A 237,336-nucleotide genomic window follows, 5' to 3' on the forward strand; every position below is an offset into this window, starting at 1 on the left:
TGGGACCATGACCCAAGCCAAAGGCTGAGGTCCCAACCCACTGAGCCATCCAGGCACCCCAACTCTTGGTATTCTTAATATAGATTTTAGTTATTCTAATAGGTGCACAATTGTGTCTTGTGGTTTTAATTTGCATTTCTGCGATGACTAATGAGGTCCCTGTGCTTATTGGCTGATGAAGTTCTAGAACCTAGGTGAGGTTCGGTGGGGTGAGGTCCGGAGCCGATGACCAAGAAAGAATTCTTGAGACATCTTTGGTGCAAAATGGTGGTTTATTAAAGCATGGGGACAGGACCCGTGGGCAGGAAGAGCTGCTGCCCCGCTATCCTGAGGAGTGGTTGGTTATATACACAGGAGTTGGGTAGGTGAGGACAAAGGGGATGATGTTAGTCTCTAAGGATTTTGGAAGCAAGGTCTCCAGGACCTTGAGGGGCTAGCCATTGTTGGGAGAAAGGTTATTTATTACTAGTAAGACTCTCTTCTTGTGAGACCCTTTAGATGTATATCAGTGGGTCATATGCTTGGGAATGATTGCTGACAACTATCTTGGAAGTTTAGAGATAAAGTTTCACACTTCTATCAAGTGTCCTTGTTAGTGAGATTTGGGTTTAGAAGAAATTTAACTTTATTTACATTTCCTTCTACCTCAGCCTCCTTCAGTTTTATGGAGGGGAGGGTGATGTTAGGGCTTGAGGAACTGAGTTATTTGCCTCTGGAAATTGTGCTGCTGTTAAGATAGTTTCTCTGTTGTAAATCTCTAGGACATTTGTAAACCAAGGGAGACTCCTGTCTTGCAGGATTGTGATCTCTGCAAGTTAACTATTTGTTTTTCTTTTAGGGCAGCCAGGGGTGCCTGAGGAATGTCACACATATTACCGTGGGGAGCGGGTGGAGAGGGGGTGCAAGGCGCCAGCTTTTGCTTTGCCCTCAACCAGCCTTCTGCTCCCTCATCATTGGCCATTAGTATATCTTTTTTTTTTTTAACTTTTTTTTATTTGACAGAGAGAGAGATCACAAGTAGGCAGAGAGAGGGGGAAACAGGCTCCCCGCTGAGCAGAAAGCCCCATGTGGGGCTTGATTCCAGGACCCTGAGATCATGACCCCAGTCAAAGGCAGAGGCTTAACCCACTGAGCCACCCAGATACCCCAATTGTATATCTTCTTTTGTTAAGAGTTTGCTCAAATTTATTGCCTGATTCTTAGTAGGGTTGTCTTTTTATAATTGAATTTTAAGTTGTCCTTTTATATTCTGGATAGAAATCCTTGGTCAAATATAGGTATTTGAATATGTTGTGGCTTCTTTAATTTTCTTAACTGTGACTTCTGAAGAACAAAAGTTTTAATTTTGAAAAAGCCCAATTTACCAGTATTTGTTTTATGGTTCATGCTGTCTATATTCTAAAAAATTTTACCCATCCCAAGGTGGCAAATTTTTCTCCTGTGTTTTCTCCTAGGTTTGTAGTTTTAGCTTTTGCATTTAAGCCTATGATCCATTTAGAGTTAAATTTTTGTGTATTGCAAAACAATTTCTAAAGGGTGGGAGAAGTGGAAAGAGCCCTGATGGACACAGAGATACAGAAGAAAATTATGTTTCTGAAGCTATGAAAGGAGCAGGTATGGTCAATGGTGTCAAATGCTTTAGAGATAAAATTTGACTATGGCTGAAAAGTAGTTACTGGATATGGCAATTTACTGAATGTCCACGCTATGGCAAGTACATCACTTCTGCTCTCAAAGTTAATTTGGTCTGTTGGAGTGGTGGTAGATTATGCTTTGAATTTAGAAATGCATGGTTAAGAGAAAAGCTGGAAGGTAGACAGAGTCAAAGTGATAAAGTTCTTGAACCTAGGTGAGGTTCGGTGGGGTGAGGTCTGGAGCCAATGACCAAGAAAGAATTCTTGAGACATTTTGATGCAAAATGGCGGTTTATTAAACCACGTGGACAGGACCCCTGGGCAGAAAGAGCTGCTGCCTCGGGGATGTGAGGAGTGGCTGATTATATACACAGGAGTTGGGTAGGTGAGGACAAAGCGGGTGTTTAGAAGGGCTATCAGGGTAAAGAAGACTGTCAGGGTATTGAAGGCCTGGTTACTATCAAGCGAAGGCTGTTTTTCCCTCTAATGAAGCAAGAAGACAATTGGGAGTTTCCTGGTGGAATGTCACATCCATGCTATCAAGCATCCTTGTTAGTGAGATTTGGGTTTAGAAAAAACTTAACTTTATTTACATTTCCTTCTACCTCAAGCCTCCTTCAGTATTGTTTATGGAGGGGAGGGTGACAGTAGGGCTTGAGGAACTGAATTGTTCCCCTCTGGAAATTGGGCTATTGATAAGGTAACTTCTTTGTTGTAAATATCAAGGACTTCTGTAAACCAAGGGAGACTCCTGTCTTGCAGGACTGTGATCTCTGCAAGCTAACTATTTGTTTTTCTTTTAGGGCAGTCAGGGGTGCCTGAGGAATGTCACACATATTACCGTGGGGAGCGGGTGGAGAGGGGGTGCAAGGTGCCAGCTTTTGCTTTGCCCTCAACCAGCCTCCTGGTCCCTCATCAAAAGGAGATGTGTTTTTGAGATGTGAGTAGAGTTAGAGCGTAATCCTGAGGAGGCTGTAAAGCATAGGACCCAGACCAGTGGAAAGATCAACTTTGACCAGAGGGGACCCAAGACTCATCCGGATTGGGTTCTAGAAAGAAAAGTAGGGGGGGGGGTTGCCTGGGTGGCTCAGTGGGTTAAGCCGCTGCCTTCGGCTCAGGTCATGATCTCAGGGTCCTGGGATCGAGTTCCACATCGGGCTCTCTGCTCAGCGGGGAGCCTGCTTCCCTCTCTCTCTCTCTCTGCCTGCCTCTCTGTCTATTTGTGATCTCTTTCTGTCAAATAAATAAAATCTTAAAAAAAAAGAAAAGAAAAGAAAAGTGGGGAAAGCTTCGGGGGTAGACAGGCATTCTCGCATATCTGAGAGCTGCTGGAGGAGGATACTTAATCTTTACAAATACCATCTGAATCCTGTGTTAGGCCGGTGTTATAATTTTCCACGCTAGAAGCTTGTTCAGAGAAGTCGTCATTTGCTGTCACGTGGTAGGCGAGGCTGTTCCTCAGCAGCGCAGCCCGGAAGCCCCCTGAACCCTACACCTTAGGGTCCAAGGCGGGGGGTGGGGGGGGTGGGGGGGGGTGCTGTCACTTTCGGGACTACAAGCCCCAGGATGCATCCGGGCCATTGCAGGAAGTGGCCTCCCGGAATCGGCTCTCCATTGGAGGCGGCGGCGGTTGTGACGCGCCGGCAGGAAGGCCCGCCTCCGCCCTGGGCCTCCCGGAGTGGAAACCCTCCCCGAGCTGCATGATGCGCCCGGATCAGGCCACATCTTGGTACCGGCGGATGTCCGTGCTATATGGGGTGGGCGCTTGGACCACTGTGGGCTCCGTGTTTTATTTAAGCCGGAAAAAGCACAAGCCACCAGGTACGACCCTCCGGCAGCCTTCGGTGGGGCGTCCTGATAGGGTCACAGAAGCGGCTTCGCTGTGCTGCAAGGCACCGGGTTTATTCTGCAAAACCATTGTCGCGAGCAATTCGCTGTAGGGGAATGTGCCCGGAACTATCGTTTCAATCCTATCTGCTGCTTGTTTATTTGATGAATCTGGGTAAGATTCCAGAGGGAATGTCAAAAACACGGGACGGCGATTTATTTAAAGAGGGGATGCCTCGGTGAGCCCGGTCGCTGTTGGCGAGCAGTTTCAGCTCTTCCACCCGCCGAGGAGTATTAAAGTCTAACCGGTTACCGGGCGGAAGAGGAAATCCCCGAGCCTCTAGAGATGTGCTGGAGATCTGTAGATTCCTGCAGCGGATTCTAGTTGCCCGGGGCTGAACGGGCGGAGTTGATGGGCGGGACTTGCTAAAGGAGGGAAATATCCTAAAACTGCAGTTGCACAGATCCGAATGTACTAAAAGCCATTCGGAAAAGGAAACAGGAAAGCTGTTCTCTAAAAACCGTGCTGAAGATGACATTTGGATTTGAAGATTATCAGCGGCCTGAAAGTACACGTGTCCAGTATTGAGCATTTAAACACGTTTCAGTGTCTATAGTGGTCATGTCAATGTTTATTTTTCTTTTTTTCACAGGGAGAAAATAGTGTCAGGAATCTGACGGGGTTAGGGGTGATTCCTACCTTAGTTTATTTTATTTCCTTCCAAGACTTAACTAATAATTTAAGGACTGCTGTCTTAAAAGGTAATAATTCAGGTGTTCCTTTTTTTTTTTTTTCCAAAGGTGATGAAGTAGAGCAAAAGGATGTCCCAAGAAATGAATTGCTTGAGCCCCCGAAAGGGTTTTACTTGGAAACAATTGTCACATACAAGGAAGATTTTGTTCCAGTCACTGTCAGGATCATCAACTTTTTCAAATCGTGGACTGGTGGCCCTGGACGAGATTCGTGATTAACTGCAGAATGCTGAAAACTGGGACTTTGGTTCAGCATATGCATTTCATGGAGGCCTTGATTTCCAATTTATGTTTATGAAAAGTGTATCCATTTAATTTAATTTTGCTGTAAAATATAAACACTCGTGGTATGCAGTAAATAACGTCCTTGAGGAAAAGTCAACTTGGGTATTTCAGAGGTGTCCCTCATTACTTACATGAGTGAAAAGGTTGAAGTGAAATTTCACATTAAGCGTCCGTAAGCTGTTTTCTGAGACTGTTTCATGTAACTTTCTATTTCTCTCTTGTTGCCGGCAAATAGGGCTTTAGCACTGCTTTGAAGGTTACAATCACCCAATCTCCCACCTTCAGCCTCGGATTTATAGCAGCTCTTTAAGTACTATTGGGTACTTGGGAAGTATATTATAAACTAGATTTTGTAACTCCTGAATTAAAAAGACTTGACCTTTTTACTAGGACCAGTACAGGTACCCCTCATTCCTTCAGCAGATGTGGATTATATCCCAACTGTGGCTACCAGTATTCTAGACATGGGGGATACAAAGTCAGGACAACGTGGGTTGTGCCCTAGAGTGCTGCACTGGTCTCTACTTAGTCTATTACCATTGCAAGTAAGAACCCCATACAAGTAAGCTTAAATCAGAAAGGAGGTGTTTATAAAAAATGTGTATGGCCAGCTCAGAACTAAAGCTGAGTATGTTGAGGTCTTACGAGAGCCTGGTACCCAACTCGGGAAGGCAGCCAGCCTCTCACTGAGCCTGCTTGGGCTCTTGTTTGCCTTGTTGCCTCTCTCACTGCACACCAGCTTCTCTTCTCCCAAACCCCCACTCTGCAGTACTAGAGCTAGTCTGAGCAGCCTCTTCCCAAGATGGTGTTTGGCATCCACTCTTGTGAGACTCAGTCATTTTTTATTAGTGCCCTGCCCTGTGGATTACTGAGTATGCCTGAAAGGCATTGGTGAGGCATCAGGGTGGCTCAGTTGGTTAAGCAGGATAATTTAGGCACTGGAGAAAGAAATGTTAGAATAGGATTTCTGGTTAATGTTCTATAGGGGGGTAAATACCTACACTTTGGGGTTTTGTTTATTTGTTTACCAGACAGGAATCACTTTTATCCTTATTGGCCCCAAATCCACAAGCTAATGTGTAACTTCACGAAATCTAGGCTTTTTTTTTTTAAGATTTTTTATTTTTATTTATTTGACAGAGAGAAATCACAAATAGGCAGAGAGGCAGACACACAGAGAGGAGAAAGCAGGCTCCCTGCTGAGCAGAGCCCGATGAGGGACTCTATCCCAGGACCCTGACATGACCTGAGCCGTAGGCAGAGGCCTAACCCACTGAGCCACCCAGGTGCCCCTAGCCTTTTTTTTTTTTAATTAAAGATTTTTATTTGTTTATTTGACAGAGATCACAAGCAGGCAGAGAGAGAAGGAGGGGAAGCAGGCACCCCGCTGAGCAGAGAGCCTGATTCCGGGCTTGATCCCAGGATCATGATCTGAACCGAAGGCAGAGGCTTCAGCCCACTGAGCCACCCAGGCGCCCCTAGGCTTTTTGTTTTTAAAGATTTTATTTATCTATTTCAGAAATAGAGAGAGCATGAGATGGGGGGAGGGTCAGAAGAAGAAGCAGACTCCCCAGCAAGTATTAAGTCCAATATGGGACTCGATCCTGAGAGTCTGGGATCATGGCCATGAGCCCAAGGCAGTTGCTTAACTAACTGAGCCACCCAGGCTCCCGAAACCTAGGTTTTTAATCACAGGTTAATGATAGGTCAAACTGAGGCACATTCCCCCAGATAACTAAGGAATCTTTGAGTGGGCCTATAAAAGAACTCTTGGGCCCAATTCCAATTTGCGTGCGTGTGTGTGTGTGTGTGTGTGTGTCTTGTGTGTCTTGTGTGTCTGGTGGGGGTCCAGGCACCACAGCAATTCTTGGGAACCATTTGGGGGTGTTCTATAATTCAACTCCATTCTGACACTATCTACCGAGAGATAGCATCAGATTCCACAGGTCAAGGGCTCAGTCTTGCAAGACTGTCACCTCCCCCCCAAGATCACAATCACAGCCCAGGTCCTCCTCACCTGTGCTTCTTCCTGTGGCAGTCAGCTTTTCCAACAACACCCTCCTTGGACTTGAGACACTAGTCTCAAGCCTAGGTTGTTACCTGTTCTTTTGACCTACCAGCTATAGATCGAAGGTTCCCAAGACCCCCTCCTTGAGTTCAATTAATGTGCTAGAACAGCTCATGGAACTCAGAAACATTTTACTGACTAGATGACAGAATGTTAACTCAGGAGCAAACAGATGGGAGAGATGCACAGGGCAAGGTGTGGGGAAAGTTCCCTGTTCTCTTCTAGCATGCCTTTCTCCAGTCTCCACGTGTTTACCAGCCAGGAAGTTTTCAGAACCCTGTTCTGGTCCCCTGGGTGGCTCAGTTGGTTGATCGACTGCCATGGGCTCTGGTCATGATCCTGTAATCCCAGGATCTAGTCCCACTCCCAGCTCCCTGCTTGGTGGGGAGTCTGCTTCTCTGCCTGGCCCTCCCCCATCTTGTGCTCTCTCACTCTCTCTCTCAAATAAATAAATAAAATCGTAAAAAAAACAACAACAAAACCAACCCTGTCCTTTTGGGTTTTTATGGAGTCTTCTTTACAGAGGCATGACTGATTAAATCCTGGGCCATTGGCAATGGAACTCAATCTCCAGCCCCTCCCCGCTCCCCAGGGGTTGGGGTTGGGACTGAAAGTTCCCACCCTCTAGTCATATGATTGCGTCTCCTGACAACTAGCCTTCATCCTTTAGGTGGGGTCCAAAAGTCAACTCATTAATGTAACAAAAGACATACTTATCACTCTCATCACTTTGGTAATTCCAAGAATTTTAGGAACTCTGTATCAGGAAAAAAGGAAGACAAAATACATACTTCTTATTTCAGGTCACAGTATCACTGCTTGTTAAACACAGTCCTCCATAATGACATTAAATGTACTTTCTGTCTTTCTTTTCACTTAATACTGCAAGTTTTGGAAAATTTTCCTTTACAGCATCCTGACAGAACTCCGTCATTGGCAGGCCAGGAGTCAGTGACTCCATCACCAGGCTTGCCCAAAGACTATAGTGAGTCAAGGGTCACATCCAAGGTAAGGAGGTAATTTGAGTGGGTTTCATGGAAGGGATCAGGCATGCATGGTGGGGGTTAGGGAAGGGTGTCTTTCTGGTGATATGATATCAGAGGACTATCTTGCCATAGTTTTCTATTTTTTTCCATCACAGATTCAGCATACATCAAAATGCCACATGAGATTCTCCTGGACTTAGTTTCTTTTTAGAGAAGAAAATCGTACAGTTTTGTACTGATGGAACCAGAAATATGACCAAGTGGCAGAAGTCAAGCAACAGAGTTAAGGTTCTCCTAAGCATTAGAGATCCACCAGCTGGAGCTAAAAAAAAAAAAAAAAATCATGCTTTTTTGGGGTCACTGTGTCCAATGTGCTCTAGCACGCAGAGTGTTGGGCTTTAAACATTCAGGGGAGGGTCCTGTGGGAGGCTGAGTTGGCAAGCAACTGCCTTTGGCTCAGGTCATGACCCTGGAGTCCTGGGATCGAGTCCCGGGATGGAGTCCTGTATGAGGTTCCCTGTTCAGCAGGGAGGTCTGCTTTTCCATCTGATCTTCCCCCTTTTATGTTCTCTCTCTCTCATTCTCTCTCTTAAATAAATAAAATCTTAAAAAAAAATTCAGGGGAGCTCTGCTTCACCTCTCTGAATTAGACTTTTAAGATGAATTACATGATCTATCATTTCCAAAATGACAGATATGGCCCAGACAGAGATGATGGGTATGTCATTGTAAAGATATGTTTATTTGCAGATTTGCTTCAAGATCAGTTTCTGAGAGCTGTATTACATTTACTCCTTGCCACAATCTGAAGAAGATAGTCTTCCCAACTTTACAGATAAAAAGACAGAGGCTAAATGAGATCTAACCATATTCCTAAGGCCACACAGGGAGTGGCAGAGATGGGACAGAAAGTGAGGTTTTTCAGGGGCCAAAGCTGAAGCCATTGGCATTATGCTAACTTTGTCTCGTAAAGCAGTGAGGGAGCTATTGATGACAAGTTTTGGAAAGAAACGCTGAAAACTTTTTGTTTTCCTAGAATCCAAATGTCAGAAAGCTCAAGTTACCAGATTGCTTTATGCTTTTGTGAGGGGCAGATAACAAGTGAAAAACTACTATCAGGGCTCTATTAAAAATAAAAGTCCAGTAAATTTTGGACCCCAAGTGAATTTAGTCCAGTGGATGTAACAGTTTGACTAATAGTCTATCCATTGACTGTATTTATTTGCTGTCTAATAGAATGGTGGTTGATGATTTGAGACACAAGAGCATCCCATATCATCAGAGAAAGGTTGCATATGCAAAATGAATTTTTAGTATTAAATGTATTTATTTATTTATTTATTTATTTATTTATGAGAGAGAAAGAGAGAGAGAGAGAGAGAGAGCGCACACTACTGGAGGAGCAAGGAGGTGGCTGTGAGAAGTCTCGACCATTCCACCATTTAGATGAAGATTACTCCCAAGGAATGGCAGAAAAAAAAAAACAAGGGAAACTTGGCTGGCTCAGTCAGTGGTGTATGCAAGTCTTGATCTCAGGGTTGAGTTCGAGCCCCATGCTGGGTGCAGAGATTACTTAAAAAATAAAATCTTTAAAAACAACAGCAACAGGGCGCCTGGGTGGCTCAGTGGGTTAAGCCGCTGCCTTCGGCTCAGGTCATGATCTCAAGGTCCTGGGATCAAGTCCCGCATTGGGCTCTCTGCTCAGCAGGGAGCCTGCTTCCTCCTCTCTCTCGGTCTGCCTCTCTGCCTACTTGTAATCTCTCTCTGTCAAATAAATAAATAAAATCTTTAAAAAAAAAACCAACAAAAAAAACCAACAACAGCAACAGCAACAGCAACAACAGCAAAATGAATTGACTTGTCTGGCCCTGTGGAAGACCATACCGGTGCAGTGTTTTATGAGAAAAGAATCGAGATCTGTGCAATTCAAGACACTGTTACTTGGGTCTCTGTTACACCTGATGTAACTCCAAGCAAATCCCATTTCCTTATTTATTAAAATTTTTTTAACTTTCCATGATAGAAAAATCTCCTCTACGTTTCTGAACCTCAATTCCTTTTGATGAAGAGGCATAATATCTACCCAGTCCGCTGACAGGGTTATGAGATTCCACTGAGAAAGTGCTCTCTGCTAGGTGCCAGGGTGGCTCAGTCCGTTAAGCTGCTGCCTTTGGCTCAGGTCGTCATCCCGGCTCTTGGGATGGAGCCCCACATTAGGCTCTCTGCTCAGTGGGGAGCTTGCTTCTCCCTCTACCCCTCCCCCTCGCTCATGTGCGCTCGCTCTCTCTCAAATAAATTAAAAAAAGAAAAGTGCTCTGTGTCCATGCTATTATTAACAGGAGTAAACTATGTCTTAAGTAGTCCTGAGAAGCTGGTGTGAACACCTTCCAACTCTAAGTCCCCTCCTATAGTCCTCCACCGCTTGGCTCCTGGCACCCCAGGGACTTTGTCGCATAATACTTGCCGATACGGGGGCGTCTGGGTGGCTCAGTGGGTTAAGCCTCTGCCTTCGGCTCAGGTCATGATCCCAGGGTGCTGGGATCGAGCCCCACATTGGGCCCTCTGCTCAGCGAGGAGCCTGCTTCCTCCTCTCTCTCTGCCTGCCTCTCTGCCTACTTGTGATCTCTCTCTGTCCAATAAATAAACAAAAATCTTTAAAAAAAAAAAAATACTTGCCGATACGTCTTGCCCGTAACAGCCAGACATTAACATACGTCTTCAGCAGCACAGTTTAGCTGTGAGTATCAAAATGGAAAGTGGCATATCCTTTGATTCAGCAATCCCGCTTTCAATTTATGGAATTTACGGAGATAACTGAAAGGATTCAGGCAGAAGCATCTTCCATAAAACTTGCTCAACATGGCACTGAGCTGAAAACGGCCTCTCGGTAGACACGGCTGACTGCTTTCCCTACATTCACTGCCTCGGTTTCTGCTTTATTACAGACCGGTGAGTCCACCCCATCCATGCTCTAGGGGGTCTAGCTCCATCTGGAGGGCGGGGCCCGGTTGGTCCTGTGTTTCTCAAAGCGGGCACTGCTGGCACTGTGGATGGGACAATCCCGTTTGTGGACTGCCCCAGGTGTGGCAAGAGCCTCAGCATTTCAAATTCTCCGGTCACTAAACGCCAGTAACTGTAAGGGCCTACTTAATCAGGGGGAGCCATTTTGTTGCAGTAAACTTAGATTGACCCTGTCCCTCCCAGAGGAACTTACTTGCAAAGCCTAGATACAGGGGCGGGTCAGGCCAGGTGAAGACATCCAATCAGTGGGGCGCACATATATCTACTAGGGTAAATTGAAATTCAATTGGCCACCCGTGTGTTACCTAGTAGTTTTTTTCTGTGCGTGGCAGACTTAGCATGATTGTGCAGTTTTCTCTGTGTATTGTAATCTCATTGGCCACCTGTGTATAGCCTGGCTAAACTACCTCTATAAAAGTTAGTTTGTGAGGCTGGGAGGGGTCGCCTCTTTGCAAGAGACGGCCCTAACCAGTCAGTTTGATTCTCGATGCTTGGCATGAAATAAAGCTTTGCTTGACCTTCGCTTTGTATCAGTCTGGCTCCTTTGATTAGGGACCCTAACAGTAACAACTTCCAGACATTGCTACAGCTCCAGTCCCTCTCTTCACACACACCCCTCCTGTAACCACCTGGGGTAGCCTGGAGGCAAGAACCTTTCCTCTAAGCCAGTCATGTGGGTGGGTAGGGATGGGGTGGGGTTAAGTCCCATCTCCCTTTCACCGTTTGGGTCAAGCATGGTCATGTGACCTCATTGTGGCGAGCCAAGAGTGAGGGGCTTCCGGGCAAGATGTCCCAGCTTCAGAGGAAGGATCCAGAAGAGATGGTCTATTGTACCTTGCGCTTTGGGTCTGGGTAGAATCCCTAGAACAGCCACAGCCATACTATAAGGTTAGGGTACATTGTTAATCAAAGAGCTATATTCACACTCTTATTCATTGACCAATATTATCTGAGCTCTGGGTACTGTGTTAGATGCTTCGGATACAAGGGTATCGCCTTGTGATACAAGGGTATCTCATGCTTGTGAGAGACATGAATGATCAGAACACAGCCTAACAGGCACTAGAGTAACTGAAAGTTGCCGGAGTATGGGGGCACCTGGGTGGCTCAGTCAGTTAAGCCTCTGACTTTGGCTCAGGTCTCCATCCCAGTCTGGGATCCAGTTCCGGAGCAGGCTCCCTGCTAAGCATGGACTCTGCTTCTCCCTCTGCCCCTCCCTCTGCTCATGCTCTCTCTCTTTCTTTCTAAGTAATTAAATAACATTAAGAGAGAGAAAGAGAGAGAGAGAAAGTTGCCAGAATATGAGGGAAGAACAATGGGATGGTGCTGGGAAATAATGGGGAACAGGGACGCTTTAGTCTTCGTGGTCAGAGAAATCTGTCTGAGAAGAAAGCCTTTGAGCTGAAAACCTGAAGGAGAGGAGCAAGATGTACGAAGAATAGGGGGAGAATATACCAGATCGAGGACCAGCACGTGCTGAGATGCTGAGGTAGGAACAAATGGATTTGCTTGAGGGATGTAGAGAAGAACCACCATCTGGAAAAAGAAAAGTATATACTCTAGGAATATCACTTTTATTTCTCTGTGGAGAATGGATTGGAGCGGGAAACAGTGTGGCAGTAGGGCGACAAGTGAGAGAGCTGTGGTAGAAATCCCGGTGAGAGATGGCGGACATGTGACAGGATGACATGGCAGAGGAGAGAAGAGGGCACTTGGGGGTATGTTTTGAAGAGTGAGAAGATTTGTTGATGGACTAGATACCTGGGGAGAGGGAAAGGGGGCAACTATGAGTCACTTATGACTCTAGTAAACATTGGAGCCATTTATTTAGATAGTGATGATCCAGGTAGTGGAGTATGGATGGCTTGTGGATTTCTAACACCAACCGCTGTACTGCAATTCGGTCCCAGCACTAAGCATGCAGGCTTAGCTCCCACCCAGCAAGTTTAAGGGGCATGTCCCCAACAAGGCTGCTTTTCAGATTCCAGGTTCATTTCAGGGGTCCCCAGGTCATCTGTATTTATGACCAATGGGCTGCAAATTTGGGAGTTTCTGTGACTCCCTCAAGTTTGATAATTTGCCACAATGACTCACATGATGGGTCTTTCTGGTGACCAGCTCTTCATTTGAACTGATTTACTAACATAAAGTCAGAGGTGATCAAGGGGCATGAAGAACAAACCCATTCCTATCACATGGGAGATTCTGAGGACTTTAGAAGCTCTGTGCCAGAAACCCAGAACAAAGATCAGACACATTCTTTGTTATACAACAGGGTTGGAAATCCTGAGTTCCTTTTAGAATCTATTCACTTTGTGACATCTGTGACTCATGGAAATGGAGATGTAAAGAAGGTATTTGGAAACACAAACTCACAGCAGATATCTGGAGCAGAAATGAAAATGGGAGAGTTGGTGGCATGAAAGTGGAATTTTAAATATGAGAATGGAGAGGAAAAACCAGAGTGCACAGGGCCCTGAAGGCTTGTCACATGCAAAGTGGAGTGGAGGAAGATGGGGAAAGGAGGGAACCCTGGGGAGAGTGGCAACTGAGAAGCCAAAGGAGAAGGTGCGCAGAGGAGAGGAGGTCCTTCCAAGGGCAGAAGCCCCTGGTGTTGACCTTTCTGAGTTCACTAAATGCAAAAAAAGAACTTGGGTGTTTTGTTTTTTTTTTTTAAAGATTTTTTATTTATTTACTTGAGAGAGAGAGACAGTGAGAGAGAGCATGAGCGAGGAGAAGGTCAGAGAGCGAAGCAGACTCCCCATGGTACTGGGAGCCTGATGTGGGACTCGATCCCGGGACTCCAGGATCACGCCCTGAGCCGAAGGCAGTCGTCCAACCAACTGAGCCACCCAGGCGTCCCGAACTTGGGTGTTTTGATATGTTTTTAGAACCTTAATATTTTTATTTTTAAGGAATCCCTACACCCAATGTGGGGCTCAAACTCACAACCTTGAGATCAAGAGTCGCATGCTCTACTGACTGAGCCAGCCAGGAGCCCCTAAAACTTTTATTTTGAAGTTTCCAACTTACGGAAAACTAAGGTCCTTTCCCTTCCAAATTGCCAACATTTTATTTCATTTGGTTTATCACTCACTATATTTTCTCTGTATATATTATTTTTCTCCAAACCATTTAAGAATAAATTGCAGATATGATGTGCCTTTATCTCTAAATACTTAGGTGTGCATTTTCTATAAACAAGGATGTCCTCTTACATACAAATCAGGAAATTTACATTGATTTAATGCCATTATCAAATCCAACAGTTCTCAAAGTGTCCCTCTAGAGGACTTATGATTGCCAACTCTTTCTATAATAATGTATAGACAATATTTGCCTTTTTCACTCTTACTCCTTCAGGAGTGTACAATGGGGGTTTCCAGAGGTCCCATGGTGTGTAATGTCCTCATTGCTCTACTGTTAACATATAATGAATTTATTATTGTTTTTTTTTGAATGTATTATAAATCATTGTTTCTTTGTTGTAATTTCTAATACAGTCAATCTCTTTAGATAAAACCCAGATTAAAAAAAGCTATTTAGGTATGTGCTTTGGTGAGTGCTGTGAAGTGTGTAAACCTGGCGATTCACAGACCTGTACCCCTGGGGATAAAAATATATGTTTATAAAAAGCAAAAAATTAAAAAAAGAAAGCTATTTAGGGTATTCAATAATTTTTAAGAAAGTAAAGGGATATTGACATCAAAATGTTCGAACTATGCTGATTAAATGTAAAAAAAACATCAAATTTTAAGTTTTTCTCACTCTTAGGTTCTCTGATTGGGTCTGAGAATTAAGCTGAGAATTAAGCTGAGATTAACCGGAGAAAAGTACACAAACCTAATTACAAGACACGGAGCCTTCACAAGAAAATGTGGCTAAAGGAAATAGACTTGTGTATTCCTATGCTATTTTAATGGAGAGTGGACATCATGGAGGAATATAATAGGTCAAGGAGTATGAGGCAAGCATAGTAAAGGGGGGGGACTTAGCAAGGTCTCTTTGTTCTTGCCATCCCTTTGTCTTTGCAGATCAAGTTGTAGGGAGGGCACACAAGGATTTACGACTGGTTTCAGGAGAGAAGGGTGATGGGAAGTTCAGAGTGACTTTTCTGATCCTGCTGCTTTCTCAAGCTCTGTTATGGTATTCGATATGCCAAGGTACCATATTTTGGGAGTAGCCTGTTCTGAATGTCATCGCTCTACACCCACTAATGCTATTAGAGGTCTTAAAGAAGAAGGCATGCTGAAGCGGGCTTATTTTAAAATTTTATTTTTTTATTTATCTTAAGATTTGAGACAGAGAACAAGACAGCCACAGAGAACATGAGCAGATGGAAGGGGAGGGAGAGGGAATAGTAAACTCCCTGCTGAGCGGGGAGCCTCACTTGGGGCTTGATTCTAGGACCTTGAGATCATGACCTTAGTAGAAGGCAGACACTGAACTCACTGAGCCACCCAGGTGCCCCTGAAAGGGGTTTATTTTTCTCAGCGATAATAATGTGTAAGGGTAATACTTGTACAGTCCTTTGCGGCTTTCGAATGATTTTTACACAGTCTATTTTATTTAAATCTAACAACGCTGGGTGGGGGAAGCTGCTAAGTATTAGTATTAGAGGAATTAGAATGACGGGCTCATAGATCTGTGCAACTGCCACGGCATGGCTAAGTCATATGAATACTTACATACCGTAGTTAAATAGCTATTTTAGGAAGCAGATTCTATTTTGTCTGGTTTTTGAGAAGACACCGAGGCGGGAAGACAAGGGAAAAGGAATTTGGGAGCATCGGGACAGAGGGGTGGGCGGGTGGAAAGAGAAACACAGTATTGAGATTCAGGACAAAACTGGGATTTAGGGATGATTGGCTCTTAGGTCGGGAATGTAACACAGCTGCCGCTTGGGCAGGGGTTGAATCTGTATAGGAGCTGGGGACCCGGCGGGGGTTTCGGGATCCGGTGCGGGGCTGGGCCCACCTGTGGCTGGGGCAGGACCAAGGGCGGGGCGGGACCTATCACCAGATGGGCGTGACAGACGCGAGCGGGGCCGACCTGTGGATGGGCGTGGCCGACGTGGGCGTGTCGCCGCCTACCGGGACGGACCAGGCCGTTCTGCGCGCTTCCTGGTGTCACCCGCAGAGGGCGCCGGCCGTCGAGCCGCCTGCAGAGTAGCGAGGCCGGAAGGAGCGCGGCGTCGCCCCGCTCGCCCCAGCAGCCGCCATGAAAGCCGTGGTGCAGCGCGTCACCCGGGCCAGCGTCACAGGTCAGTCGGGCGGGGCCGGGGTCGGGCCCGGGAGGAGCCACCCCTGACCCCGCGCCCGGCAGTCCCCGGCCGCCCCCGCGAGGGTTCCCCCGCGCCGTCCCCGAGGCAGCTGCAGCCGCTGCGGGCCCTGGCGAACTCGCCCCCGCAACCGGGAGTCTCTGGGTTGGCTCCGGGCGCCGCAGCGGCCACGGAGCAGTCCACGTGCCCCGCGGGCCCTGGCGCGGCCCTGGCTGCATGGTTCTTCTTTGGGTTCATGATAAACGCGGCTTATCGTCGTGTTGTCTTTGTTCTGTATTGTCTTGTTTTGTTTTTTGTTTTTGGTCCCGAGTACCGGGTGGCAGAACCTCTGAACATCCCCGTGGCCCGTTCTTCGGTGGAGTGTTGCACAGACAACACGTAGGTAGCATTTCCCCAGCAAGGACACCACCATCCGCCCCTTACAACGTTCTACTTTAAATTTCCCATTTTTGCCCATTGTCTACCGGTCCCAATTTTTACGGAGCTTGACTGCCAATAAAATGAACAGATATGAAGAGTTGTTCATATGGATGAGTTCTGACAGTTGTGCACACCCACGTGACAGCCCAGACTCGGTACAGAATGATCCCGCCCCCAGGACACCTCTCTCACTTCTCTAACCCTACTGGGGTGGGGTAAGAATCTATAGAATTCTGGATCCATTATTTCTGTTTGCCACCAGTTTCTTGTGGACCAGGCCACCCAGCCATTTGTCATTACTGGATCACTGTAGTCTAGTTTGAACATCAGAGATCCAGATGATTAATGTGTATAAGGTAGTCGTTTTAAAAAGTCAAATGACGAATACTAGATTGTTTCTAGTCTTCTGGGTTTTTTTTTTTTTTTTCATACTTACAGTATTGTTTCAGGCCAAGTAATTCCAGATATTCTTTTCTTCAGCCAGTCCACACCAACTATGTGTTCTTGGGGCCACAAAATTATAGATTTAAAAACAAAGCAACAAAATTCCCTAAAGAAACAACCAAACCCAGCAAAACCATGTATTTAGATCTGAGAGTCTACTTTTTCAGTGCTGCCTAATGATTTCTAAGCTGTTCTGTTAACTGGTTTTGAATATGGTCCTGGAATAATAGAGAACAGAATAGCTTTGGGATTTATGGGCTTTTTAAAACAAAGATTTGGGGCGCCCTGGTGGCTCAGTGGGTTAAAGCCTCTGCCTTCGGCTCAGGTCATGATCCCCGGGTCCTGGGATCGAGACCCGGGTCCTGGGATCGAGCCCCGCATCGGGCTCTCTGCTCGGCAGGGGGCCTGCTTCCTCCTCTCTCTGCCTGCCTCTCTGCCTGCTTGTGATCTCTATCAAATAAATAAATAAAATCTTTAAAAAAAAATAAAACAAAGATTTTTGGCCTTTCAGTTAATATTTAAATTAACTAAAATGGGAAATTAATAGATGAAAATATTTTTTTGCTTTTTTCAGCAAAATCTTGCATTCTGCTCTGTGTGGTCATCACCAACAGTGAGTGAACTTTGAGGAAATTAAGTTCTAATCTTCTCTTGCAATCTTCTCTTGCACTCTTCATTCTGCTGATCTGACATATTGAGAACATGTATTTTGTGAGATTTGCTGAATAGTTTGAAAGATTTTTTTTTTTTAAAGATTTTATTTATTTATTTGACAGAGAGAGATAACAAGTAGGCAGAGAGAGAGAGAGAGAGGAGGAAGCAGGTTCCCCGCTGAGCAGAGAGCCTGATGTGGTACTCGATCCCAGGACCCTGAGATCATGACCCGAGCCGAAGGCAGCAGCTTAACCTACTGAGCCACCCAGTCACCCCAGTTTGAAAGATTTTAATTTGCTATTTAAATTGGGTGCTTTTAGTTAAAAAACAGCAAACCTGAATATTAAAAAACAAGCGTATTTAAAAAAAGAGAAGGGTATTTTAGAAAAAGAAGGGTATTAATTGTGGGAAGTTGTTAAATAAAACGGAATTCTCTCTCAGTGCTGGAGGGAACTTCAGGTTAGCTAGGCCTTCTAGCTGAACTGAGTGGAAAGATTTTCCGATTTCTTTAGAATGTGACTGGCTTCACTGAAACGTGTTGTACACGAATGGCATTTTATTATGGGGGTTTTAAAATGTCACTTTCAATTTTATGGTTGGGACAGAGGATATAGGAGTCATATCTTAGTATGTGGCAGACTCAGTGAGATTGGTCAAGTACATTTTGATGTCTTAGCGTGGTTATTGTGATAATTTTAAAACCGTTATTATGGAATATTTTGAACATGTTCATTTGGTTACTCAGGCGGCAAAGTGTGGTAGCTCTCATGTCCTATCATTCAGCTTCAGCAGCTAAAATCTGAATAGAATCATGTAATGTTGGGAAGGGGATCTAAAATGGGCTTGAATGAGTTAATTTGAGAGGTTGTGAATTCTTCTTGAAGTAGAGGTCAGTGGTGATGCCAGTATGCATGGGAAATTGACCGAATATCTCAGGTCTTTTCTAGCCCTGTGATCTGTTGTCTAAAATGGTGATTTTCAAGCTTTTTTTTCCCCTTGGAAATTAATTTGTCAATAATAAAAGAACCCTTTGGGTCTCCTAGTTCTTCTACTTGTCCCTGGAGGGGGAAGGAAAACTACTCCAAAATAGGAGAGGAGACTATGTTATAGATAGACTTTGGGGTACAATTTGTTTCTTATTAAGACAGTAATAGATTAGGGGCGCCTGGGTGGCTCAGTGGGTTAAGCCGCTGCCTTCTGCTCAGGTCATGATCTCAGGGTCCTGGGATCGAGTCCCGCATCGGGCTCTCTGCTCTGCAGGGAGCCTGCTTCCTCCTCTCTCTCTCTGCCTGCCTGTCTGCCTGCTTGTGATCTCTGTCTGTCAAATAAATAAATAAAATCTTTAAAAAAAAAAAAGACAGTAATAGATTATAAAAATGTTGAAACTCTTCAAAAATTTTTTAAAAATTTATTTATTTATTTATTAGAGATTGAGAGAGGATCGAAGAGGCAGAGGGAGAGGGAGAAGCAGGCTCCCGGCTGAGCAAGGATTCCTCTCCCAGACCATGACCTGAGCCAAAGGCAAATGCTTAACTGACTGAGCCACCCAGGTGCCCCCACCCCCCCTTTAAAAAAATATTTAAAAAAAATTTATTTATTTGAGAGAGAGCGAGCATGAGAGAGAGGCTGAGGGAGAGGGAGAAGCATGAAACTCTTCAGGTAGTGATTTGAATCACTTTGAATCGTGATTCTACATTTTAGAATCTATTTCAGAAAAGATTTAGAGGGATGAATAGCCAGAGCAGGGACGATCTTAGAGCAGTGAAATTACTACTCTGTATGATACTGTAGTGGTGGATACATGTTAATGTGTATTTGTCCAAATCTATAGAATGTGCAACACAAAGAGTGAACCCTAATGTAAACTGTGGACTTTGCATGATAATGATGTGTCAGTGCAGGTTCATCAGTTTTAACAAATGCACCCTTGTGGTGGGGGGTGTTGACAATGGGGAAGTGATGCATGTATGGGGGCAATGAGTATAGTACCTTTTTCTTTTTTTAAAGAGGGGTTGTGGAGCAGAGGGAGAGGGAGAGAGAGAATCTTTTTTTTTTTTTTTTTTAAGATTTTATTTATTTGTCAGAGAGAGAGAGGGAGAGCGAGTGAGCACAGGCAGACAGAATGGCAGGCAGAGGCAGAGGGAGAAGCAGGCTCCCCGCCGAGCAAGGAGCCTGATGTGGGACTCCATCCCAGGACGCTGGGATCATGACCTGAGCTGAAGGCAGCTGCTTAACCAACTGAGCCACCCAGGCATCCCGAGAGAGAGAATCTTAAGCAGGCTCCATGACCAGGCCAGAGCCAGATGCAAGGCTTGATCTCATGACCCTGAGATCGTGACCTGAGCAGAAATCAAGAATTGGACACTGAACTGACTGAGCCACCCAGGCACCCTGAATCTGTATCTTTGCTCAGTTTTGTTGTGAACTTAAGACTGCTCTAAAATGTAAAGTCTAAAGTTTAGTATACAGAGGTTTCCCCCACAGTGTTATTTACTGAAGTGAGAATTTTTTTTTTTTTTAAAGATTATTTATTTATTTATTTGACAGAGAGAAATCACAAGTAGATGGAGAGGCAGGCAGAGAGAGAGAGAGGGAAGCAGGCTCCCTGCTGAGCAGAGAGCCCGATGCGGGACTCGATCCCAGGACCCTGAGATCATGACCTGAGCCGAAGGCAGCGGCTTAACCCACTGAGCCACCCAGGCATCCCCTGAAGTGAGAATTTTGAAACAAACCATTTATCTAGGCAAATGGGATGGTTGGTCCAGTGGATAGAATGTAACTATTCCGCTTGATGGGATGTCACTGTTAAAAGATGTTTAGGAAAAGCTTATAACATGAAAAAATCCTTATGCACTGTTAAAAGGTGGGACACAAAAATTTATATACAATATTATTACAGTATTTGAAAACAAATATGGAGTAAAACCTATGGATAAGAAAATATCAAAAGGAAATCATTGAGGGGTTCCTGGGTGGCTCAGGTGGTTAAGCGTCTACCTTTGGCTCTGGTCATGATTCCAGGGTCCTGGGACTGAGCCCTGCATTGGGCTCACTGCTCAGTGGGGAGCTTGCTTCTCCCTCTGTCTGCCTCTCCCTCTGCTTGTGCTCTCTCTCTGACAAATAAATGAGTAGCCTGGGTGGCTCAGTGGGTTAAAGCCTCTGCCTTCGGCTCAGGTCATGATCTCGGGGTCCTGGAATCGAGCCCCGCATCGGGCTCTCTGCTCTGCAGGGAGCCTGCTTCCTCCTCTCTCTCTGCCTGCTTCTCTGTGATCTCCGTCTGTCAAATAAATAAATAAAATCTTTAAAAAAAAAAAGAAAATTTTTTTAAAAAGGAAATGATTGTAATATCAAAGTGCTTGTCTTTGGTGTTCTTTTTTTCCTTCCTGTTTCTTATATTTTCTAAATTTTCTGTAATGCTTCTGCATTAATTTAATGGTGGCTATAACTGAATAACCATTATATTTAAGCTTTTAAAACATAACTGGGGAATATTAAAAAAATATATTATTGATATTATAAGAAAATAATGACTTCTTTAAAGAACAAATAAAGCCAGAAGCTTTTTCTAAAGCAACACAAACAAGCCAACCACCCCAGTTGTTTACTGGTTATTTCAGGGTAGATTATTTCTGTTTCAGCTTCTGAGTCATTGGCTCAAAGGACTGTAAATCACTCATAGTCCATTATAAGCAAAGCAGTGCAGAAGAAAATACTTTTTTGCACAGAAAGAAGAGAAGTTAAGTTTTACTGATATTTGCGTTGGAATGTGTTGATGCTGATATTCCCCTGGGGTCTGCATGTCAGGTGGTTCCTTGTCAGGTGAAGGAAGATGGGAGTTTCTCATTCTTTCCTTAGCTTGCAAGATATGACAACACTTTTCAGTCTATGATGCCTTGTCAGGTATATTTATAGATAATATTATCCAGCAGAAGCAAACAGGAGAATGTCAGAGTCTACCCTTCTCCTGATTGGAACATTAGGCTAATAGATGGTAAATAACAAGACGTCAATAATCTAATGAGAGTTGGGAAAAAGTTGGCCAAAAATTGGGCACCTGAGTGGCTCAGTCAGTTTGGTGTCTGCCTTCGGCTCAGGTCACGATCTCAGGGTCCAGGGATTGAGGCCTGCATTGGGCTCCCTGCTTAGCTGGGAGTATGCTTCTCTCTTTTACTCTCCCTCTGTGTTCTTTCTGTCTCAAATAAATAAATAAAATCTTTCAAAAAAGTTAAAAAGGTGGCCAAAATTTTTGAAAGTTATAAAGATTTAACATTTGAAGTATGGATTTGGGTTCACCGTCATAACGTTGGATCTTGGCCTAAGAACTGTGCTAGCACTGAGATGCTGCATCATAGTAGTGAAGTGTACATTTGACTATAAGTACATACACAAATGCTTGGAATATATATTCACAGATCTGTTTATTTGTGGGTAAGATGCATGATTGAAAGGGATTTGGAGGTCATTGGCTTAGAATACAAAGTTTAGTACCAAACTGGGAAATAATAGAAGTTTGCTGACTTGAAGGTTAAGTTGTATTTATTTAATTATTTTCTTATTTAAAAAGATTTATTTATTTATTTTAGAGAAGTGGAGAGGGGCAGAGGAAGAGGGAGAGAGAGTCTTGAGTTCTGGAGCCTGACACAGGGTTTGATCCTATGACCCCAAGATCATGACCCAAGCCGAAACAAAAGTCGGATGTTGACTGACTGCACCACTCAGGCACCTTGAAGCTTATCTTTTATTCATTTATTTTTTATTTATTATTATTATTTTCTAATGTTTCTTTTTCTTTTTTTTTTTTTTTTGAGATTTTATTTATTTATTTGACTGAGAGAGAGAGAGCACACAGGCATGGGGAGCAGCAGGCTCCTTGCTGAGCAGGAAGCCTGGTATGGGGCTTGATCCCAGGACCCTGAGATTATGACCTGAGCTGAAGGCAGCCGATGAATTGACTGAGCCACCCAGGTGCCCCGAAGCTTACCTTTTATACTATAGTTTATATGTACAGTGTATTTATCTCTTTATAGTAAGTCGAAAAATTATTTATTTTTCTGACATAAATGTCTGTTATTTTGTGTTGCCTCTATATTGTGTTACCATATTTGCTGATTCCCAATAAAAGAACGTATCTCCTTTCAGAGAATTAATACTGGATTAATAATTAATTAAAGCTGGATTCTCTTGGGAGGAAATCTCTGTTCTGTTTTTACAGATGGGCATATTCTGCCATGGAAAGTTTAAGGTGTCTTACCCATGGTATTACAGATAAAAATATGGTCCTAAAATTTGGCTTAGTGGTTGTTCATTTAAGAACTCATTCATTCCAGATAAAAAAAAATCAGAATGGGGTATCTGGGTGACTCAGCTGGTTAAGCTACTGCCTTCGTTTCCCTGCTTGGTGGGGAGTCTGCTTCTCCCTCTGACCCTACCCCTCTTGTGCTCTCTCTCTTTCATTCTCTCTCTTAAATAAATAAAGAAAATCTTTAAAAAAATCAGAACGGGCATAAATCTTGATTATCTCACTGCATTTATGGAGCTCATTTTTTAAAAAATACCTTTAAAATTGTATTTGTTTACTTGTTTATTAGAGAGAGAGAGCGCTCAAGAGATGAGAACATGAGCGGGGTTGGTGAGGGGCACAGGGAGAAGCAGACTCTCCACTGAGCAGGGAGCCTGATGTGGGTTTTGATTCCAGGACTCTGGGTGCCACCCAGGCACCCCTATGAAACTCATTTTTGAGTACCTACTAACTTTATCAAAGAAGTTATAAGAAGTACGTGTGATATTTAAACATTCCTCTGGTTACTTAAAAGAGAGTCATGGCATCTGTTTGGTTCTGAGTCTTTTTAACTTTTTTATTTCCTTTCTAGTTGGAGGAGAGCAAATAAGTGCTATTGGACGGGGCATCTGTGTGTTGCTGGGTATTTCTCTGGAAGATACACAGAAGGAAGTGGAACACATGTAAGAGGCGCATTTTGAAGTCATTGCTATCTGAATAGGATGTGTAATGGTTCCATTTCTATATTTCTGTCTACCTGCCTATGTACTGATCTTTCTAAATTATATATATACTTTCACTGGAACTTTTTTTAAAAAAATTTTATTCATTTATTTGACAGAGAGATCACAAGTAGGCAGAGAGGCAGGCAGAGGGAGAGAGGGAAGCAGGCAGCTCCCTGCTGAGCAGCGAGCCTGATGCAGGGCTTGTGGGGCTCCATCCCAGGACCATGAGACCAAGACCTGAGTTGAAGGCGGAGGCTTAACCCACTGAGCTACCCAGGTGCCCCATGTACCCTTGAACTTTGATAGTATTTTATTCCTATGAAGTGAGCTTCTTTTATCTGTGTCCCATTGATGTAATAGGGTTATCTCCGTGTTTCAGATGAGGAGACTGAGGAAGACTAATTTGTCAGGTGACACCCCCTAAGTTAGTAACAGAGCTGGAATCCTGCAGCCTTGGACCCTATTTGTTCCTTTATCCCAAACCATTCTCTTAATGCAGAACTGAACTTTTCTTATGAATGATTTCTCTTTCCAGTTTGAGCAGTATGATCTGGGCACCATTTATGCATTTAAAAAATGCTCAGTTGTCCATTGTATGCCTAGCATCTGGAGCTCAGACAGTTAAATTATTTGCCTAAGATCATGAACGCCTGTGTAGCAAAAAGCCTGAATTCACATTAGATTCTAGGCTCCCTGACTTGGAAGCTGGTGCTGTTTTTACTGGGATGGGGGAGTTTGTCATTGCTATTTCCTGACTGGCTCTCCAGTCAGTACAGGCCGCCTCCTCCGTCCCCATGTTTGCCCTCCCACCCCCAGCACCTCATGGCACATTTGCTTCAGATGTATGTAGATCTGTTTATTCTGCCTGTTGGTGCCCATACCTGGGTATAATTCCACCCACGGTCCCTTTGTAGTAGGTTGGAATCAGACTTGGAACTTAATTCCCGCTAAGGACTAAATGTTCCCTGGTCCTCTTCCTTGACAAAGCGGCTGCTCTTTGTCATCCACATTTATAAGAAAGGCCCTCCTGGGGCTCAGGAGGCATGTAACACAGTTGTCAGGGAGGCTACTGCCAGGACTTTTTGCATATTTGCAGTAACCTTGAGTTTTCTCCAGGGTGTTTGCCCAGCGGTTCATTTTGAGTAGCTCAAAGAAAGGGTGTAAAGATGGGGTATTGTTTATTCCAGTGTAAAGACTGAATTCTTCTGTAAAAGAAATTAGAATTGGGTCCATGTCTTGACACTTCCACCAACCTGAAGGAGCAGTTAGTGAGTGGTTGTTCTTAGCTCTGGTTCCCATGGGTAGCTGCTGGGGGGACTGGCCAAAAAAAAAAAAAAAAAAGAAAAGAAAAAGGAATTCCGAAACAGCCCTGTGATGTAGGTCTGTTACTATCTCATGTTATAGGTGAGGAAACTGAGGCCTAGAGTGGATAAGTTACTTGCCCAAGGCCCAAATAACTTTCTCCTTATGTTCTTACATATATGTATTACGTATAATATTATGTCAGCATTATGTCCTTATTCGACAGGATGCTGGTGACACTTTGGAAGTATGGAGTGCATGGGGGGTTCTTAACGATTCTTCAGGTAGCTCTCCCTACTGTTTTCCTCGTAGGGTCAGAAAGATTTTGAACCTGCGTGTGTTTGAGGATGAGAGCGGGAAACACTGGTCGAAGAGTGTGATGGACAAACAGTACGAGGTGCTCTGCATTAGCCAGTTCACCCTCCAGTGCGTCCTCAAGGGCAACAAGCCTGACTTTCATCTGGCAATGCCCACGGAGCAGGCAGAGAGCTTCTACAACAGCTTCCTGGAGCAGCTGCGGAAGACATACAGGCCGGAGCTGATCAAAGGTAGGCAGGAGGGTGAGCCCGCCCAAGAGGAGGGTCTCTGGGACACGTCCAGAGGGGGAAAAGGAATCTGCAATTACAGTATCTCCTTGTCCAGAAAGTTTGTTGTTTGTGCTTATTATTTCCTTGAAACAGGAGAGTGGCTGCTTTCTTCTGCTGTGGTCGGAGTCGGAGTCCTCTAAAGGCCCCTGGTACTGTTTATCCTTCTTCTTTTTTCTGTTCACATGTGAAATGTTTAGCAACCCAGAAGTGTGTTTGATACAGTGGTGTTTCATTTTGCTTGCTTATCATGTCCAACAGAGAATACAGGGTAAGCCACAAATGTGAGCCAGGTATCATTTTTAATTTTTTATAGCCGTATTAAAAAAAAAGTAGAAAGAAACAGGTGAAATTAATTTTAAAAGCACATTTTATTCAACCCAAATATATCCACAATAGTACAATTTTACCTCACAATCAATATAAAAAGTTGAGATAATTTTCATTCCTTTTTGGTGCTAAGGTTTTCTAAATCTTGGTGTGTAATTTATACATACAGCCCATCTCAGTTTGGACCAGGAACACTTCACATACCTAATACCCTTGTGTGCTTAATGGTTGTCATATTGGACAGTGAAGGTATAGGTCTTTGCTTAACTGCTTATTGGTGGGAAAGCCAACCTAATTTGACTGAGGCTTAGTCTAGAAAAAACCTTGGAATAGTGGTCCTGGTTTATGAGAGAATTGTAAATCTGAACTTATGAGTCTGTTTAAGGGGGCATTCATATTCTGTTTTCAGGTTTTGGCGGGGTCGGGGGGAAGATTGCATTTAATACCATCATGTTTTGCCTTTTATTTCAAAGCTGTTAGAATGTTTAGCCTTCTTTGGTAATCATCTCAATGTGAGACTTTTCTTAGTAGAATGTCTCAGTATCTAACTGCAGTTTCTTTTGCTGCCATCATACCCTTTTGTAGAGTCTAAGAGTTGTTAATAGTTAACTCTATATTATCTCCTATACTTTGACTTTCTCTGGAAGAGACAAAGCTTGGTACCTTATTTATTGAACCTATTTTCAACCTTAAGGATTAGAAGTTACTACCTGATTTTGAAGCTCTGTAGCAAAGCCCCACATTGAGGATTGTCAGCTTATTAGATTCACTTTTTAGAAGAGTGATATTCCTGTCTCTTTTCAATATTTTTTCTTCTCTTAATTCTCCTCTTAGCTGTGTGAAGTGTCCCTTTGCCATGATGAGTATACCCCTGCCTTAAATCAAATCCCACTCTCTCCTTGGGTCCTGGTAGAGTAGAATGTATTTGCCTCTTCTGGAAATAATCCAAGTTTAGAGCTCCATTCATAATCTGGTCATGGATGTCTCCAGTACTTTTTCCTACCCTGTGTCCACCAGGATTCTTTGGTATGGCGTTGTTGCAAAAATGTTTCTTCCCAAAATTAGTAATTAAGTCAGGTCCTCTAAATGATTATTTCTCTTTGCTGAGCTGAAGATTAAATGCTGTCATCATTGTCTTTTGTGCTTGGTATTGGTAGAATCATCCCATTTCTGAGTAAACTCAGACATATTTTAGAAGCCCCTTGAAAGGATGAGCACAAGGAATATTATAAAAGTGTAAATAAAGGCACTTTAAGTGGGAGAACACTAGTGGTTGTTAAAGAATGTTCAAGTGAAAACAAAACAGCTTTCATCTGAGTCCTTAAAGAGGAGTGTTTTGTGTATTATTAGGTGTTTTGTGTTCCTTTTACTTTTTGAAGTGGTGTGTATTTTATCCAGATAATTCTCTGAAGTGCCTGAAGCAATGTTCTATAAACACTATAATTTTATAATGGACCACAATTTAAGTTCGTGGGGATATGATACATCTGATCGTTTTGATAAAAATTGATGTGATTTATGCAAAGAGTTTTAATCAAAATTTATTTCCAAATCCTTTGGACTTTGAGAAACACTTCAGTGGAACAACAGTGCCTCTCTTGCTCTTTCAGCTTTTTATCTCTTTTATGGTCTTCAGTAGAACAGGAAGCAGAGAGCATGTTTTACAGGCTTGCTGTGTTTTGCTTAATTTTGGGTTTTTGGTTTCCACTCCAGTTTGGAACGCCCTCTGAGAGTGGAAAGGATGATGGAACACAAACCAACTGCTAATAAATATGTTTTCTTTATTTTAGGGTTCGTGTGGCCACTTTGGCAATTTTAAGACTTAAAGTAGTTTAATTTCCTTTTTGAAAAAAATTAAGAATTTTTTTTTCTAGTTTTATATTGCATGGCATATAAATTCCATGGAACATGGAACATGGAACACCCTATTAGTTTTAGCTGTACAGCATGATGATTTGATACATTGATATATTGTGAAATGATCACAATGCTAAATTCAGTTAGTTCCTTACCTCACATAGTAACAGTTTATTTTTCTTGTGATGAGAACTTTTAAGATCTCCTCTCCCAGAAACTTTCAAATTTGTCATACAATATTGTTAACTTTGGTCACTATGGCATACCATAAGCCAGAATTTATTTATCTTACAACTGGAGGTTTGAACTTTTTGGCCACCTTTACCCATTTTACCCACCTTCTACCCCCTGCCTCTGGCAACCACCAACCTGTGCTCTGAATCAATGAGATAGGTTTTTTAGATTCTGCATATATGTGAGATTGTGTAGTATTTGTCTTTCTCTGTCTGACTGAAAGCCCTTAAGGTCCACCCATGTCCTTGCAAATGGCAGGATGTCCTCCTCCTCCTCCTTCTTCTTTATTTTTAATGGCTGAATAGTATTCTGTTGTGTCAATACACCATGTCTTCTTTATGCATTCATCTATCAGTGGACACTTAGGTTGCTTCCATGTCTTGGCTATTGACTTTAATTAGACTTTGCATTTATTTTCACTCCTTTGCTCTTTTTTAATTTTTATTATTATTTTTTTTAAAGATTTTATTTATTTATTTGACAGACAGAGATCACAAGTAGGCAGAGAGGCAGGCAGAGAGAGAGAGAGGAGGAAGCAGGCTCCCTGCTGAGCAGAGAGCCCGATGTGGGATTCGATCCCAGGACCCTGAGATCATGACCTGAGCCGAAGGCAGCGGCTTAACCCACTGAGCCACCCAGGCGCCCTGCTCTTTTTAAAAAAAAAAAAAAAAAAAAAAATTTATTTATTTATTTGACACAGAGAGATCACAAGTAGGCAGAGAGGCAGGCAGAGAGAGAGGGAAGCAGGCTTCCTGCTGAGCAGCGATCCCAATGTGGGGCTCCATCCCAGGACCCCCTGGGATCATGACCTGAGCCAAAGGCAGAGCCTTAACCCACTGAGCCACCCAGGTGTCCCACTCCTTTCCTCTTTAATGACTGGAACTTTATTTTAAATTTATATTTAGTTTATTTCTCTTAACTTGTTGTTAAGGATTGAGTGTCAGGAAGATTGTCCCCTTTATACCCTGTCTCTCTTCCCTTCCTGCCCCACCTTTCATGCTTTTCCTCACTAGCTGCAGCTCTTTCCCTTAGGCCCAGCCCACCTCAACTGTTTTAGTGAACTAGACCTTATTGTTTTATGACTGAAGCATGTGAAGGTATGATGAGTTCAGGGTCAGCTTGGGCTGGATTCCCTCTGTCATCACTGTTGTGACTGTCTCTTTGGAATTCTCTGAGTCCTGCTTTCCCCTGTGCATTTCAGCCTTGTCCTCAGGCAGGCCTTCTGCAGGATGGTCATGATGGTTACAGTCTTCACAGTTCACCATCCTAGGAAGGACAGTAAGTCTTTGTCTCTGCATTTCAAGCAGAAGTCCTGAAGGTCACTTTGATTGGGCCAGCTTAGGTCCCATGGCCACCCTTAAACCAATATGGGATGGACTGCGTGACTCAGTTTGGGTTATGTGTTTCGTAGAGTATGGAGTTGACCTCCTGGGGACCACCTGGAGCCACAGTGAAAGTCTGAGGCTGTTGGGAAGGGGGATGGGAGAAATGCCTTCTGGAAGGGCTACCTGAAAGTGCCACTTGTGTGTCCTTGACTTGCTCTGTTGGTGGCTGCCAAGAGCCAGTGGGATTAATAGAAAGGGTGTGGTCAAGGGGAGTAGGTGGTCCTAGCAGAACTGCCTTTCTAGTAGTGGGGATGGTGAGGGGACTGTCATATGATATGTGTGCAGTTAATGTGGGTCTCCCTTTTCTGGTTACCTGGGAGGCAGGAGCAAATGGCATAATACCCCCAAATGGCTCTTTGAGGCCTTTTCTGCCCCAGTTGGCCTTTAGTTTGTACTTGAAGCCAAGTTGACCCACCGTACTATCATGACCAGAATTCTCAGCACCCTTGACCTGTTTGGATGTACTTTGTTTGGAATTCTCGGGCTTTGCTTCTGCCATGGCACCCCTCCCCACTCTGGTCCAGTGACACTTTGGCCTTGTGAGAGTATTTCCTCTTCTCAAGAACTTGCCTACCTTGTCTTACGCTGCTGTTCACTATTGCTGCATAAAATATTACCCCAAAACTCCTGTGGGTCAGGAATCTAAGAGGGGCTTGGCTGGGTGCTTGTCTCTGAGCACTACGGTGTTGGCTGGAGCTGGAGGATCTACTTGTGAGATGGCCTGTGCATATTTCGCTCCTCCCCTCTTTCCCATCTCATCTTATTCCCCAGGGTCTCTCGCCATCACTTGGTCTTCTTATAGTCTGGCGGTATGAGGGTAACCTGATTTCTGACATTGTGGCTGGCTTCTCCCACAGTGAGCAGTCCAAGACCAGGTGTTTCACGAGACAGGAAATGAGAGTGCCGGCCCCTTGAGGCCAGGCCTGGAGGGGTGTATAGTATCACTTCTGCCATATGCTATTGGACAGACTAGTCACACAGCTTCCGTGGGAGGGATGCAGACCCACTTTATAGTGGAAGGGATGTCGGAGTTTGTGACCATCTTTAATCCTGCGTAGCTTGTAACAGTGGTGTTCTCAAAGGGTTTTCCTGTTCTCTGGCTCTTTTTCCGATAATTGATTTAGGGAGAAAAACCCAGTGCGTATATTCAGTTTTTGCCCTCTACTGCAGAATGAACTAGAGGTTAAGAGTGCTTTATTGGACACCCAGACTGAGTGGGCCCAGGAAACTGGGTCCAGATGTGGCCCTTGGCAGCCCATTGGGAATCGCCATCCTTCAGAAAGAGCATGGAAAAGTAGTGTTCAGTGGGAGGCATTACATGCTGTCAAAATTGAGTATTAAACATGCATTGCGGGACGCCTGGGTGGCTCAGTGGATTAAGCCTCTGCCTTCAACTCAGGTCCTGATCCCAGGGTCCTGGGATCGAGTCCCACATCGGGCTCCTTGCTCGGCAGGGAGCCTGCTTCACCCTCTGCCTCTGCCTGCCTCTCTGCCTGTGCTCTCTCTCTCTCTCTCTGACTAATAAATAAATAAAATCTTTAAAAAAAAATGCATTGCTTTTATAGGTAGGAAAAAGTAAATGTTAAACCAAAATGAAATAGTTGAGAGAGAGAGATCTCTGCTCTCCAGCTTCTTGTTCCAACACTGAGCCATTTGTAATGGGCCCAGGGAAGCAATCACCTGTTGGCTTTGTTGAGCAAATCAGAAGCTGCCATGATATTAAAAAGAGCTACCTGTGTATTCCTTGTGGGCTCTGATCTCTCGTGGGCGGCAAAGAGCTAGACCAATGTGAAAAGACATTTCAGGAGAGCAGTAGCTCTCTGATTGCCTCAGCTTTGTTCACTCCGTGGGACATTCATTACGTCCAGGGCTCCTACAGGTTTGTTCACAAAGAGAAGGCGCCGGGAGGAGGAAGCCCACATCCAGTATTTGCTTTGTGGTTAGTGTTTACTTTTTATGGATTTGTTTAATATCCTACTCTTTTTACTATATAAAGCATGTTAGCAGCCTGAGTGAGCTTTCAGTGGAAGCCTTTTATTTTTTTATTTTATTTTATTTTATTTTTTTAAAGATTTTATTTATTTATTTGTCAGAGAGAGAGGGAGCACAGGCAGACAGAGAGGCAGGCAGAGGCAGAGGGAGAAGCAGGCTCCCTGCCGAGCAAGGAGCCCGAAGTGGGGCTCGATCCCAGAACGCTGGGATCATGACCTGAGCCGAAGGCAGCTGCTTAACCAACTGAGCCACCCAGGCGTCCCAGTGGAAGCCTTTTATATAGTTCAGCCAGGGTGTGATGCCAGAGGCATTATTGTTAATGTAAATTTCGGAAATCACAGCGTGAGATCACATCTTCATTGTTGATAAATGGCAAGGCTGGTCGACTGTGGTATAGGCCGATGGCTTTCATGAAATCTGATGCAGATGTGTGACTGATCTTGGCCAAAAAGTTAGTTTTCTGTTAGTTTTCTCCTTCCTTTCCATTCATTCTCTTTGGTGATCTGCTTATCAGCTTCCTTTATTTCTGCCTGTCTCTTTAGGTCTTAGACTTACACTAACTATGTCATCTCTGTGACTAGTTTACCTTCGTTTAGCTTAAATGGCAAACTATATCTATTTTTGTTTTTGTGTCTTTCATTATTTATTTATTTTTATTTTTTGTTTTCTTATTTTTTATTAACATATAATGTATTTTTGTTTCAGGGGTACCGGTCTGTGATTCATTAGTCTTGCACCACTCATAGCACTCACCATGTTTTTGTTTCTTTTAAAAGATTTTGTTTTTAAGTAATCTCTGCCTCCAACTTGGGGCTTGAACCTATATCCCCAATATCAAGAGTCACATGCCCCATTGACGGAGCCAGCCAGGCTCCTTAGTCCATTTTTGTGTTTAGATCCTAGCTTTTTGTGATTCCTTGATTTGCTTACTTGTTTTGCCAAGGTGAACAATAGCATACTTTTTGCCAGTTCTCCTTTCCCTACCTAACTGTTTGGAGCCACATTATACATAGTGTCACAGATGTCGGCACCAGTATCCTGTGTTAATGGCAGAGCGGCACACCGTAGATGCTCAGTTATTTTGTGTGACAAGTGCCCCTGGGCCCAGGATGATGAGGACAGGCTCATTTTGGTGGCTTTACTATTTCATCCATTTGCTTCCTCCCTGGCTCTTTCTCCCTCCTGTCTTTATTCTCCTTCAAACCCTTTTATCTCATTTTCTGAGTTCCTCCATACTTCCACTTGTGAATTGTGGGGTCAGCCTCTTTTTCTTGCCCAGTAGAGTCTGTGATTGCAGCTCAGTTTGACGACATGAAGGCCATTTTTAAAAAAGAAGATGAAGGTATAGTTGTGAAGAAACTCACTGTTGTCATAATCTGAGGACATGAAATAACCCAGGATGAAAGGAAGAGTCTGAATCTCTCAGTGGAAGTAGGGCAAATTTAAAATTGTATTGTTTTGGGGTCTGCAAATTCAGAAATATTGATAAATTATTGATAAAATATTTGGCTCTCTATATTTTCTTCAAACAAAGGGTGTATTAAATAATAGGGTACATGGCATTGTGTCTCAAATGCTTTTTCTTTCTTTGGTGTGCCCTTAGGGGATCTTCCATTTTACTAATTTTTTTCTTTGACCAGGTCCAGTTTGGAGTTTAGCCTGTCATTTGAGTTTTAAGTCAGTAGCTTATTTTTTATTCTCAGTATTTATTCTTTCTAAAATTGACTTATTTTTTATTGTGGTAAAATAAACACTTTTTTATGTAACATAAAATAAACCATTTTAAAGTATAGAGTTTAGTAATCATGTACTCACAATGTTGTCTAACCATCACCACTGTCTAGTTTCAGAGCATTTTCATTACCCCGAAAGGAAACCCTATGCCCATTAAGCAGCTGCTTTCCCTTCTCCCCCACCCTTAGCTCTGGTAACCAGGAATCTGCTTTTGGTCTCTATGGATTTGCTTCATCTGGATATTTAATGTAAGTGGAACCATACAATCAATATGCAGCCTTTTGTGTCTGGCTTCTTTGACTTAGCATAATGTATTCAAGGTTCATCTTTTGAACATACATTGTGCATACATGCATACATTGTAGCATATCATCAGTACTTCAGTGCCGTATACAAAGAATATCCCATTGCGTGAAGATGTCACATTTTGTTTTTCTATGAATTCATTGATGGACACTTGGCTTGTTCCCAACCTTTCAGCTATTGTGCATAGGGCTGCCCTAAGCACGTGTGGACAAGTTTTTGTTTGAGCACCTGTTTTCATTTCTTTTGGTTACATACTCACGAGTGGAATTGCTGGATCGTATGATAATTCCATTTAACTTACTGAGGTACACCAAATTCTTTTCCACAGTGACTTTTTACAGTCCCACTGGCAGTGAGGGTTCTGATTTCTCTGCATCCTGCCACAGTTGTTATTCCCTTTTTAATTTTTATTTATTTTTTGATTATAGCCGTCCTAGCGGGTGTGAAGTGGTATAGCATGATGATTTTGCTTTGTAATTTTCCTAATGGCTAATGATATTGAGCATCTTTTCATGTACTTCTTGGCCAGTTGTATATCTTCTTTGGAGAAATGGCTATTCACGTTCTTCACTGATATTATTTTATTTTTATTTTTAATTAAAAAAAAAGATTTTGTTGATTTATTTGTCAAAGAGACAGAGAGCATAAGCAGGGGCAGCGGCAGGCAGGAGAAGCAGGCTCCCCGCTGAGCAAAGAGCCCAAGGACCCTGCGATCATTATCTGAGCCAAAGGCAGACGCTTAACCCACAGAGCCACCGAGGCATCCCATCTCCACTCATTTTAAAATTGAATTGTTTTTACAATTGTTTTACAATTTTTCAAGCACCTAACTGTTGATCTCAGCTCAGGGCTTAATCTCAGGGTTGTGAGTTCAAGCCTTGAGTTGGGGCTTACAATTAAAATTGAATTGTTTTTTGTCTTTTTGTTGTTGAATTGTAAGTAATTTATAAATTCCAGATACCAGACCCTTATTATATGATGATATATGTTATATGATTTGCAAATATTTTCTCCCATTCTGTGGGTTGTCCTTTCACTTTCTTGATAGTGACCTTTGATGCACAAAAGTTTAAAAAATTCCTTTTTTTTCCTTTTCTTTTCTTTTTTTTTTTTGGGCTTACCATAGGGCTTGAAATCATGATGCAGAGGTCTAGAGTCTCATCTCCCCTAACTGAGTCACCAGGCACCCCTAAAATTTATTTTATTGAAGTGTAGTTGACATACAATATTATATTAGTTTCAGCTGTGCAACATAGCGATTTGACATTCATGTATATTAGAAATGCTCACCTTGATTAAATGTTTCTACCATCTGTCCACATGTAAAATTATAGCAGTATTATACACTACCTTGTGCTTTACTTTATATCCCTGTAACTTACTCATTTTATAACTGACAGTTTGTACCTCTAATCCCCTTCACCTGTTTCACCCATCCCCATCCCTAAAATTTTTTAATTTGATGAAGTCCAATTTTGTCCTTTTTTTTTCTTCTGTGTTTTTGGTTTTATATATAAGAAACCATTACCAAAGTCCATTGTCATGAAGGTTAACCTTATGGTTTCTTTCTTTCTTTTTTTTAACCTTACGGTTTCTTCTCAGAGCTTTATAGTTTTAACCCATACAGTTAGGTCTTTGATACCTTTTGAGTTAGTTTTTGTATATGGTGTGAGGTAAGGCTCTAACCTCATTCTTTTGCATGAGAATATCCAGCCATTCCATCATCATTTGCTGAAAAAACTATTCTTCTCCACTGAATGGTGTACTTTTATTGACTATATATGTTTGGGTTTGTGTAGTAGCTTTTGAAATTGAAAATTGTAAGTCTTCCAGTTTTGTTGTAATTAATTTTTGAATAGGTAATATGATCAGATAGTTCATACATCAAAATGATATGAAAAAGGTCTGCCTTGGGAAATGTGTTGTCTACTTTGTTTCCCTTACTGTCTGTAGGTAATCACTTCTAATTAAATTTTTCTGTCTTTCTAGTGTTTCTTCATGGACATGTGAGCAAATATAAATATATATGTCTCTTTTTTTTTTTTAAGATTTTATTTATTTATTTGCTAGACAGAGATCACAGGTAGGCAGAGAGGCAGGCAGAGAGAGAGAGAGGAGGAAGCAGGCTCCCAGCGGAGCAGACAGCCCGATGCGGGTCTTGATCCCAGGACCCCGGGATCATGACCTGAGCCGAAGGCAGAGGCTTTAACCCACTGAGCCACCCAGGCGCCCCTATATGTCTCTTTTTATACAATGGTAGCATCTTTAACAAATTATTTTTTAAAAGATTTCACAGTGTGTTCTAGAGATTCTTTCCTTATTAGTTCTTAGAGAACTTCCTCACACCTTTTGGAACAGCTGTGCAGTGTTCTGTGGTGGGAACAGAGCCTAGCTTACTTAATCTATTTTAAATCTTATTTAATCATGTGGAGCATGGAGGCATGACCCTGAGATCATGACCTGAACCAGAACTAAGAGTCAGATGCTCAATGGACTGAGCCACCCAGGCACCCTTGCTTTTTTTTTTTTTTTTTTTTTTTTAAATACGCTTCATGCCCAGTGTAGAACCCAGCACAGGGCTTGAACTCACAACCCTAAGATCGAGACCTGAGCTGGGATCAAGAGTCAGATGCTTAACTGACTGAGCCACTCAGGTGGCCCAAGGACAGACATTTCTGATAGTAATTTTTGAAATGTCTGCTAGATTTTGAATCATGGTTTCTTAGAATTTCTATGACATTTCTTACTCCAAAGCTACAAAGAAATCTGGCTATTTTCCCCCCTAGTCGATTTATGCTTTCACTTTTTGATTTTGAAATCGTAGATCCATTTGGAGTTTATTTTGTGTACAGTGTAAAACAGATCCAAAATTTATCTTTCTCAGGTGGTTATGAGATGGTTCCCCAAAACATTTATTTAAAAAACCAAATTTACCTCCACTGATCTGAGATTCTGACTTTATCCCATATTAAATTCCTGTGTGTGTTCATGAACTATTAAGTTTTGTTTCTATTCTGTTTTTGTTTTCTTTTAGTCTGTATGATGAAGACACAGTTATTGAAGATTTTACTATGCTTTCTATAGAGTAAGGGGAGTCTCACCCACATTGCTCTTTGGAGTTTCCTGCCTATTCTTAATTGTTTTTTTTTTTCTTAATTGTTTTTCTATATGAACTTTTAAATCAGCTTGTCTAGCTCCAGAAAATAATCTGTGTTACTTTTTTTTAAAAAGATTTTATTTATTTATTTATTAGAGATCACAAGTAGGCAGAGAGGCAGGCAGAGAGAGAGGGGGAAGCAGGCTTCTCGCCGAGTAGAGAGCCCGATGCAGGGCTCGATCCCAGGACCCTGGGACCATGACCCGAGCTGAAGATAGAGGCTTTAACCCACTGAGCCACCCAGGCACCCTAATCTGTGTTATTTTTATTTGAATCATACTCATCGTATAAAAATTCATGAATCCTGTGGTGGATGATGATAATCACCCTCTAGCATATTCCCTTACCTTCTTTGACTGTTTTGTGGCCATGGGGGCTCCCCACTCAGGGGAGGGTAAGAGTTTATAGGCTTAGTCCTTCAAGTCTACCTTTCAACCTCCCTGAGGCTACTTCTGCCATATGTCTTTTCTTCCTAGAGGCTCTGAACTGGATAGAACCCTGCTGTGAAGGCACTCCGATCCCAAAGTGAAGATTTATTCCCTAGCCTCTGTCCCAAACTATGTCCAATCACATCACCTAGCCCAGCACAGTAGAGGTTCTACAGTGAGGCTAAGTGATATTAATACACTCCTTTAATATAATACATAAGAAACGCATAATAAAATGCCAACAACATGGAGATGCACTGAACTTGAATGTAAACCTTCTTCCATTCTTAGAGTCTTAGGGAAAACTCCTAGGTCAAGTTTAAATTCTGATTCAATTTCAAGTATAAAGGAATTAAAGTTTAAAATCAAACTAATGGTCTGATGAGCTCAGAGGCCATTCTCCCTGGTTTCTTACTTTGCTGATCTTGGTGGAAGGGTATTCTTGCCCAGTGGGGTCCAGGCTCTTTCAGCACAACTGCACCGCACTGTATAAGGCTCCATGTAGGTCCTCTGGGGCCTCACACTGCATTGTCCTCACACAGGCTCCCTGATGCCTTAATGAGAAGAACAGGGAGCCTTCCATGTAGTTATCCCAAGCAGAAAGAAGCCATGCCCAGGACCCCAGCAGAGACCAGAGATGTGCAAGCAAAGCCTGATGGCCAGAGAAAACCTTGCCTTCAGCCTCTCTGTTATATGAGGGGGCTGTGCCAGTTGCCTTGAATCTGACTTCAGAACTTCAGCTCAGATGAGAATTTAACCTCCCAGCAAGAGGTTAATTTTGGGCTATTTCCCCTGGCAACTCCTGTTTACAGCTCTTTAGTTTGGAATTGGGGTGACCCCCTTTGGTGGTAGGTGCCCTCACCTGGGAGTAGACATTTTCATTTCCACGCTGGGCCACAGGGTCTGTTCCCTAGTTCCTCTGGCCATGGACTACCTGGCCTGAGACGTCTGCTGCCTGGAGGAGGTGTTTCTTTTGAGTGGACAGAACCACGACAGAGACAAGCAGAGGCCATTGATAAGGGGGACTTGAGCCTGAGGAGAAGCTGCAAGATTCCAGGAGTTGACTTTCTGGTGCCTTTCATGATGCTGGATGTGGAATGGAACCTGGCAGTGGTTTTAATGCTGCCACCCAAGGCCTAATGTGGCTGACAGGGCCTGTTGTGTGCCCTTTTTCCTACAACTGAATCCTTTCCCCAGCCAAGTCATTTAGGAAATGTCATTGCTGGAGCTGCTGGACTTTGCTGATGGCTTCCAGAGCCCTTGCCTCTGCTTCATAGGTTCCCTTGAGCCAGATTAGCCTGCTGGGGAATCCGTGCTCTACTGGTGGTGCCCTGAATCGGCTGAGCCCTCTGGGGAGGGGGGCTCGGGGACATGGTACTCTCAGAGAAGCAGTTCTGTGCTGGTGGGCAGAGCTACCATAGTGGCCATGGCCCACCAGGGTCCACTCCTCTGGGCTCCAGGTGTGATGCAAGCCCATGGGTCTAGAACAAACTCCGTTAGCTGCGGTGGCCCTCTCCTTGCCACATGCTTGTTTTGAGTCCTCCAGTTGCACACATTTGCTTGATTTTTTGGTGCCCAGCCTGTGTACCTGATGTTAGGGTCTCCATCAATAACCCTCCTCCCTGCCTGCCTGGGCTCTGAACAGCTTTAAAGTAGAGCGAAGAGGAAGCCTGGGTGGTGAGGACTTTGCCTTAGTGACAGAGGGAGCTGCCTTCGGGGGTGTCCTCAGGTGGCTGGCCTGAGGCTCAGGACTGGTCTTCAGAGGTAGGCCAAGTCCCAACTTGGTCATGGCCATGCAGGCTGGCTGTGGAAGGTGCATGGGCTTGCTCCCAGCCAGGCCAAGAAGCCATCAAGCCTTCTGTTCTCCATTTTTCTTCAATAGCATGTTCTTTTTGGTGTGGTTTCTTTGCCGGCCCCTACCTCCCCGCCATTTACCCATATTCTACCATGGACAGCAGTGGGAGTGACAGCAGTAACAGGGACCCAGATTTCCTGCACACTGACTGTGGTGCTGTGGGCCCAGTGCCATACCTGTACTAACAAGCAGACTTCCTGTGGTGACCTGCTGTGGTCCTTGAACCAGCAGGGGATCGGAGAGGCGGGGCGGGGCTTCTCAGGGAGTGGTGACCATTAATCAGGTATTGTTCAGAAGGTGGGATGTCAGCCTTCACAGGCTAATGGGGCGCAGTGGTTTGGAGCTCGTAGAGGCCTTGGACAGTGGCTGCTGGAAAACAGGTCACAGCAGGTTTGGGGCTCCTGCTGGGAGTCTTCCAGCTGGAAACATGTGGCACAAATGTGCCTGACAGGTGCTTCTCCAGCTCTGGACAGACCCCTGGGACTTAGAGTTAAGGGTGACTTGATTATATCATCATTAGAGCCCTGATGTAGTTCGGCAGATATGTTTCTGTCTTTTAAGATTATTTTTAAAAATGTTTTTATTTCCTCTGGCCAGTATAAATTTTTCATTGGGCTTTACTCTTTGATCTGAACTGGAAAAAATGTTCCATTTTAAGACCTCTTAAAACATGTCTTTGGATTTATTGTCTATACAAATGGAAATTCAGATAATAGTTCTGTTCATAACTGAAGAAAAACAGGAAAAGAAAATAAATTTTTCGCTACTTGAGTGATAAACACGGTGAAGCATATGCTGTATATCCTGGCAACAGAAATTCAAGGTCGGAAATAATTCCTTTCCCCCTGAGTCTGCCTTCAGCTTCCCTGAGGAGTGCAGCGGCTGAAATTTTGTACTAATTGTAGCCATAATTTTAGCATGCAATTAAACACATGATTTCCTTCCCAGCTGATGTCTTTTTAGCTAGTCTGACATGGATAAAACAAAAGCCCTGTAGATTTAAATGGCCACTTTAATTTGATAGGAGTTGAAGAAAAGTCACCATTGTTTGAGCACTTTTGGCTGCGGGGTAGAAACGAGATTAATCTTGTAAAAATGGCGAACAACTTGGGTGCTTCTAATGGAGTTTCTAATGCTGCTCTCTGAGCATTGAAGGGAACCAGCTGTTGGTATGTCCATTTTGCTAAGACCCTCCATGAGGTTGAGGATCATTGGACAGAGTGCTGCCAGGGGGAGGAGTCCGAGATGGGCACTGTATTGTTGTGGCAACAGGAGCAGAGGTTCGTGGATGTCGCCTTATGCGGTAGTGGGTCTGGCACCTGAGGGAGCCTGGGACCTGAGAGCAGAGCTGCTCTCCAGGGAGGGAGCGAGAGAGACCCCAGGCTGGCCTACCCTGAGCTAGTGTGTCCATTTGGTGCTTTTCTTTTTCTTGGCTTCTCTCAGTGGGTCATTTGCCCTGTAAAGGATATTTTATGTGAAATTAGAGCTCCTCGCCTGGGGAGTTTGGGAACTACCAAGGTAAAGAAACTAAATAGGTTTCTCTATTCAAGGACACCTTGAGAATCTGTTACACATTGCTGTGCTTTGTGAGTCTCTGAAGGAGAGTTCAGCAAATGTGGTTTTCCAAAAGAATGTGACTGTGGCATTCTTTATTCAAGGAATACCTGGCAGGGCACAGTTGGGGAAGCGTGGTTCATGAGTGTCAGGGCTATCTGCACCTGGCTAGCTGGATCTCTAGCACCATGTTGGCACATAGTTGCTGTGAGTGAAAAACAGTGAGTGGTTTTCACATGTGGACTGGATCCCATATGCTCTCTTTGTTACTTATTGGTAGGTGGCAGCAGAGGAGTTCCTGGTGGTTCTGTTTGTGAGCATTTGTACTATTTTAATCTGGATCCAGTTCTTTTCTTACTTTGCATTTAAATTGATAAATTTAAATTAAATAAATTTAATTGATAAAGTGTCAAGACCTGTGTGTTCCCTTGACTAAGTGTCTGTGTGTGTTATCAGCAGTGATTAGGCCCAGGGTTTAACAGAGGTACTTGGATGGATGGAGTCGTTTTTCTGATACTGCACCGAGTCATCTCTCAAGGCATATTCTTGGCTTTCTTTATAAATGTAATTCAGCGTTTGGGGATTGATCAGATACAACTGCGTGGGTTTGGGTGTTAAAACAGAAGGTTTGGAATAGGACACAGAGAGGAGCTCTTTTCTGGGGCAGCCTGTGGCCATTTTGAAATGAATCCTAGAGAGCAGGATGGTTCCCACAGTGAAGGAGCAGGACCTTCCTTTCCACCTATCCTTTTATTTTTATATTTAATTTATTTGAAAATTTTAATTATGAAACATACAGGAAATAGATGCTAGTATGCTTACTACCCAGCTAGTCCCATTTGTCTGAGGTTTCTCTCTCAAATCTCATCATCCCCTGCCTTCTATTCAGTATGAATGTGGTTCTTGTCCTGTGTTTGGCTTTCTTGCTCATGTTTTTTTCATATATATTTAATATATATATCTTTGTAAACAATATAACTCATTTTGGTTATTTAAAAGTATCATTTAGGGGCGCCTGGGTGGCTCAGTGGGTTAAGCCTCTGCCTTTGGCTCAGGTCATGATCTTAGCTTCTGGGATCGAGCCCCACATCAAGCCCCACATTGGGCTCTCTGCTCAGCAGGGAGCCTGCTTCCCCACCTCTCTCTCTGCCTGCTGCTCTGCCTACTTGTGATCTCTCTCCCTATCAAATAAATAAATAAAATCTTTAAAAAAACCCCAACTTAAAGTATCATATAAATGAATAAATCATATTAAAATGATATGTCCTTGTTGCAAGTTACTAAAAAAAAAAGATTTATTTTATTTAGAGGGAGAGAGAGAGCATGCACACGTGCACACATGCACCTGGGGGGAAGGGTAGAGGGAGAGGGAGCGAGAATCTCCAGCTGACTCACTGCTGTGTGGAGCCCTACACGGGGCCTGATCCCATGACCCTGAGATCATGACCTGAGCTGAAATCAAGAGTTGGACCCTTGACCAGCTGAGCCACCCAGGAACTCCAAAAGTGGCTTTTTATTTTTATTTATTTACTTATTTAAGATTTTATTTATCTGACAGAGAGAGACCCAGTGAGAGAGGGAGCACAGGCAGAAGGAGTGGGAGAGGAAGACAGGACTTCCCGTTGAGCAGGGAGCCTGATCCAGGCCTTGATCCCAGGACCCTGGGATCATGACCTAAGCCAAAGGCAGATGCTTAATGACTGAGCCACCCAGGCACCCCAGCAAGTGGCTTTTTAAAGATCATGTCACGTGTTTGAGATTTGCCCTGTTGACACATGTGGCTGCCGCATAGTATTCCACTGAGGAGTTAAAGTAGAGTTTATACATTCATGCCCCCATTGAGGGACAGATTGTGTCCCCTTTTTCTGTAATAAATGCTGCCTGGGGGACACCTGGGTGTCTCAGTCAGTAAAGCAGCTGCCTTTGGCTCAGGTCATGATCTCAGGTTCCTGGGATGGAGTACCACATCGGGCTCCTTGCTTGGCAGGGAGCCTGCTTCTCTCTCTCCCTCTTCCTGCCACTCTGCCTGCTTGTGCTCTCTCTCTCTCTCTGTCAAATAAATAAATACAATCTTTAAATGCTGCCCGGATGAACACCCTCAAACATTCCTTTTGTGTAAGAATTTCTGAGTAGACCCCCCCCCAAGGTGGAATTCCGGAGTTGTAGAACTTTTTCAAGCACCATCATGCCCTCTGAAGTGGCTAAACCAATTTACCTTCTGGCCATTTTATGATCCTGTAAGCCCACATTTCCCACCTGATGTTCCCAGATCTTTCCATTCTTGCCTAGTCCATAGGGCTTGCACATCTGCTCTTTAATTTTGCATTTCCCTCTCTACTTCCACCTTTTCCTGTGTTTACTGGCTAGTCCTACTCTTCATGTTTCTGATTGCATTGATCTGGTGACTTTTTAGACAGGGTAACCTGGGGTCTCCGTCTCTCATAACTGTTTGTGTTGCTCTTTCAGATGGCAAGTTTGGTGCCTACATGCAAGTCCACATTCAGAATGATGGACCTGTGACCATAGAATTGGAGTCCCCGGCTCTTGGCGCTGCTACCTCTGACCCAAAGCAGGTAAGCCTGGACTCTGTCGGAGTCTGTCCCCTGGCTTTTGGCTTTGATTGAGTCCCTGGAACCGTTCTCTGTCTGAGGTGGAGAAGAGACTTCATTGTAGGGAACTAGTATCTGTGTTAATACATCCCTTCCCAAGAATGCGTCTGTTTACACTGCATCTCCTTGGTGCTGTGGTAGACTGGACAGTACTTCTCCCTTAACCTCCTCCTGACTTTGGATTCCAGAGAAAATGTCCTTCGCCAGAGCCCGGCTCTTTCCCCGCTGCGAGGTGCTTTGGTGCCCACGCGCCGCTGGGTGGCAGCAGAGTAATGGCACAACTCTGTCTGAGCCCTGGCCTGTCCTCTGCATGGGATTAGAATGGTTACCTGGAGTGGGTTTTGTCCCACTGAGGGTACATGTGCCACCTGAGGTTCTCTGTAAATCCTTATTTTTCTAAAGCACTGTCTGACCTGGATTTGCTGCCAGCCTTCTAAGCTTTGAGAAAAAATTTTAATTAAAATAGAGAAAGGAAATCTATGATAGTTCTTGCAACCTGTATGGTTCTTACAGATGCTTAACACTTCTTGAGGCTTTAATTAATGTGCCCACTTAATAGCCTTCGAGACACCTGGGAGCAGGCAGAGGAGTGAGACCAAAGGGACATTTCTGTTCTTCCTTCTCCCCCACCCAACCCTCCCCTTCCTAGGATACTATGAATTGGAATGATGCAGTAGGTGGGGGAAGTATTAGATAAATGTAAAACTGGATGACGTGTTCAAAGTTATAATGTTTCTTTCATTGATATTTATTGGATAAAATACTTTTGAGATACTATTTTCACAAGACTAGAGTAGGAGAAGATAGCAGCCCATAGTCTGAATTGTTTGGGACAATGCCTGAATAGTCCCCTGTCCAGCACAGGTTGCTGAACACTCTGGTTGCTTTGCCTATCTGCCTGGAGAACCTCTTATGAAGCTGTCATTGTGAAAGCCAGTGGGATAGAGTACTAAGACTCTACCAGCTTTACAAAAGAGTTGATGTGAATTATTTTTGTGCCTGCTTGCTTATAAATTCACATCTTAAATATGAAGGTCTGCATATATGACTGAAGTTGGTCTAAGACTTGCCATTAGTATAACCTGATACCATCCAGAGGAGGAGAGCAGACTCTCCTCTTTGGGTCCTTACTGTTGTCAACCAAGAAAAACCTAATATTTATGCAAAGCAGACTGATTTAGGTCAATTGGCAGCCTGTAGTTGATGGTCCTCTGCAATGCTGAAAGCTAAAATGAAACTCCTGCCAGCCCACTTCCACACATTCCTTCTGTTTTCTTTTTTCCTAAATTCATGCGACTACCATTTACCTTGTCAGCCAGGCCCAAATCTCGTGTCATCCTACTTTCATCCTGGCCTATCCCAATACAATTTCTTATATGTTGATACTGCTCTAAGGTTTCTTTTTCTTTTTCTTTTTTAAAAATATTTTATTTATTTGAGAGAGAGCAAGAGAATGAGAGAGAGTGAGCATGATGGGGGGAAGGTCAGAGGGAGAAGCAGACCCTCAGCTGAGCAGGGAGCTTGATGCGGGGCTCAATTCTGGGACTCCAGGATCATGACCTGAGCTGAAGGCAGTCATTCAACCAACTGAGCCACCGAGGCACCCAGGTTTCTTTTTTTTAAATGTAGTAAGTGGTTTAATCTTTTTTTTTTATTTTTAAAAGATTTTATTTATTTATTTGACAGAGAGAGATCACAAGTAGACAGAGAGGCAGGCAGAGAGAGAGAGAGGGAGGCAGGCCCCCTGCCGAGCAGAGAGCCCGACGTGGGACTCGATCCCAGGACCCTGAGATCATGACCCGAGCCGAAGGCAGCGGCTCAACCTACTGAGCCACCCAGGCGCCCAAGTGATTTAATCCTTATCATAGGGTATGATGAGGAAATGGAGGCACCACGCTTAAGCAGTAGCTTAAGGTCACATAGCTGCTAAGAAGTGGAACCAAGATGCAAACCCAGTTTTCAAAATCAGGAAGCAAAAAATTGTTGCCTAAAATCTGCGGTCACTGACATTGTTTGAGAAATCCAATAGTCCCTGAATACTTGCAGCATTTTTTGGAGAAAAATGCCAGTGGTTCCTGTGCATTGTGGGCCATGGTTTATTTTTATTTTTAAAATTTTTATTCAGTTTATTGAAACTTAAAAAAATAAGTGATTTTTTTTTTTTAACTGTTCGCCCCCCACCCTTAGTTCCAAGTTATTATTTTTAAGGGGAACATAACCTTTCCTACTTGTTGCTGATTCTTTGGGTTGATAGAGAAGCAGGAACATGTCTCACATAGTAGTGCTGGACTTCAAAGGTGATAACTAAAGTTACTGGAATTACTTTAAAGGAAATCACAAATGAAAAATCCACATAAAAATTTAAATGTTTTATTTTGAAATAATTGGAGATTTTTTTTTTAAAGGTTTTATTTATTTATTTGACAGACAGAGATCACAAGTAGGCAGAGAGGCAGGCAGAGAGAGAGGAAGGGAAGCAGGCTCCCCGCCAAGCAGAGAACCCGACGCAGTGCTCGATCCCAGAACCCTGAGATCGTGACCTGAGCTGAAGGCAGAGGCTTTTAACCCACTGAGCCACCCAGGCGCCCCGAAATAATTGGAGATTTAAGAAAAGTTAGAGTCACAGTTCCCCTGGTTGCTTTACCGAGCTCCCACTAGCTTTGCCTTACAATCATAGCGTACTGATGGAACACTGAGATTAATACTGATATGTTACTGTTAATTGATTGCAGGAATGTTGGGGTTTGGAGCCAATGGCCAAGAGAATTCTTGAGATGTCTTCGGTGCAAAAAGGTGGTCTTATTAAAGCACCAGGACAGGACCTTTGGGCAGAAAGAACTGCTCTGGGGTTGTGAGGAGCTACTGATTTTACACTTTCAAGTTGGGAGGGGGTTAGTAAGTCCCTAAGGAATTTTGCAAGCAAGGTTTCCAGGACCCTGAGGGGGCTAGCTATTGTTAGGACAAGGTCATCTATTACTAGTAAAACCCTAGTCCTGAGACCCTTCAGATGTATATCACTGCGCCATGTGCCTGGAGGATGATTGCTAAAATGTATCTTGGGGGTAGAGATAATGGAAGTTTCCCAAGGAGTTTTTATATGTTAAAAGATCCAGGAGGTTGGGATAATGCTAGGCTAAGAGCACCTTTTTGCCCTTACCAAAGTATTAACATTGAGGCAGCTGAGTTCCTAGAGGAATGTTACTCTGCCTATTTCAAGGACTTGTCAATAGGCTGTAAATAGTAAGGAAATTTAACTTCTCTTTTACCTTACCCACATCATTAACAATACTACAAACCTTATTTAAATTTCACTAGTATTTTTTTCTTCTTCTAATGTTCTTTTTCTATTTCAGGGTAATCCCACATTGCATTTAATTGTTATTTCTCTTCTCTAATCTGTGACAGCTCCTCAGCCTTTCCTTGTCTTTCATGACCTTGATGATGTTCAGGAGTATTGGCATGCTGTTTTGTTGAAGATTCCTCAGTTTGGGCTCTCTGATTACAGTGAGGATATGTGTTTTGACAGGAATACCAAATAGCACAAAAATGATGTGCCTTTCTCAGTGCATGATAGGGAAGTACATGAGACTGATCTGTCTTATTACAGGTTATGTTAACCTCAGTCCCTTGGTTAACATGAATTGACCAAATTTCTCTACCCTATGTGGAATATTATTAACCTTCCCCCACTCATCTACTCTCTTGCTTGTTCAAAACAGATGGCTGTCTTTCTGCTTTACAAAGAGGCCATCTGAAGGCATTGACCCTGCTTTTCCATCCCACTCTTCCTACATAGGTGGCAGAGCTGCCCTTCTCTGTGCTGAGGCCATCACTTCCCCCTAGGCCAGGACTGGCTGTATAATTTGTGGGGCCCAGTGCCAAATGAAAACGAGCAGCCCCTTGTTAAAAAATTATAATAGGTAATTCTTTTTATTTTTTTTTTAAAGATTTTATTTATTTATTTGACAGATAGAGATCACAAGTAGGCAGAGAGGCAGGCAGAAAGAGAGAGAGGAGGAAGCAGGCTCCCCGCCGAGCAGAGAGCCTGGTGCGGGGCTCTATCCCAGGACCCTGGGATCATGACCTGAGCCGAAGGCAGAGGCTTTAACCCACTGAGCCACCCAGGCGCCCCTAGGTAATTCTTTATTATAATAAAGGGTGAAGCCAAAGGTGAGCCCTTCTACAAGCAAAGCCCTATGAGCCTGTATTGGGTGGAGCCAGACTAGCCTTGTCTGTGGCGCCCTCCCTGGCCTCCCCTGTACCTTCCTGGCAGTCTCCCTTAAGCACTTTGTCCTCCTGTCCAGTCGGTCTGTCTGTCTCATCCATCTCATTCCTGTGGCTTTTAAATATTCCCGAGCATTTCCAGTTGAGAAATGCCTCCATTTCCTTTCTGCTTGCCGCCTGCTCTGTGTACTGTGATCTTCAGGGACTCCTGCTGAGGCCCCCTGAACCCTGTGTCATCTGATTCCACAGCTGGTGGGCCCTGATGACCTGCCCACTGAGCAGCAACTGCCACTGCTGCTGCTTGGACATGGTCTTGAATCTTGTTTTCTGGGACACCGTGCTCCCCAGTTTTCCTTTTGCCTTGGGCTACTCTCTCTGGTTTGATGTGATTGCTGTTTTCTAGTTCTGCTATAATTCTATTTGGAGAAAAATTTTAGTCGTGTTTTTCTTTTCATTCTAAATCTCTAAGAGAGTAATAATGCATTGTATCTTTGGGATCCTAAACCTTATTTCAGTTAGTACCTCCTCTTTATAACATAAAGACATACAAAGCATGATTTTTTTTTTTCTTTTACCATCTGATGAGGCATGTTAGCTTATTAGAGTAAGAAAGTCTTTTTTTTTACTATTTTATTTTTAAGTAATCTCTACACATGTGGGGCTCGAACTCACAACCCCGAGATCAAGAGTCACATGCTCCACTGACTGAGCCAGCTGGCACCCATTTTAGCCATTTCTGAGTCTTTCTTTTAGGAGCTTTCTCTTCAAATGCATGAATTGTGCTGTATCACTTTCATTTGTTCTACCAGTTAACTGGCTCAGGAGTCTCAGACCTGGCAACAGGGTGCAGATCTGTGTCCTCTCACTGTCCAGTAGGTGGCGACAAGTAGGCATGGAGGGCCCCGGTGATGGCGAGGGCCAGCCACTTTGCCTGTGGTCTGTCTCCCCCTTCTCATTCCCAGCAGACTGCATGTTATACGCAGATAACGAATTGTTGAACACTACATTAGAAACTAATGATGTACTATCTGCTGGCTAACCGAACCTTATTAAAAAAAAAAGAAGGGGGTTCCTCTCTGGGCGAATAGCTAATTTGCTTGCTTTTGTGTCGGTAGGAAGACAGCTGCCAAATTGTTTCCACCTATAGATAAGCATGCCTTTCTGTCAGTTGAGCTTTTAATTCCAAATGTTTTATTTTCTCAGTATAGTCCAACTAGTAGTGAAACTATGTATATTGTAGAGAAATGGTTATTTTGGCACTTTTTTCTTTTTAAAGATTTTATTTATTTATTTGACAGACAGAGATCACAAGTAGGCATAGAGGCAGGCAGAGAGAGTGGGGAAGCAAGCTCCCTGCTGAGCAGAGAGCCTGATGTGGGGCTCAATCCCAGGACCCTGGGATCATGACCTGAGCCGAAGGCAGAGGCTTTAACCCACTGAGCCACCCAGGCGCCCCTTGGCAAGTTTTAAAACAAGGTTCTTTAAGGGTGCCTTCAGCTCAGATCATGATCCTCAGGGTCCGGGGATTGAGCCCTGTGTCAGGCTTTCTGCTCAGCAGGGAGTCTGCTTCTCCCTCTGCCCCTTCCCTCTCCCTCTCTCTCTCTCAAATAAATAAATTAAAAAAAAAAAAACCTTAAAAATTATACAGGTTCTTTAAACTGTCTGGACAAATGCACTCTGTGTGTGTGTTTGTATTTATGCATTAAGTGTCTTTTTTAGTACCTGGCAGTATACTGGGCACTTGAGGGAGAGAAAGAAGTGCTGTGATCCAGCCCCTCCTCCCAGGAGTGGATGTGGGGCAGCGTAAACCCGGAAGGTTGATAACAGAGGGAGGTACAGAGTAGTACAGGACAGTGTAGGATGGGTCACAAGAACATCATGTCCTGCTCCTCCTTAAGGCCCTCCAGTGCCTTCTGATGCCTTTAGATTATAAACTAAGTTCCCTGCTGTCACTTACCATGCCTTAGTCACCGGGCTTCTGTGACTCAGTCCACCCTGCCCTGTAGCCACCTGCGCTTCGGTTCCTATACTTTACTTAGTCTGAGAGCACACTGAGCTCTTTCCTACCTCTGACTCTTGTTTCAGTGTCCGTGTGTCCTCCGCAGAAGGTATACCCTGACTGCCTCAGTCCTGAGGAAGCCCCTGCCAGGTGCTCTGTCACTGTACTCTGATGCCTAATTTCATAGCACTTGGCCATTCTGTTATGTTCTGCTTGTTTCCTTGTTCCTCCTCTCCCCACCCTACTGTTAGAACTCAAGCTCCCTTGGTCTTGTTCACTGCCAAGTCCTGGGGGTGAGCCTGGGTTGTGTAGTTTGTTTTGGACTTGTGTGTCCTGGGTCAGGGGAGCTGTGCTGTCTGTGAATGTCCTGGGTTCTGAGAAGGCTGATGCCACTGCTGATGCGGTCAAGCTGGGCCGGCCTCCCAGAGTGAGGGTTTTCACTGACCTTAAAGTTACGGAGGGGAGGAGGCATTCTAGGTTGTTGTTCCTAAACTTACACTTCGGTTGGGGGTAGGTTATTTTCACAGGTCCCAGAGCTCTGCTTGCTGCCCATGAGGCCTGGGTTGGTAAAGGTGACTAGCAGTTTGCCTGCCTTAACCAGATCTCTGCTTGCTTTTGGAACTGGCTGTGCAGCCTCTGCACGCCTTCTGTGTCTGCATCGGCAGCATGCCCCATGCATTTACCGGCTGCTGTGTGGTCCCGTGATATATTCTGACAGTGAGAAGAAGTTGGAACAGGAGCATGATGTGCTTGCTCTGAAAGATATTTCCAAAGGGATCAGGGCGCGGAAGCAGTAGCACAACTGCCAGCCAGAAGCTCTTTTCCTTGTTGCATTCTCACGGAGGAACACGATTGTGGTAGGAACATGCTGATGATTACTAGAAAAGACTGCTAGTGTGTGAGCTCTTCCGTGGGTGGCGAGATATTGGGAGATTTCAGCACCCTCCTTAGTCATTCCTGATGGTGAAATCTGCTTTCTGCTCATGTTTTCATTTAAATGCCCTTCCCCTTTAAGTAGGGGTTATTTGCCTGGGTCTCACTGAGAGGGGGTTGCATGTTTGTGTGAGCAGGTGGGGAGGGGTATTTTGTAATTGAGGGGCTCTTCCCTCAGGCCCAGAACCCACCTAGTTCATAGTGTTGCATTAATTATTTATATTCTCATTTATTTAGTGCGATTGAAACTCTCACTTAATTGAAATGCTAGAAGGAGCTGAAAAAATGAACTTTCAAATACACATCTTTGGACTAGCTCATGTGTGTATTGACACACTGCTGGGAGAAGTTGACCAGTGAAAAATGGTGTCAGAGCTTTTAATTTTATGCTTGTCTGAATATCATCATCACTTCACTTACAACTTTCTCCATAGACTTGTCTTATCAGCAAGGATCCATCTCTATTCCTGGAAACCTTGGAATGCCTGGATTGAGACATTTACAACTTCTGTAGGGTCAGGAGGAAATATGTAGGGGAGAGAGCTGGGTGGGGAAAGAGCTCCGTTTGGTTTTATTTATTTGTACTTCCAGAGATGGGCTAGCCTTTTAAGTAATATGTGCTATGGAATCCCAAAGGTGGAATGGAGGACAGACTAGGACACAGGTGGCAGCCTGTGGCAGGTGCACAAAGGTGGGCACTTCATTCCTGCACGTTCCAGTTTGAGGTTGAGATGTAATGAGAGTTATTCTCAGTATATGGAAGAAGTATGTTGATGCCAACAAGTTTGTGTTTTTTCATAGAAGTACATTTATTTAGTGTAGGTCTTTCCTTTTTTATCCTTTTTTTTTTTTTTTTTTAAGGCTTGAACTCCAGGTGCAATTTCCCTATCTCTGTTGGTTTCATCTTGGTTTTTGCATGAGCTGAGCCAGGCTTCTTGTTGTTGACTTGTGATAAGAATGTGCTTCTAGGGGGGCGCCTGGGTGGCTCAGTGGGTTAAAGCCTCTGCCTTCAGCTCAGGTCATGATCCCAGGGTCCTGGGATCGAGCCCCACATCGGGCTCTCTGCTCAGCGGGGAGCCTGCTTCCTCCTCTCTCTGCCTGCCTCTCTGCCTACTTGTGATCTCTGTCTGTCAAATAAATAAATAAAATCTTTAAAAAAAAAAAAAAAAAAAAAAAAAAAAGAATGTGCTTCTAGGGGGGCGCCTGGGTGGCTCAGTGGGTTAAGCCGCTGCCTTCGGCTCAGGTCATGATCTCAGGGTCATGGGATCGAGTCCCACATCGGGCTCTCTGCTCAGCAGGGAGCCTGCTTCCCTCTCTCTCTCTCTCTGCCTGCCTCTCCATCTACTTGTGATTTCTCTCTATCAAATAAATAAATAAAATCTTAAAAAAAAAAAAAAAGAATGTGCTTCTAAGTCTGGTTGCCAAAATGATACTCAGATCCTCTCCTTTATTCCAGTCGTTAGTTCGTTTTGTCACACTGATTCATCAAACAGATGTTGACTGAGAGTCCTGTTGTGTTTACACAGAAGCGTTAGTAAAACAGAAGCAGAGACTTTGCAAGAGTGTCTTCATTACGTTGTTTTTGTCGTTGGTGTTGTTCATCTTTGTCGTGGTATTGTGGTGGTAGTGCTGGTGACCCTGAATCCTGGGATTCTCCTATCACCCAGCGGCCTTTCCTGGACAGGGCTGGTACCTGGCTGGACCTTTGGGCTACGGAGATCTCCCTTGTTTTTATTTCAACGTGAACACTGACCTCCTTGAGTTAGGAAAGCAGCATAACCCTCTGGGGGGAAGGTTGGGTATGGAGGCTGGGTGGGCCCTTGACCTCCCGCAGTCCTGCTCTTGGCTCACCAGCAGCTACAATCTCTACTACGTCCCATGAGTGTGAGTATGCCATGCCCTACCTGGGGTATGCGGACCTGGCTGGTCAGAAAGGTTGTAAACTTCGAAGATGTTTCCAAGCAGGCTGGCTTCTTCCTTGTTGGGGGAGCTGCAAAGGATCACTTTTGTCTTACTATTTTGATTTGTTCCCATATAAATAATTGTCCTACATTGGTATAATAGAGGCCTTTGCAAGAGATACATGGTTGTATCTTTGCTTGGGGCCCCACTGATTGATTGACTGATCGACCGACCTTCATCTTACCTTCTTAAATCTGTTTACTGAAATTGCAAAAATTGATAAGAGTTTGGTTCTCTCCTATTGAAATTTTGGCTGGTAAATTAAAAACTGCGATCTTCTCTACCTTTGACACATGAAACATTTATAATCTTCAATTAGATTAAACAACTAGATTAAACAACTCTCTCAGGGCACTAATGGGCTAGTGCATTTAAAGTTAAAGGGCTTTGTTCCTTTGTATGCATTTTGGGCAGATTCTTAGTTATTTTAACCTTCTGATCTTATCTGTGGTTGTGTCAAAAACACAAACTCCTAGGGGTGCCTGCATAGTTTAGTTGGTTAAGTGTCTGCATTCTGCTCAGGTCGTGATCTTGGGGTCCTGGGATCCAGCCCTGCGTCAGGCTCTCTGCTTAGCAATGGGTCTGCTTGTTCCTTTCCCTCTGCCCCTCCCCACTGCACAGGTGCACACGTGTTCTCTCTGTCTCTCTCTCAAGTAAAATCTTTAACCACCCCCCCTCAAACTCCTTTCCTTACTGTTTGACCTGCCAAAGATTAACCAGCATCTTTTTTGAGAGGGGAGGGGCTGAGGGAAGGGGAGAGAGAGAATCTTACGCAGGTTTTTCCCTCAGCCTGGAGTCCAATATGGGGCTCGATCTCAGGACCCTGAGATAATGACCTGAGCCAAAATCAATTGTTGGACGCTTAACCGACTGAGCACCCAGGCCCCCTAAGCATCTTTTTTATTATTCCCAAGGGAGGGAGGTGAAGTTTATCCTTCCATGGATTTATACTTTGGCAAAGCAATGCTTTAAATATACAGACTCAAAATTTTAATTGGGAATTTTTAGCTTTTTAGCTAATTTATTAGGAGCTTTGTAGTTCCGGGTAATTGCAGAAAGATGTTTGGCAAATCAGTGGTATTTTGTAGAAAGCCTTGTTCAAACATTTGCATTACTAATGGAGAGAAAGAGTGACATGGAAGTGTTAGAAATAAAAAATGGGCTGTCCTCAGATTCTCAGAAGGCCCCAAAGAAATGAAGATACTGGTGGCCTGGGGGCTATTGTGTGCAGGGATTCCATACTCTGTTCCCTGCAGAGTCACTCAGACTGGTAGTTGCGTTCTCTGTCTGAGACCACAGGCTTCAAGCCATGGAGGGTGCATATTAAAATGCAGAGTCTTGGGGCACCTGGGTGGCTCAGTTGTTCAGCATCTGCCTTTGGCCCAGGTCATGATCCCAGGGTCCTGGGATTGAGCCCTGCATCAGGCTCCCTGCTCTGCAGGAGGCCTGCTTCTCCCTCTCCCACTCCCCCTGCTTGTGTTCCCTCTCTCTCTGTGTCTCTGTCTATCAAATAAATAAATAAAATCTTAAAAAAAAAATGCAGAGTCTGGGTACTTTCCCCCCACCTCTGGTTTTCTGAACCAGAGTTCCTGGCATGTCTGGATGTAAAAAGCAGAAGAGTAGCAGGTTTATGTTTTTAGCTAGTTCTTTGTGCATGCTTTGCGAGCTACTGGACCAGAGAAAATTGAACATTGCCATTTTTATCTGCTCCAGGCATTTGTCTCTCTGGACCACCTGCCCTCCCCCGCTCTGTCTCCCCAGCTGTGATGACTACAAATACTTTACAACCTGTATTACTGCAGCGGCCAGGAAGCAAGATGGCTGGGCTTAAGAATTGAGGTCACATATGAGGCTGTTCTTACTCATCAGTGCCCCCTCAGTTCCTCACCCCCCACCCCCAAACACACCGCAGTGATGAAAATATTCCCAGAGCATGGTACCTTCTTGACACAATTACAGATGTGTCAGGGAAAAGCCGATAGAACAACAGCTCAATACATGAGTGATTGATGATGGGCCCCTCTGCCGAGTGACATTGAGGCCTTTGCCAGGGGAATAACTTGTTTCTTTTTTTTAAAGATTTATTTATTTATTTATTTTAGAGAGGGAGTGGGAGAGAGCATATGTGAGTGGGGGGAGGTACAGAGAGAGAGAGAGAGAGAGAATTCTAGACTCTGCAGTGAGTGCGGAGCCTGATTTGGGGCTTGATCTCAGGACCTTGAGATCGTGACCTGAGCCGAAATCAAGAGCTGGATGCTCAACTGACCAAGCCACCCAGGTATCCTGGAGTAACTTATTTCTTAAGAGAGGGGAACCCAATGTGTGGATTGCCCAATGGCTGGGTGAGAGTCCAGTGGCATACTCTCTTGAGATTTTTGGTTTGAGAAACAATGCTTATAGTTCTCTTGGTTTTTTTTTTTTTTTTTTTTTTTTAAAGATTTTATTTATTTATTTGAGAGAGAGAGACAGTGAGAGAGAGCATGAGCGAGGAGAAGGTCAGAGAGCGAAGCAGACTCCCCATGGAGCTGGGAGCCTGATGTGGGACTCGATCCCGGGACTCCAGGATCACGCCCTGAGCCGAAGGCAGTCGTCCAACCAACTGAGCCACCCAGGCGTCCCAGTTCTCTTGGTTTTTTGGGTACCAGACATCTGGCCCTATTCCTAGGTTGATTTATTCATGGGACTTGAATAAAAACCCAGGGTGATCACTACCAAGCCTTGGCTGGGAGAATTGCAATTTAACAGAATGCATGAATGTTGAGGCTTTGTGGGCTGTTGGCTAATCATTTACTTTTAAACACAGGGGGCATTGTTAGGGGTTTGTACTTTATGATGTATTACTTGTTAAGTTCATGGTAGAAGCTTTTCACATTAAATTGTAGGACTAGTTTCCTGCAGATTGTTTACTGGTTTTTGATTGTTATTTTTGTTTTTCTCCTTGTGTTCCTGGTCATCCACCCGAAAGGAACTCCTACCCTGTTCTCTCCACCCCCACAATCTTTTAAGGTTAATTTAAGATAGTACTTCATTCATGATGCTTACCTCAGGGCCCATCCAGGCGGGCTCTTCCTGCCTTTGAATCCTCATTGCATGGTGTGGCACTGGTTGCATAGTGGTTGGTGCTTTTATTAATGGTCCATCCTCATTCTTTAGTAGTTTGTTTGCTTGTTCATTTATCCATCCCTGCACCCGCTGTGTATCCTTCTGTCTGTCTGCCCATCCAGCCATCCTCTCACCTACCTACCACCCTCTCATGTATGTGTGTAACAGATACTGATAACGGTGCCTGCTTTGTGCCAGCTTCACACATAAGTAGAGCACGGAGCCAGCATCGCGCCCTTGTGGAGCTTGCACTGTGGTGAGACACATACAAAAGCCAGCATAATTGATGGTTGTGATTATATAAAGAAATCAAAACAGGGTGAGGTACAGAGAATGCTGTGGAGTGGGGACTACCTTAGTTAGGTATGGGGGCTGAGGAAGGAGGTGGAGCTGAGAGGGAGTCAGGACCATGAAGCCTGGGGGAAGAACGGGCTGGGTGGAGGAATCAGCAAGTACAGAGCCCTGGGTTGATCAGTGGAAGAAAGGCCAGTGTGGCCGAGCTCCGAGGGTATCTGGGAGGGGATGGGGACAAGGAGGATAGAATTGTGACCCAGGCCTAATGATGCGAGGCCTTCGTGGCTAGGGTAGTAAGTTGGATGGTTGTTGGAATCTGAGAGCATCTGGGTGTGTTCACAGACATGGCTGAGCTGGACTGTAGTGTAGGCAAGGGAAGGGGCAGCAGGTAGCAGTTCAGAGCTCTTACAACAGGTAGGTAAGAGGTGTGGGTCTGGATGTACTTTGGAGGCTCTTAGCCACTTGTGTTCTGCCTCCCGCAGTAAGGGTGTTCTATAAATGTCTCATGTTTGAATTCTTTTATACCAAGGTTTGAGCAGTGGGGCACACTGTAAAGGCTAGCCTCCTACAGTTCACTACTAGGAAGACCCCATTCCTGCCTCCAATGCAGGGTAGTGAGGGGATTCCATGGCATGAGTTTCTTTGAATTTCTAGGATGAGATCAGACAGTTAGACATCAAGACATCAAGGGGTGTGATGCTCAGCCCTGGTTCTGCAAGTTCCTTGGGCACAGTTTGGACATAAAGCCAGAACCTCTGTTTGATGATGTCCAATAACAAAGAAGCAGGTTTCAAGGATTTAGGTCCCCTTCTTCAAGTCCGCATGAAGCCACGTGTTTCACTATCAGCCTGCTTTCCCCCAAATGCAAAAAACTTTATAAAAAGAGACCGTAAAGAGCCCAAGAAACATTTATATTGAGTTTGATTTTTACATGCCATTATAACTGGTATCGTTAGGGCAGTTTCTAAATCTCAAGTGTTTGGAACTTGTCAGAGGAAGAAAAGGATTTATTTTTGGAAAAGTATGTTTCCTGGTGTTCATTGATCTTGGAAATTATGGGAGGTAATTGTCAGAAGGGCGGCAGCGGCTCCAGAGGCAGAGTGGAAATCCGGGGCTGGAGGAGGCTGTTGTGCCTGACCAATGCCAGGGGACCGCTTGCTGGTATCAGGTCAAGAGTTTCATAATCGTCGCTTTCTACCTGCTTTGTTCCGTCATCTTAGTTATTTTTGTCAATACGAAACAAAAAAGAACAGCACTTCTCTGAAGATTCTTCACTTTAAATGTATTCCTTTGACTACTCTCCATAAAATGTGAAGTCAATTTCTTTTTCTATTTTTAAGCATGAAAGTGGAGCCCGGAAGCCTCAATTTCTGTTTAATGGAAAGAGCTAGGTTTGTGGCCTTGTTTCCATTCTCCATTCCTGCTCAGACCGGGGCATGATACCCCACAGAATCCCCCAAGCAGTGGCCGTGTTCAGGAATTGTGGTGGTTTGACTGCAGAGAGGGCAAAGGCTGTTATTAACTGTTGGTGGTGTCATTGTTGGGTCATGAAACCTTTAGGGGATAAGTACAAATCCTATAAAATTTCATTTCAAAATCCAGACTAGATCTGGCCTTATGCTCTGTGGATTCTCCCCCGCATACCTCTGCCCCCGCTTGTGTTGTTCCTGTGTCTCCTTCATTTTCTCCAGGGAAGAATCTCCTATTATTGTTTTTTAAATTTCATGTAAGCAGTGTATTCTGGAAGGTACCAGTTTGGAAATGTTATTTTTTTTATTAGTGAGTTTTTATAGTATTCCTGGGCAGAAGGGTATTTTTATAGAAGCAGTTATTTTCCTGTCTTTTATTTTTCTCGTGTGCCTGTAATATACCATTTTTCTATCAGTTTTTGTTACAAGTAATATGTAAAATCAGCATCCTTTTAAAAAATTAAAAATACTAAAGATGATTTTGACTATAATCTCTCATTTCCAGAGGTAACACCATTAGTTGAGTTCTATGCCTTTTCTTCCAGACTTAATGAAAATTTGTTTACTCACATTTACCACATACTCAGAAAATATGTGGTATCTCTGAGAGTGTCTGTATCATAAGACTTTTTAAGAATTGTGGTAAAATAGAAAACAGAACTATTTTAGCCATTTTACCATATTTGAGTGTACAGTTCAGTGGCATTAATGACATTCACGCTGGTTGTGCAGCCATCTCCAGAACTTTTCCATCTTCCTAAACTGGTACTCTACCCAATTAAACTGTAATTCCCCATTCCACTCCATGCATCCCTGGTAACCAGTCTTCTGCTTTCTGTCTCTGAAATTGATTATTTGAAGGCCCTCAACATGAATAGAATCATACAGTGTTTGTCCTTTTATGTCTGGCTTATTTTACTTAGCATGATGTCTTCAGAGTTCATTCATGTAGCATGTGTCGGAATTTCATTCTTTTTAAGGCTGAGTAACATTCCATTTTAGGTATATGCCACTTTTTGTTTAGCTGTTCATCAGTTGATGGACATTTGGGTTGTTCCCACTTTTTGACTCTGGCAAGTAATGCTGCTGTGACACGTGTGTGCACATATCTGTTTGGTTGCCTGCTTTCAGTACTTTTGAGTGTATGCATTGAAGTGAAGTTGCTGGATCATATTCACAATTCTTTGTTTAATTTTTTGAACAAGTGCCCTATCATTTTCCTCTGTGGTGGCACCATTTTATATTCCCACTCGAAAGGTACCAATTTCTTCATATCCTTGCTCTCACTTCTTTTCTGTTTTTTTTTTGTTAATAGCCATCCCCAATAGGTATGAGGTGGGATCTTGTTCTGATTTGCATTTCCCTTTTGCTTTGTGATGTTGAGCATCTGTTCATTTGCTGATTGGCCATTTGTGTGGGAAATATCTATTCAAGTGCTTTGCTCATTTTTGAATCATTTTATTGTTGAGTTGTAGGTCTTTATTTTGGATATTAACCCTTTATCAGATGTATGATTTGCAAATATTTTCTCCCATTCTGTAGATTGCCTTTTCACTCTATTGACAGTGTCCTTTGATATAGAAAAGTTTTTCTTTTGTTTTTGTTTTTTTTTTGTTTTTAAGTGGGCTCAACAACTACTGTGGAGCCAGTACAGGGCTTAGATTCATGACCCTGAGATCAAGACTTGAGCTGAAATCTCAAGTCAGACACATAATTGACTGAGCCACCCACGCATCCCTAATTTACATTTTGATGGATTCCATTTTCTGTTTTTTCTTTTGTTGCCTGCCCTGTTGGTGTCATATTCAATATATAAGAAGGTTTTGAAGGCTTTCCCTTGTGTTTTCATGTAAAAATTTTGTAATTTTAACTTTTAATATTTATTTTGACTTAATTTTTATATATGATATGAAGTAAATGAAGTTGGAAAAATGGACATTTTTCCTAAACCATTTGGGAATACTTTGCTGACCTGATATCCTATCACTCCCAAAAACATGAGTGTATATTTCCTGCCAACAAAGACATCTCTTACAAAACCTCAAAACATCCATTAAAAGCAGAAAATTACCACTGCCATTTCAGTACCATCCAATCCTCAGACTGTGTTTACCTTTGAGTGATTATCCCATAACTGGTCTTTTAATTTTTTTTTTAATTTTATTTATTTTATTTTACTTTATTTTATTTTTAAAATTTATTTATTTGATGGATAGAGATCACACATAGGCAGAGAGGCAGAGAGAGAGAGGAGGAAGCCGGCTCCCCGCTGAGCAGAAAGCCCGATGTGGGGCTCGATCCCAGGACCATGGGAACATGACCTAAGCTGAAGGCAGAGGCTTAACCCACTGAGCCACCCAGATGCCCCTCATAACTGGTCTTTTAAAGTGGTTCAGACCCATGTGTGCATTTTATTTATTTATTTATTTATATATATGTTACATTAGTCACCATACAGTACATCATTAGTTTTTGATGTCGTGTTTCATGATTCATTGTTTGCTTATATCACCCAGTGCTCCATGCAATATGTGCCATCCTTAATACCCATCACCCGGCTAACCGTTCCTCCCCCCCCACCCCCAAACCCTCCATTTGTTTCTTGGAGTCCATAGTTCTGATTCCCCATCTTTATTTTCCCCTTCCTTCTCCTAATGTCCTCCATGCTATTCCTTATGTTCCACAAGTAAGTGAAACCATATGATAATTGACTTACTCTGCTTGACTTACTTCACTCAGCATAATCTCCTCTAGTTCCACCCATGTTGATACAGAAGTTGGATATTCATCCTTTATGAAGGCTGAGTAATATTCCATTGCATATATGGACCACAGTTGCTTTATCCATTTGTCTGCTATTTATTTATTTATTAAAAGATTTTATTTATTTATTTGACAGAAAGAGAGCGATCACAAGTAGGCAGAGAGTCAGAGAGGCAGATCAGAGAGAGAGGGGGAAGCAAGGTTCCCTGCTGAGCAGAAAGCCTGATTTAGGGCTGGATCCCAGGACATTGAGATCATGACCTGAGCCGAAGGCAGAGGCTTAACCCACTGAGCCACCCAGGTGCCCCTGTCCATTTGTCTGTTGAATGGTATCTCTGTTTGGGTTTCTTTAAGACTAGATTCAGTGTGTGCGTGTGCATGTGCATGTGTGTGTATACATGTATGTGTGTATGTACGTGTGTGTTTGCACATGTCCTCTACCTAAATGGTATTATAGTGTATATACTGTTCTGAGACATGCTTCTTTTATCTAGCAATATAACTTGTTTTGTTACAATTAATTCATTCATTTTAACTGCAAGGTAGGATTCTTTTTTTTTTTTTTTTAGATTTTATTATAATTTATTTAAAAAATTAAAAAATTTTTTAAATTAACATATAATGTATTATTAGCCCCAGGGGTACAGGTCTGTGAATCGTCAGATTTACATACTTCACAGCACTCACTGTAGCACATACCCTCCTTAATGTCCATAACCCCATCACCCTCTCCCTCCACCCCTCTGCCCCGCAACCCTCAGTTTGTTTTGTGAGATTAAGAGTCTCTTATGGTTTGTCTCCCTCCCAATCCCATCTTGTTTCATTTATTTTTTTCCTACCCCCCCACAACCCCCATGTTGCATCTCCACTTCCTCATATCAGGGAGATCGTATGATAGTTGTCTTTCTCCGATTTTTGACTTATTTCTCTAAGCATAATACCCTCTAGTTCCATCCATGTTGTCACAAATGGCAAGATTTCATTTCTTTTGATGGCTGCATAGTATTCCATTGTATATATATACCACATCTTCTTTATCCATTCATCTGTTGATGGACATCTAGGTTCTTTCCATAGTTTGGCTTTTGTGGACATTGCTGCTATAAACATTTGGGTGCATGTGCCCCTTCGGATCACTACATTTGTATCTTTAGGGTAAATACCCAGTAGTATGATTGCTGGGTCGTAGGGTAGCTTTATTTTCAGCTTTTTGAGGAACCTCCATGCTGTTTTCCAGAGTGGTTGCACCAGCTTGCATTCCCACCAACAGTGTAGGAGGGTTCCCCTTTCTCTGCAGGTAGGATTTTATTTTATGAAGATACTGTATTTTGTTTACTGTTCTCCTTTTGATGGATTTATGGGATTATTGACAGTTTTTTATTGTTACTAACAATGATGCAAAAATCAACCTTTTTTTTTTTTTTACATTTTTTTGTGGATGTAGATTTTCTAGGCAGTAGATTTTTATTATTATTTTAAAAATTTGAAGTATTTCAAACATGCCAAAAGTGTAGAGAATAATACAGCAACATTAACAATATTAACAATATTATATTGTTAAATATACATTATATGTTTATATAACATATAAATAATGTTATATATGTATTATATGTTTATATATTTTTACATATATATGTATTACATGTTTATATAACATAAATAATGTTATAAATATATAACAATATTACTAATATTAACAATATTAACATTAGCAAATGTTAATATTGGCTCTGAATCTTTACGCTGGAAAAGTTGTCATCCCATTCGGTATGTGGAAGTTTTACTGGTATTTGCGCAAAGCTAGCATCTCACTGAGTGAGAATTATTATTAATGACAAATTGCCTCAAAAGTATATATCTTTATTCAGGAGAGAGATATTTTGGGAGAACTCATCATTTTTAAGGAGCTGAAAATGTTGGCCTTCCACCCAGATGTGAACTGTGAATAAAATACCAGGTAGGCTCAGCCAACTTTTCTTTTAGGCTTCTTTCATGTCTGTCTTAATAGAATTTAATGAAATGAAACCGGAGGAGGAATCACGAAAGGTTAAGAATAATAGACCTGAAAGACTGAAAGACTTGCTCATTTCTCCTTTTGGATCCCTTCCTTGGCTCTGGCATTGTGTGAGGTGAGAAGTATGTCCAGGAATTCATTCCAAACCTATTTCAGTACCTGGGATAGATTGGTGATAAATTAGTTCTATACGGATGCATGACATTAGGCCAATCAAGGGAAGAAGGAAAGGAATTAAGTCAGAGCCCAGCTTACTTTATGAAGTCACAGGATATGGAAGTCTCTAAAGATAAATAAATGCATAAATTCAGGACTCTTGGATCTCTTGCAGCCTTCCACCAGAGCCTAAGGCACATGGCCAGTTGTGTCTTCCTACAAGTCCTAGAAAAATGCAGTCCATTTAAACACTGGCTCCTATGAGCTTTGGAGATGTGGTCTCAATACCTAGAAACAATGTCTCCGTGTTACTGTCAGTGGGTGTTTCTAGCGTTTTGTTTCTTTCTTTTTTTTTTTTTTAATTTTTTTTAAAGATTTTATTTATTTTTTGACAGAGATCACAAGTAGATGGAGAGGCAGGCAGAGAGAGAGAGAGAGAGAGGCTCCCCGCTGAGCAGAGAGCCCCATGCGGGACTCGATCCTAGGACCCTGAGATCATGACCTGAGCCAAAGGCAGCGGCTTAACCCACTGAGCCACCCAGGCACCCTCTAGCGTTTTGTTTCTAATGCTAAATAACAACCTTGTGAAAATTCCTCCTGGCTTGTTGATTAACAGTGTACTACAGAGGAACCACAGAGATATCTTAACATTTAGAATGTGTTGGGGATCTCATTCCTGGCTGAAACAGTTTTTGGTGGGAATGGGACTTTCATAAATTGTGATTCCTAGAGAAAAGGCCTGTGGCCTCCAGCCTGAAAGACAGCAGTAACAGTGGTAACCACAACCAGGAGCTGGTTTGGGCTTTTGTGGATTTTTGTTCTTAGTAGTTGAAGTACTATATATGTTAAGGCTCTTAAAATGAAATGCTGGTATTTCAGCATTCAGCAGAGCACACGTTAACTTGTTTCAGGCCTTGATTTAGGATTGCGGCGTAGATAGTAATTCTGAGGTTTTTTCCCTGCATCTTTTCTAGGGATACACAGTATTTGGCATTTGAAGTGATGCTGTCTGGGGCTTCAGATTGCCTCTGCCGGTCTTAGAGATGTTGGTCTTATGAGTACCAACTCACATTTGTCCCCAAGACTCTGAGAGAGGCAAAGGCAAGAGCTGGCAAACTATGTCCAACCTTCACTGTGAGCCGTGTCTTTGTGGTTACAGGGCTTGGGATGAACTGGCTGCTGGCATGGCCTGGTATTTTTTCCTGTAAGAGGAAAGAATGGAAAGAATGGCTGCTGTAGAAGAAAAATGTCATTATGGGCTTGAACACTGTGTTTGGGCTGCAGGTAAACACTGGTGAATCAGTTAGCATCTTGGCATGGAGGGTGGGCCTGTTCCCAGGCACACTGTCTACTCTTCACCCCATCTGTCTCAATTAAATGCTGGGGGAATACACACAATACAAAGTATATAGCTTTTCCCTCCTTTCTTTATTTTTCCTCCTGAAGTCTCTTGAGGAGCTTGAAGGAAAGAAGAGAGGAGTAGCCTAAAGCAGCCTGGGAGTTGGGTAGTTGGGAATTCTGGCTTAATGGCTACTGGGTGACCTTGGCTACATCATGGAGCTCAGGTTTGGTGTCTTTGTGTTTCAGGTTAGAGGGTTTGGCAAAGTGGATCCTTGGGGACCTTTTTAGCTCTAGAATCTTAGATTCGATAATGTTGACCGTTGGCTGTTTTTTTTTTTTTTTTTTTTTAAGATTTTATTTATTTTTTTATTTGTCAGAGAGAGAGAGAGAGTGCACAAGCACGTAGAGTGGCAGCCAGAGGCAGAGAGAGAAGCAGGCTCCCCGCCAGGCAAGGAGCCCGATGCAGGACTTGATCCCAGAATCCCAGGATCATGATCCAAGCCGAAGGCAGTGGCTTAACCGATTGAGCCACCCAGGCATCCCGATAGTTGGCTATTTATACAACCTCCTTCATCTGCCCTCATTGGCTCCCTCTGTTGAAATGTTTTCCCTTAGGCCTTTATTCTCTGCAAGAACCCCACACCCCCAAATGGTTTTGCAGTCCCCACTGGAGACTGTTAGGCACTGTGCAATCATTGGTCTCTGTGCACCTTGATGGAGATCAGATGCTGGCTGAGGAGGGCACCCATGTTAATAAGCCTTATGAACCAATTGCATTTCAGGTTCCTCAGCTCTGGCCTGAGGGAACTGCTTACATTCAGATTTAACTTCAGGTCAGCAGAACAAAGTAAAGCCCTGACAGTGGGGGAAAGGATTGCCGGCTTTCTCTGCTCCTCTTATCAGCCAACCTGAAAGTCTCAAAGGCCAAGTATTGTAGAAATAACAAATGCAAATAATATTTGCATTATGAATATATATCTTCCAGAACGTACTGGTATTTCTTTCTTTTCTTTTTTTTTTTTGAGATTTTATTTATTTATTTGACAGAGAGAGATCACAAGTAGACAGAGAGGCAGGCAGAGAGAGAGAGGGAAGCAGGCTCCCTGCTGAGCAGAGAGTGCAATGCGGGACTCGATCCCAGGACCCTGAGATCATGACCTGAGCCGAAGGCAGCGGCTTAACCCACTGAGCCACCCAGCCGCCCACGTACTGGTATTTCCATTTGCTTTGAGAAGGAGGCTCATTTCTGTTCTTGATCCATACCTGTATATGTAGAAATTGGGCCAGTTACGTTTTTTTTTTCCCTTTCTCACAAGTAAGTATTGTTGACTGTACTCTTCATGTACCTGATTCTGGTTTAGTCCTGGAAACAAGAAAGAGAAATCAGGCAAGGTTCCTTTCTTTAGGGAGATGGAAATCACACTGGGACAGTTCTGAGAGGCAACATTTTCCTGGTGCTGAGGGAGGGAGTGGAATACACAGAGCTTTGGGTGGGGAATTGGTCATCCGAACAGATGTCCATGAGTAGATATCAAATATCTGAGTTGAGTCTTGAAGAGTGAAGAAGAGGTGGCTGGGTCTGAAAGCTTGGGCAGGAGCTGGCATGTTCCTGGAAGAGCATGAACAAGGGGAGGGAGGCTTGAACCTGTCCGATGGGATAACAAGCAGTTTCAGTCTTGTGGCGAGAAGGCTGCACGTGGGGAGAGGCAGGCAGATGGGATGGAAGAATGACAGTGGTATTCAGGGTCTGGTAAGGAGCTTGGGGCTTGGTCATTTGGCAGGGTGCAGCCACTGTGGATAGTTCAGCAGAATGGGAAGGTCATGTTTGCTCCTTAGCTGTGACCCTCTTAGATTGGACTGGGCAAGACAGGAGAGGCGGGGACCTGAGAGGTGAGCATGGCCTTTGACCAGTATAGATGGGATCCGAGTGTCATTCAGATGGGCAGTGGGGACAACGAGCCAGAAAGGAGGGGACTGCTTGATTATGGCAGATGGGTGGTTTGGTTTCTGGTGGAAGTGACGAGGGGATGGTGGTGTCATCAACTTAGAGGGGCCCACATCAGAAGCAGTGTTTTTAAAAGGTCTCCTCTATTCCTTAAATTACTGTGGCCTCCTATCCTTGCCATCCTTCTTCATAACAAAGCCTGTACCTCTGCTCCCTCTATCCTGAGCACCTTACTTCAGACTGCAGCCTGTTCTACCTCCGTTCTTGCACTGTATTCCCTGTGCCCCTTACCCTCTCCACCTCTTCTTTGCAAGGCTTATCACCTTCTAAAATGTTATAACTGTGTCTGTTGGTTATTTATTTTGGAAAGCTTACTCTTTATTTCCATGCTAGCATGTACGTTCCCCAGGGACAGCAATCTTAGACCAGTTAAAGGAAGGCAATAGGGAGTTGAGAATCGAATATGTGCTATTTACTGTGTAAGAATATGTTATTTTACCAAGTAGGCATTACAGATTAATAGATGGAAGGATGTCTCAGTAAGCAGTAATTGGGCAACTAGTTGGAAGTAATGGAAAATTAATCATTTTGGATCTTTACCTTATACTATACCTTAAAATAAATTCCAATGGAATTAGATAAATGTAATTAAAAAAAAACTCACAGAACATCCTGACCTTCCTAGATAGCAGACTGTATTACAACACTCTAGTAATGAAAACAAATGGTGCAGAGCAAGAGAGAAACTATTAGCAAACTAAATGAGAGACCTGAAAGAATTATTTAGGAGAAGTTTGGTATGTAATAAAGGCAGCGTTTCAGATCATTGGGCAACAGGTGGGTTTTCAACAAAGGTGTTAACAGCTGGCCAGTTAGTTTTAAAAAATTGGATGCAATAGAAGTATATGGACTTATATGAGAAAACATAGTGGCTATATTATTGTATGAAATAAGCATTTCTCGGGGCGCCTGGGTGGCTCAGTGGGTTAAGCCGCTGCCTTTGGCTCAGGTCATGATCTCAGGGTCCTGGGATCGAGTCCCGCATCAGGCTCTCTGCTCAGCGGGGAGCCTGCTTCCTCCTCTCTCTCTGCCTGCCTCTCTGCCTACTTGTGATCTCTGTCTGTCAAATAAATAAATAAAATCTTTAAAAAAAAAAAAAAGAAATAAGCATTTCTCTAAAGAATACTTGTAGTGTGATTCCAGTTACAGAAAAGCTAAGACTGTTGGTACATAATCCTTTTATCTGCCTCCCACTTTCATGGATCCTTTGTCTCCAGTACGTTCTGATAAAGAGAGGATCTGTCCTAAACTCTCAAGACCAAGCCCCTTAAGAGTGGCCTCAGTGCTTCTTTTGGCCCTCTCTGCAGGGCTGGGCTGACTACCCTTCTGGCCAGTGTTGGAACTCATGGGTCCTGGTATAAGGGTGAGGCCTGGGCAGCCTGCCCTACCCTGAGATAGCTCAGTGTTATTTTTCTGGAAAGGAGTCTGAATACCAAGACTTTACAAAGGTCCCCCAGGGCTTCCAGCATGCAGCTAATGCTAAAAACCACTGTTCTAATTGGATCTGGTAAGAATTCCTTCTTTTGGGGTATAACACAAGATGTAGCCAGGAATGTGGCTCCAAAGGATTAGGGTATAGGGCTCACCAGATTCTTATAGTTATATAGAGATGGGGGTGTAACTGCTATATTTTTAACCAGCCCACTTATTAAAGAGTACAGAATGTCTTCCAGGGTTGTCAATCCAGAGGATGGGAGGTGGGGCCTTTAGCTACTGGGTCCTGTCCCCATTGGCTATCCAAACAGGTGAGCAGGATTGTGTGGCTTCCTAGAAGGTCTGAGGCGCAAAGACCCTCAGTGCTTGAGGAGTCTGGCCGTCAACTGAGCTGGAGCTTGCATGCAACTGTCTGCAGCAGCCAGGGCTGATGTCAGAGATGGGTCAAGGGGAAAGCGTTCAAAAGGGTCTGCATTTAGGTTTTTGTATATTCTCATGTACCCCATCCTTAAAATTAAGTGTACTTCTAGGCACTTTGTGGGATTGTCAATAAATAGTACCAGGAACATAGTAGTTGTTAAGAGTAAAGTATTCTGTAAAGCAGTGAGGGAAAAGTCCCATATCTGTTTTATGTGTTAAGTCTGGTAGAGTAGCTCCTGGGAAGGTTAGAAGTCAGTGGGGTCCTTGGCAACACTTTTCCTTTCTGATTCCTGCATGGCTTATTTTTGGGAATTGGCAGGTGAGCCTGCATGGGCCCATCCAGATTTTGGACCAAGTCAGATATAGCCTGAGGGCCTCAGAAGGTAGTGAGGGGTAAGGGGCAATGGCAGACACTCTTGCAGGGACTTATGAAGTGACCCTTCTTGTTCCAGTTGTTTATGAAGTGTGTCGCTGGACAGGATGTCAGGGAAGACTACGACAAGGGCCTTGCCAGGTTCAGTATTTCCAGTCTCCCTTGGGCCCTTGGGTCTCACTTCTGAAAGAGCACTCCCATCTTCAGTGTGGCATACCTCAGATGTGAGGGACAAGGTGGTGCTGGGGATTGGGGTGGGGTGGGAGAGATGTTTGGGAACAGGCTGGCTAATTTGCTGTAGAAATCTAATTTTTTAAAAAAAGTTTTATTTAGGTATTCTCTACACCCAACTTGGGGCTTGAACTCATGACTGCGAGATCGAGAGTCCCATGCTCTTCTGACTGAGCCAGCCAGGTGCCCCAGAAATCAAATTTTTGCCAGTGTGGCTGAAACCTCCTGGAGCAAAAAGGGCTCATTCAGCTGTGGATGTGATGAGTATGTTATGGCTCAGTACTCTGTTACCGGATATTAAGAACAAGGGCCAGATTCCATAAGTTATCTTTGTTTCAATTTTAATATTGATCTAAAGTGTACAAATAAATGAAGTAGTAGCTCAGTTTCACTTTTGAGTATGAAATAAAAATACTCTAGAAATTAAGGAAGTTTATAAAACTGAATCATTTTACTTCTCAGTGGCTTATAATTAATGTGAGAGGCAAATCAGACAGAAAGCCTGCTTGTTTGAAAGTTCATGCTAGTTCATAAACTTCTAATCTGCCATCTAACTTTGGGTAGTAGCTCTGGTATTCTGTCTTTATTTTATTTCATTTCATTTTTTAGAAAGATTTATTTATTTTAGAGAGAGAGAGAGCAAGAGCAAGGGAGAGAGCATGTGAGCATGGGGTGGAGGGGCAGAGGGAGAGGAAGAGAAAATCTTAAACAGACTCTACGCCGAGCATGGAGTCTGATGTGGGTCCGTTCCTCCATCTCATGACCCTATGATCATAAAACCAGGAGTTGAGCACTTAACCAACTTACCACCCAAACACTCCTATCTTATTTTATTAAAAAAATTTTTAAGTAATCTCTACACCCAATGTAGGGCTTGAACTTGAAACCCTGAGACCAAGAGTCACTCACATCCTCTATCGACTGAGCCAGTTAGGCACTCCCCATTAGCTCTGGTGTTCTTTCCAAAAGTTTCTTTTCTTTTTTAAATGAATATTATGAAACGGTTTCTTTTTTGAAGTCTGTAACTCTAAAAGTAAACCTTGCTTTTCAAAAATGAAATTGTTATACACGAAGGAGGATTGTAATAAATAGCAGACTATCATTATTAATAAAAATGGATTTGAGAACTGACAGTTTTAAAGTTCCACATCTACACATGTGACCCTCACAAGGACTGAGGGAGGGGAGCAGCTCAGTCCTCACCTTAAATGACTGGTTCAAGGTCATGAGACATGGCCATTAGGTGGGAGAGCTGCATTCCAACAGAAGATCATTTTTCAGACTGCACTGCCTCTGATTTCTTTCTTTTTTTTTTTTTTAAATATATGTTTTTAATTTATTCATTTGTCAGAGAGAGAGAGCGTGAGAGCGAGCACACACAGACTGAGTGGCAGGCAGAGACAGACAGAGAAGCAGGCTCCCCGCTGAGCAAGGAGTCCGATGTGGGACTTGATCCCAGGACGCTGGGATCATGACCTGAGCCGAAGGCAGCTGCTTAACCAACTGAGCCACCCAGGCGTCCCCTGCCTCTGATTTCTGATTGAATTTCCTTAACTACCGTCTTTCTGATTTATTTTGTGGTCTGTTTAAACAAACAAAGCCTCAGGATTTCTCAGACCAGTAGGTGACTCTGGGAATTAGCTCTTTTAGAAAGGTGTCCATGTCCTTGCTGTTTGACCTTGGAAGTGCAACTTCGGTTCACTCTATAGTTGCCCTGAGGTTTACAGGTCTGTGTGTTCCTTTTCTTCCCAGAGGTTGGATGGTATTGACCAGAGTCCCTCAGTACCTGCTTGCAAAGCTGTTCTTTGGAGCTTCCTCATTCTGTGGTATTTCTCTAGGCCAAAGCTCTGGGAATCCCTGGCTTGTCTCCTGAACCTGTGTATCTCAGAGTCTGAGGCATTGTCTGAGTTTGACAGGCTGGAAAAAAAATTTTGAGTAAAAGGTTAGCTTAATAAGGGAATCTTCAGTTTTATACATATGGGAATCAAAGTATCTTACAGTGTTAAAAGAACCTCCTTTCTTGAACATTACTCAGTATTAACAGTTTTTTGGTTAAGATTGTATTCTTATTATTATCATTTTTATTTTAAAAAATAGTCACAGCTGGGAAAATGAATACATGTGTATGGATCATGCATCTGTTTATTTTAATTAATTAATTTTTCTTTTTTTAAACATTTTTTATTTTTTATTAACATATAATGTATTATTAGCCCCAGGAGTACAGGTCTGTGAATCGTTTACACATTTCACAGCACTCACCATAGCACATACCGTCCCCAATGTCCATAATCCAATGACCCTCTCTCTAGCCCCCTTTCACAGCAACTCTCAGTTTGTTTTGTGAGATTAAGAGCCTCTTATGGTTTGTCTCCCTTCCGGTCCCATCTTGTTTCATTTTTTCCTTCCCTGTCCCCCAAACCCCCCACATTGCCTCTCAAATTCTTCATATGTGGGAGATCATATGATAGTTGTCTTTCTGATTGATTTATTTCACTCAGCATAATACCCTCTAGTTCCATCCATGTCGTTGCAAATGGCAAGATTTCGTTTCTTTGATGGCTGCATAGTATTCCATTTTGTGTGTGTGTGTGTGTGTGTGTGTGTGTGTGTGTATGTATATCACATCTTCTTTATCCATTCATCTGTTGATGGACATCTAGATTTTTTCCATAGTTTGGCTATTGTGGACATTGCTGGTATAAACATTCAGGTGTATGTGCCCCTTTGGATCACTACATTTGTGTCTTTAGGGTAAATACCCAGTAGTGTGAATGCTGGGTTGTAGGGTAGCTCTATTTTCAACTTTCTGAGGAACCTCCATGCTGTTTTCCAGAGTGGTTGCACCAGCTTGCATTCCCACCAACAGTGTAGGAGGGTTCCCCTTTCTCTGCATCCTCGCCAGCATCTGTCATTTCCTGACTTGTTAATTTTAGCTATTCTGACTGGTGTGGGGTGGTATCTCATTGTGGTTTTGATTTGTATTTCCCTGATGCTGAGTGATGCGGAGCACTTTTTCATGTGTCTGTTGGCCATCTGGATGTCTTCTTTGCAGAAATGTCTGTTCATGTCCTCTGCTCATTTCTTGATTGGATTATTTGTTCTTTGGGTGTTGAGTTGATAAGTTCCTTATAGATTTTGGATATTAGCCCTGTATCTGATATGTTGTTTGCAAATATTTTCTCCCATTCTGTCAGTTGTCTTTTAGTTTTATTGACTGTTTCCTTTGCTGTGCAAAAGCTTTTGATCTTGATGAAGTCCCAATAGTTCATTTTTGCCCTTGCTTCCCTTGCTTTTGGTGATATTTCTAGGAAGAAGTTGCTGTGGCTGAGGTTGGAGAGGTTGCTGCCTGTGTTCTCAAGGATTTTGATGGATTCCTTTTTCACATTGAGGTCTTTCATCCATTTTGAGTCTATTTTTGTGTGTGATGTAAGGAAATGGTCCAGTTTCATTTTTCTGCATGTGGCTGTCTAATTTTCCCAGTACCATTTGTTGAAGAGACTGTCTTTTTTCCATTGGACATTCTTTCCTGCTTTGTCAAAGATTAGTTGACCATAGAGTTGAGGGTCTATTTCTGGGCTCTCTATTCTGTTCCATTGTTCTATGTTACTTATTTTTAATTTAAGATTTTATTTATTTATTTGACATAGAGAGACACAGCGAGAGAAGGAACACAGGCAGGGGGAATGGGAGAGGGAGAGACGCTTTCCACTGAGTGGGGAGCCCGATTCAGAGCTTGATCCCAGAACCCTGGGATCATGACCTGAGCCGGAGGCAGACACTTAATGACTGAGTCACCCAGGTGCCCCCATCTATTTTATTTTAATCTGTAATTTAAATTATAAAGTTATTTCAGAGAGGGTTTTTGGTTTTTAGGATATTTAGCTATGTTACGATAATCACATTTAAATTTAATTTCAGTTATACCAAGACAAGAACCCTGAATTTTAGGGTTTATAAGGCAGTGTAGGAAATGAGGGAATATTTCCTATTCAGTATCTTTGTTTTCCAGACAAGCTCAGGAACTCTCTTAAGTTAATCTAGATACAAATAGCTTCGATTACCACTGAGTTTATGTGAGTGATTATAGTAGACTAATGAGTTAATCAGCTAACAGCCCATTCTAACCACTGATGTACTAGATTAATTGCTTTATGTGCCTGGGTTAGTTTTTTCTGCCCCTTTTAGTGAGCATGATAATTTCTGTTTATTACAAGGGTTAGTCAGTTTTAATTATGGCAATTTTTCTGAAATATCATTTTTACAACTTTGTATTATAGCAAACTTCAAACTCACAGAGGATAGTATAACAAATTGCCATATCTGCATTATCCTGTATCAGGACGGACTGTCGTCTGTCACAGAAAGTTCTCATTGATTGGGTCTTCCCGTCTGTACAGCATGACTGTGGGCCCTGCGGGTTGAGTTCAGCTGGAGGGAAGTGTGGGCAGAGCACATCACACATCATCAGGGGGATTGTTGTGGGGACCATAGATAATTTTTCACTGAATTGCTGTCGTCTTTCCCTATTTGCTGTATTCTTCCCTATTTGATTTAGTTTTCATTTTTTTCTAACACAGGCAGTGTGACAGAAACAAGCTTGTAAACACATCTTTACCTGCTGGTGTATTTCTATTGGATAATGGAAGGAACATCTAGATATGGGGGAGGTTTAGATATTTTCATTTTTCCTTCTGATGATATTGTGACCTGATCAATTTTAACAATTTTGCTTTTTTTCTTAGAAGTCCTGGGTTATTTTCTGAATGGAAATCTTTATTGGGATTATCTTAAATACTAGCTGCTGCAGCGCACAAACTCAGAACCTCTGTGGCTTACCATGAAGTTAATCTCACCAAAGTACGATGTGGGTTGGAGGGGATCTACTCCATTTGCTGACTTGGGGGTCCAGATTCCCTTGAGCTTATAACACTGGCCTCCCAGGCAGGGGAAGAGGGGGATAGTGTCACCTCATCAACTCTTATGTATCACCTTTGCTTATATTCTCATCTAAATCACTCACTTCATGAGGGGCTGAGAACATAAGGTATAGTGTATTCCCAAACACTTGATGTCTGCCTACCAGGGAATAGGAGATTTGAAATCAAGCTAGATTCCTTTCATGACCATTTCAGAACAGCCTTTCCAAGTACATTCTGGAAAACTACACCTTTCAAGGAGCCCTTCAAGGAATGGATTTAGTGTCATTTGTATTTTAATGGCAATATTCTTTTTTTATTGTTGCTTTAAATGTATTTTATTTTTTAAATTTTTTTTTTTTTTAAAGATTTTATTTATTTATTTGACAGAGAGATCACAAGTAGGCAGAGAGGCAGGCAGAGGGAGAGAGAGAGGAGGAAGCGGGCTCCCTGCTGAGCAGAGAGCCCGATGCGGGACTCGATCCCAGGACCCTGAGATCATGACCTGAGCCGAAGGCAGCGGCTTAACCCACTGAGCCACCCAGGCGCCCTTTTTTAAACTTTTTTATTTTGAAATAGTTTGTGATATCCATGGATGATGCATTCCAAAAACCCCATATATACTCTGAAACCTATCTATACTGTGTTTTATAGTATTGAACCCTATATATATACTATGTTTTGTTCTATACCTATGTATCTGTGAAAGTTTAATTTATAAGTTAGGCAGAGTCAGAGATTAACAGCCATAACTAGTGATAGAATAGAACAATTATACAAGTTATGTGAATGTCTTCTCTCTCAAAATACCTTATTGTACTATACTCACCCAACTTGTGATGATGTGAGATGATAAAATGCTTGTGTGAATAGATGAAGCGAGGTGAATGACAGTAGGCACTGTGACGCAGCTTTAGGCTACTGTTGACCTTCTGATGATAGGTCAGAAGGAGAAGCATCTGCTTCCTGACCACATTTGACCATGGGTAACTGAAACCATAGAAAACGAAACCTCAAATGAGGGGGGACGAAAGTAGCGCACAGGGTACTTGTGTGCCTTTACCCAGCTTCCCCTGATATTAACATCTTTCATAACCATAGTGTAATGGTTGAGACCAGAAAATTAGCATGGATATGTCATTAATTTACAGATCTTACTTGAATTTTTTCAAAGGGAGTGGTGTTATAAGTAAAGCCAGAGTTGTTCTCAGGTTCCTGTTTGCATATCCCTATTGCCCATAGGTGGGCTGTCCTGGCTCACAGGTTTCTCTTACTTTACAGATTAGCCCGATGAACTGAGAATCCCCCAAGAAGCCCAGGCTAGGCCCCACACTGCTGAATGTAGCAGCACTAGGCATTTTGTAGTTCATGTATTACTACTCTGTTGACAGTATTCCAGAACAAACCAGGGGAAAGAAAGTCTTTCTTACTTATTAGACAGTAGGCAAAGAACCTCCAATAGTCTTGGGGACTTTTAAGATAAACAAGACCTAAAACTGCTTTAATTCTCACTTTTCCATAACCTCCTGTGGCCATAGGATAGGATTATCCTAATATGGGCTTAAATACAGAAGGGTCAGACTGAGGGGTCTGGATCAATCAGCAGAAAATTACTCTCATTGCTACCTTAATTCAAGTCTACTGAGTGCCTGAAATCTTGTAAAGAGGTACGGGTATATTAGTCCTCTATTCTTGTGGAACAAATTAACCAGAATGTAGTGGCTTAAAATATCAATACGTATAGGACGCCTGGGTGGCTCAGTGGGTTAAGCCACTGCCTTCGGCTCAGGTCATGATTTCACGGTCCTGGGATCGAGTCCCGCATTGGGCTCTCTGCTCAGCAAGGAGCCTGCTTCCCTCTCTCTCTCTCTGTCTGCCTGTCTACTTGTGATCTCTGTCTGTCAAATAAACAAATAAAATCTTTAAAAAAAATATCAGTACGTATATATTATCTTGTATACTCTCTGTGAGTCAGGAATTCAGGAATAGTTTAGCTAGGTGGTTCTGGCTCAGGGTCTCTTGTGGGGTTGTAGTTATCAGCTGGCCTTGCAGTCATCTGAAGTATTGGCTAGGGCTGGAGGATAGTCTGGGGCTTTCAGGATGGTCCGTAGGATTGGCAGTTTGGGCTTGCTACTGGCAGGAAGCCTGGGTTTCTGTCCACATGGACCTCCTTCCAGGCCTGTGGTATATGGCTATAACATGGCAACTGGCTTTCTCTAGGGTGAGCAGTTCAAGAGGGAACAAGGAGGGTCATCAGTGACATATCATCATTTCCACAATATCCTGTTGGTTACATAGGTCAGCCCTATTCAGTGTGGGAGGGAGTACATAAAGCCTGAAAACCAGGAAGTGAGGATCCTTGGGGGCCATCTTGGAGACTGGCTACCACAGTGGGAGACAGAGAAGCGACAAGGCTCGGTGACACTGAATTTTTCATTTATTGAAAAAATAGTATTAATTACAATTACATAATACTGGAGATTTGGGTCTCATGGCCACTGTGTTGTTTTGGATTTTTATGAAAAACAAATCAAAACCAAGAACCATCAAAAGAAAGTGGCCCTCATCAACATCAAAGTTTGGTGGGCAGAAGTAAAGATTTTGAATCGGAAGGTTTGAATTCCAGTACTGATCTCTGCTGCCTACAAGGTTTTCATGGGGAACAAAGAGGATGATGATCCCTGCCCTGTGGACTTCATGGGCTATTTTGAAGAACGAACTGGAGTGTGAGGGGACATGAATTATGCAGTGTGTTATAGGGAATATTAATTATGATAATGAGGGAGATTAAAAAAAATCCCATTAGATTTGTTTAGTACTTAAACCTGGAAGCAACTGAGTATATTTTTCAGACCAAATAGTTTAGGATTGAGCTTATTTTATTTATTTATTTATTTATTGTGCTGGATAAAAATTCCATTGACTACGAGTACCTTTATTACAAGGAGCTGTAGGATCAAAGACATGAGGTTGCTGGTGGGGGAACCTTCATAGTTCTGTAAGGAAGTTTAAATCCAGGAGCCAGATCCATTTGGAGTATTCTTCAGAGCCTTTCCATCTAGTATTGGGCATTTTCCCCGTTTGCCATTGCCATTTGGCCTGTCCTGAATGTTTGCCTCTGACTTCTTTTCATAGATCAGTGTTTCAAATCCAAGGATTTTCTCCTGGCTCTTTCATCATGGGGAGGCAAGAATTCACAGGATCATCAGCCTGCTTGTGGTTTATGAGGTCTGTGGCTGAATGTGTGGGCTGTAATCCCTGAGATTTGAGGGACAGATCTTGGAGAAATGGCTAGAAAGTGAACTTAAGGCCAGGCAAAGGCTTCTGAAAAATCCATGTTATAGGTAGGAAAAGCTTGAATTATCATAAATATTTGGTGCCGTGTTTTGCTATAAGCTTTGCCTCATTAGTGTTAGCCTATCCACACAAAGTTATTTGTTCAGCCTCTTTCCATGGATATCTGGGGGAAGAGCATTTCAGGGTGAGAGCTTAAAGGCCTGGGATGTGTATGTATTAAAGATTTAACGGTGGGTCTAAATATCAAACTGTCACCAGTCTCTTCTATTTTTACTTAATTTCTAATAATTAAATGCTTGTAATGCTTTATGTCTTTGCAGTAGATATTAATACATGCAAATGTTGATGAAATTTAACTTTCTTTCTGAAATGAAGGAATCGTGCCATCTAGTTTCATTTCTCAATGGCCACTATTGATAAGTAGTTTGGGCTGAACCCCAGATAAACACAGAGATAACTTGGTTAGTGGGAGTGTTAGAAGAGGAGGATCATGACTTTTTCTTTTTTTCTTCCAGCTTTATTGAGATGTAATTGGCACATAACATTGTATAACTTTAAGGTGCACAATGAGATTATATATATATATATATATATATATATATATATGGTGAAATGATTACTACATTGAGGTTAACACCTCTGTCACCTCAGAGAATTACAAGTTTCTTTTTCTGGCAGGAACATTTAACATTATTCTCTTAGCAATTTTCAAGTGTATAAAACAGTATTGTTAATGTAGGCAATGTGCTGTATGTCACATCTTCAGAACTTACTTACCTTATAATGGAAATTTTATACTCTTTGACCAATACTTCCCCACTTCTCCCACTCCCCAGCCCCTGGCAACTACCATTCTACCTTCTTTATAGGAGTTGGATTTATTTTGTATTCTACATATAAGTAAGATCATATAGTATTTATCATTCTCTAACTTCTTTCACTTAGCATAATGTCCTCAACAACATCCATGTTGTTACAAAATGGCAGGATGTCTTATGACTGAATAATACTCCATTATATAGATAGGTAGGTAGACAGAGATAGATATATCAGACTTTCTTTATTCATTTATCTGCCAGTGGACACTTAGGTTATTTCTGTGTTTTGGTTACTATAAATATGCTGTAATGAACATAGAGGTGCAGATATTTCTTTGAGATAGTGATTTCATTTCTTTTGGATATATAACCAGGAGTAGAATTATGGGATCATGTGGTAGTTCTATTTTTAACTTTTTGAAAAACCTCCATACTGTTTTCTGTCATGACTGCACCAATTTCCATTGCCACCACCAAGGGTTCCCTTTTCTCCACACCCTCACCAGCATTTGTTATCTCGTCTTTTTGATAATAACCATTCTAGCAGGTGTGAGGTGATATCTTACTGTAGTTTTTATTTGCATTTTCCTGATGATTAGTCATGTTGGACATCTTTTCATATACCTTTTGGCCATTTGTATATCTTCTTTGGAAAAATGTCTGTTCAAGGTCTCCTGCCCAATTCAAAAATGGGATTATTGGAGTTTTTTTTTTTTTTGCTGCTGAGTTGTATGAATTTCTTATGTATTTTGGATATTAACCCCTTATCTTATATATGATTTGCAAATATTGTTTCCCATTCCTTTGGTTGTCTTTTCATTTTGTTGATACGTTTTTCTTATCCCACTAGTTAAACATGATGGAGTTAAGATACTTAGGCTTCTGTTTCTCTGAGGTATTTATTATAAACACAGCCCATGTTAGCAACAAAGAAGAATTTTTGGTAGAACCAGCTGACCCGCTTATTCAAGGCTGGGACACTGTTTAGCAGTTGAAGATGTGTACAACATGAGCCTGCGTTTTGAGAAGTAGCACTCTGAGGCGTGGGATCTGGTTCAACACTGGCTTGCTGTGTTACTCACCTTTCTGTATAGAAAGTAGGTAAAGTTCCTGGACTGGTATCTCTGGCACATTTTAGACGCCGAACACAGAACTTTATAACTCTGTTTACAGTATCTGGGAAGTCTGGATGAATACTTTCTTTAAAAGAAGAAAATCGGTGAGTTGCCTGGGTGGCTTAGTAGGTTAGAGTCCCTTTGGCTCAGGTCATGATCTTAGGGTCCTGGGATCAAGTCCCACATGGGCTCCTTGCTAAGTGAGGAGCCTGCTTCTCCCTTTGCCTGTACTCCCCCTGCTCATGCACTCGTGCTCTCTCTGACAAATAAATAAAATCTTAAAAAAAATTGATGGGGTGTCTGGGTTGCTCAGTTGGTTAAGTGTCTACCTTGACACTTGACCATGACCAGCTCAGGTCATGCTCGTGGGGTCCTGGTATGGAGCCCTGCATCAGGCTTCCTGCTTGGTGGGGAGTCAGCTTCTTCCTCTCCCTCTTTGGCACCCGCCCTGCCTATCTTGTGCATGCGCATGCTCTCTCTCTCTCAAGTAAATAAATAAAATCTTTAAAAAAAAAAAAAGAAAATTGGGGTACCTGGATGGCTCATTTGGTTAAGCCTCTGACTCTAGATTTTGGCTCAGGTCATGATCTCTGTGTCATGAGATCGAACCCCACATTGGGCTCTACAGTGGATGTGGAGCTGCTTAAGATTCTCTCCCCTTCTTTCTCTGTTCCTCCCCTCCCTGGCTCGCTCTCTCTTTCAAAAAAAAGAAAAATCTGTAAGTACAGGTAACTCAAATGTGCATGATTGCTTTCTTAGAAGAATTTAAAATTTCAAAATAAGGTCTTTTTGTGTACCCACAAGAAAAGTGGAACAGACATCTTTCTGGGATATTGATTGTCTGATGTGTCAGATCCTGAGTTAGGTGCTGAATAGCTTGACCAAAAGCAGCGCCTTGGTGTTGGCTTGTTTTTCGGCCCTGTTGTCATCACTGTGACTGCGTGGGCTGACATGGGTTGGGGGGAATGGTAGGGGGCACTCGAAGATTTACTTTATTTATCATAATATATATTAGATTTATATTTATATACTTACATATAATATACTATAGATTTATATAATATATGTTATATATTATATAATATGTAATTAATTAATTAATTAGCTTTATGGAATCTTTCTTCCCTGCTTCAGGAGCAACTACATATCCATGTGATGGATATATATCTATTTATGATGTTTCTATTTATGATGTTTAATTTCTCTGTTCTTGACATATCAACTAAGCCTGAAAATGAGACCATTTAAACGTCATTCTTTTAACTTCATGCCCAGGTTTCTTTAGTTTTTTTAAGTTTCATAGGGTTTCTTATGACTAATTAAAACAGTACTTTTAAAGACTTCTTTACTTAGCATAAAATACTTTTCCTTTGTTTTTTTATTTTTAAGGATTTATTTATTTGAAAGAAACAGAAAGAGAGGATGAGTGTATGTGAGTGTGCGGGGGTGCAGAGAAAGAGGGAGAGGGAGAATCTCAAGCAGACTTCCCACTGATCACAGAGCCCAGTTCAGGGCTCGATCTCATGACTTGAGATCATGACCTGAGCTGAAACCAAGAGTTGGATGCTCAGCTGACTGAACCACCCAGATGACCCTAGCATAAAAGACTTTTTAAAATCAATGCTCTTTTTTTTTTTTTTTTAAAGATTTTATTTATTTATTTGACAGAGATCACAAGTAGGCAGAGGGGCAGGAAAAGAGAGAGGGGGAAGCAGGCTCCCTTTGGAGCAGGGAGCCCAGTGTGGGGCTCAATCCCAGGACTCTGGGATTGTGACCTGAGCTGAAGGCAGAGGCTTTAACCCACTGAGCCACCCAGGTGCCCCCAAATCAATGCTCTTTTAACAACTTCAAGAAAACTGCAAAGTGTTAAAAAATTAGATAAATTCAGGAGACATAAAGAGAGAAGTGAATTTGATTAGATAAAAATTAACCCTTCTTATACCATAAGGAAATTTAGAAGGTAAAAATTAGACAAGGAGAGCCTTTGGCTTTCAACTTGGAGGAAGCCAAGGTGCACCTTTCTTTTGTTATCCCAGATCTTGGTTTATCCGACACCAGCTGCCCAAGTTCAGCCCCAGTGAGATCAAAGTCATGTTCCTGAGGTGCACTGGTTGGGGAGTTGATGCCACATCTGCCCTGGCCCCCAAGATCTGTTCCCTGGATTTGTTTCCCAGAATGGCTGGTGATGACACCACAAAGGTAGCCAGTGATTGGAAGGGTCTGAGGATTATAGTGAGACGGACCATTCAGAACAGGCAGGCCCAAGTTGAAGTGGTACCTTCTGCCTCTGCCCTGATTATCAAAGCCCTCAAGAAACTGCCAGGAGGGTGCCTGCGTGGCTCAGTCGTTAAGTGTCTGCCTTTGGCTCAGGTCACAATCTCAGGGTCATGGGACTGAGCTCCGCATTGGGCTTCCTGTTTGGTGGAGGGCCTGCTTCTCCCTCTCCCATTCTGCCTGCTGGTGTTCCCTCTCTTTTTGTCTCTCTCTGTGAAATAAATTTAAAAAAAAAAGAAAAAAAGAAAAAAGACCCTGCCAAGAGACTGAAAGTAGCAGAAAAACATGAAACACAGTGGAAATACCACCTTTGAAGGATTGTCAACATTGCTGGACAGATGTGGCACTAATCTGTAGCTAGAGAGTTCTCTGGAACATGAAAGAGATCTTGGAGACTGCCTAGTCTGTGGGCTGCAATGTTGATGGCCGCCACCCTCAGGACATTGTAGGTGACATTAGCAGTGGTACAGTGGAGTGCCTGGCTAGTTAAGAAATACAAAAGAAAATATTTCAATAAAGGATCATTTGACAACCCCCCCCAAAAAAAGTTAGACTAGGAGAATATATTTTCAACTTTCTTTTTTGTCTCACAACATCAACTTGATTTGTTGATTTATCATGGGAGTAATTTCCAAAGCGGCATCTCCTGTTTTCAACATTGTTTAAAAAAAGATTTTATTTATTTCTTTGACAGAGAGAGAGGGAGTGCACAAGTAGGGGGAGCAGCAGGCAGAGGGATAGGGAGAAGCAGTCTCGCCACTGAGCAGTGAGCCTGATGCGGAGCTCGATGCAGAGCTCAATCCCAGGCCTCTGGGATCTTGATTTGAACTGAAGCCGCTTAACTGACTGAGCCAACTAGGCGCCCCTCAACATTTTTAAAAAAAGATTTATTTATCTTAGAGAGCGAGAGCATGCATGAGCTGGGGGGGGGGTCATAAGGAGAGGGAGAGAAGCACACTCCCTGCTGAGCGTAAAGCCCAATGCGGCTTTTGATCCCACAACCCCAAGATTATGACCTGAGTTGAAATAATCAGGCGCCCCTATTTCCAACTTTTTTTTTAAAAGATTTTATTTATTTATTTGACAGAGACAGATCACAAGTAAGCAGAGAGGCAGGCAGAGAGCGAGAGAGGGAAGCAGGCTCCCTGCTGAGCAGAGAGTCCGATGCGGGACTCGATCCCAGGACCCTGAGATCATGACCTGAGCCGAAGGCAGCGGCTTAACCCACTGAGCCACCCAGGTGCCCCATGTTTCCAACATTTTTTATTTTTAATTGAGGTAATTACAGATTTGCATGCAACTGGAAGAAATAATGCAGCAAGATATTGTGTACCTTCCACCCAGTTTCCTTTATGGCAGTATCTTGTAAAAGTATGGTATAATATCACAACCAGTGCATTGATTTAGTCCACACCCATCTTTAGGGTGAGTGTTTTTTTTTTTTTTTTTTTGCCTATGGATGTCCAATTGATCCAGCACCATTTGTTGAAAAGGCTGTCTTTTTCTCCATTTTTATCAAAAACCATTGGACTTGCTTGTATAGATCCATTGTTGGGTTCTGTTATTTTGTTCCACTGGCCTATGTGCCTCTCCGTCCACCACTACCACACTGTCTTGATTACTATAGCTATATAGTAAGCTTTAGTATTGGGCATAGTGATTCCTTCCATTTTATTCTCCTTTCCAGCCTTGTTTTAGTTATTCTGTGGCCTGTGCTTTCTCAAATAAATTTTAGAATAAGCTTGTCTATAAAAAACTAAGCTGGGATCTTGATAGGAATTGCATTAAACCTGTACATCAATTTGCAGTGAATTAACTTTTTTACTGTGTTGAGTCTTCTGATGCAGACACATGGTTTCTCTCTCCATTTATGAAATAGTTTCTTTTTTACGAACAAATATCTAGTACTTGGAATCCATAGTGCACTTCTACAAGTCAATAATAAAAAATAAAAGCCAAAATTCTATAGGAAACTAGGAGAAGGCTATTTTCAGTCAGTTCTCACATGAAATACAAATAGCTTCTAAGATTTGAAAAGATGATCAATCTTACTGGTGTTCCAGGAAATGCGAATTACAAGATTCCATTGTTGTGTATGATTAGAAAGGTAAAAATAAAATGGAGTAATAGTATCAATTGATAAGTATAAGAAAATGGGCATATTTTGATGTAGTCCCAATAGTTGATTTTTGCTTTTGTTTCCCTTGCCTTAGACGTACCTAGAAAAATGCTGATTTTTCAATTAAAAACAGATGATATGAGAGAAATTATTGCCTGTGCTCTCTTCTAAGATTTTTATGGTTTCAGGTCTCATATTTAAGTCTGTAATCCATTTTGAGCTTGTTTTTGTGTATGATGTAAGAAAGTGGTCCAGTTTCATTCCTTTGCATATAATTGTGCAGTTTTCCCAACATTGTTTATTGAAGAGACTATCTCCTATTGCATATTACTGCCTCCTTTGTTGAAGATTAATTGACCATATAAATGTGGGTTTATTTCTGGACTTTTGTTCTGTTGATCTGTGTGTCTGTTTCTGTGCCAGTACCATACTGTTTTTATTACTGCAGCTTTGTATTATATCTTGAAATCTGGAACTGTGGTAATTCCAGTTTCGTTCTTCTTTTTCATGATTGCTTTGGCCATTTTGGGTCTTTTGTGGTTGCATACAAATTTTAGGATTATTTGTTCTTGTTCTGGGAAAAATGCTGTTGATATTTTGATAGGGATTGCATTAAATGTGTAAATTGCTTTGGATAGTATGGACATTTTAACAGTATTTGTCCTTTCAGTCCATGTTCATGGAATGTTTTCTGTTTCTTTTTGTCTTCAGTTTCTTTCATCAGTGTTTTATACTTTTCACAGTATAGGTCTTTCATCTTTTTGGTTAAGTTTATTCCTAGGTATCTTTTTATTTTGGGTGAGATTTTAAAAAAGATTTATTAATTTATTTTAGAGAGAGAGAACGTGTGTGCGTGTGCACAGGTGGGAGGGGCAGAGGGAGAGGGAAAGTGTAAACTCTGTGCTGAGTATGGAGCCTGATGCAGGGTGCAATCACACAACCTTGAAACCACAACCTGAGCTGAAACCAAAAGTCAAATGCCCAACTGACTGTGCTACCTAGGCAGCCCTGTTTAGGGTGCAGTTGTAAATGGGATTTTTTCTTAATTTCTTTTTCTGTTGTTTCATTGTTAGTATATAGAAATGCAACAGACTTCTGTACATTGATTTTGTGTCCTGTGACTTTAATGAATTCATTTATCATGTCTAGTAGTTTATTGATGGAGTCCTTAGGGTTTTCTTTATATGGTATCATGTCATCTGCAAATAATTGAAAGTTTTACTTACCAGTTTGGATGCCTTTTGTTTCTTTTTGCTGTCTGATTGCTGAGGCTAGAATTTCCAGTACTGTGTTGAATAGAAGTGGTGAGAATGGCTACTGTTGTCCTATTTCTGATCTTAGGGGAAAAGCTTTTAGTATTTTACCACCGAGTATGGTGTTAGCTATGGGGTTTTTGTTTTTTAAGATTTTTTTAAATTTATTTGACAGACAGAGATCACAAGTAGGCAGAGAAGCAGGTAGAGAGAGAGGAGGAAGCAGGCTTCCTGCAGAGCAGAGAGCCCGATGAAGGGCTCAATCCCAGGACCCTGGGATCACGACCTGAGCCAAAGGCAGAGGCCTCAACCCACTGAGCCACCCAGGTGCCCCCCCCTTTTTAAAAAAATATATGCCTTTTATTATGTTGAGGTAAGTTCTCTCGAAAATCTACTTTGTTGAAGGTTTTAATCATGAATAGATGTTGTATTTATCAGGTGCTTTTTCTACATCTGTTGAAGTGATCATATGGTTTTTATCCTTTCTTTCATTTATGTGATATGTCATGTTGATTGATTTGTGAATATTGAATCACCTTCATATCCCAGGAATAAATCCCACTTGATTGTTTTGAATTTATATATATATATATATATATATATATGCATTTTCTTTTAGTAAACTCTACCCCCATCAGGGGACTTAAACTCAGGATCAAGAGTTGCATGCTCTGTTGACGTTAGCCAGGCACCCCTGACTTTTAAAACTATATTGTTGGATTTGGTTTGCTAGCATTTTGTTGAGGATTTTTGCATCTATGTTCATCACTGATGTTGGCCTGTGACTCCCTTTTTTTTTTTATGGTGTCTCTATCTGGTTCTGGTATCAGGGTAATGCTGGCTTCATAGAATGAATTTGGAAGTTTTCCTTCCTTTTTGATTTTTTTTTTTTTTGAATAGTTTGAGAAGGATAGATATTAACTCTTCTTTAAATGTTCAGTAGAGGGGCGCCTGGGTGGTTCAGAGGGTTAAAGCTTCTGTCTTTGGCTCAGGTCATGATCCCAGGGTCCTGGGATTGAGCCCTGGGTCAGGCTCTCTGCTCAGCAGGGAGCCTGCTTCCCTTCCTGTCTCTCTGCCTGCCTCTCTGCCTACCTGTGATCTCTGTCTGTCAAATAAACAAATAAAATCTAAAAAAAAAAAATGTTCCGGGGGCGCCTGGGTGGCTCAGTGGGTTAAGCCTCTGCCTTTGGCTCGGGTCATGATCTCAGGGTCCTGGGATTGAGCCCCGCATCGGTCCCTCTGCTCAGTGGGGAGCCTGCTTCTCCCTCTCTCTTTGCCTGCCTGTCTGTCTACTTATGATTTCTCTCTCTGCCAGATAAATAAAATAAAAAAATCTTAAAAAAAATGTTCGGTAGAATTCCCCTATGATGCTGTCTGGTTGGTATATTTTGATTACTGGTTCAATTTCATTGCTGGTAATTGGTCTGTTCAAATTTTTTATTTCTTCTTGGTTCAGTTTTGGGATGTAATATGTTTCTAGGATTTTATCCATTTCTTCTAGTTTGTCCAATTTGTTGGGATGTAATTTTTCACAATTTCAGTTATAGTTTAAAATATTTTAATTGTTCTCATAATCCTTTGTATTTCTCTGGAATTGGTGGCTATTTCTCCTCTTCATTTTTGATATTGTTTATTTGAGTTCTTTCTCTTTTTAATGAGTCTGGCTGAAGGTTTATCAATTTTGTTGATCTTTGCAAAGAAACAGCTCCTGACTTCATTGATCTGTTTTTTTTTTTTTTTTAAGATTTATTTATTTATTTGACAGAGAGAGATCACAAGTAGGCAGAGAGGCAGGCAGAGAGAGAGGGAGGGAAGCAGGCCCCCCGCCGAGCAGAGAGCCGGATGTGGGACTCGATCCCAGGAGCCTGAGATCACGACCTGAGCTGAAGGCAGTGGCTCAACCCACTGAGCCACCCAGGCGCCCCTCATTGATCTGTTTTTTTTTTTTAAATTTTCTATTTTATTTATTTCTGCTCTGTTCTTTATTATTTCCTTCCTTCTAGTGGTTTTGTGTTTGTTCATGTTTTTCTTTAGGTGTAGGGTTAGGTTGTTTGAGATTTGTCTTGCTTCTTGAAGTAGGCCTGTTTTTGCTCTAAACGTTCCTCTTAGAACAGCTTTTGCTGCATCCCATGGATTTTGGAACATTGTGTTTCCATTTTCATTTGTCTCCATGAATTTCTCGATTTCCTCTTTGATTTATTGGTTGACCCATTCATTGTTTAGTAACATGTTATTTAACCACATATTCATGGTCTTTCCAGATTTTTTTCTTGTGGTTGATTTCCATTTTCATGATGTTGTGGTCAGAAGAGATGCACTTCAGTCTTTTTTATTTTGTTGAGACTTGATTTCAATCTTTTTTATTTTGTTGAGACTTGATTTGTGGCTTAATGTGTGATCTCTTCTGGAGAATGTTTTATGTGCACTTGAAAAGAATGTGTATTCTCCTGTTTTAGGATGGAATGCTCTGAATATATCTGTTAGATCCACCTAGTCCAATGTGTCATTCAAAGCCATGTTTCCTTGTTGATGTTCTGTTTAGGTGATCTATCTACTGATGTAAGGGGGTGTTAAAGTCCCCTATTATTGTTGCATTACTATTAATCAGTTCCTTTATGTTTATTATTAACTTTTATTTGTTTGGGTGTTCCCATGTTGGGTGCACAAATATTTACAACTGTTATATCTTCTTCTTGGATTGTTCCCTTTAGGATTATGTAGTGACCTTCCTCATTTCTTACTGCAGTCTTTGTGTGTGTCTGTGTGTTTTACTCTCTTTTAAAGTCTGTTTTGTCTCATATAAGTATTGCTACCCCAGCTTTTTCTTTTCACTTCCATCTGCATGATAAAATGCTTTTCTTTTCCTTCATTTTCGATCTACATATATTTTTATCTCTGAAATGAGTCTCTTATAGGCAGCATGTAGATGGGTCTTGCTTTTTTATCCATCCTGTCACCTGGTGAAGACTTTTCAGAAGGCATTTAGCACTGTTGATCAAAATTGAAAGCAGACAGGCGCCTGGGTGGCTCATTTGGTTGAGCAACTGCCTTCGGCTCAGGTCACAGTCCCGGAGTCCTGGGATCGAGTCCCGCATCGGGCTCCCAGCTCCATGGGGAGTCTGCTTCTCCCTCTGACCTTCTCGCCTCTCATGCTCTCTCACTGTCTCTCTCTCAAATAAATAAATAAAATCTTAAAAAAAAAATTGATAGCAGACAGGGGCACCTGGGTAGCTCAACCAGTTAAGTGTCTGCCTTCAGCTCAGGTCATGATCTCAGAGTCCTGGGATTGAGACCTGGATTGGGCTCCTTGCTCAGTAGGGAGTGTGCTTCTCCCTCTGTTTGCTGCTCCCCAAGCTTATGTGTTCATGCTCTCGCTCTCTCTCTCTCTGACTAATAAATAAATAAAATCTTAAAAGATAGAAAAACTAGAACCAGACATAAGTGGACTGAGCAATTTCTCTTCTTTGAGCTTTTTTTTCAGAAGTCTGTGCACATGTGCATGAAGGCATTTGTATGAGGGGGCTCAATATGGCATTATGGAAACAACCAAAATGCTCATCAGCAGAGGAAAGGTTAGAAAAATCATATCTCATTTGTAGTGTAGAATAATGTGCACCATTTAAAAAGAATGAGGCTGACCAATTTGTGTTGGCATTCAAATTAGGTAAGAATAGGAAAGAAGTCAAATTATACCCTCCTTCCTTTTTTAGTACTACTTTGCTTTAAAACAGATATAAACTGGCCATCTGCTTGATTCTGACTTCCTTGTCACATTGTTGAACTGATACAGATGCTTCAGATAATTACACTGTGGCTCAGGGAGTCTAAATTACTGATAAATTAACTTTGTTTTTATGGCTCTTATCTTGAAGTCATTTTTACTGCTTTCATTGTGTACCAAAATGGGGAATAAAGTGTCCAGGGCTGTGGGGAAGGGGCCGTGCCACAGGAAGGAACGATGTATCTCTGGCTATGTTGAGTACTCTTGTCCTCTCAGTGCCCTGGCCCTTTGTAGTCCTGCTCAAAGCCTGCTCAAAGTCCTCCTCAAATGCCCCTGAAGGGCATTGCTAACCTCTCTGAGGAATGGTCTTTTCTTTGACAAGGTCTTAGTAGGGCTGGCATCTGAAGAAGTCTTGTTTTCATGATGCAGTTGGGAGTAAAGTTTCATGAAAGGTACCTATATAATAGTTGAGTAAATGCCTTGATCTGTGTGCCCAGCACAATGAGTTGATCATTAAATTTAATAAATCACAATATTTATTTTCTTTCAAAAATACTTTAGAACAGAATTGCTTCTGTGATAAGAGCTCATTTCCTGTGTGTTCTTTTCCAATTAAAAAATATTTTATTATGAATTTTTAAGACAAATAAGAAGGAATAAGACAGTGAACATGGTGTATCCACCTCCCAGCCTAAGAAAGTGGGTTCTTGAAGCTGTCCCAGTGAGGGGACGGCTGGCCATTTTATTGCCCATTGTGCTAGAGCTTTCTGATTAACATTGGTGTCTGGGGTTCAGCTCCATGCTGTTGTGGTAGCCCTTCCATAGCAGGGCCTAGGTTCCATAGTGATGCATTGCTGGATAAGAGACTGGGCTGGGGATCAGACTCAGAAAATGGCTTCTTGTGATTTCTTTGGAGGTGAAATTTCATAGTTAATACAGGGTTTATAGAAAGCTGTCACCCCTGCTATTGCCAAAGCTGTTGAAATTATGGCATCCTTGAGCCAGTGAGACTTTTAGCCTTTGCAGTGATGGAATCCAAATCTGGTCCCTTTCCCTCACCTACTTCCCTGCCTTCCTATCCACCATCTCTCTCTCTGTCCATCTGTCTGTCCATTCATCTGTCCTGGCATCCCTCTCTTTGATTCAGTATTCTCGAGTATCTACGGTGTTAAGGCTCTGCTTGGCCAGGCCAGACTGTTTTAAGTTCTGCTTAGAGCAAGAAGGTCAGCTGTAGACTACTTTGGACCAGCCCTGCTTATTATTGTGCATCATCATATGGTCCTGCAGGGGTTTCAGTGTGGAGTCCAGGGGGAAGCCATGATCTGCAGAGGTGTTGGAAGTCCGGTGTAGCGCTGCTCACGTAGGCCACACTGCCCAACACGTGGTTAGGACTGACACTGTGGTTGTTGGAGGAGTCACACTTCTAGTGGCAGTCCAGGTAGATGCCCTTCAGTGAGAAGAACTGCTCAGGCCAAATGGAGTGCTTATGTTTAGGGTTGGTGTGGGCTTATTGGATGTATTCTCTTCAATGAAGATCTCAGGGCTGTTAATGCATTGTAGGTCAGCCTTCTTTGAGAGCTAGGGGTTGTGGGAGAGCATGTGTTTCTCCAGCAACCTGGTCTGACTGAAGTGTCCTTTGCAGACCACCTCTGTGTACAAGTTGTTCCCTGTGTCCCAGGAGAGAGGAGCAGGTAATTCCTAGCCTATTTTTTTTTTTTTTTGAAAGATTTTATTTATTTATTTCACAGCGATCACAAGTAGGCAGAGAGGCAGGCAGAGAGAGAGAGGAGGAAGCAGGTTCCCCGCTGAGCAGAGAGCCCAATGCGGGGCTCAATCCCAGGACTCTGGGATCATGACAAGAGCCGGAGGCAGAGGCTTCAACCCACTGAGCCACCCAGGCGCCCCTTCCTAGCCTGTTTTAAAAGTTTCTTTAAGAGAGGAATGTCCAGGGTGCTATGACAGTGTGCACTATTGTATATATATTACTGGGTGTGTGAGAGAGAGAATGGAGAGAGGGAGGGAGGGAAGAAGGGAGGATATATGTATGGGTGAGAGGACAGGACAGTTCAGGGTAAGAGACAGGTTTTTGCAAAGACACAGAGAGAGCATAAGCACATTAGTTATTTATTGCTGGGCAACAAAATACCTCAAAACTTAGTGGCTTATAGCCTTTATTATCTTCCATTGTTTCTGAGCATCAGGAATTCAGGAACAGTTTAGCTGGGTGGGTCTGGCTCAGAGTCTGTGGTGGGGTTGCAGTCAGGATGTCAGGCCAGGGCCACCGTCGTCTGCAGGCTCGACTGGGGCTGGAGGGTCTGCTTCCAGAGTCGCTCACTCACATGGCTGGCAGGAATCTCACTTCTTTTCCTGATGCCTTTTGCTAGAACTACTTGACTGTCCTCATAGCAAGCTTCCAGCTTCCTTGGAGCAAGTGATCCAAGAGAACAGTCATGTCTTCTGTGACCCAGCCTCACTGGTCATTTCACATTCAACACCTGCCACTGGTGTTGTGCAGTGACAGGCCCATGCTGAGATTTCACAGTGTCCTGTTGGCCACCCAGCTATACCTGCTTTTTGAGGAGGGTGGGGGCTACGTACAGGCGTGTATACCAGGAGGCAAGGATTATGGGGACGCTCTTGGAAGCTGCCACCATAGCATGGTCCTGACTCTGTAGGCTGGTTCGTAGGCTGGCAAGGTGGGTGGTTACAGCTGTGAGTTGGGGAAGCTGATTGGTTTGGGAATCCCTGTACAGATGCCGGACCCTGCTTTAAGCACTTTCCGTTCTATCTTCAGAGTCCTGGGGAGTCCTAGTAGGATTTTAAGCAGGCAAGTGACATGCTCAGTATGCTTTTCAGTCTATAGCTCTGGTAGAGGTGTGCAGTGTGTTGGAGTGGGAGGCAGATGTGTGACTCGAGGCCTGCTGGTGGTGGTCTGTGTAGAGGCTCTGTAGTTCTTACCCTCCCTGGAGCATCTGGAGCTGGGTGAGAACCCCAGTTATGGCAAATCCCACCTCTCCCTACTTCCTCCTCTGTAAGGGAGACTCGGGCACAGGCTGGAGGGGCTGTAGACTTAATAAACCAGTGGCCTCCAGAGTGGGCCGTTGGGGGGAAAAGTCATTTGGAGTGTGGGAAGTAAATATTACCACTTTATTTATCTGTATCTCCTTTTTAAAAATGTCTACTTTTAGGACGATTTTCTGATGTCCTTAGTGTGTGAGCACCACAGTGAGATGTATGTAACTTAGAAGTTAGTGAGTGTGTGCCACGGGGGTACGTGCCCCACCTCTTCTACCAATAGGGTAGATGATCACTGAGTTTCAAGACCTCTGCTAAGAGTGAGGCTCATCCTGGGGCATGGGACAGGGTTGGCAGCTGTGCCCAGTGTCTCCCTCTAGGACTGGGTGCTTTCGCAAAGGCCCTGGCACACCTCAGCACCGCCCTCAGGAGACCTGTGCCTGCTTAGCCATCTCGTGGTAGCTGGCTTGTCCTGCAAGCCCCTAGCGATTGTCCTTTGTGACCTGGGTCACTTTAGGGATGGCATTCTCAGGCATCTTCTGGCTTCAGAGTCATACCTGCATTTCCATCAGGCTCAGAAGTGTTGGTGGTTCTGCCTTGGCAGGTCATTTGGTTTCTCTGAGGACCCCTGTCGCTTTGTAAAACAAGGGTGGTCCTCCTTTGCAGGGTGCTTTGGGGGAAGGACCTCATGCAGTGCCTGGCATGTAATATTCTTCTGCCTTCCCACACCCCACATTATGCACAGTAGGCCGGTACGGACTAAGGATTCCTTCCTGACGATGTCTCAGGTCAGGACTCCAGGGGGTTACCACGACCCCTTTATTTAGACCCTGAGGCCCCAAAGACACATTGAGTTCCAGGAAGGTCCTGGCTTACTCAGCTTGGTTACACATCTCCTGTTTGGTGCTCCTGAGTTAAAAACATGAGAAGTAGCTTTGATAACAAAGTGAAATGTCCTTAGCAGTTGGGAACTCTGTTCCTGACGAGCAGCAGTTTCTCATGTTTGATGAAGTGTACCTGTCCTTTGCAGCCTTTGTGTGTGAGGCTTACTTTGTAGTCTGAAATTAAAAAAAAAAATTAAAGTCAATTCTCATGGTCTTTTCAGTAACTTTGAAGTATCCTTACAAAAGAATGCAGCTGGTCTACAGGGCATATTTTTGTAATCTGTTGCATGTTATTTGCAAAATGTATCTTTTTAACCTTTTATTTTGAAATAATTTTAGATTTACAGAAAAGCTGCAAAATAGTAATGAGGAGTTTCTGTACACTCGTCTGGCTTCCTTTAATGTTAACATCTTACACGAGCCTAGCACCATTACCAAAAGCGAGAAATGAACATTGATACATTATCATTAAGTAATCTTCACCTGTTACTTGAATTTCCCTGATTTTCCCACTAGTGTGTTCCCTTTTGTGTTCCAGGATGCCACACTGGGGTTTGTCATGTCTCTTTGGTCTCTTCCATCGTGGAACAGTGCCTCAGTCTCTATGTTATGAAAATGTGTAAATCTGACTTTGTAGAAGTACTTTGAATGTAATTTTGTTTTTTCCTCCAAGTCCTTGGTTGCCTGCAGCTCTGACTTGGCTTCTGTTGGGCCACAGCCGGTTAGCTGGCACATAGTACTTGCTCAATGATGGCAGCTGCTGTTTTGATGATAAATGCGACATGGTCATTAGTATGCCACCAGTGTTCTTTAGTTACTTCTGGAACTTATCACTGGACTCCTTATGTGGCACCTGTGGGTGAAATGCTTTCTGGTCTGCTCAAGATTCAGGCTTTCCAGTGCAGGTGTGAGATGCAAAAGTGCCTCAGACTGTGTGCTGTGAGCCTCTGTTTCCAGTCTCGGGAGATCTGGTGCAGTAGCAGGGGCTGGTGTGATGTTCTCTATTACAGATGTGTTGTGCACCAAGAATCCATACCAACCCTGAGAAAGCCCAGATCTCACTGTTCAGGTTTGTGTATGATAAACTGCACTGTCTCTGGGGAGCCTGACTGCTTATAAGGTGGCCTTTCCCCAGACTATTGGGTGCGCTAGAAATGTATCTGGGGCTGTGGAATGACATATATGCAGAAGTGGCCTTGGTGTTTACAGACGATGACAAAGAATCCCTGTCTTTTGAGGCCTGATATTGGGTGTATATATACAGTAGTGGAAGGTAGATGGTGGGGGATGGGGTGTTGTTTTATTCTAGAGTTCTCTGTAAAAGTGAATTAGTTACCTGTATTCTGGAGTTGTGACCAACTTTTTGGGTATTTAACTCAAGAATCCCAGAATGTTTGTGTATATGCATGTGTGCATGCATATACACATGAGACAGGCACACATATACACACATACCCATAGGGAGACAGAGACAGAGGTCTAGGTGTTCCTAGGACTGAGGGGGTTCTCAGGGATGTGGGCCTTTCAGTGCTGAAACTGGGACATCTCAGGCAAACTGGGATGGTTGGTTGCTTTTATAAAGGATCTGCTTGGGACAGAAGATAATGGGGATTGGTGACACCTACAAGATGCCCAGGGGCAAGTTTCTAGCCATTATCTTCTGACATTTGCTCTGTCCCTTAAAAAAAAAAATTCTTGGGACACCTGGGTGGCTCAGTGGGTTAAGCCTCCGCCTTTGGCTCAGGTCACGGTCTCAGGGTCTTGGGATCCAGCCCTGCATCAGGCTCTCTGCTCAGCAGGGAGCCTGCTTCCCTCCCTCCCTCTGCCTGCCTCTCTGCTTAATCGTGATCTCTCTCTCTCTCTGTCAAGTAAATAAATAAAATCTTTAAATCTTATTTAAAAAATTTTCTTATTATTATTACCAACACTTTATTATTCTTATTAATTCCTTCCCTGTGTTTTGCTAGAGTTTTGAAACGGTTCCCTGATATCCTCTCATTTCTTTACATTTGATTTTATAAAAATAAACGTTTGTTTGGGGTAATCTTGGATATCCAGAAATGTTGCTGAGAGTACAGAGGTCTGAATACCCCATATCGAGCATATCCCATTGTTACCAGTCTTACCTTTCCATAGCACATTTGTCAAAATTCAGAAATTGACTTTGCTGGGGCACCTGGGTATCTCAGTTGGTTAAGCATCTGCCTTCAGCTCAGGGAATGATCCTGAGGTCCTGGGACTGAGCCATCAGACCACTTGCTCGGCAGGGAACTTGCTGCTTCTTCTCCCTCTGGCTGTCACTGCCCCTGCTTATGCTCTCTCCCTCTCTAAAATCTCTTTTTGAAAAAAATAAATTGACACTGGTACATTACTATTAACTAAACTCCAGGCTTTATTTGGATTTCGCCAGTTTTTCCATTTATATCCTCTTTCTGTTCCAGGATCCAGTCTAGGGCACCACATTACATTTTATTGTCTGGCAGTTCCTGACTTTGAGGGGTACTGGTCAGGCACCCTGTAGGATGGCCTTAAATCTGGGTTTGTGATTAGAGTGGGGTTACAGGTTTTGGAAAGAGCATCCCAGAGGTGCATTGTCCTTCTCATCCTATTAGGAGATATGTCACACCCATGTGACATCCCTGGTGATGCAAACCTTGATCACCTGGTGGATGTTGTGTTGGCCAGGTGGCTCCACTGCAGTGTTACTGTTTCTCCCTTTCCCTCCTTGGAAGTGAATCCTGAGGTACAGGCCACCTTGAAGGGGTTCGGGAGGGTGAAGCCGTACTTCCTGGAGATGGAAGTATTACATGTATTATTTGTAGGGTTGCAGGACACCTATATGACTTTGATTTTCAGGTAAACAATGAATAACTTCTTGGTGTAAGTATGTCTCTTGCGATATCTGAACTTCACATTTAACTGGGCATCCTTTATTTTGTTAAATCTGGCAACCCTAATTATTTGGAATTTTTCTCTTTCCCCACTACATTTGATTTTTAGTTTGATTCCACCATCTTTTTGGTACGGTTGTCTTCCCATTTTCCATCATCCTTCAGCAGAGTTTGATATATTTTAGTGATTGCACTTTGTCTACTTAATTTTCTTTTAAAATGGCGTGGCAAATAATTGAGTTTGGCTCAAAAATGAATTAGTGTGTGTGTTTAATAAAAAAATTTTTCTCCTTACTTGAGCCAAAAAGCACATTACTTTCCAACCCTCAATAAATCAAACCCAGAGGTGAAGGAAACAAGAGATTTGTACTGAATTTCCAAGTGTGGATCATGGGAGGTGCAGGGAAAAGAGACACTGCTGTTCCTTGAGCAGCCCCAGGAGGCGAAAGCAGCAAGAGCACTTGGATTCTGGTTGAACCTGGCAGTGTAAGGTACTTGTGATGGCTTACCATCTCTGACTTCTCGCTGGGGTGGGAGAATGCTAAGTGGATGTGGAAATGAAGGTGGACTGGGGTGGTGGCAATGCTGAGGGGGATCAGTGTAGTTTTCCTTTTGAAAGAAAACCAGATGGCCTGTTTCTTGCATGCAGGGCACCTAGCCCCACAGAGGTGTTGTCTTTCAGCAAAGCGGCAGTTCTGCAGCAATACGCTTGGTGGGGGGTATGAGGGGGGGAGGGGGTTGTTCCCAGCGTCCCAACAGCTGGCTCCAGTCACACTGGGGCCACTTCCCTGCAGCAGCAGGTGTTCCCGGAAGCGGCAGGGGCTGCTCAGCCCCTTCTGGACTAGAAGCTGCAGCTGGTGCCAGGGCCCTGACAAGCCTTCCTGGAGCCTGAGGGCCAAGCAGAGGGGAGGTATTGCAGCTTGGTGAATGGAATGTGGCTGGGCCCTGTTGATGGTTGCCTTCCTGTCAGTTCATTTGAAATGATGGAACCTTTTTTTTTTTTTTTTTTTAAAGATTTATTGATTTATTTGACAGAGAGAGAGAGAGAGAGCGTGAGTGAACACAAGTAGGGGGAGCAGGAGGCAGAGGGAGATGCAGCCTCCCCGCTGAGCAAGGAACATGATGTGGGACTTGATCCCAGGATCTTGGGATCATGACCTGAGCTGAAGGCAGATGCTTAACTGCCTGAGCCACCCAGGTGCCCCTAAACAATGACACTTGAGAGGGTTCATGTCACTTGAAGGGGGATCCTGCCTGGCACACTATGGGTGTGTGATTACAGGTTTGCCTGTAACATGAGTGCCCTTACTCTTTGTTTACATGTGGCAGCAGTTGTGACATTGATCTGTCTACTTACCTCAACCTAGTCCTGTCTCCCTCGTTAACATTGCCCATCACTTGTCATTGCTTCGTCTAAATCCCTTTTCCCAACTATAGGGTCTCATTCCTGTCAGGTCTCCACAGAAAGTCTCCAGCACTCCTGGAGCTCTGATGCCCTTTGATTCGGGTACTTTCTCCTTTTTCCCCACCAGGATGGGGTTGTCCATGTCTCTTCCTCTTGAAGGGTCTTTTATGGAATCTTGTCTCTGGCAGCTGGCACAGTCCTCGGCCTATAGAAAGCTCTTGTTGGATATGTGGGGAGTGAATAAATATCTACCTTAGGTTGAAATGATTTGTATATCCCAAAAAAGAAATACTTATAGGTGCAAAAGTGCCCTGAGCAACTTATTATTATTTTTTTAAAAGATTTTATTTATTTATTTGACAGAGATCACAAGTAGACAGAGAGGCAGGCAGAGAGAGAGAGGAGGAAGCTGGCTCCCCGCTGAGTAGAGAGCCCGATGCTGGGCTTGATCCCAGGACCTCAGGATCATGACCTGAGCCAAAGTCAGATGCTTAACCCACTGAGCCACTCAGATACCCCCCAGGGTAACTTATTAAAATATCTGTACCCTTGTACAATTAATGAATTTAGTCTTAGACTGCCAGTTCTTTTGTCATAAGGAAACAAGAAACTTCACTTTTAACATAGCTTCCTCAAGGTATTACAAATATCTGTGTTTGGTTCTTGTAATCTTCTTGACCAGAACAACATATGTCTGTCCATGTGTTTATATTTTTTAAAGATACCAGATGTCTGTAGTACAAGTTTTTATTATCTGTTGTCGAATTTTGTTTTGAAACTTAAAAACACATTTTGGAATATTGCTGTAGAAATGAGTGCTGAGTGCTACCTGATCATAGGGTTATATCTCGGCAAGCTCTTCTGAGTTTTGAATTTTCTTGAATTTCTGGTTATGGGATGCCAGCATGTGAAATACATGAATTGTAAATAGGGGGTCAGTTTCTAACCGCTCTAAAAAGGAGCAGGCAGTTATATTTTTGGTGAGGATTTTGCAAGTTGAGGCTAAGTCCCAAAGAAGGACAGCCAGGTTCTGCACCGTTTAGAGATGAGGAAGCCAGGCTGGGCATAGGGACAGTGGCGCCATTTCTGGTTCCCCCTTGTCAGGTAAAGTTCAGCTGAGCCCCACCTATCAGCAAAGCCCCATCCTGGGGGTGGCCCAACAGCTCACGGCAGCCACAGTTCCACCTGTAAGTGGCCAGTGGCGTAGGAACAGAGCACTCCATTAATTATTATGAGGTGTGACTTTCTGGGTTGGTGACCTTCCATGTCTGGAGTCACAGTGGAATTGCTGAGTGAAATGAGCTACAGTGTCTCGTTTTTACACAGACCACAATCTCTTCTGAACTGCACCCTGTTCTTTTATGAGGAAACCTAAACAGCTTTACTTGCCCTTTTCCAGATTTTCTGCTGCTCTTTTTTATAGCTGCATATGAGGTCACCGAAGGTTTTCTTTTCAGCTTTAATGTTATCGACTTGAACATTGTTGCAGCTGTGGCTCCTTGTTTTCAGATATTTGTTTCCCTGAGTTCTGGGTAACGAGCGTCTTGGAGGCACAGAGAGTCTCCCCCGGAACATGAGTGTCTTTGAGAGGTGTAGCTCACCTGGGGTGGCTCAGCTTCATCCTCATTAACAGTTAGGTGAGGATACTCCATAGAGCACTTGTTTTCAAACTTTATTAGTAGGGGACCCTTTTGTATGCCGAGCAGCAATAAAACACCAAAGCGAGCTGCTGTGTGACGTGGGGACTGGGATAGCGAGACGATGGAGAGCATTGAGCTGTTTCTGCAGGAGCCACTGGGAAGGGGGTGTCTCTGAGGCCACTTCTAGGGAGCCCTTGGTCACAGAGCCCAAAAGTCATAGCTCTGGAGTCAGGCATTTGTGGGCAGGCATCCTTGGTGCTGCCCGCTCTCTCCGGACAGCAACCCTCTGGGCTTAGGATCTGCGTTTGACCAGAGGCCTGATAGTTCCGCTGGGAAGTCAGTTAGTCTCAGCATTTCCTTTGCTGTGTTCCTCTTTTCCCTGTCATATTCACAATCTCTCACTGGCTCGGGCTCTCAGCACCTGCCCCTTTTCCCTGGCCTCTTGTTTCTCCTCTGTACCCAGGGCCTGTTCATCATTGTCTTGGTCATAATTAAAACAACATTAGTGGCTAGCATTGATGGAGCAGTCATGTTGCTAGGCTGCTGTCAGTGCTTCATTATGTTATCCTCCTCACCCCTCGCCTTGGCCTTTTCGTAGGAGGTGCAGATGACCCATAGCTTCCATTTCTTGTATCACTGCCGAACTGGAGTTCACTTCGCGCCTTACACTGGAATTTTCTAACTGCCCCTGATGCGTCTGCAGGCCATAGGTTTCTTTCTGTACCATGTCTTGCGTAGCGGGGTTTGGTGAATATCTCTCCACCACTTTGATCTCAGCAGTCCCCTCCAAAAGTCCTTGCTGGATCCACTTCCTTTAGGTAAAGCCCAGCACAAGTCTGTGTCTGTAGTCTGGGTCCCCGCGCTTCCCTGTAGGGATTGTCAGCAAGAATACACACTTCTTTTCTTGTCCCCAAGACCGTGCTCTTCTTCCATATGGCTGCAAATTAGTGCATTTTCTTCCTGTTCTCCTTTCCTTGCATTGGAATGGCAGGACTGTCTGATCTGTGTATGGTCTGGTGTGCATAGCCATCTGTTAGCACTTTCATTGCCTGGAAGTGTGCTCAGGTCATTTCCATTTGACTTCTCAAGACCTCATCCCTGTTCTGCAATTAAATTAGGAACTCTTCTATAAGAGAACCAGGACTTAAAAATCTCCCCAAACTCCCCATGACAGTGCACAGAGCAGGCAGTTGACAAATATTTGCTTTCTATTAGAGTCCTAAAGAAAATCATTCCTCAGGATGAAGCTTTGTGTCAGTGCATGCAAGCTCGGTAATCCTGTTTCTCCAGTCTTGTTCTTCATGAATGTTCTCTAGGAGAGGCTCACTTAAGTAGAAGAACAAGAAGCTATTGGTGACACTTCCTAAGGTTTCTGTACATTGGGGACACTGGCATCATCATCATGAATTATACATTAATAGAAAAATGTAAGTCTGGAGTTCTGGCGGCATTCGTAAATAATTATTTTGCATCATTTTTTTAAATGTTTATGATGTGGACCAGTTCTGCAGATTCTTGGTGTAACTGTGGTCAACAGCCTCATGAAAAGGGGAACTGAGAATGGCTTTGTCCTTCCTTAGTAGTGCCCTGAACAAGTCTCCACTGTGTAAATGCACTGATTTGCAGAGTACATGTTGACCTCTAGAACCAGGAAAGGAGGAAAGGGAGAGGCTGCCCCTTCACATGACATTCTTAGATCGAGGGGCTCCTTCTCATTCTGTGTTTATTTGGAGACATTGGTTTCATTACAGTTTAAATCTTGTTCTCTTACTTTTGCAGCTTATTTAATTGAGACCATTTCAATGAAAAAATGTTTAAAACATTGCAGTTACAAAGAATCTGGGGTCATGCAGAGGCCTTAATTGATCCTTATGATGAACGAATGACTGTAACTCCCTGGCTAAGGGCCTCCTTTTCATTATTTCTCAAGGCCTTTATCCCATCTCGATCAGCGTGGAACAGCTTAATGTTTTTGGCCCATTGCACTCTGAGTTATGCTACTTTTAAAGCTTTGACTGCATAACTGAGAGAGGCCGAAGCCAGAGTAAGCTGGATAGCATACTCCTGTGCTATTTATTGCATGAGGCAGTAAAAACAGCACCAACACAGTCCTTTGTTTTACTTTTTGTAGGCTCTGTCATCACTTTAATTGGTTGTTGTTAGAACAGATGTTTTAAAAGGAACATTTTGGCATGGCTGTATTTGCTTATTTAATTTCTGATGACTTGCAGGACCTTTATATTTACATTAAAAAAAAAAAAAAGAGCCATGGGCCATAGGCACAGAGCAACCCCATTGGCCCTTTCCAGACCTGGTCCTGGGGAAAGATAGTGAGGATCCCAGGGTGAGCTTTGCTGGGAAGAGTCTTGAGGGAAGGAACCATAAACTTGAAAACCCAGGGCCAGCATGCAGAAACCTCTCCATGTACAGTCAGTAGAACTTTCAGTAGCAATCCAAATATCAAACCATCTTGAAAGATGGCTTTTAAGAAATGCAAAAGTGAAGTTACCAGTGTTTTAAGGTAAACAGAATATAAAAAGAAAATTGTCCACCTGTTTAGAGAGAGCTTATGAACCAATTAAAGCCTTTACAACAATGATACCTTTGAAAAGCATCAAACTGACTTCAGACTGGGACATGAGCTTGCTTCCTGTGCTGTAGCTGAAGAATCCAGTGATTATTTTTGGTTCTTTGAATTTGGGCATTCATAGAAAAGCTAACTAACTGTCAGAAAAAATTGTTTCCACGTTTGGGTCAAAATGTACTTTCTAAATTGCTATTTCATGATAAGGTTTGTAAAAATAATAATGTAGCTCAGTATTTTGAAGAATTTTAGATTCAGAAAAAGTCTTTAAGAATGAAAGTTTTATTTTAAGGATTCTTTGCTCTTTATGTTTGACTCCTCCTCTTTGCCTTTTACAAATTTGAATAGATGGGGAAACTCCACTGGTTTATCCTAAAGCAGACACCTAATAAATAAACAAAACATCATCAGTGGAAGTGGTCACGATGAATCCTGTGGTCTAGCAAATTTCCTTCTATAGTTAATTGATACATAAGCTAATTTGGGGCTTATGATTGTACAGAAAATGTTTGTTATGGTAACTAGCCAGACAGATGCTGCTCAACTTGTAATCAGAACTTCCTAGATGTAGAAGTCTCTTGATTCCAAGCCAGAAAGTGAACCTGTTCTTTGGTCTAGCTAGCTGGGTTTTGCCTTACTCTTTTTCCTGTTTAATGCGACTTGTTTGGTGCATAACAAGCATTCGGTAACTGTTTGCCCAATTAATGAGCTGCCAAGAGAGTTAACAAGTGACCAGATGTCATTTATACCTGGGGGGTGGCTTATTGCTGGGGCGTCACCTGCTTTCCACAGTGTTTCCATGGTGTTATCATTATCTGTGAGTGTTAACTGATTGTCAGGCTGCTCAATCCTTCCAGTCTGTTTAAGCCCTAAGTTGAAATTCTGAGGGCTATTATGGGCTATCTTAAACCATTTGAGATCAATGGATCAGGGGCGCCTGGGTGGCTCAGTTGGTTAAGTGTCTGCTTTCAGCTGGAGTCATGATTCCAGGGTCCTGGGATGGAGTCATGCACTGGGCTCCTTGTTCAGCAGGGGGCCTGCTTCTCCTTCTGTCTGCCATTCCCCTTGCTTGTGCTCTCTCTCTCTAACAAATAAATAAAATCTTTAAAAAAAAAAAAAAGAGCTCAATGGATCAGTCTTTTTGTTTTTCTTTTTTTGTATTTTCTACCCATCTAAGCATTTTAGAATTAATAAAATGTTAAACCGTTTCTAGCTTGAAAAATGCTACAAACCAAAGCATATGTATAGTACATGTATGAATCATATTTTATTTTGTTATTGTTATTCATATTTACATATTACTAGGGGAGAGGCTGGGAGGAACTTCATTCTTAGCAGGTTGCTACTCTTGCAGAATGTAACAGGAAAGATCTAAAGTGATGAAAATTGTTCCTGTCAAGTTTATGATTTTTGACCTTTATAGAATAACATCTATCTCAATTGATCAGAAAAAAAAAGGTAGTTTCTTTGAGATACTGTCACTTACTATTTTCAAAAGAACTTTAACTCTTTAAACCCATGTCACATGTAAATTGACAGTAAAAGTTTCTTATAGGTTAAGAGAAGGTTATGCCTGGCATAACTTCCATGGCCAAGCACAGAAGTCTTTCTCTCAGTTTGATGGCTGAGTGGGACTAGCAAATTTCTTTGCCAGGTGTATCACCCAGCCCCATGACAGCATTTATCTGATTGTTTTCTCCATAAAATATGTGTCCAAAATAAAATAAAACCCTACATTGAGATACTTTTCTGTATAGATTCATAATTTATTTATTTTTTTTTAAAAAAGATTTTATTTATTATTTATTTGACAGATCACAAGTAGGCAGAGAGGCAGGCAGAGAGAGAGAAAGGAGGAAGCAGGCATCCCGCTGAGCAGAGAGCCGGATGTAGGGCTTGACCCCAGCACCTTGAGATCATGACCTGAGCCAAAGGCAGAGGCTTTAACCCACTGAGCCACCCAGGCGCCCCTAGAATTCATAATTTAAAACTTTTGTTTCACTTGTTCTAAATTGATACAAACCATTTCAGAATCACTTTTTCAAAATCATTGGTAATAAAGGGGAAGAAATGCCTAGTTTCTCAAATTAACCAAATTAAGTGGTTCAGGGCTTATATTTTCTCTTGTATTTGGGTTGCTATTTTTCTGTTTTTTCCATGTAGATTTATATCAGAGGTACTTCACTCATACTTCGGTAATTTTTTATTTTTCAGTTTGCTAACTTAATTTGATGATACACATATACATGGAAACCGTTGCTATTGAAATGTTCTGAGCAGTGATAATTTTATTGACTTGGAAGTATGTGTTTCTTGATTTCCAGTGGTTGCTTGCAGTATTTAAAGTAACTCACAACCCTGGGATCATCACCAAGTTTATGATTAGAAAAAAGTGGGGGGTGGGTCGGGTGGGGAGTAGAAAAAAATGGAATTTATATTTCAGACTGCTTGTGGCATCACATAGAGAGGGAAGTTCACCCAAGTCCCTTAAAATATGGTTGTAAATTTGAGAATTAAAAATAATTTTATGTCGAGAGGACCTCAAGAATCAAAGTCAAAAAGCACCTGTGTGGCTCAGTGGATTAAAGCATCTGCCTTCAGCTCAGGTCATGATCCCAGGGTCCTGGGATTGAGCCCCGAATCGGGCTTTCTGCTTAGCGGGAGGCCTGCTTCTCCCTCTCTCTGCCTGCCTCTCTGCCTACTTGTGATCTCTGTCTGTCAAATAAATAAATGAAATCTTTAAAAAAAATGTAAAACATCAAAAAGTCCAAATGAACTTAAAAGTGCATCAAAGGAATTACTGGAGGGTACACACCATTTCAAGTGTTCCTTTGTGCAAGGTTGTCCATTCTGTGGATTAGCCTGTAATCTGGGGCCACATGTGTGATCTTGTGGGACCCGGATTGATTGGGAGTGCCTCTCTTTTGACAAAGTCAAGTGTGGTCTCCTCTAGGGAGGTAGTGTCCATCTTCTACTTCCCCAGTTAAGAGTGTTCACCAAGTCGTATTGGAAGTTAGCTGACCTCCCAGGTGTCACCAGAGGAGCCCTAGTCATGCTGGCAAAGCCCCCCACCCTCAGCCCCTGCAAAGTGAATTCTGGGTGGGTCATGTGGGTAGTACTTTAAGTCAGACCATTTGTCTTGGTTATCTTGTGCTGTGTAGCAAATTGCCCCAAACTCAGCAGCTCAACATGGCAGTAAATATTCTTCACAGGTTCTGTGGGTTAGCTTAGCTGTGTGGTTCTGGTCAGAGTTCTTTTGTGCAGTTACAGTCACAGTGTCAGCAGGACAGACAAGAGGGCCTGTTTCCTGGGTGGCCCTCAGAGGGCTGGCTGGCTGGCTGCTCAAATGTCCTTGACAGTTGGTGTCCCCCAGACACCTAGCCTCCGAAGTCACACGCTGTCATTCCTGCAGTAACCTGTTGGTTACCCACATGAGCCCTGTTCATTGTAACTGCACAAGGTCACAAATATCAGGAGGCTGGAATCACTGGGGAATCTCAAAGGCTGGCTGCCACACCATCTCAAACATACCTTCCTTTTGGTCAAATCAATCCTGTTGTCTATTAGGAAGGTGAACAAAATGCTTGCTGAGTCCAGGCATTCTGTAATGAATCACATTCTGGGAGGCTTGCAGAGGTGGCTGCCTAGAGAAAAGCATCCTTGCTGAGTGTGTGGTGGGAGCGGTTTCTTCAAATGGTCTTTTAAAATCAGTGATAACGCTTAATATCTTTTAACAAAGAACAAGAAATTACCTTAATTCTACCTTCCTTAGTACCCAGATGCTTTTAGTTTTTTCCCATGTAGTCCTTTTTCCTTTACCTGTGTATAATGCTTATCCCTCTAGATCTACATATATATTTACAAAATGGGATCACAGTGTACTGTTTTATAACCTGATTTTTCTACTTCTAACATCATGGATATTTTTGCATATCTTCAAATACTCTTTTTCAAGCTCACTTTTAATGGGAGCCTACCACTGTGTCATAAGAGGTAGTCTGTTACCTAACTCACTATTGTTGGACATTTAAATTTCGTCCTAGCTTTCCTCTTAAGTTTGCGGCAAACTTCATTGTGTCCTAAATCTTGCTGTGTGGCCAGGGTTGATTCTTGGCATGAATTCTCGGATCCGTAACTGTTGGGGTGGACAACAGAGTCGTTCTCAAGGTTTTGATGCTTTTGATTAGGAGCATGGTGTCTTTATTTTTATTTACTTAATTTATTTTAAGTAGGATCCACACCCAATGTGTGGTTTGAACTCACAACACTGAGATCAAGAGTTGCATGCTCTACCAACTGAGCCAGCAGGCGCCCCCACTCGGTCCTATCTTTAGAGTAAACCTTCAGCTGGTAGAGTTTATAGGCGGCCCTTCCCAAGTATTGGACTCAGCATATCAGTGTGAATCTTTGCCAATTTGATAGATTAAAAAATGGAAAACAATAGAAATTTTATTGGAGTATACCTCACTTAAAAAAAGAAGTCGGTCAGTTTTTGTTTTCCCAAGAAATTGCATGGAGGTAGTAGGGAGGAAGTGAGGAGTAATCTGGCCCTGTGGAATGATCTGCCAAGCAAGTCAAGCAGAAACCCAAGCAGCCTCCTCTACAAGCAGCTGTTTTCTCCACCTGCACTGAAGCCAGTAAATTGGAAAATTGACTGTTTTATGTTTCATCCTTCATTTCTCTCTGCCCACTCTAAATCTGATGGTTCTGCTGAGCACAGAACAGGCAAGAGCAGAGAACAAAAGCACAGGGGTGCTCATCCCTAAGGCGATTGGTTTATTTCCAGAGCATCGAAGGTGACGATGTCCTGTGTACCTTTGCTAACTGCCACTGGTTATTAGGACAGTGTTTTGGTCATGTCTGTTCGCTGCTGCTGATTAATGTAGGGCTTGGTGAGGGACATAACCTTGAGCTCCCAGTTCATGTCTCATGCTCGTGTGTATTGGATAGACCCCCTACTTGTTGGCCCTTTGATACTTCCATCTCAGGCCCTCCAAAAGGGAAGGAATGGGAAGGAGAAAGGAACTACCATTTATTCAGCTCCTAGTGCCTCCTTGCCAGGCATTTCTCGTTTTTACTAACTTCCCTTCCCCCCTTCCAGAAAAGGAAAAGAAACAAACATTTTATATACATCGTTTTATTCAGGTGACAGAGTAGTTAATTATGGTCATAAATAACATACAACTTAAAAATTTTTCTTGCACATGAACTTTATAAGCAAGTAAATATTTTCTTATTTGGGGCCTTTGTTTTCTCTGCCTCATTCAAGAGTTTTACAATCCTTAACAATCCATGTGCATTTAAATGGTTTGAGGTTCAGTATGCCGTTTCTGTAAATGTAAAGAAAACACATGCAACTTCTCCCATTAAGGAGATGACATGTGAAATCTTTTTTTGTGAGCTAGAGCCCTGACTTTGGAACTGCTTGCTTAAGAACCCATGTTGTCTCTGTGCAGCTCTGAGTGACTTAGGGAATATTTCAGTGAAATTTCAATTCCTAGTTTACAGTTGACCCTGGAACAACATGGGGTTTGGGGGTGCCAGTGCCCCTCTGCAGGCAACAGTATAACTTTTGACTCCCTCTAAACTTAACTGTTCATAGTCTGCTGTTGACAGAAGCCTTACGTATAATGTAGTCAGTTACATATTGTGTTCTTACAATATAGTAAGCTAGAGAAAAGACAGTGTTATTAAATCTTCCCCCTCCTCAGCCTCCTCCTCTTCCTCCTCTTCTTTTTGGAGCTGTTTTCTATACCTTAAGAATATTGGACACGGGGGACGCCTAGGTGGCTCAGTTGGTTGGACGACTGCCTTTGGCTCAGGTCATGATCCTGAGTCCAGGGATCGAGTCCCGCATCGGGCTCCCAGCTCCATGGGGAGTCTGCTTCTCCCTCTGAACTTCTCCTCGCTTATGCTCTCTCTCACTGTCTCTCTCTCTCAAATAAATAAATAAAATCTTTAAAAAAAAAAAAGAATACTGGACACGGGATTAGGGGAGGGTGGTTGAGCCTGGCTAATATGCCTTGAGCGTCCACCCAGTGCCATTCTGATGTCTCTCATGGTGGAAATCCGCCCCCAGGGAATACTTTCCAGAAGGCCCATGTTTAGCTCTGTGACTTGTGCCTTAGATGTTTAGCAAATACTGCTTAGTGAAGATGTTTTACTTTTTCTGCATGTTTTACATGCAGAACCTTCCATAGATACGTTTTGTTAATTTCTCCCCACTTCTCAAAGGAGACCTGCTGGGATTTTACTGATGGGGCAGGCAGAGAAATGGGGAGACTGAGTTAGATGAGAACTAGACCCCAAACTCCTTTTCTTCTCTTTCCTTGATTTTATCAAACTTTTATCTAAATACATCTACAAAAAGGGCAAAATTCAGGAGCATTCATTCTACCAAAGTCTTAAACAGTAATTTGAAAAATGTAGTTGCTGCTTTTAAAAAATTAAACCTCAGCTCTTCTTACTGGACACACGAGTGTGATCTTAAAATACACTTGGCAAGAGGAAAGTTAAGGGCTCATTTCTAAAACGCTGCACTCTTTGATGCTTTGGTCTCTTGTGGAATAAATTATAAATGCAGGTTTTCCTGAGGTTTTTGAGATGATATGAGAGCACTGTGAGTGGAAATATAAAAGAAAGGCTTAGAAAAGAATTTGAGACCAAGAGGTGCTGTAAATGGCTGCAGGACAGAAAAGGGAGAAGGACCTTAAAACCTGAGTGTGTTTTGAGGATTCTGATGTGGACAGCCTTGGGTTAAAGGGATCTCCAGAGGTCCAGAACCACCTCTGGGCTGGCCGTCTGCAGGCACACTGTGCCAACCACCGTATGGGAGGATGTAGAGCTGATTTTAAGAGGATTCTAGGTGAGGGTTGGGCTGTTAATACCTCCACTGTTAATTCAGCTTTACTGTCTGAAAATGTTCTTTCTTTAGAACTTAGTCTTTCTGCATTAACCCACTGCCATATCTCCCTGGAGACGTAGTATGTCTTATATTCTGACACTTGCTGTTTTCTGGAAGCTCATCATAATCTATTTCAAGCAATTAATGTTTTGAAACTTGATTACAGGTGAGCCCATATTGTAACTGATCTTTTCTGAAAGAAGAGATCTGAAAAATGTCAGAAATAATAAACACTTTAAATCCTAAAAGATCCTAATCTTTAAATCCTATCTGAATGGTTGATGTTGAGATGAAGCTTTTCAGGTGAATTCTTTACCCTCCAGGAAGGTAATGTTTTACTTTTTTAATCCCATAGTTGTTTTTGTCTCAACCTCTCTATTTCTGTTCCTGTGCAGCCCCTTGTCACTACTTTATCCCCTCCACCCACATCACCCATTTTCCCCCTGTTCACCACAGATTCCCATTGAGAATTGATTTCCTTTCTTTTTAGCATATTTTGGGCTTGGAATCAGTAAACTCTTTTTTTTTTTTTTTTTAAAGATTTTATTTATTTATTTGACAGGCAGAGATCACAAGTAGGTAGAGAGGCAGGCAGATAGAGAGAGAGGTGGAAGCAGGCTCCCTGCTGAGCTGAGAGCCCGATGCGGGGCTCGATCCCAGGACCCTGAGATCATGACCTGAGCCGAAGGCAGAGGCTTTAACCCACTGAGCGACACAGGTGCCCCAGAATCAGTAAACTCATCCAGACGAAGGTCTCCTCCTGTCCTGTCTCTCGTCTTTCTAGGAGAGCTCTTTTCTCCATGTTTGGCGTTACCATCCGTAGGATGGTTCTGAGGAGTGGAAGGAATAACTGACTAGGCTTCAAGCTTCATGTAATGGGTTCTCTTTGAATACTAAAGAAATGTAAAATTTGCTAGCAGGGTAAAAACCACAATGAGCCCCGTCCTTCTCCAAGTCCCTGTGTGAGCCAGGGCCCTCTTTCTGGTTTTCCTGAGACCATACTTTTGAGTTGTGAAAGCGTTTCTTGATTTACATTTTCTTTGATTGCATCTGAAAAGGCCTGTTGGCCTGACAACAGTTGCTATGGGGATGATACTTGCGGTTAGTGCTGTGGGGCAGTCACCATTATTGAGAGCACCAGGTGCCTATTTATTCACGGTGTGGATTGAGGTTCTGTTCTAAATCACATGAAAGTGACTCACCCTAACCTTGTTCTCTATCTGATTATAGTCTGGGAGCCTACATAACATCTATCCCAACTGTGGTGGTTGTAATTTGCCACTGCTGGCCTTAATTTTCTAGGAGTCTGGAACTTGGGGTACTTTTCTTGAAGAACAAATATTAAAAGTGAGATTTTAAATAATTATCCTCCCTAGTATGCTTTATATATAATACCGACCTGTCTGATTGACAAGGAAGAAGAATGGATAAACCGCCTTTTAAAACTGACCTAATCAAACTGGCCCTGCCAACTCTTAGATTCTTTTTGGTAGGTAAAAATCACCACCAGAATGTGTGACGTGGGTGAGGGTTAGTTATTTCTTCCACCAACCTCCTTACCAGGTGTGATGGAAGCAAGTATCAGAACAAATTCTGCTCAATAGGATTTATAAAAGAAACATGCATTAACAAGCCGGCACAAAACAGTTCCCATAGCCTGTTCCTGTTAGCTTGCTAAAGCACCAGTTCTCAAGAGGATGCTGTATCTTGTAGACTTAGTGGCAGGAACTATTACCTGTACCATCTACAATTAGGCCCCTGGATCTGCGTTAGGATCCTGATTCAGGATCAGTGTACATAGCTCTGCTCAGGAATTAAGGCTGGGGTGCCTTACTCAGGCACAGAGACCACACACTTGGTTAGATTCTCATATCCTGTTTGTGCAGGGTCCGGGGAGTTCATTCCACATTTCATGAATACTGTTAACTTTCAGTGGTGAGAACCCATGTCTAATACCTGTTGTATGCAGATTCACCAATCATTAATTTGCTAGTGAATGCCCACTTCTGACATTCATTTTCACATAGTACAGCCCATTACCAACATGTGAATAATGAAGACTCTGGCTTCACGGTCTCTAGAATGTGGGTCTTGATTAGAACTCAGGCTGCCCTGCCATGTCAATTCCTGCCTGGCCAAGTCCTCAGTGTCTCTGCTGAAGGGAGACAGCAAAGCGGCCATCCACTACTACTTTTTATGGCACTTGGAGGCAGCTTCCTTTCATAAGGTGACCTTGAGCTCATACTTCAGGAGGTCAAAGTACAAAATCCAGTTTGGGGTAGATGATGGGTTCAACTTTGGCAATGTTAAGGTGATTCCCTGAATTAGCAAGTTTATTTCTATCACAAAGACAGTTTCTACACTTAGAAGAGTCTTCCAGTTGGTTCCTTATTCCTAAAGTCACCATACATAGGCTTCTGTTTTAAATGTGTATTGATAGTTTACTTGGCTCATCATAGTTTTTTTTTTTTCTTAAAGGTTTTATTTATTTATTTGACAGAGAGAGATCACAGTAGACAGAGAGGCAGGCAGAGAGAGAGGAAGGGAAGCAGGCCCCCTGCTGAGCAGAGAGCCCGACGCGGGGCTCGATCCCAGGACCCCAGGATCATGACCTGAGCTGAAGGCAGAGGCCTTAACCCACCAAGCCACCCAGGCGCCCCGGCTCATCATAGTTTTTAATCAGTCTTTCCATAAAGGTGACAAGTAACCAGCTGCATGTAGTAAGCATTATCTATTCTTTATCTTAGTGATTTTTTTTTTTTTTTTTAAAGGCCTGGCAAGTGATTAGTAGTTAATGCAAGTGGTCTTGGGTGCTTAGAGGAGCCTAGGTAGCTCAGTCCTATAAGTGTCTGGTTAGTGTCTGCCTTCTGCTCAGGTCATGACCCCAGAGTCCTGGGATAGAGCCAAGTTTGAGTGTGTCTCTCTGCTCAGCAGGGAGCCTGCTCCTTCCTACCCCCTCCAACCCCTGATGGTGCTTGCTGTTTCATGCTGCATTCTCTGTCTCTCTCTCAAATACATAAATAGATAGATAGATAGATAGATAGATAAATTTTTAAGTGGTCCCGAGCCATCCACCTTCATGCCGGAGCCACCCACCTTCATGCCGGAGCCACCTGACGGGGATGGAAGTCTGTTATCTCTGGGTCACACAACAGCTGGGCGTGCTGAGCTGTCGGTTGGGGACATTTTAAACAGATTTGCTTACAGGCTGGTTTGCTGGCAAGGTGTGGAATTATTTTAAGCATTAACGATGTGAAAATTAGGTGAGGCCCTTCACAGACACCTTCATGACAAGATGTCTTCTACTTGAGCCACGTTAATTTGCCTGGATTGTGCATAATGTACAGGTTTACCTCATTGGGAATTTTATGGGTTTGATAAAAAGCATTTTCGTTTTTGGAAGAAGGTGTTTTACTGGAAGGTTTTCTTTTTTTTTTTTTTTTTTTTTTTAAAAGATTTTATTTATTCATCTGACAGTACAGGCAGAGGGAGCAGGAGAGGGAGAAGTGAACTCACTGTTGAGCTGGATGCAGCACTCAGTCCCAGGACCTGGGATCATGACCTGAGCTGAAGGCAGACGCTTAACCCACTGAGCCACTGAGGCGCCCCTGGAAGGTTTTCAATATGGAATGAAACATCATTACCTAGAGATGAACAGGGATAAGAATTACAGCAGGCTTCTTATTAGAAACTATGCAAGCCAGAAGAGGGTAGAGGAAAGTATTTCAAGTGTTGAAAGAAAAACCCACCAATTTAGAGTTCTGCATTCTGTGAGGTTACCCTTCAAAAGTGAAGGAGAAATCAAAACTTTCTCACACAAAAACTGAGAGAACTCATTGTCAGCAGACCTGTCTTATAAGAAATGGTAAAAGAAGTTCTTTAGGCAGAAGGAAAATGATGTAGGCCAGACACTTGGGTCTCTATAAAGGAAGGAGGAGTATCAGGCAAGGAATAAATAAAGGTGAAAGAAATGTTTAAATTTATCTTATTCTCAGTGGATCCAAAAGTTAACCTTTTGGTCAAACCAATACCAGTAAAGATAGCAGATGGACAAGCAGAAGGAATGACTGCAGTGTCATAAGGGGCGGGAGAGGGGAATTAGGAATTCTGTTCTCTCGTGCCTGCACTAGATTGGTTAGCACTGCCGTGTTGATTTGAAGGTGACTTAGATTAGTTAAAAATGCATATTGTAAGGTCTTGGGCAATCACTAAAAGTTTTGAAGAGAAATATTATTAATTGATCTACTGAGAGAGTGAACACACATTTGTGCAGACATGTGTTTATCTCTTCCTATTTTTGACGACAAATACTTAAATTCCCTGGTCTAGTTCTTGGCCAGACTATGACCCTGAGGGTGATAGGTGACATATTGTGTGTCACATTTGATGCAGTAGTTCTAGCCCATGGTTGGACACTGTGTGTTGTGAAGTGTGTTCCTTGGTTTGAAGAAATGGAACCTGGTGGCCCAGATGGGTGCAGTGTCCTTTGTTTCAGTCCTTTAGTAGTGTTTTGAGCCATAGTATTTGCCACCAAGTGTGCAAAGCCCAGTTCAGAAGGTGCCTGTGCATGTTGGGACCTATTTCTAACCTCCTGGATCTATAGGCAGCAATCCATGTTGTCCATTTGCCAGCTGCATGCAGGACCTTCCTTTCAGGAGTCTGCCCAAGAGCTGTGTGAGTTTTTCTTCATTCATTTTTTTTTGTTTTTGTTTTAAGATTTATTTATTTATTTTAGAGAAAGAGAGTGCGTGTATGTGCAAGAGAGCACATGCACGCAAGCGTGAGTTAGGGGGCAGAGGGAGAGAGTATCCAAGCAGACTCCTGCTGAGTGTGGATCCCAGTGTGGGGCTCAGTCTCACAACCCATGAGATCAGGGTTGTGAGCTGAAACCAAAAGTCAGAAACTCAACTGAGTCACTCGGGTGCCCCATCTTTCTTGTTAATAGGACAGTCTTTGTTGGCATATTGTGCCTCAGAGGATGCAAGAGGAATATATTGGTAGTCAGCCCATCTCTGCATGGCTGTGGCTCCCCTGTATCCATTTATTTTATGGAACTAGGTGGCTGTTATCCCAAGTGAGTACTCTAGAATATCCAGTTGTTGGTTTCAATCACCTTCTGCACCTGGAAGAGGGTTCTTCTTATGGATATGAACATGTCCATTAAGCCCCTTAAATTTCCATTTTGTCTTTCATACCTTATGTCCTGTATGAACATCACTTTAATAGCTCAGTTTCCATGCCCATCTGTTTGACCATGTGGCAAGCCATTGACTACTGCCCTTGAGTCTGTATGTACCCAAACTTCAGTGCTCTTATTCTTGTTTAATTCTTCCATTATTGCAAGGAAAATAGTATGCACTTAGGCCACTGAGCTGATTTATCCTTAACCTTTTATCAGACTTTTTTCATGAATTAGTTGTAGTCTGACAGCTTTCTAAACAGAATACTTTCCATCTCTCTTGGAATACCAGCTGTAAACCAAGCAGCTCTTGGTCGGTCAGTTGGGAGTTTTTGTAGGGCATTGCCCATGTGCTGATAGGCTCTGGCAGCTCATTAGTTGATAACAAAGTTGTTGCTTGGGAAAAACAGTCCACCTGCTCATGAAGGCAATAACTTTGCATTTCTTCAGTAGCCTATTCCTGTATAAACCATTTCCATTTAGTATGGCACTTTTCTGGTAACTCCTTTCCTTATTAGAGTGTTTCTTTGACTTTACCTAAGGCATTCTGGGTGTTTCAAATTTCAGGATTATTTTATGTCCTTCATTCACAGGGACAATTTTCATTAATTCCCTGTAGCAAGCCAGTAATTGTCTCCCGATGGCATATACCATACCACCATGTCTAGAAATTTTCTAATTCTAAATTCCAGGGTTCACTGCTTAGTGGCATTCATGGGACTTTGCCATAAGCTCTAATCTAAGTGCGAAATCTAAATGTGGATCCTGGGGCCCAGAGGCATTGATAGCCACTGCTCTTTGCAATTCCCACATGGCCTGATATTGTTTAGGCTTCCATTAAAATAAAATATGACCTTCTTTGGGTAGTTTTGTTTAGGAGCCAGCAGTGGTCCTAGATGTAGGATACTTGTCCTCCAAATCCAAGCAGCCTGACCAGGCACTGTGTTTCCTACTTAGTTCCAAGGGTAGACAAGGACAGCACTTTATGTAAAGAAAAAAAAAAGGGACGCCTGTGTGGCTCAGTTGGTTAAGCGGCTGCCTTCAGCTCAGGTCATGATCCCAGCATCCTGGGATCGAGTCCCGCATCGGGCTCCTTGCTCGGCAGGGAGCCTGCTCCTCCCTCTGACTCTGCCTGCCATTCTGTCTGCCTGTGCTCGCTCTCTCTCCCTCCCTCTCTCTCTCTGATGAATAAATAAAATCTTAAAAAAAAAAATTTTTTTTAAAAAATTTTTTTTTCTTAAGAGTAGGCTTCGTACCCAGTGTGTAGCTCACATTGGATCTTGAACTCACAACTCTGAGATCAGACCTGAGCCAATACTGAGAGTCTGACGCTTAAAGAGCTGAGCCACCCAGGTGCCATGACAGCACTTTTAGCTGCCTGTGGAATATCACAGGTGGCTCCTGCCCAAGTTATTTCTAAGAATTTTACTATGTGGTTATGTCCCTGAATGTCTGCTGGACTTATCAATCAGCCTTTGTTAGTCATGTGTGTCACCACTGTGTTTAATTCAGTTCTAGCTTGTTCTTTAGTTTCTGCGGCGATATCGTGTGGAGTACTTACTCCACACCTGCAGTGAAGACAGATCCTCCCTAACCAGATCAAAACAGTAGGCTGGTAAATTCCAGTAACTGTGGTGGAAACACAGTAGATGTAAACTGGGATCTGTTCTGTGTGAAGGCAAATTGCAGTTGACTCTTTGAGGTAGTTATTGCAGGACCGATCACTGCATTCCAGTCTCCTCCAGGGTTTGGACCTGTTTGGACCATCAAAACCATCTCGGGAGCTGCTGATGCTATAGGTGGTACTACTTCATTCAGGCCTGGGTAACTTATTGCTCGTGTCCATAAGCTGTCTTTTTCACTGGTCACTCAGAGCAGTGATACAGAACATTTACTGGTACTTCTAAAATTTCATCAATTAAGGTGAGAATTTCTTTTTATCTTTTTATCTTTTTTATCTTTTTATCTATTTTTGTGTTGTTTCACATGAACAATTCTAGGTAGGGAATGTGTTCCTCAGTCAAACATAATATCCATCTTAATGGTACACTCATGTAAGGGAGACACAGTTAGTTCACATCAAATCTGTCCAAACACTTCAGTTCTTATCTAAACTTTTATCTTAATCTCATCAACCCTTGCTTCCCTATTTCCTCCCAGTCTAATTGTAGCGCCTTTCATGACCTCCCCAGCAGGTTTTTGCATCACAGAGAATTGGACTTGAATGTCAGGAAGCCTCTGAGAAGTTTCTTCTTCACTCCCCAATTGTTTTGCGGAGAGGTGCATATGGCCTTGGGTCCACAGGCTGGAGGAGTCAGGCCAAGAGACTGTGGCTTATTCATCACTTCTAAGCCCTATTAATTGGTCATAATGTCACCCCCAGTGATTGGGAGGTCAGGCTTCTCATTGTCATCTTTGCCTTCTGGCTTTTTTATTTTATTTTATTTATTTATTTGACAGACAGAGACCACAAGTAGGCAGAGTGCCTTCTGGCTTTTAACATTCTTCCAAATGGTAGTAAATAGAGCAGATTTATTTAGGTCCCTTTGATGTTAGAGGACCAGCAGGGGCTTCCATCAGTCAACACAGCCTTCAGTAATGTAGTGAGACCTTTGTGTTGATCCCATCAGTGTCTGGTTTATTCAGTTAATTCATTCCTTCATAACAGTTTAAAGACTCCACTCTGTTGGGAGAGTTCGTTGGCCATCTTCTTTGTCTTTCCCCATTCTTATGAATCACTCTAATAATTTTTTTTTAGCATTTTTAATACCCATAAGAGAAGCTAAAATAATAAATCTCATATGGCTTCTCAAAGTGTCCCCTCATTCTGCATCTGTGAGGTTATGTGGTGCCTGTGTAAAGGGGCTCCTTTATCCCAGCTTTTTAATGACCTTGGGAAAGGTGAACATCAAGGGGATGAACATCAAGTGGGTGAACGTCCCAGCCATAAAGCCAATCCAGAACAGCTTGCTATTTGGCATTTAAAGGAGGGGCAGTGAGCCAACTCCTTATGAGTTAGAGCCATCATTTTCTAAATTCAGTGGGACGCCTACCCTCAGCAGGGATCAGAGTACATTTGCTCTCTATAGTGTGGATAACTCCTTGGCCATCAGACATTGGAGGTTTGTCTCCCTGTTCCTTCATCCTTTTCCCAAGTAGTAATTTTGCCATAACCCAGTAAGTCAGAGTCATTTTAGTGAATCTCCCTTCTGACACCTCTCACTCTTCTGCTGAGTCTTCAGGTATTCTTTCAGGCTTGATTTTCATGAAGGATTGACAGGACTGAGAGGTAGTTGCACTCGTGGTTATGGTTTATTACAGTGAGCAGATGTAGAGTTAAATCACGAAAGGGAAAAAGTGCATGAGGTGAAGTCTGGAGGAAACCAGGTTCAGACTTCCAAGTGTCCCCAAAATATCTCATTCCCCTTAGCAGTAATGTGTGACAGTATGTGCAAAGTGCAGCCAGGCAGAATTGTTTGCCACAAGTGACACTGTCAGTATAAACTGTCCAGACAAGCTTACAGTGTCAAGGCCTTGGGCAGGCAAAAACAGTCTTATGATACAGAAGATTCTAAGGCCTCAGTTCCCAGGAGCTCCCCAGGGCTAGTTAGGAAAATGGGCTTTCCTGGGCATGTGCTGGATTTGAGCAACCCAGGCCTGTGGAGTTAACTCTTTGTTCACAACCACATATGTTGATTAGGGTTTAGGAGCTGAGGTAAATAGATCTTTAATGTGAGGATTTACATTAGTATGATTGGAGTTGGCTTTCTTTAACATTTGTTAAATGTTAGCAAGAGGTGCCAGAGGCTTCAGATTTCCCTACTGTCCTTATTTTTGTCTTCATCACTTTGGGCTTCTCTAAGTACTCCTCTCTGAGAAAGTCTCTGTCTTCTAGCTCTTTGAGCTATAAACCACTGGTCCTACACTGGAGCCCTGTTGGTATGGTGGTAGGTAAAGAATAGGGGAGGAGAATTCTGTAATCTTCCCATTAAATTTTAGTCCTGTGTCTTGGGGTGTGGGTTGATTTTCTCTATTCCCTGCTCCATTCCTTGTGTGCAGCATTCCTTACCTGTTCTTTGAAGCCCTCACCCTTTGACTATTTTTTCCTCCACTTAGGGAACCTGGAGGAGGCTAGAGTGGGAGAAACTTTCCTTTCAGAGCTAAGGGTTTTCAAAGGATAGTTAAAAATTCTTATTTATTTACTTTACTTACTTACTTACTTACTTTACTTACTTTCCTGGAGAGTGGGCCTTGGTTCTGGAAATACTCTTCACTGTGAGACTCTAATTCAGTTCCTGGTGGTAAGGCACACAAATGTGGAAACTCCCCGATACTCTGGACCCTGGAGTTTCTCTCCCACACTTGTGCATATTCAGTTTACAGCAGTTTACCAACATTACCATTTAAGCATTCCAACCAGTGGCTTCTGTTCCAGGTAAGCTGACTTTGGCCATCTCTCTTGACGTGTCTGTCTCTCCATGTTTCAAGGTGTAGTTTTCCCCACATCTCTGTTTGAAACTAAAGTCATGTCCTAGTACAAGAACCTGTTTCCCAGATTCTCAAAAGATATTTGTTCTTTGACTAATCCATTTGTTTATCTTTTAAGTATTTATTGATTATCTGCTATACCATGCATAGTACTGGCCATTGGGGATGTAATGATGAACAGAACTGACAAAGCGCCACTCCTCACTGATTGATCTGACTTGTTTGGGGTGAGGTGGACATTCTCTATGTAATAATTATATTATTCTCTGAATAAACCTTTAGGTAAATATATAATTATAAATTGTGATGAGTGCCATGAAGTATAAATACAAGGGAACCTGTATTCATCTGGGGTATCAGGAAAGCTTCCTTGGGGAAGTAAAGCTGAGCTTAAGACAGAGCGGCATTAGTGAGGATAAGTGGGATGGGAGGAGCATTCCAGGCAGCAGGGGCAGCCTTTGCAAAGGCCCTGAGAAAAGAACACAGGGTAACTCTGGAGTATTCTTATATAATAGCAAGGACATATTTCATAGTCTTTGGACCTAGCTAAATACACTTTGGGGCATAAACACTTCTCCTTGAGCATCTGAAAGGTTCCTTATCTGGGGGAACAATTTGTTTTACTGTAATAGATAGCTGAATGTTATTTTTGTCATCTGTTCTCATTTTATTCTCTAGTGTTTGGTATTTAGCTGTGATGCATTCCCAGAAATTACCTGAGCGAAGAGGTTCTTCTCAGGGAAGTGGCGTTTAATTGGGTAACACATGTACCTGGGGGAAATGCCAGCAGAGCACTATGTAGGAGAGCTTGGAAGTCTTGGCCCCATTTGCCATTGATGGGGGGGTTGGGAGGGAGATAGAACATGTGGCAGTTGGAGCCAGCAGTGACCAGGAGGGATGACCGAACGAGAAATAAAAAATTCAGAACCCTCTGAAAGCATTACAGACCATTATGGGAATTGAAATTAGAAACATTGTGTGCATTTTTAATATTCTGCTAGGAAAAAACCTTAGCCATATTAATGTTTAATGCACGGCCCGTAATAGAGAGCTAAACAGCTCTCCATGGCCCCATTTGTCCCAGACTTGTCCAGAGAAAAGAAGTTGGGTTCTATTTTAGGCCTGTATTTGAGAACTGGATCCTGCCATGGAATGAGAGCCCTGAACTCTGAGTTGCTTTTTCTCTCCTACATGACTAGGTATATTGATAGAAGAAAAATGATTTTCTTTGGGCTATCTGCCCCTCGCTCCCTCTGTATATGTGTTATACAGTTTTTAGGGACTGTATAAATTTTGGTAATTATAAATTTGTATTTATTTATTTGTTTGTTTGTTTGTTTTAGAGAGGGAGAAAGAGAATCTTTTTTTAAAATTAACATATGATATATTATTTGTTTCAGGGGTACAGGTCTGTGATTTATCAGTCTTGCACAATTCACAGCATTCACCATAGCATGTACCCTCCCCAGTCACCCCATCCCTACAACTCCCTCCCCTCCAGCAACCCTCAGTTTGTTTTATGAGATTAACAGCCTTTATGGTTTGTCTCCCTCCCTAGTTTCGTCTTGTTTCATTTTCCCCTCTGTTCCGCTATGCTTCTCTGTCTTGTTTCTCAAATTCCTCGTATCAGTGAGATCATATGATAATTGTCTTTCTCTGATTGACTTAATATTGCTTAGCATAATACCCTCTAGTTCCATCCACAGGGAGAGAGAGAATCTTAATAGGGTCCGTGTTGAGCAAGGAGCCTGACAAGGGGCTCAGTCTTACATTCCTGAGATGATGATCTGAGCCAAAATCAAGAGTCAGACACTTAACCAACTGAGCCACCCAGGCGCTCCTTTAAATTCTTTTAACATTTTTTCTCTCCAGATTTTCATAAAATCAGCTGTAGATTTTTTTTTTAGGGTAGATCTGTTAGGGACAGAGAAAGGGAGTGGAATACACATTAGTTTTTTTTTTTTTTTCTCTCTTCACTTTTACATTCGTTTCATTTGAGCAGTGATGCAGCCGAGACTTTAGTCTCTAGGCAGATTTATTTGTTCAGTGGCATACAGGGAAGGTCAAGGGGCCAGAGAGGGATATTTTATCACTAATTTTACTTAGAAGTGCCTGTATATGTTGACAGTACAAACCAGAATGACTTTCAGTCACTTTTATTATTGTTTCAAAACTATGTAGACCAGTGCTGTCCAGTAGAATTTTCTGTGATGTTTTGAGGAATTCTGTGTTTGCATTGTTCAGTACATTAGCCATCAGAAGCTTGTGATTGATGAGTGTGGCTAGTGTGATTGTGGAACTTTAATTTTATAAACTTTAAATAGCCACGTATGGCCATTGGTTACCATATTGGACAGTGCAGGGCTAGGCAGTGACCCACCTGTTGCCTGTACCAGGGCTGGATTACGCCCATCTTACCCTGGGCCCCCACTGTTTGGAGAATCTCACACCTGGTAAAACATCAAGCCAGCTTGTAGGCTGCCATCCACCCACCACTGCCATGGTGTCAGTGCCATGAATAGAGGCAGAAGACAAGAGGTTGTGCCTTTATAACAATTACCACCTTGCTTGCAACGGAAGGTGCAGTGATGGATGTATAAAGGAGCATACTTTAATTGAGTATATACTGTATATACCCAAGATGTGTGAGCCATACCCAAATTGTCTTCTCTTCCATAGTTTATTCTTTCGGTAGTGTACACATTGCAGTGCCAGGACTGAATAGAGATTTCCCTCTTTAGTTTGTAATGAAATATTCACCATTTCCCAGTGAGAGTGCCTTTCAATCAGGGCATTTGTGGTAGGCTAGTGGAAGAAGAGAAGCCATCTCCTCTACCTTTATCACAAAGGCAGCTGGCTTCATCAGGGCTAGAACGGGGCCCCACTGGTGCATAGGATCATGTAGGGGAGAGCTTAGATGCTCAGCCAGCCAAGATTTGGTTGTCTGTTTTTGAGGTCAGTGGCTCAAAGTGCGGGAGGCAGGGTCAGTCAGATTAGAGTCAGGAAGAGCCCTGCAAACATGCCTGGAAGGCATGGGTGTGGCTCTGAGCCTGGGTTCTTGGCAGTTGGCACCCTAGGCCTAGAAGTTATGTTTACTTTTATAAGATCACCCCTAACTACCACATAGGATAGAGCTGCACATGAATTAACCAATACTCTTCCTTCTTGAAATATCTTACACCTTGAATTCTTTTTTATTTGGTATATGCTACTTGTACATTTGAACATTTTCTGGAAACATGACGTGGATATTGATTCATCTTTTCTGCTTTTAATTGGCACCTGAGTAACCATGACTCAGATTTCTTCATAACTGGTATATTTGGTAACGAAATTGTTGTTTGCTTTCTTTTTGACCTTTTCTTACTTTTTCTTATGGTAGTTAGTGACAGGTAGGAAGGGAGGTGACTTTGTTCTCATGACTCACTGATATCAATGAAGAGAGAGTGATCAGTGAATAACATTGTTATTTCCCACAAGCTTTTATTGTAATTCCCAAATTGTGTCTTCAGTGTGAGTCATGCTTATTGCATTCATTTAGTTTCTCCTGTTGTTCCTTCACTAAGCACCTTGAAAGTAGCAGCCTTAACACCCACCATGGATACAACGCCAGTGTGGTGTTCACATAGATGTGGACTTGAGCAGAAGTAAAGCTTGGAGCAGAGGGGGAAACATCACCAGCGATTGATTGTTGGTGTTGTATTAGAAATCAGGAAAGGATAGACCTGTGTCCTCTAATGCGGTAGTCACCAGCCTCATGTAGCCATGGAAACTGAAAGCCATGAAAATTAAAAACACCAGAAAATTCCTCTTTCGACTACTAGCCACATTTGAAGCACTCAGTAGCCACAAGTGGCTACCAGACAGCTCAGATGTAGGACATTTCCATCACAGAGCAAGTTCTGTTGGAGAGTGCTGTGGTAGCTCTTCTTTTTGAAATGGGCTTGCTTTATCCAGTCAACAGGTTGTATTGAGTATCTTACCTTATCAAGCCCTATTCTGAGCACAGGGACACTGTGAGGAATAGGAAAGGCAAGTTGGACTCATTGTCTTGGTGAGGAGCAAGGTGCATTAAGCACAGTCAGAAAATACAATGTAGTAAATGTTAGTACTTCTGTGGTCACTGCTCCCTGGGGACACACGGATTATGCTGGGGAATACTGTCCCTCTCTCTCCTCTGTGCGGAGGAAAGATAACGAAGTATTGTTTTTATAAAGGGGAAGGATGATTAGTGCAAAGAAATCCAGCCCAGTGTATGCCTTGTTGTCAGTCCCTTACTTTCTCTGAGTTTTATTTTCTTCCATTTTAATAGTGGGGTTTTAGTACTTGTCTTATGGAGCAGTGGTGAAGGTTAAAAGAAAAAAGATATTTGTAAAACCTAGTGCTCAGCACTCAACGTTAAATAAATTGAGGCTATTATTACTCTAGCCTCTTCTACCATAAAAATGGTGTAGAAGCTTAAAAAGCAACTTCAGCAGAGGCAAGGGGAAAGGGAGGCCTTTTCCCAGAACAGGAGCAATGGAGTCAGATGGAGCCGGCCTTGAACTGTCTGTGAGAAATGACTGCACAGCCCAGTGAGAGGACAGTCCCTGGTGAAGTCCCTGTTGAAAGTAGGGCACTTTGCAGACTCCTGTTCTCACCATGTTTTTATGGATGTTGTTTTGATATATATATATATATTTTTTTTTTTTAAAAGATTTTATTTATTTATTTGACAGAGAGAGATCACAGTAGACAGAGAGGCAGGCAGAGAGAGAGGAAGGGAAGCAGGCCCCCTGCTGAGCAGAGAGCCCGATGCGGGACTCGATCCCAGGACCCTGAGACCATGACCTGAGCCGAAGGCAGCGGCTTAACCCACTGAGCCACCCAGGCGCCCCTATATATATGTTTTCTAAAGATTTTATTTATTTATTTGACAGAGATCACAAGTAGGCAGAGAAGCAGGCAGATAGAGAGGAAGGGAAGCAGGCCCCCTGCTGAGCAGAGAGCCTGATGTGGGACTCGATCCCAGGACCCTGAGATCATGAGCTGAGCCGAAGGCAGCGGCTTAACCCACTGAGCCACCCAGGCGCCCGTTGTTTTGATATTTATACCCAGGCTCCATTGTGCTCTGTGTAAAGAGCGTATCTTGCACGAATCTTTCCTGGAGTTCTCCAGAAATGAGAAAAATGTGGGCAGTACTTCTGGCCCCAGCATATTTCCCGGTCAGTCAGAACTGCATGCCTTTGAGCAAGGCAGGTCACTTGTCTGGGACAGTCTCATTGTTAGTGAAAGCGGGGATGAGAGGGGCTTGTCAAGATGAGGAAAGATGACACCTATGGTTTCCATGTCTTTCTCCTCAGGTTTTGTTTGGCCTCCCCCTGCCCCTTTAGGGCTCACCTTAGATTTGGGGGTCCTGTAGGGGTAATTGAAATGTGCATTAATTAGTGAGGAAAGTTACTATATTCGTATGTGAACTATACTTTTTTAATTGTTTTCTCTTAAAACAATTAAAAAGTAGAGAAAATATAGTTTATTTATCTTTAAATTCTTATTTTACTTCCAGTTAATTAACATACAGTGTTATATTACTTTCAGGTGTATAGTACAGCATCTCAGCAGTTCCATACATCATCCAGTGCTCGTCACAAGTGCCCTTCTTAATCCCTGTCATTAGGTTCCATCATTCCCCTACTCACCTCCCCTCTGTAACCATTAGCTTGTTCTCTGTAATTAAGAGTCTGTTTCTTGGTTTGTCTCCTTCTCTCTTTTGTTCCCTTTGCTTATTTGTTTTATTTTTTAAATTCCACATATGAGAGAAATCATAGGGTATTTGTCTTTCTCTGACTGACTTATTTTGCTTAGCATCGTATTCTCTGGCTCCACCCGTGTTGTTGTAAATGGCAAGATTTCATTCTTTTTTATGGCTGAGTAATATTCCTCTGTGTGTGTGTGTGTGTGTGTGTGTGTATGTGTGTGTGTCTATATCTATATCTATCTCAGATCTTCTTTATCTGTTTCTCAATTGATGGACACTCGGGCTACTTCCTTATCTTGATTGTTGTAGATAATGCTGCTGTAAACATTCAGGGTGCATGTATCTCTTTGGATTAGGGTTTTTGTATCTTTGGGTAAATACCCAGTAGTACAATTGCTGGATCACAGGGATGTTTTATTTTTAACTTTCTGAGGAATCTCCATACTGTTACACCAGTTTGCATTCCTACCAACAGTGTATGAAGGTTCCTCTTTCTCCACACTCTCGCCAACACCTGTTGTTTCTTGTGTTTTGGTTTTAGCCATTCTGACAGGTGTGATGTGATATCTCATTTTAGCTTTGAGTTGCCTTTTCCCGTCGGTAAGTGATGATGAGCATCTTTTTATGTGTCGGCCATCTAGATATCTTCTTTGGAGCAATGTCTATTCATGTCTTCTGCCCATTTTTAAAATTGGGTTATTATTATTGTTTTTTTGGAGTGTGGAATTGTTTAAGTTCTTTATATATTTTGGATCCTTAACCTTTTACCCGATACGTCATTTGAAAATATCTTCTCCCATTCTCTAGGTTGCCTTCTAGTTTTATTGATTGTTTCCTTCACTAATTTGAGGTAGTTCCAATAGTTCATTTTTGCTTTTGCTTCCCTTGTCTTAGGAGGCATATCTAGAAAAAAGTTGCTATGGCTGGTGTCATATGCCTGTGTTCTCTTCTGTGATTTTTATGGTTTTAGGTCTCACATTTAGGTCTTTAATCTAGTTTGAATTTATTCTTCTTCTTATTTATTATTATTATTCTTATATATGATATAAGGAAGTGGTCCAGTTTCATCCTTTTCCATGTTGCTATCCAATTTTCCCAGTACCATTTGTTGAAGAGATTGTCCTTCTCCCATTGGATATCTTTCCCTGCTTTGTCAAAGATTAATTGACCATATAGTTGTGGGTTTATTTCTGATTTTCTGTTCTGTTCTGTTGATCTCTGTGTCTGTTTTTGTGCCAGTATCATACTGTTTTGTTATTTATTTATTTATTTAATTTTATTGTGTTCGTCCCCATATAGTACATCATTAGTTTTTTTTAAAAAAAGATTTTATTTATTTATTTGACAGAGAGAGATCACAAGTAGGCAGAGAAGCAGGCAGAGAGAGAGAGAGGAGGAAGCAGGCTCCCTGCTGAGCAGAGAGCCCGATGTGGGACTCGATCCCAGGATCCTGAGATCATGACCTGAGCCGAAGGCAGCAGCTTAACCCAATTGAGCCACCCAGGCGCCCCATCATTAGTTTTTGATGTAGTGTTCTATGGTTCATTGTTTGCATATAACACCCAGTGCTCCATGCAATACGTGCCCTCCTTAATACCCATCACTGGGCTAACCCGCCCCCCCATCAGCCCCCCAAAACCCACAGATTGTTTCCCAGAGTCCATAGTCTCTCATCGTTTGTCTCCCCACTCTGATTTCCCCCTTTCATTTTTCCCTTCCTTCTCCTAATATCCTCCATGCTATTCCTTATGCTCCACAAATAAGTGAAACCACATGATGATTGTCTTTCTCTTCTTGACTTATTTCACTCAGCATAATCCCCTCCAGTTCTATCCATGTCGATGCATACTGTTTAAATTACAACAACTTTGTAATAAAACTTGAAGTCTGAAATTGTGATGCCTCCAGCTTTGTTTTTTCTTTTTCTTTTTCTTTTTTTTTTTTTAAAGATTTTATTTATTTATTTGACAGAGAGAGATCACAAGCAGGCAGAGAGAGAGAGAGAGAGAGAGGAGGAAGAAGGCTCCCTGCTGAGCAGAGAGCCCGATGTGGGACTCGATCCCAGGACCCTGAGATCATGACCTGAGCCGAAGGCAGCGGCTTAACCCACTGAGCCACCCAGGCGCCCTGTTTTTCTTTTTCAAGATTGCTTCGGATATTCAGAATCTTCTGAGGATCGAAACAAATTTTAGAATTGTTTGTTGCGAGTTTTTTTTTTTTTTTAAAGATTTTATTTATTTATCAGAGAGAGAGGGGGAGAGAGGGAGTACAGGCAGACAGAATGGTAGGCAGAGGCAGAGCAGAAGCAGGCTCCCTGCCGAGCAAGGAGCCCGATGTGGGACTCAATCCCAGGACGCTGGGATCATGACCAGAGCCGAAGGCAGCTGCTTAACCAACTGAGCCACCCAGGCGTCCCTGTTGGGAGTTTTTTGATTACTGATTCAGTTTCTTTGGTGGTTACCAGTTTATTCAAATTTTCCATTTCTTCCTGTTTCAGGTTTGGTAGTTTATACATTCTAGGAATTTATCCATTTCCTCCAGGTCGTCCAATTTGTTGGCACATAGTTTTTGATAATATTCTTCTATAATTGTTTGTGTTTCTGTGGTGTTGGTTGTTATTTCTCCCCTCTCATTTGTGATTTTATTTATTTGAGTGCTCTCTCTCTCTTTTGTGTGTGTGTGTGTGTGTGTGTGTGTGTGTGTGTGTGTATAATTCTGGCTAGAGACTTACCAAGTTCATTGAGTTTTTCAAAGAACTAGCTCCTGGTTTCATTGATTTGTTCTAGTTTCTTTTTTTAGTTTCTATATCATTTATTTCTGCTCTAATCTTTTTATTTTGTTTTATTTTAATTTATTTTTCATTTTAGAGAGAGAGAGAACAGAGAAGAAGGACTGGGGAGAGAGAGAGAGGGAATCTTAAGCAGGTTCATGCCCATGTGGAGCCCGATGCAGGGCTAGATCTCACAACTCTGGGATCATGACCTGAGCCAAAATCAAGAGTTGGACCTTAACTGACTGAGCCACCCAAGCACCCCATAAACTGCTGTTTTGATGTGACTTTTTCATGTTGGCTGCTGTCTCTTTAAGGGTGGCAACCCAACTCTCACTCTCCTCCCTGTCACCCAGTGCTGAGCCAGCTGTTAAAGCCTCAGGCTCCAAGTCCCAGTAGTTTTACCAACTCACAGAATTCAGCCCCTCTGGTTTTTAAAGCCAGATGTTATTAGGATTAGTTTTCCTTGTGTGAGCTTTCTGGTTTCGTGGGCCAATTTCTCTGCCCTCTCTGGGCCTTCAGAGAGACGACTCCTGCCTTTCTAACTTTCCTGACCTTCCAGACGCAACTTTATATTTAGTTGTGGAGTTTGTTCTGTGAGTCTTTGGGTCACTTTATGGTTTATTGACTTGGATGGGGATGATATCTAGTTGTAAATGTGGGGTAGGATAAGCTCAGGGTTCTCCTACTCAGCCATCTTCCAAAGCTCCATTCAAGAAAATACAGTTTAATACAAAATAAGCATGACACTCTTTTTCCTGGTTCTGCAAGCTTCAGGAAGAAGTTGACTGAGAGACATATATGATGGTGGCCTCTCTCATTTTGAGGCAGACTTTTTTGAGTAAATTTATCTTTCTTTTTTTTTTTTTTTTAAGAGAGGAAGAAAGCGGAGGGGAGCAGAGAGAGAAAGAGGGGGCAGAGGAAGAGGGAGAGATAATCTTTTTAAAATTAATTAATTAATTAATCTTAGGTAGTTAACATACAGTGCAATATTGATTTCAGGAGTAAAATCTGTGGTTCATCACTTAAGTATAATGCCCAGTGCTGGTCATAAGTGCCTTCCTTAATACCCATCACCCGTCTAGTTCATCCCCCACTCACCTCCCTCCATCAGCCCTCAGTTTTTTCTCTATTGTTAAGAGTCTCTTATGGCTTGTTTCCATTTCTTCTTTTTCTCTTTTCCTTCCTTTCAGTATGTTCCTCTGGTTTCTTTCTTAAATTCCACATATGAGTGAGATCATATGGTATTTGTCTTTCTCTGACTGGCTTATTTCACTTAGCCTAATATACTCTGGCTCCATCCACGTCATTGCAAATGTCAAGATTTCATTCTTTTTGATGGGCTGACAGCCCAAATGTCCACCGACTGATAAATGGGTAAAAAAGATGCAGTATTTATGTGTGTGTATAAAAAAATATGTATATATGTATGTATATATGTATGTATGTATATATGTATGTATATATATTTTATACACACACACACACACAGATACATACATACATACTGCATCTTTCTTACCCATTTATCAGTCGGTGGACATTTGGGCTGTCTACATAGTTTGGCTATTGTTGATAATGATGCTGTAAACATCGGGATACATGTATCCCTTTGAATTTGTATTTTTGTATCCTTTGGATAACGCAGTAGTGCAATTGTTAGATTGTAGGGTAATTCTGTTTTTAACCTTTTGAGGAAACTCCATACTGTTTTCCAGAGTGACTGCACCAGCTTGCACTGGTGGGGGTTCTGTTCCCTGCTTGGTGCTTTGCACAGGAACACAGCCTTTTCTACATGTGGGCACCCTGGGCCAGAGAGAGAATGTGTCGCGCTAACTTGGCTGGATGAATTCCTGATAAATGAGATGTACCAACAGGTACCCTGGTAAAGGGAGCATATAGCAAATGTCTTTAAAAACATTACAGTCTTCTTTAGGTTTGTTCCCAATAATTCATTATGTCATTTGCTAGATGCTAGCAGTATTCTTTGAACTTTTTAGGCCTTTTCAATAATAGAGTTTTTGTGCTTAAGACTGTACTTTTCCTTCATCAGATACAATCTGCAGACAGGTTGGAACAATAGATTAAGGGACACATCTCCAGGGCCCTTGGTTTCAGTGCTGTGTGTGTGAGCTGAATGCACTCAAGGAGTCCCTCTGGCCTTGGAGTGTCCAGGAGCACCGTTAGGGTTAAACACACTGGGGGCTTAGGAAATACCATTTGCCTTGCCCCAGTGCTCCAGACTTAGTAGGCTGACTTTCAGTAAATATTTACTGAGAGAGTGATGTTCTCTGTGCTTACTTTGGCTTCTGCTTTCAAAGAATACTTTGTTAAGTCTTTCTGACTGCTGATTTGTGCATCTATCAGATAAAATGCAGAAAGTAAATTGATGATTCTGAATAGGAGCAGAACTCATTTCTGGTTGATTTAAAGTATCATTTAGATTTGTTTATTTTGCATAGAGCTAATATAGAGCCATGCCCAAGGTCCATTTTAAGGTCCTGTTATGTAAACCTTATCATTGTTGATAGGAGAAATTGATCTCTAGTCACTTTAATCTCACAGAAGAAATGCTTAGGGAGCTTCTTACTCACTTCCCTGTTGGGAGTTTTTAGATAAGCATCTATTTGTATGTCCTTTTTTAAAAGGACCAGACCAAAGAGACTCTTCATTGATCCCTTGAGCCAAGGCAGGGAGAAGGGCTGATAATCTTTTTGAAGAAAGGTTTTGGTTTCTATCCCAAAGCCTGTAAGTCTCCCCACCTGTGTATGACACCCCCTCCCTCCTCCTTCCCTCCCTCTCTGTAACAGGCTCTCCTTCCTTAGTTTTAACTTCCTTTGACAATCGAACCCTCTATTTGGGTGACGTTAGCTACCTCCCTGTTTTAAATTCCCCTTTTCCCACTTCCTAGCCTGGACTGGTGTTGTGTCCAGCATGATTGGGGAGGTTGGTGGATTTAGCAAGTGGTGGAGAATAAAGATCCAAGTCCAAGGCAGACCAGAGGAGCCACACTGGGATAAGCACTGGAGGTCACAGAGGGTGATCAGCTGCAGTGGTCTGTTGGCACTGGTGATCAGGAGTGAACAGCCTTAGATGTCTCTGTGTCAGCACTTGAGTTGGGGTACCCCAGGGAGTGGGGCTGTCCTGAAGGATGGAGATAGGAGCACAAAACTATCTCTGCTTCTGTTGCAGGACAGGTCATGTCTGCAGTAGGCAAGAAAGGGAATTATTTATACACATTTTTTTTTTTTAATAAGGAATTGGCAAACTAATGTCCCTTTTAGCACACACCTTTGCCACATTTCTCCCTATCAGCCTCAGTTCCTATCCCATGGGACCAGTCTTCCTCCCTGAGCACCATGACCAACCCCCTGGCCCGAGTGGTCTCAGGGTGCCCTGTTGCCCAGACTCGGTCCCTGCCCTTGCACCCTGGGTCCACTCCCTTCTTTACTATTCTTGAATTGCTTTTTTGTTTGTGCTGAATCCCATCTTCAAGTAAGTTTTTCTAGGAAGAATGTTTGGAAAGTGAACTTTCTGACTTAGAAATCTGAAAGGTCTGTGTAGTTCCTTGTGGTTAGTTTGGATGGATATAGGATTCTAGGTTCAAAAATCCTTTTCTTCAGAACTCCCATGTGTTTGGTTCTGCCTCTGGTGTTTCTGTGATGATGTTTGCTGATGACCACATTTTCCTTGCTTGGTTGGTTTGTAGTTTTTTTTTTTCTTTCTAGAATCCTGTTTTTGTTCCTTGGTGTCCTGAAATTTTATGAAGATTACTTAGTTTTCATCCTCTTTAAATCTGAATATCCTTGGGGTGTCTAGGTGGCTCAGTTGGTTAAGTGCCTGCCTTTGGCTCAGGTCATGATCTTAGGATCCTGGGATAAGCCCTGCGTCGTGCTCCCTGTTCAGCAAGGAGCCTGCTTCTTCCTCTTCCTCTTCTGCCACTCTGCCCATTTATTTGTGCACCCCAAAGACATTGGGCATTGTCTGGACACATTTTTTTTCTTTCTTTTTAAAAATTTTTTATTTTTTATAAACATATAATATATTTTTATCCCCAGGGGTGCAGGTCTGTGAATTGCCAGGTTTACACACTTCACAGCACTCACCATAGCACATACCCTCCCCAATGTCCATAACCCCACCCCCCTTCTCCCAATCCCCCTCCCCCCAGCAACCCTGTTTGTTTTGTGAGATTAAGAGTCACTTATGGTTTGTCTCCCTCCCAAACCCATCTTGTTTCATTTATTCTTCTGTCTACAGCCATTTTTGACTGTCACGGCTGTGGAAGGGGAATGGGCTACTGGCTTCCAGTGAGTGGAGGCCAGGGATGCTACCAAAAACCCAGAATCCACAAGACAGCCCTTCCAACAAAGAATTGTCTGGCTCCAAATGTCAGTAGTGCTGAGGTCAAGAAACACTGCTGCTGAGCAGGAGGATCAAGGGAGTGTAGCATAGTCAGCACAGGTGGAAGGATGTCAGGAAGCATGTCTCCCAGGATGTCAGTTTCTGTTTTGCTTGTCCCCTCTGCTGAGGGGAGAGACTTGTCCAAGTTGATGTTTCCGTCCCAGAGAATTTGTAAGAAAGATTGTCTGGACACTGTCCAGTGCAGTGTTACTTGCCACAAGTGGCTGTTTAGAATGAACTAAAATAAAAATTTTAATTAAGTTGCATTAACCACATTTATAATTCTTGACAGCTGATTGTGGTTATTGCAGTAGACAGTATGGAGATAGAGCATTCCCCTCATCAAAGAGAATTCTCTGTAGACAGTATTGGTGATGCTTTAAGTAATTTGAAGACTAAAAGGGATACCGTTCCATAAAAAATCCAGTTTTGTATTTCAAGGTATAAGGGGCTAAGGGGAGTTTGGAAGGGGTCACTGACTGGCACAAATTCTAATTTTAACAGATTGACTAATCAGAGTTTATCACTGGCCTCACATGTAGATATACATCCATAGTGCATATCCTGTACCAACACAGATACCCACTCACAGACGCACAGTAGCCCCTGCCCCCAGCACATAGCCTGTCTGCACAGTTGGTTCATAGCTGCTGTGGGAAGAGGGCTGGAACTCCAGGAGATTGATGTTTTTCACAAAGTTCTTCAGGAAGGTTCAGGCCAAAGATGTTCCATGCCGAGGCCAAGGATGCTGTTGAGATTATAATCCCAGCCCTATTTGATGAACCTGTTAATGTCTTGTTGGATTGGTTGTTCTTCTGGAGGGTCTGATGTCACATTCGGGTGTCTTTTACTAAGTGGGTATCTATGAGATAGTGCCGCCCTCTAGCACAGGTCACAAGATGCATTCAGGTGCCAGGAGAATGTCAGATTTTTTTTTTTTTTTTTTTTAAGATTTATTTATTTATTTGACAATGAGAGGGAGAGAGCGAGCAAGCACAAGCAGGGGGAGCAGCAGGCAGAGGGAGAGGGAGATGCAGGCTCCCTGCTGAGCAGGGAGCCCGATATGGGGATCGATTCCAGGACTCTGGGATTATGACCTGAGCTGAAGGCAGTTGCGTACCCGACTGAGCCACCCAGGTGCCCCGAGAATGTCAGATTTGAAGTTGGAGTGAGCACCCCAGACAAAGGATGTGATGGAAAGCTTCCTCAAACCACCAGTAACTAATCGGTGCTAGTGGAGGTAATTAACATTACTGAAAAGAATACATTTATGTTGCAAGGGCTACTTCACTGGGGGATACACATGAGAAGGAGTGAGTCAGGACCATGATAGGTTATAGTAGAGGGTGAGGGTTCCAGCCTCCAAAAGGAGGCTGAAGAATCTGAGCACTTTCATAACGTGATAATGAGCTCAAACAGAGATGTCTCAGTGGAAAGGAGGAGGTGGATGGAAGTGGTTTTAGCTCAGTCACGGTGGTCGCCATGAGTTAGAAGATGTGCTTTATGTGAGAATGACCAAATCAAAGGACCAGGGGACTTGATGAGCCCCCACTTCCCTTCACCTATGTAGAGCCATATATCTGCCAGAGGTGTACTTTCTCTTTTGGGAGAAGGCAGTGACACTGTGTTCCTTCACAGACTTTAAAAGAACTAAAAAGAATTGAGATGTTAGAGACAAAATGCCAAAGGACAGAAGCAGTATTGGAATCTTAAATATGTTCTAAAATGGAAGAGTTTGCTCTTATAGTCCAGCGTCCTCTCAGAGTGTTTGCTGGCATTTGACCCATGTCCTTCTGAAGGCACAGCCATTTGAATCCTTCTTCTGTACCATGTCTTCTCCTTGACTATGCTGGTGGAGCCATGACTGATCAAACCTGGAGCTAAGACTGTACTGGAAAGGGGGCCTGGCTTAATGCACCTGGTTTTCTTGAGTTTTCCCTCTTTTCTTAGATGTGAATAAAGAGGATAAAGGTTAAGTGAACTGTTATCAGCAGTTGTGGTTTGATGCTAAGAGATTTAGTTGACCAGCCAGAGGATTCCAAACTCTTCCCTATGTCAGGGGCAAGGCCAAGGCAAGGCCAGTTGTGCTTGTAGCATCAGCTCTGCCGGCCATACCCTTTGTTTATGGGAGGAGATTTGTCTCCCTGTAGAGAGGTTTATTTGGGTGCATTGCTTTTCTTTAGTACCTGGAAAGGTCTCTTCTTGAAGAGCATCACTGCAGTTGCAAGTGAAAAAAAATTAAAAGGTTAAATCTTTTTGCTACTGCTTTTGATTTTCTCCTTGTGGTGATGTTTTCTGGAATAAAGTCTTCTTCCTTTGATTTCCATACAGGTAACTTGTTGAGTGGGCGGGATTGCTCTTGGGTTTGCTCAGTTCACAGGGTCATGGTTGACTTTGGAAAAGGAAAATGAATATTGGGATTTCTTCACTGGTAGAGGATCCACTACCTTTAAAAAATGAGACTTGATGCTTTGACAATGATATGGGAAGTTGCCTCCAAGGAGCTAGATTAATAGCTAATCTTCTGAAAAAATAACACAGAAAATGACCTTTCAATTCTGTTCTCTGAGGCAGATCAAGTGGAGTGCATTTGTAGGCAGAAAAACATTTTCTGTGAATTATACCCAAGGAAGCAGTGTGAGTCAGTGCTCTGTAATTAGCCCTGTCCTGGTGTTTAAGCTTCTGAAAGGAAGCACTGCCTTTGTAATTGAGTTCTTTTTAATCTCTTTAGTGGTACATTTACATATTTTAATTGAATGTTTCAGCATTCCTCAGGTGAAGCATTTTTGAGAATTGCCATCAGGTGTGCCCCATAGAGAGCACTGGGCCCAAAGAGGCTGTAACAGCAGTGGGAGCCCAGGCCCAAGAAAATACCTGCCCTTTGATGGCCTCCCTCACATTTTGTTTTTCTCCTATGGTTTGCCATTTTTCACCTGGTCTTCATCTCCTTTAAGGAGTTAGTATCTTCATGAGAGAGACGCAGAATCCTTATAACTCCACTCTTCTTGGCTCCCTTGGATATTATCAGGATTTCAGTTGTGTTCAGAAAGAGCTTTCTTGGGTAAAACACATGGTGATTGATTATGGGAAACCAGAGACCTGCTTGGTGTCAGCTCAGATTCTTCAGTTCAAACAACCTCTTTAGTGTTCAAAATCATATATAGCTGTTGTCTAAGTAAAACACCTCGAAATGCATTAGAACAGATTATTTCTTGAGTACTCTTTGTCTGGGACTAATCTTGCTTGCTCTCTCATATATGCATCTGGTTTTACCAAATACAAGCTGTAGTGGTCAATGTCTGAGGTACATGGACGTTCTTTAAGCCAATGAGTACTGTGCACTCTAATGGGCCCAGGACTCAGAGTGGAGCGCTGGTTGCCTGAAATCATTAATGGCTCCCTTCAAGGTGAACTGATGGCTGTGTGTTCACAAGAAGGCCTCTTCAAGACATCGTGTGTTAGTCCTGTTAGTGGATCTGTTAGTGGATTGGTTGGAGACTGATCCACTGCTGAGGGGGCATCTTAGAGCTGATTCTTTTCTCTCTGGACAAGTAAACTTTGCCACAGAAATTTTTTTTTTTTTTTTTTAAGATTTATTTATTTGAAAAAGTGAGAGAGTGTGTGCACACATGTTGGGGGTAGGGGCAGAAGGTGAGGGAGAGACAGTCCTAAGCAGATTCCAAGCTGCATGCAGAGCCCAACACGGCGTTTGGTCTCACGAACCTGAGATCACAACCCCAGCTGAAACCAAGAGTTGGACAGTTAACCAACTATACTACCTGGCTCCCTGCCACAGGAAATCTTAAAGTGCATGTTAACACATATGTATGTGTGCATGCGTGTACGTGTATCTTAATCCTCCTCCTTTCTAGCCAGGAGAATAAGAGTACCAAAGGTTTACAGCTTCTTAGAGCTCCTTCCTTTGGCCCTCTCAGTGACCTGCTGGTCCTCAGGAACCTGACATCCAGCCACCAGAGGCAGGACAGAACTTTCCTGTAGGACTTAGGCACCACCGCAGAACACATAGATACTGGCCCACAGGACAGGGGTCTTGTGAGTGTGTCTGTATGAGGATTGTGGTGCAAGGGACACCTTTACAGACCTAGCTGTGTAGCCAGCTCTTCCATGAGTGGGCAGGGCGTGGGGGATTGTGGGCCATGCACATAGAAGGTGGTGAGGAGCTTGGAGAAGATGGGGCGTTCTCTCTGTCTCTTGAAATGTGGCTAGTCCCAACTGAAATGTGCTGTAGATATAAAATACCCAGTGGATTTCAAGGAGTTAGTACAAAGAGATGGTATAATATCTAATTAATAATTTTATGTTAATTACATAATATAATGTATTGAAAACTTAAAATTATATTGGTGCCTCTTATCTGTGGGTTGTGTTCTGTTTCTGTTGGACAGCAATGATTTAAAGCCTAGAGGCTTTAACTGCTATCAAGGACAGTCTAGTGAACATCTTGACACAATAGTGGTATATTTTGCTGGCCTCTGGTCTTCATCGAAAGGGGGTTTTCTTTGGGACTCTTCATGAGAAAATTTACAATGAAAGCAAGGAATGTGTATGAATATGTGTGCCTGCATGTAGATACATTCATATATGGATGCATGTAAATTGTCTAGGACTTGGAGAATAAAATAACTAAAATCTTAAATGTAAACTGTGAACTTTCTTATCTCCACAACCCTTTCTCCTTATCTCATTAGGGTATGTTATGGGAATACCATATGAGAATTAATTGTGTAGTGAAATGTCTTGATCTCGAGAGAGCAAGAAAGTACATTTACTGTTGAAATAAAGTTTGTATGAATAAAAATGTTTCTATAGACAGGGAGGTGATTTTACTGATCACTGGCGTATTGGTTATTCATTCTAAAGAGAGGAATGCAGTTTAAGACTTTTTTCTCAAATGAAATTATTCGTTCATTTGAAATGATTCTTTGTGTCTCTCCTTTGTTTCACATGATAATTTTATGCTGTTATTCAGGTAAATAGGACGTATCCATTGCTACCTAGAGGGAGAGAGCCAGAGGGAAAAACTGAGTTTTTCATAGTGATAGTTGAATTATCATGTTTAAAAAGTTAATACCTAATTTTCCTACAAATGAATAGTGACTAGGTATCAGGAATTGTTTAACTCATAAACGAGGGGGCCAGCTGGATGGCAGTGGAATCGGGGGAGGCAATAGGAGACAGGTGGGAATGAACAGTCAGGTACGAATGTTAGATTAAGGGCGCTAAGGTAAATACAAATTGATTAATGGCCATCTAGCCATAATCTTGGGAATGCCTCTTTGTTTCTACAGAAGTAACTTGGAGGTTCTCAGTCTTCTGATTTCGGACTTCATTGGGTCTGGAATCAGTAGTCAGTAGTGAAGTAGTGAAGTAGTGAAGTAGTGATTACCCATAATCAGTAGTGAAGGGTAAGTCACACAAAGCTGTATGCCCCGAGAACAAGGTCGGTCTTGCTAAACCGTGCTCCACAAAAATGTTGAGGGAGAGCCCAGTTATCTTTTGGTTTCATTTCAAAATTCTGGCTAATTTTTTTTTCTATTTCCCAGTAGAATGGGCTTATTTGATCTTTTCCAGCATTCACGATTGCCTAGGGCCTTTCCTATTCTTGTAAACTCCAAGGGAACTTAACGATATTTGAGGATCACATGAGACCACAGTTACCCCTTCCCTTTCTCCCTGTCCTCTTCCCCTGTCCCATGTCCTCACTCATGTCAGACCAGCTTCAAGTCTGAATCTCACCTCCTGGGCCTGGATGCCTGAGGAGAGTTAAGTGGAGGGATGGCTTGCTTAGTTAGAGTGGTATTTTTGTTAGTTTTTTTTTTTGTTGTTGTTTGTTTGTTTGTCTTTAATGTTTGATACTGGAGACCAATACATTAAAAATGCATGGCAACATCAGATTGCTCTAGAAGTTTTTGAACACTCTTGTGGTCTGTACTTACATCCTTACAGATTTGCACAGTTTGGAGCAGACAATGGTCTGTGGCCCTCCCTTTGAGTAGTATTGTCTTAGAGGACAGTCTTTCCTAGCACTCTGGTCAGGATAGAGGTATAGTTCCCTCTCATCTACAACGGTGGTGGGCCTATGAGTGGCTATGGGGTCTGTAGCCCTCCGACTCTTGGGTCTCCCTCAGTCCTGCCAACTGGTCAAAGTATGTGTGTTACGTAAGTCAGAGTGAAGGGTTTGTGGTACACAGATAGCTTCAAGACAAGCCTCTTGCCTTCCTTCCACTGAATTGGTACAGCCAAGCCCCACCTAAATAGAAATTCTGGAGCCATTCCTGCTTGCTGCCTCTAGGAAAAATGTGCTTTTTGTTAGGCCACTGGCTCAGACTCTGAGTCTTCACAGGCTTTTCAAGAGAGACTGAGGAATGTAGAGAGCATGTTATTTCCTAGACTCTCTTCCAAAGACCAGGACACTTGGGAAAGATGTGTACACCATAAATAAAATCCCCATTTGCTTAGGGATATTTTTGGCCTTTTGGAAGAGACTAGCTTTCCTTTCAAAGGGCATCATCAAACTTTCCTCATTCATTATGAACAAGTGGACTTCTATTTAAGTTACTTACAAAGCACATCAGAGAAACCCCCTGCTATCCTGGAAGTTTGGAAAGACATTTTCCTTCCTTGCCAATCTCCATTTCTGTAGCCTCATGTTCCAGGGAACTTCTGTAAGTGATGTGACTGGCTCTTCTCTTGGCATTAGATGCCTCTTCAGGTCTGTGGGGCTGGCAGATTGTTTTCCTGGATAGTGGACCTGTTCCCATGCAGACCTGATGGAACCAGGAAGTATTGTCATGGAGATCATGACGCTTCCATGGATTCTCTCTGCCCAGTGTAGAATGACTATCCACCAGATGGGTCTTTGTACTTACATTCTTTGATAGCACTAGTTACTCTTACCTGATGGTAGAACACAGTCTTCTTGTTGCCCTTTGGCTGTTGAATTTCTCTGATAAGGGAAGAGCACACGTCTCCTTGGAAATGGGCTGGTATACATTGTGACTCCATTGGGTTTGTGGAGGTCTGGGCATAGCTTTTATTACCCCCACAGCTCTTGAACAGTGCCCACTGCCCACCTAGCTTTCACTTACCAGTGGTCTGTTGTGCCTAGATGGGATCCTGTTTTAAGGCAGTATTTTGAAGACTGGTTGTAGTTTTATTTGGGAGATTTGGGCAAGGTGAATGCCCAGCCTTGTACTTATGGACCACCAGCAGTATAAACATAATTAATAGAATAAGCATAGTGACCTGCATATTAGACACTCACACTGGCAAATCAGGAGCCCACACATGTGCGTTTGGTGAGTTCAGTATTTATACCTCTGAAGAAAATGGGTGCCATTGTTATAAAAAGTTGAGACTTTCAGTTCTTCTCCCCAGTCCAAGAGTCTGGCTAACACGGATATCTTGATAGCAGGGTGTGTTTGCCCTGAGTCACTGCTACCTCTTCTGTAGGAGGCCCTTGCTCTTCTCATGCGTGCCCTCTTCATGTGCCGCTGTACCTTCCTCATTTCCTTGAGGCATTAATTTTGGTTCCCTTGATTTCATATGCCTTTGCTGATAAGTTTAGGGGTGCAGATTGGTGGTGAACTCTCGTCTGAGCATGGGTCAGTTTCCAGAGTCATCCTATAAGGTAGAAATTGGATGTGGTCTCAGTGGCCTTGGAAAACCCCTTGCACAACCCATTGTTTTATATAGATGGTCCTCCACAGTACGGTATATATTTATATAAATCTGTTTAGTATGTGCTGGTGGGCATGATGACATCCATAAGGGTGTCACTGATGGAGACTCCAATGGGCTACCATTCCTCTTCGCCATCCTCATTGTTTGGGTAAACACGGTTACTTATTTCCTCACTGTTTTTCTGTGACTTTCCATTCCTTCTTGTTTCTTTGTAGAAGGTGTTAAGGAACTTACCCCATTCTGCCTGTCCCCTAAAGGTCATAGCTCTATCTGAGATCGGAAAGTTCTATCCACAGGTCTTCCCATTGGTTCAGCAGCCCCTTGTTCCCGTTACTGTGGGCAGATTCTCACCACAGGAGTGGAGGGCAGAATGTCCTAGCCTACGGGGATCTTCATTTATTTCTTTTTTTCTGAATGCCAGATAGTTGAATGTAATTGGCAATACTGGTATAGACTCAGCATAAAAATCTTAGAAGTTCCCTTGGGAAATCTTACAGTCGAGGAAAGGGAATGAAAACAGCTGGTAAGGACTTAATAAGCTACCTTATACCCAGGAGTTAGGGGCTAGGGAGGGGTGGGGCATTTTCAATTGTGAGTGTTCTCCCCCAAGTTTTTTTAAAAAAGTACCTAGAAAGCCATATAGAAAATAGGCAGTCTGGAAACTCTGGGCCTGCATTCTGATTTCATTTTTGACTCTAGGGTACATTAGTCTAAATCACTTCTTATGGTTGTATTTGAGGATTAGGTCACTTTGGAAAGTATAGTGTGTTCATTTCCATTATGAATGGGCTACCCTATAATACCTTTCTAAAATTGGGACACTTCTGGATGCCTGGGTGGCTCAGTGGGTTAAGCCTCTGCCTTCAGCTCTGGTCATGATCTCAGGGTCCTGGAATCGAGCTCCACATCTGGTTCCTTGCTCAGCAGGGAGCCTGCTTCCCCCTCTCTCTCTGCCTACCTCTCTGCCTACTTGTGATCTCTCTTTCTGTGTCAAATAAATAAATAAAATCTTTAAAAAAATGTCATTTAAAAAAATAAAATTGGGTCACTTCTGAGACTGAAAAAGACAGTAGGTATGGTAGTTCTGGGCACACCACAATGTGTGGTCACCTGATTATGAAGATCAGTTTCAGTTAGTCATCTTAAAATGAACTTTTTTTTTTTTTTTGGGCTGGCAGTTTGTTTATCTTTTTGGTTATTATTAACATATAATATATTATTTGTTTCAGGTGTACAGATCTGTGATTCATCAGTCTTACACAATTCACAGCACTCAACCACAACACATACCCTCCCCAGTGTCCATCGCCCAGCCATCCTATCTCCCCACCCCCCTCCATTCTAGCAACCCTGTTTGTTTCCTGAGATTAATAGAAAATGAACATTTAAAAAGAAAAGAGATTTATTTATTTATTTATTTGACAGACAGAGATCACAAGTTAGGCAGAGAGAGAGGAGGAAGCAGGCTCCCTGCTGAGCAGAGAGCCCGATGTGGGGCTCGATCCCGGGACCCTGCAATCATGACCTGAGCCAAAGGCAGAGGCTTTAACCCACTGAGCCACCCAGGCACCCCGAGAAAATGAACATTTTCTAAAATTGAGAACAATGTTTTTGGGTAAAGATTTTATTTATTTATTTGATGAACAGAGATCACAAGTAGGCAGAGAAGGAGGCCCGGTGGGGTGGGGTGGGGTGGGTGGGAAGCAGGCTCCCTGCTGAGCAGAGAGCCTGATTTGGGGCTTGATCCCAGGACCCTGCGATCATGACCTGAGCTAAAGACGGAAGCTTTAACTCACTGAGCCACCCAGGCATCCTGTGAACAATTTTGGTAGAACTCAGATTAGGTACCAAGTCTCATATTCTCTCTAAAATAGAAACTGATAATAGAAATAATAGTTATAGAAATATGTATCATTATATTAAATAATAATACAATAGAGAAATTTTTATTAAAACTAAGTAAACTATCTTATGAAACAGATCTGTACAAAGGTAATTTCTCATAAAATAGAATTTTTGACAAAAAATGCATTATACTTTCAGAATCTTACTAAAATATTTTAAGAAAATTTTTAATGGACATTGTTTGGAGGTAAATAGGTACAGTGTTCATTTTGTCAAGGATTCACATGTAAAACAAGTTACTTGTTTAAACTTATCTTGAAGATTCATAGTTATCATTCAAATCTTTAGTAATCAGTTTATTTTTACAAGATGAACATTTCTAATAAAATTGTATCTCATGACATAAAATTTTTTTGCATTAGATAAGCTTTACAGAATGTAAAAGGAAGAATTAGTGCCTCAATTATTTTAAATGGTTCAGCCTTAAAAACAACGGAGTAATTAGGACTTGCCTTAGCTTAGAAAGCAGTGGGAAAAGATTCACTGCACTACTTCTCAAACAACATTCCTTAAATGAAGGTAGCCGATGGTGACAAATGTCACCGAGGGGATTGCACATTGATATGCTTTCTGAACCCAGACAACAGTACTGCTGAAGCCATGTGCTTCCCTTTGCAGAGTCAGGAAGGGGCTTCATGCATTGAGAGTAATGGCTTATTTTTTCTCTGCATTTCCTTCTTTTGCCGTTTGTAGATTGGGTAGATTTCAGATAGGTTTTTTTTTTTTTTAAATTGAGATAGATACTGGATATTTTTGTATTCCTATAAATATTCTTGAGCTTTTAGTCAAGTTACTTGGAATCAATTTGATTCTTTTGGGTCTTGCTTTTATGGTTGAGTCCAGAGCCTTGCTTATTCTAGAACTGGTTGTTCCCCACAATTGAGGCAAGACCTTGCTGAACGCTACCTGCTGCCCCATGGACTAGGAGCTTTTTCCATCTGCTGGGTAGGAACAGACACTGTTCCCAGCCCTATTACTGTAACCTCTAATGCTTTTGAGTGGTTCTTTCCTGGCCTCGAGTAGTCTCCTTACCCACAGGCATTGCCCAGTACCCATTCAAAAGTTCAGTCTCTGCCTGCTGACCCCCAGGGTTCTCTGTGTAGTTTGCTCCTCTCCAGTGCTCTGTCCCAAAGCGCTTAGCTGCTTTAGCCTCCAGGACTCTTAATTCCATCTATTCTACTTAAGAAGTCTTGAGATTCTGCTTCAGTTCCACTCTCTGTACTCTGTCCTGGAAGGTCTCAAAGGGGGTTGGCTGGTTCTGCTGCAGAACTCACCTTGTTTGTTTCCTGTGTCGGGAGAGGGGGTGGTCACTGACCTTTGCTGCCTTAGGTTCAGTGTCTTGAAAACAGTTGTTTCCTATGTTTGTTCTTTCTTTCTTTCCCTTTTTTTGAGGGGTTCAGGTAAAAGAGTAAGTCTGGTTCCTGTTGCTCTGTCTCTGAAAGAAGCAGAAGTCTCAGGATGGTTTTTCAAAAAAAATCTTTATTTTTTTCCCCCCTTACGAGCTGTTCTGGCTCACAATCCTTTCTTGAGGTCAAGGATGATGTCTGGGTTGCCTTGAAGTCCTTCCTTCTCTGTTTTTTTTTTTTTTTTTTTTTTTTTTTTTTTAATCTGGGTCCAGACCTTGTATAAGGATAAGTCCAAATCTGGCTTCTTCCCACAAATCTTTCTTCACTGGCTCCAGTTTGCTTGGTTTCCCTTTCTTAGAGCACTTAGAGATTTTTAGTAGTCAGTGGTATGCCATCCCTCAGTGCTTCATTTTGTCTTACGTAATTAAATCTTGCCTTTCCAGACTTTTTGAGCCAGGGGTCCTTTTTTATACATTCTCGTGCCCCTCGTATTGATCACCACAGGAATAAGCCTGTGAAGCATCAGCAGGTACTTGTTCATAGGAATACTTACTTTGTGGCCAAAGGATACTCAGGAGATGTCATTTTGGGAAATACTCTATGTGTGCAGGTTTGGGATGGAATAGAGTTGACATAGTGTGGAGGCCGAGAAAATTAAGGCCATCCCGCCTGAAGTTTAGCTGATGTGGGAAACAGAGGCAGAAGAAAATCATTAAAATTCCTTACCTACTGACAAGCCCTTGAAACAGACAGAGTGGCTCTCCCCTGGGGACTTAACTGCCCTCACCTTGAGGTTTTGCTAAGGACAATCCTAGCCTGACTGACACCCTACCCCAACAGGTCCGACCAGGATCCTTTAAGTCTACTTTAACAAACTTTATCTCTAAACCTCCAAGATAGTGTCGAGAATCATTCCCAAGCATATGGCCCACTGATAGACATCTAAAGGGTCTCATGAGAAGATTTTTATTATTGGTAATAAATAACCTTTCTCCCAACGATAGCTAGCCCCTCAAAGTCCTGGAGATCTTGATTCCTTAGAGACTTACATCATGCACAATCCCCGTTGTCCTCACCCACCGCAGAGTCCACCCCTACTCTGCCTTTAAAAACTCTGACTGTAATCTGGTTCATGGTCCAAGTCCTTACTCTGCTGCATCGGGTATACTTGGGCCCAAGCTTAAGCATGTCACCTTGGGGTCCAAGTCCCTACTCCACTGTGTTGGATATACTTGGGTCCAAGCTAAGCTTGTCAAATAAACCCTCGTGTGATTGCTTCGGTGCTTGGCTCCTTGGTGGTCTCTCGGACGCAAAAACTTGGGCATAAAGTAGTGGCTCTCACTACAAGGTCAGATGTCAACATGGCTGTACCAGTCTCCCTGGTCTGGGTCACAGGTGGCCTTTTATTTACCATGAGATTGTTAGATTGCAGGTCAGCGTGGAACTTGACCTGAGTGACCATATGAAAACCAAACCTTAACAATTGAGACAGACATGGTAATATTAGGTCATTGTCCTCTCACAGTCCTTTTAATAAAGCAGCAGTGGGCTCCCTGCATCTATGTAGGTCTCCAGTGGAAATAAAGCCCCCAGATGCACACAGGAGAGATCTGGAAGCATCCTGGGTGTTTGTCTGCCTGGCTCTATCTCAGCTTAAAGTGGTCATGATTTTACACTGACTCACATGGAACCTATTTTACCCGTAGCTGTGCCGCCCCTGGAGTTTTCTTTCTTCAGTCCACACAAAGCCTTTCGTGTGCAGACCTTCCTCCTCGCCACACCACATAAGGTACCAATTCCAGCAGAGGGATCTGGGCACAGCTCTAGGGATTTGACTGTCACTGGATCACCCTGTAATGGGATTACCATTTAATGTGTTCTCTTTCCCTCCCCTGCCTGGGCATTTCCATTTCCATTTCCCCAGTGATCTCTCTGGTCCCTTGAGCCTTGGCCGGAAGGGGCTGCTGGTGAGCTGCTTTCAGGCCTTGCTGAAGCCTCTGCTGCTCCTCGGTGGCCTCCTGCTGAGGCTGGCCCACGGGGCATCCTTTGCAGAGGTCACTCTTTGAAAGAAGCCTCTTTGTGCTCCTCTTCCAATTGCTCTTTCTTCCTGGTGCCTGTCCCCTTGGCATTTCAGGAACTGTTTCATGTAGTGGCTGGCTTTGTAAGTGTGTACCTAAAGACAATAGAAAAAGCTTTAATTTTAAACACCTATTTTCTTCCCTATACCTTTTTGCTCCTTCAGAAATGTCCTCTTGTTAAAATCATCCCAGGGTTCCTGGGGCTAGGTCAGGACTTGACTCTCTAGTTGGCTTAGATGAGCTGGCCCAGCAGGAGCAGGCCAGTCTTCTTCTAGAGATATTGAGTTCTCCTTAAGAGCTGGGGCAAGGACCTGACAGGACCTGACAGGATCACAGTGGGTTGGGTGTGACTGGTTGAGATTCCCAATGTTCCTGAATTGGTCTCTGTTGCCGGAGTAAGGATTTGGAGGATCCTTGGCCTGGGTTCATGTCCCCATCTTTATCTGACCATATCGGCTTATCACTCCTTAGTTGGAGCCAGACGCTGATTCTTATGCATTGCTCATTCCTGGCCATTCGTTCACATTGCTTCATGCTTTGTCTCTGGGTTGAGAATTCTCTCTGCTCTGGCTCTACCCGTTCTTGAGGGTCCCTGGCCTGAGACCATGGAGTTCTTGTCTTCAGTAGCACACAACTGTTCTCTCTCCAAGGGTAAGGTCTGTTCCTGGCTTTGCATCCCTTTCTGGACCTGGCATGACTGTGGGTAGAGTGGGTCATTATTAGATATTTTCATTGTCCTGATGTGGTGAGCCCTGGTTCAGACTAGGGAGGCTCTGCTCTCTTGTACCCTATAAATGTGAACCTGAGAAGGCTTGGAGCTCTCTGACCTTCAGTTCACCTGCCTTTCAAATGGGCATGACCGTGAGGCTTCCTCGCTTCCTCAGTCCCTACATCATTGTGAGGCTCAAGGAAGGTTGAGAAAGAATAGGCTCTCCGGTGAGCATAGGGTGTTTTTGTGTCAAGTCACTTTACCTCTTAGGCTGCACTTTGCTGACCCATGAAATCAGAAGGCTGTCCTCGATACATATTTTTCAACTGAATTACCTTTGTGACTTTACCACTTTGTAGCCACTGTAGGTTTATGTATTTACTTTCACCCGAGTAACATGTTGCTTGGTTTCGTGTGCTGCCGCCTCACCACATGAGTTGTATTAAAGCTGTTTTTGCCCACATGAATCCCCATATTCTGTGTGGATGACTTCTTGCTGTAGGGATAATTATTTTCACCGCAAGTTCTTTTCTTTTTCTTTTTTTTTTTTTTTAAGATTTTATTTATTTGTTTGAGAGAGAGACAGTGAGAGAGAGCATGAGCAAGGAGAAGGTCAGAGGGAGAAGCAGACTCCCCATGGAGCTGGGAGCCCGATGCGGGACTCGATCCCGGGACTCCAGGATCATGACCTGAGCTGAAAGCAGTCGTCCAACCAACTGAGCCACCCAGGTGCCCCACAAGTTCTTTTCTGCTTGGAGTCAGCTTTAGAACTTCTCCTTGCCCCTGCTGTTCACAGGTCCACTAATTAGGATAAGCAGGGTTTCCCCCCTTGGTTCAGGTCAGTGATTCTTTGTATACACAGGCTGATTAAGCACAGATGCTGAGTGATGGGTTGGATTGGATCTGCTTCCTTCAGTGCTGCCCCTGACCAAGCTGGAGGACAGCCTGGTCACTGGTCGTTCTCTAGGTTGGGCCCAGTGGATCCATCCTGTAAGAGGACTCAGGTCCCTTTGCTTGGTGTCTTGCTTAGGTAGGAGCAATTAAGAATGTTAGATATGATTTATCCTCTGAGTCCTGAAGAAATTTTAAAATTTTTCCCTTGGAGCAAAACTTATTTCTTATTTCAACTAGAAGATTTGTCAAAATAGACTGTGCGTTCACACCTCAAAGGGGGTCTGACTGCTGACGTTCCTGCTCCTTTAGCTGAGTGCCTGTGTGTGATACGAAACAATGTCTGTTGTCATTCATGTCTCTAGGCTTTTAAGTCTCTGGTTCCATTGCCCAGGTCCATCTTGGTTCCCAAGCTTCGAGAATCTTCCTGTCCCCAGTTGTCTGCTCAGCCACAGTCTGAAGACCAGTCCTGACCCCGGACCCCAGGGGTATGTGATATGGACTCTGCCTTTGCGGTATCTGCCGTTGGTCCAGCTCTGATAGTGGGTGTCGGCTCTGTGCTCCAGGTACTTACCTGAGACCTGACACTTTACTTTCTCTTGCCCCTTCTCTCTGGAGCCTGGAGATAGTAAGCCCTGTCCCTGAGGTCAAACCCCAGGGCACCTCCTTGTGAAAGAATGACTGTCCTGCTAGACCACTCCCTTTACCTGGGCCCTGCTTCCCCCCAGTGTGCAGCATGCCTGGCGGGTCTTCTCACCTGTCCCTGAAATTGGTGAGCCTATCTGCACATCTGCTTCATCTCAGAGTGTGGCTCTTTCCACACTAATTGTCCCCAGTATTCTTATGGCTGTGCCCGGCCCTGGACTGGGCTACAGCCTCAGTAAGCAGAGAACACCAAACCAAACCAAGTCACCAAATCAGACAGACATCTTGGAACTTCTGTTTGGGTGGGGGAAGGGGTTGAAACCGTTGTTTAAAAGGAGACTCTGGGATTTTCTGTGGGTATAATCTATAAAATGAAAACTAATCAAAAGTTGACAAAACTGTTTTTGCTTTCTTCCCTCATTACAGAGTCTTTGGACTCTGAAAATTCCCCCAAATTTCTAAAGGTTAGTGTATCAGGTTTTATTTCACAGGCTTTTTGTTCTCTGCACACAGCGCTTTTTCCTTGGGAAGCTTTTGGTGCTGATCTCTGGTGTACGGCTATTCTAGGTATATGTGGAGTCTGTCATTGGTGCCGACTCTTGTCTGACCTAGTTTCTGTCATGTTTGAAATGCAAATCGAGTCATTTGAAATGAAGTTGGACCTACTAATATCCTTTAAAAGATTATGCTAAGGAAAGGCCAACCCTGCCATACTCTTGGGTTACTGTATGTTTCAAACTGTTTTTCAGGCATTTGGTATTTAATAAAATCCAGCACGTTTTAGTGGTACTTTCTCCATCCGTTTTCAAAGCCTTGTGTTTTTTTCCAGCAAATGTAATCCATGTGATTCTTTCACTCAGTTCATCTGAATGTTCGTTCAGGATCTAAACCCTTTGATATCCCAGAAGCATTTAGATTCCTCTCTTTAAAAAAAAAAAGGCTATAACATTTCTCCACTTTCAGAAAGAAGAAGCAATGTTTTAAGACTGAGTGGGATCCTGAGCTCTAAAATGTTTCCAGATTCTGGTTTGTGGCACGTGGGGTCCAACTGGTTGGGCTGCAGTATCCCTTGTCCTTACTCCTCCATACAGAGGCCAGACTCTCACTGTGACATGCACACTTCTCTGATATCTGCTTGACCAACCTCAAGTCTCAGGAGGAGGCCCACAGACTCATGCAGGGTCTGCCTTCTGACTCATAGAAGGAGAAGACCTAACCTGCCTGAGACATTTTGGGGCTTGCTTTATTCTGGAAGGAAATCTTGCAGTCTTTTAAGAATAACATGGGCGCCTGGGTGGCTCAGTGGGTTAAGCCGCTGCCTTCGGCTCAGGTCATGATCTCAGGGTCCTGGGATCGAGTCCCGCATCGGGCTCTCTGCTCAGCAGGGAGCCTGCTTCCTCCTCTCTCTCTCTCTGCCTGCCTCTCTGCCTACTTGTGATCTCTCTCTGTCAAATAAATAAATAAAATCTTTAAAAAAAATAAATAAAAATAACATAAAAGGCTGGCCTGTGATTTTATAAATTTTGATTTAAGTGGAAGAGTAGCTCATTTTTTATAACGAAGCAAGTTTATCTCCTCTTGGGTTTGTGATTGCAAGAGTGCCTGTTACTTTAATCTTTCTGACTATCCCCTTAGAAGATTTAGAATTTAAGCTGAATGTAATCAGCTAGGCCTTTTACTTAACTAGCTACTTTGTGTTTATTCAAAACTTCCTCTACAGAGGGGTGCCAGAGGAAGGGGAGAAATTAGTATGCCATTCTCCTTTAAACTGAAAAAAAATATGGCAGTTCATAGGCCAGGATTAAAGATTTAGAAGGTGAAAAGAACTAGGAGAAAATAGAAGAAAGAAAAGATCTGCCTGGGTTTCTAGGAAACTTGTTTATAAGCCTCTCAAGAAAACAGCCAAAGAAAACCAAATGGAAAGAAGCAACAAGGGGTTCAATTTAAGAGTAGAGTTGGGTTTTCTTAGCCAGTCTTTGTCAGTTTCTCTGACTGGATCTTTAGTTTGTGTCTTTAAAAATCCTCAGTGATTTATTTTTTTATTTTTTATTTATTTTTTTAAAATTATTTATTTATTTGACAGAGAGAAATCACAAGTAGATGGAGAGGCAGGCAGAGAGAGAGAGAGAGAAGCAGGCTCCCTGCTGAGCAGAGAGCCCAATGCGGGACTCGATCCCAGGACCCTGAGATCATGACCTGAGCCGAAGGCAGTGGCTTAACCCACTGAGCCACCCAGGCGCCCCAAAAATCCTCAGTGATTTAAAAATCCTCAGTGAGGGCGCCTGGGTGGCTCAGTGGGTTAAGCCGCTGCCTTCGGCTCAGGTCATGAGCTTGGGGTCCTGGGATTGAGTCCTGCATCGGGTTCTCTGCTCGGCAGGGAACCTGCTTCCCTCTCTCTCTCTGCCGGCTTCTCTGTCTACTTGTGATCTCTTTCTGTCAAATAAATAAATAAAATCTTTAAAAAAACAAAAAACAAAACAAAAAAATCCTCAGTGGGCTTTGAAGTTTCAGGTAACAGTTTAATAAAGAGATTTATTTTGTATGAAAAGTTGGAGATCCACGCTTATTAGTTAGTGGAATGACGCTTACATTTTTCAAAATTAGAAATACGGAACAAAGAGCTCCTTTTAGGTCACCAGTAATTGATGCAATATTGTATTTATATTATCTCTAATAGAAAATTTTGATAATGTGTGATATACAGGAATATATGTTACATAGATTATATTAGGTTGAACCATATGAACTTGTTGCTCTTTGACCATATTTTATTACCAGTATTGCAATTTTATATGGCTCAATCTAAAATAACATCATATGTAAATTCAGAGAATTTTCAAAAAGCAGTTGAGGAGGAAAGATGCCAGCTTGTTACCTAGACCTCTCCAAGTTAGGGAAAACTTCTTGGATGTTCCCTTTGGCCCACATAGGAACCCAGAATGAGGCAGGATGGTGGTTGGGTGCTCTGCTTCTTCACCTTGGCTGGAGGCCAGAACGGATGCATGACTTACTTCCCTCTCCGCCATGAGCAGAGAGCTACAGGCCTTTGTCCTTCCTTGGAGAGCATGTCTCCTATTTTGTATTTTTGTGTAACTTGCTGCATATATGAATATTTTCAGTGTCTATGTGTTTTTCTGTGTCTCGCTGTCCTAACCTAGTTTCTAACAGCGCCCCAGGCAGAGTGTCTCTTATTTATGCACATCTAAAGATACATCCTAGACCAGTTTCGCAGATGATTTTTTAAAACGTGACTTCTGAGGGATTTGCTCCTAAAAATCTCCTGTCAGCTGCAGTGGCTGGAACATTTACATGAAATGTGACATAGAATGTCACATTATGACATATCTAATAATTACTGTAATGGGAGTTGTGAAAACACGTTTTGTTTTGTGTTTCCAGAGCATAGCATCTTATGGATTGGGTTGTTTTTCCAAAACAAGCTGCCAGAGACTGAGAGGTGTACCAGGACTCAAGCCTCCAAGAGGCACATGTGAGGGACAGGGAAAACTGCCATTTTCCTGCCAAGAGTATCCCTACTGTCGTAACAGAGGTGCCGGCATCCCAGACCCTGACCCTTGCTATGACTTAGGACACTTATTTTTATGTAAAAATGTAGCAAAGCATTTAAAATCATTTTGTCAGAATAATTTGTTTTGTCAAAGAGTGGGCGATGATTTTCTCTTAGAGCTTGGACCTCAAAGTGTAATAACATCAAAGTGTAAATAACTTTTTTTTTTCCCAATTTATTTATTTTCAGAAAAACAGTATTCATTATTTTTTCACCACACCCAGTGCTCCATGCAAGCTGTGCCCTCTATAATACCCACCACCTGGTACCCCAACCTCCCACTCCCCCGCCACTTCAAACCCCTCAGACTGTTTTTCAGAGTCCATAGTCTCTCATGGTTCACCTCCCCTTCCAATTTTTAGTCTTTTCTGATTTGGGTGGAGAACCCTGTCTGGTTTGTAAAGTGTTAGAGCCAATAGATCACATGCGATACTCAGGTTGTATATCAGTACTTATTTCTGTCTGGCTTAGCAGGGAGAAAAATAACTAATGGTTTTTTTGCCATTGACTGTTAAAGTGCACTGCTTAACAACACAAATGCAGATCAGACATAAACATTCTTAGAGGTTTTTATTTATTTATTTGTCAGAGTCAGAGAGAGAGCATAAGCAGGGGGAGTGGCAGAGGGGGAAGCAGGCTCACTGCTGAGCAAGGAGCCCGATGCAGGACTCAATCCCAGGACCTTGGGTTCATGACCTGAAATGAAGGCAGATGCTTAATCAATTGAGCCACCCAGGCGTCCCTAGACATGAAACATTCTTAAACCAGGTCACCTCATCTGTACTGACCTGTAGAAAATCTTTTAAGCAAGTAGGCCTCTTTCCTTTGAGAAGTGAGATAAATTTGGCCCTTTCCTCCTGAATTACCTTTCTAAGATTTTCAGGAAATATGTGTTTAGTTTTTTCTGTTTTCATCCTTTCTCTTCTTCTTTATGGGATTTCTAGTGCTTTATCAGCAGATCCTCATTTTTACTCCTAACTGGTTGTTTTTAAAAGCTTATTTACGTGTTAAGTGTGATTTAACTATTTCCTGGGCTGGATTTTGTTTCTGAGGACACATATATTAATTTAGGTATTATATCCAACAACCTTGTTAAACAAACTTTCTAATACTTTACAATTTATAGACTATAGATTCTTTTGGGTTTTCCATGTAGTCATACCAGCTGAGAATTATGACAGTTTTTACTTCTGGCATTATCATCTCTTTGCCTTTTATTTACTTTACTTATCTTACTGCACTTAGTATTTCAGTAGGATGCTGAACGGAAGTGATGAGAGGAAACTTGTCTTTTCCTAATTTTAAAGGACATGCTTCTCTTGTTTCGCCATTGAGATGGTGATTGCTATAGAGTTGGGTTGTTGTATTTTCATAAATATTCTTTATCAGGTTTAAGGAAGTCCTTTTCTTTTTCTACTTTCTTAACATGTGTGAATGTTGAATTTTAACAAGCAGTGTTCATCATTCTGAGGCAACCACATGGGTCCTCCCCCACTGAACCTGTTAGTGTAGTGAAGCAGACTAATTTTCTAGCGTTCAACTATCCTTGTATTTCTTTTTTGTTTATTTATTTATTTATTTGAGAGAGAGAGAGAGAGAGAGAGAGACAGCAAGAGAGGGAACACAAGCAGGGGAAATGGGAGAGGGAGAAACAGGCTTCCCATGGAGCCAGGAGCCCAAGGTGGGGCTCGATTCCAGGACCCTGGGATCATGACCTCAGCTGAAGGCAGACCCTTAAACAGCTGAGCCACCCAGGCACCCCTGTCCTAGTATTTCTTGACAAAAGCCAGTTTTGGTCATGATACATCATTATTTTGCTAGATTTGGTTTGTTAAGTTTTGCATAGGGCTTTTCTTTTATTTTTATCTGGTTTTATTTATTATTTTTTAAGTAGGCGCCATGGTCCCAACACAGAGGTTGTGAAGACCTAAGCTGAGATCAAGAATCCACACTTACCGGGCGCCTGGGTGGCTCAGTGGGTTAAGCCGCTGCCTTCGGCTCAGGTCATGATCTCAGGGTCCTGGGATCGAGCCCTGCATCAGGCTCTCTGCTCAGCAGGGAGCCTGCTTCCTCCTTTCTCTCTCTGCCTGCCTCTCTGCCTACTTGTGATCTCTCTCTGTCAGATAAATAAATAAAATCTTAAAAAAAAAAAATAAAAAAGAACCCACACTTATCCAACTGAGCCACCCACGCTCCCGAGTAGAGCTTTTCTTTGTTTATGAGGCTTACATTTTCCTTTTTTTTTTTTTTTTGCTCTATTATTATCTGATTTGTAATCCAGTTAGTATTATCTCTTAGAATTAATGAGTTGGGTGTGTTCTCTCTTTTTCTCTCTTCTCTGTTACTTTGGAAACATGTTATCTGATTAGAATGATCTGTTCCTTAAATGTTGTTTGAATGTGTCTGTAAACCCATCTGGGACGCGTGGTTTTTTGTGAGAAGTGTTTTTTGCTCCCACTTTCAAAACCATTCTTGGTTCCTTTTGAGTTCGAAAACATTCTGCAGACTCTGAAGGTCATTTGGGGTGATGATAGAGACAGATGGGAAGCTGCAGTGGCTGGGCAGGCAGCAATGGTTCTTCGTTAGCTCCAGCCCTGTGCTCTGACCTGGAGGAGGGACAGGGCGTCATATCAGCATCTGTGCATCATGGGAGATGAGGAGACACCATTTCTTCAGGTAGTTCTCTAGAATTGAGTTGGAGCCGTCCTGGGGTTCCATGACGGTCTTGGCACTGTTTTCCTCTGATCCATATCTGTTAGCCAGGCTCCAGATGACAAGTCTGCCCTGGCCATCCATTCTTTAATGCACATGTTGGCCAGCACACACCTCATTCAGGCCCCTCTCTTGTCTCCCTGTGCCCTTTCCTTTGGTGTAGTCCTGTGTTCTTACAACTTGAGTGGATGCATTTGAACCATAGTCTGAGAATGGCGTCCCCTGAAGGTAGGCCTTGACCACTCTGCTCAGTCCTGGTAACTCTCTTCTCTCGGAATCCTAACATACCTGGGACACTGGGTTAGAATCCAGTGGTGGAAAGGCACAGAGACGGTGCAGTCAGGTACAACATGCCCTGTGGAATTAGGCATATGCATTTTAAGCGAAGGTGACTAGGATGGTCATGTCGGTGGGATGGGAAAGATTTACACGTGAATAGAAGATACCCACCACATTTCATAACTTTTCTTAAGGGTATGCCTGATTAGAGATTTACACTTTTATGTTGGGTTTATCTGGCCTAGATGAAATGTACTTTTTATTGACTCATTCATCATCTGCATGAATTTTACAATCCAGCTGTATCATTGGGGACTGTGCTTGTTCATCACAGGCACACTCTGAAGGCTGCACTGTTGAGGGCAGAATAAGAGACATCATATAGGCAGGTGGACTTGCTGAATCTGCAAAGTATGCTTTCAAGGAACGGGCTGTCTTAGTCTAGAAATGCTGGGTAAATGGCTGATTGGAACTTTGTAAATCATCATTCAAATAGAGCAGATTTCAGGCAAGCCTGAAATTTGTATACCGGGTTCCCTTGAAATCTGAAAATACTGTCCTTTTTTTCTGTGAGCATAAAACACAGACACAACATAAAATAAATGCTGGAGATTTAATTATTAAGTTAATGAAATCAATTTTTTGTGTCTGGTTTGTGGAAGGAGTCAACATCGCTTTAGACTGGGGCTTCTCAACTTGACACCATTGCCATTTTAGGCCAGATAATTCTTTATTGTTGGGGGCTGGCCTGTGCCTTGCAGGATGTTTAACAGCATCTGTGGCCTCTGCCTACTTGATGCCAGTAGTTCCTCCACCCTGCTGTGACAAGCAAAAATGTCTCCAGACACTGACATGTCCCTGGCCATGGGAAGTCCTGGAAAGGGCAGGAGAAGTGCTGCTTTGCTGTATCGTGAGGCAGACTACTGATAATAATAGTTTTATCTTGGGGGTGCCTAGGTGGCTCAGTGGGTTAAAGCCTCTGCCTTCGGCTTGGGTCATGATCTCAGGGTCCTGGGATCGAGCCCTGCATTGGGCTCTCTGCTCAGCGGGGAGCCTGCTTCCCTTCCTCTCTCTCTGCCTGCTTGTGATCTCTGTCTGTCAAATAAATGAATAAAATCTTAAAAAAAAATAATAGTTTTATCTTAGAAAACTTAGCCAGCTTCACGTACACTGCCTGGGTAACTCATTCACCAAACCAGGCATGTTCTAAAGGATTCAGTGTTTCCAAAATTTTTAGTTTGTGGAGTAGAGCCTATTGTCAGGCTGATCACAAAAAGAAATGATCATCATAGTCCAAACATTCTGTTTTCTGCAGTGAGCTCTGATTTTCAGCACATGGTTCACGTTTCACACTTCAGTGTACTTGGTTTTGTGTTTATACTTCTACATGGTAATATGCAGGTGTAAATGTGTAATGTGCACAGGAAGGTGCAATGTATACTAAAGACTGTGACTTATTTAATAACACAAGAGATTGTCACAGGGGATTCGCAGACGTTACACGCGTGCTTGTGCCAGTTCTTGAGTAGAGTAACAACATTTAACCTATTGCTTCCTACACTTGATGGTTCTGTGAGTTTGTACATTTTGGCAATAGGTCTAAAAAACTTTTAAAGTGACTTAAATTATAGAGACATTTATTGTATCACATAACAAAGCATTTAAAGGTCAGCCTTCATTAACATAGTGATGCAAGTAAGTTCCACCAGGTCCAGGTTCCTTATATTTTCCACTTACCCTTCTAAGGGTTTTGCCTTTATTCACCTTTCTAAGCATATTTCCAGGAGTTTCATGCAGACAGATGGCAGTGGCCAGAGTCAGAAGGACCATCTCTATCTCATGTCCCTTTTTTATTTATTTTTTTAAATTTTATAAACATGTATTTTTATCCCCAGGGGTACAGGTCTGTGAATCGCCAGGTTTACACACTTCACAGCACTCACCAAAGCACATACCCTCCCCAATGTCCATAACCCCACCCCCCTTCTCTCTCTCATGTCCCTTTTTAGGACCTTCCCCAAAACCTCTATCTAGGAAACTTCTATCATGTTTGTTGGCCGGCATCCTGTTTCATACTTTTGTCTCACTCAATACCTGGCAAGATACATGGGGTACGTAGGCCATGATGGCTTAAACTGTGGCCCCTGAGGGATCTAGCTGGTCAAGGGTGCACTCAGTAGGAATTCTGTCAGCAGGGAGGAATGGGGGCAGAGTGAATGGGCAGGAAAGGAGAGCACCTCCCACTGAGGTGTGTCAAGAGTGGTGCCTCTGAGCACAATGTTCTAGTTTAAGAAATATAGTTAGGTGTCCAGAGCTCCTGTTCTACAGAAGAGTGATGTTCTTTTTTGCCTTAATAAATAGTGTTTTCCTATTTTTCTGTTTTTATATGAGTTCTTGATTATAAACACTAAAGTTACATCAGAGTATAAATGCCAATTTTAGGTACAGTGTGGAGAATCCCATAAACAAGGACAAGCTGACAGCAGTGAGTAGCAAAGCAGGGAAGTGATTAAGACAGTGGTTGTAGATGTTCATGGGAAATTAAGAATGTCCTATGTTAGTACAGGTTAGAATAATTACTGCCTGAAGGATGGCATCAGGCTTTGAAGTTCAGAGTCCATACACATTGATTTAGGTTGATGAGTGGCTTATGTTGTCATGGACCAGCCTTGAGCACCCATCCAAATTGTATAGAGAAAGGAAGTGGAAAAGAGAGACAGAGGCCCCATGTGTGTGACTTTTTAACACCAAGTGACCTTTCTTGCTAACAAACTGGACCCAGCAATATTCTGGAATTTGGTCCCAGAGTCCTTCCTCTTAGGGAGACGTAAGAGAAAGAGGAGGAGAGAGAACTAGGGAGGTGGGTACATGCTTTCGCTTCTTTCTGGACACTTTTAGCCCAAGCAAGGGGCATGTAGAGGACGGTCCACCTTTAAGCATGTTGACTTCATCCAAATGGTGCCAGTTTAGAGATGTGGAACCTGGAGTGTGTGAGGAAAAAGCCTCCTTTCTTTTCTCCAAGAGGCCCTTGCACTGGAAAATTTGTGGGGGAAATGCCATACAAATCTAAAAAATGACCACTGTTTGGAATGAGGTGTTCCTTCTCATTCACCTGACACTACTGCTTGTTGCCAGCTTCAGGTCCGCATCTGCTGGGGACATGTGAAAACACTGGGCTGCATTTAGGAAGATAAAATTCAGGCACCAGGTAGCAAGCCATGTTTCAGTCCAGGAAGCCTCACAGTATTCAGGAATCTGTAGTAAAAATCACATACCTAAAAGGAGTGGATATGTAGGCTTGCAAGTGCTCAGAAAAGAAAAAGCTAGGAGACAGAGGTTGGGGTTGTGCTCTAAGACTTGTATTCCCTGAGCTTTTGTGTTTTGTCTGCTATTTGTCCTCAGCCTTATTTGAGAATTCCATGGCCAGAAACCTCAGTTCTTCTACCATAGTTGCTGATTGTTTTTAATAAATAGGCTTATTATACTAAGTGGTAATAGATTTCAAAATTCCATTGGTAAATATTTTATTATTATCAAGACAAACAGTAACATGAATATTGTCCTATAACTCAGTCATAGTTTATGTATTATGTTTCTAACCTAGAACATGATTTGGGATCTGTAATGGGCATTAAATAGTATATATTTTTTCATTTTTCTCCAAATTGTCCTAAAAAGAAGAGCCGTCCATTCCTCTGGCAAGATTTAAAGTATTTGCAAATATTATTTTGGTTTCAGATAATTGAGAATCTATTCCATTTTTGTGTAAGACTTCCAAGGAAGGAAATGTGTCAGCTGTCAGCGACCTGTCCAGAGCAAGCTAGTCCTTACATAATGGAAATTGGACTAAGATGCTGCCTCCTTTTTTTTTTTTTTAAGTAATGGAATGGATGTTAAATGGATTTATTTAAAGTTTTTTTTAAATATTTTATTTATTTTTAGAGAGAGTGTTTGTGAAGGCGCAAGCAGGGGGAGGGGCAGAGGGAGAGGAAGAGATGCAGACTCTCCGCTGAGTGTAGAGCCCGCCACGGGGCTCAGTCTCATGACCCCGATGAGATCAGGGCCTCTGCTGAAACTAAGAGTCAGATGCCTAACTGACTGAGCCACCCAGGCATCCCTACATGTATTTATATTTTTATGAGGAAATAGTTATGAAGCTATTCCTTAGCTTCTGTGGTGAAGTCAGAAGTTTGACAGAATTTGTTTCTGTTGGGTCTGGTTCTGTTGGGCCCAGTTCTGTTGGATCTAGTTCTCTCATCTGACAAGTGCATTGTGCCTTAGCAGGAGCCACTGTTGTTGTTGTTGTTGCTTAAGATTTATTTATTTTACTTATTTTTTATTTTTTAAATTTTGGATCTGTTTATTTTATTATGTTACGTTAGCCCCCATACAGTACTTCATTAGTTTTTGATGTAGTGTTCCATGATTCATTGTTTGCACATGACACCCAGTACCCCATGCAATCCGTGCCCTCCTTAATACCTATCACCCGGCTAACCCATCCCCCAACACGTCCCCTCTAAAACCCTCAGTTTGTTTCATGGAGTCCATAATCTCTCATGGTTTTTTTCCCACTCCGATTTTTCCCCCTTCACTCTTCGCTTCCTTCTACTACTGTCCTCCATGTTATTATTTATGTTCCACAAGTAACTAAAACCATATGATAATTGACTCTCTCTGCTTGACTTATTTCGTTCAGCATAATCTCCTCCAGTCCCGTCCATGTTGATGCAAAAGTTGGGTATTCATCCTTTCTGATGGCTGAGTAGTATTCCATTGTATATATGAACCATATCTTCTTTATCCATTCATCTGTTGAGGGGCATCTTGGCTCTTTCCACAGTTTAGCTATTGTGAACGTTGCTGCTCTAAACATTGGGGTGCATATGACCCTTCTTTTCACTATATCTGTATCTTTGGGGTAAATACCCAGTAGTGGAATTGCTGGGTCGTAGGGTAGCTCTATTTTTAATTTTTTGAGGAACCTCCATACTGTTTTCCAAAGTGGCTGCATCAACATGCATTCCCACCAACAGTGTAAGAGGGGCTTATTTATTTTAGAGAGAAAGTGTGTGCGAGGGAGTGCACAAGTGGGGCAAAGCCAGAAGGAGAGGGAGAGTGAAAGAATCCCAAACAGAATCCCCGCTGAGTGTGGAGCCCAACATGGGGCTCATTCTCGGGGCTCATTCTCATGGCCCATGAGATCCTGGCCTGAGCCTAAACCAAGAGTTGGGTGCTTAACTGAATGAGCCATCCAGGCACCCACAGGAGCTACTTTTTGCTAATATTTTCTGTAAGATGCCATGGTCATCTTGAGTAAGATTCCATGATAGTCTTGTTTTGAACTCTGAGGCACTCCCCAGGTTGTCTCATCCTTAGACCTTAACTCCTAGTCACAGTCTGTTTTCAGTTGACTACATCTCTCTCTCCGAGACAGCAGTCAGTGTCGTCATTGTACTACATCAGCATTTTCTTGGACTTGGCCTCCCAGTTACAACTGTGCTTCAGTGGATGTCTAGCAAGAAACCTCCAAGGCATGGTCAGCACTTTCTCTCATTCCCGCATCTTGGTCCGTGTCTGGTGTGGTATTTATCCCTTGGAATTGAGACAGGCCTTCCTGGGTGGTCAGAGGCAGATGTTGAGGAATGCTGGAAGCCTGCCTCTCTCTGCTCTACTTGGGCTCTTTCCACTCATTTGGGTGCTGTGCTTGGTTCCAGAGAACTGGAATCTTTGTGTGCTGCTCTCTCCATCTGGATGGTTTTGTCTTCGTGGAAGAGGTTGCTTGGTGCCAAAACATTGGATTGTCCTCAAGTTCACTTTTTCGGGCTCCTCACAGATTCAGGGATGTGTCTGAATGAATGGGTGTGGCATGGAAAGGCCTCTGGCATAGCTGGCCTGTGAATACTGATTGAACCTGATATTTAGACATTTATTTTGCCAGCCTGACCTTCCTAGTGACAGCAGAGGCATTTTCTTTTTCTGCTTCATCAAACTCATTCTTCATCTATTTGTCCAGAAATGTTCCTGATCTTGATGTCATAATTGAAAATTGTGCAATTTACTTGTCTGCTTGTGAGCCCATATTTATATTAATTCTCATCACAGAATTGCACTGTATAAGTGATCTCACACCACAAACACAGCAATGATGGGTGTGTGTGTGTCAATTCAGGTTTTGTCCTTACAGAGTACTGACGTAATTCAGCCCAGTTAATCATCAGTGTAAATGTAAGATGTTGGTACCAAAATTTAGTTACTTTGTGCATGGACGTGAAGAGAGTGACATCTTGGAGAGGTTTCTGAGGGAGCCATGTTGGCTGATTGGGAATTCTACTCCTCTTCTCAGGAAGGTGGTCTCAGTAGGGAGTGTCGCTCCTTTGCCTGCTGTGGAAGATCCAGATTTAATCCCAGGGCTTTGGTATGGTTTGCTGCCATTTTGTTGCACTTTTGCTCCCAGTCCAGTCCAGACTGAGGAGATGGGGAAACAGTATTTTCTTAAGATGTCAGTTGCCAATGGAAGGGTGGGGAGAAAGGGCTTGGGAGTGACTTTCTCTTTACCAGAGAAAGCAAATGTTGGAGACTAAGTTTGGAGAATTACTGTCTTTGTATTTTAGGAGCCCGTTGGCTTTGTGAACTGAGAGCCGGTGAGGATGGTGTGTGGGCTTCTGTTGCTGGGGCCTGTGGCAGTGGGGGAATTGGTGGAGGGATGGCATGCACCTTCCTAGGCAGGCTGTGGCAAGGTGCTGGTGTCAGGCCCAGTGCTTGGCTGCATGCACGTAAGCCTGGTCAGAGCTGATTGTGAGCTCTAGAGCTGCAGGCCAGACTGGATGCTTCCCGAGCTCCTGCGGTGCTGGGGGCAGGACTGCTCTGGGGGCTGGCAGGTGGCCCTCAGTCCAGCTCCCAGAGAAGACCAGGATGCTGAAGTTGAGGCTCTGAAGATGATTAGGAGTGGAGTGATAATGGGAGTCTAGGCATGCACACAGGCCTGGGCAGGAAACAGGGTGATGGGGTGGGTTTGGGAGAGTTTAGACATCCTACAGCATGAAAGGCAAGGGGAAGAGAAGTGAGAAATGAAGCACTTTCAGGCCAGTTCAAGGAGAATTTTCTGGAGGACACTGAGGGTGCATTGACTTGATCCTTCGGAAATGGAGTGCCACCCTTGAAGGGTTCTAAATGGGGAGTGACTTTATTTTTTCAACAGTTTTACTGAGATATTATTCACATACAGTTCACCCACTTTAAGTGTACAGTTCAGTTCAGTGACTTTTACTATGTTCAGAATTGTGCAGTCATCCCCACAATGGCTTTTAGAACGTTCCCATCACCGCTGAAAAGCCCAGCGCTTTTTAGCTCTTGCTTCCCATTCCGCCCCCATCTCCAGCCTCAGGCAGCAGTGTGTTTCTTTTCTGCGTCTACAGATTTGCCTGCCTCGGACAGTTCAAATAAATGGAATCATGCTCTATATATGGTCTTTGGTGCTGCTTGGCTTTTTTTTTTTTTTTTCCACTTAGCATAATGTTTTAAGTGTTCATCCACATTGTAAGATACAACACTAGTTCAGTCCTTTTATTTCCAGATAATACTCCATTGTTTAGCTCTACCACATTTTATTCATCTGTTTGTCATGTGACGGACATTTGTGTTGCCTCACTTGATGGGTATTATGAATAATGCTGCTAGGGAGGGCTATATACACATCCATCGACTTGGCATTTTGACCGCATCTGTGGCTGAGTACAGGATAGATTGGAAGGAGACAAGATGAGGCAGGGAACATTGTTAGGTAGTTGCAGAAGTCTCTGTAAGTCCTTTTCATACTTCTTTAGGTGTGGAATCTTGCATTTTAGCTAAAGCCCCATGCAGAACTAGAGTGTATAAAACAGATTATTTTAGTATATGTGCTGCCGAAGCGAGCACATGTATAAAACAGATTAAATGAAGCTACCCTTGACAGTAGTGTGGAGGCCTAGAATCCCTTGCACTCAGTATCCCCCTTCCATGAAGCTGATGGGGTGGGGGTGGGGTGTTGGTTTTTGAGAAGTTACAGAAGTTGGTTGTATTGGTCAAAGAGGGGTTTCCCATGGGCAGTGTGGCTGGCTGGAGGAGGAAGAGGAGGTTAGGAGCCGGAGGCCAGGAGCTGGGAGAGTGTGTGTTTGTGTGTGTAGGGGTGGTGGAGGGAGAGAAGCCTGGAGGGGTTTGGATTCAGCTCTTCCATTGACTCAGAATCTGATGAGCCCCTCCTGGCCCCCTGGCCTTGGTATCAGGCATAGACCACTTGCTGGATGATAGCAACCCCTTCACTACAAGGCTGGAGGGATAAGCTGGCTGAAAGGTTCCCCTGAGGTGTGGAAAGAGGGAAGGCACTCACGGTGTTGTGACTTCTGGTCAGAGGCCCCAGCAAGGCATGGCTGGGCGCTGGGCAATACTCCCTCTCCCCACAAGCTCCATTAACCCCTCTCCAAAGCAGCTTGCTGCAGTCTAATTTAAGATGGTGTTCCCTCTCCATCCTCAGTTTAAGACAAGTCCTTCAGCCCAGTGTGTCTTAAATTTTAGGTGCCCGTGAACCCCCCTGGAGGTCTGGTCCAGCATGGGCTCTGATCTGCTAGTCTGAGTGGAACCAGAGAGTCTTTCTTTTCAACTAGCTCCTGGAAAATGCTAACAGCATCTTGGAGCAGCAGGGGCCAGCCCCAGTTCCACACAGGTTGTTGCTGCTCAGCCTCTCTCTTTTGGTGTCTGGTTGTGGGAATCAGGAAAGTAGGGCAAAGTAGAGTAGCCCAAAGGTTGTCAAGTCTTTTTAGGACCTTATTGGCACAGGACACTTGACAACAATACCTGTTTGGGATGTTCAGACCCGTTCAGGTCTTCCTCATAGCGCAGAGTGGGGCTGATGGGTGAGGAGAAGCATCTGTACTGTTTCCTGGGACTGTCTCATACTATGTGTATTTTGAGTCAAGAGAATCCAAACAGTAGGATGGATGGCTGTGTGAGTGACGCTTCTCTGCTCTCATTTCATTGTTAGCAAACTTTCCCTCAGGAGGTGATACTCCTGATAGCATCCTGAGAACTGAGTCGTGCCTAATTACAAATTTATCTCAGAGTGGGGTGGAGCAGCTTTTGTTTGTACTGAAACTATAGTGGATGCTTTCACAAATATTTTCTCCCACACAAATTGCATTCACGAGAGTTTTGTGGGGGTTAGCTAACATTTCTTCTTAGAAGTAAATGGTAGTGATAGCAAACGTCAAATTTCAGAGGAAGTTTGAGTGCTACAGCTCTGGCCCCTAGTGGGTATCTGTGTGTGTGCCCTGAGACTAAGCAGGTTCAGCCTTGTTGCAGGGGCATCCAGAGCCGGGTTTCAGTCGAATTCTCGGGAGTGTCAGAGTAATACTACTGAAGAGCACTTCCTTCTCTCTGACAGGCTGTGCACTTGAGAATTGTAAGTTTGTGATCAAGAGTTTTTGCCTCTTTAGATATTCTCTTCGGAGGCAAGTCAGATTGCTGGAGCTGTTTAGACAAAGCAGTGACTAAAGATGAAGTGTTGTCACTCTTGTGTTTAAAAAATTTATGACACCATTTGCTAGCTGGGAGAGAACGTATGGAGCGTGTGGAACATACATGCATGTGAAGAGCATAACATTCAGGTAAGCACACAAGAATCTGCCTCCTAAGCCTAAGAGTAGAGCATATGCTATACCCAGCAGCCTTCCTGTCCCTGCCCCCACCTCACCTGTGTCCTGGTGACCTCTGTCCAGGTCAGCCTGGGTCCTGTCTCTCAAAATGGCTTTGAGCACATGTGTGTCCCTAAGCAGCGGTGTCTGGCTGGCTTGCTTGTTTTCTAACATTTCTTACTTTTTTGACATAGGCTCCACACCCGCGCCCAGTGTGGAGCCCAAAATGGGTCTTGAACTCAGGACCCTGAGATCAAGATCTGAGCTGAGATCAAGAGTTGGGCACTTAACCAACTGAGCCACCCAGGCACCCGTGGCTTTCTTGTTTAATGATGGAGATGGGAGTTCTAGTTTTTGATTACTGCAGCCAACAGGCTTTTCATAGCAACACTTTAGATCAGTTTGTACAGAATGTCCCCTAATTTATTTAAAGAACCCTTTTCTTGTGAACTTTTAGGTTGCTCCACAGTTTTTACTGTTGTAAAAATTAGTGCAGTGAACATCCTTTCATATGTATCTTTGTGTACCAAGCCACTTGTTTTCCACAAGATAAATCTGAAGAGGTGGAATTGCTGGGTCATACTGTGCTTAGTGCTTTGAAATGAGCATTGTCAAGTTGCACCCCTAAGGACCGAATTTACACTCTCCACCAATGATATATAATGTTCCTTTCCTCAGACCCTTGCAAAGTCTGATTATTATCATTGTTTAATCCTTGTCAACTTGATGAGTAATTATATTGTATCTTGTTTTTATGTGCATCAATTTGATTGCTAGTAAAGTTGAACTCTTTTCATAAGCTTATTGTTTGTATTTCTTCATTTCTTTAAAAAAACATTTTTTTTTTTTTTTGAGAGAGAAAGAGAGAGCGAGCAAGCAAGAAAGCTGGGGGAGGGGCAGAGGAAGTGGGAGAATCCCAGGCAGACTCATGACCTGTGCCAAAATCAAGAGTCAGAAAAAAAAAAAAAATTAAAAAAAAAAAAATCAAGAGTCAGATGCTTAAGTGAGTGAGCTACCCAGGCACCCCGGCATTTCTTCACACTTTAAAATATTACTTGTGAATCTGGGTTTTTGGATCCCAATAAGTTTGATTAATTTCTCATTTACATTTTTTTCTATATACCAGCTAGTTTTAGAACTTGTATACTCATTTTATTGGTCATATTATTTAACACAGTTTCCTTTATTACTCTCTTAAGAGGCTCTAGTTCTATGAGTAATTTATTTATGCATTTTTTTTGAGGATGTGAATGGCTGTAATACATTCTGAATACTTGCATGTTTGCAAACGTCCTGGGTATTCTGAATTTTTGGGTCACCATCTTTTACTCTCAGACTCTGTAGGCATCATCCTGATGCTTGGTTGGCTTTCTTCCTTCCCTTTGTCCACCCATCTGTCATCACACAGTATTCTTTTATTCCTCTGACACACGGTTTATTAATATTTCCTGTGTCCTGGCTCTACAGTGGCGCTTAGTGTCATGGAAGAGAAGACAGGTGGCCTCTGTGAATTTCTTTTAAATTTCCCTGATGGTTGGTCCTTCTAGGATATTCTTGAGCCCTTCCGTAGTCCGGGGTTTGTTCTCCAGTGATGTCTTTGCTTGCTTTTTCTGTGTTTGCGCTGATCTCCTCTCTGTCTTGCAGCTGACTTCTAAGTTTCTACTCCTTTTGCTTAGAGTCTTATCCTCTCGATATTGGAAGGATTATATGAATTGATTTTTCTGAATCATTAACTTTTTTTATGGTATTAGATCTGTTGCTAACTATATCTGCTGTTTTGAGTTTTCTTAAACATATTTTTAATTATTTATTAAAGTAATTATGTGCTTGATTCAAAATCAGGTAATTCCTTAAGGCATATAATGAAAAATAAACCCCTTTGCCTGTTTTTCCTTATCCCATTCCTGTTCCACACAAATGAGCACCTTTAACATATATATATATATATATATATATATATATATATATATATATATATTTTAAAGATTTTATTTATTTATTTGACAGAGAGAGAGCACAAGTAAGCAGAGCAGCAGGCAGAGGGGGAGAGAGAGAGATGCAGGCTCTCCACTCAGCAGGGAGCCTGATGCGGGGCTTGATCCCAGGACCCTGGAATCATGACCTGAGCTGAAGGCAGCTTAACCAACTGAGCCACTGAGGCGCCCCTAACACATTTTTTAAAAAATATTTTTTAAAAAAGATTTTATTTAGAAGGAGTGAGAGAGAGAGAGAGCATGAACGGAGGTAAGGACAGAGGGAAGGGAGAAGCAGATTGCACTGCTGAGCAGGGAGCTTGACGTGGGGCTCCATCCCAGGACCCTGGGATCATGACCTGAGCCAAAGGCAAAGGCTTAACCTACTGAGCCACCCGGTGCCCCACCTTTAACATATTTGAAGCTATTTCTTTGAGCACTTTCTTCTCTATCCCTAAATAATAAACTTTTCTTGTTTCTTGATATATTAAATTCTGGCATTATTTCATGCTACTTAGTTAGCACTGTTCACCTTCTACGCCCTCCATCTTTCTGGTATTGGGATATCATTGATTATTTATTTTTCAATACCATTATTTTTAGTTGAACTAATAATATTTACATTGTCTCGATTCTGGAACAGTTAGGTACCACAGACTTAGTTACCACCAAAAATCTTAGGATTTTTTTTTGTTTTTTGGTCTTATTTGGCTTTTTGCTTTTCTAGGATTATGTACCTTTCTTTGTCTTCTTGAAATTTTACTGAAAGTACTGTATTTAAGCCTGCTGCTCCAAACTGCTCTTTGCTAGAGGCCTCTTCTGTGAGAACCCATATGGAACCCTTGCCGTGCTCCCGGTGGATGGGTTGCTCCCCAGGGTGCCAACCCCTCATTTTGCCTAAGCCTGGCAGTGATTTCTCTCCCAGAGAATGTCCACTGTTTTCTCTGGGTCCCATGTCTTCCTCTTTTCTGAACTGTTGCTATTTTGCACAAAAATTCTTCATTGTTCCACAAATCCGCTCCACTGGCATTTGTACAACATATAGACCAAGTGGGGCAGAAAAAACGTCCCACTCCCCCTTTTTTGAAGTCTTGCAAATTGAAGAAACATTTTGAATCATTTAAAGAACACTATTAGTTTGAAATGCTCATGAACAGTTTTCTGTTACCAATTATGCACTGGAATAGCAAAACTGAACTTGCTTTAGTGTCTCCTTAAACTTTGCTGCAGTTCGAATGCTTATGAACTAGACATGTGCCAACAGCTTGATGGAGGTTGACTTCAGTCTAAAGTAGATGGTGACCAAAGAGTGGCCTGTTATTTCTGCCTTCACTTAGCTTATGGCCTAAAAAACAAATGCACACTGGCACAGAGGAGAGAAGAACCCATTCACTTGGTGTGTGGAGTGAAAGAAGGCCGGCCTCTCGCCTCCGAAAGGCTGTGGGCCCTTGCTTTTCTTTCAGTAGAGGGGAAATGGTTACTCCTTTCCTATAAGTCTTGAAATTTTAAAATTAGCCCTCACCGAAGCAAAAGCCCAGGCCACTGATAGAATGAAGAGTTGAGAAGTGTAAAGGGCAGTGATACCTTCTTCTGTAATAGAGTTAGGGAGAGGAGGGCAACACCATAAAAGTCTTGGCTACTAGAATATGTAGAGTGCCAGGGGGATGGGTGATCAGTGTTCAGAGCATCGGCAGATATAATATAATAAAGTGTTGTGGGATTATACTCCCAGCTTGCTCGGTTGTCCCTTAACATTGCTGCATCCTTTAGGGCTGTGACGAGGGGCGTGATCCCAAGCATTGCCACTGCCTTCCAGTGGCCAGGTGTGTAAACCAGTGTTAGGACGCTGCTTAAGATAGGGTCAAGTAACAGATAACACAGAGTGAATTATCACATTAACATATGGCTAATTTTGATGAGTTTAAAATGTTTCTGGCTTGGGTCCTCCCAGAGTAAGAGGCTTTAGATAGAGGTCTTCCAGGAAGCACAGTGAGACAGGGCAGAGAAAAGCCTACTAAGGCCGTGTTGTTGATCCCTGGGGACCCTCTGGAGGACTGTATAAGACTTTTTCAGAGTTGGCACCATGATGGGGGAGGAAGCTGGGTTTTGAACCCCGCAGTTCTCATTTCTCGGTGGCTGAACTCATTCCTAGAGGTGTTGGCTTCCTGATACATTTGGCCTGCCCTGCACTTGTGGCTAGTCCCTGCCCCTGGCCAGGTGGTGTTCTTAGGCAGAGAGGTACAGGCCAAAAGTTGTGGGATTGCAGGCGGTTGTCTGCTGACACTGTAGTGATCTCTGAGCTAGGGGACATGGTGGGTTCTGGTAGCATCTGCTGTAGTGGGCCAGCTTGGAGATCTGAGGGCAGCTGCACCGATAGAGAAACACATGCCTGGGCTGGCCTTGAACCCCTTGGCACATCCCACAATGGCCTAAAACAGGCCCCACTATGTGTGTCTGTTCGATGAGGGAGTATGCTGATGGGACTTCGTGAAGTAAGAATAATAGGAAAGACAACTGAACACCCCCATCCTCAACCCCCCATCATTTTTGCATGCTTGAGAGGGTTTTTGTAAACAATGGGGAATTAGAAAATAAAATTAGCTTGCACGATTTCAGATGGGAACAGATGCCTGCCTGCTTGCTTTTTTTTAAATTCCCACAAAAACCTCAAGCAGAGTTAATAATGTATGAAAATTAGGTACCATGTGTGCACTTTGCTTCGTAATGTTTTTATTAAGCAGCCCGTTGATTTAAAAATAACACAATAGTTGACATAATGGCAGACACTGCGGTGTATATGGAAACATCCTCTTTGAATGTTCTGTCAGGTTTTCCATTACACAAGGAATTTTTTAAAAAGTGCTTTCAGAATTATCACATAATATGAAATTATATCAAATTACAGTTTGATAAAACAAATTGCCCAAATACAAATTCCAGTTGCTTTAAAAAAAATGGCTTGGTCAATTAGAGATAATCTGTAGATGTAGGTTTCTACAGATTGTTAAAATTCCACAGGAGATTCACACTTTTGTCTTCTCAAATTTTTGGCCATGTCATTTGCTAGTTGGAATTTGCCTCTCTTCTTTGTCCTTCCCACCCTCTGCCACTCTGGCCTGTAAGTAGCAGGAAGAAACAGGGAGAAGTGAAAGGTCATAAACCCAGGAGTTTCCAGTAGCTCAAGAGATTCCCTGGTTCTGAAGGCAAAAGCCCTCCTGTACCAAGTTGATAGGCATTGGACTAGCAGGTAGAAGTATCCCCACCCAGAGTTTGAGTGTAGGTCTCTGCCATTCTTTGAAGAATCCACTTATGAAGGTGTCTCATGCATTATGGAAGGGCAGCAGGCTGCCCTAGTTACTGTGCTGGTCCCCTTAGCCTCTGCTGCATCTCCTTGGTAGTAATACAAGGTTGCCTCCTGGTTTATCAGGTCTAGGAGAGCGCACTGAGGCACAGGGAAATCTAGTGATTCAGCCTAACCCTCAGAAGGTTCATTGCTGATTGGCAGAATCAGAATATTTCTGTATTCTGGAGAGCTTCACTCATACATTACTGTGAAATTATTAGCTATTCAACAAAGCATATATCTAGTGTCAGCTTGTTTTGTTTATCTGCAGGGTGAGCGAAGGACCACACAGGGCAATTTAAACAACTTGACAGAATCAGGGCATTTTTTACTGGTGGTGGTAGTTGCTGGACACTAAGGAAAGACAGTGAGCATTGTGGAAAGTTCTAAAGCTATTGAGTTATGAGTTAATGGGGCTGATGAGTTTGGGGCATTTTGTCCTTTAACTCAGCCTGGCTGGGCATATCCTTCCTTTGCAACCTCCTGTGGTTGCCCAGTTGTGCCTCTTGACACCACCAGGGCCACAGGTGTGGGCCAGCACCCTCAGAGTAATAATACCTTGTGGAATTTTAAAAAGTAATTGCAGAGGAGACATTTGATCTTTATGACTTGCACCATAAGACTTTCTTGGAATCTTTGCAAGGGGTTGGTTGGAACAGAACTTTTCCATCTCCACTACGGTCTATAAAAATCATAGTAACTGACTTCATGGGGCTTGAGTTTTTCTTTTGTTATTTTCTTCACTCTCTAATTAGATTTTGCTCATATGTGGGACAGAACAGCCTGGCAGGAAATAACCAGCATTAAAATAACTCAAAGATGGGGCCGTGGGGGTGGGCCCGTCATTGCCCTCGCAAGAATAGAGACCAGGTTTGATGTCCTGGACCTATGGCTCACCCCAGAAGCTCCTGTCCCAGTGAGCATTTCCTCCAAAAGGAGGCAGGTCAACTGGAGTCTTGGCTGGGAGTCTGGGAGACCTGGTGCTTTTCCCAGCCTGGCTGGTGCCTGGATGTGGTCTTGGGTATGCTCTCTCTCAACTGACTTCACCTCTATAGTTCTCAAAAGCAATATGGGAATCATAGTATCTGTCCTTGACTTCTTGGAATGCTAAGGGTGGCAAACTATCACAGTCTGAGGGGTCATTGATTTCCCGAGGGTGAAAAAGACTTTAAAGAACTGAAATTAAAATTTCAGGTTAGGGGCGCCTGGGTGGCTCAGTGGGTTAAAGCCTTTGCCTTCAGCTTGGGTCATGATCCCGGGGTCCTGGGATTGAGCCCTGCATCAGGCTCTCTGCTCAGCGGGGAGCCTGCTTCCTCCTCTCTCTCTCGCCTACTTATAGATCTCTGTCAAATAAATAAATAAAATCTTAAAAAAAAATTCAGGTTATGTCTTTGATTCCTTTGAGGAAGGAGGTGTCTCTTCTGTCAATCCTAGGCTCAAAAAGGAGAAAGAAGAGGGCGCCCGTGTGGCTCATTAGGTTAAGCATCTGCCTTTGGGTTAGGTCATGATCTCTGGTTCCTGGAATCGAGCCTCATGTTGGGCTCCCAGCTCAGCGGGGAGTCTGCTTCTCCTCCTTCTGCCCCTCCCCCTTGCTCATGCTCTCCTTCTCTCTCTCTCTCTCTCTCAAATAAATAAGTAATCTTTAAAAAAATTATTTTTAAAAAAATTATTTTTTTTTTAAAAAGGAGAAAGAGGAAGACCTTGATATGGTTTACATGGGATGTATGGGAACTTAGGAGGACATCAACAAGAAGCTGTAGTTTTTTGCTATCATTGCCCCAGACTACGTTGGAAGCAAATTTAAGACAGCATCTTACTCTAAGAATGATCCTTCCATCAGGAATTCCTAGGCACCTGTTTTGTTCTGAAATGACTTGGAAAGAAGTCAGTTTTCTAGAGCCCCTTCAAACCTGCACCCAGCCCCTAGAGGTCTGGCGGGCTCCAGTGTTCCCCAGAGAGGCAGGCAGAAGGGACAGTAACAGCAGACATAGGTCAGCTCTACCAGCTCTGCTTACCCCCTCTCACCCATGTAGGTGTCCCCAGCTGTGGGGCAGCAAACCCCACCTGAGCATCTCCTGGAGTGGGCGGAGTCCAGGGGAACCTGGAGTCTGACCGTACACACAGCGCTGAGCACTCAGGTTTTCTCAACAGGGGGCTCTTGACACATTAGTTGGCACCAAAGGCTGTGCTTTATGTCATCATCACACTGGAACATTCCACAGTGAACAGTGAGCAGCCTTTGAGGATTCCTCTGAAGTGCTGCTTTGTGGGTGAAAGGACAGGATGCATAAGAACAATTCCCTGTTCACTGGGTGCTCTCCCCATGCCAGCGCCAATGCCAGGGCCACACTCTGTCTCCACTCAGGCCCTGGGCCAAAAGATCTTGTGGGGGATGGTGTGGCATTTACAGAAGAGCAGATGGAGGCTGGAGGTGCTGCTGTCTGGGTACAAGACAGCCATGCCTGCCCCGGAAGCCAGGACTCACCTGTAGTGCTGATACTTGGTGTCACTTGGCGGGGTGGGTCCCCTGTGGTTTCCTTCCTCCTAGAGCCGGTAAAGCGCTGGGCAAACGCACAGCTGTTGTGACAACAGTTTGAGTCCCCCTTCCCTCGGAGCCTGTCACTCTTCAGACAGACCAGGGACTGCTCGCTCACCTCTGCCCTCACTCATGCATGTTTGGTGTGCGCGGCCCCATTCTGGTCATGTTGCCCTTGTTGTCTGAATTAATGGGGAGCTCGGGGAAAATGTGTTCCCCGGGCTCCCCCACACCGCCAGCACCCCCAGCCTGCCATGCTGCTTTGCCCCATCTGGTCTGTTCCCAAGTGTCTGGCCGTAGTTACCACCAGCAGTGTGTCAACTCACCTGCCTTTCCCGGTGGTGAAACTTCAGTTCCTGCTGGTGGTGCACCCTCACCGTCATTCATCCTTCACTCTTTCCCCTATTTTCCTGGGTGGTCCCCACCTTCACCCTGGCCTCTTGCTCTGCAGCCTTTCCTTGTCTTCTGTCATCTGCCGGTCGTTTTCTGCTCAGGGGGTCTGCACTGCCTGTGCTCTTGGCCTCCATGTGGCAGTGAAGACAGAATACACAGGATGATCCCGGTCTCTCCTCAGCCCTCCTGCAGGATGTCAACTCCCACCCACCCTCAGCCCTGGCTTCCATTGGTCCTGCCTGACCTACCTCTGCCAGTTCCTTCCCGACTTCCCCTCTTTTTTTTTCTTAATTTTTTTTTTAATTTTTAAAAAAGATTTTATTTATTTATTTGAGAGAGAGAGAGAGAGAGAGAGAGAGATCACAAGTAGGCAGAGAGGCAGGCAGAGGAGGAGGGGAAGCAGGCTCCCTGCTGAGCGAAGATTCCCAATGTCGGGCTCGATCCCAGGACCCCGAGATCATGACCTGAGCTGAAGGCAGAGGCTTTAACTCACCGAGCCACCCAGGTACCCCCTGACCTCCCCTCTTGAGACCCACCACACTCTGGCCACTCTGTGTTCCTTGCTGTGATGCTCCGGTACTGACTGCTTGCTTTGGTTCCCTGGTCCATGGCGGGGCCTTGAGAGTCCCCATGCTGCCTGCATTCTCTTGATGCTGATGGCTGGACTGTTTTCCTGCTCTGTGTGAGCCTTGTGTCAGTGGGTGGGCCTGGGGCCGGACTCCTCTCTCTCACCCTAGTCTGCCTCTCTTACTGCTGTTGACAGGCCACACAGGGTCTTTTCCTGAGGACAAGTGCCAGTGACATTAGAGAGCTAACTCTAGGGCCTCGTTGCTTTGGGGAGTTTTGGAATGGTGGCAGCTCTCAGGAGGAGGAGGGGTTGTTTGGAGGTACACAGAGACTTCTGGAGAGCTGTGGCAGGGCTGAGCTGGAGGAATCCACTATCCTGTAGGGGAGGTCCCCCAGCTCCTTCCTACTTAAGCCATACTCAGGTAGGTTTATAGCTCTTGCAGCTGAAAGCAAAATATCTCATGAAATACCCAATGAACTAAATGAGAACATGGGTGTTCAGTAGGTCATGTCACTTGCATTCAGTTTCACAGCACGCAGGTGGCTGAGATGGGACCAAACTCTAAGCCCATTGACACCAAACTCCACATTGTTTTCAAGGAGCCATATGCCCTCTTTTGCTTAATTGATGAGCTTCATTTAAGATGTATAATGAGCACCAGCTATGAGTCATGCCCTGTTCTAGGTGCCAGGGACACAGAGGAAGGCCAAGCAGGCCCCTTGGCTTCCTGGGGCTGATTGTCTACCAGGTATGTAGTTGGTGATCTCCACTTACTATGAGCCAGGCTCTGCTTTAAGCACTTGACATGTATGAAGGGTAATATTATAATCCCCATTTTTTTTCTTTTTAAGAGAGAGAGAGCGGAGTGTAAATGTTGGGGGTGGGAGGGGCAGAGGAAAAGGGGGAAGGAGAATCTTAATCAGGCTCCATGCTCAGCGCAGATCCTGATGTGGGGCTTAATCTCATGACCCTAAGATTGTGCCCTGAGCTGAGATTAAGAGTCGGACGCTTAACCAGCTGAGCCACCCAGAGGCCCCAGTAATGCCCATTTTAAAGCAGAGGAAGTTGGGGGTACTGGCAACCCCTGGCACTCTGCCTATAGTATACAGCAGGCCAGGCTGTGACCCTTCTTTGCCCTTGTCTTCATTGCTAGAAGGGATGCAGGGTCCTTGAGGCCATCTATTTGCCAAATTAAGGAGAAACTGGTTCTGACATGGGTCCAGCTCCTAGGTGGTTTAGCAGCAAGCTGCCTGTACATTTTGACCTTGATGGTTGAGGAAATGAGAAGGCTCCAACACAATAACTCAGCCTTAATTAGCTGGGAGCAAGGCTTGCTGATAAACCTGTGTTAATCGGGGAGGGAAACCTTGTACTTTAGACCCCCCCGTACCCCCTCAGGGCCTGTCAGCTATGACTTCCGTTGCACGCCCATGTGATAGCAGGGTCAGACATGGACACCTCTGAAGTAGCAAGTGGCTCGGGTCAGCAGGGAGGGAGGAAGAAGCTGGAAGGATTACTGTCCCTGTGGTGCCGGCAGCTGACAGTGGTTTCTCTGTGGGACGCTGATGAGAATACAGCTGTCACTGGCTTATTCAGAGCGAAGGGGATCACTGGGGCGGGGGGCAAAGTGGAGGTTCCAACAGGTGGCCTGTATCTGTCCTATTGACATGACATCTTTCCAGATGTTTAAAAAGAAATGTGAATGTCATCAGGTGGGACTTGTCCACTCCAGTGTGGCTGCAGTCTCTACCATGCCCTGTCGTCTGGTACTTTGTTACTTCCATTGTTGTGCTGCCTGCCTGGTCTTTCATGGTGTTTTGGCTTGTGAGCTGTGCAGTAGTGTGCGTGTGTAGCTGCCTGATCCTGACATTATGCAGTTCGAGCACGGACCGCTTTAGGACAGAGAAAATCCTTTATTTGCCCTGGATTTAATCATGAGTTAGGGAGTTTGGGGTCTAGATATTCCCATGCCCCCCACCTTAGCCCCCTTGGAACTTTCTAAGATTCACTGTGAGAGGTACAGGCTGGCCATAGAACAGTTATCCAGTCCCTGGCAGCGTCTGTGTGCCCAGAGCTGGCTGTGGAGGGTTGGATTTCTCCCTATAACACTAGAGCCTGTATGGCTTGGACAGTGTTTCTTTGCATTATGGACACCCTCATCAGTTAATTAAAAAACAAGCAAACAAAGAAAAAACCAAAAGTACTGTGCTTCAGTGTTTGTTTGTAGATCATGGGTTCATGGGACCTGTAGTGGTTTACATTCTCCTTGACATGCATCTCCCTGTTAATTTGAAAGCTGTTGACATCCTACATGATTCCATATGCATTTCTGATTTCTTCTTTCTCTTTCTTTTCATTTGTTTCCTTAAAAGAAAAATCCAACTGCTTTCTTGCCTTGAGATGTGAATTCCAAGTTTTGGCTGCCTTGGATTCCAAGTTTTCTGAGAGAGGGCTTAAATTTATTAGGTTAGTTCACAATGTTCTCACAGAGAACTTCGAGGCATGGAACCATATGTGGTTGGGGTTGTATTAAGATAAATAATGTAAGAGAATCAGCATTACATCGTTCACAGAAACTTGGGCTATGCCTGTCGCTTCAGTAATTATCACAGATGCTTTACAAGTGTGGTCCGTGGTGGGAGGGGACAGGGTTGGGGTGAAAGGTCAGATTGATGTTTCCACAGTTTCATACTCTGTTGATGGCACCTCCAAGTCAGTTCAGAATCAGATGGGTACTGTGGACATTGCAGGAGTCTCTGACAAGACTGCTTTAATTAGGAATTATTCCCATCACCAGGGTCTGGCTTTTCACCAGGATTTAAGAATAGAAAGTAAAGAATAGGTCAGTTGACAAATAGGCCTTTGCATGAGATTGAATCTTAGCGGTGGGGGGAGGCTTGGTTTGGCTAAGTCACTGGTGATACTCAGATTTTCTATATTTACCTTTAAAGAGGGGACACAAAATGGAGAGGGTCTCTTTTTAAAATAAAAATCACGCTTTCTTTGTGCTTAACTTGGAACATGTTCATGATTTTATGTGTGTGTGTGTGTATAATTTGTCTATAGATACATATATTTATTATACATACATGTATAAACACATACACAGACACTGATGTAAATGTAAGCTGCTGGCAGCAGAAGGCAACTTCGCACAGTTCACTGCAGCACATTGATTTCCAGATGTTTGGATTTCATGAACTAGGAATATTAAAAAAAAAAAAGAAAGAAATTGGGGGGGGGTACTGCGCAGCATGGAGTGCCAACTCTGTGTTTTCTGAGATCATTAACAAATTTCTTTAGTGATGGTTGTTAGCTAGACTTATCATGGTGATCAGTTTGCAGTATATACAAATACCAAATCATTACGTGTACACTTGAAACTCCTATAATACATGACGATTATATCTAGCTCAATAAAAAGGTTTTTTTAATTGTATTTAAATACACATGAAATTTATCATCCTAACCATTTTTAAGTGTGCAGTTCAGTAACGTTAAGTACATTCACATTGTGCAATCCAAGATCATTTTTGGAAAAAATAACAGAGCAAGACAGAAGGACCCCATATACTATCTTCCTCATGTCATAAAGAAAAGGAGCATTTTAACAACAAAAGGGAAATGAGAATGGTAGGCTGTCACCTTAAATGCAAGAAATGGCTCTCTTCTCTGTTGCAGAATAGTACAGAGAAATAATGCCACAAAGTACACAGTTCAGTAGCTGATACTTTCTCCAGACTTCGTTGGTGAAGGAAGCTATGTATGTGTTGGTTTACATCATGGTGCAAGTATCTTATTGTCAGGGGTCCAAGTGCCAGTAGCAAGCAGTTTACATATCTATACCTGGTTGTGTTTTTATAAAAGTAAATGTTGAGGGGCACCTGGGTGGCTCAGTGGGTTAAGCCTCTGCCTTTGGCTCAGGTCATGATCTCAGGGTCCTAGGATCGAGCCCCACATCAGGCTCTGTGCTCGGCAGGGAGCCTGCTTCTCCTTCTCTCTCCACCTGCCTCTCTGCCTACTTGGGACCTCTCTCTCTCTCTGTATCAAATAAATAAATAAATAAATAAACTTAAAAAAAAAAAAAAGTAAAAGTTGACAGTTCTGGTGGAAGCCTGTGTATATTCATTCCACTGTGATCCCATTCTCTTCTCTGTGTCCTCAAACTTAACTACTTTACTGAAGTTGGCTTGTATTCTCCTGGTCAGACCATATCGTCAAAAGCCTGTTAGTATAGTGTTTTGTGTAACTGAAATCCTGCCTCATATAGCCTTCTGAAACTTCATTTGGGTCACATAACATGATCTGTTTTGATGCAACTAGATCTGCTTTACAGTATTGCTTTATTTGACTATATACCGCATTACATTTATCTGTCCTTCTATGAGTGGACATTTAGGTGATGTCTGGGTTTTTGCTGATACAAAGAGTAGTGCAGTGCTCATTCCTGTGAGCCTTTCCTATGCACATGAATGGGAATTTACCCAGGAAAGTTACTTGGGAGGAAAGTTGATGGGTTAGAGGTGAAGTGATGTCTTCATTCGCAAAGTCTAGTTAGCATGTTACCCAACCTAATTGTTCACTACAGCTTTTCAGGGAAGTGGGGGAGTGGGAAAGATAACATTATAGGTCAACCATTAGTAAATTTGGTTTTCTGGACCAAATTGAGAGTTGCTGATTGTTGATCTATCTAAAGATTCAGTTCAAAGTCTGTCTGTAATCCAGAGATGACATGGCAGGTTAATTACAGTGTTTTCTTTATATGCTTGGGTGAGGGACAGTGACTGACAGGGAGAAGCCAGCTCTTCATTAAGTTTCCCTCTTTCGACGTGAACTATAAAATGTTTGTAGTCCTGGTCTGGGAGGCACATGAAACTGGGTGTTGCTGTCTCATTACAGATGGCTTTTTTTTGGTCTAGAAAATCCTGTGGGCCCAAACTTGGCCAGTGTGCTCTGACAAGTTTCTCAGCAGGCCGTTCTTGAATGGTCTTGCTGTTGCTTAGGGTGTCAGATGATTTGTTTCTTTTGACTGTCTACTCTGTGTTTTCCTTCAACACATTGCGGAGACTAATCAGGGGGGAAGTGGACCCAGGTCCCTCTGGAGTCGGATGCCAGAGTCATGTCCCCTAGCTGGCCCAGAGGAGGTCTGAGAGGGCTCCCAGGACCAGTGTCCCTGTGTAGCCCCCATGAGGCCTTACTGTGAGCATTTACAGTTTTGGTTGTGGGTAAGTTCAGTCTCAGAGAACAAACAGAACGGAGACGATATCTTAAATTGCTTAACGTCTTTTCTAAGAGGTTTTTCTTTTTTTTTTTTTTTTAAAGATTTTATTTGTTTATTTGACAGAGAGAGATCACCAGTAGGCAGAGAGGCAGGCAGAGAGAGAGAGAGAGAGGGAAGCAGGCTCCCTGCTGAGCAGAGAGCCCGATGCGGGACTCGATCCCAGGACCCTGAGATCATGACCTGAGCCGAAGGCAGCGGCTTAACCCACTGAGCCACACAGGCGCCCTGCTTAACGTCTTTTATTCAGAGTTTTCTTTCCACCTTCAGCACATAGAGGAGTGTGTTGGTCACGCTTTAGAAAAGAGTAAGTAGGAAGACGACTTGGTTAGAAAGAGGTATAGAGACATCAGAGGAAAAAAAATAACAGAATAAAAGCCTTTTCACTTATAGGGCTCTTCTCAGCCTGTCGGTGAAGCCTGTTGGTTGACATGGCAAGATGAGTTACGGGTGGAGAAAAGTCCAGAGAGATCTCGCGTGTGACTAATCTGTGTTAACAATTTAGGTGCCCAACTGACAGACATTTTGCAGACCATTTGGCACATCTGAAACCCTGTGGCACACTGGTTTATCAGACAGAAGCATGTTTAGTGGTTGCTGCGTGTGAAGTAATCGGTGTTTTGGATAGAGAGGTACATGTTTATGTTTGTAAAACAAGTCTTTTTACTTTTTATAATCAGCTGTCAAAGCTTGAAAAACAGCAGCAGAGGAAAGAAAAGACCAGAGCCAAGGGGCCTTCTGAATCAAGCAAAGAGAGAAATGCCCCCCGAAAAGAAGACCGCAGTGCCAGCAGTGGGGCGGAGGGCGACGTGTCTTCTGAGCGGGAGCCATAGACTTAGGGATGGAACTCAGGTAGGAGCCTACCCTCCCTGCATATGTCTTCTCACATTTTGGGCAAATGGTAACAAATGGAGGACAGAATGGCTTTTGAGGCAGAATTCATTTTATGGGCATTCACCCATACCTTCCTGGAAAAGTGGAGGTGCGGACAGGGAACCCTTGGGCCTGGGGTCTCCTCCTTCCTCACTTGCCTTTGTTGGCCGTAACTGCTGCTCCTGTGAGCATTTCCAGCATGTTCGCAGATGTGCGATGCAGGCTAGGAGCCTCACCCGAGCCCTTCCTCACCACTGCTCTCTCCTCTCCAATCCTGCTTTCAGCATCTCCATTGGGGACCACGGTCGCCTGCAGCCTGCTCTCCCAGAGCTGCCCCCCTCATGTTCTTCATCCTTCAATTCATCCTGCCTGGCACTGACTGTACTCCTAGTTTCCCTTTGCTAAAGCTGGGCTTCATTCTCTTCCCTTCCACAGCCAGTAGTGTCTCTTAAGTCCACCTCCCTGCCTGAAGGTCAGAGGTGTCTAAAACTTGATCCAGCCATCTGAAGGCCTTTGCTCAAGCTCATTCCTCCAGCAAGCACATTATGAAGAGCCCTTTACTTATGAGAGTTTGCAAGTTCAGGGAGAAGCATAGAAATAATCAGCAATGTGGTTTGTTGTGGAGGGAATGTGAGGGGGCAGAGAGGGAAACTGGGGAGGTTTCACAGAGGGGAGGACCCCAGAACCAGACCTTAGAGGACATATGGAAATGGGCAGATGAGGGGCAAGGGTGGGAGCTGCCTAAGCCAGGAGAAGAGCAGATGTAAACATTGTTGGGTGTGGGAAAAGAACAGAGAGTTTTGGAACAGAGGTGGGAAAGAGTGGCTGAAACACTGGCTACCGTTTGGGTTGGGTAGTCAAGGGATCTTCCATAAAATTAGAGGAGGAGGGTCCTGGTTCATAGGGCCTGGTGTGCAACTGGCCAATTTGGATTTCATTCTGGCATGAACTTCTGAAATGGTTCAAATGTACAGGTGACATAATCAGGTCCAGAGTTTAAGGAGATCACTCTAGCAGCTGAGGGGAGTGAGGTTGGAACCAAGAGGCCAGTTAGGAGGGAGTAGCAAGGTAGGAGCGAGGTCTGGCAATACATTTTGGAGCCTTCAGCTTATATATTGTCTTTGGTTCAAACCAAGTCAACATACAGGTGTGTCCTGGAGGTGTTGAGCGGTGAGAGAGGAGAACATTCATAAGATGGTCTTCTGCCTTCTCTTTCCCTTCCAAAAGGGAAGTCCATCTGTGAAATGACCTTTGGGATGCGTACTACCAGACACTGAGCTCTATTACAGAGTCTGCAGTGATAGTCGGGTGCACTAACACAGACTGGTTTACAAACACAGACAGACCAAAGGCACAGGACAGAGAGCTCAGAAAGGCTATGTCATGGACTCACTGGTAGTTTTTTTTTTTTTTTTTAAAGATTTTATTTAGTTATTGGACAGAGAGAGAGAGAGAGAGAGATCACAAGTAGGCAGAGCAGCTGGCGGGTGGGGGGAAGCAGGCTCCCTGGTGAGCAGAGAGTCCAATGCGGGGTTTGATCCCAGGACCTGAGATCATGAGCTGAGCCGAAGGCAGAGGCTTAACCCACTGAGCCACCCAGGCGCCCTCTCACTGGTAGTTTTAAGGGATGGGAGGCACTGGATAATCAATCCTGTAATGTCCACTTGACTTTTCTCCTAATCACTCTGTTCCCTTCCCTGTTTCTATGGGGGGAGGGGTGGTGACAGAACTGTGGTCACTGGTCTTGGGTGATTTTTCTCACACTCACATGAAAGTGAAGCAGGAATTAGAGGGAACCGCCCTCCACCCCCTTTTCTTGGTCTGAACCTCAAGACATGGGTTTTTATTCATGAACTGAAACAGTTGGTGTCCGTTAGGGAGAACCTTCCAAAAAGTGCTATGTGGTGTCTGAATAATGTTAAATATTCATGAATACACAGTAATATTTACATGTGTAATCTGTGGCCTTTATATCACATAAAACTTCCATTGCCATCCCTTCAGAACTTTGTGGTGATTTGCTCATATCAGTGGTCAGTTTTGTCATCACAAATCCTGCTGGCACCTCTGACTTATGGGCTGGACAGAAAGCCTCAGTCTGAAGGGTGGAGCACGGGGTAGCTCTTGAAGTTCCTTTTACAAGTACGCTCGCTCTGCAGGTCCAACAACAGCTCAGAAACTCACTGAGTTCTCATTTCCCTCTGGCCAATTTCTGTGTGACAGTAAGTTGTGTCATTTTTGCTTCCTTGGTTTTTCTTCATTAACTTAAAGAGTCAAACTCCTTCCCGTCACCAGTGCTATTGTGAAAGGCACGCAGGTAAAGGCATAGTGCAGGCTGACTGTCCTAGCAGGATGGGGTGGGAGGGCAGGTCCGTCCCCGCCCCCCCGCAATGTGTCTGTGGCACCTCTGCTTAAGCCTCCCCTGCCCCTTGGGGATCGTGCTGGAGAGAACACCCCGTATCCACTCCTGCCACCTGAACCAAGGATGAAGGACTGGCCAATCTGATGGCCAGGGAATGACAGTCATTATAGTGGGTGATTCCTTGGTTCATAAAATTAACTACAGCACATGCTATATACTACCATAATAATTTCCTTCCTTGGTTCAGAAGCAAAAATCCAGACCCGATGTTTTCTATTTCTTCTCCTTGGACGGAGGGCAGCTGGCCAGCCTGCATGGTGTTTTGCTCTCTTGGCCCTACTCTGACACGGCACCATGTGTTTTCCCTTCAGCTTTAAGATTATATAAATAATAACCTCTTCCCCAGTGAGTGTTGGGACTTTTCAATAAATTTTTAAAAATTGAATTTTCAGACTCTCATGCTGAACTCAATGAATAGATAAGGAATATTCATTTGCCAGTAACCAAACCCAGCTTAACAATGTAAACACACAAAAACACACAAATTCTAATGTGTCTTGGATCTTGTATTTTCAAAATGGCTTTAAAAAATTTTTATGTCACCTAGTTGATTTCTTTCTTGATTATATTATCTACCTGCTAATATTGTATTTTTATATTATTAAAATTATTTGTATTATTGTATAATGGTATTATTGTATAATTAAAATGAATAATTTTTGTATTTTTAAAATTCGATGTTTTAATTTTTGATGTAATTGTTTCTGTACAATACTTTGAATCTTTGTTTTATTTATTGGGGGTACTGAATTCTACTCTTTATATCAGTGCAAAACATAAATATCTATTTGTGTTAGATTTTGGCCTCAGAGTAATCCCAGTAGATTAGTTTTAGTTAGTTAGATGAGAATAATTCCAGTAGAAAGGTATCCTAGGCATTAGTATCCTGTGGCCAGTGGGCAGCTTGGGAGTGGTTTTGCATTTCTGTGTGCAAGAGGAACTCCAGAAAGCCCATGCACAGAGGAAGAGACTGTGACTTTGTGTCTCAGAACATCCTGGAGGACATGCTTCACAATAGGAGACAGCACACAGTCAGATGGGGAAGAGGTGAAAGTGCGCGTTGCTTTCTTAACATCTTACAAAGTTTAAAAGGCGAAATTTCTCATAGACTTGTAGGTATTTATTTTTTGCTTTTCTAAAATCAGTGGAAGTTTAAAACCTGTAATCATATTTAATTCTCAAGTTACTGCAAATTGGGTAGTATAGAACTTGGGGTAAATCATGCTACAGTTGACCCTTGAACAGCATGGGTTTGAACTCTGTGGATCCCCTTATCGTGGATTTCTTTCAATATATATGTTGGAAGATTTTTTGGAGATTTGCAACAATTTGAAAAAGTCCACAGATAAACCCTGTAGCCTAGAAATAAAAAAAAAATTAAAAAGTTAGGCATGTTGTGAATGCATAAATGTGACTACCATAAAATACACATAAACCTATTATAAAAAGTTAAAATTTATCAAAACTTATACATAGAAAAACTTAACAGACCATATGTGGCACCATGTACAGCGGAGAGACATGTAAACAAGCGTGAAGATGCAGTATTAAATGGTAACTGCATAAAATTAACTACAGCTCAGGCATTGTGAGTATCTGCGTCAGATGTTGTGTGATGTTCCATCATCTCCGCGTGAGCAGTTTGTCTCTACAGAAAATGCCCCAGAGGACATTGATTAGTAAGGAAGAGAAAAAAGTATCAGGATTTAAGGCAGGAAGGGAGAGGCTAACTGCTGTTCACTGTGCAAATGCAGTTGGATCGTGGTAAAAAGTGATCTGTCGCAGTTCTTGCACATTTTTCATCATGTTTCGTGCAATATCCTCACCCTTGAATAACACTGTGGGACCCATCCCAGGTGCCACTAGTGCTGCTGGAAGTGCTTCCAAGAACCAGAGAAAAGACATGACACTGTAAGAAAACGTTGAATTGCTTGATGTGTACCACTGTGGTCTGAAGCTGCAGTGCCCATTTCAGGATAAATGAATCCAGGGTAAGGAATATAGTAAAAAAAAAAAAAGGAAGAAAAAGAATTTCATGAAGCCGTTGCTGCAGCTATGCCTGTAGGCCTGGAAACCTTGCACTTCTTGATTGCTATGAGAAAGGCGTACCTATAGACTGAAAGATGATTTGAGAAAAGAAAAGTTGAAATCATTATGTGATGACTTAAAGCAAAAGGAAGGTGAAGGATCTAAAACTGGAAGGCTGAATGCCAGCAAAGGATGGTTTGATAATTTTAGAAAGAGGTTTGGCTTTACAAATATCAAGCAGCTTTTGCTGACCAAGAGGCAGCAGACGAGTTCCCAGACACCATTGGGAAGATCACCGAGGAGAAAGGATATCTGTCTGAACAGGTTTTTAATGCAAAGTGCCCTATTCTGGAAGAAAATGCCCCAGAGGACATTTATTAGTAAGGAAGAGAAAAAAGTATCAGGATTTAAGGCAGGAAAGGAGAGGCTAATTGCTGTTCACTGTGCAAATGCAGTTGGGTTTATGATCAGGACTGCCCTTACTTATAAAGCTGCTAACCATCCCCTGCTCCCAGCCTTGAAGGGAAAACATAAACATCAGCTGCTTCCTTTTTGGTTGCATAACAAGAAGGCTGGACAATGAGAACCCTTTTGTTGGATTGGTTCCATTGATGCTTTGTTCCTGAAGTTAAGGAGTACTTTGCCAGGAGGGACTGCCTTTTAAAGTTCTTCTGATACTGGGCAATGCCCTGGCTGCAGAACCCCATGAGTTCAACATTGAAGGTGTCAAAGTGGTCTGTGGTCTCCAAACACATGGTCTCTAATTCAGGCTGTAGATCAGGGGATCGTGAGGACCCTGAAGGCTCATCACACACAGGACCATACGGAAAGCATAGTCCGTGATCTGGAAGAGAACCCCAACAGAACATCAAGAAGGTCTGCAAGGATTACTCCATTGAAGATGCCACTGTTATTATAGAAAATGCTATAGAAAGCCATCAAGTCTGAAACAATAAATCGCTGCTGGAGAAAACTCTGTCCAGATGTTGTGCATGACTTCACAGCATGTACAGCAGAGTCAGTCACGGAAATCATGAAAGAGATTGTGGATATGGTTTAAAAAAAAAGAAAAGGTGAGTTGAGGGGGTGAAGGGTTTCATGATACGGATCTTGGAGAAATTCGAGAGCTAATGGGCACCACAGAGGAATTAGCAGAAGACAACTTGAAGAAGATGAGTGCTTCCAAACCAGTGTCGGCGATGGGGAGGAAGACCTAGAAGCAACAATGGCAGAAAACAAACTAGTGTCTGGCAGAAGGGTTCCAGGCATTCCTGACTGCTTTTATGATACAAATGCTGAAACTGAAGCAAAGGTAGAGAGGAAGGATTGGTGCCACAGAGAAGCATTTTTGGAGAAAAGAGAAAGCAAAAATGTTAGAAATGATGAGATTTTTTGTTTCCATAAAGTTACACAGAGTGTGCCTGCCTCTCCTGCCTCCATCTCCCCTTCCACCTCCAGCTCCTCCTCTGTTCTGCCACGCCAGGACAGCAAGACCAGCCTCTCCTCTTCCCCCACCGCCTGCTCATCGTAGGGATGGCGAGGATGGAGACCTTACTGATGATGCACTTCTACTTACTGAATAGTAAATAATCATCCTGCTGTACAGTTAGAAAACTTATGGGTTGTGTATGTGTGATTCCCATGTGAAAACCTAGCAGTTGTACAGGCCCGACTGCGTGAGACGTTTTGTGTCATCGTCATCACTGCCCACATATTCATTGTGTGCAAGATGCATATGGAAGCGGAGAGCCTATCCTTAGACAGGTGGAAGGTGAGTGATATTAATGTGAAATTGATGACATGTTTTTCTCTTACTGTTTTATAACCTTGCTTTCAAAGAATTACCATACATTGCGTCTCTCTGTCTTAGAACTGGACAAAGTGCATACTGTCCTATCATCAGAGGTATGTGGCTCTTAAAACAGCGTTAACAGTGTTTATAGTACTGTTTAATGAATACAACTGCAAAACCGTATGCCAGAAAAATTGTATAATGATTCATTCATTAGCCCATAGGCTAGGCTACCGTAAAGCAATCCTGTTGCTGCCTCTTTGTTATCAATGCACTTAGCATTACACCTGTAAATAAATATGAATTTCTTTTTCACACCGTCTTTTCATTTTTGGTGTCTGGGGTTAGTAATATGGATAATGCATACAGTGTTTTGTGTTCTGTAGGACGATGACGTAGGTACTGACAATTCATTTTGCAAACAGATGAAAGCTTCTGGTGCCAGTAGATACAGGACAGGACTGGGGATGTATTTTCTCCTCATGATTTTCTTTTCTTTCTTTCTTTCTTTTTTTTTTTTAAAGAATTTATTTATTTATTTGACAGACAAAGATCACAAGTAGGCAGAAAAGTGGGCAGAGAGAGAGGAGAAAGCAGGCTCTCTGCTGAGCAGAGAGCCCGATGCGGGGCTCGATCCCAGGACCCTAGGACCATGACTTGAGCCGAAGGCAGAGGCGTTAACCCACTGAGCCACCCAGGCACCCCTCCTCATGATTTTCTTAATAACGTTGTTTTTTCTCTCGTTTACTTTCCTATGAGAACACAGTGCATAATATGTATGATGTACAGAAAATGTGTTGTTTATGTCAGTAAGGCTTTGGTAAGCCTTACTGACTATTATTAGTAGTTACATCTTTGGGGAGTCAAAAGTTCTATGGATTTTCAACTGTGTAGGGGTTGGTGTCCCTAACCTCCATGTTATTCAAGAGTCAAAAACTAGCCATAGAAAGGACACCAGGGTTGGGGAAGCAAACTCAAGGGAACTGCAGCCCTGTTATCATTATGGCCCTGGGGAGGAGGTGGGAGAGAAGGTGGATGAGCAGGAATGACGTATTGGGGAGACCCTATCTGGCAGGAGGGAAGGTGAAAGAAAGCTTCAGGTTAGGAGAGGGACGGATGGAGAAGCCCAGGGCCACACCTGGTCTTCTGGCACCAGGCTAGAGTCCTTGGGCTGATGGTTGGGTTGTCAGGGAAGCTGGACACCTGGGGGCCTGTGCTTTGGTCCCTGGTGAGAGTCCTGGCAGGAGACTGTTGTGAGGGATGGCGGTAGGTCTCTGCGAGACTATTGCAGCTGAGTAGAAGGGGCAGCAAGACGTGGTAAGGCAACAGGATACAGCAGGAGTTAGTAGAGGGTCTCACTGCCCCATGAGGCGTGTCGAAGAGAGGGTGTGGGGGTCTGCTGAGCTGACCGTGGGTCCAGGTGGAAGGAGGGAGTCTGCCCCAGAAGCTGAGAGAGCCAGGAGGGTTGTGACCTCCGCTCTCCACAGCACTGCTGCTCTGCAACTCTGTGGGTCTCAACCACCGTCTCCATGTGGCTCCCAGGGTGGGATGTGAGGGGTCTGTAGTGCTAGTGAGGGCAGGAATGGAAATGAGGTGAAGTCAGGCAGGGGTGGGGGCTGTCACTCCTGAGCTATCAAGTGAGGCTCAGTGGTGTCCCTGGGGCTCAGCACCAGGTACAGAACCACACCAAGCACCCAGGCACAGGGGCCATTTGAGGACTCAGCTGTTCTAACACCCAGGTGAGCAGAATTACTGTGGATTCTAGATTGTGCTGCTGCTACCCAGTGGGATGGAGGCTCGTGAGGATGTTTGGATGGGCTCGTGAAAATGCAGAAGCCACATTTTCTTCGCATGTTTATGGAGCACTGTCTGGCTTTTTGACTGAGTGCAGGAGGCAAACCATTTACTGATTGGCAGTTTAAGGTGGGTGTCCAGTTGGACTTCTAACCAGAGGAGGCAGTGGAGGCCTGGTGGCTGGTACTGACATCCAGACAAGGACAGACATGAGGGGTCCTTGGAGACCCCACTGCTGCAGCCAGCCAAGGGCCAGGGAGGAGCTGGGCTACCCCCACCTCTGGGATGATAGACATGTGCTCAGATTTGAAGACCATAAAGGAGGCCAGCAGTAAATGACAGCTGCTCCTCCAATTACATATTTGGGTTTTTTGTTGCCCATGGGTTTTTGTTGCCCCATCTGCTGAAATTTGTCATCCCAGTAGACCCATGAAAACATCACCAAATATTCAGATATCTTTAAGAGCTGAATTAAATAGTGACAGAAGGTGACCTTGGCACTGACTGTGCTGCACAGAAAAACAGCAGCCCCACCCCTGCCTCAGTGAGGGGAGCTGCAGTTTTCATTTGCTTTTCTTTACAAACAGAAGGAGCCCTGGGGAGCCTCATAGGACCTAAGGGAGTAGCTTTGAGTTTCCAAGGCATGAGAGAGAAAGAAAAGGCAAAAGAAAATGGAGTGAGAGACTGCATGAGCTCGGGCACAGTTTTCTTTGAAAGTGAGTCAGAAGCCTTCAGAGGACACTCCCAGTGTGCTGACATTTCTCTATCACATTGCAGATGTTTCTTATTTTATCAGATGGACAGGGAAGTGCTAAAATACACTTCTGTTTTTGTCCTCTGTCTCATTTCTTCAGGCTCATTCACCTTGTGTGGAGGGTTCAAGGTTTCCTCTGAGGCAGCAACTCCTTTTGCCCCCCTTTCTGGCCATAGCCAGGGCACATGGCAGCCTTTCACGAGGACCGCATGCTCTCTGCCTTTGAGTGCAAGGTCAAGTATTGCCTCATTTGAGTATTTACTTTGCTGCCGTCATTAGGGAATGAGAGGAGCCCACTCTTGAGCAGTACCCCACATTTCTGTCCTCAAATGTCAACACACTTGAAACAAAGCAAGGAAAGTGTATTGGAAGCTGCCATCTGATTGCTTTTTCAAATTGACCTTTGTCTGAATAAAAGATGGATCTGGCTGAGCACCTTTCTTCCTAATGAGCTAGAGAAGTTTGTGTGTATTCAAGGATAGTCGTGTTTTCACTGTTTTCTCCCCAACTTGTAGAAAGTAGAATCTCTTTCATTTCCACGGCTTTCATTTTGCTTCCCTGTATCAACATTCATTCCTAGTTCAGGTGCTGGTGCTTCATGTATAAAACTGTGCCTTGGAGGTGCTGTTTTCATTTTTTTGAACTTTAAAAGTTTTTTTTAGTGGTCGCCCTAGATGTTGTAATACACACCTTAAAAAAAGACTTATTTATTTTTTTGAGAGAAAGAGCTTGTGAGCGAGTGGGAGAAGGGACAGAGGAGGAGGGAGAATCCTCAAGCTGACTCCATGCTGAGCACAGAACCCAATGTGGGACTTGAACTCATGACCCTGAGAACAAGACCTGAGCTGAGATCAAGAGTTGGGCACTTAACCAACTGAGCCATATAGACACCCTGCAAATCCAAGTTTCTGACCCATATCATGTTTCTTCTGCCTGAAAAACCTCTTTTAACATTTCTTACAGTGCAGATCTAAGAAAGTCTATTTGCTTCACTTTTGGAGGGTAATTTCAGTGGTACAGAGTTTTAGATTGGTGGGTTTTTTTCTTTCAGTGGATTAAATATTTTATTGCACTCTCTTCTTGCTTGCATTATTTCTTCTGAGAAGCCCTTTGCACTTTTCATCCTTGTTCCTCCATGGGTAAGGTGGGTTCACAGCTGTCCCTTCCTCCTTCCTCCTGTCCTCCCATCCCCTTCAGCTTCTTTGAAGATTTTCCCTTTCTTTGTTTACAGTTTGGATCATTCTTGGCCATTATTATCTCAAATACTTCTCTGTTCTCTTTCTTTCTCTTCTTGGTATTCCAGTTTTGTGTATGTTATGCCTTTTGCAATTGCCCCACATCCCCTTCCCCCCATTCTGTTGTTTCTTTGCATTTCAGTTTGGAAGTTTGTTTATTAACCACTTTTTAAGCCCACTGATTCTTTGGCTGTGTCCAGTCTGCTGATGAGCCCATCAGAGGCATTCTTTCTATTACGGTGTTTTTTATTTCTAGCATTTTCTTTTGATTCTTTTTGGAGTTTCTTTATCTCTGCTGCATTACCCATCTGTTCTTACATATTGTCTGCTTTACACATTAGAGCCCTTAACATATTAATCGCAGCTATTTTCCCTTGTCTGATAATTCCAACATCTGTATCACATCTTGAGTTTCACTCTTGATGACTGCTTTGGGTCTTCTGAGCCTCTTGAACCTGTAAATGTTTGTCTTTCAATACATTTGGGAAATTTTAAGCAGATTTCTTCAGAAATTATCTTCTGCTCCATTCTCTGTCTTCTAACCTGGAGGAGGTTACTGTTCCCAAACCTTAATGTTGTTTTGAGCTTTGTTATTATACAACAGACTGAACTGCTTCCTCACTGATACATAGTCGGCACATTATGTTACTTTGCCAGCAGTAGGGTTGGATTTTCTACTGGTCTAGGCTTCCACCTCAGTTAGAGATGTTACAAATATGTAATTACAAATATGTAATTACAAATATGTAAATGTTAGAGAATTGGCAAGAACCTGGCTGTAATTATTAATTCTGTCTATTGCTGAAGTATTGAGCTAAGCTTTCAGATAACCTAGAAGTATGCCATTTAATACAGTAGGTGCTACCTGTGCGTGGATATTTGAGTGTAAATTAATTAAAATTAAACACAGTTTAAAATTCATTTCCATAGTTCCATAGCTACATTTGGCTAGTGGTTGCCATACTGGGTGGTGCTGACATAGAACAGGCCCATCTCTGCAGGAAGTTCAGTTGGACAAGTGAATGTTCTGAACCACTATCAGTTCTGTAAGACTGGCTTGATTAAATATGTACAAATATACATGAGCAATAGATAGGTGGAAGTTAGGCCAAAAATAAAAACTAATTGCTGTCAGTTTCTTTTTTTAGTGTACCATACCAAGCTTTCCTGTCTCATTGCCTTCCTTCCTCCCTCCCTCCCTTCTTCCCCTCCTTGCTTCCTTCCATCCTTCCTTCCTCCCTCCCTCCCTTTTTTTCTTCTTCTTCCCTCCCTCCCATCCTTTCTTTCTTTTCTCCTCTTGTCTTCTCTTTTTAAATAGGCTCCACACCAAGCATGGAGCCCAATATAGGGGTCAAACTCACAACCCTGAGATTGAGACCCAAGCAGAAATCAAGATTCAGAAGCTTAACCGACTGGGCCACCCGGGTGCCTAAGATTTTCTGTCTTAATCAGGAAATTGAGTCACTGTCCTCATGTTCTCATCACCAATTTGGGCCCATTTGCCCTCACGTAAAGGCAGAGATTCTTCACTTGACAATTCAGTGGAAGGCTCACTGGAATTTCTGTAAATGCTAAGTCAGATTGAATCCTTCTCTGATAACGTGGACTTCTCAGAGACTCATGTTTTCTCATAGAACAGCCTTTCTTTTCTAGGTAAGTGGAATCAGATTAGATTCCTAGTTGTAGCCTGAAATAAATACATAAAAGCTGGGTTCTTTTGACAGTGGTTTGGAGAGCAGGTCTGTGGTCTGTGTATCTTAACTCAAGCACTTACATTTTGTGGTTGCTTGAATGGCCTGAAGCCAGAAGCAGATCAGCTGGAAATCAGCATCTTTGAGAGACTCAAACAGGCTGTTGAGGAATTCCTTTCTTCTGGTGCTGGACTATTCCCTATTGCCTCTGATATTTGCAGGCAATAAAAGAGAACCACTCCAGAAGGTTCTTTCTATACGGCTTTGAAATTGCGGTGCTACATTATCTCAGGCATGTACTGTTCCCTGTTAGGTGCCTCCAGCCTGTAGGTCATGTCTGCCCTCAGACAGCTCACCTGATTCCCAGGGACATCAGAAAACTGTACTATGCGAGCAGATGCCATCCTTTCAAGGCTCTCACAGGGAGGCACATTACCCTTCCTCCAGGATTTCTAAATTTCCACTCTTTTGTGCAGAATCATGTGTTTGTTCCCGTGCACATGATGTCTGCTTAGTGCTTGTGATGTGACAGGTGGACCACGCAGATAGCTCCCTCCCGGCCTCGCCTTTCATGCTTCAGGCCATGGGACGGCTATGATCTCCAGCCACACCCACCTGACAGCCAGCGTCCTGGCCCCTAGGTTCTTCCATGGTTATGGCTAAGAAAATGAAAAGGAACATTTGTTAAAGGTGAGACTGACAATAAAAAGCAGTATCTATTTGACCAACCCATGTGGTGAGGCAGTGGCTTTTGGGTGGAACAGTGTCTGTTTTTGGCCAGAAGGCTCTTGCATGCAGCTTGGGAGCTCATCACTCGTGTTGTCACTGTTGATACTGGGATGAGGTGTGCCTCTTGGGTATCCCAGTATTAGAACAGTTCATTCTGAAGGAGTTCTTAGTTTAAACCCTTCAGATTAGGTGCTTTATGAAGTCCGTAGGCCTGAGTGGTTTACTGTAGAATTTGAGAACCCCTGGGATGAAAACTCTCAGGATCCCTTCCAGTTCTGTGATTCTCTGGGAGGGAATTGGAATTTCTGAATTGTCTTTCTCATAAAATTTCTTTTGAAAGCCATTTTGTATTGCAGAATTAATGTTCGTTCATTACAGAAAATTTTTTAAAATGCCAGAATGCTCAAAGAAAATAAAAGTCACCTGCCATTTCATCGAAGATAATCATTATTAACGTAATGCTTTTATAACATTTTCTCTAATCAGATAATTCTGTATCTCTTTCTCTAATTTTACATAAAGACAGACTATATATAATGTCATATAATGTCACTGCTTTTATCATCTGATGGAATATTGTGAACATTTTCCATGTCATTTATTCTTCTTCAGCAAACTTGACCATTTCCATCTGCACATCAAACATTGGAAGCGTAAATTTATGATCTCAAAGCTTTGAAACATGTAGAATATTTATTTGAAGTAAATGTAGAAGAATAATATACTAAAGCAGGATCCCAAAGCTCATTTTAAAAGTTCAGAAACAAAGGTTTTAATCTGTACCAAGAAAACGAAGTTCCCCAAAGGTCAGTGTGAGATCCAATATCAGGATTTTAATTTTAAGTGTTGCAGATGAGGAAAGAGGCATTAATACAACTCAGGTGCCTAGATTTGGGTTAACATCTTGATTAAAATACAGGAGCATATGGATTTCTTACCCTGACTCAAAAATGGACGTAATATGGTCCCCAGAAATTATGTTGTGTAATCCCTATCCCTTTGTGGTCTTTGAGATCTCTCTTAGGAAGTAGTGCAGGACTGTGGCTTGTGGGTTTTAGAGCATGAGGGTAGACCTTGGGGAAAATTTCAGTCCTTTGCGTGGGTCCATATACAACTGAAGAACAAAGCTGCAGTTAAGTTAGCCTTTCTAGTGTGAGTCCATGGGCCTCCATAACCAGCTGGGCGCAGGAATGGAAGACTCCTAATTCTGTGGAGGTATCTGCTCATAATACGGCCCTTTTCTAAGAATGCAACCTGTGCTGGGTTTGTCCAGAAGCATATTCAAAGATGTGTGGTATCACTGTGCAACCTACTATTATAAGAAATTTTTGCTTGTACTGAAGTTCACCCAATTAGAATTTAGATCTAAGGGAATAGAAACTGTTGTTTCTTGGATGTCAATCGCCTGCCTCACAAATGTTGGCAAGATGAGCTGGTTTTTCTTGTAGCCTCAGAATTATCGAGGGAAACTTGAGACACTGGGATCTTTTATACTGAAGAACCTACCATCCTTTGAGTAATATTAAAAATAACTCAAAAGCAAGTATTTAGTTTATTCCCTGTACCTATGCTTTATTTAGGTTCCCCTCTACCTCCCTCATGATTGAAAGGATTTGGAAATGAGACTTTTGTGTCTTTTTTCAAGGACTTTTTCTATTTCATCTGTGTTGTCTGATTTGTGGGAATAAAATTGTTTGTGACATATCCTTTTTTATCCTTTTAATGTCTATAATAAAATGTACTGATGTTGCCTCTTTGATTCCTGATATTCATAACTTATGTCTTCTTTTTTCCTGGTAGGTCTGGCAAGAGGTTTATCAAGTTTATCGATCTTTCCAATTATTTATTTTTTCTTTCCATTTATTTTTTGTTTTTGTTTGAAATTTCACTAGTTTCTGTTCTAGTCTTCATTTTTCTTCTTCTTGCTTTGGGTTTTATTCTGCTTTTATTCTTTTAGTTTCTTAATGTGGAAGCTCAGATTATTGATGTGATAGCTTTTTTCTTTTCTAATACAAGCTTTGATGTTATGAATTTCCCTCTACATACTGCCTTAGATGCATATCACAGATAGTGATATGTTGCTTTTTCATTTACGTTCAGTTTAAAATATTTTCTCATTTCTCTTTGATCCAAAGGCCGTTAAGTGAGTTAATTCCCAGATACGTAGAATCTCTTTGAGCTCTAAGGACGAGGTTCTAATAAATTGGAGACTTCGGTGAGAAGTTGTTTGGATTTATACATGACAACATGGCAGATTTTTCATCATAAAGTGAAACACTGTCATGGTGTTGTCATTGTATGAACTGAAAGGGTGTCTTCAGCTGTTTGTTTAGGCTTGGTTATATATATATATATATTTTTTTTTTAAATAGGATTTGAAGGTGTATTTTGGGACCTTCTCCTGTAATGTGTTTTATCTTTGTTCTTTTAGTGCATTATCATTGGGTGGAACTGGATCCTGAAAAATTCGTGAAAGATGCTGTGTACCTTCTCTGCTTTAAGAATTTGGAACTGAATCATGAAAAGGAAGACAGAAATAAGAAATTGGGACCCTGAGTAGCCCTGCAGAAACAAAGCAGAACAAAACAAAACACCACCACCAAAGGAACGATACTATTTTCTGTTGTTGCTATGGTCTTAGTGAAAGTGGGTGCTGGCGGTGTGGTGGCGTGCACCCCGTGCACATGGCAGCAGGGCGTGTCCCCATGCTCTCCCCATGCAAAGCCTTTGCTGGTTCCTGTGATTTCTTGGCTTGCTTTTGAAACAGGCTGGCCCCACATCCTTTGTCATAGAGTCCTCCTTTTACATGTGTCCGTGATGGGTCTCCACTGCATTCACACTGTCCATGTCCTTCCCAACACTGGCTACGCCAGGGCACTGGTTAAGGTGTAAAGAGAGCAAACATTGGTGATAATGTATTGTGTAAGACCTTTGCATCTTGTAAATTTTCTCATTTTTCTAAAAAGAAATAATAAAATCCTAAACCCCAACAAACCACTTTATTATTAAACAAATCCTGCTGTGTTTGTGCTTAATGATTTTGTCTATAGAAATACAATACATCTGATCCCACTCTTTGTATAATCTATACTTCTTTTCAAATAACCCCCCTCCAAGAGGCCTTCCCTCATTACCTACACAAATCTCTGATTCCATGGTGAGAGCCTATACACTGGTAATTTGTAGTTGATGGCATTTTACTCAGACATGAGATGGCAGGAGAGGGGAGTGTACATGGGAATGTAATCCAGTTTTGGAGTGGCCCAATGACTGAGAGCCAGTGTGGCTGCCATCTCTGCCATTCACCTTTGGGAGGTCAAGAAAGGTCTCGGCATGTTGGACCATACAGATACCCCTTTCCAGGAGCTGAATGGTTGTCCATATATCCAACCGGTATCCTCACAGTTATGTGAAGAAGGAACCACATTCAGCCAAAGAGTTTCTCAGTTCATTTTAATCCATTAGTGGCACAACTATAGTGGTCATTTTTAGACATTATCTGATGTTAGTAGTTACATATATGTTACTATATATAGCATATATTTATATAACATCTCTAATATTGCTTATACAAACAGAATTATCCTCTCTTGAAATACTTCTTGCCTAACTGTAAAGAAGACATCTTTATTTGGCATTTTTGTAATGCCGAAACTCAGTGTCCTTTATAATAATTTCTGAGTCTGTCTCATCTGACTCAGTTGTCTGCTTCAAATAAAAACATAGAAAATGTGAGAAAAAGGAAAAGCCCTCAAGTTATAGCCCCAGTGTACATTCAAGTACTTGGAATATGGAGTTGGGAATGCATTTGCCAGACTGCCTTTCTCTGAACCAATACAGGTGATTTGGAATAATCCATGATAGCATGAACCTCTGGATTTGAAATCATTACATTCCAGATGCAAATCCCCAGTCGCCTTCCCCACCGGTATGGGCAGTGAGGTCCAAGAGGCTCTCCTGTTTGAATTGTTTGTATAGGCCTCTATAGGCTGAATTAAAATCCACTGTAAAAGGCAGCAACCTCTTCGACCTCAGCCGCAGCAACATCTTCCTAGGAACATCGCCAAAGGCAAGGGAAGCAAGGGCAAAAATGAACTTTTGGGATTTCATCAAAATCAAAAGCTTTTGCACAGCAAAGGAAATAGTTAACAAAACCAAAAGACAACTGACAGAATGGGAGAAGATATTTGCAAACGACATATCAGATAAAGGACTAGTGTCCAAAATCTATAAAGAACTTAACAAACTCAACACCCAAAGAACAAATAATCCAATCAAGAAATGGGCAGAGGACATGAACAGACGTTTCTGCCAAGAAGACATCCAGATGGCCAACAGACACATGAAAAAGTGCTCCATATCACTCGGCATCAGGGAAATACAAATCAAAACCACAATGAGATATCACCTCACACCAGTCAGAATGGCTAAAATCAAGTCAGGAAATGACAGATGCTGGCGAGGATGCGGAGAAAGGGGAACCCTCCTACACTGTTGGTGGGAATGCAAGCTGGTGCAACCACTCTGGAAAACAGCATGGAGGTTCCTCAAAATGTTGAAAATAGAACTGCCCTATGACCCAGCAATTGCACTACTGGGAATTTACCCTAAAGATACAAACGTAGTGATCCAAAGGGGCACGTGCACCCGAATGTTTATAGCAGCAATGTCCACAATAGCCAAACTATGGAAAGAACCTAGATGTCCATCAACAGATGAATGGATCAAGAAGATGTGGTATATATACACAATGGAATACTATGCAGCCATCAAAAGAAACAAAATCTTGCCATTTGCGACAACATGGATGGAACTAGAGCGTATAATGCTTAGCGAAATAAGTCAAGCGGAGAAAGACAACTATCATATGATCTCCCTGATATGAGGAAGTGGTGATGCAACATGGGGCTTAAGTGGGTAGGAGAAAAGTCCATGAAACAAGATGGGGTAGGGAGGGAGACAAACCATAAGTGACTCTTAATCTCATGAAACAAACTGTGGGTTGCTGGGGGGAGGGGGGTTGGGAGAAGGGGGGTAGGGTTATGGACATTGGGGAGGGTATGTGCTTTTGGGTAAATTGGAAGGGGAGATGAACCATGAGAGACTATGGACTCTGAAAAACAATCTGAGGGGTTTGAAGTGGCGGGGGGGTGGGAGGTTGGGGTACCAGGTGGTGGGTATTATAGAGGGCACAGCTTGCATGGAGCACTGGGTGTGGTGAAAAAATAATACTGTTTTTCTGAAAATAAATAAACTGGAAAAAAAATCCACTGTAAAGTTACTTCAAACTACAGTTTTGTAAATTTGGCTGTAAGGTCGAGGACTTCCTGAACACATTTGTCAGACATTTCTCCACCACAGCATTTTATCGCCACCAATTAATGCTTGCTGAACAGCTCCAGCCTGTTCTTGGGCTAATTGGTCACGAGGATGGCACAGAGAGAAGAGCTAATGTACTTGATGTCTGCACAGTGGTGAAATGATCAAGACCCTCATAGCCCACAGTCCGCTTCCTGGATCCCATCTTAAAGGGACATAGAAAAATTGGGGCATGAGTGGAGTCATGTGGGCAGTTGGCTGAAGGATCTGAAAACCATGAAGGACTGAAGGGGAGGGAAAAAACTCTGAATAATTTGAAAGGTCTGGACAAGACACTTGGGCCAGGAAAGAAAAGAGGAGCCGCGGGTATAAGTTGCATTAACACAGATGCTGGCTTGATAACAAGGTAAATCTTTCCAACGTGATTCAGAAGTAGACAGTGATGTTAGGAGCATTTAGCATTTGGGCAGAAGTTCTGAGGTTTCTTAATGTGTGCAGAGAATTTTATTTGGTTAATTTAAAAATCCTCCCTCACAGTTCGCAGCAAACCTGGTAAATGTCAGAATATGGCTGCTACTTTTGTAGCATTGGATTGAAGGAAGCTTTTCCACCATCCTGAAGGCCACTTTCAGTTGTTAGAAAGGAAAGAAGCCGCCTGTCCACTAAAAACTGGCTCAACAGGGTCAGATCTAAACCCAGGGCAAGGTTGTAAAATAAAAATAAAAGCTCAAGAAGAAACCCCATGACATTCACAGCTGCATCGGAAAGATAGTTCTTAATTCTGCCTTCTCCTACCCCTTCACTCTCTTACGGAAGATCATTTCTGACCCTTACCATGGGACTCACAGCCAAAAGTAGATTTGGGGTGCAGTTCCACTCGGAAAATATAAAACTCAGTCTTTATGCCCTCCTATCATCTGCATCTCCTGCTTGCTGCTTATTTTCAAGCTTGCTGTTTACTATCGATTAAAACATCACTTGAATGGGAATGGAGAGGAGAATCATCCCATGTATGGCTTCTCTGAGAAGGCTTGGCAGACTGCAGGACTGTACTTTAAACAGAGCAATGTCCAATAACAATGGATAACAGGGTCTGTTTCATTTGCCTTTCATGGTTTACTTTATAGGAGACCAAGCTCTTGGGAGACGCAAAACACACACCGGAGAAAGGCAGCTTCTGGGGCTGGACGTAGTATCACGTCATGGTTGGTGGTCCTCGGGAAGGCATTTTCTCTACCAAGCTGCATCCTGAAGAGATGGGTGCACCGCTACCAGAGAAAGCGGTAGTTCATTGATTTGATTGTAGGGAACAAACGGTTCCACAAACATACCCTTTCCTCTGACATGTCATTTTAGTCATTCCAAAACCAGAGAGGTGATCTTCTCTGTCAGATGGTCAGATTTCCTGCTGTTTTTCAGCCAGGCACTGTCAGAATTCTTAATTTGCAGCTCATTACTGATTTGGACGTTTTAGGAGTAGAGTTAACCTCATTTCAGAAAACACAGACTAATAGCAAAGGTAGAGCCTCCTGTTAATCATATTCGAGAAGAAGGTGGAAAATCCGGGATTCGAGGCGAGGCTGCCCCTCACTGTTGCTGCTAATGTCCTTATTTTCTTCTGGGGTACAGGCACTTGTGCATTAAATTTGTAAAGGTCTGGAAATTAAAACCTTAAATTTCTATCATGAAAGTACCTAATAGTGATGGTATTTTAGATTTGTTAACATTAATTTTTGATAAGAAAATTCATATTTGTAGGGACCCTTAAAATAACTCTGCTTGTTTTTTAACCACCTCTGAGGGTTGGTGCATGAAAGTCTCTGTCATCAAGCAGGAAGTACACCGTGGTGTCTGTGGGGGGACATTCTGTAGACGGTCACTCTGCAGCAGGGATGGTCTCCGCCCAGGGACCAGTCCAAGATGGCAGTCTCCTGGAGGGAGCTGAGGTCTGAAGGATGAGGTGAAGTTGGCCCGTTGAAAGTGGTGTGCCATGGAGGAGGGCAAGCCTTCAGGTGCAGCGCCTGAAGTTGTGAGTGAAGGGGGGTTCAGGCACCTGCCAGCAGGCTGGTGGGGCTGGATTCGGGGAGATGGGAGACGCATGGAAGAATACAGACTGGTGCAGGTGGGGAGTAAGGAGCAAGGACAGGCCCCACAGAGGTTCATGCATTTAAGCTTCATCACCTCTCCCTCCTTCTCCAGCTCAGTTTGTTCTAGTTCTGCAGTTTCTCACATGACCTGGCCTTGAGGATGACCTGGAGGACTGGGTACAGCTCTGCTAGTGTGCGGTGACTGAGGCTGCTGGACAGTGGTGTGGAGGTCCCAATGGCCAAGGGGTGGCCCAGACTTGGAGTTTGCATCCTGGCTGTGTGACAGAGGTGACCCATGATCTCGGGACAGTGTGTGTGTTTCTTCAGCTCTCTGAGCTTCACCCTACATCTGTACTCCTGGATTGTAAGGGTTAACTGAGAGATGTACACAAGGTACTAGACACGTGGTGTTATCTGCTCAGGCTGCCAGGCCGTGGCCCTGTGCTGATGCAGCTCAGTGTGGCCGAAGCTGTTTGCTTTCAGGAGCTGCACCCTAGCTCTGGCCTGGTGCTCCCCAGGCCTGCAGGCATCTGAAATCCCAGGTTTACATCCCATAGCCACTGTCTGGTCTGTGAAGAACCCAAACAAGTAACTGAATTCTGTTTCTGTTGGACTAGGCCATGCTTCTGGACTGTGGAAATATTTCAGATGGCATGCTGGCTCTTCCAGCTTTATGCCATCTCCAGACAAGTTCTCTGTACCTTTGCCCAAGTCCAGGCTAACCCTGATGCACAGGAGAGAGTTGGCACTCTGTTAGAAATCTTTCAGGTCTGGAGCTGCATTCTTTATATCGTCATTCAACCCCCATTGCTCCATTCCACGTCACCCATTCTTGCAGAAATCATGTTATACTGTTTTTATGGTATTTTAGTGATTAGCCTGATAATCCTGTCAGAAGAAATACTAGTACAGCACAGCATGTTACTTGTGAACCTGTGCAGGCTTCCAGTGTTTGCTGGGTTCTTTACCTCAGGCTTACAGACCATCTGTTTCATCATCAATTCTAGAATGTTTTCAGGAACCTGCATCTCACTGGCCTGTCTCCTGTGTCTAGAATCCATCTCCTGAAACTCAGATTTTTGGCATTTTTGGTCTTCTCTCCCCTCTTTTCATTTCAGAAGATTATTTTTTGGAGTTATGAGTGGTAAGTCTGTTCTATAATCCCATCTGTAAGTTATTTCAGGACTTTTGAAACTTCAGTTCGTTCAGAGATCCTCGTAAGTCTGTCTCTTCACCCACCAGGGGCTTCAAGTCCCCTGTTATGATGTTTCTTTTGCTCTTTTGAAGTTTGAAACATTTGCCTTACAGGAGTAGATAAAATAACTTTTGGGGGGAAGATTTTATTTATTTATTTGACAGAGATAGTGTGTGTGTGTGTGTGTGTGTGAGAGAGAGAGAGAATGAACAAGGGAGCAGCAGGCAGAGGGAGAAGCAGGCTTCCTGCTGAGCCGGGAGCCTGATGCGGGGCTCAATCCCAGGACCCTGGGATCATGACCTGAACTGAAGGCAGACACTTAACTGACTGAGCCACCTGGGTGCCCCTAAAATAACTCTTAATTTGAGCATGTATCCAGGGCTGAAAACTAGTCTAAGCCCTTTATGTATATCATCCCCACAGCCCTTTTGTTGCTCCCAATTTACAGCTGGGGAAATGGACTCAGAAAAGTGAACTGTCAAGAGCTGTGAAGCATCTCAGATCTAGCTCTGTTTACAGAGTGACCAAGGTAGCCCAGTGTCCTGGGTGCCGGCAGCAGGCAGGATACCCAGTGTGTGATAGGGCTGAGCTTTGTTGCTCATGCCAGTACTTGGACCAGCCCCTGCTCTCGTGACTCTGTGTCATCTGTCAGAGAGCCAGGTGAACCTCACGCACAGCGGGCCATGCTACAGAAGGATCCAGAAAAGCCAAATCTTTTCATAATGCCTTGGGAGAGAGACACACTGTCTCTTCCAAGGCTGTTTGCTACTTAAACATCCTCAGAAGTATAGTCCCCAAGCAAAGCAGTCACCACCGGTGCTCATGAGATGCACAGAAACATCAGAGACCATGAAAATGGTCACCCGCCAGGAACTTAACCCAAATCAGCCTGTCAGCAGATAGTGGAGTCAGGGTTCAGAGCCAGGCCAGCAGGCCCCACTGGACTGCTGCCATGACACTGTTCAGGTGCCCTTCTCACACATTGGGTCTCTCATGTTGTTGTCATCCCCTTTTCCTTGCCACTCATTCCATCTTTGGTGCGTTACTTTCCGTTCACTTGTCCAGACCCCTCCTCTGCCCTTCTCTGGACTTCCTCAAGGCTGACCCATGTGCTCTTGCTTCTAGCTTCTTGTTGGGTTGGGAGCAGGGGAGGCCCCTGTGGTGCTCTGAGGACTCAAAGTGTGAGGGCTGGTGTGGGTTGCCCATCTCCTTCCCTCCACGAGAGCAAAGGTGGCAGCCCTGCCAGGAGGTCTTCTCCCACGGCTATTTCTAAGTTTTCCAGCCTCGCCCCTACCACCCCACCCCCCACAGCCTGCTGCCATGGCAGGCTGCTCGTCTCAAGGTTTCCTGCCTAGTGACATTTCTTTGGAAAATTCTGGGACCTTTTCTTTCCTAGTCCTTCCTATGTCATGTATGTTATTTAACAGTTTAACCTGAGCACCCTTCTCTCCTTTTACTTCGAATTCCCCAGTGAGGTCCTGCGTTTCAAGTGCTCACTGTCTTGTTGTTATAGGACAGAGAGGGCCTGGACCTTCTTCCTCTTCCTCCTCTTCTTCTTCTTCTTTTTTTTTAAGATTTTATTTATTTATTTGACAGAGATCACAAGTAGGCAGAGAGGCAGGCAGAGAGAGAGGAAGGGAAGCAGGCTCCCTGCTGAGTAGAGAGCCTGATGTGGGGCTCAATCCCAGGACCCTGAGATCATGACCTGAGCTGAAGGCAGAGGCTTAACCCCCTGAGCCACCCAGCCACCCCCCTTCTTCCTCTTCTAACACTCACCTTAAAGGAAACTATGATGGCATCCCATGTGTCCTCAAGTCTCTTAATACCTTTACATAATGCCTGTTCAAGACCCCACAAATCCTTTCCATCTGAGTCTTCTTGTTGTCCATTAGCAGGTTATTCAGTAGAACTGGGGTGGTAACCTGAGGGCAACACCAGTACTCACCAATCCTGGACCATTTGGAATGGTATCCAGAGGAAATGGGCTTTGGTCTCAAGGGTCTTGTCTCTCATCAGAGGCAGGTTCTGCCGCCTTTGTACTATAATGAATGGGTGCTCCCTGCACCCCTCTACCCTGGAGGCTCTATATGGGAGGTGGAAAAGCCAGTGATAGCTCAGGGCTTGACATTTGAAACAAACAGAACAGAAAGAGCTATATACATCTGGCCAGAAGCCCCAATGTCTGGTTTCTCATCCTGTGCAAGTTCTTAGAAGTCCAGCTTGGCCTCTGAGTCTCTTTCTTGTCTGGACATTGGCTGTGCCTCCTGCAGGTGAGACTCAAGGCTGTTATACCTACAGACAGGTACGGCAAGATGGCAGCTGCTCAGCCATCTGAGTTGATGCAGCTGATGCTGGATCGGCAGTGGGGGTGGGTGGGGTGACTGGTTTGGGAGTCAGGGACTGATCCTTAAAACGCCTGCTTTTCTTGCAAACTCTGGGCTCCAGACTTGGGTTCTGTAAGTTGTGGGCTGGGATCAGATCACGGCGTGAGAGGGCATAAAAAAGGACTGCTGGGTCTCTGTGGGCATCCGCTAACTTGTTTTCGAGTTACTTTTTGGCATACATTGATGCAAGTGTTGCTGCTAAAAAGGGAAACAGAAATTCCACATGGATAACTGACAACAAGGAATGCTCTCCCCATATTTCTCACTACTATCTGAAGAAGGGATGCTTCCAAATAAGGACAGGGACAGAGGAGGCCTTCCCTGCTTAGTGGGGGAGTCCCAGAGAGAGCCAAACCAAGCTGCACTATGCTTGAGAGCAAGGCCACAGGCATAATTGTGATCCTCGAACTCCAGCAACAATTTGCCTCTCAATAGAGTGGGGTTGGTTCCCTCGACATGCTATGTTCCAGATACCCCACCGTCCCCAGGATGGCAATAACCCATTTTAGTAAGCTTGTCCCTCTGAAAAGAAGTCTATATTAACAAAAAATAAACATTATTTTGGCATTTTGGGGCAGTTATATGAAGACACTAGAAATATGGAGGAAAAAATCCTTGGATTGCCAGGAATGTAATAATAACCTATTATGGGGTTTAAAGGATTACTTTTTAAGCCTTTTATTTGGAATAATTTCAAACTTACATAACAGTTGCAAGAATAGTGCAAAAAACATCTTTATACCCTTTACCCAGATTTGCCTGCTGCTAACATTTTGCCCCATTTGCTTTATCATTCCTCCCTGTCCATGTATGTGTGTGTTTGTGTCTCTGTGTGTCTGTGTAGTGCTTGTTCCTCTAATTTATATCCTTGTTCTAATTTTATTGAATGGCCCAATAACATCCTTTGTTGCTACATTTTATCTTTTAGTAATAGGTTCAGTCTAAGATCAGCTGCCTTTCCGTAGCTGCTTTTTCCTCCAGAGTAGCTCACAAGCAGAACACTTCCCACTGTGGGCCATAGTTTCCTCTGTAAGATATAGGGGTCAGAGTGGCTGACATCTGCATTCTGTGATTATTTGATGGCCTGGGCACAGTGCTTTACATGACAGGTGTCCCTTGTTTATTTTTTTATTAACATATAATGGATTATTTGCTTCAGGGGTACAGATCTGTGAACGATCAGTCGTACACAATTCACACCACTTGCCATGCCACATATCCTCCCCAATACCATCACCCAGACACTCTATCCCTCCCACCCCCCTCCCCTTCAGCAATCCTCAGTTTTTTTCCTGGGATTAGTAGTTTCTAATGGTTTGTCTCCCTCCCTGGTCCCATCTTATTTCATTTTTCCCTCCCTACCCCCCACGACTCCCCATCCTACCTCTCAAATTCCTCATATCAGAGAGATCGTATGATAATTGCCTTTCTCTGATTGACTTATTTCGCTTAACATTATATCCTCTAGTTCCATCCACATCATTGCAAATAGCAAGATTTGGGGTTTTTGATGGCTGCATAGTATTCCATTATATATATGTGTGTGTGTGTGTGTGTGTGTGTGTGTGTGTGTGTGTGTGTACCACATCTTCTTTATCCATTCATCTGTTGATGGACATATCTAGGTTCTTTCCATAGTTTGGCTATTGTGGACATTGCTGCTATAAACATTCAGGTGCACGTGCCCCTTCGGATCACTACATTTGTATATGTAGTGCAATTGCTGGGTCATAGGATAGCTCTATTTTCAACTTTTTGAGGAACCTCCATGCTGTTTTCCAGAGTGGCTGAACCAGCTTGCATTCCCACCAATGGTGTAGGAGGATTCCCCTTTCTCTGCATCCTCGCTAACACCTGTCGTTTCCTGACTGGTTAATTTTTGCCATTCTAACTGGCACGAGGTGGTATCTCATTGTGGTTTTGAATTGTATTTCCCTGATGCTGAGTGATGTTGAGCACTTTTTAATGTGTCTGTTGGCCATTTGGATGTCTTTTCTGCAGAAATGTCTTTTCATATCTTTTGCTCATTTCTTGATTGGGTTATTTGTTCTTTTTGAGTATTGAGTTTGATAAGTTCTTTATAGATTTTCGATACTAGCCCTTTACCTGGTATGTCATTTGCAAATATTTTCTCCCATTCTGTCAGTTGTCTTTTGGTTTTTTGACTGTTTCCTTTGCTGTGCAAAAGCTTTCGATCTTGATGATCAAAATAGTTCATTTTTGCCCTTGCTTCCTTGCCTTTAGCAATGTTTTAGGAAGAAGTTCCTGCAGCTGAGGTTGAAGAGGTTGCTGCCTGTGTCCTTGTCAAGTATTTTGATGGAATCCTGTCTCATATTGAGGTCTTTCATCCATTTTGAGTCTATTTTTGTGTGTGGTGTAAGAAAATGGTCCAGTTTCATTTTTCTGCATGTGGCTGTCCAATTTTCCCAACACCATTTGTTGAAGAGACTGTCCTTTTTCCACTGGACATTCTCTCCTGCTTTGTTGAAGATTAGTTGACCATAGAGTTGAGGGTCCATTTCTGGGCTCTCTATTCTGTTCCATGAATCTATGTGTCTGTTTTTGTGCCAGTACCATATTGTCTTGATGATGACAGCTATGTAATAGAGCTTGAAATCTGGAATTGTGATGCTGCCAACTTTGGTTTTCTTTTTCAACATTCCTCTGGCTACTTTGGGGTAAAAGGTTCCCTATAAATTTTAGGATTATTTGTTCCATTTCTTTGAAAAAAGTTGATGGTATTTTGATAGGGATTGCATTAAACATGTAGATTGCTTTAGGTAGCATAGACATTTTCACAATATTTATTCTTCTAATCCATGAACATAGAACATTTTCCCATTTCTTTGTATCTTCCTCAATTTCTTTCATGAGTACTTACTAGTTTTCTGAGTACAGATTCTTTGCCTCTTTGGTTAGGTTTGTTCCCAGGTATCTTATGGTTAGGGTGCAGTTGTAAATGGGATTGACTCCTGAATTTCTCTTCCTTCTGTCTTCTTGTTGATGTATAGAAAAGCAACATATTTCTGTGCGTTGATTTTATATCCTGACACAACTGAATTCCTGTATGAGTTCTAGCAGTTTTGGGGTAGAGTCTTTTGGGTTTTCCACATATAGTATCATATCATCTGCAAAGAGTGAGAGTTTGACTTCTTCTTTGCTGATTCCGATGCCTTTTATTTTTTTGTTGTCTGATTGCTGAGGCTAGGACTTCTAGTGCTATGTTGAATGACGGTGGTGATAGTAGATATTCCTGGCCTGTTCCTGACCTTAGCGAAAAAGCTCTCAGTTTTTCCCCATTGAGAATGATATTCACTGTTGGTTTTTCATAGATGGCTTTGATGATAGTGAGATATATACCCTCTATCCCTACACTGTGAAGAGTTTTGGTCATGAAAGGATGCTGTACTTTGTCAAATGCTTTTTCAGCCTCTATTGAGAGTATTGTGTGGTTCTTGTTCTTTCTTTTTTTAATGTATTGTATCACATTGATTGATTTGCAGATGTTGAACCAACCTTGCAGCCCTGGAATAAATCCCGCCTGGTTGTGGTGAATAATCCTTTTAATGTGCTGTTGGATCCTATTGACCAGTATTTTGGTGGGAAATTTTGCCTCCATGTTCATCAAGGATATTGGTCTAATTCTCCTTGATGGGGTCTTTTCTGGTTTGGAATCAAAGTAATGTCTTTGCCGGAGGTGGAATTGCACTTCCCTTGCCAGGGGTTAGGCTAAGAAATCTGCTTCGGTTCGCTCTCAGGAGTTTTTGTTCCCTGAATGCTTTCTGTAGAGTTCTGGAGGCAGCTTCCCAATCTCCAGCCCAGAGGACCCGAGAGCTTGGGGCTCCACTCCTCAGTGTGTCCTCAGAGAAAAGGGGTCAATCACTCCCATCTCCCTGGTCTCCAGCCGCACTTCGAGCTAACCCAACATGTAACTGAGTGCTTCTATCTCGGGCGGACAGCCCTGTTTCGAGTATCCAAATCCAGCAGATTCCTTCCGCACCACCACTCCAAAGGAGGAAGGTGAGTCTAACTGGATCTGCCACTTGTGGGGTCCCTGCTCAAAGAGCAGTGGCCCAATGTGCCTCAGATCATGGTTTAAGGTAACCTTGAGCTGAGAGCTCACTCCTCGGCTCTGTCTCTGCAGCCAGCTTTCCTGCTCCAATACCTGGGAGTTCTGCTGCATTCAGACACCCCTGGTCTTTTTGTGAACCTGCATGTCCTGAGACTGTACTGTCCCTGCAAGGACTCTGCCCTCTGCTTAGCCTCTGGAGTGATGTCCCTCAGTGGAGCAGACTTCTAAAAGTTCCAGTTTTGTGCTGTGCTGCTGTACCACTTGCCAGGAGCTGGCCTCCCCACACAGTCTATCTTCCCAAATGTTGCCTTGGATTCACTTCTCTGCATGCCCTACCTTCCAGAAAGTGGTCGCTTTTCTGTTCCTAGAATTACTGCTCTTCTCTTCTCTCCCCTGTTGAGTTTGTAGGTGTTCGGAATGGTTTGGTAACTATCTAGCTGAATTCCTGGGACCCAACCAAATTTAGGTCTCCTGCTCCTCTGCCATCTTGCTCCAATAGGTGTCCTTTAGATGGTTAATGGAAATCTTGCTTTCCAGAAGGACTGGGACTTTCTAGTTGAGGAAGCTTTGATCTCCCCTCCCTCTCTAAAATAAGACTGGAAACAAATCAAAAGGCTCTGTCTTGGTCTCTGAAAGATCTCAAAAGTAACTATTTAAAATCACAATTGGAACAATGTATTTGACGATTGCAGCATATGGATAAGTGAAATGAAAACAGCAGTGGGTGAGGGGACATGGGTGAGGGGACACTCTGTTACAATGTACCTGAACTACATGTGAAGTGGAAAAGTATTATTTGAAGGTGGACTAAGATTTGTTAACATGTTTATTGTATTACTTATTTGCTTACTTGTTTACTTAACTAGATTGCTGGTTTGTTATAAAAAGATAAAACTTAGGAACAAATGGCAGAGATGTGTAGTGTAGGTACCAGGAAAGGACACAGAGCTTCCATGCTCTCCATCCCCCACACTGCTACAAGTTCACCAACCAGGAATGTATATTTTAAACTCTAGGGCAACTGCTCTATGTTTTCTTTTTTTTCAATTTATTTATTTTCAGAAAAACAGTATTCATTATTTTTTCTTTAAGAAAACTATTTTTTTCAGGACACCTGGGTGGCTCAGTGGGTTAAGCCTCCGCCTTTGGCTCAGGTCATGATCTCAGGGTCCTGGGATTGAGCCCCGCCTGGGGCTCTCTGCTCAGCAGGGAGCCTACTTCCCCCTCTCTCTCTGCCTGCCTCTCTGCCTACTTGTGATCTCTGTCTGTCAAATAAACAAATAAAAAATCTTAAAAAAAACCTATTTTTTTCTTGAGAAAGAGATAGAGAGAGGGAGAAAACAAACATGAGTGGGGAGTGGCAGAGGGAGAGGGAGAGGGAGAGAATCCTGAGCAGGTTTCTTGCTCAGCACAGAGCCCAGTGCTTGATCTCACACCCCTGACCAAGATCGTGATCTGAGCTGAAATTTAGTGTCAGACGCTTAACCGACTGAGGCACCTAACATGCCCCTACAAGAAACCTATGTTAAAAATAAAGATTGATAGGTTACTAGTAAAGGGATAGAGAAAGATGTACCATTCTAAGAGTAATCAAGAGAAAGTTGGGGAAGCTATATTAATTTCAGACAGAGAAGATATCAGAACAAGGAAAATTACTAACAAGGATAAAAAGGGGCACTACATCATAATAAATGGGTCAGTTTTCCAGGAAGACATACAATGTATGTGCCTAACAATAGATTGTGAAAATATGTTAGGCAAAAATATGTCAGCCTAAAATGAGAAATAGACAAATCCGCTGCTGTAGTTTGGGACTTCAGTGTCCCCCTATCAGTAATGGATAGATCAAGCAGGCAGAAAATCAATAAAGATAGAGTTGACTGGAACAGCAGTATCAAGCAACTTGATCTAATTGACATTTATAGAACACTCCATCTACCAGCAGCAGAGGACATTTTTTTTTCAAGCTCATATGAACACACCATGATACATCACATCTGGGTCATGGAACACTAATAATTTTAAAGGATTAGCAATCATATACAATCATTTGTCAGATCACAATGGCATTAAACTAGTAAACCCAGTAACAGAAAAATATTTAGAAAATCCCTAAATATTTGGAGGTTAAAAACATACTTCTGAGGACTTCATTGGTCAAAAAGAGTCTTAACAGAAGTTAAAAAAACATTTTTAACTAAATGAAAATGAATATACAGCTTATTAAAATTTGTGGGATGAAGCAAAAGCAGTCCTTAGAGGGAAATTTGTAGCATTAAATGCATATAATAGAACAGAAGAAAGAGCTAAAATTAATGACCTAATCTTCCATCTTAGGAAAGTAAAGAAGAAAGAGTAATTAAAACCTAAGGCAAGTAGTAGAAAAGAAAAACATATTCAGTATCCCACCTCTCCACATAAAGATACCAGACAGAAGTAACTCCATGGCGCAGAGGAATAGTTGGTACATTAATAGTAATAATGACATCAACAATGATGATAAGTAATATGGCATAGTGCCCCTTATGTACCCACTGCTCTTCTAAGCACTTCACATGTAGTCACACATTTGTTATTTACAGAAACTCTATGAGGAAAGTACTATTAGAATCCCCATTTCACAGATGAGATGCCGAGGCACAGAGCTAGTAGGTAACCTTCCCAAGAACACAGAGCTACTGAGGAGAGGAGCCAGGATTAGAATGAGGCAGCCTGGCTCCAGAAGAGGCAGAACCCCTCAGTTCCTGATCTGTGTCTATCTTCTCCATAAGAACGATGACTAGTCTTCTAGAACAATTCATGTAGACTGGGAATATGTATAGAAACGGAGACCTGGGACGCCTGGGTGGCTCAGTTGGTTGGACGACTGCCTTCGGCTCAGGGCGTGATCCTGGAGTCCCGGGATCGAGTCCCACATCAGGCTCCCAGCTCCATGGGGAGTCTGCTTCGCTCTCTGACCTTCTCCTCGCTCATGCTCTCTCTCACTGTCTCTCTCTCTCAAATAAATAAATAAAATCTTTAAAAAAAAAAAAAAAAGAAACGGAGACCTAAGGTGCTGTCATGAGGGTGGGCAAGAAATACAGATGCAATTATGCCCCTAGAAAAACTTACTAATGTTTGAAAACTCACAGAAGATAGGAATGCTACTGGAAGGTTTGTGGCAGATAAATGCTCCCCAGGAATTTGTCTGGGGAATGTCACAGGACTCTGTTCCAGACAGCACATTTATCGATGTCTTGGACTAAATCAGGTTCATCAAGTGGCAGGTGCCATCAAGTGGAGCCTTAAATGATACAGTGATGCCAGCATCTAGAGTCCACGTTGAATTCAACATAATTAAGTGATATTTGGGTAAAACAAAACTTGCAGAATATAGACTAGGCAGGACCTAGATGAAAAGGAGTTTCTGTGAAAATGAATTTTAGGTCTAGCAAACCATAGCTGCAAATGAGTTGGAAGTGTGATGTAGCTGCCCAAACATCTGGTTCTGTCTCTAGCTGCACTGGTATTTGTGCTGGAGACTCTTAAGCTGGACAGCATATCAGAATCATCTAAGAGTTTCAGATGCTCAGGCCCTACTCCCAGAGATGCTGACTCGACAGGTCTGTAATGAGAATGTTTAAAAGCTCTTGAGGTGTTTGGAATGGCAGCAGGATTGAGAACTGCTGGTCTCGCAGGTCTAATAGTTGTTGCTTGCCTGATAGTTGTTCTGGAAGTGAAGTCAGGGTGGTTCCGAGCATTGAAGTGGGGGAAATATGAAGAGACAAGCCTTCCAGTGTCAGCCTGCTTCATGGTAGAGGCTGGAGGTCACATGGGCATTAGCAGTGTGTGTCCAAAGATGCCTCTCAGAGCTGTTACTTGACTTTAGACTTGGGCATTCAAAGCACTCTGAACAGTCAACTCTGCAAGCTAGAGGGTCCTTCCTTAGTTCTGGGTTTTCCAGACTTTGATCAGAGATGTCAAGAGATTGTAGGCTTGGGGCACAAGTATGATTAGAAAGTATCTCAAGGGGATCCTGGCACATAGAAATTCCTCCCCTTGAATCCCTGTCTACCTTTACTTTCATTTGCTCTCCAGGTGTGAGGCATGCACTATTGCAATGTGGCCTTTTCAAGTGGTGTAGTAGTGAGCTTCAGTGATGGCTCTCCAGTATCATCACCTCCTGATTTCAGACTCTTGTGTAGTCCCTTCATTCTCTGAATCAGGGCTGACCTATTTGAACAGTAGAACACAGCAGAATTAATGATGTGGGACTGCAGGAGTAGGTCAGAAAAGGCCTTGCAGCTCCAACCTTGTTTTCTTGGATTGCTTGCTCTAAGGGGAAGCCGGGCACCACACCGTCTTATGAGGACACTCAAGCAGCCCCATGGAGATACCCACAAGGACAGGAATTGACTATAGCACTAACTTGCCAGGCATGTGAATGAACTACCTTGGATATAAATCTTTCTGCTTCCAGTTGAGCCTTCACATGATTCCAGCATCAGCTAGTAACTTGCTGAACTGTCACCAAAACCACACACCTCAGGCCTTCTTATTACATGAAAAAAAATAATAAATCACTAATTTGTCTAAGCCAGGGGTTGGCAAACTATACCCCATGGGCAGGTTGCCTGATTTTGTAAATAAAGTTTTATTGGAACACTGCTACATGCATTTTTTACATGTATTGTTTATGGCTGCTTTCACATTATAGTGACAGAGATGAGTAGTTGTGACAGAGACAATGTGTCCACAGCCAGAAATATTTACTATTTTTTGGCCCTTTGAGAAAGTTTGCCAACCCTTTAAGCCATTGCTTTTTTAAAAATTTCCTACCAACAGCTGAACATAATACCTAAGTGATAAATTATCCAGTTCACAGGACATTCCTTCTTAAATAACCAGGTGACTTTAATTATGTGGAAGCTCATGGAGAATCTTGTCATAAAGACTATCTGGCTTTCTAAGCTCTACATTGACCAAAGGTTTAGTTCATAAATAGTATTAGTCAGGAATTAGAGTCTACCTTAACTGATTTAAAAAAATTTATGAAAGGACTTATTACAGAGGTGAGGGAGTGTCAAGAGAGAAACACAGGAGATTGGGGCATCCAGAAACTGGTGACAGTGGGAAGACATTGCCTCCTACAGACCTCCAGGGGAAGAAGGAGGAAATGGTTTTATTTTTTTTTTAAGTTTTTGTTTTGTTTTTTAATTTAATTGACACAGAACACAAGTAGGCAGAGAGGCAGGCAGAGAGAGAGGGGGAAGCAGGCTCCCCGCCGAACAGAGAACCCGATGCCGGGCTCGATCCCAAGACCCTGAGATCATGACCCGAGCCGAAGGCAGAGGCTTAACCCACTGAGCCACCCAGGTGCCCCGAGGAAGTGGTTTTATAAGAGCCCATTGGCTACTCTGGAATCCCACTGATACGTTAGAATCAAGTAATGATTATGGTTCAAACTACCCTAGGAATTCAGACCCAGTTTGAACCAGCTATACTGAAGAAAAATTGGATGCTGGAACAATTACTTAGAAGAGGCAGCTTCTGGGATCCCTCTTTACTATAAGTCTACTGTTTGAGTAATTGTGCAGAGTAATAGCTTGTGTCTTCATTGGTCTGTATAATTATTGTCTCTTCGCTTGATTTTCATTGGTAAACTGATTTTTCTGTCTTACACAAATGCCCAAACCATTTTTAATTTGTCATTTTTTAAGTTGTCATTTTTTACCAGATTTTTTAAGCTATGAGTATTATCTATAATTAAAGGGGAATCTGTGAGTTCTCGTAGCATTTCTCATCCAAGAGAGGCTCAGAATGTTCAAATTCACTCCAAAGTACAAAATAGTCTCTTCTCTAGAGATTTTTGAATTTAATGTTTGATGGGTCAGAATAAAAGAGGCCCTGGAAAACAGAACCAGACAGGGTCTTCTCCCATTGCCTTCCCAAGTGGGTCAGAACTGAACCCTCAAAGTGATTATACCTCGTGATTTAAAAATATTGGCATGCTCTTTCTTATTTTGCATGTATCCGTGGTCTTACCAGGCAGTACATGCTAAAGTAGGACAGCTGTCTTCCTTTTTAGGTGCTAAGTCCCAAGCCCAACCCCCACCACAGTTCAGATGTTTCAAAAGAGGGACCTATATTCCTTCCCCTAAGGTGCCCCCAAGGACTCTACCTGCATTAGAAGAGGAACTTCAAACAAAATACCACTCTGGTCTATACATGCTTGTTTGTACTGTAACTTGCCATGACAAATATGATTACTGTTTAACAAATAGCCCACAAACTTAGTTGCTTAAAACAGCCATTTTATTTTACTTAATGGATTCAGTTGGTCAATTATTCAGGCAGAACATGCCAGGGATGACTTCTCTGCTCTGGGATTTCTAAGGTCTTTCCTGGGAAGATTTCAGTGCTGGTGGTGTCTCAACATTTGGGGGTAAGAATCATCCAAAGGCTCCCTTGTTCTCATGTCTACTGCCTGAGATGAAATCATGACTTGAAGTCCAGGACTAGTGCCTCCACTCACAGCTTCTCCATGTGACTGGGCTTCCTCACAACATGGCAGCCTGACATGGTTGACCTTCTTACATGGCAGCTCAGGCTCCAAGTGCTGCTGTTCCAGTGAACAAGGTGGAAGCAGCATGACCTTTTTTGGGATCCAGTCTTGGAAGTGACACAGCATCATTTATGATTTTGTTTATTGGTCTAGGCAGTCACAAGACCACCTAAAGTCAAGAAAGGAGAAATGCTCTCCCACCCACTCTCCATGAAGGGAGTATCAAAGAATTTTAGAGCCATGTTTTAAAACCACCGGATTTGCAAATGGAGGAGCAGTGTTCATTTGCCTGGTAGAAAGTGACCTCAAGTTAAATGGAAGCATTTTCTCCTCTGGAGGTTGAAGAAACTGCACCCAGAAACATGTACAGGCCAGGATGAGTGAACTTTTTAACTGGACTGCAGAGGCCTGAACTTTAAACTTGCAATAATGGATGCGTGGCTGTGATGATGGTGGTGTGGTAGAGTATTATTAAAGAACCGTGGATTTCATTAATAAAAGAAGGGATAAGAACCATATGATCCTCTCAATAGATGCATAAAAAGCATTTGACAAAATACAGCAGCCTTTCTTAATAAAAACCCTCAACAAAGTAGGGATAAAAGAAATGTGCCTCAACATCATAAAGGCCATGTATGACAGACCCACAGCTAAAATTCTCAGTGGGAAAAAAACTGAAAGGTTTCCCCCTAAGGTCAAGAACATGACAGGGATGTCCACCCTTACCACTGTTGTTCAACATAGTAGTGGAAGTCCTAGCCTCAGCAATCAGACGACAACAACAACAACAACAACAACAACAAATAAAAAGCTTCCAAATCAGCAAAGAAGAAGTTAAAATTTCACTCTTTGCAGATGACATGATACTCTGTGTAGAATATCTAAAAGACTCCACCAAAAAAACTGCTAGAACTGATAACAGGAATTCAGCAAATTTGCAGGATATAAAATTCATGCCCAGAAGTCTTTTGCATTTCTCACACCAACAATGAAGAAGTAGAAAGAGAAATCAAATAATCAATCCCATTTACAATTGCACCTCAAACCATAAAATATCTAGGAATAAACCCAACCAAAGAGGTAAAAGATTTATACTCTGCAAACTGAAGAACATGTATGAAAGAAATTGAGGAAGACACGAAGAAATGGAAAAACTTGCCATGCTCATGGATTAGAAGAACAAATATTGTTAAAATGTCTATGCTACCCTGACAGGAGAAACTTAGGAGATCATATAATGGCATCCTGTAGGGGTAGAATAGATGGAAGAGCTGAGGAAGAAGGATAAGGTTATGAATAAGGTGTGGCCATTTGTTGATTCCTAAAGGAGATGGGGCTGCCATCAGGCTGAGCAAATCATGAATCCAGGAAGAGGAAAAAACAATGTTCAAAGGAGACTGAAAAGAACTTAGAATGGATTGAAAGAGAAAATCAGATCTATCAATAGCTAATAAGAGGTCATAAGGGAAAACTATGGTTTTAGGGGCAGGAAGGGGGAGGAATTGATGTAATGGAGGCATGGCTAACAGTTAAATAAGGAAGAGATTTGGAGACCCTCAGTACAGTCTCATGAACAATGGGGCCAGAGTGTTGCTCTTGGTTTTTGGAAAGCAAGATAGAAGAAAGTTCAAGGCTGCCCATGTGACCAGCATGGACATTAGACATTTTCCAGGTACTCTAAGGGCGGGGGGGGGTAGTAAGCTGGTTATAAATATGTATCAACAAAGTCATACGTTTGCCATGGAGCAGCCCCAAGAGATAGAATTGGCCTCCTGCCTATTGGCAGAAGCCCTGCTAATGTTGTGGTTGGCAACTATTTGCATGTCTGCTAATATTCTGAGAACAAATTAGGATCCAGTGATATCTGGATGTTCCAGGAGTAGCTGGCCATAGCCATTTGGCTCTTAAGTTTATTTAGGGCTTTTACATTCATTATCTCATTTACTCTTCTAAGCTTGTGATGTAGGCAGGGAAAGTGATAATACCCATTTGGGGGATGAAGCAACTGGAAGGTTAAGTGTCTTCTCCAAGCAAGGCAGCAGCAGGTCCAGGACTAGAATCCAAGTCTCATGCCTCCTGGTATTGCCAGGGCCTCTGGCCTCTGCCCTGTCACTTCCCAAGCTGGGCCAGGAGTTTAGTGGTACTGTCAGCTGGCCTCTTCCAGGGGCAGATGTGCACAGTAATGTTTGACTGCTTCTTGTAGCTGGATCCATTTCAGCTTCCTTCTCCATGCATATACACCCACTTTGAGCTCCACACATGATGTTGCTTTTACAGGTGCCAGAGTGTTTCAAAGCCTTCAGAGTCCTGTGCTCCTTTTTTCCCCCCACCGATCAGTTGTCTACCACTGTGTTATAAGCCACTCTAAACCCTAGTGGCTTAAAAAAGTACCATTTATTATTACTTATATTTCTATGGGTCATCAGTCCTGGCAGTTTTTCTGCTGGTCTCACTTGGGCTCATGTGAGATGAGCAGATAACTGATGACTATACCATGCCTGAAAAGCCAAGATGCCCTCACTCTCTGGGTGTTAGCAGGACACCTTGGTTTTCCTCCAAGTGGATTTCAATAATAAAAGAAAGGATAAGAAATCCTTCAGTAGGCTTCCTCACAGCATGGTGGTCTCAGGATTCCAAGAAGGTAAAGGTGGAAGCTTCAAGGCCCCATCAGGCCTAGACTCATGAAACCACACAGCTTCACATCCATGATATTCTCTTGGTCAAAGTAAGTCATAAAGCCAGCCTCGATTCAAGAGGGACAGAGAAATAGACTCCAAGGATGGAGTCTTGATGGGAGGCGTATCAGTGTGCCATTGGGGCACTGGACCAACTGGGGGCCATTATTATAATGATCTACCACACTCTATAATCTTCTGAATGAGGATTAACCAAAACATGCCCCAATAGGGAAAAAGCAAGCTTCTCTCTACTACAGCACGTACATATCAGCAGCTAGTGTTCTTTGGTGGCAAACAAAAACAGACTCTAGTTAACTTAAACAGAACAGACATAGCAGGAGGGCTTCAGGAAGTTCACTGACCTGATGGAAGGGTTTTACAATGAGCCCTCAAAGGTGATAGAAAGAGAGCAGCTCTGGGTGGGGGCCGGGAGGGTCTCTGAAGCAGGGTTCCCTTTGTCGGGAACCACCACTGGAATAACTTAGTTCCAGCTAAAATTTTATTTTTCTGGTCTTTGTGCCATTTGGAGGACCTGTGTGAAAAGTGGGAGAGGACCTAGGTGGGCAGAAGTGTCAGCTGTGCTTCCTGACCATTCCCTGTGGGTACTTATTTAGCTCTGTTGGGCCTGACAGTGACCTCTGTATGAACAACATCATTCTATGTCAGTGCCTTAGCTTCCCCTCTCCTCATCCTGTCCCCAAGAAGGAAAACAATAGTTAAAAAACATTTTTTTCCTCCTTTCTGCTACATGTAATCTTAGATTAACTTTGGTCCCACTGCACCTAATGTCTTAAATGCAAGTGTTCCCTAAGTTTCTATCATTCACTCTCTTTGTTCTCAGTGTCCTCTCTGAACCCTTTTAGTCCCCATCTCCCTGCAGGGGACCCCTTGATCTAAGCCTTCACTATTGCCCATTTTCCATTTCCTATAGGAATCCTCTACCCAGATCTACTGGGCTCAACCTGCTCTTCCTTCCAAAATGTGCTATGGCAGATATCACATTGTGGCTCGCTTGGCATCTGCTTCAATCCCCTTATGCATGTCTCCCCTGAACTGTAGAGTCTGGAAAGGTGTAAATGACATTTTCCAAACTACTGTGCAGCTGGGGAGCCATGCTTGATTGACTTCCACCAAGTGGGCCTTTCCTCATGAGACAAGGGAGGCAGAAGGGGTGATGTGAGTGGTGGGGCCCTATGGGAGCCACATGGGTGCCACACCTTGTGTTGGGGCATTTGGTTCCTTAAGGGCAGCATAGGATCTTCTTCTTTCCAGTCCTCTAGGGTCACAGGCTGCGCCTGTTGGGAGCCGTGGAGTTTCTGCTGGAATATTCCTCTGGGGAGGCTTAAACATATCTCCTAGCATTGTAGCACCCAAGCTTAGCTCTTAGAATTGGAAATTTTGTGCAATACCTAATAGAATAAGACTTTTCTTGCTTGTTAAAGTAGATTCTGGGGGCACCTGGGTGGCTCAGTGGGTTAAAGCCTCTGCCTTCGGCTCAGGTTGTGATCCCAGGGTCCTGGGATCGAGCCCCGCATTGGGCTCTCTGCTCAGCAAGGAGCCTGCTTCCTCCTCCCTCCCTCTCTGCCTGCCTCTCTGCCTACTTGTGATCTCTATCTGTCAAATAAAATAAATAAAAAAAATAAAGTAGATTCTGTAGTCTTCAACCAAGAACATGCCTGATATAAATACTCCCTATCTCCACCAGTGCTATAGTATAGATATTGACAACAGACTCTTTGAGGAGGAAAGACCCTGAACAGGGATACCTGGGGCCTCGGTTGAGTGTCCAACTTTTGGTTTTGGCTCAGGTCATGATCTCAGGGTTGTAAAATAAAGCCTCAGTATGTAGGGCTCTATGCTCAGTGCAGAGTTTGCTTGAAATTCTCTGCCTCTCCCTCTGCCTCTGACCCTTCCTCTGCTTGCATTCTTTTTCTCTCTCTTAAGTAAGTAAATAAATAAAATCCTTAAAAAAATAGCCCTGAACCATTTGGAACATTCACCAACAGTGTGTGAGACTCTCAACTGCTCTCTTTCCTTGCCAGCACCTGCTTTTGTCACACTTGATTGATGTTGGTAAAAGAAACAGTATAATTTTAAAAAATGTTCCAATATAATAATGTGACTTTGAATAGAAGGTAAGATAACACACATACCCACCCACACACGCCTTACATCGCAGTTAAAAAAGAATATTTCTTATTAACACTGGCTAGGTCTTTAGAGTACACCTTCTTTCTTTTACCGACTTACATTGTGGTGGATCAAGAATTAAGGCAAGTCTTCAAGGTATTGTTTGCCTTAAACTAGAAACACCTCTCCAAATTTATAAACATAGCTTCCCTAATTGTTCCTGTCTTCTCCCCAGGTGGGTAGATGGACTGGGGACAGAACTGTCTCCTCATCAGCCCAGGACAGGTTTTTTCACACCCTGAATTGTTTTTTGAATACAACTCAAGGAGGAGACTCTGAATAAAAGGGCTCAGGTACCAAAGTTCAGTCTCAGGATCAATCTGTAACTTAGTTGTTATCTTCATGTTGAGTTAGGAGGCACATTGAAGGACAAGAGGCCTATGGTTAGCAGCTAATTAATGGCCTTGATGGAATTCTTATCAATTCAGGAGGCTGTGCTAATTTGAAACCATTGCTGGCTTCCTCTGTTCGTGAGCTGTGCTCCTTCTCCCCACCCCATCTCCAGGCATCCTCCCTGACTCCTAAAGTCTGTGGCAGATCTGGGTGAGGATTTTCACTTGCATGCCGGCCATGATCCAAGTCTTACTGAGGTCAGAATCTGACCTCAGGACCCAACTTCGGTTTTGCATCTGCAGGGAAGTTTTTCATTTCACCTTCTAGGGCAATGCTCATGACACATGATCCATGATATCCACAGAAATACTTAGTTATCTGTGTCAGGGTCTTTTATAGAGACTACAGAGTCCAATGTTGTGTTGTGTTCATGGGTATGTGTGTGCTGGGGGCATAGATAGAGAGCAAGGTAGGGGGGAAGGGAGTGAGTTCACTCATTTCAAATAAATTATTTCTGCATAGTCCATTATTTCAAAACTTCCTGTCACCTTCTCTTTCCTCCTTGGTGCTGATGACTGGACTCTATGGAATCCAGTGACTGTAGATAGACTGGCATGTGCTGAACTGCTCAGGTTGAAGCATCTCAAACTCTTTGCCCCTTGGGAAGTAGATATAGGAATTGCATTCATTATCTTGTAGTCCAGTTTTGAGGCTTCTAGAAATAGGAATTTTGCTGTCAGGCTTCAGTGCAGGGAATCCCTTCCCTTGACAATAAGGAAGAAACTAAAACAGCACACAGTGGGGCCTGTAAAGTGTATTGTTCTTATAAGATATCAGACCCAGCCTGTTGTCTGGCTTTGACTGATGTGCCATACTATAGGTGTGACTATAGGTGTAACTCTGTAACTCGCTCCTGAATTCTATGACTGCTGTATTATTATTTTTTCATTTTCATATGTGATTCTGAGGTGACAGATTTGATTTCCTTTTGGTTCCCTACCCCACTCAAGATTTGACCCAGTGTGTAAGTTAGCTTTTGCTATGTAACAAGCCACCCCCAAAACCAAGTGGCATCATATAACCAATATTTTTGATACACTTTAATTTTTTAGAGCAGTTTTAGGTTCACAGAAAAATTACATGGAATGTAAAAAGATTTCCCATGCACTCCTACCCACTCTCCCATGCACAGCCTCCCCCACTGTCAATATCCTCCTCCAAAGGGTTACATTTGTTACAATTGAGAAACCTACATTGAGACATCATTACCATCCAAAGTCCATAGGTTACATTAAGGTTCAGTCTCGGTGTTGTATGTTCTGAGAGGTTGGAAAAATGTATAGTGATGTGTCCACCATTATGGTATCTTACAGAGTAGTTTCACTGCCCTAAAATTCCATGTTCCACTTATTCATCCCTCCCTCCCACCTGCAACCCCTGACAACCACTGGTCTTTTCACTGTGTCCAAAGTTTTACCTTTTCCAGAATGTCATATCATTGGGATTGCACAGTATTTCACCTTTTCAGGTTGGCTTCTTTCACTTAGTAATATGTATTTAATTTTCCTCAATATCTTTTCATGGCTTGATAGCTCATTTCTTTTTAATCCCTGAGTAGTATTTTACTGCCTAGGACCACAGGTGATTTGTCCACTCACCCACTGAAGGACATCTTGGTTGCTTGCAAGTTATGACAATTATGAATAAAGCTGCTATAAATATCCATATGTAGGTTTTTGTGTGGACAAAATTTTTCGGTTCATTTGGGTAAATACCAGGGAACACAATTGTTGGATCATATGGTAAGAATATGTTTAGTTTTAAAAGAAACTGCCAAACTGTTATCTAAAGTAGCTATCCTAGTTTGCATTTCCACCATTAATGAACGAGAGTTCCTGTTGCTCCACATCATTGCCAGCATTTGGTGTCATCAGTGTTTGGGATTTTGGTCATTTTATTAGGTTTTTGTTGTGGACACATTTTTAATTTCTCAAGATTCTATGGGTTGTCTAGGTGGCTCTTTTCATGTGGGAAACTCACCTAGGGCTGGATAGTCTAGGATGTTCTCACTTTTATTTCTGGGCCTTGGCTGGAATGGTAGGAAACCTCATGGTTTCCCATGTGGTCTCTCATCCTCCAAAAGGCTAGCCCCGCCTTCCTCGCATGGTGGTGGAAGGGTTCTAATAGCAGGAGAGGGCATGTCCAATTGTGCAGCACTTTGGAAGCTTCTGCTTTCTTATGTTTGGTACATCCTATTGTCTAAAATAGGTCACATGGGCATGCCCAGATTGTAGGGATGGAGAAATAACCCCCAGTTCTTGCTGGGAGGAAGAAACTTATCATGACCACATTTCCCATCCATAGCAGTCAGTGATTGTGATGTCTAACTCAGCAAAGGAATCATTTCTTTAAACCATCCTAAATCCCCACCCCAAGTGGCACCCAGAAAAGCAGTTTCTTCAGTTATGTGAGGAAACATTATGTAAAGGAAATTAGATACTCTCATTCTTCTTTACTAATTACCCAGTTGGTATTGTTTCAAAGGGGCAGTCATCGTTTCCTCAGCACCATTAGGAACTCACAGACTCTGGTCCTGTGTCCCATATAAGAAAAGCAACTCATTTATTCTTGGCTTCATTTCTTAACTGCTGGGAAAGAGGTGGTCGAGGTTTAATGACTGATAATTAATCATGCCTTGTCCCCTTCCATCTTTGGAATCAGTTGAGAAATAGATGCAAGCATGGGAATTAGAGGTCAGAAGAGCACTTCTTTGCTGGCAGCACTGGACCAGAGAATGTGGTTTGGCCTATGGCCAGACAGGATTCCTGCTTCTTCCCTTCAGGAGAGACCTGGGTTGCCCATGGGGCTGCAGAGAGGTCAACTGGCCTGGCCACACAAAAGGAGAATTGTTGCCTCTTTCTTTCAGGTCATGGCAGTCAAGACAGAGGGATCAGAGCAGGGCTCGGGAACTGGGACTTAAGGGCCACCCAGGCTGTGGGTGGTTGTGGCTCCTCCCTCCTCTCCAGCAGTCAGTGAAGAGTGAGAAGGGAGTGGACAGAAGATTAGGTGGAAGGTTTCCCCAATACTTTCCATTCTGATTTTTTTTTTTGCAATTTTCCTTTATGCAAATATTTCTTAAACTTTGTTTTGAAGCATAATGTGTGTATAGAGAAGAGCAAATCATAAGTGTACAGTTCAATACATTTTCACAAATTGAAAACATTCAGGTAATCAGCATCTGGATCAAGAATTAGAAAATTACCAGCTCCCTGAAGCTCTATGGAATCTTGGTCTGGCTTCTTTTGCTCACAATTATGACTGTAAGGTTCACCATGTTGTGTATAGATTTATACTGTTAATTTTCATTGCTGTAATATCCTACTCTGAATATCGTGTAATTTATTTCCATTTTATGCCCATGATGGGCGTATGTGTAGTTGCCAGATTTAGCTGATTTGAAACATTGTTATATGTGCCTTTTGTGAAAATATGCAGTTATTTCTGGTTGATATATCCCTAGAAATATCCCCTGGGGCCCAGTGATTCCACTTCTAGAGTTACACCCAAGAAAAATGCCTAGGAATTTTAGATACTGAAACTGTTTTCCAAAGTGGAACAGCTGGGCACTCCTGCTGGTAGGATTATGAGAGTTCCAGTTGCCCACCTTCTTGCCTCCTCATACTTTGGAAGATGCAAAGTTCCTATTCTATAGATGAGGGTGAAATACCAGGAGAGGAAGAAAAAGGGAGGAATTTTGCAAAGGACTTTTAAAAAGAATTTTTAGAAAACGTGTCACTCCATCTTATTTTTTTGATGTATTTCAAACCAAGTTGTAGACCATTAACAGATGGGGTCTTTTTAGGTGCAGAGTACTACCCTACAAGCAGGAGAGTGATTTACGATCTAACTTTAGAAACTCGAGATGCTCTCAAAGTCTCACCCAGCTCTGTGGAGGAAGGGTTTGCAGACAAAATGTTCCCTCCACAGAAATTGTGATAAAACACCAATTAGTGACTGCAGCAATGAAGGGGGAGTGTTTAACCTTTCAGGCGTGCCAACAATGTGCTCCTTAATTTGAAAATAGGGTACAAAGTGTTAGCAAGTGAAGAATAGTAATCGTTCATCACTCAACTTGACATATCTCCTTTGCAGCAGAGGCAAGAGAAGGAATCCTCTCTGCTCCACTTATTCTGGCTTTCATCTAACTTCTCTGAGAAAGGACCAGATGCTCTAATGGGGGTCCCAGACACTGAAAATATCCAGAGATCAGGAGGAAACAGGCTGACAGCTTTCCCCTTGAGAAGCCTACCTTCCCTCTGAGCATCTCAGTGCACTTCATATGCATTACCCAGCAGCAAGTCTTATTATCCCTTTTTGCAAACTGTAGAAAATGGTGCAGAGAGGCTAAAAAGACTCACTTGAGGCTACAAGGGAAGCCAAATGTTCAGCTCAAAATAGAAACTGAGAGCTCTGGGAAATTCAGACAGCCTGAGAGGGTCCTTTAATCTCTGGGCGCTTCCGTGTCTTTTTAGACAATAAACCTTTCCTTGAAAGAGTTTTTATTCCCCAAACAACAGGGCTGCCAACTCTCCCTCCAGGATGTTGTAAAAAGGTGACATTTAACAGTGGAAATTGAAACTCTAATTGACTTCTCTTAAAACAGGAAAACAAGCCCCCTGTATGCCTTCTCTTGGCCAGATGTTTGTAATTGTTCCCTTGGGATTCTACCTTGAGGGAAGCTGAAGAGGCAAAATAGACCAGTTCATGGGAATTAGTATCATTACAGACTCCAGATTTGTTTTTGCCGTATGGTGGAAGACATGGAGACGCCATCCAAGCAGAGAGAGGTTTCAGGAAGAGGGTTGTAGCTCATGTCCCTAGAGACCGGGACCAAAGAAGCGCCACAATCTCTTTCAGTGATCAGGAAAGAGGTAGAGGTGAATCCGTCATTTCCAGATCTGGGTGTATAGGGTCCTATGATTATTTAGCTTAATTGTGTTACTTGCTTTAGCCTAATGGAATTTTAAAAGAGATCATGTGAGCAAAGTCTTAAAATGTACTTGTGCAGGAGGTCTCACTTTCTTCATTCATTTCAGTCATTATCATGGGAAGAACATGCCTCAGGGAGCCTGCTGGTCAAGGAAGGTGAGACACGTGGATGAGTCTGTGGAACTTAGTCTAACTGAGCCCACCCTAGACCAGCCAATCTCTAGCCTCTCCACAAACATGTAAGCAAGAGACAATTGCTTATTGTTGTGAGCCACTGAGTTTTGTGGTGGTTTGTTATGTAGCACATTATGTTATAGCTGACTGATACAGGCCCATTGAAAGGAGGTAGAGAGAGATACTTAGTGACAAAATTTGCAGAAGTGCTCTGCTTGGGGTAGTCATATAGCATGTATCTCGTAACTGCGTGAGGAGCTGAATTCAGTGGGGTGATTATATTTCATATATTTGAAAAAGAAGACTGAACCACACTATGTGTTTTGAACGTCTGGCCTGTGAGTTGATATTTTCCTCTTCATTGTAACTTTTATGAATCCTCTTCTATTGGCTTCATTCCCATCTCTTTCCTAGTCAGTATGTTGACATCTCTTTATGACTCAATCCTGGGCTGAACTATGAATACCCATAGGACCACTGCCTAGATTCTACAATTAACATTTTGCTGTATTTATTTTGTTTTGTGTCTGTCTATCCATTCTTTTTTACATCCTTCAGGCCATCTTATTTTTTGGATGCATTTTGAAGTAAGTTGCAGACATCAGTGGACATCACCCTGATGGTGAATTTTGACAAAGGCATGTACCCATCACCCATGAAAGTTTCTTCATGTTCCTTCTCTGTTAATACCACCCTCATACCCCAGGATAAAGACTAATTTTTTTCTACTATAGATTAGTTTTTTCTGGGTTAGTATATAAATGGAACTATGCACTATGTAATCTTCTGTGTCCAGCTTCTATTTGGTGTAATATTTTTTATATTTGTATCTATCAGTAATGGTCCTCATTTTAAAATGAATAATTAGACAAGATATTTGTAAACTCTCTTTACGGTAAGGTTTGGGGCTTCTGTATGGTGTATACAGTTATAGTAACCACTGTTAAGTAAACCAAAAATCCTCCGGAAAAAGGCATCTCTCATGCTGTCTGTCAGAGATCTGGTCCTTTGGTATTCACATCCCCCCCCCCTTTAAAATGATAAATCTTTCAAAACTGCTGAGGGAATTTATTGAGACTTGTCCCATGGGCACAGTGCCTTTGATTTACTGAGCTGAATAAAATGTAGGGGCTGACTGAGCTTTTAGGATTAATTGGCATCTGGCTTTTCCCCAAGGGGTCATCAGCAGTTTATCCTTCCCAGGACTCACAACAGTATGTCCAAACTGTTGTTTACTGGGAATGAGTGAAAGACTTGGAGAGTTGTCTTTCTTACTTTGCTCTACTCCGGTTCCATAGCAGTGAGTAGGAAAAAAATTTAAGAAAATGAGAATAAAATGACAGTTTTCCTCTATGGTACCTAAAAGCCAGTTCTCAGCCTATTTCACCACTTTATCCCTTAGACTTAGCTTGAAGAGTTGACTAATTTAACTAAAAAAAAAAAAAAAAAAAAAAAAAAAAGAATTAAAGCCACACTTAGTGTGGCTGGCTCCCGGCTTTGTTCCGTGCCAGTTTAGCTAAGCTGGAACTACACTTCCCAGAATTCCCTTCCCTGCAGACTTCCGGGTTTAGCGGCGACCAGGAGACTCGTGCTCCTGAGAAGACGGAAGTGACACAACACTGCAGTTCTTTCACCCTTGAAAGGAGGGTTTGGGGGCGCACGTGCTGTTGCTGGTCTTGGGGTTGGCGCCGGCACTTGGCTCACCGGTGGGCGGGGGATAGCAGGCAGTTGTAGCACTCCTGCAGCCCCTCTGACAACTGGGCAGGCGGCGGGCCTGCAGCAACGTCAGCTTCCTCGGAACGCCATCAACTTCTCTGACTTCTGGGCCAGGCTGCCAGCCGGGCTGCCTGCCTGCTGGGCACCAGACACAGAAGCAACAGCTGTACAACAGCTGTGCATAAGCTGTGCAACCAGCTCCTTCCCAGAGCTGTATCACACATCCCATATTCCGTGTTATTCTTGATGTTCCTGCATCTAATTGAATCCTGAGTGGATGTCCCACCACAGAGGATGTGCAGCATTCACTGCTGGTTCTTCTCTCTGACCCCCCTCCCCCCAGCAGCTGGACTTGGTTCCAAGATTCACAGTCCTTCCCGCAGCTAGGTGATTCAGGGAGAGCTGGCTGAGCCCAGCCTCAGAGGTGACTTGAGGAACCTAAGATAGTGTTGCTAAGGGTAATGGACCCAGTCCTAGCCCATGAGATGGAGGAGAAGTCACTGAAGTACTTCTAAAGAATAGACCCTTTGGATAAAGAGATATGGCTTTTTGTTGTTGTTCTACTAGATGTTGCCCACAACTAATTCTTCCACAAGGGACACTGGCCTTAGGAGGACATGTTGCAGGAAGATGGAAGGAAGGACCTTGGCCCATGAAAGCTCACTGAGCTGCTCAAGAAACCAACCCTTATCCTTGGTTGCCTGGTCTGTTTCAGCACTGAATAAAGGTCCAGTGTCCTGGGAAGCCCCTCAGTCCGGAGCATGCCCAGTGGGTGGTCCCTCTTGCCCTGCCTCAGGGCAGAGATGATAATTCCCTTTCCTGTTTAAGTCCCTGAGTTGTGGCTGTTTTGGGCGAGTGTAACTCAAAGGATTCTGAATGCTTTGGGGCAGTAGGTGAATGTGTCTCTAGTTTCTGACAGCAGCTGTAAAAGAGGTATTCTAAAAAAATATTTTGTGTAACGTCAATGTCATTGGAAAAGTGCTTCACTCATCTCAAACTATCTGTGTGTCTTTTGATTGTTCAAATCAATTTCACTAATTTATGGGCAGGTAAAACTTAGCACATTTTACCTAATTAAAAAAAAAGTTGCCACTTGAGCACGCATATGGTATATTAAAAGAGAAATATAAGTATCCTATTTTAGGTCTTTGCATGTCTTTGGACCTTTATTTAGCTTCCTCTTAAAATAGAGTGCCCTTAAAGTGATGGCTATGGAGGAAGGGATTATGGAGGAAGCGGGTGATCTCTGTTCTTTATGTTTAGAAGTCTTAAATAAGTTACTGGGACTTTAAGAATACATTTGTAGGTGAGTTTGGTGTCATTCAGTTGATTTTTTTTTTTCCCAGAAAGAAAGGCTTCCAGGGCTTAACACTGTCCTCCTGTGGTGCAGTAGATTAATTGTACTATTGATCTTTACCCTTTCCTGTGTCTACACCTGTCCTAGCTTGGGCTGCTGTAACAAAAATACCATCCTGGATGGCTTACACATAACAAATAAAAGAATTTATTTTTCTCTGTTCTGAAGGCCAGAGTTCCCAAGAGCAGGATGGCAGCATGGTGACAGCTCTGGTAAGAACCCACTTCTGGGTTGCAGACGGCCAGCTTCTCATTTTAACCTCATATGGGGGAGAGCACAGAGGGGAAACAAGCTGTCTTGTGACTCTATAAGGGCACTAATCCCATTTACGCGGCTCCACCCTCATGACCTCATCTAATCCTCTTTAATGCCCAAAGGCACCTCCTCTTAATAGTACCACATTATGGGGGGAAAGTTTTGCCATATGAATTCTGGGGGTATGCATACATTGTGTCCATAATGACACCCTTTGCCATGTAGTATGTGCCCTCCCACTATGACTTTGGGTATGCCCATGTGTTGTTCTTTGGCCAGTGGGTGCAAACGGAAGCTGGAAAAGTAGTGACATAGTTGGGATTGTTCATGTTCTGCTTCCCCTATGACTATGTGCCAAGGTTAGCCCATTGGAGAATGAGTGTCAGATGGCACAAGCACAGCAGTTGACAGACAAACTGCCAGATGTGAGTGAGCCCAGAGGAGAGAGAAGAATCACTCAACTGAATCTAGCCCAAATTGCTGATCCATTAACTCACAAGCTGAAGAAATGCTTACTGCTTTAAGCCAGGGAGATTGGGCGTGGTTTGTTACACAGCATTATTGCAGCAATGGATAACTAAGACATCTTTTTATCCATCAGGGACAATTTGGATGGGCTGTGAGAAGGAGCTAAATGTGGGCTTTATAGAAAATTGTACCTTATAGAATTTAACTCAGAAATTGCCCAGGAATCACCCACTTGGGCATGTTTATGTCCTAGTAAAACATAAATATAACAGGACGATTTTAAGTATATATGTGTGTCTTCATGCCTTCAGTTTTGTCCCAAAATGGGGTGGCTTCATGTGGACCAGATCCCACCAGCTGGTCTCTGTTCCACATGTATGATAGCCTTGAGTGAGTTATTGGGGATTTTTATATGAGTCTGGTGTAATTCAGCAATTAAATTCAGGGGCAGCAACCACTAGATGCCCGTGTTATTTCCTTATGGTGGTTAGGAAAATACTGAGGTGGTTTTCCAGGATGCCAGTGCGAAATCGTATGTGATTATTTAAATTTAAATTAATTGTAGGGGCACCTGGGTGGCTCAGGCAGTTAAGCATCTGACTCTTGGTTTTGGCTCAGAGTGGTGAGATCGAGCCTCTAGAGGGGCTCCACATGATCGGCATAGAGTCTGCTTGAGGTTCTCTCTTTCTCTCCCTCTGCCCGTTCTCTCTCTCTCTCTCTGAATAATAAGTAAATGAATGAATAAGTAAAATCTTAAAAAATAGTTAAATTCATTGTAAGTAAATAAAATTAATCCAGTTCTTCAGTCATACCAACCATAAGTCTATAGCCCCACAGCTATGGATGGCTAGCAGCTACTGCTTTGGATGGCAAAGACACAGAACATTTTCATTATCTCAGAAAATTTTATTGGGCAGTGTTGGATTCAGTGCTTATGTTCACATTTCTTATTTACAACCTCTTTCCTGTTTAAACCTCTAGTTTCTGCTGACCAGTTGATTCTGACAGCCCCTTAGTCTGTACCCTTTGGGAAAAATGAATTATTGTTTTCTAGATTATTTAATAAAACTCAAGCTAGCCGGTTTCGACATTTACAACGTTCAGTGTTTCTTCGTTTACAGGCCACAAAGCTAAACGACAGAGGGAGTAATGGTGCTGCCAGAGCAGGAAGGCTTGGGAAGGAGTGAGGACAGCTAAGAGCGTCCCTCAGTGTGAGTTGTGAACTTGAGTTGTCTAACAAAACTTGAGGGGGACAGAGGAGAAAATGAAGCATGGAGGAGACTGTTGGGCAAAATCGTGCTCCACTGGTCAGGCACTTCTGAACTTGCCCCTTCCACACCCACCCCTTCTGAGCTATCATTTACTAGAGGACAGAGCTGTTCTTTTCCCCTAAAGCAACTTCTCCCTAGATCACCTCTGGCCTCTCTTCACCTCTTTACTCACATGGATGGGTTGACTTTTTTTGGTTTTACTTGTTTTGATTTTATTTTTATTTTAAACATTCCCAATTACAAAAAATTTGCAAGTACCCTAATTTCCTGAATAATTTTAAAAGGTGTTTTTATTTTAATTCCAGTATGGGTATTATATTATATTCCACTATATTACAGTATAGTGTTATTATTTTCATGTGTACAATAGAGTGATTCAATATTTCCATGCATCACTTGGTGCCATTATGATCAGTGTACTCTTCATCTGCTTCACTTACTTCACCCATCTCTCCACCATGTCCCCAAAGGTAACCATCTGTTTTTTTCTATAGTTGAGTCTGTTTCTTGGTTGGTATCTCTTTCTCTTTCTGTCTGTCTCTTTCCTTTGCTCATCTGTTTTGTTTCTTAAATTCTGTGTATGGATGAAACCGTATGATATTTGTCTTTCTCTGAGTGATTTATTTCACTTTATTTTCACTTTCATTTATTCATTATTTCACTATATTCTTAGCTCCATCCATGTTGTTGCAAATGGCAGGATTTCATTTTTATGGGTGAGTAATATTCCATTGCATACATATACCACAACTTCTTTATCCATTCATCTATCAGTGAACACTGGAGCTGCTTCCATAATTTGGTTATTGTAAATAATGCTGCTGTAAACATAGGGGTGCATGTATCCCCTTTGAATTAGTGTTTTTGTAATTTTTGAGTGAATACTAAGAGAGTGATTACTGGATCATAGGGTAGTTTTATTTCTAACTTTTTGAGGAACCTCCATATTGTTTTCCAAGTGGCTGTACCAGTTTGCATTCCCACCAACAGTACACAAGGGTTCCTTTTTCTCCACATCCTCACTAATCCCATTGTTTCTTGCGCTTTTAAGTTTAGCCATTTTGACCAGTGTGAGGTGCTATCTCATTATGGTTTTGATTTACATTTCCTTGATGTTAGTGATGTGGAGCATCTTCTCATGTATCTGTTGGTCATCTGGATATCCTCTTTGGAAAAATGTCTATTCATGTCTTCTGCCCATTTTTAATTGGATTATTCATTTTTGGGATGTTGAGTTGTATCACTTCTTTATATATTTTAGAGGCTAACCTTTTATCAGAATTGTCATTTACAAACATCTTCTCCCATAGAGTAGGTTGCCTTTTAGTTTTGTTGATTGTTTCCTTCACTGTGCAGAAGTTTTTTATTTTGATGAAGTCCCAAAAGTTTATTTTTGCTTTTATTTCCCTTGAGTTAGGAGATATCTAGATGTTACAGCTGATGTTAGAGAAATTAGTGCCTGTGCTCTTGTCTAGGATTTTTGGGCTTTCAGGTCTCCATTTAGGTCTTTAATCCATTGTGAGTTTATTTGTGTGTTTGGTGTAAGAAAGTGGTCTGGTTTTCATTCTTTTGCCTGTAGTTGTTTTCCCAACACCGTTTGTTGAAGAGACTTTTTCTCATTCAATAGTCTTTCTGGCTTTATTAAAGATTAGTTGGCCACATAATTGTGGGGTTTATTTCTGGATTTTCTATTCTTTTCTATTGATTTATGTGTCTATTACTTTTTCTAGTACCATGCTCTTTTGATTACTACAACTTTGTAATATAACTTGAAGTCTAGAATTATGATGCCTCCACAATGCTTTTCTTTTTAAAGACTGGACAGCTATATGTAGAAGAATGAAACTCGACCATTCTCTTACACCATACACAAAGATCAACTCAAAATGGATAAAAGACCTCAACGTGAGACAGGAATCCATCAGAATCCTAGAGGAGAACATAGGCAGTAATCTCTTTGATTTCAGCCACAGCAACTTCTTTCAAGATACGTCTCCAAAGACAAAGGAAACAAAAGCGAAAATAAACTTCTGGGACTTCATCAAAATCAAAAGCTTCTGCACAGCAAAGGAAACAGTCAAAAAAACAAAGAGGCAACCCACGGAATGGGAGAAGATATTTGCAAATGACAGTAGAGACAAAAGGTTGATATCCAGGATCTATAATGAACTCCTCAAACTCAACCCACACGAAACAGGCAAACACATCAAAAAATGGGCAGAAGATATGAACAGACACTTCTCCAATCAAGAAATACAAATGGCTATCAGACACATGAAAAAATGCTCATCATCATTAGCCCTCAGGGAGATTCAAATTAAAACCACATTGAGATATCACCTTACACCAGTTAGAATGGCCAAAATTAACAAAACAGGAAACAACATGTGTTGGAGAGGATGTGGAGAAAGGGGAACCCTCTTACACTGTTGGTGGGAATGCAAGTTGGTGCAGCCTCTTTGGAGAACAGTGTGGAGATTCCTCAAGAAATTAAAAATAGAGCTTCCCTACGACCCTGCAATTGCACTCCTGGGTATTTACCCCAAAGATACAGATGTCATGAAAAGAAGGGCCATCTGTACCCCAATGTTTATAGCAGCAATGGCCACAGTCGCCAAACTATGGAAAGAACCAAGATGCCCTTCAACGGATGAATGGATAAGGAAGATGTGGTCCATATACACTATGGAGTATTATGCCTCCATCAGAAAGGACGAATATCCAACTTTTGTAGCAACATGGACGGGACTGGAAGAGATTATGCTGAGTGAAATCAGTCAAGCAGAGAGAGTCAATTATCATATGGTTTCACTCATTTGTGGAGCATAACCAATAGCATGGAGGACAAGGGGCGTTAGAGAGGAATAGGGAATTTGGGTAAATTGGAAGGGGAGGTGAACCATGAGTGACTATGGACTCTGAAAAACAGTCTGAGGGGTTTGAAGTGGCGGGGGGGTGGGAGGTTGGGGTACCAGGTGGTGGGTATTGTGGAGGGCACAGCTTGCATGGAGCACTGGGTGTGGTGAAAAAATAATGAATACTGTTTTTCTGAAAATAAATAAATTGGGGGAAAAAAAAAGGAAAAAAAAAAGATTGCTTTGGCTATTTGAGAACTTTGTGGTTCCATACACATTTTAGGATTGTGTATTCTAGTTCTGTGAAAAATGCTGTTGGTATTCTGATAGGAATTGCGTTAAATGTGCAGTTGCTTTGGGTAGTATAGATATGTTAACAATACTTGTTATTCCGATTCATGAGTGTGAAATGTCTTTCCATCTCTTTGTGTGGTCTTCAATTTCTTTCTTTGGTGTTTTATAGTTTTCAGAGGACAGGTCTTTCATCTCTTTGATTAATTTTATTCCTAGGTATTTTATTATTTTTGATGCAACTGTAAATGGGATTGTTTTCTCAATTTCTCTTTCTGCTGCTTCAGTATTAATGTATAGAAATGCAACAGATTTCTGTACATTGATTTTGGATCCTGCCCTACTGAATTTGTTTATCAGTTCTAGCAGTTTTTTTGGTGGAGTTTTTAAGGGTTTTCTCTATATAGTATCATGTCATCTGCAAATAATGAAACTTTTACTCTTTCCTTACCAATTTGGATGCCTTTTATTTCTTTTTGCTCTCTGACTACTGTGGCTAGGACTTCCAGTACTATGTTGAATAGAAGTGGTCAGAGTCAATATCTTTGTCTTGTTCCTGACCTTAATCAAAGGGGGAAAACTTTCGTTTTTTTCCCATTGAGTAGAAGTTCACTGTGGCTTTTTCATATAAGGCTTTTTATTATTTTGAGGTATGTTCCCTCTTAAACTACTTTGTTGGGAGTTTTTATCATGATGTTTGTGATGACTTTTTGGATTGTTGATCTGGGAATTATAAACTGAGCTCTTCCATGTCCAGAACTTTCCCTTGGTGGGCCCCTTATTGCTAGCCTCATAGGCAGAGGCCTCCCAGGATGGGGGCTGATAGGTAGTTGGATAGCTCTGCCTTGCATCGTGGGATATAGCTGGCAAGTCCACTAGAGCCTCATATAAAGTACTTCCCCTTCAACTACATTTCCCTCAGTTATCACTTAACTTTTATTTATTTAAGTAATCTCTACACCCAACATGGGGCTCAAACTCACAACCCCAAGGTTGAGAGTCAGGTGCCCCGCTCCCTCAGTTATCACTTAACAGTAAAATTTTGGTTTTCATCTTGGATTCCTTGTCTTAGTTCTCAATTTCTTTAGAATTCAGATGGGGAAGAGAAATGCTGTTTACTGGATGTTCCCACTGACCCCATAGTCTTGTTAAAGAGTTTTCTGCTCATGCTTGATTTGGGCACCTGTGCACCTGCCTCCAGTTTAGCATGTGTCTGACTCCCAATGCCTGAAGTGTATCCAGTTAGTTGTTTTTGCAGATTTTACTGCATGGGGAGAGGCCAATGTGGTTTAAACTGAGGTGTGAAGGAAGGGCAGAGTTTGGATGGAAATAGAGGGTGGGATGCACAAACCTAGAGGCAGAAAGTTAAAGAACTGTTCAGGAGAGAAGTGTAAAACCATTTGGTCTACAGGGCTCCTGCAGGCATATGATAGGAGATAGTCTGGAGAGATAAACAGGGATCATTGACTGATGGTATTTCTCTCCACCTCAATGTCATCAGGCAGAGAGCCTGTGCGGGGCTTGATTCCAGGAGCCTGAGACAATGACCTGAGCTGAAGGCAGAGGCTTAACCCAACTGAGCAACCCAGGCACCCTTATATATTAGAAATTTATGTGTATGTTTTTCTCTTCTAAGCTAAACTGCTTTTTGGACATATTTATTTTTGCATATTCTTTTTTTATTGTGGTAAAAAATACACGACATGAAATTTACCATTTTAGCCATTTCTTTTTTTTTTTAAGATTTTTATTTATTTATTTGATAGAGAGAGATCACAAGTAGGTAGAGAGGCAGGCAGAGAGAGAGAGAGGGAAGCAGGCTCCCTGCTGAGCAGAGAGCCCGATATGGGACTCGATCCCAGGACCCTGAGATCATGGCCTGAGCCGAAGGCAGCGGCTTAACCTACTGAGCCACCCAGGCGCCCCCCATTTTAGCCATTTTTAAGTGTGCAGTTAGATGGCATTAAGTACGTTCACATTGTTCTGCAACCATCACCACCATTCATCTTTAGAACTTTTTATCTTATGGGGTGCCTGGGTGGCTCAGTCGATTAAGCATCTGACTTTTGGATTCAGCTCAGGTTGTGATCTCGTGGGTTGCAGTCTCATGGGTTGTGGGATCAAGCCCTGCATTGGGCTCTATTCTCAATGGGGAGTCTGCTTGAAGATTCTCTCCCTCTGCCCCTCCCCCTCTTGCAGGCGCACACACTCTTACACTGAAACTGTGTGCCCATTAAATAGGAATTCTCCATTTTTTCCCCTCCTTTCAGCCCCTGGCAACCATTGTTCTTTTTTCTGTTTCTGTGGATTTGACTATTCTAGGTACTTATTATAAGTGGAATCCTACACTATTTATCTTTTGTGTCTAGCTGATTTCACTTAGCATAGTCTTCAAGTCTTCAAGTTTCTTCCAAGGTGTAGCGTGTATAGGAATTTCATTCCTTTCTAAGACTGAATAATACTCCACTGTGTGTCTATCACATTTTTGAAAAGTTATGTGTTTTTATTATTTTTTCTTATTTCAAAGAAGTTAATTCCAGGATAGTCAACATACAGAGTTATATTAGTTTCAGGTGTACAATATAGTAATTCAATAATTCTGTGTATCACCCAGTATTCACAACAACAAGTATACTCATTAGTCCCCATCACCCATTTCCCCCACCTACCTCCCCTCTGGTAACCAACAGTTGTTCTCTATAGTTAAGAGTCTGTTTTTTGATTTATCGCTGTTTTTTTCTTTGCTCATTTTATATCGTATTTTGTTTATCAATTCATTCATCGATGGACACTTGAGTTGTTTCCATCTCTCAGCTGTTGTGAAGAATGTTGCTATGAACATGAATGTACTAATATCTGTACAGTGCCTGCTTTCACTTATTTTGGGTATGTACCCAGAAATGGAACTGCTGGGTCATATAATAATTCTAGGGTTAATTTTCAGAGGAAGCGCCATTCTGTTTCCCACAGTGCTGTGCCATTCTCCATTCCCACCAGCAGGGCACAAGGGTTCGGATCTCTCTACATCCTTGCCAGCACCCACTTTCCATCTGTGTGTATTCTTAACAGTGCCAGCCAGGGCTTTCCGTAGTCAATGCTCAGCAAACGTGTTGGGGATGGAGATGGTAACAAACTTGAGGATCCTTGAATACTCAAGTTATCCAAATTCTTGCAGAACTTTTTTTTTCCAATTTATTTATTTTCAGAAAAACAGTATTCATTATTTTTTCACCACACCCAGTGCTCCATGCAAGCCGTGCCCTCTATAATACCCACCACCTGGTACCCCAACCTCCCATCCCCCCGCCACTTCAAACCCCTCAGACTGTTTTTCAGGGTCCATAGTCTCTCATGGTTCACCTCCCCTTCCAATTTACCCAAATTCCCTACTCCTCTCTAACGCCCCTTGTCCTCCATGCTATTTGTTATGCTCCACAAATAAGTGAAACCATATGATAATTGACTCTCTCTGCTTGACTTATTTCACTCAGCATAATCTCTTCCAGTCCCGTCCATGTTGCTACAAAAGTTGGGTATTCATCCTGCAGAACTTTTGATGAAATTTAGTGTGGAAAAGATCTCGGGAATACTGGAACATTTCCTCAGAACACCTGACCTCTAGAAAGGGGTCATCCTTATGACAATGATGATGGTGAGTTGTGGGGAGCCCTTCCTGCCCGAACTGAACTGCCTCTCCTTCTTCAGTGCTGGCTGATTGTTGCCAGACAAAGATGTGGGTCCAAGCTTATGGATCCTTCCATGAATAAGAAAAGTCACAAATCTGGATCTTAAAATGTGAAATCTCTCTTTTCGTGTGTCAGTAGCTAGGCAGATTACATTGTTGGTACAGTTTTTTTCTTCTCCCTGCCTCTTGCCCAGTCATGTCCCCTTCATGGTAGAGCATGCCTCCTTAACCTTTGACTTTGCACCTGGCTCTGAGAGTTGCTTTTTGCTGCTGGTCCATGGGCAGGAGTGGCACAGAGCCAGGGCCAAGCCTGGGCCTTTCTGCGCACTGCCCTTTTACTTCTGCCATTACCACAGGAGGGACATGCCTGGCTGGCCTACTGGTTGCAGACAGAAGGTGAGAGACACATGTATCTAGAACAGCAGCCTAGTCCATCTCAGCACAGAGCAGCAGACCCCAGCCACCCAAAGACACGTGAGAAATAATTATTTAATGTTAGTTACATGCTGCTAAAATTTTCAGGTTGGTTGTTTTGCCACATAATATAGCAAGAGTTAAGTGATATAAGAATGAATTAAAAAGTTAAAATTCTGCATCACAGTGCAATAGTAGCGACTGAGAGATATAAGAACTAAAAAAAAAAAAAAAAGGAACCACTATTCCAGGTTTGGCTTGTGCCCTCTGCTTTAGACAGAACTCATGCAGATCTGTCCTTGCCTCTTTTTGTTTTTAAAGTCAGGTTTGTTGAGGTATAATTTACATGCCTAAATGCATCCCTTTTAATATACAGTTCTGGATTCTGACAAATACATACAATTGTGTAACCACCAGCACAATCAGGAAAAGTTCCATCACTGTCCCCCGCTCTTACCAAAAAGAAATTCTTTGTGTTCCTTTCTAGACAAACTCAATTTCTTCCCCTAATCCACTGGTCATTTTTTTTTCCTTTTGCAGTTCTGCCATTTTTAGAATGCTGTATGAATCGAATCATATGTCATCATTTGAATCTGGTTTCTTTCTTTCGGCATAATGCATCTGAGGTTCATCTGCGTTGTGCAGTGAATAGAGAGCTTGTTTCTTTTTGTTGCCAAGTAGTATTCCATTCTGTAATTATGCTGTTTTGCTTATCTAATCTTCTGTTGATGAACAGAAGATGAAGGACATAAGCAAAGATTCGGATTGTCTCCTAGTGTTTTGCTTTAATGGACGATGCTTCTGGGAACACTCATATGTCCTACCTTTCTTTTCCTTTCATTTCTCTTGCATAAATACTCAAGAGAAGTACCTACGGGTTGTGTGCTGAGTGTGTGTTTGACTTTTACCACTCTAGCCAGCAGTCTTCCACAGCAGCAGCATTTTGCACTCCCACCAACCCTGCATGGGAGCTCCAGTTGCTCCACAGCTTTGCCAACACTTGCCATTGTCAGCCTTTCCAATATTCATGATTTTCATGGGTGGGAAGACGTATCTCACTGTAGTTTTAATTTGCTTGTCCTTAGGGACTCATGATGTTGAGTATTTTTCCAAGTATACTGGCCATTCATACTGGAATTCCTTTAATGGTAGAAATGCTTATAAAAGATAGGAACTCATGAAGGGGACAAATATGGGCTTGGAATCATGTTCTCCTCTGACATGCTGAGGCAGGAGTGGCAGCCTAGTTGGAGATCTATCGGAATAATTCAGAAGGAATTCCTCTGCTCTGAGGAAAAGCATATATGGGTGATGGGTGGTGATGCGGGCTCAGTTCACTGTTGGTGGCTCACAGCAATCTTACTGAGTATTTACTCACCTCTTAGTTTAAAATTCTCTGTGCAGATACCCATATCAGGTGGTCTCAGGGTAAAGTCTTGGTTTTGGGAGCTGCTGGGTTTTGTTTAACTGCTCCATGTTGAGCAGTTAAAATGTTGCTTATCTATCATGTACCAAAGAAAATATACCAAATCTTTTTTTTTTTAAATTTTCTGCATTCCTTCCTGAGAGAACAAAGCTAAAAACAGCTCCATTTAATGTAGCTTCACTTGCATATAAGAGCAGCATGGTTATGAAAAGGCATAGTCACTCACTTGATGGAGCTCCCAATGGCCAAACCTGGGACAGTTTGAGCAAGAAAATACCTAATGACAATAATAGATTATGACTCACAGAATAAAATAAATATTCACAAGTCCCTACTGAGATAAAGACATATTTGAACAAATAAAGAAATGGGGGAGAAGGGGTAGCTCTTCTTTTTATTTTTAAATTAACATATAATGTAATATTTGTTATTACATATAATGTAATAACATATTAATTACATATAATGTAATTATATATGTATTTTATATATGTATATTATTAATTATATATAATGTAATATTTGATTCATGAATCACAGACCTGATTCATCAGTCCTACACCCATCACTCCACTATAGCACATACCCTCCCCAATGTCCATCACTAGATACCCCATCACCCCTGCTCCCCTCCAGCAACCTGCAGTTTGTTTCCTGAGACTAAGAGTCTCTTATGGTTTGTCTCCTTCTCTGGTTTCATCTTGTTTCATTTTTCCCTCTCTTCCCCTATGATCTTTTGTCTTGTTTCTCAAATTCCTCATATCAGTGAGATCATATGATAATTGTCTTTCTCTGGCTGACTTATTTCACTTAGCATAAAACCCTCTAGTTCTATCCACGTCATTGCAAATGGCAAGATTTTGGGTTTTTTGATGGCTACCTAGCATTCCTTTAAAAAAAAAGATTTTATTTATCTATTTGACACAGAGAGACACCTCAAGAGAGGGAACACAAGCAGGGGGAATGAGAGAGGGAGACGCTGGCTTCATGCTGAGTGGGGAGCCTGATGTGGGGCTTGATCACAGGGCCCTGGGATTATGACCTGAGCTGAAGGCAGATGCTTAATGACTGAGCCATCCAGGCGCCCTGCATACTATTCCATTATATACATATACCACATCTTCTTTATCCATTTTTCTGTCGATGGACATCTAAGCTCTTTCCATAGTTTGGCTACTGTGTACATTGCTGCTATAAACATTTGCATGAACATGAAGGGCAGCTCTTCTTAAGCAAAATTCCAGTCGTTAAATCTAAAGGGAGTGATGGGGGTGGAAGATGGCCATTTGGTACATTTCACACTGACGGACCTCTGATGGATGCAAAGAGAGGGCTGAAGTATGATATGAAACAGAATATTGGCAAAGTCTCATATCTCTTTATGTTACTAATTACAGAAAGAAAAATAGTAATTGCAGTGGATAAAACTGGTAGACACCACTTTGACCAAGTGACCAAGGTCAACCTCACCAGTCATGAGACACACTGATACCATGTAGCCTCTGATATGATGCACTGAGAAGGGCATAAGGTCATTTTTGTAGTATTTTGGCCCAAAATGCACAACCTCAATCTAATCATGAAAAAAAAAACAAAAACAAAACCAGACTGCCCCCAGTGAGGGCCATTTTACAGAGGAACTTAGCCAGTATTCAAAAGTATCAAGATCATGATAGACAAAGACTGAAGAACTCCCAGACTGGAGAGCGCTAGGGAGACATAAAAACTAAATTCAGTGCAGAAGGTGGATTCAAGACTAGAAAAGGGACATTTGTGGGACAATTGGCAAAATTTGAGTATGGTCTGTAGATTAGTTAATAGTATTGTACCCATATTTCTTTCCTGGTATAGATCATTGTGCTGTGCCATGTAAAATATTAACCTTTGGGGAAGTGGGGTGCAGGAGATACAGGAACTTGGGTGTTTTTATAACCTTTTTGTAAATCTGACATTATTTAAAAATTAAAGGAAAATATATATGTATTCTAGAGTCATTCTACCTCTTTTTAAACCTGGCTACCCTACTTATTAGCTGTATGACTTTGGATAAATCACTTCATTTCTCCTTGTCTCAGTTTCCCCATCTGTAAAATGGGAATAAAAAGAGTACCTTCCTCAGAGGATTGTAATGAAGCTTAAAAGTGATTACACCAGTTAGAATGGCCAAAATTAACAAAACAGGAAACAACATGTGTTGGAGAGGATGTGGAGAAAGGGGAACCCTCTTACACTGTTGGTGGGAATGCAAGTTGGTGCAGCCTCTTTGGAGAACAGTGTGGAGATTCCTCAAGAAATTAAAAATAGAGCTTCCCTATGACCCTGCAATTGCACTCCTGGGTATTTACCCCAAAGATACAGATGTCATGAAAAGAAGGGCCATCTGTACCCCAATGTTTATAGCAGCAATGGCCACAGTCGCCAAACTATGGAAAGAACCAAGATGCCCTTCAACGGATGAATGGATAAGGAAGATGTGGTCCATATACACTATGGAGTATTATGCCTCCATCAGAAAGGACGAATATCCAACTTTTGTAGCAACATGGACGGGACTGGAAGAGATTATGCTGAGTGAAATCAGTCAAGCAGAGAGAGTCAATTATCATATGGTTTCACTCATTTGTGGAGCATAACCAATAGCATGGAGGACAAGGGGCGTTAGAGAGGAGTAGGGAGTTTGGGTAAATTGGAAGGGGAGGTGAACCATGAGTGACTATGGACTCTGAAAAACAGTCTGAGGGGTTTGAAGTGGCGGGGGGGTGGGAGGTTGGGGTACCAGGTGGTGGGTATTGTGGAGGGCACAGCTTGCATGGAGCACTGGGTGTGGTGAAAAAATAATGAATACTGTTTTTCTGAAAATAAATAAATTGGGGAAAAAAAAGTGATAATACATGTGTAATGCCTACAACAGTGCCTTGGCTCAGAGGGAGGGCTATGTTATTATATGCAATGATCATTTGAGGCTAGCAGCATTCTCTGTTGATCTTAGGGATATTTCTCCCTCCGTCCCCTGATTTCTCACTGTGCCTCTGAAGCTTTCTGATGCCAATCCTGGTACTGATTCTTTCTCCAACCAGCCATTTTTCTCTAAAAACATTTCCCCTTCCACCAGTGGCTATGTAATGCCAAATCTAGCATTAGGATCTGTGCCTTAAGGATTTAAACACCTTCAAAGGAATCAGAATAACTGCTCTGAATTAGGATTGTTATGGGGAGAGGCCTGCATTGGAAAGACAGAACTCATATCACCAAAAAAACCCTCTGGGGCCACTTTCTTTTATTCCCAACACGGGGTTCAGACTTTTCTGGGCCTGTGAGACCAACAGCCCTGATTGGTTTGAGGGGGTAGTATGCCCCCTCAATTGTGAGGATATGCCTCACAATTACCTATCTGAGGTCTCACCCCATGTCACATTTTAGTATCTGTTTGGCCAATAAGACTGCAGCACACACACTAGCCTCATTCCCTGCTTGGGCCTTACCACTGATGTCACAATCTGACTTGTGGATATTAATCTGGCCACAGCTGCTCACAAACCAGACGGCAAGGTCAAGAGGACCAGCACAGTAAGATGTGGAAGAGAATTGACCATCAGCCCAAGATCAAAGCAGTGGCTGGGCCTCAGGCAGGCCAGTTCAAAGAACTGGGTGCAGCGCACGAACCTGCCATGCCACACCCTCTGGAGCTGTCAGAATTCCAGAGCTTCCCTGTGTTTGAGGACATTAGCCATCACATCAAAGAGGTGGGGGCCCAACTGGTAAAGAAAGTCAATGCCATCTTTCAGCTGGACATCACCAAAGATGGGAAGATCATTCTGCAGTGGACCATTGATCTGAAGAATGGTTCTGGGGACATGTATCCAGGATCCGCCAGGC

The 237,336-nt window shown here is 42.9% G+C and overlaps 3 protein-coding genes and 1 pseudogene across 5 annotated transcripts in view; all 4 read left to right on the forward strand.

Annotated features, from left to right (window-relative positions):
• Nucleotides 1–3,284: 3,284 nt before the first annotated feature.
• Nucleotides 3,285–4,596, forward strand: SMIM26 (small integral membrane protein 26). Its single transcript, XM_044262396.1, has 2 exons — nt 3,285–3,455; nt 4,263–4,596. Exons 1-2 carry the CDS (start codon nt 3,335–3,337, stop codon nt 4,427–4,429), a joined length of 288 nt encoding a protein of 95 aa, XP_044118331.1. The 5' UTR covers nt 3,285–3,334; the 3' UTR covers nt 4,430–4,596.
• Nucleotides 4,597–15,694: 11,098 nt separating this feature from the next.
• Nucleotides 15,695–190,781, forward strand: DTD1 (D-aminoacyl-tRNA deacylase 1). Of its 3 annotated transcripts, XR_006386158.1 has the most exons (8): nt 15,695–15,837; nt 17,294–17,332; nt 23,244–23,334; nt 24,991–25,226; nt 42,561–42,667; nt 61,321–61,409; nt 160,151–160,321; nt 175,120–175,202. XR_006386158.1 is itself a non-coding variant. In XM_044263526.1 (7 exons), the coding sequence occupies exons 1-6, from the start codon at nt 15,795–15,797 to the stop codon at nt 175,270–175,272; spliced, it is 669 nt and encodes a 222-aa protein (XP_044119461.1). In that variant the 5' UTR covers nt 15,701–15,794; the 3' UTR covers nt 175,273–175,291; nt 190,189–190,781. The 3 variants fall into 3 exon arrangements, 2 of the variants coding, with proteins under 2 accessions (XP_044119461.1, XP_044119462.1); XM_044263526.1 differs by lacking the exons at nt 61,321–61,409; nt 160,151–160,321 and adding an exon at nt 190,189–190,781 and having other exon boundaries at nt 15,701–15,837; nt 175,120–175,291; XM_044263527.1 differs by lacking the exons at nt 17,294–17,332; nt 61,321–61,409; nt 160,151–160,321 and adding an exon at nt 190,189–190,781 and having other exon boundaries at nt 15,703–15,837; nt 175,120–175,291.
• On the forward strand, nt 79,625–80,567 carry LOC122916301 (annotated as a pseudogene).
• Nucleotides 190,782–232,649: 41,868 nt separating the features above from the next.
• The window catches only part of SCP2D1 (SCP2 sterol binding domain containing 1), a 4,854-nt gene continuing 167 nt past the window's right edge, over nt 232,650–237,336 (forward strand). Inside the window, exons 1-2 of the mRNA XM_044262397.1 lie at nt 232,650–232,660; nt 236,987–237,336. The exon at nt 236,987–237,336 is cut by the window's right edge and continues 167 nt beyond it. Coding sequence (XP_044118332.1) covers nt 232,650–232,660; nt 236,987–237,336 — 361 coding nt within the window. The remainder of the gene's footprint in view (nt 232,661–236,986) is intronic.

This window comes from Neovison vison, chromosome 8, assembly GCF_020171115.1.
Source record: "Neovison vison isolate M4711 chromosome 8, ASM_NN_V1, whole genome shotgun sequence".
Taxonomy (NCBI): Eukaryota; Metazoa; Chordata; class Mammalia; order Carnivora; family Mustelidae; genus Neogale; species Neogale vison.

Excerpts from the sequence above, each read along its gene's own strand:
- SMIM26 (XM_044262396.1), top strand. The coding sequence starts at position 3,335 with ATGATGCGCCCGGATCAGGCCACATCTTGGTACCGGCGGATGTCCGTG. Across the intron at positions 3,456-4,262 it reads GAAAAAGCACAAGCCACCAG|GTGATGAAGTAGAGCAAAAG; the intron begins GTACGACCCTCC and ends TTTTTTCCAAAG.
- DTD1 (XM_044263526.1), top strand. The coding sequence starts at position 15,795 with ATGAAAGCCGTGGTGCAGCGCGTCACCCGGGCCAGCGTCACAG. Across the intron at positions 15,838-17,293 it reads CACCCGGGCCAGCGTCACAG|CAAAATCTTGCATTCTGCTC; the intron begins GTCAGTCGGGCG and ends TGCTTTTTTCAG. Across the intron at positions 23,335-24,990 it reads CAGAAGGAAGTGGAACACAT|GGTCAGAAAGATTTTGAACC; the intron begins GTAAGAGGCGCA and ends TTTTCCTCGTAG.